This window comes from Cantharellus anzutake (assembly GCF_015039405.1).
Source record: "Cantharellus anzutake strain C23 chromosome Unknown EI90scaffold_13, whole genome shotgun sequence".
Taxonomy (NCBI): domain Eukaryota; kingdom Fungi; phylum Basidiomycota; class Agaricomycetes; order Cantharellales; family Hydnaceae; genus Cantharellus; species Cantharellus anzutake.
Genome location: NW_024066963.1, coordinates 1,187,126 through 1,455,866, shown reverse-complemented (window position 1 = coordinate 1,455,866; position 268,741 = coordinate 1,187,126). Strand labels below are relative to the sequence as shown.

Below are 268,741 nucleotides of genomic sequence, written 5' to 3'. Positions count from 1 at the left end.
TGTATTACACTAACCGCTGGGTAATCCGATGCTAACCGATGCGATTCTTGTAAGGGCGATTGAAATGGCGAAGGTATGTACATGCACTTCATTATCCATGTGAACGCCGTTTGTGTATGAGTTTGTTCAATGTCGAACACACTCGTTCTTCGAACTTCCGCAGAAATTCCCTCACGCAGAGGCTACTGTATTTCCCACAAATGTTAATACAAACTGATGAACCGTCATTTGCTGGGGCACGCCGCACATCAGGTCGTAGGCATCGATCTCGCCCCAGGATCCATCAAGTATGTATATAGATTTAAGATCCGGGAGAGCACGACATCCACAAGCTGATATAATCTCTGACAATCGTCGGTTCGTGTGAACGACTCTGTGATGTTGCAACAAGTTTCTTGACAGATTCGAGTTCGACGACCTGAATGAGGAATTAAGCTCTTTCCACGGTGCGCTGGCCGTGACGCTTTTGACCAGAATTATCGATAAATCAACGATGACCAATGCTTCGTGCGATTCCTCAAGCCAGGCGTGTTTACAGAAAACCCGCAATGCTGTTAATTAGTCTCTGATGCAAACATGCTGAGTGCCATTTCAGGTGGTTATACCGCTCTTGGCCGAGAGCCTGCTTTGGTTGGCGACGCTGGAGGATCTAGCAACCGATGGCGGAGATCTCAAAGGGCAGTTAGTGCAGATGTTTCGGTGTCCGCTTTCAAACGCCATTCAGGGGTGTCATCCGCAACCTACGAACGTTAATGGAGGAGCCCCACGGATGACAGGAAGAGGTGAGTATATCGGGCCACTTAATGCGGGAGAATGTCATGGCAAGTTTGCGTCGTTACTGTTCTGCGACATGCGTGTTGATGGCAGAAGCGGAAACAACGACAGAAGAGGACGAGGGGGGAAGGGGAAGAGATGGCCGGGAATGTGGAGTGAGGAAGAGGAAAATTCACGCCAAGACCGTTGTCTCGAGTGGATCCAACGTCAGGCAGAGCCGCGATAACCTGATTGCGGACCACCCCCCATACTGCTACGTCACCGTTCCCCCCCCTTCAGCCTGCACGACTTGTCAGATATAGGTCACTAGCCTTTGGTAGTATAGGTTCAGGCTCTAGAAATCAGCGTTTGAGGGAATTTCGAGCCGTGCGTTAGCGGGAACTTTTAAAGGCTGGCATTACTGACCGGTGGAGAAACGACGGCCCCCTACTATATCGACTCTCAATTGAATTGAAGCTTCCTGGGCAACTTACCGATAGTGAGATCGTGAGCTATCGATCGATCACTTGTACGTTCACCAATGCAATCCCAGAATCTACGGTAATATGTACCAACCAAGCTCCGTGTTCTTGGACAATTCTGTCAGCGCTTGGTTACATACAAACGTACGGTGTTTGGGCGTAGATAGATATTGAACATTACTGGGAAGTTTGAGGTTGAGGATTTGCATAGCCACCTCACCAACGTCGAACCTTTCAACCTGTCTATTCGTCTATTCCACACACATGGAGTGGACTCCAAGTCCGTTCAACCTGTTAGATGGTAATCCGTTCCAATATTCGGACCACACCATCTCTACTATATCAGGAACGGAAGCCTTCAAAAGCGGGATTCAGACACGGGGTGCGGACTTGTGTGTCATTTGTGGTTTTTCCCAACCACGAAGTTTGTATTATTGTCACATAATCCCGAGGGTAGAATGCGACACAGTGCGTTATGAATTACTGTTTCTTTTTTTTTTTTAAACCGTACCAGAAAACTGATCATTGGGTAACAACAACGACAAAGTGGCAGGCAATGAAGGACTCTGGTTTCGTGCCAGCAGCAGCAAAGAGTGTGATGCATGAGGCGCGAAACGGTATCCGGCTTTGCGCGACCCACCGTGCCTACTTTGATACGCATTGCTTTTATATACGCTGGATCCCTGAGGTTAGTTTTTTCTAGTTCTCTGAAGCCCACCGTCTATTCTTACCCCCTCCTCCTCCCCCCTACTTCTTACTGTAGCGAAGGCGCTTCGTTTTTATTAACCACTCTCAATCGGAGGAGTTGGAAGTCTATCATGGCCGAGCGATAAATCTCCCCGAATACGACGATCGATTGCCATTTCACGGTGCATTTCTTTTTCATGAAATGCGGGTGCGTGGTCACTGGCCACTGTACGAGGATCGAGCTATCCCTCTACCTATCTCTTGGGTGCATTGGATTGATGAGGGTGGCAATCGTGGTCATAGTCGTCGTCGTCGTCGTGGTCCCGATGGTCGCGGTCATCGCGGTCGTGCCCGTAGTCGTAGTCATCGTAGTCGCGCCCGTAGTCGTGGTCGTGGTCGCGGTCGTGGCGGCGATGGCTACAATCAAGGTCCGAGCAATACCAATGAAGCGGGCTCTGGAAAGGTGTTCATTCCAACCAACCCGTTCGCAGATCCTTCCGCACTCGAAGCACTGAAAAAGTCCTTTGCGGAACAACCCAATTGGAGAGCATCGGTGATGGAGGGTACGAGTTGGGAAGGTAGTGCGAATGAGAATGCTGCCAAGTGGCGCAAACTCAATCGTATTGATCCCTAACGATTGTTGTTTGTTGAAATTCGTGATCGTGATCAGTACTTCAACTTCCGCCCCAGTGTGCTCGCGTCCCCCCCCTCCTCGACTGGACCTAATGATCGGCTCAGTGGTGACCACATCGCAGAGTAGGCTGGGGGAAGGGATCTGGATGCATAATATAGGAGTGGCGCTTTTTGCTCAGGATCGATCGATCTTCTATCAGGGATACGTACTAGCTTGCATGTGTTCAGCGCGCGCGCGCGCGCAGGATTCTTTCTTCCTTTTGATCATAATGCAGCGGCGCTACATGATGATCATTCTTCCTGTTTTTACGTACGTATACGAATATTATCGATTCCAACTTCGTGCACTCTGAGGATTCTTACATCTCTAAAGCGATCTAGGTTTTTTTTTTCGTTTTTGTTTTTGTTTTTTTTTTTAAAATTTACCAACGTTTCTGTAATGAAAACTAAACCGGATTTGGAAGATCTCGAGGGTTGGATGCGTTGTGTCGAATCTCGCGATTAAGTAATACAGAAAGGTCAGTTATTGAAGTGCATGCATGCATGCTGCGAGCCGCTCTCCATCTTATCATCATTGCATAGTCGAAATGAGAGGCGATGACCTGGTATATGACGACGCAGGTAGTTGATCTCCTCAGGCCACGCAGCTGGCTGGTCAATGACGTACGGGTAAAATATAAAACTCTGGATCCGTTGATATAATCCAAGATCTGTTGTTCACCCTCCACACGAAGTTTGACGCCTGTATGATATTATACTCGCACGAAGAAAGACGCATGCATTAACGGCCACAGAAAGTAGTCCGTTATATACCCCAGTTTCCGAAAAGAACTCTCTCTAGCTTGGCGCCTAGCCACACATATTGGAATGTCAAGTGTCGGCGAAAGCCCAATTTTGACCGACCAAAAAAAAAACATCATGGGGGAGCGTAAGTCCAAATTCTACAAATAAGGCTAACCCCCGCATGCAATGCACCGTTTTGCTGGCCGTTTCGCGCTCTGCGCCTATACCTATGTATAACTCCCGGCCCGGCCCCCTAGCTTTAACCGACCGGTACTTCTGATGCTTCCTTGTCTTGTCTCTGTTTATCCTTGTGCATGATGAGAAGTCCAAAAACGATATCGTCCAAACGCTGAGAGGCGTCTGGGGATGAGATGATAAGTGAGGCTGGAGCACCGGTTGCAGATTTATTTGAACCAAAGAGACGTTTGTTCTTCTGGTAACGCGCCAAAGCGCTCCCATGTGGATCGTATACCTAAAACAAAAGGGGGGAAGTCGCATGATTTATATATTCACGGAAGGAGGTTGCGCCAATGCCATCGACGCACAATAGGTCCTTTGGATTTCCATTTCCACTGACCATTGGGGGTCGAAAATAGCCTTGAACTATTTGATATTATATCAAAGTATTAAAAACACAAAACTAGTCAGAAAAAACTAGTACTGACGATGAAAACATCCCCTTTTTCGGTAGATAATCCTTAACTTTGACCGTCGTCCCCCCATTCCCCGAGGTCTTCATCACATCTCTCTTGGTCGTATCATGCCATTCGAACTTGACGATCTCGATAGATTGACCATCGATCACACGCGAGACGGTGGTGTTGTCCGCACGGAAGAAATGACTCTCCGAAGTGATGGTGTAAGCTATCGAACCGTTTGGTGCGTAGATTCGAGTGTTTCGTAGGCTGGTGTTGGAGAAGGTGTACTCGATCATTGTGTGTGTTGGGGGGGGGGGGGGGTGTCTGTGATAGTGAGAAGTGAGAAAAATCAGTGCGTGCTTAGAAGTGGTTTTTAAAGATGTATATGTACTCGATCCGCTTACATAGCAGAGAGAGGGGGAAGCGCCGCATTGTCGAAGCCACAGTTACAAACAAACAAGAGACCAGAAACAAAGAAGAAATCGGCGCGGGTTTGGATGAGAGTGTGATCCCCCTAATTGATTAATTAGGAAAAAATTATAGTGGTCGCTCAGGACTTCCACAGCCTCTATGACGGGCTTCTAATTCGTTGCATGGGTGGGTATCGCTTCCATGCCATGCCATGCCATCACTACCCCAAATATCCATCGAGAATATATGTTGTACGCATGATTTCTGGGTGAGAAATTGGCGGAGTAAGTATGTCGACGTTGCAACTGGCCGATCGAGGACCCCCCCCCTCCCCCTTCATATTGGTTAAAAATCGGAGGGAAATCGGATAACAAGCCAGTTCGAACGCCGCAAATGTCCCCATTGGAAAAGAAGTCGGCCCCATGCATGCATATGGTAGCCAGGCATCCGCGAGCCTCTACCGTAGGACTACTATAATATCAGCGGGCTCATCCTACGCACCCTAATTCGTAAATAGCCGCATCTTGGTAAGACGTTTTTACTTACTTCCGCATGAAACGAATGTAGTCGCCACTTTTGGCGATATAATATTGGTAAGCTGAGCCAAACATCGGCAGCCACGTGCGCTGCTGACGCGCCGCCTAAAACGCGATGAAGACAATACAATTCGGCCAACACCATGATGTTTGGAGAAAACACATTTCACAAGCCTAGAACAGTCCAATCAGCCTTGCTATACCCATGTGGATGGGACGATTTACCCCCCCCTTCTAGCTCTAACGTTACCAATTCTGTGAAGTACAGAGGACTCGTAGGCAGGACTCCTCTCGATGCTGTGTGTTAACGTTACTCTAACCCACGTGTGAAAAACCGTTTTGCTTACGCCAACATGATATGACTCACCGTGGCAATTCAGCGTGTCATATGTACATGTTCGTTGTTTGTCTGTGGCCAACTCGCGCTTAACGACAATGGCGTGGCCCCGCTCAGACCCCCCATGGGGAGTTACGGAGGGATTTTTGGAGCAGATATATGTAGTAATGCAATCCTTTCAGGGGTGTCAGTGTCAGTTCGCTGGAGCGACGTCTGGCCCATTCAGGGACTGGGGATGCGGATCACCACCCTTATCGTTGTCGAGGCGCTGTAGCTGCGGCTGGTCACCTGCCCCGCGTTTGCGCGTGTGATATTAATTGTTGAATGCATTTGCTACCCCTATTAATCAAGCCGCGCGCGTCTCGACTAGTATAGAAGATAACCACTCAACCCAGCGCCCTACTCTTACTCCCTCATAACTGACGATCTGTCTGCAAGCACCATCGCTCTGTAGTCTTTTGACAAAGGATCAAGTATCGCCTCCACTCGTGGCCGGCTTTCATCGATGTCGTCACAAGCTAATCCGCGGTCGGGAGAGGACTTACTCCTTCGAATCAAGAATGCGTATCGCTTGTTAGCGCTTCGCACCGAACAGGGAAGCAACGGACATGTCGATAAAGTCGTCATCCCTCCGGATTCCCTTCGAAACCTGATGGATGTTCTCCGTCCTGGAGCCTTTGAATCGATGACAAAAGTAAGTAGTCAGTTCACTTTCACCACACAACATAACACTCCCCAAAGATCGATTTCGCTGCGCTCGATGAAGTGCTACTCAAGCCCGTCGGAATTTATGGCAGCAGGTCTCGTATAATTGAGTTCCTCGAAGAAGTAAATGCCATCGATGCAGCTACGTACGTTCAAGTTAACCACCTACCCATTCCCTCATTAACCATAATGGGTTTCCCCTGCTTTTCCGATTATTAGTGCCAGGGATCTTCTGACGCCATTGCCTGCCAGTGGCGTCCCTTCAGGCCCTCATTTAGGAACGGGAATATATCTAATCCTTGATGACCATACCCAACGGAAGGAGGGTTCTATGGGTCTCGATACAGGTTTCATGCAGCCCGCCTTCCTTCTCTATTGGCCGGAGGAGAATACCTGGAATGATAACGCAACAGGAGACATTTGTAGGAATCGCGCGACTTTCATGCAGTAAGTCCCAAGCTGCCCGTATCAGACTGAATTTCCGAGCTCACATGGTTGCCTCAGTTACTTAGGCCGGCTGAGCAACCAGATAGTCGCTCTTCTTTCCAAAGAGCACATGGAGAGCATTGTATGGGATGATGACGCCGCGATGGGATCGAATATCGCTGAAGGGGAAGGCTTTAGCTCAGATGAGAATGATGATGACCGGGTTTTCTCGTTTACCGTCGAGAAAACCGTGGAGCAAGAAGAAAATGTGACTGTGCATGCAGGATTCAAGGTCTGACGATACATAACCAGGCCCCTGCCTTGTCCACTCACTCGTTCGAACCAGTTTCCTATCCAATCCGCTTTTCCCTCTAGAGCGGATCCAGATCATCATAACGTTGAAGGATTAGGCGATGTATTGAAACCACGAGTGGTGCCAGGAGATACGCGCCAAGGCTTGCTAGTAACAGAGTATATCCCTCAACGAAGTACCCCAAAGAGCACTACCAGAGTCATCAATGGAATTGCCCTTCGGACAGAGCTTAAGTATGCCTTATCACCCCTACTTGCGACCACACGCTGACTTGAAATGCCTCCTCAGAAACCGTCGCCAGTCCATCCAGTTAGCGGACGATCTTCATCCTGCGGCACTTGTGATTCTCATTGAGAACGGGTTGAACGAGCGTTTCAAGGCCCTTTGTGAAGACTTCGAAAGAAGCGATAAGCGCGAAAGACACATGCTCGGTCAGGAGTTTGAGTCGCTTTGTGCCAGAGGCAAAGAGAACCTCGCTGAAGATATACCGAGACTGCAGCGTCATATATCGAATCAGCTTGTGCAGCATTTGGTGGATCTGTACCCGTAAGGAGTGGAATTTTGCAATAGTATGACTGCCCCTTGACCTCGTTGAGAACAGTACGTTTAAATCGGATCTAGCATCACACATAGAGGACACCGCGTATCAAGGTGACAATTGCTCGTCGTTCGGTTGCTCCATTGAACATTAACCAGTGCATCCGACCACTTCTCTTACTTTTATCACAGGCCCTGAAGGGGTTGTTATACACCAGCTAATACCCCTAGTGGGTGGTGCCTTTCGTCGACTCAAACTTCATTCCATTGTAGCCCCCGGCTTCCAAGATATTAAACGTCGCTTCATAATCTCCATCGAGGCTCTGAAATCTCGTGCGGCCAGGGGCTCCGTGCCAGAAGCCACTCCCGACGAACTCGATGCTGCTATCGTGACCGGGGGATCCAACTGGAACAAGGTGATCGCTACTATTCTTCATGGAACAAGGTCACCGCCCAGGGGCAGTGCACTTTCGCCAGCGAACATTTACTCCAACCTTACTTTGGGATTTGGATGGTTTGTTGGCTCATCAAAAGCGCAGGATGAACCCGACCCGTTTATTAGAGCCCTCCTTCGCGAGGCACCACCGATGAGTGATTCTGTATTCATCCAACACATCAGCGACAGTGATTATAGCCGTACGCTCCATGACGCCGTGACCAAGGTTCGCAATCAGGCACTAGAGTGGCTTTTGGGCGTGTTGGCCTCCTGGTCTCAGGACCTAGCTAAGTCGGAGTCGGAGATATATTACAGACGTTGGAGAACTGAATTGGAAGCAAAAAATCGAGTCAAGTCCCAAGAACAAAAAAATCAGCATCTATCGCAACTGAAAGCTCGAATAAACCATGCAAGTAAGATGGAGGGGATGAAGTGCGTGTTTGCGTCTCGTCCCTACCGTCACCCATGACTAATGGGTCTTCGCAGAGACTGCCAACTGTGCATCCACAACATCGTTCCTGATAGCAGTTACTACAGATACAGCGGTACGTAAAACGAAGAGTATGGTGACTCCGATTAGTTGACCGAACGCCTGCATGCCCTTTATTGGCTCCAAGGTTTCATATTCACTGTCTCGGAGCTGAAAGACGAGCCTGCCCATTTCATGTACACGTTACAACCACTTGGATTAATGTCTGAAGACGTCCAACGTCTTACTATGGATGCTTCGATTGTGCCGCGCCTCCATATAGGAGCGCACTCCATCCAGTTCGCCATACCGGCTACGTCAAGATTGTGGTGGGTGCAATTTTTTTTGTCTGTGACCGGGTATTGAGATCACTTTAGGCATATTCAGCTTCTGGAGCGCTCAAAATGTCTAGTAGTCGTGGAGGACTCCCTAGACCGCAAAATCTGTATCTATCTTGACGACGATGTTCAAATACCCGTCATGTTAGGTTCTCGAAGGCCCAAGAAAGAGTTTTCTTCTGAACGAATGGGAAAGGATTTCTTGTTTTCTGTTAATGAGCCAAGAAGATCAGTGGCACTATTGGATGTGGGTCGTCGTTACGGTGCATCTCGGTCACGCTGAATGCTGACTTGACACGACACGACACGACAGGCCAAGTATCGCCTCCACGTTTATGCGATCGACGAGTCATACACGAGTCTCAATTTGCGTGGCTCTCCGGTTGACCTTGGACGATTACGGATGGGCTCCGATGCTGAGACCAAATTTTCGAAAATGTGTTTCATAAGTAGTTTGGATGAAATACTCCTTATCGAGAGCTCAGGACACGCGAGGATATATTCTGTCGTGCAGGAACAGTTCAAGTAGTCTCTCCCCCTGATATGAGTCGATCAGTTCACTAACTGCATTGCAACAGACCGGCATTTCTGAAATTGGAATCACCTCCGACAGGCGTCTGTTCTAGTCCGGATGGCTCGTGTCTGTTTATTACAGCACCAAATAGTTCGAACGTGGTGCAAACCGTATCTTATCATACGGCATCATTTGGCTGTAAACCCCAAGGAATTCTACTTCAACTCCCTCAGGCCTTTGCATCGGTTCCGACGACAATCACATCATTTGTCGCACGAAGGAACGCTTACCTAATGGCGATCGAGGATGACTCACGACAGCTTAGTGGAGTCCGATTAGAGATCACCAACAAGGCTAGCGAGTTCACTTTCCGTGCCCATGGAGAAGCTAGGGCTGGTTCAAAAGGAGAATCAACTTGCAATTCACTCATTGACTGTCATTCCGAAGTATGGACCAAGTTCCCTGTTGCATCTACGATAAGGAGAAGCCTTTCATCGACGGCTCGTCACTCGCCTTCTCTCACCTTTACTGCAGGGGATCACCCGATTCCCATTGCTCGACTACGATCTTACTTTTTACGGATGATCCGGTCATTCGAGCATAAAACGCGAAAGCCAACGGACGGCAGATTAGGTTCCATTGACATTCAGCACAGCACAAGCTCATCCTTGCGCCAGTCCATTTCTTCGGAAATCACTACATATTTCACCGGAAGGTGGATTGTCGACCTCATATGCTTAATACCGATTCACATAGCCGTTGTCACGTCGAACCGTTTCACGCCACTCAAGGACGGCATCTCATCCCCTGAGTTTGAGCAGCAGCTGCTGGGTGCCGATATATTAACGATTGCTGATAGGTCTGTTTCTTTGCGATTATGCAGCTCTTGCCTAACAAGTTTGTTGCAGTATCTCCATCGGATGGTATGAGAGTATGTTTGGGTCCTACATGGCTTCGAAGGTGCGCCCGACTCTTTCTTGCGCATTGATCGTCCATGATCCGAACGTTGCGTGCGTCAGCCTGTAAAAGTCGTCTCTTCTATGGGTATGATCTATCAAATTCTCCGCTGATCGGACATCTCTGGTGATGCCTCTCCTTTAGGCGAGCAATCCGTGGGGAAGAGTTATGCCCTGAATCACTTTGTGGATACGTCATTCGCTGGATCTGCAATGAGGTGCACAGAGGGCGTGTGGTTGTCCGTGACGCCAACCGATGCAGATTTGATCGTAAGTCTTGATTTCGAAGGTGCGTCTGTGCAAGGACCTTAGGTTAAAATGATGTCATTATTAACGAATCGTCTGTAGGAATACATTCCATCGAAAGGACGTCGCAGGAGGACATGCTATTAGTCTTGTTTAATGTGGCGCTTTCCAACTTGGTGACCGATCTGCTTCTAATCCTGCCTCGAGACATTCTTACTGATTGGTGCTCTTAAGGTGTTGTTCCGGAATAATTTTGCTCTCTCGCGGGATGTTGCTGGTATGTTCGTTCATACATTTCGTTATCGCAAATGACAGAGCAGTGCCGTTGCACCCCTAGAACTATTCACGGTAAGATTGCTGGTTTGTCTTTCCCGCCCCACTTGCCCACTTGCTTCAGAGCTTTCAATCATCTGCGGCGCAGTTTGAACCGTCTGCAAACCCCGAACTCTTCCGGTCGACTTTGGCAATTATAATCAAAGTAAATATTTCGCCTCTCGTTTCGTCTGTCACTCATTTGAACGCCGCCAGGATGTTGTCGAATCCGATACGAAAGAAGTTGTCCAAGAGTGAGTCAATTTGGCGTATTACAGCCCAATCCCAAATAAGTGGCCTTCTAACCATTATTGGCGGGGGACTAAGGTTCCGGTTGAAGTTCCAGAAAATGGTTCAAGAAGAGAAAGAAGGGAATTTCATTTCTAGGTTGCACCGTGGCACAGTTGATATTCTTCCATGGCCTGTTATTCAGTCTTCGATGTTTTATACCTTGATGAACAAGCTGAAGAAACGTCTAGATGCCCAAGATCCATCTCATGGAACTGCGTCCGTATTCCTGGAACGGATGAAGTTCTTAATGGCAAAGTTAAAGGTTGGTAGTTGTAATTCTCCCCCTGTCGTCAGTCTCGTTAAAGATTTAACTTTGAGGCGAGCGATTGGGGAGCCCTTGATCGTATGTCCCTCCTGGACGAATTGCAATTCTCTGCTTGACCAATGTCTAGATGCCCTCGCTTCGCACCGCGCGCAGCTTCTTCAAAATCTTTTGCCATCCGCCCTCGCATATGGTGTCACGGAGTATGGGAATGAGGGAAGCTATCTCAAGGTCGGGGGAATTAGAATATAGTGGCTCATATTACTAAGCTGATCCGACAGAACTTGGATACCGATGAAGCAATCCAACCTGAAACGTCCTCCAGAAACCACCTTTTCCTCAAATCAGTCATGAAGGAACCCAAGATCAGAGATGAACTTTTGGTTAAAGTGCAGCAACGGTGTATCGCTACCATCTCTGGCACACGCCAGAACATGCTGGATTTGGAATGGTTTTCGTCGCTTGCGATGGCCTTGCACCAAGAAGCAAAGCAACGGATTGAGTATGTCGAGAAATGGATCTACTCAAACACAACCAGGTTCCCTCCTGAACAAACAGATATTCAACTGCTTCGTCGCTGTTTCAGTCAACTTTCCCTGGAACTTATTGAAGGCGTAGATATGTGCGGAGTCAAATGCCAAAATTGCAACCTCAAGTGCATCCTATCCAAGTACCACATGAATGACCACGATTGCACCACTGACCACTGCTGTGCCTTGAAGTGTGATGAATGCGGCTCCAAGCCCCAGGAGAAATTATGCGGCATGATGTGAGTCGGCACTACTCTCTGGCCCTGTTCCTTCTTGACCATTATTAATAGAGCTGGTCACGATGGGAACCATATGTGTGTACTTCAAACATCTTATTAAACGGTATAGCGGCTGATTGGCATAAAGATGTGACTTGACTCGGCATGTGTGCGGCAGGCCCTGCTACCTGAAAAATAAGAGAGGATGTCTACGGGCTTGTACAAAAGCAAGTATCACCGCATAAGCTGACGTGCAAGGGAATTGATTATATACCATTGCCACTGGCCAATTGGACACAAGGATGCGATCCACCTATGCTCTGCTCGCACCCACTCCTGCGGCAAGCCTTGTCGTCTCAGTTTGATTGAGCAAGATGGCGCGCCCTTATGCATGAAGCCGTGTGCAATTGATTGGTGTGGAATTTCATGAGCCATGGTGCCCCTGGCATTGCTGATAACCCTGTAGCCGCGATTCCCACGATACACACGAGTGTGAAAATAGGCTGACATGTCCAGCTAAATGCCGATTGTGCAGTCGACTGTGTTCCATTACATCACACTCTCACCCACTTCAGCACGGTGCAATCCACCTCTGCGGGTTCGTTAACCTCGCTTGAAATCACGATTGTGGACTAATTGGTGTATCAAGGCAAGAACATCATTGCAAAGAGCCTTGCGGATCACGGGGAATATGTAGAATAGACTCTGCTCCCCGCTCTATCGAGACTACATTCGTCGGCCGCAACGAGACTTTCCAATACACGAAGGTATGTGCTTGAATTGGCCGAGCCGTATTCCGATTCTCGACAATTTTCGTAGTACACCCAAGTCGCGAACAAGCTCCCATGTGTTGTAGGTATCCCCCCGAATAAATTGAAGCATGATGGGGCGCACGCGCATACGACCAATCCGGTTGCGTTCCATTTTTGTGAAACTCGTTGCCCCTTTTGCCTTTATTTCTGTAACCTCGCTATCAGTATGTCCCTAAGATTGACCCTAGCCAGAAGTTCGGGCTAACTTTCAGGATTCGAAGATCATCATGGGTTGCATAGCACTACGCATGGTAACATGGAACAGACCTCTTGGAGTTTTGAGGGAGATGATTCTACCACTCGAGAGATTGCAGGCCGAAAGTTCAGCACAGGTGACTCTGGTGCGCCGATGTACTGCAACATGTTCTGCAAGGAGCTGGGTCGGCACGTACACATTGACTTCTGTCGTGCCCCTGAAGGCGAACATTGTGCTGACGATACAGTGGAGCATATCACCACAAGAATGAATCCGAAACCTAGCAGGGCTAAGGACTGGGTTACACATGCTTCTTATTGGGCACGAACAGGTATCTGATAAATCAGCTTGCCGATATCTTTCATTCCTGAGCCTCAACCTAATAACATAGGTTTCCGAGGTGGCTATCCATGAATCAGTGCGCAAAAATTCCGGTCTCTGATATGACCCGTAGATCCTTATTCTCAGGATCTCCAAGATGATTTCTCCAGGTGGTATGTCATTAATCACCGCTTACTTCATGATCTCACATCTGCCTTAGTGATTCAGAATGCAATGGTTCGTCCCTAAATCGCAGTTGGTGGATGGAGGAAACGCAGCTTACCTCATCACACACGTAGGTGACGAACACAAGGCCACCGGGAATATAAAGGCACAACGTTCTTTTTGTACCCTTTCTATGTTCCATAAGCCCATTTCTCCAAATACTCAGAGTACTACGGGATATATCTCTCGGGACGGTCATTCCTTCGATTGCGAGAACCCGGGACTCCACCACACCCCTTACCATGTGTACGGGAAGCTCTTTCGCAACATTACTGTCTTTATGGGCTGACTTGGTCGCATCGTTAGGATATTCGTGTTGGACCGATCGAGTTCCATGAGCCATCAGGACCGACTTCCACTTGCGGGACAGGCAGCGACTCGCCAGATCACCCATTCCAACAATAATAGATATGGCGCCGTGCTATCTGCTGTTTACAGTTTCTGGACGGCTCGCGCGAGTGCCTCACCGGACGGTATTCGGCGCGATACATATTCAGTAGTCGTATTTGACTCAACCGCTGTTGTGAGTCCTCCCGGACTACATTGCTACTCGGATTATGTTGAAAATTCGCATACAGACAGTGATTGCCAACGATCTCACGCGAGATGCTGATGCGCTTCTGGTACCTCTCCTGAATGTTAGGCTGGGTAGAGGAACAGACTTCGGTGCTGCCATCAGAGAAGCCCAGAGTGTCATGGAAGACAATTGGAGTGTGGACAGGTTCGAGTTGTTGTCAAATGTTGATCTGCGGTACTCATTTCATGTCAGAATTCCATGCGTTATCTTCCTGTCTGACGGCGAAGCCCACTCACCGTTGCAAGACCTTCGCGAGATCTGTGATAGGGCTGTTTGGTTGGGGTCAGTACAAGGTGACTTTGGGTTTCCCGTCAATGATTTGATCTCCACCACAGGCAGCCCTTGTCATTCTTCACTGTTTCGTTTGCAGCTAGATCCTACTCTCCTGTTCTTGATTCCATGACGACCCTTGCAACAAATATTTACAGGAGAGCATCACCAGGAGCATCGCGCGATACCCCGTGTGATACCCCGTGTGGATCATATTATGCTAATGATTCGGTGCGTAGCGTATCCCTGTTCCCATGCTGCAAACTTGACCAGCTTGTATAGATTCAACTGGCACAAATGTTCCTTAGTATTGCTGATTCGATGCGTCAGACTCGGGGCGCGCTTGTGCGAAAGTAAATCTGGCCAATCTCCCCGAGATTGGGTTGTCTTAAGTTCAGGACACGTGAAATGAGGCATGTATATAGCTTCAACTACAGAGAATAGCACTTGCTTCGACTACTGTACCTTCTCACTCTGGGCATGCCCGGCACTTGCAGAAAAATCCTTCTCGGCATCAAGGCTAGTCATCTGCATTTAACTGGTGTCAGGAATTATAAGTGAGAAGCCAATGTAGATGCCAGCTTAAATGTCAGTCCCCAGGGTATCAAAACTGAGCTGTATAGAGCGATGGTATTACTTGGACGCTAATAAGCGGGAACGGACTCCCGTCCATACAAGTGACCCATATGTACCGTAGTTTGCGCCCGGTAAGGGCGACAAAGCGAGCGATTAATCATCGCCGGGAATCCGACCGATGTGAAGGAAAGGTGCGTAGTAGTGATTGGTGAGTCGCGTAGGTGAGAAAGGGAGGTGGGCGCCGGGTTCAGCATGAAAATGGGAAATGGAACAACAGAAGCCAAGATATACAACTGTGTGGACGTAGCACCTGCCACCGATGGCATACCACGCACGCACCATCATGAGCAAGTTCACACCAGGAGTATCGTCATCTCACCATGACTCTTCTCCCGATAACCCAATCCAAACTGTATTGAAAGTCTGGAGGAGGCACAATCCGGAGAGCGGATGCTGTTTGCTTGATCCTTCCGGTCCTCACACTGGCAGGACAGGGACAACTGAACGAAGGCCAGGGTTGCGTGTGAATTGGGGCAAAACACTAGCATGGTTCCCAAACGCACGCAGTAACAATAGAGAAAATAACAGGTGGACGCTGCCTGAGGCGGCATTACCCGCTACTCCCACCTCACAAATGGTTGCACGATGTCGCAGTGTGATCACAAACACTAGTCACCATACAAGAGATGTTGTAAAGAGCAGCGTAGAGAAGCTACGTTTGCATTCACAGTAAGTCAAAATGAGAGATTACACAACGTAGGACGTACATTAGTACTTAGTAGCAACTTTTCTGGGAATCAGAGAATGTTCCTTATGTTGGTCTCAGGTAGTGAAACCCTTAGTCGCACAAAGCGTCAGAGGCACTAGTTTCACGGTTGTTGTCTGCTTTGTTACATAGTTAGATAGACATAAAAGGGCAAGGATTACCTGAGTGTGATGCTCCAGCCTAAGTCTTTGTCTTGCGGGTTAATGCATGGAGGGGGCGGGCTATCTCCGAGAAATCCTTGATGAACCGGCGGTAGAAGTTGACGAACCCCAGGAAGGACTGCACCTCTTTGACCTTAGTTGGGGTCGGCCAGTCGAGGACTCCGCGGATCTTCACGGGATCCATCGCGACGCTGCCCTCGGCGATGATGAGGCCGAGGTATTCGATTCGGGTCCGCTCGAACTTGCACTTCTCCGGCTTCAAGAAGAGCTTTCTTCTTCACAGCATTTCCAAAACCTCGTGGACAACCTTCCGGTGTTCTTCCAGGGTAGCAGTGAAGATCAGGATGTCGTCCATGTAACAGATGACAACCTCCTGGTCGATGAAGTCTCGGAGTATGTCGTTCATCATGGTCTGGAATGTTGCTGGGGAGTTGCATAGGCCAAAGAACATGACGGTAGGCTCGAACAGCCCCCGGTTGGTCAAGAATGCCGCTTTCCATTCATCGCCATCTTTGATGCAGACGTTATTGAACCCCCAGTGGAGGTCTAGCACCAAGAAGTACTTGGCGTTTCGGAGGCGCGCAAGGACATCCGAGATGAGGGGGAGGGGGTATGAGTTCACTGTGATCTCGTTGAGCTTGCGGTAGTCTTGGACCAGGCATAACGACCCATCCTTCTTCTTGACGAAGAAGACTGGTGCCCCCATCGGGGACTTGGATGGCCGTATGCGTCCGTTCCGCAGGTTTTCGTGGAGGAACTTGTCTAGTTCCTTCTGTTCTGGCCTTGACAGGGGGAAGGTCCTCCCTCTCGGGAGTTTGGCCTCTGGTGCCAGGTCTATCGTGTGGTCCCAAGGCTTCTGCAGAGGTAGCTGGTTGAAGGCTTCCTTCGAGAATACATCTCGGAAGTCTTGGTACTGCTCTGGCACCAGTGCCTCGAACTGTGCGGGTTCTGCCTCTGGCTTGTGGGCCTCCTGGGCCATCCGCTGTGACGGGGTCGTGGTCGCTCTTAGCTCATGTCCCCACCCCAGGGGAATGATAGCGGCGTAGATTCCATCCCCGGGCTCTATCGCGGGGTTTGAGTCGACTCGCGCTCGTATCGACCAGCAGGATGTTGGGCAGCGGGACATGATGACTTTCTGTCATGTCCAGTCCACTTCCGGGTTGTGGTGTAGCAGCCACGAGTGTCCTATAATGAGGGACTGCCTCCCAAGGTTCGCAACGGCGAAGCAGGCCCGCTCCGTGTGTCACCCAAACGTCAAGAGGGCCTCTAGCTCCTCGGTTATGGCTCCGTTCTCATTCGGGGTTCCGTCGACGTTGCGGACAGGGATGGGCTGAGGGAGTGGGGTCGTCTCAAGCCTGTGTTTTCGGACGAACTCGGGGCTCACGAAGTTCCCTGTAGCTCCGGAATCTAGGAGCGCCGACATGGAGATGCTGGCGAGGGACGTTAAGGCGGTCAGCTTCACAGCAAGGTTGAGGGATCTGGGGGGGTGCTTGGACAACACATAGATGGCGGGTGGCAGGACCGCTACCTCCGACGCTGTTTCTGGGGTTTCTCTCCCCTTGCTGGTTGAGGATGCATTTTTCCTCTTCTTCTTGGCGATGACTCGGTGGAATTTAGATGTCGGCGCTGGGCTAGGCACCTCATGGTATCTACATGAGCTAGTACTATCGCCTACAGGTGGCCGGGGCGCGTCCCTCACCGGTTGCCATCCTGAAAATCCTCTTGGGCCTCCCCCTCCTGTCTTTCTCCCTCTGTCTCTGGTTCGTCCACCAGCTGTCTCCTCAGCCCCTCCATGAGTGCTCTGAGGTCTTCAGGGTGCATCCGTCGAGCTCGGCGGGTTTTCAGTTGCGGGCAATCCCACGCGATGTGCCCTGGTGCGTCGCAGTTGTAATACAGCCTGTTTCACCTCTGGTCGATCCTCGAGTGGTTGAGGTCCATGGGTTGTGGCCCTGTTCCTGCTGCGGGGCAGGGCACGGGGCGCTGGGGTGTGGTGGCGGCAGGTGGGGGGTGTGGCTGCAGGAGAGTGGTGGGGAGTGGGGGCCTGGCGGGGGCTAAGCGGGGTTGCGTCGCCTGGAAACACCGCCACTGGTTGTCGAGGAGGGTGGCCTCGCGTTTCCACTCAGCCCAGGTTGTTGGCATGGGGCAGAGGCGGTAAATGCTCTCGCGGAGGCGGGAGTTGATCGCCTGTTCGAAGCGATCTACTAGCCCCACGTCCCCTAGCCGTGAGGTGGGTCCAAGGATCTCAAACTTCTGGATGATCTTATCCACGGAGTCGCTGCCCTGCTGCAGAGTGGCCAGCTTCTGTCTGGCTGTGGCCTCGCGGTTCGGGTCCTGGAACATGGCATCGAGTTCTGTGTTGAACTCGTCCATGGTGAGCCGGGGGGAGCCCGTTGTCAGTAGCGCAATGGTGCGCTGTGTCGCCCATGCCCCCACAGTCCCTCCCTTCATGTAGGACAGGACGAAAAGGATCTGGGAGAGGGCGTTGGGGAATTCCGCTGCTCGGACATGGAAATATATGCTGCATTTGGCCTTGAAGCGGTCAAGGTCTTCGGCTGCTCCAGAGAAGGCAGTGGGGGGGGTGACTTTAGGTGGTTTAGGTCTGGGGGTGGGTGCGGGTGTCGGTGCGGGAGGCGGCGCCGGTGCAGGCGCAGCTGGGGGCTGGTTTTGAGCTTGGCTTTCTACGATGGCCTGGAGCTCTTGGAATCGGGACAGCAGTTCATTGTACTGCTCTTCGGTCACCATAGCGGGGGAGGCGGGGGAGATGAGGTTGAAGCCTTCTTCTGCTGTCAGGGACAGCTCCGAAAGCGGCGAGGTCCCTGCATGTGGGACTTGGTGGGACGAATAGCGGCTGTGCATAGCGGCGATCCCGTCGCAGGGTGAGCGTCCCCGACCACTTAGTCTGAAGTGGGAATATGAGTTATCATTAAAAGGGGAGACTACACTACTTGCCTGAAGTGGGAATATGAGAAGAAGGCTACTTCTTCGGTTCCCACTCCAGCCGTTATTATATACATGCAGGATCGGTCACGTGGGGGGCGCCACATCACCCCTGCACACAGCCACGGCTCTCCGGGTGTCTCTGCAGGAGATCCCGAGAGGGCTCGCTGTGGGTGCGGGGCGAGTGCAGCGGCGGTGGCAGCGATGTAGGGATGGTAAGATACAGGAGGGGAAATAGGTGTGCACGCCAGTGATGCGTTGAGCAGCGGGAAAGGTGGTCCATGTGAGAGAGAGAGAAAGAAAGAAAGGAAGAAAGGAGGAAAGGAGAAAGGAAGAGGGAGAAGCGGTGCGGAGTGGGGGTCGGGCAGGGCATGCCCTGACAATGTACCACTCTCTCCTCTGCCCCCTCTGACTACTTCCATAGATCGATCCACCTCTTTCCGTTTCTCTTCTTTCTCTTCTCCTGTCTCTTCTTCTCCTCTGTCCATTGATAGGACTGTCAGGGCATACACCCTGACCTAGCCCATACCCGCATCCACACCTGCACCCGCAACCGCACCCGGCTGTTGCACTCCCCGCGCGCGCCCTGTGCCGGACGCTCAGTGCGGCCGGAGGGCCCGGACCTCGGGTCTCGGGTCTCATGTGACTTCCGGATATCTCCGGAAGTTTTCGATGTATTGTGGCCACTGTGGGAAGATGAGAAGTTAACTTCCTTCTCATCTCTGACCCACAGTAGGCAAGTTGTATATACTTGCCTCTCTTCTATATATCATCTCTGACCCACAGTAGGTTGTGCCCTGGACAGGGCTGGTTACACCTGGGACTGTGGACCATAGGGGAGGGTCATGGGGACCCGGGAGTCGTCCCCTGACAAGGACACACAATAAACTCTTCTGTGTCATATCCATTCCCAGCCATCGACTTCCGGACTCTCCGACCCCTCCGTTCTAACTCCGCTCCCCCCTCACCAACCTCGGAGCCCCCGTATTCCGCAAACCTCCCGGTGCCCCTCGATGACCACCACCCCTTCATTTCAATTTATTACCTACGCCTCCCTAAGTACGGAGCCCCGAAGACTTCCGGACAGCTCCGACGTCCGCTAGCGCACTCCCGCCTCTGCTGGGCAATACACTCGCCTGCCCTGCAGAGTCCACCTTCGGGCTTATCCCTCCTTTCCGTTTCTGGGTTAACGCCTGCCTTTCCGCTAACCCCGCGAACCGACTCGTCGGTAATATTCAGTCGGCTAATGTCTTAACCCCATTAGCTCCGCTCCGTCCGGCTCCGCCAATTGCGGAACCGTCTCCACTGTAACCATATATATACACTACTTGTACATAGGTTACGCCCCAGCAGATAAATCAACTAGAGTTACCCCCACTAGGTTCTAAGTGCCAGTCAGTAAGTTAGGGCACGGACGTGTCACTAGGCACAGCGCTCCTGGCAGAAGTCGCTGAGGCCAAAGCCCTCCGTTACGGAGACATTCCTTCGTCTTAAAATCTGGTCTCTGACATTCTGCACCTATGAGAACATACCCGCACTCATAGACTCTGGGTCTTCAGACTGCTTCATCGACGACACATTCATAAAGAAGTTGGCCTTGAAGATGTATCAGATAAAACCCCTACAACTACACCTTTTCGACGGTAGCACCAACTCAATCATAATTCGTGCTGTTGATATTCCCCTCCGCTTCGCTTCCGGAAACATCACCCCCATGACTTTCTTTGTCACATCGCTGGATGGATCATGTTCCCTAGTTCTAGGACACAACTGGCTTACCCGCTACAATCTGTTGATTGACTGGGTCTCAAGCAGTATTACGTTCCGAACTTCCGAACCTACCAAGACAGTTACTCTGAGCTCTCCCCCATCGTCTCCGGTACCACTGCCGTTGTCCGACATCCAACCATCTGATGTTCTGCCAGCACCCCAGCCCCAGGCTCCCACTCCTCTGTTACCATCTATCGAGTTCGTCAGCTGTTCCGCATTCGCGAAGGTTTGTCGACTTGAAAGATTGGTATCCTTCAGCCTAACCATCCCCTCCGAGGACAGCCGCTTAAGGGCTGCCTCATCCCACACCGATTCCATTGACCTCTCAGCTGTTCTGAAGGAGTATCACGAGTTCGCGGATGTGTTCAGTAAGAGCAAAGCCTCAACGCTGGCACCGCACCGTGAGCATGACCTGAAGATCAACCTTGAGGAAGGCACTTCACCACCCTTGGGTACTATGTACTCTCTCTCTACCTCGGGACTCGAGGCTCTCTGGGTGTTCTTAGATGAACACCTAGCCTCCAGGTTCATTTGTCCCACTACTTCCGCTCACGCGGCACCGGTCCTCTTTGTCCGCAAGAAGGATGGATCCCTCCATCTTTGCGTTGGCTTCCGAGGGCTGAACAAGATCACCAAAAAGGATCGCTACCCACTTCCCCGCATTTCAGACCTCCTTGACGCCCCTAGCCATGCCACAGTCTATACCAGACTTGACCTCCAGCATGCTTACCACCTGGTTCGCATTGCAGCAGGCAACGAATGGAAGCCTTCCTTCTGCACACGCTATGGTTCCTACAAGTGGCTTGTCATGCCATTCGGTCTCATGAATGCACCCATGGCCTTCCAGCGATTTGTCAACACGATCTTTGCCGACCTCTTGGACGTTTCTGTGGTAGTCTACCTAGACAACATCCTTACCTACTCGGAAGACATGGCTTCACATCAGGAGCATGTCCGAGAAGGTCTTAGGAGACTCTGCAAACATGGCCTATATGCCAATCTGAAGAAATGCAAATTTCATACAGACACTACAGAATATCTTGGATACTGCCTTTCTCCCTCCGGACTCACCATGTCCATTGAGAAGCCGTCCAAGATTGGCCCAAGCCCCATAAAGTCAAGGATGTCCAGTCCTTCCTTGGCTTCGCTAACTTCTATCGGCATTTCATCCACCAATACTCCGACATTGTGGTCCCCTTGACGTGCCTTACGTGTAAGGGAGCCCCCTGGTTATTCTCTGACGATTGTTGCTCGGCTTTCAATACCTTGAAAGAAGCCTTCACTTCTGCCCCTATCCTGACACATTGGGTACCCAATGCCCCCCTCATTGTAGAAACCAACGCCTCCGATTACATGATCTCCGGAATCCTGTCCATCCGTTGTGATGATGGAGAGATTTGCTCCATTGCTTTCCGCTCTAGAACACTCTTGGCGCTGGAGCTCAATTACGACACCCATGATAAGGGACTGCTCGCCATTCATGATGCATTCCGATCATGGTGTCACTATCTTGAAGGTTCAGGAACTCCAATCGACGTCGTTACCGACCACAAGAACCTCAAGTATTTTTCCACCACCAAACTCTTGACCCAGCGGCAAGCCCACTGGTCAGAGTTCCTCTCCCAGTTCCACATGACTGTCCAATTCCATCCCGGAAGACTCGGAGTAAAACCAGATGCATTGACTAGACGCTGGGACGTCTATCCCAAAGAAGGGGATATGGACTATGCTCATGTCAATCCACAGAACTTCCGACTGGTCTTCACTTTGGAGCAGCTCACTGCATCCTTACGAGCCACGTTCCTAGCTGCCACAGTAATCTGAGCAGCTGTACTCGTTGACACAGAGGCTCTCCATCAAGACATTCTAGCCTCCCTCTCCTCTGATACCACAATCTCTTCTCATCTCGCTTCCCCCAACCTCCCCAATTTCCACTGGTCCATTGATGCTGAAGGCCTGTTAAGGCTGGACAACCGCATTTACGTTCCAGATTCCAATGATCTCCATCTCCGCATTTTGCGAGACAAACATGACCACCAACTTTCCAGACACTTCGGTCAAAACCGGACTCTGGATCTAGTACGTCGTGAGTATACCTGGCTGGGCATCCGTAACTTTGTCAAGAGCTACGTTTCCTCCTGCACTTCTTGTGCCCATGCCAAAGTCCCCCATCATAAGCCTTACGGCTTGCTCAAACAACTCCCCATCCCTGAATGTCCTTGGAACTCCATCTCCATGGATTTCATCGAACAGCTACCCTCCTCTTCTGGGTTCACTTCCATCTTGGTCGTCGTGGACCGCCTGTCCAAACAGTGCATTTTCATTCCTACCCATGATGCCATCACCTCTCCAGAACTGGCCAAGCTCTTCCTCCTCCATGTGTTCTCCAAGCACGGAGTTCCTTCCCATGTCACCTCTGACAGGGGTCCGGAGTTTGTCTCTCATTTTTTCTGTTCACTTGGTAAGGCCCTCAACATCTGCCTCCACTTCACCTCCGGTTATCATCCAGAAGGAGATGGTCAGACCAAATGGATGAACCAGATGCTCGAGCAGTACCTGTGCATCTACAGTAACTACCAGCAGGACAATTGGTCTGAACTCCTACCTCTCGCAGAGTTCGCTTACAACAATGCTCCAAATGCCACCACAGGCATCTCTCCATTCTTCGCCAACAAAGGCTACCATCCGAACATCACCGTTCACCTGGAGCGAGACCTAACATCAGTACATGCCCAAGAGTACTCTGTAGATCTTGACTCCCTCCACCACTTCCTTCATGAGGAAATGCACCTCGCTCAGATCCATTATCAGGGCCCGGCAGACTCCTGTCGGAGTCCTGCCCCAGCTTTCGAGGTAGGAACCTCGGTCTATGTAAAGGCCAAGTATTTCCGCTCCACCTGACCTTCCAAAAAGCTCTCCAAGAAAAACCTTGGCCCATTCAAGATCATTGCCCACGTTGGAACTCACTCCCTCACTCTCTGCCTGCCGGAAAACATGCAAGCCATTCACCCGGTATTCCATGTCTTGCAGATCGAACCCTCTGTCCCAAACGTCATTCCAAACTGCCACCAGCCACCTCCACCTCCCATAGAAATTGAAGGCAAGATGGAGTTTGAGATCGAAGAGATACTCGACTCCAAGATCGACTGACATAGACGCAACAAGTGTCAGGGACTCGTCCGGGGTCGAGGGGGTCCGGGTATAACGTCCGGGACCGAGAGCCTGGCGGGGGGCGGATCGGGCGTGCGTACTGACAGGCCCGATGTGGGACAGCGGTCCCTGGCCACTTAGACTGAAGTGGAAAGTTGTTATTATTATTAAAGGAGAAATATTGTACTACTTACCTGAAGTGGAAAGTTGAGAAGAAGGCTACTTCTTCGGTTCCCACTTCAGGTTCGTTTATATACATGCGGCTTGGATCACATGACGGGTGCCACGTCACCCTCGCACACAGCCGTAACCACCCGGGTGTCTCCGTGGGAGATCCCGAGGGTATCCGGTGCAGGCGCGCGTGCTGGGCACAGCGGGAAGTCGCCCGAGGTGCCCGGGCCGGGTACATGGTGGGCGCGCTGCAGATGGGTCAGTTGTACATTGATACAGAGAAAGTCGTCCGTGTAGAATAAAGAGAGAATAAAGGAGAAGTAAGATAAGGAGAAACTGGGGAGGGGAGGATGAGGGGGAAGAAGGGAAAGGGGGAGGAGGTAAGGAGGGGTGGACTGGCGGGGTACCAGGTCAGGTTGGGCCGGGTGGAGCCGGGTCAGGCGGGTGTGCCCTGACAACAAGTTGCTCTACCTGGTCAAGTGGCTAGGCTATGAAGGGACCGATGAGGAGACACAATGGCTCCTTGCTGGCAAACTCGATCACACCTCCGACCTCGTCAAAGTGTTCCACTCTCAGTACCCAGACAAGCCTGGACCTGAAGCTCCTTAGGAACCCCGACTCCTCTCCCATCTCTCCCATTCTCTCCACTCCTCACTTCCATCTTCATTTTTTTCTTTTCTGTAAGTACAGCTCCCCTCACCTTACTAATTCTGGGCCTTCAAGGGTTCAGGCCTAAGAAGGGGATACTGTCATATCCATCCATGGCCATCGACTTCCACTGCTTCCGATCCCTCTGGACTATCTCTGCTCCTGCTTCACCAACCTTGGAGCCCCCATATTCCACAATCACCTCCACATCCCTTGATGGTCACCACCCCCTCTTTTCAATATATTACCTATGCCTCCCTAAGTACGGAGCCCCAAAGGCTTCCGGACAGCTCCAACGTCTGCTAGCACACTCCCACCTCTGCTGGGCAATACACTCGCTTGCCATCCAAGCCCACCTTTGGGCCTATCCCTCCTTTCTGTTTCTGGGTTATCGCCTACCATTCCGCTAACCCCATAACCTGACTTGTTGGTAATATTCAATCGGCTAATGTTTAACCCCATTAGCTCTGCCCCGCTCAGCCCTGCCATTTGCAGGCCCACCCTCATTGTAACTATATATACTCAACTTGTACATAGGTTACACCCCAGTAATAAAATCGACTAGAGTTTACCCCCTTTAGTTCTGGTTGCCAGTTAGTAAGTTAGGGCACAGACGTGTTACTTGGCACAGCGCTCCTGGCATAAGTTGCTGAGGCCAAAGCCCTCCGCCATGGAGACATTCCTTTGTCTCGATCTGGTCTCTAACAGAGACCATGGGTCCCATTTTAGACAACGTTCAACATACTTTGATGCTGGGTGCTGAGGCCCCCAGCATCTCCAATATCCCTAATCCTACCCCAATACCAACAGTACCAGGTGTCCTTCCCCTGTGTTACAAAAATGGGGCCGGAAGCGCCCATTTTCGTCCATTCTGGTGCAGGAATAGGGAAGGGGGTTGGACATAATGGGTTACAGGTGGTTTCACAGATGGTTTGACATGTGGTGTAACAGATGTTAGCACAGCGGGTTTTTGGTTAATTATTGATTATTGATTGGTTAAACTTAATTACTATACAAATCATGTGATACAGAACCCATAAGAGTCTAAAATGGGAAATTCCCATTTCCATAACACCCTGTGATGGATGTGCAAGCTACTGCAGCTTACACTGTGTCTGACCATCAGACAATGGGCCCGCAATTTTTTGCGGACTTGATGGCACCAGGACAAGCGCTGCCATTGCCATACTTTAACCCCAATCTCTGGGGTTACCACCCTTCCCTCCCTCATGGAGCACCCACTCCTGAAGCAGCTCACTAGCTGCATGCTACAATGTCAGGGTCTTTCCTGACTGAACTCCTTATGGATGCAAACACCCATGTTTGATGTCTTGACAATGAACTATCACAGTCTCGAGAAGGGACTCAACATATCCAAGAAGAAAACATAGGGCTCCATGAGGAACTCTTTAACATCAAGCTCAAGAACCAGCGTCTCACCAGCAAGTTTCAGGAAGTCTCATTACACTGGGATTTCCTCCAATGAAAGTGCGACTTGCTGGAAAGGGACCTCAAGTCATATGAAAAAGGTTGTGAGGAAGATGAGGCATTGCACCCTCAAAAAATCCCTCACACAGAAATGCGTACCCAGAATGCCCCCATCAAGAGGGTGCATCGTGTAGATGACAACTCTCATCCACACCCTGGACCAGCCAAACTGGCCCATCCTCAAGTACCTGTTGCTGACCCAACAGTGAGCCATAGGGTCCAATCTAATACATCCAATCCCGAGTCGGGAAAAGAGCAGGCACTGCGTCACCCCCTCCTACCACTCGAATATTCATGGTTCCGGCTACCTAGCCAGAATCGTTCTCCTTCTCCTGGGACATGGAGAAACATACCCATCCCAGGTTCCTTCCACACCAACGACTTCGTACATGGAGTTACTGTTAGTGGCCAGAGGTGGCTCATCACCACTGAAATAGGCCATCGTCAATGGTGATGGGACAACTTTGTACTCCCATTCCTGATTACAGTGAACGGGTTTAAATTCATGGTTGACCTCAAGTGGATCAACCAGCAGGTTGGGGCAGCTGGGGTTATCGATGATGCCCCAGGCGATGTTTGTGACCTTCATGCTTGTTACTTCGAGCTGAAATTCAAGGGCAGAAGGAATCCTTCTGTGGATGACTTTGACAAGAGGTATGGGTACATCCAAAGGACTCCCGAAATTCTCAATGAGGCAGGGATGAAGTACATCCTGCTGTCGTTGTGGAGGCATCATCCCTCCAATGAGGCAAGGGCTTGTAGGGTGGCCAATATGACTGCCTTCAAATTCTCGAAACTGCATGTGGGCGACTACCCCATACCTCCTCCCCCTCCATCACAGTCAGGGCACTTCATGCCTGAACCAGCTCCACCTGCGCCTCCACAAAAGATGCAGGTTTCTCTCTCTCAATTAATGGATGGCAACTATGGCCATCTACCTGCCACCATGCGTCCTCCCACCCCACTGCTTATCCCCGATGAGGATGAGGATATGAAGAGTGATGGCAAGGCGACTAGAGGGTCAGTCGATGAGGCTGCTCCTCTTCCTGAACAACGTTTCCCTGCTGTGATCTGGTCTGAGACCGAGGCTGCTGTTGCTGGTCCTTCTGTCAGAGTCGGGCAGACTGTCAGAGTCGGAATACTGTCAGAAGACGGATTGGGTTTCTGTCTGAGTTGGGGTCGGAGGTGATGCAGAGGTCTGTTGGAGCATGCACGCATGGATATGTGGGTGTAAATATGCGGTGCGTCCGGAAGCGCTGTTCAAGGTTAGCAGAGTGGGATCGTGGCCTCAGTGACTCAAGTGGAGCACTGTGCCCTGAGCTTGATGTTTTGGGGAGATCCTGTATTTACAGACTGACACTTACAGCGGACTTCAAACAAGACTTGCAGGTGGAGCGGACCTGTAGGAGGAGCGTGGACTCTGCGAGCACGGACTCAGAGGGGGGGAAGCTGTTGGAGGAACCGTGTGCTATGGGAGGCCGGACGAGTTTCCATACAGCCACATTCCCACATCCGAGCGAGGAACTTGCCCGGACAGCCACATTCCCACGGTAGCGTGACTACTTGGTCACAACACCTTTTCTTCTTACTTATTTTGGTCACTTCGGACTTATCCGCGAAGTCCACAAACTATATTCATTCATTTGGATTAGTTTCCTTTTTCCCTCAGTTCTCGCGCATTAGCTTGAGACTGAGGTTAGTTACAACATTCTTTTACTCTGATTTCTTATACATTGTAACTCATTGTATATTACCTTATAGCTTTAGCATTAGGTAATATTACAGTTCTCACGCATATTGCTTGAGACTGAGCTATCTACTAGAGCAAGCGGTTATTCCGTTAGAAGCCCCCTTTGCAGAAGGAGGGACTCAGACCAGACAGGGGGGGGGGGGTACTCTAGTTGATTTCAGACTGGGGTCCCCGAAAGTATTTACAAGATATAAATAGGAAAGAGGAAATATAGAAGGGCCAGTTGGTCCAGTGTGGAAAAGAGCGGGGATTGTCAAACTAAGTAATGGACAAGAACCCGGGAACTGGAAGTGAAGAATGAACAAACAAACAATGAGTGGTGAGGGTTATTGATGGGAAGAACAATAGGACCAATAACCTAGTGTCAATAAAAGCGGATCAAACACTGATATTGTGAATGAGTGGATAAACATAATAGGCACTCAGCAAGGAATGAATGAATGCTGCTGAGTGGCAAAAGGCCAAAGGAAAAGCGGGGTTGGTGTGCGGCACCAACACAAGTCCGCAAAATGGGATGCGGGAATCAGCGCGGCACTGATAAGTCCGCAACAGAGGGTGGTCCATCAGTGCTGTCACAAATGAGGACAGCATGATGGCCAGCAAAGGTACAGAGGGGAGTGTTGACCTGACTACAGGGTGTGGAAGTCAACCAGGAGTGGCAGGGGTGCAGAGGGTGCAGAGGTGGGCAGAGGTCCGGATGTGGAAGATGCACAGAATACGGAAGATGCAAAATGTGCAGAGGATGCGGCGGCAGGGATGTGAGACTGAGTTGTGCTATAGGCCTAGGAGGAACCAGAGGGACTGGATGCTGGGAGCACCAAAGGCTCGGGAACTGGAAGTGAAGTCGGAATGCTGGCAGGGTCCAGGGTCTGATTGTTGGCAAAGTCTCACTTGATAGGGCAGGGGGCCAGACATCAGATTGAGGGCTGGTTGGATCAGGTTTCGGGTTGGCAGATTCACCTATCAGCATTGATTTGCCGCTGATGGAGCCCCAGGATTTGTCGGTCGTGACTACTTTGGACCTTTCTAGTGCTGCTGTTTCGGCTGCCACTGGCCCTTCCTCCAAGAAGGGTAAAGCAAAGAAGGTTTAATCACCTTCTCTTCATCGAGGTATATGTGCCTCATTTAACATGGAGGGGTTAATCACCCCCCCATTCTATCATCCACTCTGGTGCATCATTCGTACCGCTGAGGCCTAACTGCCTCATTCATCGTTTTTTTTTGTTTTCTGCTCTGGGACCATCGTAACAATGGTTCTGCAAAGGCCTAACAGCCTTTGCTTTACTATGTTCTCCACTCCATTCTCTGGACCATCATAACAACGGTTGTGTGAAGGCTTGACAGCCTTCACTTCCTTATTTCCTCTGATCTGCTGAAACAGTGGGTCAGTGGAGGCCTAACGGCCTCTACTTTATATATCTTTTCTTTGGTCCATCGAAACAACAGACCTGTGGAGGCCTAACAGCCTCTACCTTGTAGTAATTTTTGGATCCATTGAAACAATGGATCTGTGGAGGCCTAACAGCCTCTACTTTCACTTAATCCTGAAACCATCATAATAACAGTTTTGTCAAGGCCTAACAGCTATCGTTTTTATTCCTTCTTGAATAACTCTTGTAAAATTTTGAGGGGAATGGCTTAATCGCCATTCCCCACCTTATATTAATTTCTTGACAACTTCTTGTTATACCTGCCTGTGCGATATTAATATCACAAGGGAGGAGAGTGTAAGGGATATAGGCCGCATACTTGTGGCCTACCCTATTCATTCTTTATTTATTGCATCGGGTTTGTACCCAACATGACACTTCTATTCCCGAACCCTTCATTTCTACCATGTGGTCCCAAGCTGCAACTATCACATGTATATACAATAATGTATTTAACCTACATGTGAGGGGGTAAAGGCTTCCCCAGCCTTCTACCCCCCCCCCCCCCCCCCATTGATAAATACAGCTTCATACAGCATACTTCAACAGACTGGGAGTGTAAGGCAACCTCTGAATATTGCGAGACCACTCATGAACTCAACCTTACAGTGGGCATGAGATGGCAGTATGACTGTCAGGGACGCGTCCGGGGTGGAGGGGGCCCGGCTGTAGCGCCCGGCAGAGGGACCCTCTCAGGGGACGAAGCGGGCGCGCGTACTGACGGGCCCGATCTGGGACTGTAGTCCCTGGCCACTTAGACTGAAGTGGAAAACGTGAATTGTTATTAAAAGGAAGAACTACACTACTTACCTGAAGTGGAAAACGTGAGAAGAAGGTTACTTCTTCAGTTCCCACTTCAGGTACATTTATGTACATGCGGCTTGGGTCACGTGACGGGTGCCACGTCATCTGCGGAGAGGGCCGCAGCCATCCGGGTATCCCCACAGGGGATCCCGAGGGCGTCCGCGCATGCTGGGCGTAGCGGGAGGTCGCCCGGGGTGTCCGAGCCGGACGGGTCAACAGTACAATGATACAAGGGAAGGTGGTCCGTGTAAATAGAAAGAATAAACAGAAAGGGAGAGTGAAATAAAGGAGAAAGAGGAAAGAGGGAAGAGGGAGGAAAGGGGAAGAGGGAGGAAAGGGGAAGAGGGAGGAAAGGGGAAGAGGGAGGAAGGATGGGTAGCGGGGAGCGGGTGAGCGGGTGAGCGGGTGAGGTGGGCCCAGGTGGGCCCAGGTGGAACCGGGTCAGGCGGGTGTGCCCTGACAATGACCTGCAGACGATCGAAGGGACACCATTGTGTTGTCTGCATTCTGTCATTCGGGGATATGAGCGAAATGAGAATGAAGGTTGAGATGACTACTATTACTCAGTGTCTGAGTTTGAGCGTAGACACAGGCATTGCGACACTTGAAGTTGACGAGGAGTGTTTGTCAACATGAGCAATTGCGAGGTCGTGAATAGTGCGGATGAAGGATGAGGGTATGGATTGCTGTGAGGGTGCAGCTATCAATGGGGATTTGGCTTTTCTGAGCCTGAGCATAGACTCAGGCATTGTGGCACTCGAAGTCGACATTGACATGAATAGTACCGAGGTTGTGAGCATGAACAAAGAATGTTGCTGACTAAGGAAGGGTATGGATTGCCGTGAGGGTACCATTATCAAAAGGAATTTGAATTTCTGAGCCTGAGTGTAGACTCAGGCATTGTGACACTCGAAGTCAACATCGACGTGAATAGTACCGAGGTTGTGAGTGCAGACAAAGAATGTCACCAACTAAGGAAGGGTACAGATTGCTGCAAGGGTACCATTATCAAAAGGAATTTGACTTTCTGAGCCTGAGTGTAGACACAGGCATTGCGACACTCGAAGTCAATGAGGAGGGTTTGTCGACATAACTAGGAGATATTGTGAACGGTATGGATGCCAGAGAAGGATGTCGCCAACCAGAAGGGGCCAGTGAAGACTTGCGGAAGCTATGAGGTCTGTAGCTCATCATCACTGTCCCCGTTTGTGGCACCATTCTCCCCACCTGCATCACCCAATGTTGCTGTCGCATGATCCAGGTCTACAATGACCGTGAAATCCCCCTCTTGGGCAATATCTTCTGCTTCGCTGTTTGCCGTGTCATCATCTGAACTATCATATCCATCTTCAATGCCTAGGACTTCATGCTGCAGTTGAGGTGACATGTCCAGGTCCGAAGGTGGTAGGTGGGCAACAACCAGGGATGGTGTTGCTGGCAGAAACACTAGGGGACTGACCAGCATTTGATTCAGCATTGTCCACTCAAATGGTCCAGTGGTCAAATGCTTCCTCCAGTCCGAGAGTACCGCCACCAAACTCTTCTCTACAAGACCAAGGAAATACAAGGCATCAGGGTCTAATTGCCCAGATTAAAGTAAATATGGACACTCTCTGAATTGAGCATACCTCTGCTACACATCTGCATTGCATGCCGCACTGCTGCATCTTGTTCAGTGATCCAGGTTCACAAATTATAGCACTCTGCATTGCAATGTTCAAGTTCTTCTCGACAATTAATATACTCCTGCGCATCATGTATTTGTCTCTGGACACTCGGGTCAACGAGCCAACTGGGGATTTCACCACCTGGGAACTGTCCAAGGTCTTCCACACTAGCATCTAACCAAATGTCTGCATTGACATCAAGATCAAAAATGACTGTCATGTTGAGCTCCGGTGGCACAACTGCATTCGCAGGAGTGCTGCCTGCCAACTGCATGCACAGCATCTCATTCCACTTCTTGTTATAATGTTTGACAGTAGCCATGATACCAGGCTCATGATGTCTTATCGCTCTCCCAGCCTGATCCTGGGTCTTCTGATCTATGATGTTTCCAGTTATCAGGACAACATGACAACACAATCAATACCAACACACCAAGCATATGACTGTGATATGCATGATCCAGATTTGCCAACTCAAACTTCCATGCATGAAGCTTGGAAACAATCTGATCCTTCAGAATGTGTAGATTTAACTGAAAGTTGAGCCACTTATCATGGCGCAAGCTCTCAAGGTTGGTAACCATCGAAGGAGAGGTTTGTCGGAGTTTGGCCTCTTTCTGCCTTATGTGTTCCTCCATACGCTGAACACTTGCTTCTTCAGCTGTGATCCTATCTGTGAGTTCTAATTGACAACCCATGGACCTGAGGGGGTCTGTAGATAGGAGGAGCCCCAACTTGGCTCATGAGTTAGCAAGGAGGCCCTTGAGCGATTCAAGTGAATGACTGAGAGACAAAATGGTGTCTATAAGCTTCTTTGAGCGATTCCCAGATTGACCTGTAGGCATGACTCAATCCTCAGTGCAAGAGCATAATAATTAGACGTGATACATACATATGAGTAACAGGTTTAGTTTGAAATGCCCTCTGCTCATGAAACTACCTAAGGAGAGAACTAATCTTCTCCTCCGATGCCTGCATGAGGCGCTCATGAGCTTCTGACATTCGATTTTGAGCATGGGAAATTCCAGTCTGCAGCCATTTCCCCATATTTGCGAACTTCATCCGATCACCATGCTTGATCTGAAGGTCAAGAATAAAAAGGTGACGATGATACTAAAGGGTAATTGTCATATCCATACAATCCCGACCTCCACTCCGGGCTCCCGGAACTCCGAACTCCGACTTCCGGAGTCCTACTTCCCTTCCGTCACCTTCTCCTTGCCGACTCCCAAGAGGTTATCCCACCTCTGGCTCGGACACCACCTTCGGTCCGACTCCGGAACATTCCGGGTTTGACCCCAACCTCGACACCTTCCAGACGAGTACGCAAAACCTATGCTCCCAACTCCGGACCTCCGCTCCGGTATCCCGTTCACGTCTCATCTCCGGAACCTCCGGTCTTAGCTCCGACCTCGGACTTTGACCCCACCTCCACTTATACCCATTGTATTGGTTAGCTCATTCCATTTAATTATGTTTGCCAATATTCCGGAGTTTAACTTCCGAGTTCGGACTTTCCGGACTTACCTCGGACCTTGCAACTATTGCATTGTCCTATTCAACTCCGCTATTCTCCCTCATTCCTATTTGGGCTGCTGCTTCCTTCCTATTCAGTCAGCTAGCCATTCCCCACTCCCAACCTCCTTCCTTCCTCCTTGGGCCATGGCCCTTCATTCCTCCTTTGAGAAACACCATTGAGTCAAACCCTTGACCCTCGGTGTTGTTCCTCTTTCCATCTCCCTTTGTCTCCTTTTGTCCTACCCTCGCTCCTTTTGATTCCGGACCCCTCCTTATATACAATGTACTTAGTAACTTGTAACCTCAGTCCGAAATCGACATGAATTCCCCCAAGAGACTTTCCCTCTGCTAGATCCGAAATTAGGGACCCCTAGGACAACCAGCAATGGCACAGCGCTCTGCCTGAGTCGCTGAGGCCAAGGTCCTTCCATGCTAAGTCTCCGATTCCATTCCGGAGTCGTCCGAATCTGCCCATTCTAACAGTAATCATAAATATATGGATGATGACACTAAAAGATAGCCTGAACATATGCCAGTGACCCTAAGCCCAGGAATTAGTTTTCGGAGCTCACTCCAAAATCTTTCACAACCTTCACCATCAGACAACCCCCATATATACGACTTGTGAGGGTGATACCAAAGTTGACAGGCCCATTGATGGCCATACACATGGAAGACGGAAACACCAAATTCCAGACGTTTCAACCAATTGGTCCCATAATCCCACTTGTTGAGGTGATGGTGTAATTGACAGGCGATGTCATAAAGTAATCCAACCTGCCAGTCCTTTGGTAAATGTTCAAAAACTGCCACTATAAGAGTGAGGGTGTAGAAGCGCTTCTCTCTGGCAGTCCACATATTTGCCAAGAAAAGGGGCCAATCATGATGGCACAGAACAGCCATGAGGCCAGTATCGTCAAAATATTGTGTTGAAGCCTTGATACAATTGCCATCCGCAGCAATGAAGGAATCATTGCATGCATTGAGTGAAGACTTGGGCACATTCATACCAGGCTCCACTGCATCATCTTCAGCAGGGTCATCCAGCATCACGTAGTCCAACATTCCAGTATTAGTCTTGACTGCCCAAGAGCACCCACTCATGCCATGCACCCGATCCTGAAAATCTCGATCCTTCTTCTCCCATTCTTTTACAAAGTGGTGTGGCAAAACAATGGTGGACAGTGTAGGCAGGATAACCTACTATACCCTACACCACCAGTATTTTCGCGGTTTTATGTTCCTTAAGGATTTCCCATATGCGATGATCACCTACCAATGCCAATGGTGCATAAGAACATTTCTAAGCACTGGGACGTTGAGCTGCTGACCCAGCAATTTGTTTGGGGACAAAGTTTCCCATTCCTTGGGCATTGACAAATGTTCTTTGACTCATCAGTGTGGAGGAATCCAGGACACGTTGGGTAGAAGCTGCCTCTGCATTGATCGCATCAGAATTGACCATGCTAGGGATTCCTGGGATGCTGAAATGGGTATGTTGGTATGCTCGGTCCCCACAATGGCATGCTCATCGGTGAGAGGATTCCTTGTTGTAGAGCTGGCAAGGTAGCATCGAGAATGTTCCACAGTGTTGGAAATTTCTGCATCCACTAGGCGGACAAGCATCTGATAGTGGCAGAGCGCATTTGCAAAGCGTCACTGTAGAGATAACTACACCTTTGTCAGCTCCGGTGATACACAAATTCGATGCCACATCATGCACCCCTTTTCTAAATGGGAATCCTCAAACCTCAAGATATTTCGTGATTGTAGTTGCCCATCCTCTCTCATTGGGAGCCATGTTCATGAACAGTTCAGACACTAACTCGAGCATGTCAAAACTGACTGCCAACTGAGGATTCATGTTACAAAAATGGGGCCGGAGGTGCCCATTTTCGTCCGTCCTTAGCGCAGGAAGAGGGAAAGGTTGGGAAATGGGGTTCATATGGTTATACAGATGTTATCACAGGCAGTTTAACATTAGTTGTAACAGATGTTAGCACAGTGGGTTTTTGGTTGTTTATTGATTGGTTAAACTTAATTACTATACAAATCATGTGACACAGAACCCATAAGAGTCTAAAATGGGAAATTCTCATTTCCATAACAATTCATGGGGGAACAAGGGAAGAGACCATAAGATGCAAGCTGAATGGGAGCAGTATGACATTCACAGATGTTTAGCACAATCTCCTGCATCCGGTGAATCCAAATGCCTGTAACCTGGTGAGGTCGGACAGGATGTCCAGATGCACAATCCATCTCAGAACTGTCATCAGATGGCAATACATCACAGTCTAAATGGCAAGACTGCCAGCTTTGTCACACGTATTTCATGTAGGGATATATAGGATCAACTCTAGTCAATTTTATCACTGAAGTGTAACCTATGTACAAGTTAAGTATATATAGTTACAGCAAGGGTGGGCCCGTGAATGACGGGACTGAGTGGAGCAGAGCTAACAGAGTTAAACATTAGATTACTGACAAGTCAGGTTACAGGGTTAGCAGAATGGCAGGCAATAACCCAGAAACAGAAAGGAGGGATAGTGTTAGAATGGGGCGGAAACGGACGACTCCGGAGTGGAATCGGAGACTTAGCGTGGAGGGACCTTGGCCTCAGCGACTCAAGCGGAGCGCTGTGCCATTGCTGTTTGTCCATTTGGTCCTTAATTTCACAGTAGGTGAGCAGGAAGTCTCTAGGGGGCATTTCAGGTCGATTTCGGACTGAAACCAAGATGAGTATGTACAAGCGCCGATATATATAATGGAAGGGGCAAAAGCACAAGGAGAACAAAGGGTGACCGAATCAGAACGAAGACGTCCGAACGGGAACAAAGGGTAGAGGGAGCGGAGCGGTACCGAAGGTCATAGGGCAAGACCTGTGATACGTCCGAAAGGAGGTAGGGAGGGCGAGGCCCAGAGGGGCAGGAGGATGAGGGGAAGTGGGGATGATGACTAACTGGCTAGAATAGAAAGAAGCAGTAGTCCAAATAGGGATGAGGGGAAAACACGAGAAATACATTACAGGCGGCGAGAGTGCCGAAGGCGGTCCACGAAGCTCAGGGGTTGCGGAGCTTACGGAGGTTACGGAGGCGGGGTTGAAAGTCCGAGGAATATTGGCAATGGTGTTTACGTAGTATGAGGTCACCAATGCAATGGACTAAGACCGAGGTGGAGTCAAAGTCCGAGGTAGGGACTATGATGGAGGCTCGGAGTAAGGTACGAACGGTGTCCGAGTGCGAAGTATGGAACAGCGGTGGAAGGTCGTAACTTGACGGAAGGGTGGCGGAGGAGTAACAGAGGGAGAAAGGTAAGGAAGAGGGAGTGGCGGAAAGGAGGGTAGTCAGGTCCGAAGGTGAGTATCGGAGCGGACGGGGGAAGCGTAGGGGGATGATGGGAGGGTGGAGGTGTTGTGAAGGGGGAGCGGAGTAGTAGGAAGGGTGGCGAGTGGGGCGATGTTCGGTCCGAGATGAGTATCGGAGCGGACGGAGATAGGGTCGGAGAGGTAAGGGGAGGGGTGTGTTGCCAAGACCGAAGGTGAGTATCGGAACGGCAGTGGTAGGTTATGACTCCGGAGGTGAAGAGGGTGGAGGTCCGGAAGTCGGGTCGGGGTCGGGTATGCACGGATATGACAATGGGGGCGAATGGCTCAAATTTTCTTGGGCTCACATAGAGCTTCTTGTCTTTTAGATGAGTGTATATCCACAGGAACTTTTCGTTGTGTTGCTTCACTGTCATAGTTCTAGTGAAGATGTCGTCGAACCATACATGGATGGCTCAACCAATTTGATCCCTTAGGATCCAAGTCAAAACATGCTGGAACATGGAGGAACCATTACAGTCCCCTTGTTGCAGCATGTTGGATATGAAAGTACCATACAGGGTACTCATCCCAGTGTATTGTATGCAGTCCAGTTCGATATGAATATGTTCATCTGTCATATCAATCTTCGATCGATAAGTAACCTGAGCCATACTGTCCATGATGAAACACATGTCAGGCATGGGCATGACATTGAGAATAGAGTTCACATTGCGATTTCTTGCATCGATTACAGTTCATAAAGAACCGTCCTTCTTTGCAAGGCAAAGAAGTGGAGCAGCCATTGCGACTGCTTTGCGTTCCCACCATCTGGCTTGCTCATAATGAGCGATTTTCTCTCAAAGCTGCGGTTCGAGAGCTTGAGGGCACGTAGCCCTCCTTTTTTATTCAGATCAATCAAGTTGATCCGGTGGTTAACCTCCCTGAATGGAGGTAGGACCTCAGGGGCTGGTGCCTTGATGTCCTTGAAATGTTCATGCCACCAATTCCTGAGTGGCACGAATTCAGGGTCTGTCATTGGCAGCCCTTCTAAATGGGAACAGTTGGGAAGCCTGAGGTCTTTTGACCTCGGGCTTGGCCAGTGATTGGGCCACTGAGGGGTTTCCACGTCTTTTTGAGTGGACATGGTGTCAGGGATGGTACAGGAGAGGTTGGGGTGGCAGTGTAACGCCTGGCACTGGTGGCTTGGGTGGTAGCAGGGTAGTGGGGTGGTATGGCGGACAGCCCTCCCTCGGACTCACGTCCCTCCATGGCTTCTTAGGCTGAAGCAGAAAGTGTATTGTTATTAGGATGAAGGGCTAAACTAAGTTAGGGTACTTGCCTGAAGCAGAAAGTGAGAAGAAGGTTACTTCTTCGGTTCTGCTTCAGCTCAGTTTATATCCAAGTGGGAATCAGTCATGTGAGGGTGCCACATCACTCCCAGATGGAGCCGGGATATCGTGGGTGGCTCTGCAGGTGATCCTGAGTGTCAAAGAAGAGAAATACAAGTAGAGGTGCACAGTGCATCCAGCGGCATGGTACCCCTGCAGGGTACCTGGCATTGGGCATGTCCAGGCTACAGGTATGAAGGAGAAGGTCGTCTGTATGGAGAAAGAAGGAAGGAAAGGGAGACAGACAGGAGAGGGATAAGGAGGCGGCGTGCCCTGACACATGGCAAGTATGTGTGGTGAAGGGTTTACAGCCTTCATCATATTGCGTCATGCCATCTGTTTAGAAGGCAGCTCAGTTTTCAGTGCACGGGGAAGTTTGGGGTGACCACATGCAGCAGCCCCCACGGAAGTTTTACCCCATTCCATTAGGACATCAAACGTTTTGATGTTGCCCATTGTAACGGGTCTATCCAACTAGACTTGCAACAGGAAAGAGGGGGATAAGGATCTCACTACAAGTCAGGTCTGAAGTGGGGTATATTGGTCCAGTCGAGTCTGGTGCTGATACTCTCTACCAAACTGTACAGTGGGTCACGGAAGAGTCCGATAAACAAATAAGGAAAGAACATCACATGACAATAAGGAAATGGAAACATCGGGCTCTAGACACCGGAAATGGAATCAGAAAAATAAGGAAAAATAAGGAGTGTGTATGAGAAGTGCGTGAGAGTGCATTCTATGTGTCTAGGATGTGGGGAGTTTGCTGAGCATGGTGGAATCGTGGGATTTGGCTCGTTTATGGTACACTGGCAAATCCCCAATACACCGTCTTTATGTGGATGGTGTGGGTTTCGAAATTGAGGGACACTCCATTGGCATTCAGCCAAGGAGCTCCGAGAATGGCATTGTAGTGGTCAATGTTAATGATGTCAAAGTAGTGAGTAGTTGTAACCCCATGAATGGTTATGGGAGTATTCATGCCGTACATTATACATGATCGACTGTTTTTGGTCCCCATTTGGAGAACCAAGGGGTTTGGCAACTTGAGCAGTGGAATGTGCACTGCTTGGACAAAATCTGGAGATAGGGCATCTGTTTCAGCACCACTATCAAATAGGAAAAAAGTGTTTACCCCGGCGATGTTAACCTTGCCGGTGAGCATCTGCCTTAAATCAGCGCTGCAGTTTTCAGGGTATTTACCCGCCTCTCATGAGATTCTAAACTTTGCATTGAATATTGGCAGGATTTTCTTCAGGAGTTTGTTAGGCACTGAAGAACTCATCACACTTTGCGTTGACAGTTTGGTGGATGAAGATTTAGGGACCGGTATTACACCATCCCCTTTGTAAAATTTTACTGCGTCATCAACAAGCTCAGCCACTATCTGCTCATCAGATGGCAGTTTGTCCACTTGCCGAGCAGAGGCTAATTTAATGGAGAAAAATTTGTCTGTGGGGTCCATGAATGTCATTGCACCAACGAAAATGTCGGCATCCACTTCTATGTACTCTGTCAGAGACCAGATCGAGATGAAGGATTGTCTCTGAGGCGGAGGGCTTCGGCCTCAGCAACTCAAGCCAGGAGCGCTGTGCCAAGTTACATGTCCATGCCCTAATTTACTTACTGGCAACGAGAACTAAGGGGGATCAACTCTAGTCGATTTTATTACTGAGGTGTAACCTATGTACAAGTTGAGTATATATAGTTACAGCAAGGGCGGGCCCATAAATGGTGGGGCCGAGTGGAGTGGAACTAACGGAGTTAAACATTAGCCGATTGAATATTACCAACAAGTCGGGTTACGGGGTTAGCGGAATGGTAGGCAATAACTGTCAGGGATCGGCCCCTGACCCCGCTGTCAGGGCACCCAACCACACCCCAGAACCACCTCCCCAGACTTCCCCCACTTCCCAGACCTCCCCATCCCCACATATTTCTCACAACTTCAGCCCGCATGTGAGCCCGTGGGAAAAATCACGTGGGTCAAGGCGAGCAACTCGCCTTAACCCATGTGACACCTTTTCCGAGTCGTGGGAACATGCTCGGCTTCTACCCGGAGTCACGTTATGAACTGTACAGTACACTTCCTTTTTATAGTAGCCAAGCAGGGAATAGGGAAACTTACCCTTCTTCTCAACTCAATCCCCGCTTAGGCAAGTTGTAGTTACCCTCTGTAATACATGACAACTCAATCCCCACTTAGTCCCTCCAGCGAGTTTGAGGAGCTGAGGACAGGGTCTAGCGCCCAACCACCTGGAACACTGCACACACCTGGGCCTGAGGTCAGGCTGTCCCTGATCGAGGACCGAGCCCTGACAATAACCCAGAAACGGAAAGGAGGGATAGGCCTGAAGGTGGGCTTGCAGGGCAAGTGAGTGAATTGCCCAGCAGAGGCGGGGGTGCACTAGCAGACATTGGAGGCCTTCAGGGCTCCATACTTAGGGAGGCATAGGTAATATATTGAAAAGAGGGGGTGGTGACCATCGAGGGAAGCACAGGTGATTGCGGAATAGGGGAGCTCCGAGGTTAGTGAAGAAGGAGCAGAGGTAGTCCAGAGGGACTGGAGGTAGTGAAGGAAGATGGCTGTGGATGGATATGACATACTCCTCCTCCACCTCAGTGAGGAGGTTGGGATCGTACGGGTTGTCCACAAGTTTATTGTGGAACGTTTTGTCGTTGGGCATATAACACCTCTGCAGGATCTTCAACACCTTCTGGTTCTTCTACAGGCTCTGAGTCCTGTAGGTCTTGCTCATCAGATTCAATGGCTATATTGTACATGCATGGTTTGGGCTTGTCATGATTTGGGCAATCACATTGATACCCTACCTTCCCGCATTTATAACAGCGCAGTTTCCCATCCTTATCCAAGGATGGCATCGATTTCATCATTGTAGACGATGTCAACTTTTCTGTTTTTGGAGCCGGCAAATAGCTCACACGGAAGGTCGAGCATTGCCTGCTCTTTTGAGTTGACGTGTTCCTGACGAAGGTGTTTTTATACACTTTCTTGGTGGATGAGGAATCAGCAGCCTTTTTGGTTGCTGCTGCAGTATTGGTGTTGGGTCTTTGTGTTGTTTTCGACGCAGTTGGCACCTGAAAGTCGTTACAATATGCAGAGATTGCCTTAATTGAATCGTATGCATGGTCCAGGCGGAGCATGGCAGTCCACAACTCATCTTTCATTGTGTAATCCACGGAAATTTCATGGCACATAACCATCTCCTGATGCATTTCACCAGGGATGGCATTCAGGAAACATTCATTGAACGTTGCCTGGTCAGGAGGCGTGATCATCTCCTCAGCTGCATGATACAGCTGATTATAGAAGTGTTTGATTCCCTTCGTGGAATCGTATGAAAGCGTTTTGAACGCTTTTGTGGACGCTACTGCTGCAGACTTCTTGATGAAGGTGCAGATAAGGATCTCTAGCAGATCCCAGAATGGGGGAGTTTCCCCATTCTGCACTCTAATGCATATATAGTGCATTAGAAAGTTGTTAGAACTGGGCGAGGGTGGACAATTCCGGAGGGGAACCGGAGACTTAGCAAGGAGGGACCTTGGCCTCAGTGACTCAAGTGGAGCACTGTGCCATTGCTGTTTGTCCATTTGGTCCTTAATTTCATAGGTGGCGAGCAGGAAGTCTCTAGGGGGCATTTCAGGTCGATTTTAGACTAAGGGACTAAAACGAGTATGTACAAGTGCCGATATATAATGGAGCGGGCAAAAGCACAAGGGAAACAAAGGGAGTCCGAATCGGAACAAAAGCGTCCGAACAGGAACAAAGGGATGACAGAAGCGGAGCAGTACCGAAGGTCATAGGTGTCATATCCCGGAATCCCGACCCTGCGCACTCCCACCACATCACACCTTCCTAACAACTTTACCATCCCCTACACCACGCCTTCCCACTCCCCAAGTCACCTCCCCTCCTGACTGTCTCAGCTCCGGTCTGGTTGCGGCACACCAAACCTTGGCCACTCCCATCCCGGAAGCTCGGTCCTGAGTCGGAACATTCGGAGACTCTGGATTTGCTCCGATATCCCGACGGACCTCCGACATCCCATGACACACCCTTAAACCATTTCTCCACCCATTTCATTTATTTGAGTCACCCAACATCCTTCAGATATGCAACTCCGCTTTCGGAGTTACCTGCATCCTTCGGTGATCTCACTCACGTCATCACTTATTAGTCACCCTCCACTCTTAGCATGACTATCTTCTTCTTACCATTCAGTCGGCTAACCCCCCCCTTACCCATTTCTCGTTCCCATTCATTTTCCGGCCTCTTACTCCGCCCTCTATGGTCCGACACCTTGGTTCCCCGTTAAAGATATTGTTCGGCACCTTTCGGTGTTGTCCCATTGTCATTCAGACTTTGACTAAGTCCTTTCCACTCCCCTTTATAAATACCCGTAGATTAGAACCTGTAAGTCCTCAGTTCTAATCTCGACTAATATGCTACCCAAAGTCCCTCTGAGTGAATCCCATTCCATTCTACAAGATACCTCAGACATAAGAAATACAAGGACTAACTGAGATGTAACGGAGGCACAGCGCTCCCTCTGAGTCGCTGAGGCCGCGTCCCTCTTAGAGCCTCTTGTACCATCCAGCAGAACTGGGCTTCTGTCAGGGCCCGGCCTCGGACTCGGAGGCTCCCTGACCTCAACCCCCATCTGGCCTGTCCTCACACTATGCGGGGCATGAGATGTATAGTAAAAGGAAAGATAATATGTACACTTGCCTATGCGGGGCATGAGATGAGAAGAAGGGTAAAGGTCTCATCTCCCCGCATGGTTGCTATATAAAGGAATGGGTCACATGCCCACAACTATACAGCTCCTAGAGTTGTGTAGTGTGACCCGGAGGGAACATCCAGGTGGCAGTGCCCAGTAAGTGTGGGAACGTTCTGGGCAAGTTGCTTGCCCAGAACTGTGGCTGTGACCCGTGGGAACATTCTGGGCGAGCTGCTCGCTCAGAAAGTTCCCACGCTATCCCGTGCGCGTGTGTGTACACAACACACAAAGGCAACAACAAGGCAACAGTCAAAGAATAAAAGGGGGTAAAGTAGGTGGGGAGTCTGGGGCACCCTAAGGCAGGGTGCTGAACCCTGACAGCTTCCTGGAGAAGCTTCGGTCCACCACCAGAGCTCTTGGATTCCCCCTCTAGTTGAGCCCCGCCTGCATTCAGACTCACACATTTACCCCCTACGACCCGGGTTTTTGACAGTAGATTAGAACTCACTCCGTTACGTTCTCCTTTACAACATCCTCTCGCTCATGCCATGCAGCAGCGACCCTTACGAACTATACCCGACCTCTGCTACGTTAGCACGTCATCGCCAACCTGTCAGGGCACACCCGCCTGACCCTGCACCGCACCCTGCACCGTACTGCCGTACTCCGCTTTCCCCGCTATCACCCCCTGTCCCTCCTTCCTCACTTTCCCCTCTTCTCTCTATTTCTATTCTATGGTCGATTTCCCTTTTCTCCATGTACCACTATGTACCTAACCCCGCTCCCCTGATCACCACATGCGCTGCGCACACTCCTCCCTACTGAGCGGCCACCTCCGGGATCTCCCGCTGTGGAGATGACGTGGCTTCTCCCACGTGACCCTGACCGCATGTATATAATAGCGCCTGGGGTGGGAACAGAAGAAGCAGCCTTCTTCTCAACTTCCCACTTCAGCCTAAGTGGTCGGGGATGCTCACCCCGCAACGGGACCGCCGCTACGCATAGCCGATACCTGTCCCGTCAAGTCCCTCGTGCCGGGACCTCGCCGCTTTCGGAGCTGTCCCTGACACAACCCACCTCTTTTGAGCACCGCTTCCTAAGCCCTGGAAGATGGTTGGGTTAGGCACCTTCCTAACCTCACACTTCGTTCTCCCTTGTTGCCCCTCTCACCAAGCTCACCTTCAGCAGCTCCGTTGGGATCTCTGATCTTTCGGAACCCCCCAACTTCCGAGCAGCAGCCATAACCTTTGAAGTTACCCACCTGTTCTCTCAACTTCCGGTTATGACATAGGCTTCCGACAACGACCAACCCACCACTAGTTTACCGAAACTTCGGTTTCCACCTCCCTTACCCACACCCCATCAGCGGATTCTTACACCGTCTTACACCCTTAATTCCACGATAGTGGTGAACCCCGTTACAAACCTTCGGACCTGTAACTCAGCCCGACCTAACCTCTGAACCATTGCCAGTTACCCAGAGTCACACTTCCGACCGTTCCCACTACCAACTCCTCATGTTTTCTTCCTAACCGATACCGAACTTTCTTGCACTCTAGTCGAACCCTTTACGTTTCACCAGAAGTTAGAAGCTCTGAGAACAGGATGAGCTTATGCTCTCCCTTCTCGAGCAACTACGCTTTCCTACCAAGTTGCTGGACAAAGCACTAGTGTACCCATCATCGCTAGATGCATCCATGCATATTCTGTAGCATCCTCCTACTGATGGACTGCTTAGTCTTCTACCTCCTCACCATGATCCCTTGTTGACAATGCCTCCTCCGGACCCTTCCGTCGGAGCCGTTACCCTTCCATGCAGAACTGTTCTTGTCAAGTTATGATCAGGAAGTAAAACCCCCATGTCTCCACCTACCTTCCAAACCTCTCTACTTCTACTCCTTTCTTACTTTTTCTGAAAAAGGTCTAATTTCCTGTTCCAATGTTGTTTTCAAAACCCATTACACCCACTCTTACTTTCTGAAACAACTCCTATTAGTTACCCTCTACATTAGAAATCCTTCTTTCTCCTTCCTTCAGACTCTTAACACTCTCCTGTCCTTTAGCTCTCTTCTCTATCTCGGAGAACTGTGTTCTCCTGAGATCCTTCTTTCGGAGACTCTGGTCTCTTCTAATTGGGAATCCTAGAACCTCAGGGACCAACCTTGCATCGGCCCTACCAAAAACAACCCTGGGTCTCGCTATTCACACGTTCCGACACGGAAACCTCCACTCCCACCTAGCTATTGATGGATCACCCAGGATGACCACTCCCTTCATCAACCAGTAAATGGTTCTTATTCTTCTACTCTAGGATGCCATTGACTCTCCCAACTATCGATCCGTTGATCGACCCGGGTTTGAGCAATATTAAGTCTGTGCAAAGAACTTCCCAGTTTACCCTCCAAGATCTCACCCAGTCACCTACGGAACTGTGTTCCACGGTCACGCTTCATCCGATCCACCATTAACACCTCCAATGCTACATTAACTCACATAACGCTAAGCACTCTACCTCGTTAGATTATGTTTCCTTCTCTGTACCCTCCATATTTCCCGTTTTGCCTTCGGAACCCATACCGGATGGCCAACACCCCTACCCTATACCATGGTTATCGTTACTGAACTCCGATTAAAGCCTCTAGTCTCCGAAACACTAGTCCTTACCTCTTGCTCTGTTGAGTAATCGTTAAAATACGGGCCTAGTGCTTCTGGACTACGAAACACCTATTCCTTGCCCACGTCATCGATACCTTACCCATTCCCTCAAGATTTCTGGACTCTGCCCGTTGCTAGGACACTAGCTCAATCTCCTGCTCTGAAACACAAAAGCACTTCCCAGTTCTCCTAAAGGAATACACTATTCCGATTTAACCACCCCTTTCAGAATACCGACCGTCCTGTCACTGACTTCTCAGCTAGCTTCGTTCTCCTCCATTACTTCCCTCACTTTCCACGACCCCCGAGAGCCCTCCGGAGATATTACGGAGCTTGACGGTTACTTCCGGACCTCCTATATATATAAAAAAATAATAAACCAACTATCCTTCGATTTCCCCCAACCCTAGTCATTGGATACCCGTTGATCAGAGTTGTGATCCTTCCTTCCAAGACCCTCCTAGTCTTAGGAACCAGGTACCATGCCCACATGAAGGATGAACACTGGGACATCCACCCTAAGAAGGGGATACACCCGCCGTTCGCTCATTAAGGACTTCCGGTACCAGTCCCACCAAGACTCACTCTGCTCTCGTCGTCCCATAATAGTCACACCCCTTTTTCGGTGACCCCGGGATAGACTTCGGAACCGCACAAACATCACACCAATCTTAGTGAAAGGACCCTCCAAACTTAGGTTTTCTTCATTTCGGAGATTGCTGGGTTACAGAGGAACCCCTCACTCCCGTTCCTTCGGATACTTTGAAAGGTCTTCCGGACCCTTCCCAGTATCATCACTCCGGAATTCCCGGAATCACTGGTTACACACCAACCCCACTCAGTATCCCCGAATCCTCCATATTTCCCACTTTCCCTACTCTTACCCTCAAGGCTCATTTCCCAGCCTCCTAAGGATTCCCTGGACACCGGTTGTTCATATCGGCATTCATGATCACTTCCAAGGTCTTATGCTAGGGGTCCCGTTGACAACAGTCCCCGTTCTTCTCTAATTTTTTACCTCTCAGGACCAGTTAGGGACACCTCCCACCTTACTACCTGATTCTTAGGTCACACTAAAGTTGCACAGTACAAAGGGGGGGGGATGTCATTCGTTAAATCAAAAAAAAAGAAAGAGAGGGATGAATGATGTACAACGGAGTAGTTAAGATTTTACAGACGAAGCGTTGGCAGTACTGGGCGAGCCATTGGCCGCATTGAAACAATCTGTCATATCCATCCCCGGCCATCGACTTCCGGTCTCGCCGATCCCTCCGTTCTAACTCCGCTCCCCCCTCACCAACCTCGGAGCCCCCGTATTCTGCAAACCTCTCGGTACCCCTCGATGGTCACCACCCCCTCATTTCAATTTATTACCTACGCCTCCCTAAGTACGGAGCCCCGAAGACTTCCGGACAGCTCCGACGTCCGCTAGCGCACTCCCGCCTCCGCTGGGCAATACACTCGCCTGCCCTGCAGAGCCTACCTTCGGGGCTATCCCTCCTTTCCGTTTCTGGGTTAACGCCTGCCTTTCCGCTAACCCTGCAAACCGACTCGTCGGTAATATTCAGTCGGCTAATGTCTTAACCCCGTTAGCTCCGCTCCGTTCGGCTCCGCCAATTGCGGAACCGTCTCCGCTGTAACCATATATATACACCACTTGTACATAGGTTACGCCCCAGCAGATAAATCAACTAGAGTTACCCCCCTAGGTTCTAAGTGCCAGTCAGTAAGTTAGGGCACAGACGTGTCACTAGGCACAGCGCTCTTGGCAGAAGTCGCTGAGGCCAAAGCCCTCCGTTACGGAGACATTCCTTCGTCTCAAGTCTGGTCTCTGACACAATCGTAAGAAGTACAGTCCACCTCCTCCGGCTCCTCATCCCCAACCTCCTTCTCAGGCACCATAGCCTGCCTCCCACCCACTTCAGGCTCCTCATCCCCCATAACTGCCTTGTCGACAGCCGAGTTGCTGGACCCCCTCCTCGACCTGCTGGCCAAGGCGCTGCCCATCATGGTGTTATGGACCCGGAGCTGCTCGCTGATCACAGCAAGCCACCCCATGCCATCCCTCATCAGAGCCGTCTGCTGACGGATAGCCTCCATCTGCAGCGACTCCACCTCCACCTCCTCCTCCACCCTCACTCTCTTCTCAGGGCGATAGGTCAACGCGACCTCGGCACATTGAGGCACCCGTTGTAGGAGAAATAACAGTCACACTATGGAAACCCATTATGGAAATATGCCAGATAAATCACAAAACCTCATACGACAAGTAGATATGAGAAAATAGAAGGACCTGAATTTTAATGAATTTTAACGAATTTTTATGAATTATTATGACTATACGTGATAAATCGAAAGAAAGAAAAATAGCAAAAATACTTCAAGCTTACCATCAACGAGACGGAATTCTCGGGGGAATTTATAGCAAATATTAAACCAAGAATTAGGACAATCGACCAAGATTTGACTATAAAAACAATCAGAGAACCTCCACGGAAACTACTTTCCCATGTCCGCACACATAGCCAAGGATGGAAGTACCACGGAACAAGGATTCCTCAGGAATTAATGCAAAATTCAAAGTCGTGTCTATAATAGGAAATGTAGATGTCCCCCAAACGGACCCAATGAAAGTAATTACAGGGGAAACTACCCATAAACGACGGAGATATGACTAAAACTCCTGCAAAATGAGGACAACGTCTAAAAGGCAAGTGCGAAGATTAACCAGTAACGACCGGGACAAGCTTAATAGCCCATTAGAAAGGAAGGGATCTAATCTTAATCCTCCCAAATTTTCATAATAAAAGGATCATGCATTAATGTGATATCCAATAACGGGAATAGCGACATCAAAAGTCCGAGCTCAGGGAAAAGACGATGTTTGCGTAGGATCCATAATTAAAACATACAACGAAATTTACACGGAAATTATGAAAAATGGGGAACTATAGTTATGCAAATTTTCAGCCCAAACGGTCCAGCCGTTGTGAAGTTATACCCATGACGGGAATATAGAAATCTGCATCATGTGTAATGACACGTGAGGGTGGCGATGCGCAGGGAACCGGCCATCGGAACCGAGATCTGCACTTCAGCAGATCGCGAAGACCAATTTCCGTCCAAATAAGGAAGAGCCCGGTCAAAACAAAGCATGGAAAGTGCAAAACAACCTTAGATCATGAGGGAAAAATCTGAAATAAATCACAGAAGCCCATATGAAAGAAATAAACACCCGCGCATATCATAAATCCCGAACAATTAAATGGAAATGGCGCCCGCATACGAACGACTATGGGAACGATGCACATGATTACCAAATGTGCGTGCAAACTTTTGCTAACTCAATGAATACCAGGAAATAGGACACAACCTTAGTACCATTGGAAAGGTGGGAATAAATGAAAATTTATGATACCAAGAACGTGAGAAAACATCCAGAAATGAATGAGATACAAGGACATGAAGTTAGAAACCTGAAAATGCACGGGAAAACAGCTTCAAGAGGTCCAGAGTCCTAAATAAAATACATAAAAATATGATATCTTCAAGGACGACCTACAATAACAACGAACAATACATATGGAGGATTAGGATGTGATAATACAAAGGGGAATCGGGGAATATGAACGAAATTCACGAAAACCACTAAACTACGACGGACCATGGCGGGAATTTTAGGGAACGATATTCTAATGAGGTGGAGAGCTATAACACATTCGTTTGAGTAATTCTTGACTACTAGCAACTTTTTCTTTCAGTTTTAAACCTGAATAATTCACTCATTTACCATTTCAGTCTCATTTTAACTAAATGTCACTAAATAAAAATGGAATAAATCAGCTGAAGGTCTCAGCACAGCCGTATGCATAGTAATACGAAGTTTGAATTCAGAATCATCGAGTCATAGCAAATTTAATGGTATATATAGGGAATTTGAAATAGGTAACTGCAACAAATGCAGCACAGCCAAGTTCTAATTAACCATTAAAATAGCTTAGGCGAGGGAGGACAATAAGGATTCTAGGTGCAGTCTGACTGCAGTAGAACCGCAGTTCAGCGCAGTAGAACTATAGCGTGAAAATTTCATTTTTTATTCAGTTTGAGAAAAATACACTGTAAATAAATCCTGTAAATAGAAGGTAGAGCGTGAAAAAGGAAGGTGACCCAAGGAGTATAAAAGGGAGACCCTTTCTGTGACTTTTCGCCCCCTTAGAGAAGTAAGAAAATAGAGTATTATTTTCCTCAAGCATTTCTGGTTGTCACTCCAGCGCGAAAAAGTGATATACAGTTAAGATTGCCACTGTAGTAAAAGGCAGCAATTAAGGAGAGAAATATTAAGTAAATATTTCAACAGGAGAGCTGGTTAACACTCCAGATTTCAAAGTGTAAACACAAAACAGTTATCTTGCTACTGTTAAAACAAGCAATAAAATAAGACAAAAATAAAACAAACCCAAGGGACACTCCAGACACAATCCAAATCCATTAACTGAATAGGATCTTTGAAACTTCACTAAGTAGAAGATTAAATTCATGTTAAATTCCAAATTAAAACAACGCTACACAGAATTACACTGGACAAATTAAGAAATTTCAATAAAGAAACAGCTCCGCAGGGCTCGGTTTATCTGTAAGTCACTTCCCAGTAACTTTAAAACTAACCCATAAAAATAGAATTAGCCAAAACACTCGGATTGGTACTATATTTACAATAAATAACAATAAATAACACTAGTACACTTCCCCATCCTAACTAAAGAACCAGGGAACAGCTTGGTGGTGGTCTCGTTTGAACCTCCCAACTGACCTTCCTTCGTTCTCTCCTTCACCGTTCGCATCGTACCTTGGCGTCACAACAACCCACACATGATGACTTGCCCAGCCCCTCCTTGCCTGGCACGCACTCGATGTGGCGCTTGAGGCACCTGGCACATGCAGGGGGCCAATCACTGGTCAATGGCATCGACATCACAATAGATTTATGCTAATCAAAAAAAAAAAATCAGTCAGCATTTTTCCACCAAACAGATGACAGACTACCGTTACTACCCACCTTCCTTGCCGCTGCCTCCTCTCTCCTCCTCTTTTTCTTTGCTTCAGCAGCCCTTCTGGCCTCCTCAGCCTCCTCCTGTTCCCATTCCTCAGCAGCCTTCGCAGCTGCTCGACGACGATGACGCTCCATCAACTTGACGACCGCCAAACGATTGTTGTCCCCCGAATCGTCCGACCAGTCCAAGACTTGGCTGTAGTTTGACATGATGTTGTGGTTGCGAAAGAGGCCGTGACCTGTTCTTTCTGGCGCATTTTAATGTGGGAGCCAAGAAAAATAGACTCGGATTTCTCCGTATTTTAGCTGGATCTGGCCACATGTCCTTCAAGGGTTCAGTCCTAAGAAGGGGATACTGTCATATCCCGGAATCCCGACCCCGCGCACTCCCACCACATCACACCTTCCTAACAACTTCACCATCCCCTACACCACACCTTCCCACTCCCCAAGTCACCTCCCCTCCTGACTGTCTCAGCTCCGGTCTGGTTGCAGCACACCGAACCTTGGCCACTCCCATCCCGGAAGCTCGGTCCTGAGTCGGAACATTCGGAGACTCCGGATTTGCTCCGATATCCTGACAGACCTCCGACATCCCGTGACACACCCTTAAACCATTTCTCCACCCATTTCATTTATTTGAGTCACCCAACATCCTTTGGATACGCAACTCCGCTTTCGGAGTTACCCACATCCTTCGGTGATCTCACTCATGTCATCACTTATTAGTCACCCTCCACTCTTAGCACGACTATCTTCTTCTTACCATTCAGTCGGCTAACCCCCCCCCCCTTACCCATTTCTCGTTCCCATTCATTTTCCGGCCTCTTACTCCGCCCTCTATGGTCCGACACCTCGGTTCCCTGTTAAAGATATTGTTCAGCACCTTTCGGTACCTCTCGGTATCATTCGGCACCTTTCAGTGTCGTCCCATTGTCATTCGGACTTTGACTAAGTCCTTTCCACTCCCCTTTATAAATACCTGTAGATTAGAACCTGTAACTCCTCAGTTCTAATCTCGACTAATATGCTACCCAAAGTCCCTCTGAGTGAATCCCATTCTGTTCTACAAGATACCTCAGACATAAGAAATACAAGGACTAACTGAGACGTAATGGAGGCACAGCACTCCCTCCGAGTCGCTGAGGCCGCATCCCTCTTAGAGCCTCTTGTACCATCCAGCAGAACCAGGCTTCCTGGAGAAGCTTCGGTCCACCACCGGGGCTCTCGGATTCCCCCTCTAGTTGAGCCCCGCCTGCATTCGGACTCACGCATTTACTGTACCCCCTACGACCCGGGTTTTTGACAATAGGGCAGAACCTGTGGTACATTCAAAAGGAGGTAAGGAGGGCGAAGCCCAGAGGGGCAGGAGGGTGAGGTGAAGTGGGGATGATGACTAACTGGCTAGAATGGGAAGAAGCAGCAGTCCAAATAGGGATGAGGGGGAAACTGTCAGGGCACACCCGCCTGACCCAGGCCCACCCAGGCCCACCCGGCCACACCACACCCGCTCCCCGCTGTCTATCCCCCTCCTTCCTCCCTCTCCTCCCCTTTCTTTTCCCTCTTCTTTCCCCTTTCTTTATTCCATTCTTCTCATCTTCCTCTTCCTGTTTATTTCTTTCTATCTACACAGACCACCTTCCTTTGTATCGATGTACTATTGACCCGTCCGGCCCACACACCCCGGACGGCTTCCCGCTGTGCCCAGCACACGCGCATGTAGCGGACGCTCTCGGGATCCCCCACAGGGACACCCGGATGCCTGCGGCTGCCTCCGAGGATGACGTGGCACCTGTCATGTGACTCAAGCCGCATGTACATAAATGTACCTGAAGTGGGAACCGAAGAAGTAACCTTCTTCTCACATTCTCCACTTCAGGTAAGTAGTATAGTTTTCCCCTTTAATAATAATAACACATTCTCCACTTCAGTCTGAGTGGCCAGGGACCACTGTCCCGGATCGGGCCCGCCAGTACACACGCCCGCTCCACACCCCGTGACGGCCTCAGTGCTGGATATTACCCCCAGGCCCTCTCGACCCCGGACGCGTCCCTGACAGAAACATGAAAGATACATTACAAGCGGCGAAAGTGCTGAAGATGATCCATGGAGCTCAGAGGTTGCGGAGCTTACGGAGGTTATGGAGGCAGGGTTGAAAGTCCGAGGAATATTGGCAATGGTGTTTATGTAGTATGAGGTCACCAATGCAATGGACTAGAGCCGAGGTGGAGTCAAAGTCCGAGGTAGGAACTATGACGGAGTCTCAGAGCGAAGGTATGAGCGGTGTCCGAGTACAGGGTATGGGACAGCAGTGGAAGGTTGTAACTTGGTGGAGGGTCAGCAGAAGAGGGTCAGAGGGAAGAGAGAGGAGAGAAGAAAGGGGAGAGGAGTGGAGGAGAGGGAAGGTGTTAGGTCCGAAGATGAGTATCGGAGTGGATGGGAGAAGGGTAGGAGGGTGACAGAAGGGTGGAGGTGTCATGAGGAGGAGTAGGAGCAGTGAGAGGAGGAGCAGGAGGAGGGTGGCAAGAGGAGAGGTGTTCGGTCCAAGGTGAGTATCAGAGTGGACGGAGATAGGGTAGGAGAAGGATGGAAGGGTGGAGGTGGCATGAGGGGTGAGAGGAGGTGTGGTGTCAGGTCCGAAGGTGAATATCGGAACAGACAGCGGTAGGGTAGGACTCGGGAGGTGGTGACGATGGGGGTCCGGGAGTCAGATCAGGATCGGGTATGTACGGATATGACAGGTCGTCATGGTGGGGACCGTGTGGATACGCTTGGACAGTGTCAGGGGACACACGTGCTCATGCAAGATGCTCCGATAACCTAGTTGTGATTAAAGCCGGGGGAAAGGGATGTCCCCATCTTAGGGTCAGCTATATACATGTAGAGTCCGGCAATAAGGAAACCAAACGGATTGCCGATAGAATCACGTGATCATAGAATGTTCCAGAACAATGCCGGAGATGATCCGGGTCACCGGGGCTTAGGTAAGCGGAGTAGACAGGAATTACCGGCATACTTCCCACGCGCATATGCGCAGCCGGCATAGGGTCCAGGGTCGTTGCTGATCCCTGACAGACAGGCGGTCTACCACCACCAGGATGGCATTATAGCCCTTGGACTCTGGGAGTTCTCCCACCATATCTACTGAGATCACCTGCCAGCAATGGGTGGGGACCTTGTTTGGGGTGAGCTTCCCAACTTTTCGTGAGGGGAAAGATTTGATGCAGTTGCAGGTGTCGCACCTGCATATGTACTGCCTGACATACACTGCCATCCAGGGCCACCAGTAGTCGTGGGAGACAAGTTCCAGGGTTTTCCACTGCCCCGGGTGTCCCATTGCCCACACGTCATGGTGTAGCAGCACAAGATCATGGCGGAGTTGGGGGTCTTTTGGGATGTACACCCTTCCCCAGTACAGAACCAGTTCGCCTTGCCTCTGTCAGGAACGTGCCAGAAGCGTATCCGGGTGACCCGCGAGGCGCGCGAGGTCGTCCAGGCTCGTAAGGTCGGAGGGGTGGGACTTTAGCTTCAGCGACTCAGGTGGAGCGCTGCGCTTCGTTCTTACGTTGGTGTCCCAATTTCAGACAGAAGCCTTACGATGAGGATAAGAGTTCAGAGGGGGAATCCAAGTCGATATACAAACTGAGGTACATCCGGTGTAACCTACACGCGTTATAAACACAAGTAACTAAATGAGACCGGCCCGGAAGGAGTGGCGGATCAAGCGCGATATTAATGAATGAAGAAAGGAACAAATAGTTAATATCGGCAAACTTGATCAACAAAAGGCAAGCAAGGAACAAAAGGAAAGAACAATAGTCCGTAAGCAGACAAAAGAGAAAAGGCCATCCGGCCGTCTAGCAAGCCGTCTGGCTGGGGCGGACAACAATGAAGCGGGCAACCTAGGTTGGTAGGTACGCACGTGAGGGAGGAAGTGCGGATGAGGGTGACGGGTGGACGGATGGGTGGACGGATGATGATGATAGCGGGAGGGACGGGCCAAGTGGCACTAGGACGTGTAGAGGGAAGTGTCGGATATGTCGGGTCATGACAGTATCCCCTTCTTAGGGCCGACGCCCCTGGAGGCCCAATTGGTGCACGTGGGAATCGTTCGGCCAATTCCGAATTTTGAATCCGCATGTGAAAACAAACATCCTTTGATCAAGTCCAGTCATTACCCAGCACACTTACTCAATACCCTGTCCTCATGTCCAAGAATCTCGAACTACGTAACATCGTGTCCTGGGAGGAGGAAGACATCCAGGAGGCGACGGACGACGAGCCTGCCATGATGCAGGCGAAGCTGAATGAGTGGGTGAGGCGCAAGGCGGTCAAAAAAGCGGCCGAGGCAGCTAGGTGGGCGGCTGAAGAGAAGAAAAGACGTGAGGAAGAGGAGGCCAGGGAGCGGGAGGCAGAGGCGAAGCACCAACAGGCGCAGGCAGCTGGGTCGTCCAAAGGCAAGGTGAGTAGCCAGTATCTTTCAAACACTTACTGCCACGCGATCCCTGAGGCTAACACAAGTATTTTTTTTGTTTTTGTTTTTTAGTGCAAGGCCTCAGTCGACCCGCCACAGGCTGCAAGGGAAAAGCCCCCTTGTGGTCGTTGCATCAAGTCCCAGCTGGTCTGCGAGCGGGGCAGGTACCAGGCGTGCACGAACTGCACGTGCGCCAGGGCCAAATGCGACCTGGTCACGATTCGAGTGGGGACCGCGACGCCCTCACAGCACAAGAAACCGTGGGTGATCTCACCCAGGGTGCCAGTACACGCGTCTGAGGATGGGGGAGATGATACGGAGGACGAAGAGGATGATTGGGACGAGGATGGGGGTGATGTGGAGAAGTGGGGTGAGGTGATCGTTGACGCCCTCAAGGAGCTGACTGACGCTGTGAGGCAGTTGCCCAGCGAGGTCGCCAAGATTATGCGGGAGGAGAGGTCGAGGAAGAAGAAGGAGAAGTCGGAGGGTGGGGGAGCGGGTGACCCGCCCACGTATACTTCCCGTGGTGTGGGCGCGTCGCCCTGAAATCATCATTTTTTTTTGTTTTTTTTTTTTTGTATATACCTCCATTTGTGCCATACCCTAATCAACATGGCCAGTTGACGCCCGAGTACTCTAAGAAAAGTGAGGGCCCGGCTTGTCAGGATACAGCGCGTGGAAGTCAGAAACCAAGTCAGAGGCATGGCCAAGCTCTGTGGCCGGCAACCAAGAAGTCTCCTCGTCCGTCCCATCATACCCGAGCCAACGTACCAGGTACAGTAACTTACAGTTACGACGCCTATGATCCAACTTTGAATCTAGTATTTCAGCAATCTCATACTCAGGTTCACCGTCGATCTCAACAGGCGGAGGCAGAGGTTGTACGCGGTTGGGGATGGTGTTGGGGACGGCCGGTTCGAGTTGGGACACATGAAAGACCGGGTGCACGGCTCTCATAGTCTCAGGGAGGCGGATGGTGCGGGAATGGGTTCCTGGCGCAGCGATGATCTCAAAGGGCCCGAGGTTCTTTTCTGAGAGTTTCTTCGAGGGTCGGGTGGATCTAAAATACTTAGCCTTAACAAAGACCATAGTACCAACCTCAAAGTCCGGTGCGGGTGAACGCCTAGCGTCCGCAGGGCCCTGATAACGCCGTTGCGCTGAGGACATTTCCTCACATAGGAACTGATGTAAGGAATCGAGATCAACCGAGTACTCTTGGGCGCGTACTGAAGTCAAATCTCGTTCCGGATGGACAGAGAGGGTCAGATGGTATCCCTTGTTGGCAAAGAACGGAGAGACGCCAGTAGTAGCATTAGGGGCATTGTTGTACGCAAACTCAGCCAGGGGCAATAGCTCAGCCCAATTATCCTGCTGGTAGTTGCAATACACCCGAAGATACTGTTCTAACGTCTGGTTCATCCGCTCGGTCTGACCATCCCCTTCTGGGTGATAACCCGAAGTGAAGTGAAGGCGGATGTCAAGAGCCTTACCTAGAGAGCGGAAGAAATGGGATACGAACTCGGATCCTCGATCCGAAGTGATGTGGGAGGGTACGCCGTGTTTCGAGAATACATGGAGGAGGAACAGCTTAGCGAGGCCAGGCGCATCAATGGTATCGTGCGTAGGAATAAAGACACACTGCTTAGAAAGACGGTCAACGACTACCAGGATGGCCGTGAAGCCAGAGGACGGGGGAAGCTGTTCAATGAAGTCCATGGATATCGAGTTCCATGGGTGACCGGGGACAGGGAGTTGTTTCAGCAAGCCATAGGGCTTGTGACGAGGGACCTTGGTGCGGGCGCAGGCAGTACAGGACGAGACGTAGTCCTTAACAAATGAACGGATACCCGGCCAAGTGTACTCTCGACGGACCAGATCCAATGTGCGGTTCTGACCAAAGTGTCCGGAGAGTGGATGGTCGTGCTTGTATCTCAAGATCCTGAGACGAAGATCGTTTGCGTCCGGTACGTAGATACGCTTATCAAGCCTTAACAGGCCGTCCGTGTCTAGGGACCAACGAGAGTCTGCAGGGGTAGGATCAGAGAGATATTCAGCAATGGAAGGGTCGGATGGCAGGGCGGTGAGAATGTCCTTGTGGATAGCTTCGACGTCAACCATAGAGCTGGCCCGGAGGACCGGGGTGGCTAAACAGGTGGCTCGTAGGGAGGCCGAGAGCTGTTCTGTGGTAAAGACAGGGCGAAAATTCTGCGGATTGATGTGGGCGTAGTCCCTATCCCCTTCTTTGGGGTAGACGTCCCAGCGTCTAGTCAATGCATCAGGCTTCGCACCAAGTCTTCCCGGACGAAAACGGACAACCATGTTAAACTGCAAGAGAAACTCTGACCAGCGCGCCTGCCTGCGGGTCAAGAGTTTGGTAGTGGTGAAATATTCCAAGTTCTTGTGATCCGTGACAACATCAATAGGAGTGCCAGAGCCTTCAAGATAGTGTCGCCAAGAGCGGAAAGCTTCAAAGATAGCTAGGAGCTCCTTATCATGGGTATCGTAGTTGAGTTCGGGCGCTGTCAGCGTTCTTGAGCGAAAAGCAACCGGGCGAATCTCATCATCCTCACAACGGATGGAGAGAATACCTGAGATTGCATAGTCGGACGCGTCAGTTTCAACTATTAGCGGACGATCGGGTACCCAGTGAGTAAGGATGGGGGCGGATGTGAAAGCTTCTTTGAGACGAAGGAAGGCGGAACGACACTCATCAGAGAAGGACCAAGCCACGTTTTTACGGGTGAGTCTGGTCAGCGGAAGAACTATACTGGAATAATCATGGATGAAACGACGATAGAAGTTTGCAAATCCCAAGAAGGACTGGATGTCCTTGACCTTACAGGGCTCGGGCCAATCCTGAATGGATTGAATCTTCTCGGGCGACATGGACAAACCAGTCGGCGAAAGGATGTAGCCCAAATACTCCGTAGTGTCAGTTGAGAATTCACACTTCTGCGGATTGGCAAATAACCCATGCCTGCGTAGCCTACTCAGGACTTCCCGGACGTGATCCTCATGCTGAGTCTCATCTTCCGAATAAACCAGGATATCGTCCAAGTAGACCACCACGCGAGTGTCGAGAAGATCAGCAAAGATGGTATTGACGAAGCGCTGAAAGGCTGCGGGTGCGTTGGTCAGACCGAATGGCATGACGAGCCACTTGTAGGATCCGTAGCGCGTGCGGAAGGAAGTCTTCCACTCATCGCCCGCTGCTATCCGCACCAAATGGTATGCATGGCGGAGGTCGAGCTTGGTGTAGATCTTCGCACGGCTAGGAACGTCTAGGAGATCAGAGATACACGGCAGCGGATACCTATCTTTCTTTGTGATCTTGTTGAGGCCCCTGAAGTCCACACAAAGACGTAGAGAACCGTCTTTCTTGCGGACGAAGAGCACTGGCGTGGCGTGGGTTGAAGACGAAGGACGGATGAAACCGGACGCCAAATGCTCGTCAAGGAATGTACGGAGAGCCTCAAGTTCAGACTGGGAAAGGGAATATAGGGTGCCAAGGGGAGGATGGGAGCCTTCCTCCAACTCGATCTTCAGGTCATATTCACGGTGCGGCGCGAGAGTATTGGCTTTACTCTTACTGAAAACATCCGCAAACTCGTGATACGCCTTAGGAACAGTTGAGAGGTCGACGGGGTCAGAAGAGGTGGATGTCGAGCGCAACTCTGCTAAAGTGGACAGATTTTCCAGGCAGAAAGTGACGGACCCATTGAGCCAGGCAGTCTGGGCGAACACAGCCGGACTGACGATCTCGATGGTGATTGCCTGACGGATGGATGCACACTGTGGGTCGGAGGTCGGATTCCCTTGCGTTGGGACTGGGTCCACAACTACGGGAGGAGAGCTCAGGGTGGTTGGACTGGATTGCACAGACGTCCGGAAAGTTATACTGCTCGAGACCCAGTCAATCAACGGATTGTGTCGGGTGAGCCAGTCATGTCCTAGGACGATAGCGCAAGAGCCATCCAACGACGTGACATAGCATGTCGTCGGAGTAACCTCACCAGTGGCGAATCGGATGGGCAGATTGACGGCTTGGGTGATCATGGAGTTCATGGAGCCGTCAAATAGTCGGAGTTGCAGAGGCGCGACAGGGTACGTGGAGATGTGATGTTTATTGACGAAGGATGTATCTACAAATGTGTCAGAAGATCCTGAGTCAATAAGAGCGGAAAAGTTTCCAGATGGGAGAGAAGAAGGAAAAGACATATTTTTACGGGGTTCAGACCCCCCGGAAGAAGAAGACAGAGCGGAGCCGGGAGCATTCTCCCTTGAAGCGGAAAATAGATCAGAGCCGGGAGCACACTCCCTTGAAGTTGGAAATCGACCATCATCAGAACAGGGAGAAAAAGAGATCGGAACAGAAAGAGAATGGAGAGCGGATAGCCCAGACGCATTCAAGCGCAGGACTCTAGACGTACGAGGAGGGTCAGCGTGACCAACCGGTCATACGGGGCCCGGAGGGTCACTATCTAGTTTTTTTCCTTGTCCGAATCCACCACAGAATCTGCGACATCCTCAGCCTGGGCTGCCCTAGCTTTGGCCGCATGGGAGGAGGACTTAGGACACTCTTTGGCCACATGCCCAGAGCGCCCACAGAAGAGGCAGAGGTTGTTCTCGAAGCGACGCCGGCGTTCTTCTTTGGTGAGCTTGCCACTCTTGTCAAGCTTCGAGGACAGATCAGAGTCGGGTTGCTTTCCCTTGGACTTTTTAGGGTCCTTGGTAGAGCGATCAGCGGAGGTGGAGGGGTCGGACGTGGTGTCAGGAGGGTTGGGGGACTTAGAGTACTTCGAGTTCTTGCCCAATTTCGCGTTCTGCTTGGAGGAGTCGGGTGAGGTAGCTCGATCTCTCGGATGGTGCGACAACTCGCCCTTGCGCTCCCAATATCGTCCATCAATATCTTGGGCAAGAGAGCGCATGTCATGCAACGAGCGTGGCTTACCATAACGAGTGATCTCATCCTTGATCCTATCCGGCAACCCATTGTAGAAATGGTGCCTCAAGGCAACCTCACCGTATCTGGGTAACTGTGAAGCATTGCGATTAAACTCGACGACGTACTTGGCGATCCTGTGATTATCCGACATAGTCAGAGTACTCAGACGACGCTCAGCATCACCAAAGGGGTCGTGCGGGCCGAAGTTCTCTTCGAGTTCTCAGACGAAGAGTTCATAGTCGTCCATCCAACGTGGACGGCGACGCGGGTTACCATGAAGAAGTTCAGGTTCAAACCAACTCAGAGCGATCCCCTTGAGCAAGGACGTAGCGTAGATGACTTTCATTCACTCATTAACAAATGCTTGGGGGCGGTTCTGGAAGTTGAGTTCGCACTGAACAAGGAAAGTGCGGAGTTTCTGAGGGTCAGTACCGTCAAACTGGTCAGGCTCACGAAGCTTCGTCCTACGGCTGGGGTCTGGAGGTTGATGAGCGGCAGTGGTTGAGCGGGCCAGGGCGGCAATAGCGTCCGTCAACTGGGCCAACACACGGCTACCCGGGTCATCTGGCAGCTGATCCTCAGGCGGATCATCACCACCGTCATCACCACCACCACCATCACCGTCACCACCACCATCACCGTCACCACCACCATCACCGTCACCACCACCGTTACCACGGTTGGGTGGGGTGTCTGGCGGGTCTAGGGGATTAGCGGGATCAGGACGTGGAGTAGGGTTACAAGAAGCTTCGGGGTCATAGTCATCAGCTTGGCTGTCCGGATCGACATCTCTCTCAACAGCAGCCGCCTCGTCATGGTCTTGGAATATGGAACGACGGAATCGACGGGAGGGTGCAGGAGTGGAGGAGGAAGTAGGGTCGTCACGGTCAGCCGTAAAGCTTTGGAATGGCAGACGTTCAGAAGGGTCTAGATCGTGTCTGCGCAAAAGTTCTTCAAGCGTCCCGAGACCTGGAAGTCTAGAAGAACCAGGTTCAGTGCGCGTCTGTGAACGGGTTTGATAAGCTCTGGACATAGTTCAGTGAAACAATGATAGAGCAAGGAAAAAACGTAAGAGCGATTTGAGTTCGTATATACTGTCAGGAACGTGCCAGAAGCGTATCCGGGTGACCCGCGAGGCGCGCGAGGTCGTCCGGGCTCGTAAGGTCGGAGGGGCAGGACTTTAGCTTCAGCGACTCAGGTGGAGCGCTGCACTTCGTTCTTATGTTGGTGTCCCAATTTCAGACAGAAGCCTTACGATGAGGATAAGAGTTCAGAGGGGGAATCCAAGTCGATATACGAACTGAGGTACATCCGGTGTAACCTACACGCGTTATAAACACAAGTAACTAAATGAGACCGGCCCGGAAGGAGTGGCGGATCAAGCGCGATATTAATGAATGAAGAAAGGAACAAATAGTTAATATCGGCAAACTTGATCAACAAAAGGCAAGCAAGGAACAAAAGGAAAGAACAATAGTCCATAAGCGGACAAAAGAGAAAAGGCCATCTGGCCGTCTAGCAAGCCGTCCGGCTGGGGCGGACAACAATGAAGCGGGCAACCTAGGTTGGTAGGTACGCGCGCGAGGGAGGAAGTGCGGATGAGGGTGACGGGTGGACGGATGGGTGGACGGATGATGATGATAGCGGGAGGGACGGGCCAAGTGGCACTAGGATGCGTAGAGGGAAGTGTCGGATATGTCGGGTCGTGACAGCCTCTCCCATTTGTCCAACCTTAGTGTCCCTTCTCCCAGCTCTCTCATCGTGGTCCTTTGCTTTGCATATCTGATCTAGGATTCCTACCTCTTCTCCTTCCACTGAGATTGCCTCTGTCACACGAGCCTCAAACCAGGCTGGTTGGAGGAGGGTTAGCCCTTCATTGTCGTCCTTCCCTTTTGGGTGTCCGGAAGTACCCTAGGTTGCGGTGGTTGGTATAGACCTCGACCTTCTCCTCAGCACCTTCTAGGAAGTGTCGCCACTCTTCAAGAGCTTGGACGATCGCAAGCATCTCCTTGTCGTACACCTCGTAGTTACGCTCCACATCTGTGAAACTCTTGGACATGAATGCCACCAGGTGGAACTCCCCATCAGGTTGGAGCTAGGAGAGGACCACACCGGTTACAAAATTGGAAACATCACACTTGAGCCTGAAGCAGCCCAAGTCAGTGGGGAAGGAGAGAACTGGGGCGGTGGTGACAGCTTCTTTGAGGGTGCGGAAGGCATTGTCTTCATCCATGCCCCAGTTCCAAGCCTGGGTCTTCTGGGTCAGCTTGTGGAGCAGGCATGCTTTCTCAGAGAAGTCCTTGATGAACCGGCAGTAGAAATTTACGAACCCCAGGAAGGACTGCACCTCCTTCACCTTGGTTGGGGTGGGCCAGTCAAGGACTCCATGGATCTTTATGGGGTCCATTGCAACGCTACCTGTCAGGGCTCGGTCCTCGATCAGGGACAGCCCAGCCTCAGGCCTAGGTGTGTGCGATGTTCCAGGTGGCTGGGTGCTAGACCCTGTCCTCAGCTCCTCAAACTCACTGAAGGGACTAAGTGGGGATTGAGTTGTCATGTATTACAGAGGGTAACTACAACTTGCCTAAGCAGGGATTGAGTTGAGAAGAAGAGTAAGTTTCCCTATTCCCTGCTTGGCTGCTATAAAAGGGAAGTGTACTGTACAGTTCATAATGTGACTCTGGGTAGAAGCCGAGCATGTTCCCACAACTCGGAAAAGGTGTCACATGGGTTAAGGCGAGTTGCTTGCCTTGACCCACGTGATTTTTCCTGCAGGCTCACATGCGGGCTCTAGTTGTGAGAGATATGTAGGGATGGGGAGGTCAGGGAAGTGGGGGAAGTGGGGGAAGTCAGGGAGGGTGGTTCTGAGGTGTGGTTGGGTGCCCTGACAGCGGGGTCAGGGGCCGATCCCTGACACTACCCTCCGAGATGATGAGGCTGAGATACTCGATCCGGGTCCGCTCGAACTTGCACTTCTCTGGCTTCAGGAAGAGCCTCCTCTTTCGCAGCGTTTCCAGGACCTCCCGGACGACCCTCTGATGTTCCTCCAGGGTAGCCGTGAAGATGAGGATATCGTCCATGTAGCAAATAACAACTTCCCAGTCGATGAAGTCCCTGAGGATGTCGTTCATCATCATTTGGAAGGTTGCAGGGGAGTTACACAGCCCAAAGAACATTACCATGGGCTTGAACAGCCCCCAGTTGGTTGCGAACACTGCCTTCCACTTGTCCCCATCCTTGATCCAGACATTGTTAAACCCCCAGCGTAGATCCAGGGCAGAGAAGTACTTGGCACTCCGGAGGCGGGCGAGGACATCTGAGATAAGCGGGAGTGGGTACGAGTTCTTCACAGTAATCTCATTCAGCTTCTGGTAGTCCTGTACTAGGCATAGTGACCCATCTTTCTTTTTGACAAAGAAGACTGGTGCCCCCATTGGAGACTTAGACGGTCATATGCACCCATTCTGTAAGTTCTTGTGCAGGAACTCGTCCAGCTCTCTCTGCTCCGGCTGCGAGAGGGGGAAGGTCTTTCCCCTGGGTAGCTTGGCATCTGGTACCAGGTCTATAGTGTGGTCCCAGGGCTTCCGGGGGGGAAGCTGGTCGAAAGCTTCTTTTGAGAATACATCCCGGAAGTCCTGGTAGTGCTCCAGCACCAGCATCTCAAACAATGCAGGCTCTGCATCTGGGTCGCGGGCCTCCTGGGCCATCCGCTGAGAAGGGGTCGTGGTGGCTCTTAGGTCGTGTCCCCAGCCTGGGGGGATGATTGCAGCATAGATCCCATCCCCAGGCTCTAGGGCAGGGTCTCGGTCATCTCATGCTTGTGGCTGTCTACAGGAGGATGGGCAGCAGGACATGACGACCTTCTGTCGTGCCCAGTCTACCTCTGGGTTGTGGTGTAGCAGCCATGAGTGACCTATGATGAGGGATTGCCACCCAAGGTTTGTGACCGTGAAGTGGGCTTGCTCCATGTGCCACCCAAACGTCAGGAGGGCTTCCAGCTCCTCAGTTATGGCTCCATTCTCGTTCAGGGTCCTGTCAACATTATGGACAGGGATAGGCTGCGGGAGTGGGGTTGTCTCGAGCTTGTGCTTCCAGACAAATTCGGGGCTCACGAAGTTCCCGGTGGCCCCTGAATCTAAGAGGGCCAATACAGACACTGACGCGAGTGAGGTTAGAGTAGTCAGTTTGACCATGAGGTTAAGGGATCTGGGGGATTGCTTGGAAAGAACGTAGATAGCGGGCAGGGATACTGCCACTTCAGGCATTCCCTCTGTGGTCCTTCTACTCTCACGGGTTGAGGATGCAGTTTTCCTCTTTTTCTTTGTGATAACTCGGTGAAGTTTTGGCATTGGCACTGACTTACGCACGCTGCGGTATTTACATGAGCTATCCTCTACAGGTGGCTGGGATGCATCCCTCACCGGTCACCTTCCTGAAAATCCCCCTGAGTCTCTGTTTCCAGCTCTGCTTCCTCTGCTTCTGGTCCTTCAGTCAACTGCCTTTTCAGCCCTTCCATCAGTGCTCGAAGGTCCTCAGGGTGGAGGCATCACGCCCAGTGGACCCTGGGGTGTGGGCAGTCTCATGGGATGTGCCCCAGGGTGTTACAGTTGTAACACCACCTCTGGTCAGTTCTCGAGCAGTTGAGATCCATTGGCTGTGGGCCTGCTCCTGTTGTGGGGCAGGCTGCTGGGGTAGGAGGTGGAGGTGTGGGCACGGGTCAAGGGGGCGTGGGTGTGGGTCGTGCATGAGGTGGAGTCACGGTCGACAGGGGTCAGGTCGATGGGAGCAGGGGTTTGGGTGGAAAAGTATGTGGTTGGGTGGCTTGGAAGCATCACCACTGGTTGTCCAGGAGGGTGGCCTCATGTTTCCACTCTGCCCAAGTAGTGGGCATGGGGCGGAGCCGGTATATGCTCTCCTGGAGGCAGGAGTTGATGGCCTGCTCAAAACGGTCAACCAGTCCCACATCGTCCAGCCTCAAGGTGGGTCCCAGTATTTCAAACTCTTGGATAACTTTGTCCACAGAGTCGCTTCCCTGGCAGATGGCTGCCAGCTTCTGTCTGGCTGTGGCTTCCCGGTTCGGGTCCTGGAACATGGCATCAAGTTCAGTGTTGAACTCATCCATGGTGAGGGAGGGGGAACCAGCTGTCAGCAACGTGATCGTGCATTGTGTTGCCCATGCCCCTGCGGGTCCTCCTTTCATGTAAGACAACATGAAAAGGATTTGGGAGAGGGTGGTGGGGAATTCAGCCATGTGAACATGGAAGTAAATCCCACACTCGGCCTTGAAGTGGTCGAGGTCCTTGCTGGCTCCTGAGAAGGGAGTGGGGGGGGGGGCGACCTTGGGTGGTTTGGGTCTGGGTGCAGGTGCAGGTGCAGGGGCTGGTGCAGGAGCGGGTGCTGGTGCAGGTGGGGGTGGGGGATGGTTGTGGGCCTGGCTCTCCACAATGGCTTGGAGCTCCTGAAAGCAAGCTAGCAGCTCCTCATACTGCTCTTCTGACACCATGGCTGGGGAGGCAGGGGAGATGGGGGAGGTGGGGGAGACGAGGTTGAAACCTTCTTCTGCTGTCAGGGATGCATCCAGGGTGGAGGGGGCCCAGGTGTAACGCCTGGCAGAGGGACCCTCTCGGGGAGCGAAGCGGGCATGTGTGCTGACAGGCCCAACCTGGGACTGTAGTCCCTGGCCACTTAGACTGAAGTGGAAAATGTGAGAAGAAGGTTACTTCTTCAGTTCCCACTTCAGGTGCATTTATGTACATGCAGCTTGGGTCACATGGTGGGTGCCACATCACCATCAGAGAGAGCCGCAGCCATCTGGGTGTCCCCGTGGGGGATCCCAAGGGCATCCACTGCAGGTGCACTGTAGGAGAAATAATATTCAAAGAATAAAACAATGATCTATCAGAATAGTCAACGAACAGGTGACAAGTTCAGACATTTAACAGATCTCATGATCTTTATGAGACTGGACAGACATTAGAAGATCATTATAAATTATCTACACCCATGTAGCATGAGATTTAATCTACTACAATCATGCCTAGAACCTGGCATAGGTGTAATATTCAAAGAATATATCCCTACAACAAGAAAATAGCACATAGACGGCAGAATAAGAAGGAACATTGGGAAAGAAATGTGAATATCTCGGGAACCAGTAAACTTTTGACTGTAATCTTTTTACCATCTGAAAGGACTGTTTCTTAACTTTATCCACGGTTTTGTTTCATTTTAAAAGCTTCAAAACTGACGGAGATATTGCTCAAACGGCGAAACACCTTATAATTCTTACAAAAAGTAATGTGACTCAAGGGAAATATATTGGTGCCCGGAAGTCTGGCGGACCGAATACCATGTGATAGAGTATTCCCCGGCGCGGGCGGACAGTTTTTGATCGCATCAGAAGAGGAGAAAATGCTAAAAAACCAGATCTTGTATATTTTCCCATGATTCATCAAAACTTTTTGATTTTAAGCTCAAATAAATCGGAACAAAGGAATGATTGATGATCTGGATCTCGGATCATAAGCATAAAGTGATTTAGAAGTCCGCAGATCGGTTAATTAATTGGGAAGGCTCTAGAACATTAGTAATGATGCGGCTTCACAAAAAGGGGTCAATTAGAGAACAGTCTAGAAAGTTCCTTTATAGCCGAGTCATTTCTAAAGATAACCGTTCTTAATTAAGGCGGTGTAGAGCATAGCTTCAGCGCTACAAGATCCTGCTAAGATTGGCCCAATAGACAAAGAAATGAATTACTTATTGCTGAGTCATGTCCTAAGTCCATTATTAAGCTTACACAGCCCAAACCCCTATATCATTCTAGAACTATCTATAATACAAATGTAGCACATGTAACTAGTGCGAGGCGTGGGAGTAGAGAGGCCTCTGAAAAGCATAAAAGGCTGCCGCTTCTGCCCCCTCTCAAACCTCAGGTAGAAATAAAAGTTTAATTCTCCTCACCAGTGGTTGGTTCGTTTGCTCCAAAAGATAAAAGCAAATATTAGTTGTTAGCTAATATAAAACTAACACGTCACTCTAAACGTGAGTTAGGGTCAGTTAGACACAGCTGAACAAAAGTGTCATAGTGAGAATTAGTGAGAATTTGGTGGAGGGACTTCTTAATTGAATAATCTCTCAGCAATACTTGGTTATCACACCACAGGAGAAAAGTGAGCGATCCTGAACCTGCTAGATAACTAGCACGCACTCTAAGCGATAGAAAGAGCAGTTTGGTCACTCCTGTATTGAGTAACATTTATTGCGGAATTATTTTATTAGTAGTTTTCCTTCAGTAAATTATCAGGAAAATCACGTCCTACTGAAAAGTGGTATATCTAGGTGTAATATTGACTAGAAATCATAGTAAAGTCAATATAAAATTTTATCCGTAGACGATCTATACGTCAGGTGAGATCATTGGGGGGTGTTTATTGTTGTTTAGACAGTGAACAATCATATATTTGGCAACCAAAACATGGTCAGTACACAAATCAGCACAAACTCTAATATCGTTATTGGACGTAGGAAACTGGTTACATAAGGTGATCCAGCTCCGCTCCTTCAGTGCATGCTAGGCGTAGTGGGAAGTCATCTGGGGTGTCTGAGCCGGATGGGTTAACAGTACAATGATACAAAGGAAAGTGGTCCATGTAAATAGAAAGAATAAACAGAGAGGGAGAATGAAACAAAGTGTCAGGGCACACCCTGTGACTAGCCCGGACCCGGACCCACGTCTGGACCTGCACCTGGACCTGCATGTGCACCTCCGCCCTGCATGCTCCATGCGCCGCATGCTCCAGGCCCGGTTCCTACCCTTCATGTGACTTCCGGGTATCCCCGGAAGTTTTCGCCATATTGGGGCCACTGTGGGAAAGTGAGAAGTTAACCTTCTTCTCACTTTCTTACCCACAGTAGCTATGCCCTGAGATGGGCTGTGTTTACAGGCCAGACTGTGGACTGTAGAGAGGGGTCATGGGGACCCAGGGTCCGTCCCCTGACACAAAGGAGAAAGAGGAAAGAGAGAAGAGGGAGGAGGGAGGAGGGAGAAGGATGGGTAACAGGGGAGCAGGTGAGGTGGGCCCAGGTGGGCCCAGGTGGAGCTGGGTCAGGTGGGTGTGCCCTGACACCCAGATCACCACTATCACTTGAGGTGGTGTCATCTTCCACCCTACGGCCAGTGGAGGGGCCAGCCATGTTGGCGGGAGCATTAGATGTGCTCCTGGTGTTGTATCTCAATGACATCAAGAGGATGTGTCAAGTCATTCAACAAGTTCACATGAGAACTTGATCGAAGTCATGCATTGTCAGGGGCTGACGATGCATGCATTGCCAAATGGAGTTTCGGCACCGGTAATGTGGTGCTGAGAATGGAAAGGAAATATAGCATAAAAAAGTGAAGGGTTTCTTGCTTGTTTTGGGGACAGTACATTCCGTTCCCCTGTTTGCCTCAGGCCTCAGATGGTCCGTCTAAGTATGCGCTTTTAGTTGCTGTATATTGACAGGGTAGAAGTCAAGGCTGATCCGCCTTTTACAGCTACCCCGAGGGTTTATATACATTCTAATGCATTCTCAGCACAAATAAATAGAGAAGCTTCTGCAACGCTAAATTAGCGTCACGACATAATTATCAGACAACACAACATTAATTGATGTTGTGGGTGGAATATAGACATGGGCCGGGGCCTCACATTAGGCCATGTGACTTGTTCCCTTAAAAGCCACGCTTCTCTTTCTTATTTTGGCTTTTCCGGACTTATCCATGATGGCCACATACTATATTCAATCATCTGAGTTAATTTCTTTTTCCCTCAGTTCTTGTGTGAGACTGAGGTCAGTTACTTGCTCTTTATTCTACATCTTGTTACTCATTGTATATTTAGATTATCCAACAATTATTCTGTTAGTTCTGAGTGGAAGGTCTGCTGTAAATGCGATGTTCCAAATATGGCAACCCACTTCAGTGCAGTCCAGAATGTACTTTTCTCAATAATTTACAGGTTGATTCAGTCCCAAATTATATATTTTGGAAGCTATTCAAATGGGCTATTCATCAATGTAAAGTGTGTTGACACTGTGGGAAACAGTCCTGACACCCCTTTAGACAGTAGTCAGCATGAGCACAGACATTGAGTTATCCCAAAGACTCGTGTCTGAAAAAGTATTTTGCGTTTTTCTCGATAATTTACTGGTCAATTTAGTCCCAAATTATATGTTTTGGAAGCTATTCAGGTGGGCTATCCATTGGTGTAAAGTGTGTGGAAACCGTGGGAAACAGTCCTGACACCCCTCTGGACAGTGGCCAGCATTGTGCACAGACAGTGAGTTGGACAGCCAATTTCGCATTTTTCTCAATAATCTATTGGTCAATTCAGTCTCAAATTATATATATTCTGGAAGCTATTCAACAGGGCTTATCCAACTATGTAAAGTGTGGCTAAACCATGGGAAACAGTCTTGACACCCTGCTGGACAGCAGCCAGCAAAATGTGTACAGATTATGAGTTGGGAGCAATATTTGTTGGGTATTGATCATTGTAATGAATTATAGAAATTCATATAAAACCCGATGGTCTACCTTATATGCCTGGGCTCACTGGCCAAGTGGTAGGGTGTCAGGGACGCGTCCGGGGTCGAGAGGGCCCGGGGGTAATGCCCGGCACTGAGGCCGTCGCGGGGTGTGGAGCGGGCGTGCGTACTGGCGGGCCCGATCCGGGACAGTGGTCCCTGGCCACTCAGACTGAAGTGGAGAATGTGTTATTATTATTAAAGAGGAAAACTATACTACTTACCTGAAGTGGAGAATGTGAGAAGAAGGTTACTTCTTCGGTTCCCACTTCAGGTACATTTATGTACATGCGGCTTGAGTCACATGACAGGTGCCACGTCATCCTCGGAGGCAGCCGCAGGCATCCGGGTGTCCCCGTGGGGGATCCCGAGAGCGTCCGCTACATGCGCGCGTGCTGGGCACAGCGGGAAGCCGTCCGGGGTGTGTGGGCCGGACGGGTCAATAGTACATCGATACAAGGGAAGGTGGTCCGTGTAGATAGAAAGAAATAAACAGGAAGAGGAAGATGAGAAGAATGAAATAAAGAAAGGGGAAAGAAAAGGGAAAAGAGGGGGGAGGAGAGGGAGGAAGGAGGGGGGAGGGGGATAGACAGCGGGGAGCGGGTGTGGTGTGGCCGGGTGGGCCCGGGTCAGGCGGGTGTGCCCTGACATAGGGTTGCTATAGACTGTATTGGTGCTTCAATATAATAGGTATGTGTAGTATGTGTTCATATCCCCTAGGATGTAGGGTTGTCTGTTTGAACCCCTGAAGAATATCTGCATTTCTTTTTGGGCTATTGCCCTGTGGTCACGTTGCAATGCATTTAAACTCAATGGTCCCATTGCACCACAGGGTGGCTGTTGCAACATCAAGTAATCAACACAAGACTTGCATTGCCACCGATCTGTTTTGGCCATTGTATTGTGTTGCATTGAGTTATAATGTATTGATACAGATTTGTATTTTTTCGGACACTACACACACACACACATCTCTGACATGTCTCACCACATAAAGGGCACACAGAGAGCAAACAGAAAGACTGAGACAAGACCCTCAAAACTCATTCTGCCATCAGCAGTGAGTTATTGATCATGTCTCGGTGTTTGTCATGACCCCCCAAAAAGAAATATCAAATACACAGTACTCGGATGCTGGGACCAGTTGTTGAAACTCCAACATTCACTCGTGTTTTTATCTATGTCACTCCCTCTCTCATGCTCACTGCCCACACATGCACATGCACAAGTGTTAACACTGTTGAAATGCTTTATGACAAATATACCTAAAACCTCGGCCATGTATCACTATGTAGTATGATTGATTCAGGGACTAATTTTTCCAAGTAAGCTGATTGATGAGGAATATGCATGAGCTTTTGCATGCCATTTCATGCCGGATATTGGTTGAAGATCGGGGGCATCTGTAACTTTTCATGTAGGGCCGCTCCAAAAGAAAAGAAAAAAGTAGAGCCAGCGCAAGAATAGATGCCATTTGCTGCAACAAGCTTCGCAATTGATTGATATCCTTTTGAGGAGGCTCCGGCTAATCCCGTGTGCAACAGCAAACTTCCCACATCGACTCATCCACTTGGTGCACGGACGCTTTCGAAATCTGCTTATAAACTGAACCCCGAACCAGTTACAACCGATTCTTTACCACTCGGGCCTTTTGGCTTAGATCAAGTGTAGTATCAAGTTTAACCACTTAAACGGTCCCATTGGGATCTAATTGGTTATCATATTTTTGATGCCCTCTGCCTCTTTGAGCCTCTGCTTGCAAGCTCTTGGTTATCATGACCCTGCCATTGCACCATCGGCAGGCGTTGTGAGGGGTTCCTTTTTTTTGATCTGAAAAGTTTAACTCCTAATCCCAATCGCGAGTACAGGAATGGCATGATATGGTTGTTGATCAATCTAATTATTTCACTTTGGCGGTGCATGAACCCCCCGAAAAAACTTCCTAATCCACAGGTGACTATGTAAACCCCTGAACCCCTGAGATTGTTGTTTTGGTTCATGCATCGACGCCGAGGCTAACCCCCGCTCCCGCCCCTCCCGCTCCCGCTCCCCCCGCATGCCTGCTGTTTTCCGCTCTGCGCCTTTGCCTCTGCATATCCTTGTGCATGATGAGAAGTCCAAAAACGATATCGTCCAAACGCTGAGAGGCCTCTGGTGATGAGATGATAAGTGAGGCTGGAGCACCGGTTGCAGATTTATTCGAGCCAAAGAGACGTTCGTTCTTCTGGTAACGCGCCAAAGCGCTCCCATATGGATCGTATACCTAAAAAAAAGAAAGGGGGGCGGGGGAGTCGCACGACTTATATATCAGGGAACTCGCCACGAGAAGGAGGTTGCGCCAATGTCATCGACGCACAATAGGTCCTTTGGATTTCCATTTCCACTGACCATTGGGGGTTGAGAATAGCCTTGAACTATTTGATATTACATCAAGTATTAAAAAGAACAGTCAGAAAAGTACTAACGATGAAAACATCCCCTTTTCCGGTAAATAATCCTTAACTTTTACCATCGTCCCATTATTCCCCGAGGTCTTCATCACATCTCTCCTGGTCGTATCATGCCATTCGAACTTGACGATCTCGACAGATTGTCCATCGATCACACGCGAGACGGTGGTGTTGTCCGCACGGAAGAAGTGATTCTCCGAAGTGATGGTGTAAGCTATGGAACCGTTTGGTGCGTAGATTCGAGTGTTTTGTAGGCTGGTGTTGGAGAAGGTGTACTCGATCATTGTGTGTGTGTGTGGGGGGGGTGTCTGTGATAGTGAGAAGTGAGAAAAATCGGTGCGTACTTGGAAGTGGTTCTTGCTCTCGCTAAAGGACGATTTTTATATATATGTACCTGTACCGCTTACATAGCAGCGAGAGGGGGGAGGGCGCCGCATTGTCGAAGCCACAGTTACAAACAAAGAAGAAATTGGCGCGGGTTTGGATGAGAGTGTGATCCCCCTAATTGATTGATTAGGAAAAAAAAAAAACTTATGGTGGTCGCTCACGTACCATTCACACATGACCGTCTGGGGCAGGACTTCCACAGCCTCTATGAAGGACGGGCTTCTGATACGTGTGCATGGGTGCGCAGCGTATCGCTTCCATGCCATGCCATCATTCCCGAATATTCATCGAGAATATTAATGTGCGCATGATTTCTGCGTGAGAGCTTGGCGGAGTATGTGACGATGTTGCAAAGCCCCCATTGGGAAAGAAGTTGAAAAGAAGTCGGCCCCATGCATATGGTAGCCAGGCATATATCCGCGAACCTACCGTAGGACTACTATAATATCAGCGGGCTTATCCTACGCACCCTAATTCGTAAATAGCCGCATCTTGGTAAGACTTGGTAAGCTGAGCCAAACCCGAGGATGATACATCGGCGGCCACGTGCGCTGCTGACGCGCCGCCTAAACGCGAAAGTGGCAATGAATACAATACAATACGGCCAACTGTTTGGAGAGAACAACACTTACAAGCCTAGAACAGTCCAATCAACCTTGCTATACCCATGCGGACGGGACAATGCCACGCCGATTCCCCCCCCCCCTTCTTACTCTAACGTCACCAATTCTGTGAAGTACAGAGGACTCGTGTACCCCTATACTTACTCCCCCCTAGCTTTAATCTGGTATAGCATCTCGACTCTTTGACCTAATCGGTAACAAATCTTGTGATCAATTACGTGGACCATCTTTCATGGAAGCACCGAGGGCAATGTGGAGGCCCTGCTCTTTTTTCCTTCATGTGGTATGTATGTCATACGGAGAGACCCTTTGATCAGCTCGACTCGGAGCTTCTGAAATGAGCAGAGCTAGAACTCGGTGAGTCAAGCGCCCGTTGACAAAGCAAAGAGCCGCGCTCGTCTATCTTATATTTGCTGTGCATGGGCGGCCGACTTGCACGATGCGAATTAAAAAGCCGCTGTAGCGAGGCCACAAAATCGAACCGTCCCCTTTCGATCAATTGCGGCGCCGGCTTTGCCTACCACAGTCAATATGAATATCCCTCCTCTCGGCTTGGTTAATCACGCCCGGCGAGACCCCCCAGCTGACCTGAGCAACACCGCACTCTGCTTTTTCCCACTGACGTGGGACAGAGGAGCAGGCAGACAGACCACCAGTGAAGCGGCTTGTGCTCGGCCATATATATCTACAAGCCCACTCGCGGGCCTCGTTGTTTTCGGACCCAAAATGCAATGATTTTATATGGGATGTGGACTTTGCGGCGCACATATATTAGATGAGCTGATGTGATCCTGGATGACTGTGGAAGCACTCCACAGCAATATTATAGCGCCGTTGGAGTTGCTCCCCAGCGCTAGAAGAGCTCCAAAGTACAAAGACGCACCTCTGGAGAGCGCTTCCGCTCCACACCCAGACTATATAGATGCAGCGAGCAGGCGAATGATCTATTCACATATATATGCGTGTTCAAGTCCAAATATTGGGCATCCTTGTAATCAGTACGGGTGAGTCATGAAGACGACGGAGGGGGATAGCATAACTACAGTTTTTTTTTTCTACCAACTATCTCTGTGGGCGCCGCGTCATCAGGACTTCTCCCTATCTTTCGGCCTCTTTCTTTTTTATGACTACTCAAGTAGTACTATGTACTGATGGTTGATCTTGTCGGTACTAAGACAGCAACCCCATCATTCGTTCATAACCACGATATATGAATCATATTTCGGAAGGCAATGCATGGCCAACGCGAACACGAACACGCACAATGCATGATATATCCTTCATGCGTTCACAATACGTTTGGCGCGCTTTTCACTCGTGTTTTTATCCACGTCGCTCTCTCTCATGCTCATTGCCCATGCATGCGCAGGTGTTAACGCTGTACCTAAAACCTCGGCCATGTAGTATGATTGATTCAGGGATTAATTTTTTTAAGCTGATTGATGAGGAATATGCATGAGCTTTTGCATGCCATTTCATGCCGGATATTGGTTGAAGATCGGGGAGCATCTGCAACTTTTCATGTAGGGCCGCTCTAAAAGAAAAGAAAGTAGGGCCAGCGCGCGAGAGAGCGCGAGAATAGATGCCATTTACTGCAACCAAGCTTCGGATAAGTTAGAGGCTCCGGCTAATCCCGTGTGCAACAGCAAACTTCCCACACCGACTCATCCACTTGGTGCACGGACGCTTTCGAAATCTGCTTATAAACTGAGCCCCGAACCACCTCCAACCGATTCTTTACCACTCGGGCCTTTTGGCTTAGATCAAGTGTAGTATCTGTTCTTTTAAGTTTAACCACTTAAACGGTCCCATTGGGATCTAATTGGTTATCATATTTTTGACGCCCTCTGCCTTTTGAGCCTCTGCTTGCAAGCTCTTGGTTATCATGACCCTGCCATTGCACCATCGGTAGGCGTTGTGAGGGGTTTCTTTTTTTTGCTCTGAAAAGTTTAACTCCTAATCCCGATTATATGATATCAATCTAGTGCTTGTCGCAATTATTTCACTTTGACGGTGCATGAAAACTCCCTGATCCACAGATGACTATGTAAAGCCTTGAGATTGTTGTTTTTATGGGGTTGGTTCATGCATCGACGCCGAGAGTAAGTTCATCACTCATGTCACTGTACATATATATATATGTATCTCTCCTTTGCCTCCCATCCCTGTTTGTGAATCGATCCAGGAGTAGATCGATGGTGCCGCCCGTTGATTAGGATATCGGATGCTTGCCGCGATTAATTCTACACCCCAGTTCTAAGCGCGAAACGAGATTTAGTGTTTCATTCGTAACACGAGGACCTTCCGATGCATAAATACTGAGGCACTGAGATTATGGATGCTGTGCGGCTCGTATCACGGTATATAACGTATCCGTACGTATAAATGCTTGGTTCACGCGTCATCACTGACCCTCGTTACCAAAGTGGCTCTATATTCCCCCACTCGCTCTTCTCCCTTGCGTCCCAATATTCTCCCTTATATTCCCACTCATAACCCAGTTCCCCCTTGCCTTCAACCCGTCTGAACCACCTGGGCGTCCATTCTTCATCTCTATCTTCCCTTTCCTTCCTCCTTTGTCTTTGAAGAGCTTCGCTTTGAGCCTTCCCTTCTTCCGCGTCATCCACTCTGCCTTCTTCCAACGCTCTCTGCTCAGGTCTGAGTCGGGAGTCCGTCGGCGGCAGGGTTCCGTCAAGGTCACTCGTAATCTCGTTCAGCGTGATCGCGTACGACGTGAACCCGTAATACTCGGGAGCGTTCTCTGGAAATTCGGATGCGCGCCATAGGACGTGAAGATGAGAGCCAGATTCATCGAGAAGTTCGGAGAATGACTGGTGCCAGCGCCCCCGCAGCTGAACGGATGGATGAGAGGGCGAAATGATTTGCCCAACCACTTCATCGCGTGCTCCCCAAAACCCTCCGGCTTTAAACTCGAGGGTACAGGATAAATGTGGTGTGGTGGTGTGAATTGTTAGGTGGCCAACATGTTCCAGGTACTTCTCTCCTGCGATGAGATTTCGCATGAATGACGATGGCTTTTGCCTGAGGTGTAGTTGGAGTGAAAAACAAAGAGCACATCGAGGTGTTACACGAACCAAGAATACGTCTCATTGCCTATCTTCAAGTACGTTGTCCCGAGCGGCACAATTTCCAATGATTTTCCTGAAATGGGCGCAAGCGACATATTGAGAAAAGACGAGGAAGCAGCGCTAAAACCAGAACGGCACAAACCCCAGAATTTATTCTTTGCTCCGCTGGTTCCCCAGAACTCCCATCCATCCCCTTCCGCGTGACAGGCCATGATAGGTGGATGGTGTGAAACCTTTTCAGCGATAAAATTGGTCCGAATATCCTCAAACGTTTCACCTAACATCGGATTGCTGGTCCAATAAGAAGTATTAGCCCAGAGGAAATAGCGATCGATTACACGTACAATGGCTTTCGACTAGCACGCAGCTTTGTACACGCGTATCCAGAAACAACAAACGCTGCGACGTATGTCAAGCGCTTGATAGGATCGGATTCGGCCGCTGCTTCGGAAAGAAGTGAGTGGTATTCCAAGTCCTCAGCCATACTGAGGGCGAAATCGTGAGTAGTGACACTATGCGGTCGACCATACCATTGGACACGTACTGCTGCAAGAGCGAGAGTGGTTCGTTGAAGGTGACAGGGAATGAAACAGTTGACAAGTCCTGATGAAATACTTGGCATTAGAAGTTGGCTACAACGTAGGCCGGTTTCACGCACTTTGCCAACGTTTCGCTTCAGTACCGTGAACAAGCTTAATTGCTCCCCACTAGTTGGCGCAGGAAGCTGCTTTCTACGCACAATGTGTTTCCCAGAACTGCGAGCAGGTATCATCATTGATACAGAAGATGCCGCAGAATCCTGAGGATGAGGAAGCGGTCCCGATTCTAGTTCCTCATCGAAAGAAGCCCGCGCTGGCGTAACAAAACCAGATGTACTACCATTAAATGAGCCCTGAATAGTTTCCTCACCATCATTCTCATCTTCACCGTCGCTGCCCCCATTACGCTCGTCCTTGGACCCGCGAGGCTCATCGATTGAGACAAACTCAATGCCTTCCTCTTCGGCGTCATACCAGATACTATCTCCAGTTGAACGCTTTGAAGACAATGTTGTGATTGATCGACGATGGTTGACTCCGCTGTCGTTAAATTCGTGCTGCAATGAAGGTGATCGTGTCAAGATTGTTGTATGTGCTGGGCTGTATGTGTAGAACGGCTTCGGGGCCTCTACTGAAGAACTGCTTTGAGGTGGGAGTTCTTCGGCGTGCGCATCTAAGGTCGGTGGTTGTGAAAGAGGAGTGTACGAGTGAAGGAGTGGGTGCGATAAAACCGGACTTCCAGTGAGCGATGGAGAAAGGTGAATGGAATCAAGGAGATTTAGCAGTGCAGAATGCTGAGACTTGAGGAGACTAAGATTTTGAGCTAAACGGTCAAAAAGGCCCGTTGCTGATTGACCATGAGATTCGATGGATATAGGATTAACATCGGGGGTGGTAGGGTGAGATGAAAGGTGCATGTTGTCTGAAAGGGAGTCAGACTGGGCGATAGAGGATGTAGCTATGCTTGTATGGGGTGAAGATCCGTGTTTATTCTCATCAGGACTGTCATGATTGGAGCCTAAACAGTAGGAGGTCAGAGGCACGAAGCCATTATTCCAGGAAAGGGATTAGTGCTCAAACTTTTACGATGGAAGATGCCAAATATGCTCCGATGGCCACTTTCGTGATGATGAGGATCTCTTGTGTCGTCTTTTTCCTTTTCCTTCTTGTTCCTTAATTCAGCACGCGATAGCTTCTTTTTGAGAGAGGCCATAGGTTTCTCGTCTACGACTGTATATCTCTTCCCTTCATCTATAGACGCTTGCATCGAAGTGATAGTCGAATCCATCTGCCCTAAGACGAGTGCTAAACGAGATGATACTGATGTGACGCGTCCGAGCGACTGTCGAGGAGACCGGTAGCCATAGGGTGAAGACGAAGTGGCTCTTTGTACATTTGCGTCAAATATTTCGGATGATGTTCGAATAATCAAAAATTTCCTAACGATGTCTCCTTTAGATGGAGGAAAGAAGGAGAATTTCAGATTGGTTCGTACCTGAATGCCGAAAGCCACATGTCATAATCGAATTTCTTGAGACACCTTATATGAAAGGTTGATGTTCCAGAGTCGATATGCAGCTGTCGTCAATTTCACCGCCATTGCATGTTGCGGTTAGGGGTCGGAGCCAAATGTTCAGTCCATGTTAGGGAAAGAAGTAGCTAATAATTCACCTCTTTCGCGCGGTCACTGGAAGAGATCGTAGCTAAACGCAAAACAAGATGGTCGCGAACGTTCCCGTTTGGCTGTGTGGCGTACGAAAGGTCCCCGTCGGACTTCAGGGTAAAGTATCTGCGCGCATATCCTAGTGGCAGGAAGACCTCAGCACAGCGCGACGCCATCCATTACGCACATATACCTTGCATCCTTTTTCGCCTCTTCTTGAGCACCCATCCTTGGCAAATAATGGCAACTGGTTGCTAACGAGTACATCATTAGCTCCAGATTGGACTGAGACAATGAGATACTTTGGAATTCACTAACATCCGTCATTGGTGGGCTGGATAAAGTAGCGGAAGATTGAGCCAGTGAATGTGTCGTCGTGGACATTGATGCCAACTTCAGCTTCACCAAGGCGAGAGCATAGTAAATAAACTTCCGGTGGCTATGTATTCGTTCGTGGGAAGCTGATCCAATGCATGATGTGAGTCACAAATATCAAACAGCGCCACTGAGAACTCACCAACCTGGATATTTTATCAGCTATACACCCATGTACGCTACTACGTGACGCGACGGGATGGCCGCACTGCCGCTCCCACGGGCCGACAAGACAAGTTCTCACGAGTCAGTTCTGCCACTTACATCGTTCAGGCTCCTCAGACAGTTCTTTCCATGATCAATCGAGTAAAGCTTTTGGCCCTTTGTGCGGCATTAAGTTGTTCCTCAGTGCGTTACCTCATAGTCGTGTCAACCGCAGAGGGGACGGGAACAATCCCACACACACACTTTATCTCAAATTTGTTCGACACATGTTGAAGTTCGGTATATGGACACTAGCAATGCGCAGCTGACTCTGACAGCCTCTGCGTTAACCCCTTTCCTGGTTTATCTATCCGTCTTTTGCTCCTGAACTCACTGAAACGGATCAGTAAGAGACTAACTGTAAAACACTGCCTCGCACCAAAGCATGAATGAAGCTCGTGGACATGTCTCTGGACTTCATTGTATTCACCAAGTACTAACCCCCTCCAAAAACAAAGAGAGAGAGTTGAGGAGACTCCAGGAATGCACTCGAGCTTGCTGAACCCCTCGAGCGTGTTGACGATCTTTGTAGATGCGTGTCTGGTTGAGATGCTTCCACAACATTTGGCGTATTTACCTTAAGTACTCAAGTGACAAGAAACAAAGGAGAGGGAGGAGCGTACCTCTCTTCTTAGCTCTGGGAAATGCACTCGGGCCTTGCTGAACCCTTCGAGCGTGTTGACGACCTTGCAGATGGTGACTCTGGTTTCAGAGATGCTTCCACAACATTTGGCGTATCTGAAACGTTCGCATTATCATGCAATGACTGTCCACGCTTTATGCATGGGGGACGCCGAATGATGTGTACACCTGTCCCGGCATGACACCTATGACTTTTGGTCTGATATCCTGACTGGGTGAATGGTGCATCCAGGGGCTTGGAGCAGGATCCAGCATCAGTGAACCTTACTCCATCTTAACCAGAGGGAGCTGCCCATACAACAAACACCGACGCTGCTCTTGCCAAACGGAAAGGGGACGACCGGGGCGCATTGTGGCGTAACAGAAATTTGCGCAGTGGTCTGTTCTGACAAAATGCTAATTTCTGAATCGTTGAATTACATTTCACAAGCTCGTTGGAAGTACACGGGTGGAGCCCGATCAGGTATTCCTACAGGGCTTATTCGATCAGGCAGGAACAAACCTCCAGTATTGGACAGTCTCGGGATCCTCGCTGTACCAGAGTACGGCGGAGGTGCGATCAGTGGAACTCCCATGGTGCCCGATGTCCAAGCTCAAATTGGTCTTTGAAATGAATATTCTGTGAAGACGGAATTAGGGAATCACAAGAATTGGTGGCACGGATTTAACAAAGCGAACCTGCAACTGTCATTCGAGTTCGTTTTCTCCTCGATCGACCAATCATATTTAGGGCTTTCGGTTGCAGAAACATGCCTTCCGACTTCAATCGTCCCCTCTAGTCCGAGGTACCTGGCGCCTCTGTTGGACTTGATATGGTACAGGCCAGCGCCTCTGCTCTCGAAGATCCACTAGGGTCCGACGTTTGGAGGCAGGCGGTGCCACAAGACAGATGAACCCCCAAAATGGGCCGCAACAAATTGATTTAGACATCCACAACCTCAAAATCAGTTATATGGTCTCCATACCTGCTGGTTGGCGCGCTTGTGAGTTCGATAACCGAAAACGGTCCTGAAGGGGTAGTTCCAATTAGCGTCGTCTAGGTGTCCAAAGTGTCCCACTTACTGTCCGTAACGAATGCGAAGTTGGGAGGCTTATTAGACCAGAACTGAAGTATATCATTCAGAACTTACCTTGTGGTCGCCCTCGCTGAGATCCAGAGCCGTATTGCTTTTGCTGTTAATCAGCTATGCAAAGAAGACCTTAGTATGCCTTTATGTCGTGCACCCATTGGGACGTACAATGTAAGGCACTCCTGGTTTCAAATGCATGATTCTGGCGAGTCGTTGAGGTGAGCCCCCCAACGAAAGCGAGATGGGGCCTTTATAAGCATACGAGGGGGCAGTGTGTCCCTTTCCCTCTTCTGTGGCTACGTAGTGATTCCGATCCCTACCGGAGAGACTTACGTGATTGGGGCCACTGTTGTACAGCCCATTCCAGAGACAATGGGCCACCTGAGAATCCGGGGAGCTATTGACTGGTAGAATTCGATCCAATTTCTTCATGCAGAAGCCTTGGACGAGTGTGAGTAAGGCACAAGGACTTGAATTTGAAGATCGCCTGGCCCCCAATCGACAGCGTACCCAACCCACGCCTCGGATGATACGTTCGACAATCTGGCACCTGCCATCAGGACGGTCGCAGTCCAAACTCACTGGGCTATCCAACTCAAGGCAGAGGACTATAAAGAGGGTACCAGCAAGTGTGCGCAGAAATAAACGCGAGCATTCAGCCTATGTAGTAGCGGATGCTATAGCCGACGAGAAGAGAGGACGAGGCTAGCAGTCGCTCGACGCTCGACGGTCTTGGCAACTGATAAGGGGTAAAGACGAGATTCAAAATGCTGCGTGCGATTCTATTTCGGAAGATTTAGGAGCGGTAGGGCTGCCGAGATACTGTGAGGAAACGAGTACGAGGGACACCGGCGGTTGTCGTTGATAGCTCGCGGCCATAAATTGGGTAAGTGCAACCCATTGTACACTCCGTCATATGCCATTGATACGCACGCGAACGACGTGAATTGTGATTTGAAATAAAGCTTGGCTCACATGCTTCTTGTTCTCTCTTTCAGATGCCTTCGGCAAGTGTTCCCCTGTCGTGTCCTCAATTCAGAAGTCCCGGCGCTGTCTTGGCGCTATGAGCCGGCTCTGCATGATTACATGATGGGGATTAACTGTATAAGTGGGAACCAGAGAACCCGGAGGTTTTGTTCCGGGAATCCCCGCAGGTCACAGATTATCTCCTAGATAAGTAAGTGTAATGAGGACAGGTGCGCAAGGGAAGGAGCTGGAACGCTTGGGCCAACTAAAGGAACCATCAGACCGAGACACTGAATTCCGACCAGACGACTTGCTTGATCATCCACTCACTTCGCGAAGTCCTCAGCCGACCCGTCTTATAATGGTAGTACACTAAAGTGCCTGATCACTTTGTGCGTAATGTCGCGCGTCAGCAGGTATAGTGAGGGACCAATTAAGGAATCCAGGGACCATACCCCCCACACCAGTCCTCCTGGATAGCCGAGCTTGTGGTCATAGCCGATGTAGCTCACATCACTAGGTCCAGAATGACATCTGTAAGAATGCAAGATATGATCCAGCGCATCCGGTCTCCCCAGCATCCGGATATCTGTGTCGCTGAATCCATTCAACCATAGGGGCTCGCCACTCAACTAGTAGCCGTAACCCGAAGAACCACCCGATGGGCAAGCGCAATTCGTCTCTTACTTACACAAATCTCTGACGTCGATCTGGAGGGCACCATGTTGGCCATCGCTTCATCACAAGCGGCTATTCCCTCCGGAAATCTGGTGGACGCCGGGAGTTCATTGACGAAGTTATTAGCTTGGAAGCGACTATACAAATGCCGTTTTTTTTCGACATATCGATGATTGTCCACTACATCCTGGTAGCATTGGCCTTACGTTTGTGTGAACCGAGGAAGGCGAGTGGCACTCTCACGCATGAGGACCTGCCTCGCACTTGCTCATAAAGCGATCCTAGACAAGCTGCATCCGCACACAGTCGGGATACGTGGCTTGATGCAACTGTGCAAACACGCGCACGGCAGGCTTACGGAGTAGGTGGGCCGTGAATTACAATTGGCCCGGGAAACTCTTCCGCAGGCCCAATTCACAGGATACGTCACATAGGGAAGCCGCGCATTCTAGTGAAACAAAAAACTGACAATATGCCTTGCTGCGTATAGACACTGCGTTTCTGTGTGCGCAACTCGGAAGACGCATGATGATTAGATGTGTATGTTTCGTTTATCAAAAAACTTAGAATCAGTAACGGCTTTGCAATGGGGAAAAATGACCTCTGGGGCCACGTTCTGTCCCCTGCATGGCACTTATACTGGTCTTTTGAGTCGGACTGCAAATTCAAAGTTGCGTCATTGAATCAGCCACTGTTACGTTAAAGATGTAATAGACAATCCAATATTCCCAGGATGGCCCGGGATCGGGTAGCCCGGCCTCGCGCATGTATAGCATGCTGTGGCGTGCAAGTTGATTTCTTGTGTTATCTACGTGTCATGTCTGAACGTGCTCGCGGCAGCTGACGCTCCTTCGATCAGATGATGGGTTACGAGGGAGGATGCTAAGATTGGAAAATGATCATTCTGACATCTACCACTAGGCATGCCTCCCAGGCAGTGTAGTGGCTGATGAAATTTGAACATTTTAGTCTCGCTATCATCAACGTCACCATGGGATGTGGGAGAGAACCCGAGAAAGATGTTGGTTGCTGTGGTGTGGGGTTCGTCACAGTTATTGCAGATGACGGAAAGAATGGCGCAGGTGACAGTGACCTCGTTGTGACTAGAGCGAGCCTGATTTTATATGCTTGCTTGCCTTGGAAGTGTTCTATCGCGCTTCTGGGATCAAGCATCTCCATAATTGTAGCGGTGGAACTTTCCTGTTCTGTTGTACAATATTGTCTGTTGTGGTCATTCCAACCTCCATCACGCCTAGGCTACGGTCTAAGTCCAGCGTTCCCATAGAGCTTATCCGGGCCGAAACTGCGGCTGGGAACATCTGTATGGACGAAGTAGCTGATCGAGCTGGGTGCTTTCTATGTGGGAGAGTGTGGGAGGGGGTCGCATAGTTTCCTTGCTGAGTATCTTTGGTGGAGCCCGGCTAGGTTTAGTTCGGGCTGCTCGAGGACAGGGGTTCATGTTTTTCGGGGTCATGGATAAAGTCTTTGACTATAGGGTGGTCCTGCTGTTGGTAAGGAGTGGCCGAAATTGAAGCAGGTGTCAGTGTGAAGGTGGAGCTGTCAGATCTCGGGTTGTTTTACAAGTGAAGCATTAGCCTCGGCGAGCGTTTGGGGCATATAAATGGTGTCCTTGGGGCCTTCTGAAAGTCGGGCTAGGCCTAGATGTGAATGGAAACGGTGTTCTTCAGTTCCTAGGCAGTACAGTATCCCAGCTTCTGCAAAAGTGGATCAGTGTCCGACGTTAAGCTCCGGGCTATTCAAAATTTGATTGCTAATACGAAATAAAGATACTGTCGAGCAGCTAGAAGGTGATCAAGAGTGTTTTTGTGTGTTGGTTGGAAGGCATCGCTGGTGGACTCGGCAAACGCCGTTGTCTGAATCAAGTCCAAGTAACGGATTACTTACGTCGCATGCTCGGCAAGCGTCTATTGTGGCTAGCGGTGTTTTTCGCCATACACGTATGTGTATGGAGAATATTCCAGGCTCTCACTGCTTATGAAGCGTTAGTTATCAAGTGCAATTGCCACGGGGCTCTCGAGTCTCGGCGGCACATGGTTCTGCAAGTGTAGGGCTCATACCCCATCTTCGGGATATTTCTAATGCTATCATTAAATTAGGCATCTGTTTCTCAAACTACACGATACAGCCTATCTACAGGCCTACCGACCCTTCGAAACCATGCTTGACCTGCACAAAGCAATGGTGCTTGGATCAGAAACTCCCAATATGTTTGAATGCAGGGCTTGGTGATCAAAACCCAGACACGGGGACAGGGAAGGAGGGCGATGTTGACACACGCTGCTTTCGTGAGCAAAATAACCCACTTAATGATCAAGCAGGTTCGAGCATTCTGACGGGAACTAGAACGAGATTCGCCTCGGGATCAGATGATTGTCACCTTATTCCTTCTGACCATCATTGGATTATTGATTGGTGCAGCGGTGAAGACACGCCTGGAGCGAATAGGTTTCGACTCTAATCGAGCATGGTCATCCGGCCGCACCTGGTGGGAGGTATGTGCGGGTTTTTGTTTTGTTTGTTTATTTTTTTTCTCGAGGGATACTGTACTCACGCCTTCATCAGTTTTTTCTCCCATCTCGCCAAGCGGACGTGCCATACTCGCTTGGCGCGACCTCACCATCACGTTCGAGGACCCAGTATGATCGGTTACCAGTGGCAGAAGGTACTGTGGCTTGATTTCCCTGCTAAGTTATAATATATTTCTCTTTCGCTTTTGGTTCATTGTACAATATCGCTGTGGGATAAAAACCCTCCGATCAATCCGGGTTACACTTGAAGTACCAACTTGTTCTAAAGACGCGCGCACACTCTAGTAAATGGTTGTTGGTCTCGGCCTCGCATGCTCCCGGACCGGGACTGCGTGGCTATTCATTTTGGGTAAATTTGAATTGTATACAGTACGCTCTTCCCATGTATGGCTTTATTGTTATCTGTTTACCCTTAGTATCCATCGGCTTGGGGCCACGTTCACGAACACTTTCACGACATCCGTTTCGGCCTGCATATATTAACATATCGCCCGGAGCGTTTCAGCATCTTTTCCGCCATAAAAATTTCCTTTTGTGAAGTCAGAAATAGATTTGTGCGTCTGTTGCGTTAGATTTTGGCCGCCAGATCAAGCCATGGCTGGAATACACGTGTTGACGTTGCTTACTTATGTCGGTACCACAGCCCAGTTCTCACTTGGGGGGTTACAAAAAGCCTCCAACTTTACAGTGTGCTGCGCATCTCCTGCCTTTCCTGATACAACTCCCGACCAAATTTTATCATCCTGGCTGGGTGCTTCAGAGCGATCTGCTTCCTTCTGTGAACTTCTTCGGCGTGGGGCTTTCACCTTGCCGCACAGCAGCTGCTCATAATGCGGTTACGCTCATTCCTTATTACTCTCGCTCTCGATGTCACCGTAATGCAGGTTGTACAAGCATTACGGATAATGCCTCGCATACCGTTGCTGGATCGCTGGCACAAGTCATCGGATGAAGGCACCAGCGCTCTCTACAGAGGCTGGAAGCCAAGAGTTTGGCCAGATGGTCTGGTCCGTTTGGACCCACGACGGCCGCCGAGTGCAAAACGCGACGGTCTACCCTCATCATGGGTCATCCAACGAATATATGAGGGGTCAACGTTCTTCGAGTGAGTGTACTGATCCGTGGTATGAATGATGTGTACTACGTATTGATGCGATTTTTATGCGTGAAGTGATTGGTCCTTTGCAACTTACCCAGATCCAACACAGTGAGTAGCACCCATCGCCCGCCTTGCTTTACATACTTACAGACGTGTCTTTTTTTAGTGGACAAGTCCAGTGAGTTTCCGTAGCCGCATGACTGGCCGACTAGCCCTTCACTCTCCACATAGATATGTATCACGGCAATGGGCAACTCAGTCCGGGATGGTATATGTCAACAATGTGGGGCAGGCGATCATGCAAGTTGATCGATGGACAACGCTAGCCCCCGGTCAAGCCCGGAACAGTGTCCGTATTGAATCGTACGCCGTGTTCAACAAAGGACTATTTATTCTAGTATGTTTGCGGCAACTCAACTGGACTCATAACTAATTCCTCTGTCAGGATGTAGAGGCTGCACCATGGGGGTGAGCACCAAAGGGCATCTCTTAGCTCATGCAGTATCTCACTTTGTTGATTCCACAGTTGCGGTGTTTGGCCGGCTTGGTGGACTGTGTGCGTGACGTCTTTTGGGCTGTTATTAGGGAATGAATGGCTTATAATCCTTCCAGCGGGCCGAATTGGCCGTGGGGAGGCGAAATAGATATCCTGGAGGGGGTACATGACAACGTACACAATGCTATGACGTTTCACACCCAGCCTGGTCCGTGCGTTTATTGATCCCACTCACGTATGATTGCTTAACCAAGTTCTGTTAGGGTGTAGTTTGCCCACTCCAAATCCCAAGACTAGTTTGGGCCCAAATTCTACTGGATGGATCGAAGTCAGTGTGTTTCGTAGCGCTCGATTTTCGCATGTGAGCTTACACAGCACCTAAAGTCCACTGATTGCAATGCATTTGCGAATTCGAACTCCGGGTGTCAAACTGTTGATACCAGTCAAGCTTCTTATGGCACTCAATTCAATGTCCTAAAAGGAGGGGTTTTCGCTATGATGTGGGCAGATGACGGGATTCGAATCTGTAAGTCCGTTCACTATACTCCGCAGCGATATTATGATGTTGTTCCTACAGGGTTTTTCCATCGAGCTGCAATACCAGAAGACCTTCAAGAGAACGCGCCGCAACCAAACAATTGGGGAACGCCAGTAGCATTCCTTCATAATACCCTCTGTCCCACGAGTAAAATCTTCTACGATCACCAAATGATCTTTGGTGCGTCATTCGGCTGTGGTTATGAGCGGACAGTTAATAGGGTATTAGATATAACTTTCTGCGGAGACTGGGCTGGAACAAGTTACATATCCTCGGGGTGTCCTGGTACATGCTCGCAACGTGTCATGACGCCAAGTAACTTTGCGGTATGTTGGGTTTTTCCCTCTTCTAATGATATGCATATGCTGATGGGGTGGTGACCAGAATGCAAGCTGGACAATTAACTCCCTCCAAGTTTATCGCAGTCCACAGATCAGTGGAGCTTCACTTGCTTTGCCGAGACCTAGGTCTCTAATGTACTTAAGTGCCGGCCTCATACTTCTTCTCTTGTATATTTAGCTAGACAAATCATTAATTCCTCATTGATTCGCCGTTTCAACGGGCGCTGTGTGGTTTGTGCGTTTTCCGGTGTGTATCCAGTCGATTTGCATCCGATGAATTAACCCCTCTGAAGTTGACCTCGCCATAGCATCGTTACTGCTCGCGCTGTTGACCGCTTTCGCGTAAACATATCCCCATTGAAATCGGCATAAATATCCATGTCAGACCTGTACCCAATCGCGTGAGTATTATCCCTTTCGCGATCGTATAGGCGCGCTGGTCGGATTTCACAACTTTGACTGACATTTTCTCCAAATGTTGGGTGATGCACTCAGTATCCTTATAGATGAACTCAAATCGGAGGATGTGTCGCTTCGTTTGAATGCTATTCGTAGACTATCAACGATCGCGCTCGCCCTGGGTACACAGCGAGCACGCGATGATCTCATCCCATTTCTTCAAGACTCCCTCGATGATGAAGATGAAGTTCTGCTGGCGCTGGCCGATGAACTTGGGAAAGGATTCGATGAATACCTTGGCGGGCCGCAGTACGCTCATCTTTTATTGGGTCCGTTAGAGAATCTGGCCGCTGTCGAAGAGACACTCGTTCGTGACAAGGTGCGCCCTTGTTTCTAGCTATCCGGCCATGAACTGAAGAGACTCTACGCCTTTTAAGGCTGCTGAATCAATTACCAAAATAGTGGGCGTGCTCTCGCCAGACCAAACGGAACGTTTTGCTGTGCCGCTTGTTCGCAAACTCGCCACTGGGGAATGGTTCACCTCACGGATCTCATCAGCATCATTGCTCCCCCCAGTGTATCCTAAGGCATCTCCAACCAGTCAAGATGAGATAAGAAGGTTGTTTGTATCCATCGCCCAAGATGATACCCCGATGGTGAGAAGGGCGGCTGCAAAGCACCTAGCGGTTTGTCGACATTCCCTTCCAAGAACATCGATCTGTTTCTTATGGTTTCGGGGTTAAACAGGCATTTTCGAAGGTCATAACAAAAGACCATGTGCTCAGTGATGCGCTTCAAATATACAACCGGCTCTCTGCAGATGAACAAGATTCTGTTCGTTTGTTGACTGTGGAAGACCTGATAGCGATCGCCCAGCAAATGACACACATCCAAGTCAAGGAGTATTTGCTTCCATCCATACGGCAAACGTATCAAGATAAAAGTTGGCGAGTGAGATACATGGTAGCTAATACATTCGTGCAAGTGAGTTTGAGTGGTGTCTGGCTCTCGTTTGTGTTCGAATTCTCACCACAACAAAGCTCGCTGAATGTGTTGGGCAAGACATTGTTCGCGATGAATTAGTGTCCGCCTATGCTCAGCTGCTAAAAGATAATGAGGCTGAAGTGCGAACTGCGGCCGCCGGACAAATACCGGGATTCGCAAAACTCCTGACCCCTGATATCATCCTCTCTCGACTCCTTGCCTACATTCGGGATCTCTCCACCGATCAATCCCAGCATGTGCGAGCTGCACTAGGTGGGCAGATTACTGGACTCGCCCCTCTCCTGGGAAAAGACTCCACTATAGAACATCTCCTTCCCCTCTTCTTACACCTCCTAAAGGACGAATTCCCCGATGTCAGATTGAACATAATCAGCAAGTTGGATCAAGTCAACAGTGTCATCGGAATCGAACTTCTCTCCCAATCCCTTCTCCCTGCAATCGTGGACCTTGCCGAGGACAAACAGTGGCGCGTCCGCCAAGCCATAATCGAATATATCCCTCTTCTTGCCACCCAGCTAGGTGTGCAATTCTTCGACGAGCAGTTGGGAACGTTATGTATGTCGTGGCTCGGCGACAACGTCTTCAGTATTAGAGAAGCCGCCACCGTTAACCTTAAACGACTGACTGAAGCGTTCGGAGCAGACTGGGCGAAGAACACTATTGTGCCGAAGGTTCTTCAGATGGCGAATCATCCAAATTACCTCTACCGCATGACCACCGTCTTCGCGATCACCACTATCGCCCCAACCCTCAAACCCGATGTTGTTCAAGGGCCGGTTTTGCAGACGATGTTGACGTTGGTTGACGATCCTATTCCGAACATTAGATTTAACGTTGCGAAGTCCCTGCAGGTACTTGCCCACGTAATGTTAGAAGCCGGGGCTCTGGGACAGGACGTCATTCATCGAATTATTATACCTGCGGTTGAGGCCTTAAAACAAGATTCCGATGCGGATGTTCGGTACTTCGCGTCCCGCGCTCTAGAGAACACCCTCGGACTCGAAACTATCGGTAAGCAACCTCGCTCATCCAAGGTTCGAGAGCCAGTGGCGCTGATTGCATTTGCTTCTTTAGCGACGTAATTTCTTGCGATACACATCCTCACTTTGCATTCCGCATCGTCGATACTTCTCATCCTACCCTCTCTGTCTCGACGAGAACAATACCAGCTCCGGTCCATTATTTATTTAGCAAATAAAAGATATGCGCTTCTTAGCCATTTTTTGAAGTTTTTGGAGGACAATTCATTGGATTTATCCTAAACAGACTGATGCTCTAATGTCCTTCGTATCGAACTTAGAATTGGGGTTCCAAGATCTGCGACTATCGGGAATCTTGACCTAGTACACCCTTGACGCGGAACCAAGCCCTACGGTTGATTCACACGGGATGCGAATCCCGTGAAACGTACCCGTGAATCTTTCAGCTCCTTGTATGGGTGATGCCCAGGAATTGTGACATGCTCAACGAGCTTAAGTTGTCATCATTCGCGCGAGAGTATTTCCTGGGCGCACACGAAGACCCTGTCCCAGGACCGTTCGATGAGCTGTCTTCATGCGCGCCTTTAGAAAAGCAATCCTCGTCCATCAATACCGGTAAGTTAGGCAATGCCCATTGTGCGCCCTTCCTCGCGAAGTCCCGGCAAAAGAATGGTTGCTCGCGCGGACGCGGTGACTTGTAATTTGGACTTGGCTTGATACTGTAGTTGAAATCATAGTCCTAATGCTGAGCTGGACTGCTACTGTATGATCGCAGCCACCGCGTTGCAAGGGCGTGCGCCCCTCGTATTTCTAGGTTCATTTATACATATCAACTAAGAGCACGCAAGCTACATGCCTTAATACTAACTAGCGAGATCACGGCAGCGTGGGCCGCTTATCGTCTTCATCTGCACATAACGGGATACTTGTAGCTATCGGCGAGCCTCTCTCTTTAGTCTAGTACTTGGGAGTGTCACAAAGGCATGTGTGACTCTCAACTGATCTATTGAGTGGTGGGCTCGCAAGTCTCATCGATCTCCTAAATGAGGCGGGACAGTACAGTTTTGGCAAAGTGAAGGGTGCGTTGACGATGGGAACGAATTGGGAATTCGTCTCGCGCAGAGAGTGGATGTTCACGATGAAGAGGTGATGTCGTGAGACTGGCGCAATTCAGCACAGCTGCCACCAATTGATGAAGACAGCCATAGGGGCTCTGTTCATATTGAAAGATTTACCTCACCATTATTGTTGTGGGTTTCATCGACCATGGGAGTTGGTGGGTGATCAATGTCTGTGGAAATGGTTTAAACAGGCTCAAAGTTCACTAACCCGGGGGATCGGGAGTGGCCACCGCGGGATCCGCAAAATGACTATCAAGAGAAATGCCAGGGAGTTGTGGGCGTTAGAACGCGACATATCGCTCAGACATCCAACTTACGCATTGAAATTCTGCAATTAGTATCGCCTGCCGAGATTCAGCGGTCCCTGGTTGCGGTGCTGTAGAAAACTGGGGGGCAGCGGAAGGGAGATAAGATTGAGCACATCGCATCAACTAGTGACCCAGGCGTCGCGAGACGGATTCGTATGAGCTGAGGGGTCAAAAGGTCCCCCGTCTTGACCCAAAAGGGTCACAAGAACGAAGAGGACTAAAGACCGTATGAGGGAAGGACTGATGTAATGAGGTTAGTATCTTACCGGCCTGAGCGATGCAAGGTGGTATGGTACAATGTGAAAGGACCTCCTGGCGGTGTCTGAAATCTAGTCGTATGCACCTGTCGAATGACATTAAGTCCCAAACAACCTCAAAGTTCACCGATATAAAGTAATGCTAGCGGGTGGGGTTGTACGACTCGGAAACGAGGTGCAACTTAAGCTATCGACGTACCATACACTGACCCGGAGGCGGGGAGTGGCAACGACCATGAATACGCACGGATGACTTATATTGTCCTTGCTGTAACCTTGCATGCTGGGGCAGCCATCAGTGAAGGCGCTAATATATCGCACAGATGTGCGTGCTCACACGGAACTCCTTAAGAATTTGAATAGGATGAGTAGATCGCATGCTGCCACATCCAGAACTGTTTTTTTTTTTTTTTTACCAAATTGCCAGATATGTACTGGGAAAACCAAACAAGAGCGTACCAAATTAATACATACCAAGCGACGCAACTCACGAAAACCTGTTCTGTCGAGTCCTATGAATCGGGGCGAAAGCCGACACCAGTTTCGCTCACAGGGTCTGCCATATCTCCGATGGGAGAACGCCGAAGTGGGGAGAGCGATTGCTGTCCTGGCGCGAAGGGCAGGAGGCAAACTAAAAACAGAGAGAGGAGCAAGGATATTCACGTTATGGCAGTGATTAGAACCAGTAAACAGGAACCAGTTCAGATGTGGTAAAGAACAAACACACTAAGGATGGAAGGCAGAGACTCGATGCGAAGGATCCTCGGATGCAAATGGGTGTTCAACCGAAAACAAAACTGTCAATGCGACAGTCCCAGTGAGCATCTTCAAACCCTGAAGCGCCGGTCTTTGAAACCGATCCTCAAAGAGCGTGGGGTTTGGCACCCATGGCATGCCCCCAGACAGGAAACAGACCCAGACGCCGAAAATCCGTTTGACTCATCTTTTGACGGTCCGTTTATGTCTTCTGACACACCTTGCTCCTGCCACTGCCTCCACCACCGGTATGTTCTCAAGGATGCCTGTCACACACACATTCCGCCCTACCTCAGTATCCGCCCACTCCAACTAGCAAATGACGGGAAAGGGAGCGTTTATAACCTCCGTGTCAGCGGGGAAGCAGGGCGCAGCGTCATGGTCAAGCTCTCGGGCACGATCACTGAGTCGAGTTGCCAGATGGGAAGGGAATCGCCAATCATCTCACAGAGCAGCCGTTCATTGGCAGAATTTTTGTATTCGGTCTTCGCCACGGCTACTTTGACGACGCGAGTGTCGGCCATCACGATGATCAGATGTGGTATTCTGGACACCACCAACACACCACTGTTTCGGCTGATAAGAGGCTCAGCTCGGAGGACACCCGTATCGGGGTGCGAAGAGTGGGATGATTCCCAACGTTGCCTTTGGCCGCTTCCAGCGCCCCCTCAGACGTCTGATTTTTCGCAAAGTTTTCCATCAACTACTCAAACCGCCGAGCCACTGCATTCCTAACGTAAGTTGGTTATGTTAGCTGTTGGAAGGTTTGTCTGCGCATCGGGGGAATGTTGACAACATCTATCGCACAATTGAATGACCAGCCTTGGTTCTGGAAGGGGATATAATACGAAACCAGATATGCTGGGGCCGGTAGATGACGATCAAGGGAGGCTTGGAGGGCACTGACTAGCTGTGAAAGCAATAAGTCACCAAGCAGCGCTATTGGCATTGCGCGAGGTGTGGAAGCTGCTGTGAACTCTTCCCTCGTCCGACAAAATGTCACCAGTCAAGACCAATGAACATTGACGGCCAGCTTGCGGCTGGTAGGCAGAGGACGTCCTAATCGGCGGGCTCCCCGGCACTTTCCGATACGATGAGGCCCTTTCCGCCACTCCTCGCTTCTATTCACCCGCAGGACCTCATTGCAAATTTTCCACTATCTCTCCTATGTAAGCGGTCGTGAGGCTTCTTTTCCACATCCCCATAGTTGTCCAACATCATCAATATCTCAACGAGATACAGCCCGCTGCAATATCTTTCCTCCAACCCACATCTCATCTCGGATAGTACCCCTGTCAGTGGCTGCACTGGATAGGCTTTGTTGCAATTATTTTTTTTTATCAAACGTCCCTGTACGCCACACCCCATAGTCGGGCTTATGCTCTCCTCAGCTATCCTACTAATCATGATCTCTGATCAGGATATCTGCCGAGTAACAGTTAAGCTATTTCGTGTGTCTGCCAAACTCTTGATCGGCTTGCCACGTTTTGATTGCAGGTGCAGTTGATTGCTACAAACCCGTACCTCTTGTTATGTTAGCGTTTAGTGAGTATTTTACACAAGGCAGTGTATGCTTATTTGCATGTCACCATGCAGCCACCGGGTCTTCAGATCCCTGCTTGGGATCGATAGCTGCGGGTGCGCGATCCCTAGCCAACCTGTCTTGTGACAAGCTTATATTCCTCACCAATCTTCCAAATGAGGGAGCACCAACGAAATTTTGCAACGTATACGTCACTGATAGGAACCGTATGGAAATAAATTATCCCGGAAATACACTCAGGCGGAAGCAAAGGAAGAGCAATCGTTGGAGTTCGCAAAGACATTGACCATTTGATGGGGGACACGGCATAAATAGCTAGTGGAAGATGCATGCCACTCCCTCCGTTGTCTTTACCGTGTTGCTGCGAGATTTTACGATACTCTTATCCGCACTGATGGGGGATTTGGAAGTTGGAATGAAAGCCCATCTTTAAGACGGGCGTGGATCATTCCTGTCTGAAGCCTCGGTTTGAGCGGAGGTTGACTGGGGTCAACGTGAGACATCGCGGCGCAGAAGGTCCAGAAACATCACTCACAACCCCGATTGACGAGATGATAATGACCTCGTCCTAATCATAACTGATGAGTATGACGAACTGTTCCATCCAAATGAAGCATTCACCTCGGTGGTACTGCTGTTGGTACCTACAAACTCGTTAGCGCCAGTGGTCCCCCCAACGTGATCATACTCACTGGTTGTGTTCCCTGGTGGTACTGCAGTCCTCTGCAGTGGCGATAACTGAGCCACCAGCTGCAAGTACACCAGGAAATACACCTGGTGGTAGCTTACGTTAGCTCCCTGGAGTATGAGAGGTGGGAATAAGTTAGTCACCGGTCCAGTGACCGCCGATATTACATCCACAAGTGGTTCATTAGGCTGTATAAACGGTGTTGGTACGAGTCAAGCCGCGGCAGTTCAACACTGACCCAGAATATCAGGAGAAGCCCACGCGGTAACTGGAGAATAACAATCGACAAGAATGCCGCGAGCTATGGCGCGTTAGGACACAATGCACCACTTTCCAGAGTTCAAGTTGTTAACTTACACTTCGGAGTTCCGCAAGAAGTATTGCTTGGCGAGATTCTGCAGTTCCTGAACTTTGGCCTGGTTGACGGTGCCCACAATAGAATAGCCATAAGGCTGGAGAGCAGCAGAACGAAGACAGGGTTGAGCAAACTACATCAACCAATGAGCCGGCTGCCATCAAGTGTCGTGGTAAGGTTTCAGATGAACTGGGATGGGAAAAATGGTCTGGAGTCAAGGTCATCCACAACGCTAGAGAACATACCCTGGTCTTGATCCTAAGAAGGTCGCAAGAAGGAAGATCACTGGATATTGTATAAGCCGTAGACAGGTGCGATTGGGAGTTGCATCTTACTGGCCTGAGCAGTGCAAAGTGGCATGATATAGTAGGAGAAGATCTTGATGGCCAGTTGGACTACCCAATGACTACGCACGAGATTAAGATGAACGCTCCTGTCGAACTGCATTAGATAACATTTGACTTTAATTCCCTAGTTTACCGATAATAAAGTAATGCTGAGGGATGCGATGATTAAGACTTGGGAGTGCAGTGCAGTTCGGATCATCGACCTACCATAGACTGAGCAGGACGTGGGGATGGGCAATGGCCATGAGTACGCACGGATGACTTGTACTCTCATTGCCGTAACCACGTACGCTGGAGGTAGTCAATCAGGAAATGCGCTCGCACGTCGCATTAGCATAGACACTCACATGGGAGGTGTATGATTAAGATAAACATCCCAACTCCTTAAAATGAAGGGGTTGAAATGAAGGGTTGCATGGTACCTTTTAGGAAGGCAGTTCTTACCAAATTGTATGATAAGTATTGGGAAAAGGAAGCAAGCGACCCTAAAGTAGACGGGTCGAGAAGGGCGATGTCTCTCAAAACAGACCGTCCCTATGAATAAACAGACTGCAAGGGCCGAAATGGCGGAGAGGATGGATATCCCAATAAAAATGACTGTCCTACTGTGTGCCCACCGAATCAGTACACTCATCGGGGAAGGGACCAATCAACGGAACTCACGAAAATCTGCCCTGTCGTGTACAACGTGTATAATGGGATAAATACCAGTGGCGAGACTTACGGAGTGACGTGGAAACTTACACCGATCTCGCTAAGCGGGTTAGCGCCTGTTATATCCCTGGTGATTGGTGGGGGGAGTGACCCATGTCCTAACGCGAAGGGCAGGAGGGAAACCAAAAGCAGGAAGAACGACAACGATATTCGCATAATGACGGCGACCAGAGCGAATGAACTGGAAGAGACTCAAAAGTGGTAATGGGTGAACAAGTTGGAGCCCAGGAGTTTCGGATGCAAACGACTCAACGCAAAACATGTCAATGCGACGATCCCCAGTAAACCACTTCACCTCCGTGGCACTCTTTGGAATTGATCTTCCGAATATTGGTGGCTAGATCCACCCTTGCTTCCGCCTGACCAGGAGGTTCCGCCCAAGAAGCGCAGGCAGGAACGGCCCAGTGGCCACGTATGACTCTGGTATCCCTCACCTATGCAAGACTTATGACTTGCCTCCTCGCCGCCGCCTCCCTCTGAAATCTTCGGAAATACATTCCAAAGAAGTCAGCCACACACACACATACGTTGTAAACTGCTCTCCAGCTGGCGGGCGACGGGGAAAGGGACATATTTGACTCTTCGCGTCAGTGGCAAAGCAGGACGCGATACGGTGTATTCGGAATCGGGGTCTCGGGGACAACCACCGTGCCGACTTGCCAGATCAAGAACCAATCATGTGGCAGTCTTCGTCAGGCCCAAGACGGTCATCAGGGCGAGCGCAGGTGATATTTTTGGTCGTCAATGTCATGGTCACATGAAGCTCAGAGCTCAAGGACTTTGTATGATGACCCCATGGCGCCTTTGGTCATTTCCAATACTTCTTCAGACGAGCCCAGACGCGCATATTTTCCTATCAATCAGCTTAAAACGTTGAGACACTCTCGCGTAGGCCTTGCTGTACCAGGGTATAATTAATTTTGCGCCACATCTAGTAACCATTGGGAGGCTCGTCCGTGCATTGGAAAAAGCTTTGATGATATTTGTAACATCACTCAATGATTGTCTAAAGGCGTTTTGGCTCAGAGGAGAGGACGTGAAACGAAGCCGAATATGCTGAGGACCGAGGTTGGTAGAAGATGCAAGCCGACGATTGACGGAGGTCCCGAAGGCATCAAATAGCTGTGGGGACAATACATCTGGCATAGGGACACGCTACTGGGCCTCTCGAGGTGGAGTCCGTTGGGAATACATGTAGCCATTCACTGACATGATATCGCCAAGACCGATGAAGATCGATGACAGGCTCGCGACCAGCAGGCTCGCAGTGTACTTTGAGAAGGAACTCAGTCCGATTGGATTCCCCTCTCTGGTAGCGTATATCCTACCAGCTTTGCGCTTGTCGCTTCACTGTGATTCGAGCGCTTTGACGTCGAATTGTTGTTAGTATGTGGGGATGTGGTTGTATCGGCGATTTCCGGTACCGAACTCAGATGTGTCCGACGGCCCATCGTCGCAGAACTTTGCCACATAAACTATCGCCCGCATTTGTTCCACACCCCCTTCTCCAAGCCGTTGCAGAACCTCTTTTCCACATCACATTTTTATAACCAACTATGATTCGCACTGAAGACCGGCACCAGTGCCAATATTTTTCTTGCCGTCTGAGTTTTCTTCCCTTCAAGCTTGTTATGTGGCACTCCTGAGGATACTCAAGCGGGGAAAGATCTCCTCTCTTAACATTGTAACCACAAGTAGCTAAGGTTCACGTATCGCGAAAGCCGATGAGGTTCCACCGAAAAAAAAATAAGTAGCTAAGGTAATAACAAGATATCAAACAAAGGTGATAAAGAGATATGACGAGAATAAGCGCTACACGTGGAACGCAGCAGTTGTACAGTGAAACGTGTAGCTTATGGATAAATGGTATCAATAACTGATATGAACGTTCATGATATCCGTACCAGCGCATCGCCATGCCTTGTTCTTCCAATTGGTCTTTCTAACGAGGTATTGATGCGAGATATAAGTATACTAGTAATGCATCTCATAGGTTCAGACGATAACGATTTTCCGCCAAATATTAGCTCAAAGTCCTAGCGGGCTGTCGATCTATCTGGTAACATGAGCGGCCAAACGATGGTTTAGTTCTGGAAAAAGGGTACAATGCGAAGTCGGACGAGGATTGGTAGAGAATGGAGATGATCCACAGAGGAGTATTATTCGATGGGCCAAGGTTTATTCGAATACACGAGTGAGGTCAAGATACAGAATCAATGTGGAAGCAGAGCATGCGTCTGAATCGAGATAACAGGTCTTGAAAGGCGGTAAGAAATGGGGAGAACAAATCAGGCAAGGAAGGCCAACCAACGATTAAAGGGATATTCAAATATGTATAGTAAAGAACCGAGAGTGTCGTTGATTCCGACCCTCTTCCGTGGGATTGAAATGATATTGCCTGCTACCCATGACCAAGTCGTACAAATCAGGCATATCCATCGCGATCCGGCGTGAAGAACAATAATCCTTCACGGCTCGTAACTGTGTCAGAGGTGCATCCGGGTAGGCACGTCGAGTATTGAACTCCAACGAAAGACTACGTAAATTCGAAAGAGCCTGGAGATTATCGAGGTCTTCCATTAAATCGTCCATTTCGCGGGCAGAGGGTGATTTGCCCAATCGGACCTTGTTGATGGCGGACGGAGCAGCATGGTTCGTTGGAGTGAATTCTCCAATGAAGACTAGATTGAGGGAGATGAGATATGGGCTTGAGATTGCTAGGAGGCACTGACGAAGATCGAACAACGGAGGAGTGTCGAGGGGTATAGGGTGAGAGGCGGTACCGTCAATTCTTAGTCCTTTTAGTTGCGAACAACTTTGGATGATAGAGGCGATATCGATATGTTGACATCGTGTTAAGGATAGGAAGTTGATGCTATTTGAGGGCTGAAGAAGACCAGCTAACAATTCCGGTTCCATTGGACCTTCCATTGATCCTAAATCCAGTCTTCGCAATGTCCTCCACGAAGAAGCAAGGATCCAGGAGATACCATCAAGAAAACCACCATCGTACCCAGCAACGGAAAGTCGTTGCAATTTGAATGGAGGTGGAGGTAAGGATGAGAGTGATACATAGTCGAGTTCTGTAGTTTTCCCTTCGAATGATAACGATTCCAGACCAGGGACTAGAAGTAATAGTTCCACTAGGGTTCGGCAGGATCCAACAAATTGATGCAGACGCAAAGAAGTGAGGCGTTCGAAGGGATCATGTTGTGATAATACATCGAGTGATATGGGCGGCAGGAATTGGGAGCGAGAATTCAAGGATATGGATACGTCGTCTGGTCTCCATTGCAGCAAGGACAGGGAACGAATACGATGGCATCGTCGCAAGAGTTCAAATATATGCCAACGAGAGAGGGAAGTGTGGTCTCTCTTTTCCCCAGGCTCTCTACCCAACTCAAGGTGTTGAATTGCATTCCCTGCTCCGCCTGTACATTGCAAATAGGAAATGAGAGATTGGGCTTGGGAGGCGCGATACAGTTTGGTGGAATGTAACATCCGGAGTTGGGCAGGCAACGTCCAACTTTTGCAAACGAGTGAACAGGCTGAAAGTTGTTTGTGCGCGTACGTAGGATCGACCTCGTGCAAGTCATACAGATACCCTCGTGTAGGGTCTTGCGATTTGTCAGTGAACTGGCAGAAGTGTCATCGTTAGCTTAAAGAAAAGATTGTAAGCGATATGCTGGTACCCCAAAAGAAGCTGACTCTTCGCAAATAAGACGTTCACAGGCAGTAAAAATAAGGTACAGGCAATCGAATGTTAGGCGGGCATGACTTGATGATATGGACTGGGGTGACTGACATTGACATGGGAGAGTTTAGCATCTTGCAATGTGAGGGGAGTAATGGGCGCACATACTTTGTTGTGACGAAATATTCGTGAAAGGATGGATTTAGAACGAGGCGACCTGGAAGACAAGGTTTCAGTCGCAATTTCGAGGGACAGCAGTTCGACCAACCTCTCTGTATGGACATTGGTGTCATCCTTCAACGCTTTCCTCTGTTGCGGTGCTATGGCCATTGTAAGGGGAGGGGGATTGGATTGGTGGAGGAAATTGAGACATGTTGAGGACGGACGGATGACTTATGATCAAATAAAGGAACGCTCGAGATCTTTGCTTCCGATTACTCTACCGAATTTTTGCAATCAATGAATTCATGCGGCGATCCAAGTTACAAACTCATTATGTACAATGATGGGGAGTAGCCGGCGCATGGCTGAGAATATAGATGTTACGCGTAGCCATCGTTGTGACTCAAGAGGCAATTCCGATGCCAATAAATATTGATAAGAAGCCATCGATACCTCCCATGCACGTGTTTAGCCAAGCGACCTCAGCCTCACCCGGAACAACTACGCCTTGAATGATCGCGTATGCTAGGGGAACCGATGGTTGGGGTGGGAACAGTAATGGAACGTGATTACGAAGTAAATCACGGAGCATTGTTGGGCGACCTGTTTTGGTATTATGTAGTTGTTAGCGAGAAGAGGGGGTCATTTTTATGAGGTAGCTAACTTACCGTCCTCGTTCAAAGGAGAGACGACATCTTGCAACACGGGGCCATCTGGTAGATGAATGCGCACAGGCACACTTCGAACGTTGTTGGCGTCATCCTTCTCTCCTGCTTGAGCGACCGGTTCAATCGAAGGTGACCGAAGATGGCTGTCTTTGGCATGGGTTTGGATGGAGCCAGGTGCTGGGAATATTTTGGAGGCATGGCGCCAAAATTCATCAAAGTTGTCTATTTTTAGGGTGAGTGCTCGATCGAAAAAATTGATGGATAGAAATGATCAACCCACGTTCTCGGAGTCCGTCCCACATCCCGTCTTGCTCTTGCTTCCGTAAGCCCGTAACGCGTCGCGTGTTTCCCCATCGCAAGAAATCTGCTTCCTTCACCTGTCCCATGAATGCCTGCTTGCATGCCTCGATTGACGGTGACAGCAATAGCTTATCCGTTGGCGGTGATGTTAGGTGCAACGTCAACCGCAGAGGATGCGCCGGTGTGGGATCAAACCCAGGGCCATTGAGGAAACCTGACGCCGTCACTTGGGCAAGTTGCGCCGCCACGGTGTGACCATCATACAGCGCCCCTATGGGCCAGTGCCTTGACACGGGTGGGAACCCGTCAATATCGCGCGCGATGCATCATTGCTCGTTAACGGGCAATCGTACCATTTCATCAAGGCTCCCGAACTTGTTTCTTCGAACCACCAATCCTCTTCCTTGATTTGAGTAGAATCATCGAGGACGAGCTCGGCTAAGTATTTCCTGACATCAGGAATGAGAAGCGGGAGGTATGATATTCTGGGCGCTTGAACCTGTCCGTGAAAGGGGCAAGACATCGGGCTGCTGATCTTGTTCAGGCTAGCGTCACACCCACGTAATAATATTCAAGACTCCGATCACTATTTGCTGGCAAATCCTTGAGATCAATCTTTATTTCAAGCGGGACAGTCCCATCGAATATCTGTTCACGATAGAACTCAACATGAACACGCGGTGCGAGGAAGAATGAGGGAAGCTGACTAGCCGTCTGAACAATGTTGTGGACGCCGAGTGTGAGTTCTGTTTGACGCTCATAAGCGAGGGCTGGTTTTGCAGAGTCGGATGCGACATGATGAGACTAGAGTAGAGATTCAGCTCGCTTCAGCCTGTGCCAACACCTCGAGTGAGGTCACGTGTGCGTTGCCAGTTTAAATTGCCGGCGGATCTGGGTTAGTGTTCAAAGAAAAAATGATATGCTCAACCAAGAGCGTCCCAGCCATGATCATGAACACCATACCAATGCACCTCTCACCGATAGCCTGTGGAAGACACAATATGCTTCGGCAATGTGCAGGATCCCAGCCTCAACTATCCAGGTTACATAAGCAGCCTCCTTGGCGGCTTTTCAAATGAATCACAAATGAATCGTTTCCTCTGGCGATGTCGATCGCCCTATTTGCTTTCCGTGATTTCTCTAGTCGTTTTTGCTGTCTCCTCGTCCTGACCCTAGCGGGACAAGCTTTTCGGGGTTTGTCTCCCGTGCGCACGGTCCCCATTCAATTGAAGCTAATTGAGTCCGCCCACGTTCAGAAATCCGGCGAACCTGTGCAACTCCTCCATGTGATCCGCAGGGCGCCGTTTGTAAAGATGCCTGCACCCTTGTGCTGGTCATCCGTCAGGATATACGTGATACGTTTGATCGCCCTATTGTGCGCCTGTTCGCTCAGTTTTGGCAGCCATTTGTAAGTTGGTACGAAAATGGCCTCCCCACCCAAATCGTTAACAGCAGCCATCGATACCTAGCGGTCGGGAGTTTTTAGGACCTCTAAAGAGTAGCTTGATCCGCGACATTGGAACCACAAATTTGCAGTTCTCCGCAATTCTCGCCTCCTATTCGGTGAACAACACATGGACACCCCTTGTTGCTGGATTCCTAGCCTCAAGACTTGGTACAGCTCGCTCAAGCTTATTGGCTACGTCTTTGATTCTTATAGGCCAGTTGGTGCTACTTTGGGGCCGCAACGCTGCCTCTATTAAGTTAATGGCCGCTGGGTTGTTTGTATTCGGCCTTGGGGTCTCTCCAATTTCTGTCGTCCAGGTTTGCAGATTCATTGAGGGTACCCATACACGTCTCATCTCAATTCGGCGCGAATGCACAGGAAACTATTATTGTGCGGTTCTTCTCCGACCATGGATTGGGTGTATCTCTTGCATTCGGTCTCTTAGCCGGGAAAGGGTCATCCTTCATTGCTGCCTTCACAAGCTATCCTTTAGCTCAAAGCCTAGGACCACTCGCCCCTTTCGTAGTTTCGACTCTATTCGCTAGTTTTTCATTCATCATCAATCTGATTTATCTGTTCGGATCAAGATGGCTGGCCAATGGAGCAGGTGTGGAACTCGAGGAGGCAGAACAGAAAGCCGATTATGTACTGATGGGCGGAGATGATGCACTGCGAGTTGCTACGGAAAAGAAGAAGGTCATCCTCAGAGATATGACGAAGTTGGGTGACGTCTTTTGGACATACATTGCGTTCAATTGTGAGTGATCAAGTTCAAGTCCATTAGTCAGTAGGAGTGCTACGGGTGCTAACAATCCCGTCAGTTCTTTGCGGGTGGATTTGGAGCCCATATTTCAATATCGCAGCGAATCTCTTCCAAGTAAGATATGAGTATTCGGAGTACGACGCAGGCAAGATTGCATCATTCTTGCATGCTGGTAGTATCATCCTTTATCCTATTGTCAGTCTTTGCTCCCCTCTTACTTTTGTGGCTTCTGAAGTCTCGCGCTTGCCCCGTTCGTAGGTTGGATTCATAACGGACAGGTTTCAGGGAAGATCAACGATGTATAGATTGTGTCTTCTTTCGTCGGCTTTCACTCTGCTCGGATATTGCTGGCTATTACTTCCGCCACATCTCACGCTTTCGGCGCTTCCTGCTGTTTGCCTTTTTACTTTTGGACAAGGATTCGCCACTCGTGAGCTTAACAATCCGCGGTTGAGTAATTTGATACATTAACGTTTGGCCCATCAGTACTTTTGGTTCTTATTGTACCCAAGATTGTGCCTCGTAGACACGTCCCAACTGCTTTGGGAGCTCATAAAAGCGTATGTCCCTGCGGATTCACCGCAATGCACAGTACTGACGTTTCTCTTGTCATATTTTACAGATGGAGCAGGCCGGCGCTACGATATCTGTCACTGTAGCTGGTTACCTACTTGACAGAAGAAAGACGTCCCTTTCCCCACCTAAAACACCAGCACCACGCCTTAATCATTTGCCTTCCCATCACTCTGGGGTTAAAGCACCGGGAAAGCTACCGACACCTGACGCAGTCTTCCGAGTTCTCTTTTGGTTTGCGATGTTTAACATAGCCCAGTTCATCGGCATCCATTTTTTATATAGACTCGACTCAAGACGACATGGCGAGGAACCCTTTGTCTCAAATAACGAGGGTGCCACTTCTGCTTATGAACCATTATCATCTCAGGATGGGGAAGATCGCTTCGTCGACGGAGATCCTGTAGGGTCTCTGGGAGCGGATAGACTTTCGGATTCGGAAGCTGAAGCCGTTGGCATTGGCAATGATGGATTGTCACTTAACAGCCATCGCATGGGCCGATTGTCCACCCTGTCAAGCGAGTCCTTACTCGATCTGGATCGATCAGGCAGTCGCCGCCTATTGAATTCTCGGTCTTCTAGAGATTCAAGCAGATTTAGGGGTGTTTTAGACGATATAAGCCTACCACCTCAGGAGCATTCGAGGGGAAAGGCATTCTTTATTCTCTCCGGGCTAATCATCTTTGGTGCTTGGGTATTTTATGTTGTTTCTCTCGTGCTAGATTTTCGCGGATATTAGGGCTGGACATGATGCCGCCTGATATTAACGTATACTAATAGCTGGGAGCGAGTTACGGTCGAAGCAATCCAATTGGTCCGCTCCCCACAGTGCTTATAATACTTTTCACTTCATGTAGCATACGTCCGACATCCGTGAGTCAATTCCATCCACCGTTCATCTCATGCACACGCCTTTGTTGCGCGGGGGGTCGCGGGACAGTGATCAAGACACGATTCTACTCGTAGTCTAAATGCTACTCTATTGGTACAAACTGATCTGCAGTAGCTTAGCAATGCTTCAAGACGTCAAGAAACTCCACAACCATCACAAATTCGCTTTCCCTTTGAAGCTAAATCCCAGCCCATCCAGCTGGCAGTGGGCGAATTTATGGATGAGCACTCCAGCAATTGCTGTCTGACGAGGAACACGGATTCGAACGTTACCACGCTCTCGTGAACGTGAACGGGATCGAGATCGGGATCGTGTGGGCGGTTTATCTTGTGGTTCGACGTTGCCTTGAGCTGTCTGAAGCACTGTCGATGGCTTGACAGATGGTGCGAGGACATTATCAATGCCTTCTCCCATTTTCCCGAGCTCGCTCGGTCTCAAGCTGGCGCCTTTGCCGAGGATCTCTAGAACTATGTGGTGGAGTTTAGGGGGAGGGAAGGTAACGATATACTTGAAAGTCCTGCCTTACCTTCTTCACGGGTAAACCATCTGGCATCTGATCCTAGGAGTCAGAATGAAAGATGATGGTAGTTTAGCGAAACAAACCTTCCAATTCATTGTCCAAGTCAGTGCGAATTGTCTGTGATGAGTCGGCAAGTGCGAAACATCCTACCATCAAATTAGCAGGGAAGGGCTGCAAGGAATGGTTCAGAGCGGTGGCGCAGTACGAAGTATAAAAGGTTACCCATGGCTACAGGAGGATCGATAAAGGCGGTTAGGTCAGTGGATCTGGGTTCAGGGTGCGTGGACAAACCTGACACGAGTGGTATCGTACACTGTGAACATGAAGGCCGCTTTCTTCCCATATCTCCCGAACTACAGCATCTTCAAACGATTCACTGGGCTCCAGGAAGCCCGCTAGAGTGGAATAAAACCCTAAAAGATTCAGGGGCGGTCGGTACGGGTCGAGATGCTAGATAATCCAGGTCTACGGACCAGGGGGGAATCGTTTCTGTGGGGTTATGAACGATGTGAGATTCCACGAGTAATTTCGTGGGCTGAAGGGCCAGATGCACATACATTTCGGCCCAATAAGATTTTCTCTCCAGATTCATCCAGAACTGCGGTAATGACGACCGCATCAGTTCGGGGATGCATGGTATTGTGCAGCCCTTTCCCAGTGGGACACGGGGAACGGCCTTCATTATTTTCCCAGGGAAGGAGTGAAGAACAAGATAGTTTCCATCCGGCCCAGAGCGAATATACAGGAGAACCACAGGAAGTACAATACTGCACCCAGCAATGAGATAACATCATTGACAAGGCTTCCTTAGAATTAGGTCGCCACATGCCTTGTTACGCGCGTTCCAGTCTAGCATCGTTCGTGCTGCGGAGAAAATGGCCGCATCAAACTTTTTCAAGCTGAGACCAGTGTCTCGGGGCTCGCCAAATATAGTTCTAACGGCTTCATCTGCTGAGTAGACAAGGTTGAATGCCTCCTGGAGCACGTCCTGACTTATTCTAGTGACGTCCAAGGCAAAGTAAGGCTCGCCTTGCAATTTCTCTGCCTTTCCTGGGTCTGTTGGAGGCGCAGTAGAGTCTTTGGGCTCTAGCGTTCCGAGGAAAAGGATTAGTGGACCATGTATACGCGCCGCTTCGAGGAATTTCCCAGCCCCATTATGTTCTGTAGTAATAAGTTCGGGTGGCAGCGTGTCACCCGCATTCTTCCCCTGGGCGAAGTACGGTGGGGGCCCCAAAAGTGGTTGTACACGTTCCGTAGAGTGGTAGACTAGGCTGTTAACATCCCTCCCAGTTCCAGGATTCTTCGTCACATTGACGAGTGGCTGACCATCATTGAAGACAACCCATTTAGTCTTCGGGCTTCCCAGAGCCGAGTGAAGGAATTCTGGGTTATTCCTGAGCCACGAGAGGCGGTTGAGAGGGGATCCCCCCAAAAAGTGATCTTGACCACTGGCCAAAGGAATGCGTCAAGCCGGAAGATGGATCAGTCAGAACTGGGCGCACATGTCGGTCATCGTGAAACTGGATCAGATACAGGAGTACTTCGAGCAAGCGACAAATAAGCGCTGACAAATATGCCCACCCGTAATCGGGCTGTTTGTGGGGGGATGTTGTGACCGAAGCATCACATAAATAATGATCTCGATCCAGTTTTAAGCTGCATCCTCACTACTCCCAGCGCACTTGGTGATGTCTCTGAGCCCCCTATGGAGCACTCATACTTGATTGACTAAAATTGAGTTGTATCTGTCGCTGGTGGACATTTCCGCGGCTTCGTGGATGGTGGAGCTAGAGAATGACCGGTCATTGGAAGTTAGGAACGGATATTCATGTAGGTTCCGAGGGGTATGCATGCTGCGCTAGGAATTTATATGAGGATTCGTCGTCCGTTTCTCTGACCTTCCTCTCATTGTCATTCGTGGGGCGGCGCGCTCCTTTGATCGTAGCTAAGAAGCGTGGGGAGTGATGCGTTTCGAGCATCTGTTGGCAAGGTCCAGCCATGGGCCCATCTCTGATTGGGTGTCTATACTTCGCTTGGCTCGTGGCTCGAGAATCAATGTCAACCTTTCATCCATTGCCTCACTGATATTGGCTCATGCTACGACACTGTATACTATGCGACGAGGGGAACGAGATTCTTACGATAACGTGTGATAGCCTCCAGGAGGATTTTGAGGCTGATGGGCTGGCGATGGTGATGGCGATGGTTTAGCCACCGGGGAAACATTCCGAGCCTCTTCCAAGTCGTCTTCAACAGTTTGGTATCCATCCCTCGATCCTCCCGCACCAAACCCTCCAGGCATAGTCCAGACTGGGGAATTGAGGTTATTGATCGAACAACAAAGATTTACCCGCCACGTACCAGTCTGGCTAGCAAAATTTCCTGGTGCAAAGGACGAAAGGGAGCCTCCACGCGAGCGCAATGTATTCATAGTGGCTAGAGCAGTAGGGATCTAGGCCGAGTGAGGATTGGATCAACATCGACACAGTTCAAATTTAGGGCCCGGCGCACCTTCAACAACATATTAATGATCGTCAGGAATTTGATGAAGCCGTTCTAAGAAACCATGAGAGGCCGTAATCTTAAACTTCCTGCAGTAGTTACATACCTGATCATGAGTTTTGACAAGCCAAACCACATCGAAAAGTATCGATGTCCCAAGAAGTCCAGAGAACTATTGAATGGATAGTTGTCAGTATGGAAGGGCAAGAGTCTGATATACCCACAAGTCGAAGGGGATCATGGGAGTCTGTTTTTTCTGACGCATAGGTCCCGAATAGGAAGAGAGGAAAGTTGTAGCTGAGTAGATATGTGGGCTGTTGAGAACAATGACTATGAGAGGAATAGCAGCGAGCACCTAGGAGAAAGAAATGGCGCGGTAATGAAAGAAATTGTCTGGCTCGGATGAAACCACCATCAGTGTTTGGTGTGCTGGCAGGCATGACGGAGCACTCACCGTCTGCGCTAGGATGAGGGATTGTGCATCCAATGAATCGAATGGCTGAGAAGACATCTAGAGCAGCGTAGTGCGGGGCGGCGGTGCCGGGGGTCCAAGGCTCCAGGAAGTTCTTTCGCAAGGTGTGAGGCCCGAGAACGTTGCTTATGGGCGACAACTGCGTAACAGGCGATGGAGCCTCGGACACAACATGTGTCAACAATATACCTTTGCTCCGCTTGCCCAATACGTCACTCTTCAGAAAGCAGCATCCAGAACGCGACGATTTGAGAAAATTGGTTTCTATTACGCACATTGATTCTCCAATTTCTCGTCCTGTGCGATGTGGTTCCTAAATCCAGGGCGGGATGCTCTCTATGCTGTACTGAGCCGTGTTCTTGCTCCCTATGTGTCGAACCTCGATATGACGAAGTTCGAGGCTGGATTATGGGCCGGACATTTCTCCGTGAACAATTTGCGACTGAAGAAATCGGCCCTGGATAAGTTCAGACTCCCCATTGATGTCATCGAGGGTGAGTCCGCCATTAGCGCCGCCACGAGATGTCAGCGTGGAATGCCTAAATACCGTAGGGCATCTTGGCCATCTTACGCTGAACATACCATGGGCAAACCTCTCGTCAAAGCCTGCGGAGGTCATAATTGAAGATCTTTACGTCCTTGCAATACCTGCCTCTGAGGCAAAGGTAGATCTGGCGGAGGACGATGCTCGTGACCAGGCCGCCAAGCAAGAGAGACTAGTGAACTCAGAAGTACTTCATTCTTCTGGCACGGAGTTCTCTCCTGAGGAAGACGAGAGGAGTCACGGCGTTTTTGAATCCTTGATCAACCGCATTGTCAATAATCTACAAATCACCGTAAGAAACATACATATCCGTTATGAAGATTCCCTCAGTGTCCCTGGAGTAAGTACCATCACTTATCACAAACAGGAAAAAGCCTCGTGCTTACGTCTGTGTGACAGCGTCCATTTGCTGTAGGTGTCACCCTCGCAGAATTCTCAGCCATTTCGACAGACGACACATGGGAGCCAGCTTTTGTGCAAAATATTTCGGAGCCTATCCGAAAACTTTCCATCCTAAATTCCCTTTCTATTTACTTTAACACTGACTCTCAAAGCATCACAACGAAAAAGGGGGACGAAGTGTTGAGATCATTAAGGGAACAAGTTGGTTTCTTTTGTTTTGGACTCGCTGAGGATTAATGAAGGGCCCCTCACGATCAGATCTCAAATGATATCAAGCCTCCCCCTGGTCATCAATTTATACTCAAACCTGTTACGGGACAAGGTAGAGTAGGTCGATAATTGCAATCCCAATGCAACTGTTCCTCATAATTCATTACAATGATAGGTTATCATGAACAAGGGAGGGGCCCCAAAAAAGGCCAAGGTGGAAGCAGAGGTATTCTTTGACGAAATCGGCTTTGTCCTCGATGATTCACAATACCGGGATGCGATCTCGATGATCGACATGTATCATTTCTATCTTAGGAGGTACAGATACAAGCGTTTCCGGCCCAGCGATGAAGAAATTAGATACAATCCGAAGTTAGCACTCTTCAGATTTGCTGCCAGGGCGATACTCGATGAGGTTCACCAAAAGCGAAGATCTTGGACGTGGGAGCATTTCAAGGAACGGCGCGATGACAGAGGACAATACATACCCCTCTTTATGAAACGGGAATTTAGTGGCAGCCTTTCACCCGAAGTGAGAGTTTTATGGATCTTCAGAGAGCTCATGTTCAGGTTTTTGTTTAGGAAACGTCCGCTTTTGAGGCGTTGGAACGAAAGCTCAGATATGAAGACATCCGATTCTATCGCTCCATAGCTCGTTCCCGGCTCCGCAAAGAGAGAGCGAGCCGGAAGGCGAATGCTGAGAAGCAGAAGACTCAAAGTCAGCAGCAGCAGGGGTGGATCGCATGGGCCTGGAATGGGACTCGATACGCTGCCGGTTTGTCCGCGAACTCTTCAGAGGAACCCGGCCCAGACGGTATGACGGACTCGCAACGCAAAGAGTTATACGAAGCTATCAATTATGACGAGAAGGAAGTCATCGCGTCCGGGTTTGAACCGAGCCGTGATATCATGAAGTTGAGCCTTTCTGCTCAGCTTCGTACTGGGTCCCTTGCCTTGAGGTCAGGATTCCCCAATGCAAAACACGATATCATCTCTTTAGTCTTCGACGGATTCTGTGCCGACATCGTACAAAGGCCTGACAACCTTGAGGCTGCCCTCACTCTTGATGGAATGCATATCAATGACGGAACTACACCAGGAACTCTGTATCCTGACGTCATTCGAATGAAGGACAGTCTGGGCTCGAAGTCGGGCTCATTCAATGGTCTCAACCGACTAGAGAGTGCGAGAGCCGGAGAGGGCTCAGATGCTAAACAGGATTCCAGTCCCTTTTTCTCCCTCAAATTTGAGAATAACCCTCTCGATGAGCGAGCTGAAAATGCAATCACGATCAAGATGAAGGCAATGGAGGTTATTTATCACAGAGGGGTTCTTGAGGCCGTGTTCTCATTCTTCAGACCCCCGGAGAGTCAGCTTGAATCTGTAAATGCCCTTTTGGTTAGTGTTTTCCCAAGTAATAGGCGCTTGTATGACATATCTTCATGTTGAAACAGGATGCTGCAAACGAGACCATAGAAGGGCTAAGGAATCAGACGCGTGCAGGTCTCGAATACGCGCTTCAGACCCATAAGACTATCGATATGAAGGTTGACATGAGCGCGCCCATCATTATCATCCCAGAAGAGTAGGTCCATATCCCCTGGTCTGCCTGCGTGCTGAATCACATTCATCGCAGCGTTTGTGCCCGGAAGTGTCGGCATTTAGTTGTTGATGTGGGCCATATAGCAGTAGAAAGTGATCTCGCAGACAAAGCAGCACTAAGGGAAATTCAAGCGAAGCGAAATCAGCAATACACAGACGAAGATTTCCGTCGTCTGGAGTCAATGATGTACGATAAATTCCTCCTTTCCCTCACGTCGACTCAGGTGAGCTTGGCACATTCCGTCACATAGACCAATAATGTAATACCCCATCAGGTCGTTATAGGTCCCGACCTTGAATTGTGTTTGGCAGCACTCGCCGAGCATAAGAACGGAGAGTTACACCTCCTTGAGCGGATTGATATCAGATTCAATGTCCAAATGTCGATCGTAGCGGAAGCAGCGAATCTGACACGCTTCAAAGCGTCTGGAAAGCTTCCATCTCTCGCAGTTAACATTTCGAACTCGAAGTATCAAGCTCTGATGCGTATAATTGATGTTGCTATCCCTCATTTTGGTGAAAACCAACAACCGTCAACGCGGGACAGTCAGAGAGAGCAACTGGTTGTCGATCGCGGAGTATCAACGAAATTTTTCGATACTGGTGCCGGGCCAGAATATGTCGTCGAAGACCCTACCACTAGCACGGGCGCCTTCGAACAGCGATCTGCTTCGCCTCATGTAAGCTTATTTTGTCTTCCAGCACAAACGCCCAACTTAGCCATTGTAGGACCCTTCAAATCAGCGGATTTTTGAACTTCAGTTTGAGGTTGAAAGGCTTCAAGCATCCCTTTACAAGACCAGCCCTGACGAAACCGAAAATCTTTTAGCGGAGGCTTCTCTGAACTTCTTTACTTTGCGTTTCGTTCTTTCGACGTATGACATGAAAGCGGATATATCATTACGGTGAGGACTGGCCCACCGAACGCGCTCCATGATGGGCTAATCAGGCGATTCAGAGCTCTTGGTCTGAGTATGATTCCTCAAGAACCGTTGGCAGGAGAGAATGCCATCCCTCTCTTGTCTTCTGTGGATAATGCTTTACACCAGGCCACTCCACGTTCGACAGATGTCATGCGGGTCCACTATACACGAGTCCAGAAGAATTCGCCCGATTTTTTAGGGTTATTTGAGGGCATCGATCAGCACGTCAACATCGAGTTGTCAACTCTTGTGTTCTCTGCGGTACCCAAGCCAGTAATTGATCTCTACGAATTCATCATGTTGACCTTCGTCCCTACTGGGACTGACGCCAGCGATTCATCACCTGGGCAGCCTCCAGTCGGCTCGGGAGAATCAGTTCAAAAAGCCAAAGGACTGAGTGTAGACCGAATTCGTTTGAGGCTCCAACTAAGCAGCGTCCAACGTGCGCCCACTCCCTGCTTTCTACTGGGATGCTCTAACTTATACTTCATTCATAGTTATTCTAATCGATAATCGCAGAATAGCTACACTCTCCCTTTCCACCGCAAAAGTTACTCTCTTGCTCCAGTCCAATACATTGCAACTAACACTTCAATTGGGCAATCTAAGTCTAATCGATGACTCCAAGGGCACTATCGGTTTTAAAGCCAATAACTCCGTCCTTTCAATTGAAGGTGACAACCTTGCGGATCTTACGTACGAGACATTCGATTTGCAAGCCCATCCAGACAAAAAAGTTAACTCCTCAGTCGATTTGCGTTCCGGCTCGCTCAAATTTTATGTGCTGGAGAAACCCCTTCATGATCTCTATCAATTTCTGGTGAAATTCGCACGGCTAAAAAGCCTGTACGACGCAGCCAGGGAAGCTGCTGTCCAAAGAGCATCTGAAATCCAAAAAATGCAGTTCAATGTCGCCATTCAATCCCCAATCCTTGTTTTCCCTAGCGAGATCACCAGTAGCCAGCATCGGCTGGTGATGCGCTTGGGAAAGATTGCAGCGAAGAACGATTACCTTGAGCATTCGAGCCACATTGGCGCCAGTCTCACAGGCATCAGCCTGACATCTGAAAATGATCACAACCAACTTCCGAACTTGCTGAAAATGCTGGATTTCGTAGACATTTATGCGGACATCAATCAGTTTGATAATAGCGATCCTAGCAAACCGGGTAGTTGGGTTCGTTATGCTGTGGGCTTGCCTGGGCTGACTTTACTGATGTTTCCTTCAGGTTACGGTCCAAATGTCGGACGTTGACATGTCTCTGACACAGAACCAGTATTGCGCAATAATGCGGATTTTAGAAGCAATCCCTCGTATCATTGACGTCGGTCAGGTCCCCTCACCTGACCAACCTAAGGCAGAGCCGGCTCAATATGCTGAGAAAGCTACAGATATCATAACACCGACCCCTCCAGATCTTGCACCAGAGTTGCAATATACTCTCTCGGCCCCTTCTTCTGAGGAGACTCCGAGGGCTTTACTTGAGCTTCTGTTTACGCTCAAGGCTGTCCGCTTGCATCTTTATAGTGCTGAGGCTATACAAGAGTCAGATCTCAGGAACGCAGGGATTGCCCGTTTCGCCTTGTCTGAAACCACACTCCGTATGAAGACCCTGCCAAGGGGTGGAACACAAGCTGAGGTTGTTCTTCAGTCATTTACAATGACCAACACATGCCCAGGATCCTCGCGCTTCAGAGAAATTATACCCGCCCAGAGGAACCGCAGCCAGCCGCAAGCCATGGCCACGTATACTTCCTCTGGTACTGGAAGTGACCAATCGACTCTTATCGTGCTTACCGTGGATTCTCCGAAAGTATTATTTGCCCTTGATCCCGTCTTCGCATTGCTTGCATTCTTTACTAGTGCTTTCCCCTCCAGACCATCTCCTGACCCGACACATGGAGTCGAAACCACTCCAGGGAACGCCACTGGGGATCCTAGTGCCTTACAGCCGAAGCTACGATTCAGGGTTGATCTTCATGACGTATCACTCACACTCTTGGATAACGACGGGGATCCAGATAGCCGTGCCATCGCTTTATCCATCAAACAGATCCTAACGAGCCAAGAGGTTGACAAACCATCGTTGTGTTCTGCTAATATGCTGACATCATTCCACAGGGTATCCTTGCTCTATCAATCAATCAGCTTGGGATGGCTTTGACTACCATGCAATCACACGAGCACCTCAAATTTCTGGATGAGCTTGATTTCACACTGTCTCTTGACAATCGCCAAACAGCGAAACATCAAATGACAAGTATTGAGGTCTCTTTGCAACCTGTCATTTTCAGAGCTTCACCCTCCGACATTAGTTTGATACTGGGCATTATCAGCCGCGCAACAAGCATGTATTCTTCCCAGTCATCTAAAGCCCAGCCTCAGCAGCCATCTGCCACCAAATCCAATCCGAGAGGCCCCTCAGCAGCGGACCGCTCGAGTAGGAAGGTGCCGACCAGAAGTGATCGAGGAAGATCATCAATCGGCCAACCTCAAGTCTATATATTAAAGGAGAAAGTAAGCATAGGTCCGCCCTGACTCATTCATGAAGAATGAATTCATGGATATTTTAGCTCAGTGCAAGGTTTGAAGGGTTGCGGCTCGTATTGATTGGGCAGATGTATCAGCTTCCCATTGTTGACTTCAACATTGGCGCATTTGAAGTCACTCTGAGTGATTGGTCCAGGGAGGTTAGTTTAATTCGCTGGAAATATAACATGCATGTCAATCACTTGCATTTCAGCTTTCAGGTGCTACCACAATTGCCGTAAATATGCAGTACTGGAACTTTTTAAACTCGCACTGGGAGCCACTCATTGATCCATGGAAGATGTCTTTGCAGGTAGGGAACTAGACAATCAGCCGGATATAATGGATCTGATGTATATTCCAGATTGCAGACCAATCGCAAGCAAATCTGGGAAAAGTGGTGACACTTTCGTCCATGGATAGGCTTGATGTGAACTTCACGTCAGCCTTCGTTGAATTGGCATTGTCAATAGCATCGACCTGGCCGTCCCAGAGCGAGAGGTCGCTGCAATACGACCGAACCGAACGTGCGCCTTATAGGGTTTGGAATTGCACCGGGAGTCCAATTGCTGTATGGCATGACCGAGATGGCAACAATAGAGAGACGATTGAAAATGCGGTTAGGCTTGAGAATGATAAGATGGTTGACTGGAGGTTTGAAGACAGCAAGAGTCTGCGAGAGGTGAGGCCACTTGAAATCCTCGAATGCTGGTCAGGACTGACTAGACTGTAAGCGCATTGCCACGAGTCGCAATAATATGATCGGCATCCAATTTCAAGAACGCTCCTGGGATCCTCTACGATCAATTTCTGTGGATACCGAGGGTGAATCTGTCTACGTCCTTCGTCCTAGGACAGGGCATGTCTCCGATAGACTTTTGTGTGAAATCCGTGTCGAGGAAACCGTTAAAGTTGTCACCCTTCGTTCCACCTATCTGATCGAGAATCTCACTCTTTACCCACTGGAATTGGTTGTCATGGACATCAAAAACAAGCCGGGTTATCCTGTTCAGAAACTAGGTGAGTTCATATCGAATGGCTTAAGCTTCAATTCTTATTCTCGATAGCACCGGGAAAAAGCTTTGCGGTTCCTATTGAGGCAGTCACCCAATACAGAATCAAGATTCGCCCTGACAGTAAGTGTCATGATGAAGTTGGTGATCGAGCTTATTATCAGGGGCAGGTGGATTTGGCTATAACTGGTGCTCAGATGCGATCCGATGGGAGGACATGATTCGGATGCCTGTATCGAATATTGTCTGCCGTTCGAAGGATGACATCGAGCCTCCCTTTCGCTTCCAAGCATCAGCCCATTTCGACCCCCATGATCCTTCGGCCCGGAAGTATCCCAAAATTACTTTGCAATTACGGGCCCCTATTGAAATTGAGAATCTTCTTCCATACGACTTAAACTACCGCATATTCGACAAGAACACGAATCAGAACTGGTCTAGCTTCCTGCGAAAAGGTGGAACTATGCCCGTCCATTCTGTGCAACTCGACCATCTGGTCCTTTTAAATGTGGATGTTCAAGACTCGGGTAGGTAACACATTGTGCAGCCAGGATGAGTGCTAAGCCAATGTCAGGACTGAAACCTAGCGAATTTGCCATCATCAACACCGATAATCCGGCGGACTTTGACATCGAAAAGAAACTCACGTTGTCTGACAAGAGCGGGCGAGGGATTGATCTACGACTTAACTATGTGTACGTCCTTGTTATAAAAATCCCCTCCTTTACCCATAGGTCCCCTTAGAAAATATCCTAATGCCGGAGGGGCGTTTAAGGCTCAGATCTACAGCCCTTTTGTGCTTGTCAACCGTACCGGTCTGCCGTTCTCCCTGCGGTCAGGATCTTCAAAGGCTGTTGCAGGACTCATGGGTACCGAGACTAGTCAGCCCGGGCCGTTTAGTGAGTGGACTCCGAGCGCAATGTGACCGGTTTTTGATGATATCATCAAGTGTTTTCGCATGCTCAATCGCGGGGCCATGAGTTCTCTCTGCGGTTAGGGGAATCTAGCTGGTCAAATGTGGAGTATGAACTATCTTTATTGGCCGAATCCTCACAATCTTGTTAGGTACTCTCGTTCGAGGCACCAAGTGCCGAAACCCAGGTCATTCTTGACAGACCCGGTACCAAGGATTGCTATCATGTCGGGGTCTCGTGGGAACTCGGACTTGGGAAGTACAAGTTGATCAAAGTCGTTACGTTGGCTCCTAGGTGCATTGTGAAGAATAACCTAGACAGAGCTATCACATGCCGAGAGGTCGGAGTACCTCCGACAGAGAATTCTACAGTCCAACCTGGAAGCAGGCTTTCGATGTTGCAACTCCGGTCAAGGACCGAAGAGCTGCTGAAGGTTGCTTACCCCGGATTGAATGCCAGATGGTGTGTTCGTTCATCGTGAACCCCCTGTGTCCTAAAACTCATGTCCATCACTCAGGACGGCTCCAATCAACATGCAGGTCGTAGGCGCAATCCATCTGCGAATGTATGCTCCGGGGGAAGAGGAACAAAAGCCTGACCTTGTTAAAGTCGATATTGCAGTTGAGAGTGCGACCATTTTTGTCACTTTTTCACTCGAAACTGGTCGCTGGCCATTTAGGATTGAAAATGACAGCGATATCCCGTTCTCATTCTGTCAATCCGTAGGTCCAATATACTTTAGGACTTCTATATATCGTTCTGATGCTGTATAGGATGACTCATTGTCTGCTGCGTCCTCATCCCGTGTTCCTCGTAACACCGTTCAGGCACACTCATCCATTGATTACGCATGGGACTCCCCTTCGGCACCGAACAAGAGAATTCGACTGTTTGCACCTAATGGCGATTCTCGAGAGATTGACATTGTGGAGATCGGAGACTTAATCCCCTTCAAGTTCCGTACAAATCGTGGTTCGTTTACTGTGTCTCTCGATGTACGGGCGGACATGGGCGCCCAAGTGCTTTCCATCTCGAACTACGTCCAGGAATATAGTTTATACAGACCAGCCCTGCGGAGGTCAAGTTCCGCATCCCGCTCTGATACGTTGGTGGGGACGGAGGCCTTTGAAACTGTTATCCCGAAGGATGTCAGGATCAACTTAACTATCAACCTTGACTTTGAAGGACTTGGACTCTCTCTCGTTAACAAGAAATTGGTGGAGTTGATGTACATCTCGTGCACCAAAATGAAGGTCGAATACACAGACACGGACGCCGCACAAAGCGTCAATCTCTCCATTGGTTCAGTGCAAGTGGATAATCAACTCCATGATGCTCTCTATCCAGTCATTCTCCAGCCCACGCCGATCTCGAGATCTGATCGGACAGCAGATATTCCCGCGATACAGGCTTCGCTTATGATGCTGAAAGACGACTGTGGGTTATACATATATCATTTTTTGTGGCGCAATGCTCATTTGAAGTCAAAAGCGCACGGTGTTTTGTTCATCAAGTACGCCTCTGTCTTGCTGCAGGCCATGAGTATCAGTGCGGACGAAGATTTCTTGTTCGCTCTTCTCGATTTCTCCAAGTTCTCCTCCGTTTCATGGGGAGACAGTAAACAGGAGTAAGCCCTGTGCGCCACTTCTCAGTTGCTCTGCTGATTTCAGAGGATAGCGCGCTGCTCCGCCATCCTGATGGCATACCGGACCCAACGCCAGTTGCCGAGGGTCAAGAGCTTTACTTCGAAGTCCTGGAGTTGCAGCCGGTACGGCTGTTGCTCTCGTTTATGCGTACGGAGAGGATTAATGCAGAAGACAAGTAAGTTCATGGGGACTATTTGGGCATAAATTTTACACCATTGCTCATCCACTTCGGCCTCTAGACTGGTTATTCGGAGTCCTATAGCGGTGGTCATAAATACACTCACCATGACGCTGGGAAATGTCAATGAAGCACCCCTGGAGTTGAACGCCTTGGGTATTAAGGACGCGCGTATGACTTCCACGATTCTCCTAGACCGAATCATATTCCACTACCGTCAGGAGGTCCTTCGCCAAATCTATCGCATCCTGGGGTCGGCGGATTTCCTTGGGAATCCAGTGTGTCTTGCGTCAATTCTATCATACAGAGTGCAAGACCTGACCTAATGATCTAGGTTGGTCTCTTCACCAATGTTAGCTCTGGGATTGTAGATGTTTTCTACGAACCCTACAAAGGCGTGGTCATGCATGGTAACTCAGAACTTGGAGTTGGGATTGCCAAAGTGAGTTGGTGTTATCCATGACGTGAACGACTGTGTTAATGATGGTTGGACTAGGGTGCAGCCAGCCTAGTAAAGGTAAACGTCCTAGTGCCTTGAATTCTGCCAGATATATTTGACAGGCGAATCGCAGAAAACTATTTTTGGCCTCTCGGATAGTGTCACCAAGGTTACAAGTAGTATCGGAAAGGGATTATCATCTGCCACTTTCGACTCTGAGTTCCAACGTCAAAGAAGATTGGCGCAACGACAGAACAAACCAAAACATGCTATGTAATGTCCCCTTCCATTCTTTGAGTTTTATTTGCTGATGCGTGGTAGTTATGGGGTTGCCGCTGGCGCCGAGGCTGTATGTATTTCCGATTCTAAGTCTACCCATTTAGAACTTATATCACATGGTACAGCTTGCCACTAGTTTTCAGAGTGGCATCGAGGGTGTCGTGGTGTGTTGCATTGCCCTGAATGATTGCGTTTGCTGACCGTAAGATAGATGAAGCCCATTGAAGGCGCCGAGTCTGGTGGCGCTGTCGGTTTTTTCAAAGGAATCGGGAAAGGACTTGTAGGGCAAGTACCAGAAACTTTTTTCCCAACCACCAAGCTTACGTGGTCACAGTGCCGTCGCAAAGCCAATGGTCGGAGTTTTCGATTTGGCATCAAATGTGTCAGAAGGTAGGGTTACGCGCGTGTCTTGAATGACCCCCGCCACTCACTTGGCTGCCATCAGGTATCCGCAACACAACTACTGTTTTTGATGCACCAAAGCGCGACCGTGTGCGAATACCCAGGCATGTACCATATGATGGAATATTGCAGGTATTCCAAAATCTTTGAACGATTATGAAAATCAATGGCCTGACCAACGTTCTCGCTAGCCGTACTCCCAACTCGAGGCCGTCGGTCAGTCATGGCTGAAAGACCTCGAAGGCGGAAAATTCCGGAACGAAGCATATGTCGCTCACCTTGGTCGGTACACTACTCACGTAGGCACCGTAATACCCTGACTGCTTCTCAACAGAAACGCCCGGACACGACGTTGTAGTCATCCTCACAACATCAATCATAATAGCCTTCGGGTTCGTTGATCATCACTCTTTCCGAGAACATACAACTCACTATGAGCAGGCAAAGGAAATTGAGGCTCGAATGGGAGATTCCGTTTAATCGACTTCAGGCGATCACTCTTGACGATTCTGGCATACGGTTCAGCGATAAAGCAGGAAAGGAGTATGACCAGTTTGTTCCCGCACCGAAGAAGACTAAAGCTTGGTTCTACAAAGAGATCGAGAAGTAAGTCGCTTTTGCACCAGGACCTCTTGTTCTGCATCTTGACGGATCTTACCTCAGAGTCATTCTACGTTATACTACACGACGGAGGATGGAGCGTTAGAGTGTATGTTGAAATTTCTATCAAGTACTCGTTGGATTCTAATTTAATAGAGGCGGGTGACCTGCCTATCGTTGGATGAATTGCTATCCTACCTCTTTTTCTCAACAACACGTGTGTAAACATCCTCCCGAATTAAAATTCTACTATGAAAAAACATATGTCTGGGGGGTCTCAGAAAAATGGGGTTGGCCAACGTTCTTGGGAAAAAAATTATGAAAGAGCGATGATGGCAGAGATCAGGCAGAACATATTTTTGTAACTGAGAATCATATATACTCATTTTAATGGGCCCGCTTAACCCGTTCCTTGTTAGGGTTTAGTAAGCAAGATAAATTTTCCAGAATGTCGCTGACGTGCATTTTTGGCGGGCATTTTGGCTGCTAGGCTGGCTTTACACCACATGATTTCACTGCTGTCCGTCATGCTCGATGTCTGATATCACTTCATTATCCTCACCACCAAAACTGCTTGACTGGCATCTTTTAATCACTCCTTCACCTCAAGATCATATCATGGTATTCTAGGATTTTCCTAATTGGGCAATCGACGTGGCCATAGTTATGTCACAGTTGGCACTTTCATCGATCGGAATGAGGAACTTATCGCTTTAGCGCACATACCTCTCACGTTACCAATACGTCTCTCTCTCCGAAGGAGACACCACATCGCCCACTGCTATGTCCTTCGGCTTGCCATCCACACCCCCAATTCACACGTCAGGGCTTGCAGCCTGCTACACCTGCCGGATTTGGAAGAAACAATGTTAAGGTTGGACATTTCGTGGGGCCCGTATCCCTTGTGACACTTGCTTCGAGTGTTTTAAATACAACATCTTTTGCGATGGTCGGGGAGAACAGCTCCCACCGGTGAGCATCACTCTTAGCCAAATCCATCGAGATGTCTCAGCCACTCGCTCTTTTCACGCACGTACACACAGGATGAATCTCAACGAGGCTCGGCACACGATAAAATCGTGGGCCAGCGATGCGGGGTCTCGAGACTTCCATTCAGCCGTCGCGTTGGACTTGACTTGTGTGATCAGGAGGCGGTCGGTGCCCGCTCCGTCGACTGTTGTCCAAATGAAAATCCTCATCCTCTCTTCTCCGTACTGACAATTCCAGTTTAGGAATAGCCTTAGTGGGAAAAGACAAAGGCACAGTCTAACGAGTTTTGGACATCCACGGCTTCAACTACTCCCGCTGATGTGAGGGAGAACTTCGATCCCCAGCACTTAAGCTGTCCCCTCAAAAGTTTTCCATCTGCATCGAATGACATTGGCCTAAGCAATCGCAGTCATACAGACTCGCCTGGCCAAATGATACACCAGTCTTTCCCGTGCCTGAATTTTCGAACTCACCGGTGCATCAGGTGTCGGGAAACAAGCAGGCACTGCGTTTGTTCTTATCGAGGAACTTCGGCAGGAACATGATGTTCAAGATCTTAGCGGACAATTCCCACCAAGGAACTACAACCTAGTTGCTAGAAGAGGGTACTCAGAAGTGTTCCGCAGCTACTGAAGGCCTCGCAAAGGGGTCGATCTGGTTCCCGTACGTCGTTGTGTGATTGTTCCTGGCTGACCAAAATCCATGACATCTTGTAGGTATGCTATGAAGTGCTTCGTCTACCTCGGTGATCTCACGGCAGCAGTCAAGCACACTAGGAAGGTGAAGCTTATTCATTCTTTCAATGCGCTTCACATTATTGGGGTCACTGTTTTTCCAGCACTTAAGAGAAATGAAGGTCTGGAGGACTCTCAGACACCCTAATATCGTTGGGTCTATTGGTTATGCGATAGAGAACCGAGTCTATGGAGTTACTGCTGCTCTAGTATCGCAATGGTGCGCGAACGGCAGCGTTGCCAAGTACCTGCAGCGGAACACTACTGCCAATCGTGAGATGCTAGTGAGTATTGAGTTCCTGTGTTGGTCGCCCCATGTGCATGAATACAAGTATTCGACGTAGCTCGGGGGCTGCTGCACCTCCACAGTCATAATCCCCCTATCATCCATGAAAATCTGAAACCAGTATGTCCTAGGCTGAGAAGGTGCTGAAGGCGGCGCTCCTGATGAATTGGCTAGCGCAACATCCTAATCAACGACGAGGGACGTGCACAGCTGTGCGACTTCGGACTATCCTATGTCTTTGACGGTTTTCTGATGGGGCAAACATATTTGATCCAAGGAGAAACACTTCGATTCCTGGCACCAGAATCATTAGGCTACCCTGAGGAATGTTCGCGTCCTACCACAGAGAGCGACGTTTATGCCTTTGGGTGTACGTGTATGCAAGTGAGTGGGAGTGGTCAAAGATTAGGTCGATTGGAACTTAGCGTCGCGAAGATTCTCTCTGATCACCTACCATACTACTGGTTACGAAGGGACATTGAAGTTTTGAGGGCAATCGAAGGCAAGGCGGCTCCTTGGATCTGGCCCTATTAAACCCCTGGAGCAACTATTGGCCTCTTGTTGTTCAGCAAGTGCGGCCCGTCCTTCAATGTTTCAGATAGTTGGCTTCTGGTCTGCTTGACTCATAGCCCAGATAATTAGCTTACCTGTCAGATAAGCACTGCCTTATCCGCGACTCTCGCCCGTTAACGCCACTCAAACTTCGTCTCTGTCCTCATATATTGTCATACTATGCTGGTCTTTTTGGCATGGGACAATCAGTGAACTTCTCGTTCTCCCACCTACATACTGTCTGATGGACTATTTTGCTTTTCTGCCCATCCATGCGCGTGACAAAGCCTGTATCATTGGGGGTTCATTGATGTTGACAAGCTCGCCAAGTACTACCTAGTAGTACTTTACTGTGATTCGCTTCCCACTGTGTCTGATAGTTACTCTGCAGTGCAAAATCACCCTCATCCTCTTTCCCCTTTCGCAATTTATTATTCATTTCTGCTTATGCTTTTCCTTGAGCTACTTGCGTTAGCGGTTATTCCGTTGGCAGCTTCTACAGATAGACTGGTAAGCTATGTGGCTTTACATCCTTCATTTCATCCATTGTAAAGCTTTAAATACATTGAACACATTCTGTTGGTGAAATGCGTGCATGCTGTGCAGGTTTGGTGAAGCAAGGCAATTGGTTGTGATTGCCACAATGTTGATGGCTGTTTTCGCCGACACGGCTATCCATTGTCCTGCGAATACTGTTGCTAGCTAAATTCCTATCTTATAGCCAGTTTTCACTCGCCCGACATGGCGACTAGTATGCGTGGCCTGACTCAGGTATAATGGCGTGCTATTCACTGGCTTAGGAAATGACACTCACTGTGCTCCTAGTTTATCGCGGACATACGGGCGTCTCGTGTCCGCGAGCTGGAGGAAAAGCGCATTAACAAGGAGATGGCGCACATAAGAAAGAAGTTCAAAGGTCGGAAACCATATTTCCCGCTGGCTTCAGACATTGAAGTTGGCTAATAGATGGACAGCTCGATGGGTATCAGCAAAAGAAGTAGTGAGTGTCACTATTTATGGCATGCGAAGGTACGCTGCTCACATCATCCATAGCCTCTCCAAGGTTTGGCCCCAAAGCGGACCTTGAGCCTGTTTCCTCACAGTGACCCCAAAGTAGATTATCTTCACATACATCCTCGGCTACAAGGTTGACATCGGTCACATGGAAGCCGTCAACCTCATCTCGAGTTCAAAATACAGCGAGAAGCAAATTGTGAGGAATGTAGTATTCGCCCCTTTTCCGTTCTTACGAAATGCCGATACAGGGGTACCTCGCTGTGACTCTTTTGATGCATGAGAACTCAGACTTCCTCCGATTAGTCACTAACTCCATCAAAAAGGATTTAGACTCCAATAATGAGATCAATAACTGCTTAGCACTTCATGCTATAGCAAATGTTGGAGGCCAAGAAATGGCAGAAGCACTGGCTCCCGATGTTCACCGGCTACTTATATCACCGTATGTCCACTTCGTTCGAATTTTCATTGCGTAGGTCATACTTTTTTCTTGGTCTAGGACGTCGCAAAGCTTCGTGAAGAAGAAGGCAGCACTGACACTCCTACGTTTATATCGCAAACATTCGGAGGTCATACCAGCTGAAGAATGGGCTCTCCGTATCGTCTCTATCATGGATGATGAAGACCTTGTCCGTACTCGGAATCTACTTGGTACCCATGTACCTGACATTTACCTTAGGGGGTTGTTATTTGCGTAACTAGCTTAGTCATGGCCCTTGTCCAGGACTACTCGGATGCATATGCAGTGTGCTACACAAAGGCAGTGGATCGACTAAGCAAAGTAAGTACTTGTTTGGCTTCATGGATTGAATACACACACCTCCTATCAGTTGGTAATTGAGAAACAATTTCCCCATGAATATCTCTACTACAAAGTACCCACCCCCTGGCTACAAGTGAAGTTGCTACGGCTGCTGCAATACTATCCACCACCCGGTAAGTACCATACTATATCCCCCTCCTTGACTAATCCCTCCAAAGAGGACGTTACTGTGAGAGGCGTCATCCATCGCGTTCTCCAAACAATTATGCAGAGCTCCTCAACGGAATCGAAAAATGTCCAACACAATAATGCACAAAATGCCGTGCTTTTTGAAGCTATAGGACTGGCCATCCATATTGACGCGAAGTCATCACTCGTGGCTTCAGCGGCTCTTCTCCTCGCACGGTTCATCATGTCCAAGGAGACGAACGTGAGGTATCTTGGTCTGGATACGATGGCGCATCTAGCTGCTCGCGCAGACTCCCTCGAGCCCATCAAGAAACATCAGCACACGATTATTCTCTCGCTCCGTGACAAAGATATCAGCGTGCGGCGTCGGGCCCTTGATCTGCTCTACAGTATGTGTGATGTTGATAACGCAGAGCTCATTGTCGGGGAACTGCTAAGGTACCTGAAGGTGGCCGATTATGGGCTTCGGGAGGAGATGGTTTTGAAAATCGCAATATCCACGGAGAAGTTTGCCACATCGTACAAATGGTATGTCGATACCATTCTGGAGCTTATCAGCTCCGCTGGTGACCATGTTGGCGACGAAGTTTGGTATCGAGTCGTTCAAATTACGACGAATACCGAAGATTTGCAAGAATATGCTGCTAAGGCTGTATTTGAGCACCTAAAATCGCCAACTTGTCACGAGAGCTTAGTTAAAGTTGCAGGTATGTGTATCGAAAGCACCAAATGTGTCCACACCTGACGAAATGAGAAGGATACATTCTTGGCGAGTATGGTCACATTGTAGCCAATGAACCCGGCTACAGCCCGATGGATCAATTTCAAGCGTTGCAGCTCAAATCACAGTTTTCTTCCGCTTCAACACGCGCCTTACTTCTATCGACTTATCTCAAGTGGGCAAACGTGTTCCCCGAGATCAAAGAGCATGTTGTCAATGTTTTCGAGCGGTATCAGCATGTATTAGACTCGGAGCTCCAGCAACGTGCATGCGAATATCTGATCATTGCTAAGCGGCCTGATGAAGACGAACTCCTTCCCCGAATATGCGAGGAAATGCCTCCGTTCCCTGAGCGGGAGTCTACTCTTCTAAGCCGATTGAATGCCAAGCACCTTGACACGGGGGACAAGCGTACATGGGTCATTGGCGGGAAGGAGGCTAATCAGGATCGCGAGGTCTCAGCGAAGAAGTTTGGTACCATCCGCCGGCCACGGGGCACGGCAGGGTCAACCAAGGACACTACATCAGCACCGGGGTCGACCCCTGATGTCCCCACCCAATCATCAACTGGAGAAACGGATTTATTGGGTGATTTGGCAGGGCTTGCCATTGGTCCTACACCCGCGTCAAATAATGTCATTTCGAATCCCTCAGTTCCATCTGGTGCTGGCAACTTCGACTTCAACGTTGCAATTGACCGTTGGTTCGAGAGACTCACGTATTCTAGTGATGGAGTCCTCTTTGAGGATGTGCAGATTCAGATCGGAGTTAAGTCAGAGTTTCATGGTCATCTTGGTCGTATTGCACTATATTTCGGGAACAAGATGAGCCAGCCGCTTACCTCCTTTACTGCCACCGTCGATGGAGTCAATCCGGAAACTTTGTCGGTTTCCTTCACCAAGATCCCCCAAACCGTGATACAACCTACTTCGCAATCGCAGCAACTTCTACAAGTTGAATGCAAAAATGTCTTCACGGCGCCTCCTGTGCTCCAGGTGTCTTTTATGGCAGGCTCTCTACAGACTCATCGCATCCGCTTGCCTATCGTCCTCTCGAAATTCTTCGAACCAGTAAAACTCTCTCCGGAAGATTTCTTCGAACGATGGAAGATTATCGGTGGTCCTCCGAGGGAGGCCCAGAAGATTTACCCGATCCACTTGGATGCCTCCGGAAATGTTGATTACCCGAGAAATCAAAGAGTGGTGGCAGGTTCGAGATTCCAACTTCTGCAAGACGTTGACCCGAATCCGATTAACATCGTGGCATCTGGGGTTTTACACACCTCTGGCGGAGGTAAGGTGGGGTGTCTTATCCGTGTTGAGCCAAACAAGGAAGCTGAGGTAGGCTCCCGAACATGCCTGGCAGTAGCATTGCATTGACCATTTTTGGCTTACAGCTTTGTCGTCTCACCGTGCGCAGCACCTCCGAAGTAGTTTCAGGGGAAATCCTGGCATTACTGGCGAAGCCGATGAACACAGATACCGCAATGTCATGAATGTTTATTATATAGTACATATCTATTTGTTGTACTTAAGCGCAAATTTTAACGCATCAATTATTCGCTTGGCGAGATGGTGGCCTCCCGAAGCCCCCTTGATCCTTCCTCGTCATAAACTACTGGCTCTCATGAGGAATGTTGGGTAGATTGTAAAATGATGGCAAGGCCAAACAAAACGGGAATTGAGCGACACAACCAGGGCCGCGGTGACACGTTTGCCCCGAATCCTGCAATTATCTCCGGCTATATCGAGGGCGATGATCTGGGGACTCTCGGAGAGAAGGGGGAATGGCTGTGAAGAAACGGGTGACCTTGTAAATGGGTCATCGTCATCGCGGATCCTCGGGGCGAACACCATACCAGTGGCGCTTGTATGTGATGTACCAGCACCAGTGAATGCCGACGCGATAGACAAATCAGCAAGCCGAGAAACCGATGAATCAGCATCGTCGCTTTCCTGAGGATTGAGCATCATGACAGCTGTCAATGTATCGGTTTGAATAGCGAAGCAAATCGATGCACATTTGAGGAAGCCGTCCGAGGGTGCTACTGCCGCTGCTGTTCTAGCACGTGCGAGCACACCTGTTGGCGCTTTTGAGGTCAAGTCTCGGACACCTCTAGGCCATCGAGCCAACGAGACGATGGTGCTTGAGAGAGAAGCAAGGTGACGTGGGTAGTCGATCATGGACGGGTGTGACGGAATGGACTCTCGATGAAGAACAGGGAGTTTCTTGAGTTTAGAATCGAGTGCCTGCTGATTCATACCTGGGAGATTTCCCCAGGGGACTGTTGAAGTAGGGAGCCCGCCAGACGGCATCGAAGACACGACCTCGAGATACTCCCGCATCGCGCCTGTATTTTCGATCATAAATTTTCGTGTCGCTTCGTCCGAATTAACCATCTTCTGTATAAGCTAAGTAAAACGAACGACACCAATGTTGAGGAACAACGCTTACGGATGGGTCCTTGAAGTTAGCCGTGGCCTGAATTACGCGACTCACATCTTTAAGCTTCTTCTCAATACGGGGAGTCAACGAGCCTGAACAATCTCAGTCAATAGGTGCGAAGCGTTTTTATTTGAATCCAGTAATTAAAACCTTACCTGGGATCAAGCCAAACATTCCTGGACTCAGGATCACAGGGCTAAAAAAACGCAGAAAACAGAGGGATGTGATACTTTGCAGCGGAATGTTTTCATGCCCGGATTGTGCGCTATATGGAAACCGAGCATTTACTTGCGCCCGAATGCGAGAAAAAAGAATGCGAAGATCGCTGCGAAGGGAAAAAAGTGTTAGGTGGTAGGTAACCCTCTTGTCACTTCACTGGAAAGCTCACTCCGGACATTCGTGTCGATTCTGATAAATAGAACCCCAGATATCCTGCAGTAGCTGAGGAAAATCGTCTACCGATTCGTCAGAGGGCCGTGGCTCTGATAGAAACCGGCGAAGCGGGGCACGAAGAGATAGTTTTAGGAACGAGTCTCCGAGTCTGAACATGGCCTGTTGCAAGGCAGCAGCGCAAGGACTACCGCTCCTAAAAAGGATCTCTTTCGCCATCATTTGACAAATCACAATTAGCAGGGCACAAATTGTGAGAGAAGTCGACGGCACACACTCACGAGGTCCTGCCTCTACGAGCTCCTCCTGTACTGCTTGACACAGGTCCTCAATCAACGAGCCTCCCGCAAGCGAGAGGTCCACAAACTTGGAGGCTGCATCCATTCTAACTTGTGTTTCAGGTCGAATAAGAGTTTCCGTTCGTTCTACTATATCTGGAATAAGAGAGAAGGAATTGTTAGTGCGGAGGAATTGAATCAGGTTCTGGTAGCGATCGAGCGGGACAATAACGTCTCTGAAAAAAATAAAAACACTTATGAGGACGGCGGAGGATAGGATAAATTAAGAACCGCTTACTCCTGGCATTTGATATTAAGCATCAGATCACCTACGTGGTTAGAACCGGGGGGTCCCGACTGTGTAGTTGACATAACGGGGTAGTAGCCATCACACCATTCATTACGGCGAATAGTTTGTAGGGAGATGGTAACACTTCCAATGGGTGTCGGCTGGGCACCCGAAGACCCTTGGCTGCTTGGAGAGTCTGGCGAAAAGGACGCAGAGGAAGATGCCGGAGAAAGGAGATGTTGACTGAACGATGGGGATGTCATGAGATTAGGACTTGAAAAGGGCATCTTCTTATTCCCACTTCCGAACGACATGGGATTGCTCTGCCTTTGTTTAGCGGCGCGGTAAACGTTAATTCTCAGGGTTCCATGATCGATAGAATCCCCATCGTTAGAGCTCAACTCCGAAAACGGAGGAAGGTCTGAGAGATGGAATTTTTCATTCCAGACGTGCCATGCCCAAGGCGTTTCCCCGTGAATAGATTTTTCCATTGTCCTTGAGCTACGCCTGGTTGATGACCTCGCACAAACATCGCCACCGAGTTCAACCTCGCAAAAGACGTCCGCTCCTGAAGAAGTGTCTATTTCACTCTGCTCCCGTAGGCTTGGGGGTTGGAATGGATCGTGACTCCGCTTCTGGTTACCAACGTTGAGGTGGGGTAAAGGGCTGGGATGTGCCCCACCGCCAAATCCGACTGTTCCATAAACTGTAAGATCGGATGGGTTCGCCTTGCGTGCAGCGGATAACGTCTGAACCAGACCAGTCCCTATATTTCTTCCATGCTGGATTTCAATCTCGACGCTACGAGTCACTCTATATGTCCCTCCCTGAGGAGACGGAGCAGCGCCAGCACCGTACACTTCAGGGATCGCGAATGCACGCAAAAGTGCGAACCAATAACGAAAAGATTCGGGCGAAGGGAAGCGAATGAATACATGCTCCGCGTTGTTCTTTAAAGAGCTGAGAAGATAATGATACAGAAAGGTCTTGAATAACCGATTATTCTAATGGGAAATGAGGAGATTGCTCACTTGTTGTAAATCCCGATGCAATTAGGATGATCGAACAAGGATGGGTCCACGACCCTTATATCAGTGCTATTACAATGATTGATGTACAGTACTATTTCATCTGAAGCCTTTTGGGACGCGGTTTTTTTATGTCAATTCGCAATAGATTAGTAGAGAATGTAACATACATCTTCATAACGTAGGGCTAGCATAGCAGTCGAATGAGAATAAGGATGAAGAGTTTCAGTGAGTTTGAGCTTCGAACGTCGCCATTGCGCAGTGGCAACAGGTTGAGATGCCAACGCAGTTCCTAACGCTTTGATATTCCTCCAACTCGCCCTCTCTGTTAAAATAGGGTTGATGAGTCATTCCCCAAGTCCGTTAGGAGCTGCGCCACAGTGAGCCTGCGCGGGGACTTTACCTCGAAGAGCAGGTCTTTTCTCCTCCTGGCCGTCATGGGGGTGTCTTGCACTGCTCCTGTCCTTCTTCCTCGAGGCGCGATAACGCGAGTTCTTAGACGACCGTAAAACCAAAACGCCTTCCAGCACCCAGGGAGTCTGAGAGGCAGCAGACCCAGCGATCGATGCTCTGGACGAGGATAGATGAGAGCTCATGATGAGAGACTGTTAGAATGACGAAGATTATCTGGTTTTCCTTCCGGGCCCGGGTTCGAAGAGAGAGAGAGAGTGGGTGCTAGCTGTACTTAGGACATAAAGAGAGGTCGTGATAAGAGTGTGGCGGCAACTTGACCATGAGTACTCAATGGCAGATCGTCGGAAGCAAGAGTTTGAATTGAAATAATAATTCAAATTGTATTAAAATCACGTGAGTCTCATTCATCCTCATTGATTTGAGGGTGGACGCTTTGCCTTCGGCACACGTACACCATCGCATTAAAGCCACCCGCCCTGCGAGTACAAGGGAGAATGAAAATTTCTTCGATCCTTACCCATTATGGCAAAACCGATCGATTTGCAGTGAGAACGCACGCCGGGTCAAAAGAGGGATTGGAGAGCTTACCTTGAGTTCATCACCATTGCGGATCCGTACGATTGACTAGCGGAAGGCATAAGTTCTTTCCTCATTACTATAAGTATTCCGATGCCCCATGTTCATCACCCCAGCCATCAATTCAGAAAGTCTACCCTTCGTATAACCCGAGCCAGAAAAGGAAAAGAGAAAGGAATGGATATGGATACACTTCGCCTTGTATATGCAGTCCTTGTCATTCAACACGCATGCAATGTTCCTCCCTTCATCCAATTTGCCTAGGATTCTGGACTCCCTTGGAGAAACAGTGCCTCCGATGACCCCCTCCCCCCCAAGTCCCCCTTCAGCAGTCGTAGCATGTTCTCTTCACACAGAAGCTCTTCGTGACCAAGACATCATCTTATTGGAACCTCTTTGCCGCGGCTTGCCGTTGTGTATCCTGGGCTCATCCTGTGTGGCGGGACTATGATATTACCTGCATGGCTTTCGGATCAACGTTGACCGCTCAGGCGCCGCGCCATCAAATTTCAAATGAACTTGGAAGGGAAGCGCGCAATTGACAACACTGCCAACAACGCACCCTATGAACATCAAGAAGTCGTTGTGTATATATATATAGGGGAACTGCAGATCGTGTCTTGAGGAAGACCCTGCAGCCAAACGCGGACAATAGACGACTCGCAAAGTATGACAGGGATCAAAACAAGTGAACAAATGAAAACAACACAAATACAAAGGACACGAACGGGGAGGAATTTCCTTGACCGCAATGGGGTGAATCGTTGGCTGTACGGGCTGGGTTCGGACGGGTTTTTAAATCATCATGAAAATCCAATAGGGACTTGCGTGACTAGAGGAAGGCGCGATGAATCCCATATCAACAATAACGCATCGTATCCGCACTAGACACCTAGCCAAAAAAGAAAAAAGAAAAAGAAAAGAAACTCACTTTGCTGTTGTCCACTCCCATCGGTCGCAACCACTACTTGGTGTCCAGGCAGCGGATACACCCCTTGGCTATTGGGTCCTGTCTGAACGACGTTACCCGCTGGATAGGCACCGCCACCCAAACGCCCTGGGCCTCGAATACCGGCCGGATACACGGCTCTTTCTTCGTCGGGAAAGTAAACGTCGTCGATGTTCCCTTCCCATATGTACGGAATTCGAGTCTCGACGAAGCCAACGATGAAGTACACAAGTACCCAGTAAGCAGACACTAGACAGTATATGAAGTGTTTGTTAGCTCAGAGGTGGAAACATAGGTCTATCGTCGAGCTTTTGGGTAAGAAGGCGGAATAACTCACTGACGGCGAACAGCGCCCAGGAAAACGCGTTAATGACTTTGATCTGCTGACAGAATCCCTTGTTTGAGTCTGATCGATCCATAATTAACTTCTATACGGGGGTAGTACATATCGACAGGCTTACAGTCTTTCCCAGATGCGGATATAGTTCCCGTCAGAAGATAGCATTGGGTATCTCCGATGTAATCTCTGGCAGGCAAGGTACATAACGTAAGAGCTTGGGGTCCAACAAGACGAAGGGGAATTACCCAGTGTATGCGCCAAGACCTAGGAGAAAATTAAAGGGGGGGTGAATAACCGTCGCGTCACTCATTCCTCCAGGGAGAGCCTACCAAGCCACAGCCAACTCAAAAGAAGGATCGCAGACAATTCGAACTGGGGCTGAGGACCGCCATTACTGAAATGACAAAATTGAGATATGAATATCTCAACACATGAGCATTCGGAACTGGTATGTATCCCCAAGTCGCATAATAGACTGACAGCAAGAATAGGATGAATATGGTGAGTGCCGACGCAACAATGGAGAGTATCAGAAGGCCCTCTAGTGTGTTTTTCAGACGAGCTTGGGTTAGGATCGCCCGGCACTTGGTCGTCGATCAAACTTACGATGTTGCGGCAAGAAGTGCGATGCAAGTGTAGACGATATCACTAGTATGACGACCGAACAGCAGAAAAAGAATCCTGTATAGAGCAACATGGTAATATCCTCCGTAAGCCATCATCGCAAGGCCCCTTCTACATCTCCGATAGCTCGAGCACATACCATGAATCCAGTAACGGAATGATACAAACAAGTTTGACATGACCGCGCGGTTCAAATGGTCTGAAATCTCGACGGTGTTCGGTCAAACCACCAGGAGGAGAAGGACGTGGTCAAGTCGCCAGCAGGCAAGGTGATGATGGAAATCACAAGGGGCAGGACATGCAAGGCAGTTCATAGCAGGAAGACTAATTGGGCATGTACTACGAGGCGTTAAAATTACTCAGTTGTGATATCATCTCCATAAGTATAGAGCTTTCTATGAAGAAAGCGTTGGAGAGTTTGGCGTTTCTTGCAATTCCAATCGCTTCCTCATTTCGGAGTCAATCACAACGTGGAGCAAATCCACATGCCATCGAAGCCACTACATAGTTCTTGCTAAATACATTGCAGCCGCTTGCTCGGCCCGGATATTGCCGCACTCGTCTTCAGGGTTTTCGATTCGCGACACGACCTCAACACGCTCCCAACGCTATTGCGGTTGTGAAATCAGATCCAGGCACAGTTGAAGCTAAGTGGAACGAAAATCTACCGACTTTGCCGATGGGGTTTTTGGGGAATCACGTCTGTGCGTCGTCCCGGATGAGGTGATAACCATCGAAGGCAAGAGTCGTTCCAGGTATTGGATATTGCAGGGCCAAGGCTCTTGGCATTCCACCTCAATCAAAAGAACGAACTTTTGGAAATACTCATCCAAAAAGAATCCAAGCTGAAGCAGCCTCTATACAACGAATCCATGATGGTCAGTTTCTTTTCTCCGTCCTAAAGCATACTGGATTTTTTTTGGGGTTCCGGATTCCATATGTATACATCGGTACACCCACCTTTCTCGTACGTTCCAGAGTCGATCTCTGTTCAAACCTCTCCCCAATCGGCATGTTGAGTGCAATGGACAGCATTGTGTCATTCCGTCCACGTCTCCAGCTGCAACTGTACTTTTTGTTCCTGAAAAAGCTCCCTTCTCCCTTCGGACTCGACTCCCGTTGATCCTGGAACGTGTACAGGCATCGCTACTATATCAAGTCAACCCACTTGACGAATACTCGCGGATTCCCTCTGCGTCTCTGCAATCGCAGTGGTGCGCACACACCCTGCGTCCTGCCTGACACCAGCCAGGAAACTGGTTGGGATAAGCGCTGATTAGATGACATACGGTATCAGGCGGAGGGGGTCGTCGGTGTTAGCAGGGACCCGGAACATAACACGGGGTGGGGCAAGAGTAGGGCCTTGGGTAGTACGTGCACCTGCGGCGTGGGAGGGAACCACTACATAATGTAGTTGTTAGTAGTTATTTAGGAGTCGCTCTCGGGTAACACACGTTTCTGGTGCGCCTCCATTTTTACGAGAGTGGGACGAGAGGCACTTGGTAGTGCTTCATGGCTCTTTTAGGCCTAATCCTTTTCGGGATTACCCGGGGTACTGGGGAACTACATCCGAGGTACATCCATAGGTACCCGACTCCTAGCCCCTTCTCGGACCAGTGCCCATTGGCATAATAGCCTTGTAGGGGGCTACTGGGTCGCTTTCAGGGGACTTTTTGGCCTCAGATTTTGAGGCCGGTGTTCTTCCGTAATAGGAAGGTAGTGGTTCTCGCAAAGAGAATTTGTATGTTCTCAAGGGTTTCCCAAGCGCTGCCGAAATGGCAGTCAGAGTCGGCAAGACAGCGCAACGCTTCTGCAAGAGAAATCGCTAAGACTAGAGCAACTGAGCTCGTTCTCCGATAGTCTATAACCAATTCGATTTGAATATGGGCTTGACGCCAGCCGGTGGAGTGTCAGACTTCTCAGCTCTGGATACGTTCTCCGTTCACTCATTTCTCCACCTATTATAAGGAGGGCCTCCCTACGAGTTCAGCTTTCCAAGGCGCTTCAAGCCTCCGATCCAAACATTATGGCGTCGGATGGTAATTTAACTTCGGACACCACATCTGACTTGGTGTAATGCGCTTCGAAACGTAATATCCCAAGTAAGCTACATCCATCCAAAACAGCGACTTGCAATAGTCTGGTTTGGACCCACTTTGATAAGTCTACTTGGATCCTTCCAGCACTTGCGAACTGGAACACTTCTTCCGATGTATTCGGGACCCCCCCAGAGCAAGCCTCCGATGCTAGTCTTTCGTCGTTGGTTTGAAACCACTGATCACTTCCAACTGAGGCCTAACTTCAGCAAAGAGATTGTGCGATTGGCTAGAAGTCGGCCTAGTTCGGAGTTCTTGGCCCAGAAAGGAGTGAAACAAATGACAATCCAGTTGCTGCCTTTCTTCCAACATATTATCGCCAAATGTGGATTTGAAGGTAAGTGTTGGCGTCCTCAATACAAGAAAGATTGTCTGATTATACAAATCTGTCCACCAGGCGTCTTTGTTGCTATGCATTCATGTCCACAAGAAGCAATTCGAGGTGCCTGGCTCTCCACTAGCACCGATCTGAACAAACATCTAGTCGTAAACAGAAAAAGCAAAGGGGATGATCTAGTTTTCCAACATTTCCTGGCTCATAGCTTACAGAATACGTCGGCGGCAAACGTCACAGGAGCTGGTGATTCTCCCGTCAGATCCCTTCTTGCCTCCTTGACCGGTCAGGAAGATAAGAATGTGTTTCATGATCCGGAAGCCATGTGTGAAGCTATGCAGTATTTCTCTCCGCTAGCATAGATTCAAGCTTTCAAGAACTGCTGAATGTGCATGGAATTTATTTCCGGCCTCTTTCACTGTGCTCGTGGCACCCCACCTTTCATTATGAATTAGAGCCTTGGATGTCCCTCTAGAAGGGGCCAGCGCCCTCCATCCAACCTAGATCTGTGCAGTAATATATCTTCGCTTCGCAGTTTATCAAAGAGTGCTTGTTATGTTATGCCGACCGCCATCCTTGACTGTAAAACATTATGTCCCGCGCGAGTCTCGAGAAATTGCGGTCAGCAGGTCCACACTCATCCTCCCCCGTGCGTTATCACAGAACCTGTGTCATCACTGTTGTTGTTGTTGTTTATTCCGGATATTTAACCTGCAGACTGTAGGCTGCTCGTGAGAGCGCCAAGGGCAGGGGTCGAGATAAATACACAAAAATAAGGTGAGAGCACGAAATCATGTATTTACAATTATTTACTCCGAAAATATACCTACTGTCATCTTGTCCGACCCCGGCCCTGGAACTGCCATAACCCTATGTTTTTCTATGTGTTGGGTTGACCGTTTTTGGGTGTCGATTTCGAAAATGGGATGGGTTCCGCCTTTCAGCGGTGTCATATCTCGGGGTGTGTCTTATGTCATCACTGTCCAGTCTTCACGACACTTCGGGGCGTGCCGTCATCGCACTCGAGCCCCGACACCAATGGCGTGCATTCACTCAATGTTCCTGTCGCACCTGTATTTCCCAATTGCGACAATGTATTCCTCATCCGGGTGTCATTCAGTTCTGTGTCTCTAAGCGCCGCCGCGCCTAGTACGTGACTGCGGATCGACGAACTCTAATTCGATGGGTGGCAGAGGAACTATATAATGCCATAATAAGGTGCCTCAATCCAAGAGCCACGCATTTCACTGTGGTGCACTGCCGTAGCTAAATTAGCTCAAATCACGCGCCTATTAGTAGCTTGGAATAAATCTCTAACTATATACGAAGTAGTGGGTGGAGAGATAAATAATCTATTTACCCTCTGACCCCTGCTTTAGCTCACATCGACACTCGCACTATGGACCGCCGAAAACGACGACACTCTACCTATGAGCCGGAACCTCATCCACCAAAGCGACATTCCCCTATGGCACCCGACGATAATCAGCAACAACCATCCGCCCCATCTTCATCACTTGACCCCTCCCAGTACCATCCTGCCAACTCGCAGACCCGACAAACCGGCGACAACAGTCTTCATGATTGGCATAATGGAGCGTATGTTGTGGCTCACGGAACCACAACTACTTCTAGTGATTCTTACCCCCTAAGCAGTGTGATGACGCTGCCTGGGCCATCTTACAGTCATCCGCCATCACATCAAGTCCTTCATACTGACCCCCAGGCTCTCCAAGGCCGCGACGTTCCTCGTGATTGGTGTAGCGGGTCAGTTGGACCTTATCCTGGGGTTCCTGGACCGGCGCCCGCTTTTGGACCTTCCGGTGACCCTCGGAAGTTCTGGATGCCTTGGCCGAAACGTGTGACTGAGCTACCTGTCAGTGATTCGCAATCGCACACCTTGGTCTCATCGCTACAAAACCATGCCACCAGCTCACAGACTCTCAGCGAAATTCACCGTGATTGGCATGACGGATTGTCGGGATCTTATCTCCAACATCCACAGATTGCACCACCACGGTCACCCTCTGACGATTTTCCGTCCTTTCGGCTGCCACGTATAGAAGTCACGTCCTGGCATTCAAACCCCAACAGTGGTAGCCGATCGGGCACGCCTGTCCCTGTCCCCAGTCCGTCCACACCGTCATCTCCTGCTCATTCGGACCGATTCCTATCTCCCCCCTCGGCACTATCGCCCTCCGAAACTGCTTGCGCAAGTCCCAACCCTTGGGCCCCATACGACAATAGTGCAGGTGTCCGCACAGAACTGGAAAATGCAGGGATGAACCTACCTGTACCTGCGTCAGAGCCGACTCCATCATCGTCAGCTGGCCCGTCGGATGGCAAAAAGGAAAGCATCATTAGCACCACCAGACTCATTCTCCAAACCGCATCCTCCGCTCTCAAATTCTCGCCTGTCCCGTTCCTCCCCAACATTCCGGACTCACTTCTCATGCTACTTCAGGTTTACGAGGTTCGGATATGGTTTTCACAGTTCATCCCTCACATTTACTTCACTCACGTAGAATGTCAGCGGCAATAACAAAGCCCTCAAAGGGCTGAATGATGATGTGCAAAGTGCATACAGCACCATGTTGCAGCCACTCCAACTGTGGACGGGACCGATACCTTCCGAAGTTATTTTTCTAGTGAAGGAATTATATTTGTATGTGAATGCCATTCCGATCTTTCATTCATTGAGATCTCAAACACTGTTGACAGGGCGCTGGAAGAACAGTTCAAGAGGATCAAGTCACTCCAGAGTCAGAATCGAAATCTCTTCAAGAAAATATTCAATGCGGGCCCTTTAGCGCAGAGCATAGATGACGTGAGGATGTGCATCAGTGTAGCCCTCTCCCGGTTTGCTGTTCGTAAGATCTGTATTCATGCCGATAAACTTCAACTAATGGAGTGTCTCCTGTAGACGGCGGCAACAACTTTAAACCTTCTCAATACGATTCAAGCGTCGGTGGATTGTTCGTCTTCTTTGCTTGGTTTTTAGACTCTTCGTCTCAGTGCCATTTTCAGATGAGCTTTCAAAACTGCCCAAAGCAAATGCCGAATATTACCGTGTGAAGAGCAAGTCAGAATGCCTCAAAACCACTCGGGACAAAATTCGCGGCTCAATTCTCGAGTACTTGGGGGGCCCTAAAAACCGATTTGTCTGGCTGCGTGGTTCGCCCGGAACTGGGAAAACTGCGATATCTATGAGTGTGGCTTCCACGCTCGACAAGCAACGCACTCTTGCAGCATCCTTCTTCTGGGATAAGAACCAAGAGGGAACAGGGCTCGATTCGATTGAGCGCTTCCCCTCCACTCTTGCCCGACAGCTTGCGGCATTCAATGCGGAGTACAAGAGCTTGCTTATCAGGCAACTTCGGGATCCGGTTTCATTCAGCAGTATTGATGGTTCTGCTGCAGAGAAAGAGGTGAAAGCTTGGATCATCAATCCTATGCGTGAACTCGGGGGTATATTGTCTTCAGGAAAGGGTCGGCCTGTCATCGTATTAGATGGACTCGATGAGTGCGGGAATCCAGAGGTGCTTGCGTCTTTGATGAGGCTAGTTCTTCTGCTTGATGAGCTGCCTTCGACGTTTGCCATACTCGTCAGTTGCCGTCCGGAGCCGCAAGTGATTTCCGCTTGGGCTCAAGCTGATTATCATCTTTCGATCGCTCATGCTGATATGGACCAGATTGCGGAAGACGAGAATTTCCACACGATCCGTCGTATGGTCGTGAACGGGCTTCAGGACTGTATCGTGGAGTCACCCTGGAAACCGACCAAGGAGGATATCGATGCCTTCTCTTCAGCTTGCCGTGGCTTGCCCGTTATCGCCTCAACCCGGATACGTGACGTCCGCTATCAGATTCAATGCGGTTCCGTGCTAGAATCCGAATTCGATTACTATCTCAATCTCACAGATGCACCTGAGGATCTGAACTCAGAGTACTTGCGAATAATGCGACGGGCCTATTTAGGCCAGCGCACAAAAGTTAATCCACGCATCGCAGAGAAGTACCGTGAGGTCGTTAGGATGATGATTGTCCCACGGCGGGAATTCAGTGTGTATGAAATATCAGAGCTCCTTGGAACATTTTCTGAGCATGAGGTGCGCTCAATACTCAAGCCCATCAGCTCAATAGTCGATCTACCTCCAACGAACAAAATGCCTGTCAAATTCTACCACGCAACGGTGAAGGAATTCATCACAGGGATTCCCATTGGTAAGGAGGAGGACAAAGTATTCTTTGTTAGTGACGAGAAAGGTTATTCAATTGGGTTGCGGCTCCTTCAATTTGTGAATGGTGTCATCAAAAGGAATGAGTTGGGTCTCCCCACTGAACTTCCTTTGGGAGATGGAAAGAAGTGGAAGTCTATGAGCAAGACTCCGAAATCCGACCATGTCGACTATGCACTTACGGAGCTGTTCCGACACTTGGACCCTTCACTCCTCTTTTCACGAGAGTCAAATGAATTGCAGAGAGAATTTGAACAGTTCTGGACGCAAAACTTGCTCTCCTTCTTTGCAGTGAAGAGTAAAGGAACACAAAACTTGCATATTCCTCGTGATTGGGGTCAATTTGAGGTGAGCCCTGAATGAATTGTATTTCGAGTGTTTCAATGATGTGATGTCACTTTGTTTTACAAGTCAACCTCTGTCATCCATGATGCTCAGAAACTCTTTAGCAGTTCCCCATGGCATGCTTATCGATCCGGCCTTCCACTCACTCCAACATCATCATCCATCTACAAATATTATGGTCATCTCTCAGACCCTGTTCGAATCTTCAGCGTCTCCGGCGAGTTCGCCGGTGGCCTAATTCCTTTGAGTGATGATGCACACAGAGCTCGAAGGGTGATGGAGGTGGAGGTGGCTAAATTGCCAAGGAAGAACAGTGGACAGGAGACCAATTATGAAGCCGAGTTTTGTAACGACAATGTTCGCAATGGTACTGTGACCTGTGCAGCGCTCTCAAGTGATGGCCATCGCGTAGCGCTTGGGTTTGGGAGTGGTATTATTGAAGTAGCTGACATCGACAATCCACGCACAATCTGTCGATTCCAGAGTGATTCTTCCTATCCTCTTGCTTGGATTGAATTTATCCACGGTGGTAATGCCCATATTGCCACTGAAGATACTCAAGGAAACGCTGCCATTTTCAGCCATGGAATGCCTTCGGTGAAGCTTGGCATGCTTCCCAGTAGTCATTACCCTCCTCTAACCACAGTGTCGGACAATGGATGTTTTGTTGTACGGGTCCCACGAAATCTTAAAGATGTTTGGTACGAGAACACAGCACTCTTGTGTGTCTTGGGCAATCCATCCATTCAGCTTCTTGCACCGCTTTCCACTGCTCAGTCTTCCAAACACTTTTCCCTTCCTTTGCGACAATCGCTTGGATTCTCTCCTGGAGGCCGATATGTCTGCGCTTACGATGCTCATGATGCTTTTGTCTGGTCAACATATTCAGGCGAATTGATCGCACGATTTCGCACACAAGGTTTCGACAAGTGGATCATCAACACTGGGGTTGCCCCCCCTTACTCATATTCCATCCCGGACCCCATATTTCTTCACTCTGCAATTCCTTTGATCCCGGAAGTGGATGTGAATTGTGGACAAACTTCCAACTCGTCATTGTCCAGGTACAACTCAGATGAATCCTGGCTGAAGTGCCCCTTTTACGACCTTCACCCACGGGCTGATTGGACAAAAACCTATTCATACGCAGCAGGAAGAGTCCCATTAATGTTTTGCTTCAATCCCCGGGCCAAAGGGCGGCAGTACGACCACGAAATCTTTTTCAATGGGATAATTAAATTCACTTTACGATTGCTTCGGGATCACGAAGTAATCAACCAAAAAGTGGTTCATAATGTGGATCTCGAGTACATTGCAAGGGCCTGGTATGGTGATCGATATATATATGTGGAGGACAATAGGTGTCGCAGTGTCGTTGCGCTATTCAGTGACTTTTACCTTCCCCAGGCTAGTAAAGATGGAACTCGATTTCTTATCCAGGGCAAGATGAAGGCCCCGATTATCGTCGATATCAGCCAGGTGGTTTAACATCCAAATCAATCCCTCTTCCCTCGGCTACTGTCTTCATTTTGCGATGGAGCGGATCAAGAGTCATACTGGGCTTATTTCGTTGTGCGTAGGACTGCAATGTTAAGTAATATCAATTGAACTGGCACCTGATGCCCAGAAAAGATGACCCGCGAAGCTTTGTGATCAGAAAGTCAAAGCCTGAAACACATGCCAGCTTTAGGTTTGGTGAAATTGCAGCAGAGACGAATCTCGAGAGTCTTCAGTAGGTTAGCCTGTTCCGAAATCTCGATATACAAGCATCAGAGGAATTGACAGAGCATGGTAGTGCGAAATGGGCTGTTTGCGTGACCGCGACGCTCGGTAACCAAAATTCGAACTCTGTGTCAGATTCCAAGGAACCGTCAGATTGGGCAGAGGCTGGTGCAGTTGAAGCGAAGCTCGGGAGTCGAATGCTCGAGCAATTGAAGCTATGTGATGGGAGGTTGGAAGTTGAATGCTTTTCGGGAACTTAAAGAAGTTGTCAGGGTCCCATCGGGCCTTGACGGTTTGCAGTCGAGGATAATTTGTGTCGTAGTACGCCTCTGTCCAGTTGTCGAGTCTCCCATCGACAAAATTAAGAAAAGCTGCTTTTTCTTTTAGAGCGAACGGCGAGAGTTGTTTCTTGTAGTCGTTAATGAAGTCGTTCACCTTTTTCTCCATACTCTGACTGTTCCATCGGACCGTGAGCCTGGTGATGTATAAACCGTCACGCCATGGGAATGGTGTGTCTGAGGAGCCTACTCCAGCAGTAGCCCCACCGACGTGGGCCCACATGAAGCGAGCGTATCCCCCATCGTTTGCAAGGAGCTTTTTGGATTCCTCCATGGTCTTGATGATCGTCTTTGCAAGACCGCGGGGGATAGATTTGAGAATGAAGGACACGTAACGACGATACTGCATATTGCCCGAAGGATTGGAATTATTTTGCCTTTCCACCCAGTTGCGCCACGTCATTTCCTGCAACCCAGACAGACTTTTGTCCAGTTTATGCTTAAGCAAGGGAGCGACCACTTGCAGACACTGTCTCATGTTACCATTGTAGTAGACAGCCATCCGCCCGAGTAGCCCTTTGTTCGTGTCGTAATACCAGGCTGCCCAGACAGTGAGCTCGTCTGGCCACTCGTGGGCGTTGAATGTATCCACCATATCAAGGAACACCTTCTGAGCTTCCTCGTCCTTCAATATCCATGTGAGACCGCCGAGGACACAGAGACCATTCAGTTCTGAGAACTGGTGAACAACGCGACTTGAACTCGAGGAGGATGCCGAAGTTACCGCCGCCTCCACCACGTAAAGCCCAAAACAAATCCTTCTTCTGTGGACTGATGTCCTCGCGTCGGACCGTCACTACCTTTCCCGCAGCTGTGACGATCGTCATCTCAAGAACGTTATCGATTCCTAGGCCATAGCTGCGCGAGAAGGGGCTACATCCTCCTGCGAGTGTGAAACCGGATACGCCAACAGCTGGGCATAACCCGCCCACAACTATATCCCCCGGATCAAGTACGGCATAAACGTCTTTCCAGGTGCACCCAGCCTGAATCGTCACTTCGGTACCCTCTTTGTTGATGCGAGCGTTGTTCATCGCACTCAGGTCGATAACGATGCCGCCATTATTGAGGCAGTAGCCAGCGAATGAATGTCCCCCATTTTTGACAGTTAAATCAACTTTTTTTTCGCGCGCGAAATCCACGATCTGTACAACGTCCTTTGTGCTGCGAGGTAGTACGACGGCACTTGGCACGAGGCTTGGGAAATGGTCGATGGAGATTGCTCTTTGATAGTCCCTCGAAGGTGGAAGGAAGACTTCACCATATGGTAACTTCTCGCTCAACTCGTGAATGTGTGCGGCGGAAGCCATGTTCGGTTCTCAGAATTTTTGCGCTGGGACGGGAGGGACTGTCTGCGTCTTTTTATACAGTGCCCCGATCGATTATCGGATTGCAATCTTCATTCGCTTCAACGGGATCATGAATGGCAGGGGTTCAACTCTTCAATACGCCCGTTTTGGAGCTGCTCCTTGTGACCGATTCGAACCTCTCCTTAGGTCGTCCATAATCCCTCAACAGTATACATTAGCACGTTCTGAGAGGATGGTTTATCCATCACTTCACAGTTACCTGACAATGTGATTGATACCCACGTTGTCGGTCATCTCATAACTTAGTTTGTTATTTGCGGCGTTTCTGTTATCTTGACGTGGGCTCGCCTGCCTGGGTTTCTGCTTGAACAAGGGCGAGACGTATGTCTTCCATCTGAAGACATCACCCCTGATGGTCGTATGAACACGTAGGGGTTCAATATTTCCAAAGTTGTTGGACAGACCGCTTCGCAATGCTCTCAGTTCTGTAAGTAAAAACCGACTGGGTCTCTCACAGGGCTTGTGATACCATGTGTTGCGTAAAGCCGGGGTTCATATTCGATATTTGCGCATGGATCACTAATCCTAGCTGCACTAGGATCCATGCTTTACCAGCCCGCTGTCACCAGGTGCTCCCGTATCTCGTATCACTCCAATCCCTGAAGGGTCAGCGCAACTGATACGATGAGGCTCGATCCACAGGGCCGCCCGTTGCGTCCTGCTCCTTGTGATCGATTCAATCCTCTTCCATTTCCAAGACGTTCAATACCTGCACAAAGATAAGTTATCACGTCTTCTGAGAAAGGATCTGGGCCTATCACTTCACATTCAAGTTTGAACAGCCAATAGTCATGGAGGCAATATTTGCACAGTTACACAATGCGCTTTTGAGCCCAGCACATTATCGTCAAATGTGGATCCCAAGGTTGTCTGATTATACAACTCTGGCCTTCAGGAGTCTTTGTCGCTATGCATTAATGGGTGGTTTATGTCATGGGGGCTGGTGATTCTCTTGTTGGATCCCTTCTCATGTCCTGGATCGATCAGGAAGATAAGAATGTGTTCCATGATCTAGAAGCCATGTGTGAAGCTAGGCAGTGGGGTCAAAGGGCTGCTGCGTTCACTCTTTGTCCTGCATTTGCCATCTCACCCAAACCGTCCACACTTACTTTGGACACTAGTACTAATACAAAGAATGACTAACCTTCATTTCACTCTTGTTTTCAATTTTGGGCGTTGAAGGAGAGAATGAAGGAAGGTCAGTTGGGAGGTTCAAACGAGACCACCACCAAGCTGTTCCCTGGTTCTTTAGTTAGGATGGGGAAGTGTACTAGTAATATTTGTTGTAATTATAGTACCAATCCAAGTGTTTTGGCTAATTCTATTTTTATGGGTTAGTCTAAAAGTTTCTGGGAATTGACTTACAGATAAACTGAGCCCTGCAGAGCTGTTCCTTTATTGAAATTTCTTAATTTGTCTAGGTGTAATTCTGTGTAGCATTGTTTAATTTGGAATTTAACTTGAATTAAATCTTCTACTTGGTGAAGTTTCAAAGATTCTACTCAGTTAATGGATTTGGATTGTGTCTGGAGTGTCCCTTGAGTTTGTTTTATTTTTGTCTTATTTTATTGCTTGTTTTAACAGTAGCAAAGTAACTGTTTTGTGTTTACACTTTGAAATCTGGAGTGTTAACCAGCTCTCCTGTTGAAATATCTACTTAATATTTCTCTCCTTAATTGCTGCCTTTTACTACAGTGGCAATCTTAACTGTATATCACTTTTTCGCGCTGGAGTGACAACCAGAAATGCTTGAGAAAAATAATACTCTATTTTCTTACTTCTCTGAGGGGGGTGAAAAGTCGCAGAAAGGGTCTCCCTTTTATACTCCTTGGGTCGCCTTCCTTTTTCACACTCTACCTCGTATTTACAGGATTTATTTACAGTGTATTTTTCTCAAACTGAATAAAAAATGAAATTTTCATGCTATAGTTCTGCTGCGCTTTGCTGCGCTTTTGCTGCGGCTCTACTGCGGCTCTACTGCAGTCAGACTGCACCTAGAATCCTTATTGTCCTTCCTCGCCTAAGCTATTTTAATGGTTAATTAGAACTTGACTGCGCTGCATTTGTCGCAGTTTCCTATTTCAAATTCCTCATATTTACCATTAAATTTGCTATGACTCAGTGATTCTGAATTCAAACTTTGCATTACTATGCGTACGGCTGTGCTGAGACCTTCAGCTGATTTATTCCATTTTTATCCAGCGACATTTAGTTAAAATGAGACTTGAAATGGTAAATGAGTGAATTATTCAGGTTTAGAACCGAAAGAAAAAGTTGCTAGTAGTCAATAATTACTCAAACAAATGTATTATAGCTCTCCTCTTCATTAGAATATCGTTCCCTAAATTCCTGCCATGGTCCTTTGTAGTTTAGTGGATTTCGTGGATTTTGTTCATCTCCCCTGATTCCCCTTTGTATTATCACATCCTAGTCCTCCATATGTATTGTTCATTGTTATAGTAGGTCGTCCTCGGAGATATCATATTTTTATGTATTTTATTTAGGGCTCTGGACCTCTTGAAGCTGTCTTCCCGCACGTTTTCAGGTTTCTAACTTCATGTCCTTGTATCTCATCCATTTCTGAATGGTTTTTCACGTTCTTGGTATCATAAATTTTCATTTATTCCCACCTTTCCAATGGTACTAAAGTTGTGTTCTATTTCCTGGTATTCGTCGAGTTAGCAAAAGTTTGCATGCACATTCGGTAATCATGTGCGTCGTTCCTGTAGTCGTTCATATGCGGGTGCCGTTTCTGTTTAATTGTTCAGGATTTATGGTATGCGCGGGTGTTTGTATCCTTTATATGGGCTTCTGTGATTTATTTCAGATTTTTCCTTCATGATCTAAGGTTGTTTTGCACTTTCTGTGCTTTGTTTTGGCTGGGCTCTGTCAGGGGACGGACCCCGGGTCCCCATGACCCCTCTCTCTATAGCCCACAGCCCTGTGTGTAAACAGCCTATCCTAAGGCATAACCTACTGTGGGTAAGAAAGTGTATAGATAAATAGAAAGTAGGCTACACTTGCCTACTGTGGGTAAGAAAGTGAGAAGAAGGTTAACTTCTCACTTTCCCACAGTGGCCCCAATATGGCGAAAACTTCTGGGGATACCCGGAAGTCACATGAAGGGTAGGAACCGGGCCCGGAGCATGCGGCATGCAGAGCGTGCAGGGCGGAGGCACACATGCAGGTCCAGGTGCGGGTCCGGGCTAGTCAGGGTGTGTGCCCTGACAGGCTCTTCCTTATTTGGATGGAAATTGGTCTTCACGATCTGCCGAAGTGCGGATCTCGGTTCCGACGGCCAGTTCCCTTTGCATTGCCACCCTCATGTGTCATTAAACATGATGCGGATTTCTATATTCCCGTCATTGGTATAACTTCACAACAGCTGGACCGTTTGGGCTGAAAATTTGCATAACTATAGTTCCCTATTGTTCATAATTTCCGTGTAAATTTGCTTGTATGTTTTAATTATGGATCCTTCGTAAACATTGTCTTTTCCCTGAGTCTGGACTTTTGATGTCACTATTCCCATTATTGGATATCTCATTAATGTGTGATCCTTTTATTATGAAAATTTGGGTGGATTAAGATTAGATCCCTTCCTTTCTAATGGGCTATCAAGCTCGTCTCTGTCGTTACTGGTTGTTCTTCGCACTTGCTTTTTAAACGTTGTCCTTGTTTTCCGGGAGTTTTAGTCATATCTCTGTCGTTTATGGGTAGTTTTCCCTGTAATTACTTTCATTGGGTCCGTTTGGGGGACATCTACATTTCCTATTATAAACACGACTTTGAATTTTGCATTAGTTTCTGAGGAATCCTTGTTCCATGGTACTTCCATCCTTGGCTATGTGTGCGGACGTGGGAAAGTAGTTTCCGTGGAGGTTCTCTGGCTGTTTTTATAGTCAAATCTTGGTTGATTGTCCTAATTCTTGGTTTAATATTTGCTATAAATTCCCCCGAGAATTCCGTCTCGTTGATGCTAAGCTTGAAGTATTTTTGCTAATTTTCTTTCTTCCATTTTATCGTATGTAGTCGTAATAATTCGTAAAATCTCATTAAAATTCATTAAAATTCAGGTCCCTCTATTTTCTCATATCTACTTGTCATATGGGGTTTTGTGATTTATCTGGCATATTTCCATAATGGGTTTCCATAGTGTGACCATTATTTCTCCTACAGCGTTCCGTGGGTTGGCTAGCTTGTCACTTCACTGAAGATGTATGCTGTTGAAATAACCACCTCAGCCTAACAGGGCGTATGGTGTAATGGCTGTGCACGCTGTAGGAGAAATAATGGTCACACTATGGAAACCCATTATGGAAATATGCCAGATAAATCACAAAACCCCATGCGACAAGTAGATATGAGAAAATAGAAGAACCTGAATTTTAATGAAATTTTACGAAATTTTATGAATTATTACGACTACATACGATAAAATGGAAGAAGGGAGGTTGGCAGGGATACTTCAAGCTTAGCATCAACAAGACGGAATTCTCAGGGGAATTTATAGCAAATATTAAACCAAGAATTAGGACAATCGACCAAGATTTGACTATAAAAACAACCAGAGAACCTCCATGGAAACTACTTTCCCACGTCTGCACATGTAGCTGAGGATGGAAGTACCACGGAACAAGGATTCCTTAGGAACTAATGCACAATTCAAAGTCGTGTTTATAATAGGAAATGTAGATGTCCCCCAAACGGACCCAATGAAAGTAATTACAGGGAAAACTACCCATAAACGACAGAGATATGACTAAAACTCCCGGAAAACAAGGACAACGTTTAAAAGGCAAGCATGAAGAACAACCAGTAATGACCGAGATGAGCTTGATAGCCCATTAGAAAGGAAGGGATCTAATCTTAATCCACCCAAATGTTCATAATAAAAGGATCATGCATTAATGAGATATCCAATAATGGGAATAGCAACATTGTCAGAGACTGGGAATATTGTCAGAGACGGAATACTGTCAGAGTCTGGGATATTGTCGGAGTCGGGCAGACTGTCAGAGTCAGAACACTGTCAGAAGGCAGATAGAAGATGGATTGGGTTCTGTCTGAGTTGAGGTTGGAGGTGATGCAGAGGTCTGTTGGAGCGCACGCGTGGATATGTGGGCGGAAATATGCGGTGCATCTGGAAGCGCTGTTCAAGGTTAGCAGAGTGGGATCGTGGCCTCAGCGACTCAGGTGGAGCGCTGTGCCCTGAGCTTGACGTTTGGGGGAGATCCTGTATTTACAAACTGACACTTACAGCGGACTTCAAACAAGACTTGCGGGTGGAGCAGACCTGTAGGAGGAGCGCGGACTCTGCAAGCACGGACTCAGAGGGGGGAAGCCCCCTTTGCAGAAGGAGAGACTCAGACCAGACAGGGGGGGTACTCTAGTTGATTTCAGACTGAGGTCCCTGAAAGTATTTACAAGGTATAAGTAGGTAAGAGAAATCAAAAGAGGGACCAGTCGGTCCAGTGCGGAAATAAGCGGAAATGAGTGGGGACTTGTCAAACTAAACCAAGGACAAGAACCTGGGAAATGGGAGGCAAGGAATGAATAAGGTCAAAGCAGATCAAGTACCAATATTGACAGATTAAATGAATGAATAGGAAAGTGCAATAGCACATGGATCAAATGCCAATATTGGGGTGAACATAATAGGCACTCAGCAGGGAATGAATGTTATGTTGCTGAGTGACAAAAATGGCCAGAGGATAAAAGTGGAGGTCAGCGTGCAGCGCCGATACAAGTCTGCAAATAAGCGGGGTCGGTGCGGTGAAGGAGGAGAACAGAAATCCTATAAAAGGCTGTTCTTTCTTCTGATACTTATATGTTAGTATTGGTACTTTAACTCAACCACTGTAGCGTTTTGGTTGCTTTGTGTATTGATATTTGTATGTATTACTGATTATTTGTGTGTGTATGAAATTCTCAGGGTTCAATTCACTTGTCTACCTGATTGTTCCACACGAAAATCACGCTATAGACCTACTATTTTTAGTCGTTTCACCTCTGTCTTGTCACTTTTAACTCGGAGTGACTCCAACCGACTTGACTATTTCTTAACTTCTTCTTAACTTTTTACTGAGGGTTGATCACTTTTACTCAGATGTGATCTGAACTGCACACTTATACTAATAAAACTTAATTTTTATTAGGACGCCTTATGACCTATGAGCCAGAGCATGTAGGGGAGAGGAGTAAAGAAGGAAGAGGGGTCAGACCAGAAAATGTGGTCTTTTATACCTTTCCTAAGGGCTCTGTTTTCACATGTCACTTTACTATTTACATTGCTGAGTAATCTTATATTGAGCTTAGCAATCCTCTTATGTAAGCGATCAGCATCCCATTCTGCTTCTAGAACTTTCTGGAAGTTTTGGTGTGGGAATTAGCCAATTGCATTGCCTAACACCCATCATGACCTTGTTTACCCTTGTTTACTCACTTTATTCTAGGTCACATGTCATGGGGTTATTTGTTAGCTTAAGAGTGTAGCTTTCCGTCGGTATAAACAACAGTAAACTATGAGGATTATTTATGAAGATATGAATTTTTCAAGATTTAATTTTGAGGTTCTCCAGATTGCTTTGGCATTAGCTCATCCATTTTCCTACGATTAATTCTGGATAAATTATGCCTTGTTCCTGGACTCAAACTATTTAGTTTCGCATTTCTAGCTCTTCCGTTTTTACCACAAACTCAGGATGTTTGAGCCAGTCTTCTCTGCAAGTGTGTTTTAATCTTGTTAAATCCATTTCTCCCTCAATTCTTCAGATTTTAACATGAAATCTTTTCGTACACAGACCTATACTTCAACTCTTTAAGACCGACAAAGATTCATATTTTTCCCTATTTTCCTCATATAAATATTTCCAATTCTTTCATCTTTTCCTCGTACCCGACCATTTTTCATTATATGAATGCCTTGATTTCCTTCCGATTTCTCTTTGTCATTCGTTTCGTACGTTCGTAAAACTATTTTCCCACGTTACCACGAATTTCTAATATTTTATTTGATACAGGAAACCTTGTTTTTGTTTTCATGTGAGTTTATTTGCTGTTTTTCTTCATTTTCTGAACCATCTTTTAATCCCTAGACTTGAAAGTTCGCGTAGATACTCAATCCATCGACTCTGTTCTTCATTATTTTTCCGATATTTTATTTCAATTCATTTTGTTGAGTTATGATTTTATTCCTATTTTTATTTCTGGTCCATGGAGGTTGTATGATTTTTATCCAATTTTTTGTGATGGTTTCTGGTTGTTTTAGTGTTGTAACTTTTATATTCCTACAGCGGTGCCGACACAAGTCCACAAACAGAGGTTGATCTGCCAGCACTGTCACACAAGGACAGCATGAAGGCCAACAGAGGTACAGAGGGGAGTGGGAGTGTTGACCTGACCAGAGGTGTCAAGGGCAACTGGAAGTGGCCAGAGGGTGCAGAGATGGGCAGAGGGTGCGGAGTGGGCAGAGGGTGCGGAATGCACGGAAGCGGGGCATGGCTGTGACCACATAGCAGGAAGCGATGAGTGTGGTTCAGATGGAGACAAGGCAGGCATGACTGAATGCTGGGAGCGCCAAGGGCTCAGGAACTGGAGGTAAGGTCGGAATACTGGCAGGGTCTAGGTTCTGATTATTGGCCAAGTCTCATGCAGTAAGGCAGGGGGCCAGACATCGGGTTGGGGGCTGGTTAGGATGGGTTTCAGGTCGGCGGATTTGCCTATCAGCATTGGTTCGCTGCTGACGGAGCCCCAGGATTTGTCGGTCGTGACAGACATCAAAAGTCTGGGCTCAGGGAAAAGACGATGTTTATGTAGGATCCATAATTAAAACATACAACGAAATTTACATGGAAATTATGAAAAATAGGGAACTATAGTTATGCAAATTTTCAGCCCAAACGGTCCAGCCGTTGTGAAGTTATACCAATGATGGGAATATAGAAATCCACATCATGTTTAATGACACGTGAGGGTGGCAATGCGAAGGGAACCAGCCGTCAGAACTGAGATCCGCATTTCGGCAGATTGCGAAGACCAATTTCCGTCCAAATAAGGAAGAGCCTGGTCAAAACAAAGCATGGAAAGTGCAAAACAACCTTAGATCATGAGGGGAAAATCTGAAATAAATCATGGAAGCCCATATGAAGGATACAAACACCCGTGCATACCATAAATCAAACAGAAATGGCGCCCGCATATGAACGACTATGGGAATGACACACATGATTACCGAATGTGCACACGAACTTTTGCTAACTCGACGAATACCAGGAAATAGAACACAACTTTAGTACCATTGGAAAGGTGGGAATAAATGAAAATTTATGATACCAAGAACGTGAAAAACCATCCAGAAATGAATGAGATACAAGGACATGAAGTTAGAAACCTGAAAACGCACGGTGTCAGAGACCAGATTGAGACGAAGGAAGGTCTCCATGGCGGAGGGCTTCGGCCTCAGCGACTTATGCCAGGAGCGCTGTGCCAAGTAACACATCTGTGCCCTAACTTACTAACTGGCTGTTACAAAAATGGGGCCGGAAGCACCCATTTTCATCCGTTCTGGCACAGGAATAGGGAAGGGGGTTGGACATAATGGTTTACAGGTGGTTTCACAGATGGTTTGACATGTGGTGTAACAGATGTTAGCACAGCGGGTTTTTGGTTAATTATTGATTGGATAAACTATATTAGTATATGAATCACATGATACAGAACCCATAAGAGTCTAAAATGGAAATTCCCATTTCCATAACACTGGCAACCAGAACTGAAAGGGGGTAAACTCTAGTCGATTTTATTACTAAGGCCTAAAATGAGTATGTACAAGCACTGATATATATAATGGAGAGGGCGAAAGCACAAGGAAACAAAGGGGGTCCAAATCGGAATGAAGGCATCTGAATGGGAACAAAGGGATGACAGAAGCGGAGCGGTACCAAAGGTCATAGGGCTGAACCTGTGGTACATCCGAAAGGAGGGTGAAGCCCAGAGGGGCAGGAGGATGAGGGGAAGTGGGGATGATGACTAACTGGCTAGAATGGGAAGAAGCAGCAGTCCAAATAGGGATGAGGGGGAAACGCGAAAGATACATTACAAGCAGTGAAAGTGCCAAAGATGATCTGTGGAGCTTGGAGGTTGCAGAGCTTACAGAGGTTACGGAGGCAGGGTTGAAAGTCTGAGGAATATTGGCAATGGTGTTTACGTAGTATGAGGTCACCAATGCAATGGACTAAAGCTGAGGTGGAGTCAAAGTCCAAGGTAGGAACTATGACGGAGTCTTGGAGCGAAGGTACAAGCGGTGTCCGAGTACGAGGTATGGGACAGTGGCGGAAGGTTGGCGGAAGAGGGCCAGAGGGAAGAGAGAGGAAAGAGGAAAGGGGAGAGGAGTGGAGGAGAGGAGAGGAGTCAGGTCCGAAGGTGAGTATCGGAGCGGACAGGTGAAGGGTAGGAGAATGACGGAAGGGTGGAGGTGTTGTGAGGAGGAAGAGGAGTGGGAGGAAGTGGTGTTCGGTCTGAGGAGAGTATCGGAACGGACAGCGGTAGGGTAGGACTCCGGAGGTGGTGAAGAAGGAGGTCCGGGAGTCGGGTCGGGATTGGGTATGCATGGATATGACACTCAGTCACTGTCGCCAGAGTGATGATCATCGGATTCTGGGACAGCCAGTTGCCACCAAGAAGAGGAAACGGCTGCGAGTGCATCAATCAACACTGCTTACAGGACAAACGTCCATCCGCACGAGGTGTGATTCAGCAATGGATGGCAGAGGATCATGGTACTGGCAGGCACTTCGGAAGGGGCAATTCCACCTGCAAATGTACCTAGCCAACCCAAATCAAATTGTCTCACTGACTCTGAATGTTGTTTCGGAAACTTGTGAGCACATGCAAGACCCAACCTCGAACTGCTAGTTGTCTTTTTCCCTCTTGTCAAACACCTTTCCACACCTCCTGCATCTTGATGTAAGGGTAATGTCAGGCTAAATTTCACCACCGATTAGCCTCTTTCCTGGATACATCCCCAAGTGTTGGAATTTGTACACGTGGTCTTGGGAACCTAAATGCTAAAATATGGACATTCTGGGAGTTGAACCACAGAACCCTGCATAGGTACCAAGAGTGTGTTACCATTACACTAAATGCCTGCATTAGGCAGAGGCGGTTTCTAACACACCCCCTTCACATTGGATTGAGCCTGTGATCCACATGTGACCCTAACCACCGGGCTTCCAACAGCCCGTGAGCCATCACCCCTGAATTCATATTCAGGCCGGACTTACTGCTAATCTCCTACATGTCCACGTCATGTGGTCTGAAGCAGCCAGATTTGGGTCCTTAGTGCTCTGAGCTACACCCCCTGAAACTTTGTCAGGCCGGCTAATTTAATGCTTGACTTCACGTGCCCATCTCACGTGGCAGCAACCGGATTTGGGTGTGCTCGGTGACTTCCGTAGAATGTCCACCATGTTGGAATTTGTACACGTGGTCTTGGGAACCTAAATGCTAAAATATGGACATTCTGGGAGTCGAACCGCAGAACCCTGCATAGGTACCAAGAGTGTGTTACCATTACACTAAATGCCTGCATTAGGCAGAGGTGGTTTCTAACACCAAGTTGTTCCGAGGTAATGGTAGAATGTGATTAAGTACGCGGCAATACCAGGTTAGGGTCGGAGATTCTATGAGGGTGTAGGGAGTACATGAATCCAACTCTCATTCATCCAGCTTTCGTATAATCTCCGCTCCTTCCATCCTTCTGTTGAAGTGGCATTCCGATGCCCTTGTTGTTACAGTTATTGTTCCCAGTTTTGTTGTCCTAACGCTTTAGCCTTTGTTCATTTGCGCCACACAGAAATGTGTAGAGCTGAGTGCAATATCTAATGACATTGTGATATCGCACTCAGTGTGTCCAGCTGCAATGCCGCGATTATAACACCTTCTGCAGCTGAAAAAGCGAACATGTCAGGGGGAAAGGAAAGGAAACACCAATCCAATGGAGGAATCATGCCGCAATGTGATGGCACAACTCACTGCCAGTCTGAAGAAATGCATAACCCAGCGAGGATATGTTATAACTCGTCGCTGAACCAACCCATCATCGATGAGAAGCGAAAAACCATTCCACCCCTCTGTCGAGTTGAGATTTGAGGATATCTCGTTCCACGTTAGGAACAATGGAGATGATGCATTCAGCAGAAAGATGGTGGTGGTGGTCGGGAAAACGTCGTCAATGTTTCCTTCCCATATGAATTTGAGTCTCAACGAAGCCAACAATGAAGTACAGAAGTACCCAGTAAGCAGATACTGGATAGTGAGAAACCGCGTTAATAACTTTGATCTGCTGACACCTTTGTTGTTTGATCGACCCATCATTAGCCTCTGTACAGGGGCTGGGGTGGCACATATTGGCAGGCTCACAGTCTTTCCCGGATGCGGGTATTGTTCCCGTCAGAAGATAGCATTGAGTATATCCGATGTAATCTCTAGCAGGCAAGGTACACAACATAAGAGCTTGGGGTTCAACAAGACGATATACCCGGTGTATGTGCCAAGACCCAGGGGAAAATTCAAGGGGTGAATAACCGTCGCGTCACTCATCCTACCAAGGAGAGCCTACCGAGCCATAACCAGCTCAAAAGAAGGATCACAGACAATTCGGACTGGGGCTGGGGACCGCCATTACTAAATGACAAAATTGACATGAATATCTCAGCGCGTGAGCATTCGAACTGGTATGTATTCCCAAATCGCATAATAGACCGACAGCAAGAAAAGGATGAATAAGGTGAGTGCCAACGCAACAATGGGGAGTACCAGAAGGCCCTCTAGTGTGTTTCCAGATGAGCTTGGATCAGGATCGCCCGGTACTTAGTCACCGATCAAATTTACAATGTTGCAGCAAGAAGTGTGACGCCAGTGTAGACGATATCACTGGCACGACAACCGAACAGCAGAAAAAGAATTGGGTATGGAGAAAAAGATAATATCCCCCGTAAACCACCATCGCAAGGCCCCTTCCATATCTTTGGTAGCTTGAGTATGTGGAACAACATACCATGAATCCAGTAACAGATTGATATACTTAAACAAGTCTGACCTGACCGTGCAGTTTTGTTCGTCTGCACAAATGTTCAGGGTCACTAAGTGGTCTAAAATGAGCCGAAATCTCGATGGTGTTCCGTCAAACCACCAAGACGAGGAAGACATCATCAAGTCGCCAGCAGGCAAGGTGATGGTTCAGATCATAAGGAGCAGAGCATGCAATGCAGCTCAGAGCAGACAGACTAATTGAAGAAATTTCACATTGCCCCGCGGGACTTACTGCGTGAGATCCAACTGAATGATACAGTTAAGGTCACAAGACAAGGACATAAAATCATGGACAAGCCTGGCATCGAAACCAGGACCTCTCAGTGTGCTACCATTACACAACTCGCCCATTTGACCATGCCGGTATAGGCTGTTAAACTCTATACCGATGGGAACAGATATCCATTCTCCAACACTAATTGGGCATGTACTACCAGGCGGTAAAATTACCATGGAGAAAGCGTTGGAGAGTTTGGCGTTTCTTGCATTTGGAATCGCTCCCTCATTTCGAAGTCAGTCCAATCATGCGTGGAACAAATCCACATACCATCGAAGCCGCTCTTGGGCAAATGCATTGGAGCCGGTTGCTCGGTCCGGATATTACTGCAATTGATCACTTGAACCGTTCACGTCCACTAGCGCTGTATCACTCCTTCCACGTCTCGGAACGTACTTCCATCACTTTTTGTCGCTGAGAAAGCCCCCTCCTCCCTTCGGACTCAGAACGTGTACAGGCATCACTACTGTATGATGTCAACCCACTTTCATGAATAAGTACTCGCGGATTTCCTCTGCGTCTTACTATACAGCTGCCAGGTACGATCTAAATTACTTAAAGAACAACCCACACATGGTGTGCAATTTCTTTCGGGAAAATCTAAACTGGCATGGGCGTGTGTTCGTATTTAATTTTGAGGTGCATGCTAGCCACATTGAAGGGCCCGGGAAATAATTTGTAACGTCATTACATCAGGTGTGTTATTCGGTGTGAGTCCCAGCACATCGTGCAGGGCAGTAACACTTCAACTGGAACGAATAATGGAAGACAGTCAGTCAGTAAGGCTGAGACATCAGCTGTGTCTGATGTCTCTACGTGCGCCAGGCTCGGCACATAGAACGTCTACTTATCTTTAAGCAATGTGACCGCGAGATCGAGAGTACGGTTACTGCGCGCTCCCCAATATCATTCTCCATATCAACCAAAAATACCCCTGAAGTGTCTTCAACATATATTGCAACGTGCTCACTGCATGCTGGGAATGGATTATAGGATCATGTATTGGAGTCTCTGACTCTGGCGCATGAGCCATGCAAGCAGTCTAACTCGCACTTGCCATGCTCTTTCCTCTGATGTTTGTGCAGTGGAGATTTCGGAACGGCTCTGAAGACTCTCGAGATTCGTCTCTGCCGCAATTTTGCCGCAGACTTCAGCTTTCCGACCACAAAGCTTTGTAGGTGCCAATGGCTAGGGGCTGTCATTTATTTCAACGGGCATTACTTAACACTGCAGCCCTACGCGCAATGTAATAAGCCAGTATGACTCTTGATCCGCTCCGTCGCAAAATGAAGACAGTAACCGAGAAAAAGGGATTTGGATGTTAAACAACCTGGCTGATATCAACGATGATTGGGGCCTTCATCTTGCCCTGGATAAGAAATCGAGTTCCATCTTTACTAGCCTGGGGAAGGTAAAAGTCGCTGAATTGCGCAACGACATCGCGACACCTATTGTCCTCCATATATATATACCGGTCACCATACCAGGCCCTTGCCATGAATTTGAGATCCGCATTATGAACCACCTTTTGGTTGATTACTTCGTGATCCCGAAGCGATCGCAAAGTGAATTCGATTATCCCATCGAGAAAGATTTCGTGATCGTACTGCCCTTCAGCCTGGGGATAGAAGCAAATTATTAATGGGACCCTTCCTGCTGCATATGAGTAGGTTTTTATCCTATCCTTCCTTTCAGATGGCAGGTGAAGGTCGTAAAAAGGGCACTTCAGCCAAGATTCATCTGAGTCGTACCTGGACAATAACGAGTCGGAAGTCTGTCCACAGTTCATATCCACTTCCGGGATCAAAGGAATGGCAGACTGAAGGATTATGGAGGTGGGGATAGAATATGAGCAAGGGGGGCAACACCAGTATTGATGATCCACTTGTCGAAGCCTTGCGCGCAAAACCGTGCGACTAATTCGCCTGAATATGTTGACCAGACAAAAGCATCATGCGCATCGTAAGCGCAGACATATCGGCCTCCAGGAGAGAATCCAAGTGATTGTCGCAAAGGAAGGGAAGAGTGTTTGGAAGACTGAGCAGTGGAAGGAGGCGCGAGAAGCTGAATGGATGGGTTGCCCAAGATACACAAGAGTGTTGTGTTCTCGTACCAAACATCTTCAAGATTTCGTGGGACTCGTACAACAAAACATCCATTGTCCGACACTGTAGTTAGAGGAGGGTAATGACTACTGGGAGGAATGCGAAGCTTTACCGGGGGCGTTTCATGGCTGAAAATGGTAGTGTTTCCTTGAGTATCTTCAGTGGCAATATGGACATCACCACCGTGGATAAATTCAATCCAAACGGGAGGATAGGACGGATCGCTCTGGAATCGACAGATTGTGTGCTGATTGTCAATGTCAGCTACTTCGATAATACCACTTCCGAATCCAAGGGCTACGTGATGGCCATCTCTTGAGAGCGCCGCACAGGTCACAGTACCATTGCGAACATTGTCGTTACGAAACTCAGCTTCATAACCGGCCTCCCATTCACAGCTCCATGACGGCTTCTTTGGCAATGTAGCCAGCTCCGCTTCCATCGCTCTTCGAGCTCTGTGTGCATCATCACTTAAAGGAATGAACCCCCCCGCGAACTCGCCAGAGACACTGAAGATTCGAACAGGGTCCGAGAGATGACCATAATATTTGTAAATGGATGATGATGCTGGAGTGAGTGAAAGGCCGGACCGATAAGCATCCCATGGGGAACCGCTGAAGAGTTTCCGAGCATCACGGATGACAGAGATTGACTTGTAAAACAAGTGATGTCACATCATTGAAATACAACCCACTCGGGCCCCGGGCTCACCTCAAACTGAACCCAATCATGAGAAAATTTCCCTTCACCCTCCGCGGTGAAGGAGTGCAAGTTTCGTGTTCCTTCGCTCTTTGCTGCAAAGAATGAAACCAAGTTTTGTGTCCAGAATTGTTCAAATTCTCTCTGCAATTCATTAGACTCTTGTGAAAAGAGGAGCGAAGGGTCCAAGTGTTGGAACAAGTGTGTAAGTGCATAGTCGACATGGTTGGATTTCGGAGTTTTGCTCATAGACTCCCACTTCTTTTCATCTCCCAAAGGAAGTTCGGTGGGGAGACCCAACTCATTCCTTGTAATGACACCATTCACACATCGAAGGAGCTGCAACCCAATTGAATATCCTTTCTCGTCGCTAATAAAGAATACTCTATCCTCTTTCTTGCCAATCGGAATCCCTGTGATAAATTCCTTCACTGTCGCATGGTAGAATTTGACAGGCCTTGTGTTTGTTGAGGGTAAATCGATTATTGAGCTGATGGGCTTGAGCATTGAGCGCACTTCATGCTCAGAAAACGTTCCAAGGAGCTGTGATATCCCATACACGCCGAATACCCACCGTGGGACGATCATCATCCCAACCACCTCACGGTATTTCTCTGCGATGTGTGGATCAATTTTTGGACGCTGTCGTAGATAGGCCCGTCGCATTATTCGCAAGTACTCCGAGTTCAGATCCTGCGGTGCATCTATGAGATTGCGATAGTAATCAAACTCGGATTCCAGCACTGAGCCGCATTCAATTTGAAGGAGGACGTCACGTATTCGGGTTGAAGCGATAATCGGTAAGCCACGGCAAGCTGAGGAGAACGCATCAAGGTCCTCCTTGGTCGGCTTCCAGGGAGACTCCGTGGTACAATCCTGAGGTCCATTCACGACCATACAACGGATCGTGTGGAAATTCGCATCTTCTGCAATCTGATCCATATCTTCATGAGGGATCGAAAGATGAGGATTAGCTCGAGCCCAAGCAGAAAACACTTGCGGCTCTGGACGGCAACTGACAAGTATGGCAAACATCGAAGGCAGCTCATCAAGCAGAAGAACGAGCTTCATCAGAGACGCAAGCACCTCTGGATTCCCGCACTCATCGAGTCCATCCAATACAATCACAGGGCAACCCTTTCCGGAGGGCAATACACCCCCGAGTTCACGCATAGGGTTGATGATCCAAGCTTTCACCTTTTTCTCTACAGCAGAACCACCAATACTGCCGAATGGAGCGGGCTCTCGAAGTTGCCTGATAAGCAGGCCCATATACTCGGCGTTGAATGTCGCAAGCTGTCGGGCAAGGGTGGAGGGGAAGCGCTCAATCGAATCGAGTCCCGTCCCCTCTTGGCTTTTATCCCAGAAGAAGGATGCTGCAAGCGTGCGCTGCTTGTCAAGTGTGGAAGCTACGCTTATAGATATCGCGGTTTTCCCAGTCCCAGGCGAACCACGCAGCCAGACAAATCGGTTCTTAGGGTCCCTTAGGCGATTGAGAATTGAGCGGCGTATTTTGTCCCGAGTGGTTTTGAGGCATTCTGATTTGCTCTTCACATTGTAATATTCGGCATCTGCTCCGGGCAGTTTTGAAAGTTCGCCTGAAAATGGTACTGAGACAAAGAATCTAGAATCAAGGAAAGAAGACGAACAGTCCACCGACACTTGAATTGTATTGAGAAGGCTTAAAGTTGTTGCCGCCGTCTACAGGGCACACTTTATCAGTCAAAGTATAGCCACATGAATTCAAATCTTATGTACCGCAAACCGGGAGAGTGCCACACTGATACTCGCCCTCACGTCAGTTATGCTTTGCACTAACGGGCCCGTCGTGAATACTTTCCTGAAGAGATTTCGATTCTGACTCTGAAGTGACTTGATCCTCTTGACCTGGCCTTCCAGAGCCCTGTCAATAGTGTTTTAGGTATCAATGAACCAAATATCGGAACAGCATCCACATACAAATGTAATTCCTTCACTAGAAAAACAACTTCGGGAGGTATCGGTCCCGTCCACAGTTGGAGTGGCCGTAACATGGTGCTGTATGCACTTTGCACATCATCATTCAACCCTTTGAGAGCTTTGTTATTATTGCTAACGTTCTATATGAGTGAAGTAAAAGTGAGGGATATATCATCATTAACTGTGAAAACTGTATCCGAACCTCGTAAACCTGAAGCAGCATGAGAAGTAAGTCCGGAATGTGAAGGAGGAGCGGGACAGGCGAAAATTTGAGAGCGGAGGATGCGGTTTGGAGAATGAGTCTAGTGGTGCTAATGATACTTTCCTTTTTGCCATCCGACGGGCCAGCTGGCGACGATAGAGTCGGTTCTGACACAGGGGGTACAGGTAAATCCAACCCTGCATTTTCCAGTTGTGTGCGGACACATGCATCATTGTCATAGGGACCCCAAGGGTTGGGAATATCACAATGGGCTTCGGACCCCGATGGCGCCGGGGAGGGGGATGGCAATCGGTCCGAATGCGCAGGAGATGAATGTGCAGGCGTGGTGGTAGCAGATACTCCTGGGACAGGTGTGCTCGATCGGCTGATAGTATTGACATTTGACCGCCAGGTCTTCATATCTGGCGCGAGGGACTGGAGATCGCAGGAAGGAGACCGTGGTGGCACAATCCGGGAAATTTCGGGATGAGATTCCGTCGATCCATCCCACCGATCATGATGAATACCTTCGCAGGGGGTTTGTGAGCTGGTGGGATGGATGTCAAGCGATGAGACCAAAGCATGTGATCGTGAACCACTGTCAGATATCTCAGGCAGCTCAAGCTCTGGAATTGGGAAAGGCCAAGGGTCACCGGAAGGACCAAAAGCGGGCGCCGGTCCAGGAACCCCGGGATACGGTCCGACTGGCCTGCTGCGCCAATCGTGAGGAATGTCGCGGCTTTGGTGAGCCTGGGGGTCAGTAGGAAGGACTGGATGTGATGGGGGGGAGGTATACAGGTGCAGATGACTGTAAGATGGCTCAGGCAGCGTCGTCACACCGCCTAGGGGGGTTGTGGTTCTGTGAGCCACAATATACGCTCCACCGTGCCAATCATGAAGACTATTGTCGCCGGTTTGGAGGGTCCGCGGGTTGGCAGGATGGAAATGGGAGGGGTCAAGTGATGAAGATGGGGGGGATGGTTGTCGTTGATTGCCATCGGGTGCGATAGGGGAATGCCGCTTTGGTGGGTGAGGTTCCGGCTCATAGGTAGAGGGTCGTCGTTTTCGGCGGTCCATGGTGCGAGTGTCGATGTGAGGGTCAGAGGGTAAATAGATCGACTCTCCACCCGCCACTTCGTACATCTATTAAAATAGTCGTGTGAAGGAGACGGGCAAGAATGCGTTGTCCACGATGTAAATTCAATGAAAAGAAAGATAGTTAGGAACTCATTCCAAGCCACTGATAGGCGCGTGGTTTGAGCTAATTTAGCTACGGCAGTGCACCACAGTGAAACGCGTGGCTCTTGGACTGGGGTGCCTTGTTGTGGCGGTAGTTCCTCTGCCACCCATCGAATTACAGAAGCGATATTGAATTCATCGATTGCGCAGTCACTGGGCGCGGCGGTAGGCAGGTGACCAGCCTCTGTAGTATAGAGGGCGGCGACACTTGGAGTCACAGAACTGTCTAATATTAGGAAGTCATAGAGGCTGGAGTCCTGCCTAACAGAACTGAATGACATCCGGATAAGGATTAGAAAATTGTGCATTGTCCCAATTGGGAAATACAGGTGTGACAGGAAGATCAGTGAAGGCATGCTTTTGGCGTCTGCGATGACGACACGCCCCGAAGTGTCGTGAAGGCAGATAGAACTGGACAGTGATGGCACAGGTGCTATGATAACGCACGTTGAGATGGGAGAGGGTGTGGGCCTGCTGACCACAATTTTTCGAGACTCGCGCGGGGTATAATGTTTTACAGTCATGAATGGCGGTAGGCATAGCGTAGCAAGCACTCTTTGATAAACCGCAAAGCGAAGAAATATTGGGAAGATAGGCACTTCCCCTTCTGTACAGATCCAGGCTGGGTGTAACACCTTCTGCTGGGATATACTAGCCAGACTCCAATTAACAACGAAAGGCGGAATGCCAGGGGTCATCGAGTCGGGACAAGCGTACCGTTCCATGAAGATTTGAGAAGGCTCCGTCCCCACTCGGTCCTCTTAGAGCTCGCTCAAAGGTCAATATGGCATCCCCATCAATTTGCGCACCATGTGTAGAGGACTAAGGTGATCAGGTGGCCAATGGGAAGACATTGGCGAACGGCTTTGACTTCGAGGGAAAACCCCCAGTTGGCCGTCCATTTAGAGAGGAACACGCGGGAGTGGTTTAACGCATGTAAGAAACATTCCCTGCAATACCGTTCTAGGAAAGGTTTTCGCCACAAGTATTTCAAGTTGATGTATCTAGGGGTGTAGAAAACCCCAACGTCCTTGACCAGAATGAAGAGTATCCAATAGCACGCTCATGTTGACGGAAAGAGACGATGCTCCGGACGATGGGGGCGAGCGGTTTTACTGTCATGCCTGCAAAGCACTGCCGCAGCAAAATATGACGGCTGGGTAAATGAAGGACGATAGAACGAAGAAAACAGCCCAACAGTCGTTGAAGAGGCGAATTACGTATATCGAGTGAAGTCGTTTGCTCAGTGCGACGGCTAACAAGAGCGCACCGCTAACCAGCGTGTATGAAGACTGATTCTTGTCAGGTGACCAGCCCGTACGTGTTGCGAAGAGATGGCGAAACATTCTTGGACAAAAGGTTATACGCACACCAGCGATAGTTGCATTCGCCAGAACCGCAACTTTTAGGCGCATCAGGACACCTCCGGGCCCCGGTTCAGATCACTGAATGGCAATCGGTTTCAAACCACGCCAACCTCGATCTGAATCGACGGGATTTTTCAGAAATCTTCGTACGATCCAATGCATTTATATTCTGTTCAAACATCTATGCATTCTTAAGTTGTGCGGCGGAGAATCTGAGGTCATTAGATACAATAAATGGTACAAACAAAGATCTCGGTGCCGGGTGCAAGCAGCCACGCCAAGTTTCGAGCTGCAATTAAACCATTCGGAATCGGTAACCAGAAACAAATTTGATAACTCTTGCCATCGTTGAGATTCGGTCCCAATCTTGAATCCGGCACCGCATTCGCTGAATGTCTAGCTTGCGGTCAGAATCTCTGAGGCGGATCTGCCCTTGGTAACAAACTTACGAGGCACAGTCACGGCCCGGGGCCAGACTGTCCCACCTGCAATTGTTAACGCAAATGCAACGGTCCCCATCAGGCAGGACTTATGACTTCGTAACACGCAGATCTTTATGCCCAAATGTGAATTCCGATACAGCAGCAATAGCAAGGTGTCCCAGTGCCCTAGAACGTGTCTGACATGAGATTGAGAGAAGGGGGAATTTGTCACATTGGCAAGGGCATTCATTTTGAGCTTGTACAGGTGTTCCATAATTGCTGTTGTGCACATTTCATTCATTCATAGAACGACGATTGCATGTCACGGGGTCGGGTAAAGGGTTTCACCCTCAACCCCAGTTTCAACTTACGGACTGAGGAATGGGAGTCATCAGGGTCCCCTTACCGACCTCACAGTTTTTTTAGGTTTAATTCCCGCGCGCGCATCACGCGGGCGCGCTTGCGCGCTCGGCTTACTTCCTCACTTCTTTCACTTCTCTCGCTTAATCCATTCGTCATGGCACCTCAGACTCATTCTGGCAACTTCTGGGTTCTTCCTCAAACGCCCTCGCCCCCGCCCACACGCTTCCTGGGTAAAACACGCGGAATTCGCGCTCGCGCCCTGAGACGCGCGCTCCTGCACTCTAGTTCTGTACCCACATGTTATTCACATGTTGATGGCATTCCAAACGCATACCCACGTTCTCTGGGCCTTCCTTCGCTCTTCCCCCGCGTCTGTACATGCGCGAACGCTCAGAAATGCGCCCTCTATGATATTCGCGCGCTTGCGGTATCCCAGACGCGTACTCACGCCCCCTAGGCCTTTCTCATGTGCGACTCACACATGCGATGTGCTGGACAACCTCCGAGACCCCTCTGATTAGACCATCCCGCAAGTATGCTGACTGCTGGGACATTGTTTGGAGACGTCTTCAGCATATCAACCTTTGCAACTTCCAAACCCTATCTGAATCCCATTGCTGCGTGCTGATGCCTATGCTTCACCGGCTATGACTCAGTCTTCACTCCTACCACCCAAGTCGAGCCTGCCGGTTCCGGAACCGAATCCGCCAACTCCGACATCGGCTTCGGTGACTCCGAAACGTTGTCGTCACCGTTGAGGCTGGAAAAAGCGCCGATTTGAGCGGCATTCCTCTTCTTTTCTTTCATTCCTTCTCTCCTGGTCCCCCGCTTTTTCTTCCGAAGTTGGTTTCGAACACCCGAAGTCTGTTCTAACTGGGGAGGATGTAAGGGATGGGTGGTGGATGCAGGGATTGGGTTCTTGAGTACGAAAGTATGTCATTCCATCTCCCACCACTTCATGCTGAATTCATTCCTTATCGATAGGCCATATTGCATGAAGGGTCCTGCACGCTCGAGTGCGTGGCGTGCCCTGTGACTGTACACTCCTTACTTCATATTGCAGACATGATTGAGACAGTGGAGTCTGTTTGGTGTTATTGGTCATTCCCGATAGAGCGATTTGGTGCATCAAGAGTCGTGTCCACCCCAAGGGAAACATGGCCAACCACACCAAACCAAACATCATGCACAGCTATCACAGGTAAAGATTATATACGACCTCACTGACACGCTCGGCCTTTCAAGTCACACATTATCCAGCTTTCCCGCTGAATGTACGTGACAATCTCTTGTTCATTTCCAACTCACTATGCCCAACCCCTACACTCAGACCCATCAACCATTCTCGATGTCCTCTCCAATCCCGACAACCAGATATCGGAAGTTTCTTCGCTCAATCTAGCTTGCTCCACGCTGTCTTCATCAAGGGGAACCCCGGTGACACAACGCACATGTTGCATTCATCCTCACGGTTGGGCGTGATGCTACATATATACGAGCCAGTGTACTCTCATTTTTTGTTGAGCCTCTACATGATTTCCCTTTTATCAGTATTCGCTCTTGGTTGACAAGAACTCGACATTCCCTCATCGCCAAGAGGAGTTTGAGTGGGTCACCCACTACGGACAGCTCCTGGATCTTATTGTTGTTCGTCTCTGCCCGGAAAAAACTTTATACCCACGGGCACCTTTGCTCGCCCCCCCTCTCCCATCTACATTCTTGCACGCATCATGCCCCTGCTACTACCGGAACAGATCTCAAGCAACAGAGGTGATTGACATCTCTGGTTTCAGCCGTTGTTGGGCAAATTGAGGCAGGCGGTAAGATATATATGTACGGACCCCTCGCACCGAGGTGTAATCAATATTAGCTCTATCTGAGCTTCGTTCATGCCGTGGTGGTGGCTTTTTTATTCCTGCATGAGGTCCTCTTCTGTTGGTGTTGCAGATGCAAGCCCTTGAGGTGTTTTCAAATTTACACACGAATCAGAGTATCGAAACATTGTCACACTACTTTTTCTTCTGTGCTTTCCTACTCTGTAGCCATCTTTGTTAGAGGCTGCATACATCCTCAGTGTATCTTATACATGCACATTTCTCGCTTGAAGGTGGATGCCATGTCGTATTATGAGATAAGAAGTGACAAGCTGCCCAAATTGAAAATAAAAGTGAAATCATTCTTTCTGTTAGTACTACATAGTCACAGTGGGAAGTAACCCCGGCAGATGGTGTAGGGTTGCCCCGGTACCAGCCCTGCTAGGTAGCCCCATTACCATTTGACGGGGCCAACCATCAGATTTCGAGTGCCGGGACCTCCTATCAGATATGCGCAGTCTGACGGGGCCATCCTGACGGGGTACCCCGGAAATACTGACAGGGTGCCCTGGAAGTTATTGATAGGTAACCCCGCCTGTTTTAATAGTAAATCATAATATATTCATTTGGTATATAGTAATACACGCATACACTGGCGCTTGTCATTGCGAGTGTCGGAGAAAATAATACCCCAAGGCTATACTGAGGGTGCAGAGAAAACCTCGCGCTAAACCTCGCGCTTGAACACACCTTTGCAGGGATAACCCCTCGGGGTCTGTGGGGCCGGCGTAGGTCCCAAGAGCAAGTCGGTTTCGAAGATAGGATGACAATAATCAGTGGGGTAAATATGGCAGGTAGATCGCAAAGCAAATGATGAGGTGAATGGTGGGGTGAACGGTGGGGAACACATAGTTTGCTCATCCGTGAAACCCGACCCGCGGGGTTCCAGCACTCTTTGTACCTCACCAACGGGAGTTCGCCTTTTAGCCGCGGAGGAAGCTATTGTCTTCCAATTCCGGTCACTTTTGGGAAGTTTGATTGTTTCCTGGAGTAGAAAGTTAGCAAGGAAATGGGAAGGGGAGGAAAGTTAAGAGCGTAGTAGTAGGCACACTTTGTGGTTAGGCACCAGTGCAGGCTCTGCAACAGCGCGTTGGGCAATGCCATGATAACACATCTGGTCTGCGTCCTTCCATGTCGGTTGGCCCAAAATCTTGGCATCAATGAGTGAAGAACACGTCGAAACGTGTGGGAACGCGTCCAATTGTACAAGCCTGACTATTGGAATGGAAGCGTGCACGGTGCAACAGAGCATGGGCCCACAGTGTCGGACTCAAGAATTGAAGAGACGAAATAGCAGACACAGATATGGCTCCCACCAAAGGGTGCAATGCAGGCTTGATCGCCAAGATCGGATGAGCTGATTGCGCAAGATCACTCAACCTGTATTGGCAATAGTAAGCATTGAAGCACGTATTAGGATGCAGAAAACAGAGGGCCAGCCAAGAAAAACATGGCTGCGCATATTACGGATATCCAGCATTGATTGGATGAGTGTGGGGGGAACACAGAGATAAGAGAGATGACAGGTGAGACGAAGTTCCAAAGTAAATGGCAACTCCCGAACCGACAAGGATGAGGAAAGGAACCCAAAACCGACATTAGCGCCCCGCACTTCCACTCTTCCCAATGGTCTCCTTGCTCCCAACAATCACATGCCTACGGTAGCCCTGGTACTCCACTCGACTGAGCAGCATTTCGAAGAAAATGATAAGTATTTTAATGTGATGGTAAAACCCAGTACAATCTGATGGGGAACTTCCCACATGCACACCTGGACGGACTTGTCATGGAACTCAGCGATGATGAGAATGAGGGATTGGAATCCTCTAAGTTAATGTGCGAAATTGTCTTTTGGTATCAATATGTAAGTCAGAATCCAGATGCTAGGTAGCCCCGGTACTACACACGACTGAGCATTTCCAAAAAGCTGATAGGGACTCCTGGCATTTTCGATTAGGTGATGGTACAACCCAGTACAATCTGATGGGGGGACTTCCCACAGTGTAGTGTCCAAAGTCAGTTCGGGCGAGATGACAAACGGGGAGCCAAGAGTGAACGCAGCAGCCTTTTAAGCCCGCTGCATGGCTTCACACGTGGCTTCTGGCAAACTCGCCGGAGACACTAAAGACCCGAACAGGGTCCAAGAGATGACCATAATATTTGTAAATGGGTGATGACGTTGTAGGCGGGATAATCGCCCACGCACAGAGCCGGCTCAGATACCCGCTTCCAACATTCAGAAACCACTTCCATTCACGCGACAACTCGATATGAATTTGGTACCCAAAAATAGTCCTAATTCGTACGGTTCTGACGATATCAAGAACGTCCCAATCGGTGGAGATTTGACGGAGTTCCGTGTTGGAGAAGTTAGGCACAGCAGGTCACGGGCATGTGCGGGCGTGGGAATCTCAAGCAGCAACCCAGAATTCCAGCCTCACTCGTTCCCACGGCATCTAATAAATTGGTAAAAATGCCTATTGGCTGCGTGAGAGTTATCTCCGGCTTCATTTCCAATTTCGGCTCTTAATTCCCTAAATCCGTTGAGATATCGCTTATTTTCTTTTATTTTCATATTTTGCCATCATTTCAGTTATTGATTGATATTCTTTTATTGATACTGTTACCCTTTTCTATTATTTCGCCTAATAAGGTATCCAGGTGCCATATGGTACCAATATTTCCCATCAATTATTCTAAAAATAATTGTTCCTTATATCCTGTACATACCGGATTTTGGAAAAGAAGTTCTCCCCTCCCCCATTTTTCTCTAAGGTGCTAGGACGCGCTAGAGAGGGTGTGAGTGTGTGGAATTCCAACAGTAGGAATAAGGGCAGCTGTCTAGCTCACAACGAGTGAGTAGTGGACGCTGAGCCCGGACCTTGCAGAAATCCCGGAGAACCCACACGGAGTTTAAGGATCGAGAGTCAAGCGAAGTTTAGAGAGAAAGTAGAGAGTTTAGGAGAGTTTGGCCCCACGAGCTTAGTCGGCATAGAGAGCCGCTAGCCCTCTTGCAACGTTGGAGTGAATGGAAGAACGGATCGATAAACAACTGGTGGGTAATCGTTAAAGAGTTCCTGGGTGCCACGGATGACAGAGATTGACTCATGATTCTGTAAACAAAGTAAATCGAAATACAATTCATTTTGGTGCTCACCTCGAATTGATTCCAATCAGGAGAAAATTGCCCATCCGCTGCGAAGAACAAGACCAAGCTTTGAGTCCAGAATTGTTTAAATTCCCCCTGCAATTCATTAGACTCTTGTGAAAAGAGGAGCGAAGGGTCCAAGTGTTCAAACAAATACATAAGTGCATAGTCGACATGCTTGGGTTTCTGAGTCTTGCTCTTAGGCTCCCACTTCTTTTCATCTCCCAAAAGAAGTTCAGTGCGGAGACCCAACTCATTCCTTTTAATGACACCATTCACAAATCGAAGGAGCCGCAACCCAATTGAATACCCTTTCTCATGTATATAATACTAAAGATAAAGGGAACAATAAAATAAATTCAGAACCTGCACTTACGACAAAGTCTAGACATTCTTTGGAGCTGAAGAGCAGCCGCTCTTTCGGTGGTGTCGACCGAGTGTTCCGTCTGTAGCGTTGCCATTGAGAGGTCATTCATATGGCCGATAGTGCTCAAAAGTGAAGGGGATGCCGGTGTTACAAAGCTTGGGGGGGCAACCGATGGCACATATTCTGCATTCACAAAGAGATTGTTGGGGTCGATTGGTGCATTGTCTGTGTTTGTGAATGGGTAGGGAGTCGGGGTTGGAGTTGGGGTTCCACCACTAGGTCCCGCATTGTTGGTGTGTCGTTCAGTAGGCCTCGTCCCAACATTACGGTATTTGTTTCGTCCGCGAACACCGCATCTGGTGTAAGGACCTCTGTGGTGGGGTGGCACCCACTCTCGGCCATGGTAGGGAGATGTAGGAGGGGGCGGTGGACGTGTGAACCTGCTAGGGGAACCGATCATCAGCAAAAAATTGTTATGCTCCTGAGTGCTCCGGAGTATCAAGAGCACTGGGAGAATCAGGAGGAGATTGGCTGGTCCAGGAACAGCCCATTTCCTCCGGAGTTGGCTAGGTACTCCAGGGCACTCCCAGGAGGGCCTGGAGCATTGCTTTGTGCACAAACATATCCAGTAAATACAATTTAAATGCTTCAAAGTGTATAGGGGTGAGAAGCTTCTGGGAGCTCCTGGAGCATTTGAAAATGAAAAGGAAAAAAAGAGGGAAGATCCCCCATGAATACCTCCTACCACAAGACTAACACAACAAGACACTGCTTAACATTTAGATCAAACACTATACTATATATCAAGGACACTGAGACTCACCAATACACAATCAAAATTTATGGCCTGATATATGATTAATCTGGCAACTTAATCACTTTCGGGCTGGCAGAATATGGGGGAGGGGGAAATGAGGGAGAATGAGGGGGGGAAATGAGGGGGAAATGAGGGGGAAATGAGGGGGAGAATGAGGGGAGAATGAGGGGGAGAATGAGGGGGGAGAATGAGGGGGGAATGAGGGGGGAATGAGGGGGGATATAGAGGGAAATGAGGAAAATTTGAAAAATAGGGACTTCTAAAAAGTTGAAAAAAATAATTAGGGAAAAAATCAAAAAAATTCAGGAACTGTAGTGCCTTTGAAGTGCTTTCAGGATATATAATTATTTGCAAAATCAAGGAAGAAATGATGGAGAAAAATGGAAAATACTTTCGGAGACCCGAGAAATAATGAGAACTGAATTGATGGGAAAGTCTGAAAATTGAATAGGGAAGTGAGGGGAAGCCTTGTAGCATTGTTATTTTCTGCTGTTCTAATTTTTCCTGATTGTTCTTGGTCTCACTCCCAGCTGCTACTGGATACTCCTGGATACTCCTGGAAGCTCCTGGGAGGGTCCAGGAGCAGCTAATGGAAAATACTTTTGGAGACCCAAGAACTGAATTGATGGGAAAGTCTGAAAATTGAATAGGAAAGTGAGGGGAAGCCTTGTAGCATTGTTATTTTCTGCTGTTCTGATTTTTCCCGATTCTTCTTGGTCTCATTCCCAGCTGCTCCTCAATACTCCTGGAAGCTCCTGGGAGGGTCTAGGAGCAGCTGGGAGTGAGACCAAGAACAATCAGGAAAAATCAGAACAGCAGAAAATAACAATGCTTACAAGGCTTCCCCTCGCTTTCCTATTCAATTTTCAGACTTTCCCATCAATTCAGTTCTCATTATTTCTCGGGTCTCCGAAAGTATTTTCCATTTTTCTCCATCATTTCTTCCTCAATTTTGCAAATAATTATATGTCCTGAAAGCACTTTAAAGGCACTATAGTTCCTGAATTTTTTTTTGATTTTTCCCTAAATTTTCCTCCCACTGTTCCTGGCACATTACATACTCCTCACCACTCCCAGCTGCTCCTGAACCCCCTCCCAGGAGAACACTATTGGCTCCAGGAGTGCCCAATCTGCTGTTTTGTCTCCCACATGCTCCAGCCACTCTTGATGCTCCGGAGCATAACGGACTTTTGCTGATGCATGACCGTGCCAGAATTCAAGATGGCTTGCGCTTCTAGATAGGGAGCATGGAGTGCGTGAGACTCAATCGCGTTCAGGATCACGTCTGTGAGGTTGTTAGCCTCCACCCATTGCATCCAAAAGTTTGGTTCAGTGTCAGGGACGCGTCTGGGGTCGAGAGGGCCCGGGGGTAATATCCGGCACTGAGGCCATTGCGGGGTGTGGAGCAGGCGTGCGTACTGGCGGGCCCGATCCGGGACAGTGGTCCCTGGCCACTCAGACTGAAGTGGAGAATGTGTTATTATTATTAAAGGGGAAAACTATACTACTTACCTGAAGTGGAGAATGTGAGAAGAAGGTTACTTCTTCGGTTCCCACTTCAGGTACATTTATGTACATGCGGCTTGAGTCACATGACAGGTGCCACGTCATCCTCAGAGGCAGCCGCAGGCATCCGGGTGTCCCCGTGGGGGATCCCGAGAGTGTCCGCTACATGCGCGCGTGCTGGGCACAGCGGGAAGCCGTCCGGGGTGTGTGGGCCGGACGGGTCAATAGTACATCGATACAAAGGAAGGTGGTCCGTGTAGATAGAAAGAAATAAACAGGAAGAGGAAGATGAGAAGAATGAAATAAAGAAAGGGGAAAGAAGAGGGAAAAGAAAGGGGAGGAGAGGGAGGAAGGAGGGGGGAGGGGGATAGACAGCGGGGAGCGGGTGTGGTGTGGCCGGGTGGGCCCGGGTGGGCCCGGGTCAGGCAGGTGTGCCCTGACATTCAGGGCCAGTAATTGTGCCACCAGACTCTATCATAGCAAGATGGCGGCATACCGCTGCATAGTCCTTTGATTCCATGCCGGGCACTATCGTGAATCTGGGTTTTACTTTCACGGTGAATCCTCTCCTGGGCAGGATGATGGTGTGCGAGTGTGGATTGAACATTGTGGTGTGTCTGTGGTCAGGGAGGGTCGATATGGGGGGTTTGGTCGAGCTACAAGCGAGACCTATCGATATTGCCGCAATGGATAGTCCTTTTATATGTTCAGTTACATCTGATATTGGAGTATTTTCTTGTCGTAATTTCGTAATTACCCCTAAGACATCCAAATAATCGCTAAGTGCTGCCTTTCCGTGCAACATACTCCATGGTTCCCAGCTTGTAGAGCTATCCAACCACTGCACGAAGAACTTCGCATTCTTGCCTTGGCCATCGTGCTTCATGATGTGCTGTATCAGCATGTCATCTGGAATTCCAAGTCCAATGTAGTCATTGACTTTTCAGCTAGGGAATAGGATATCGTCGTTAGGGATATGTGGGCATAGTAATTTCGAGTGGAACACTGAGTGAATACCTCGTTTCTTGAGTTCCTCCGGCAACTCCAACTCAAAACTCGTGTTCGGTGAAGCCTCTCTTGCTATCTGCAAAGGTCCGATAAACTTTGGGGACAACTTTCTCGACTTGTTTTTACCTAGATTCAGATTTTCCATCGAGAGATACACTAAGTCTCCAACTTTAAACGGAACTTGTCTTCGATGTTTATTAGCTAACCATGTCTGATTTGTTCTTGAATTGATTAGTGCATTGTGCACATCAAGTGTAATTGATGTCATTTTCCGGGCCAGTGCCTGTATCCTGCAGTAAGGCGATTCTTGCGAAACGAATATTGGGTTCGGTTGTCGTGATCCGTTTAATTCAAATGGCGAGTAGCTGGTACTTGTCAGGGATTGGCCCCTGACCCCGCTGTCAGGGCACCCAACCACACCCCAGAACCACCCTCTGAGACTTCCCCCACTTCCCTGACCTCCCCATCCCTACATATCTCTCACAACTTCAGCCTGCATGTGAGCCTGTGGGAAAAATCACGTGGGTCAAGGCGAGCAACTCGCCCTAACCCATGTGACACTTTTTCCGAGTCACGGGAACATGCTCAGCTTCTACCCAGAGTCACGTTACGAACTGTACAGTACAATAGCCAAGCAGGGAATAGGGAGACTTACCCTTCTTCTCAACTCAATCCCCGCTTAGTCCCTTCAGTGAGTTTGAGGAGCTGAGGACAGGGTCTAGCGCCCAGCCACCCGGAACACCGCACACACCTAGGCCTGTGGTCAGGCTGTCCCCGATCGAGGACCGAGCCCTGACAGTACCATCAGAAGTCAACATGTTGATCGCCAATTCGATTATCGGCAGTTTAGGTGCCCAGTCTCTTTGGCTCTGAGATACTGCTTGGCGAAGCATCTGGCTGATGGTACAGTGTGCATGCTTGGTAGCACCATCTGTTTTGGGGTGGTAAGCACTGGAAAGCCGGAGTTCTATGCCAATTAGCTTGTGTAGTTCATTCCAAAACGTTGAAGTGAATAAGCTATCACAGTCACTTACTATCCGTAGTGGTAGTCCATGTAATCTATAAACGGACTTGAAGAAAACCTCTGCCATATTGCATGCTGTGTATGTCTGTAGTGTCGGTACCAGGTGGACCATGCCACTAAAATGGTCGATTATCTTACAAATCATGTCGAACGTGCCATGTCGTGTTTTTGAAAGGGGCATCAGTCCCATGAAGTCTATGCCAATCGATTCCCATGGATGAGAAGGTATTGGTAGCATCTTGAGTAGTCTGAACGGTGCTGTTGTCCATGACTTTGACCTTGTGCATGTTGGACATGAGGTGCAAAACTTATGAGTATCACGAAGCAGGTTCTTCCACCATACATGGTGTCGAAGGTACATTTGAGTCTTCTCTGCCCCTAAGTGTGCTAGGACGGAGTGTGCATGAGATATGATTATCTTGCGCAAAGATTGTGGTCCGATTGATGCATCTGGTATGCAAAGTACAGTGAACTGTATGTTTCTCATGAACACAAAAGACTTGTCATTGTCGTTCTTCCCGATGGAAAAGTTTGGGAAATGAGAGGGATTCTCCAAGACCTTCATGAAGAATGCGTCATGACTGTACTCATCTGTGATCAATTCCAGCAGCTTGAGGTCCGGTTCATTCTGGGAGACTAAAGATATGAGGCTGGGTGGCATCTCAGTGTTCTCAGTCTCTAACTCTGAGTGGATCTGATTAGACACTTGGTCTGTCAACTGCGGTAACTCGCTGTCGTTGGTTTTTCGCATGTGAGCCGGTACCTTGATCTTAATCTTTATTCTTTCCGGTGATTCTTCCTCTGGAGTCTCTCTTGTGGCAGGAGATGGTTCATTCACATCTGAGGTTACTGGTTTCTTGGGGGGATAGATGCGTAGTCTGCATGGTTGCACAACAGCGATCCCAGTGACCACTGGGGCTGTGTAGGATGTATCCCTTGGGGCTCCATTCTCGCTATCATTTTCCGATAAAGTTTCTGATATGAACTCTGAAGCGGCGTGGACTGTGCCTGCAGTTTCATTGCTGTACATACGAGACAATGAATCAGGGAATCCATTCTCTTTCCCTGGCAAGTAATTAATCATAAAATCGAAATCACTTAGTGCATCCAGCCAACGTGCCTGGCATTGAGATAAATTCCGTTGGGACTTAGGGAATTCCAGCAGTTTATGATCAGTAAACAATCTAAATCTACAACCAAGCAATTGGTCTCGGAATCGATTCAATGATTCGATTATCGCCAGCAATTCTCGCTCATGGACAGGGTGAAAGGGATCTTACTTGTTTTGGGGACAGTACATTCTGTTCCCCCATTCGCCTCAGGCCTCAGTTGGTCCATCTAAGTATACGCTTTGATGGGCTGTATATTTATGGGGTAGAAGTAAAGGCTGATCCACCTTTTACAGCTACCCCAAGGGTTTATATACATTCTAATACATTCTCGGCACAAATAAATAGAGAAGCTTCTGCGATGCTAAATTAGCATCGCAACATAATTATCAGACAACACAACATCAATTGATGTTGTGGGTGGAATATAGACATGGGCTGGGGCCTCACATGGGGTAATTCTGTTGTGTAGGAGTAAATTTCCCAGACCAGAAACAAGCGATTTGGGCTGTCTCCAGGTCATCTCCTTGACTCAAAACACCGCCTGCTCCTGTCAGCAAAGCGTCTGTAATCAAATTAATTGCAGGAGCCTCTTTTGAATAATCAAGTGGCTTTCTATGATGGTTGCAGTGATCTTGAACAATTTCCTTAATTTGTTCGAATGCATGTTGGTGTGTTTCATTCCATTTCCAGACCTTCTTGGCATTGGTCAGTGGTGTTAATACACCCATAGGGATGCAGATCCCTTTACAATTGGGGGCTAGGTAGCCTACAGCTCCCAAGAATCCATGCAACAAAGATGCGTTCGTGGGAACTTTCCAATTCCTGATACTCTCAACTTTGTTGGGGTCCATTCTGATTCCTTTCTGGTCGATCACATGGCCCAATATCTTCAGTTCGTCAGTGAAGAATTGCAGTTTATCCGGTGTGGACAAATAGAATTTCTGCTTTTCCAACAATCGGAATACCATGTGGCAGTGCCCAATGTGTTCGTCTATTGAATTTGAATAGATTATTATGTCATCTAAGTATGGGTCTACCCATTTTCCAATATATGGGCCAAACATATGACACATAGTCATTTGCCACGTTGCGGCAGCGTTCTTGTCGCCTTGGCACATGACTCGGCTTTTCATCATGCTGTCCGGAGTGATAATTAAGTTCTTCTCCTCGTCTGCCAGATCTACTCTCATTTGTTCATATGCATCTTGTCCATCTACTATGGACACAAACTTGTGATGGGCTACTCTATCAAGAATAGCTCTTATGTCAGGGAGTGGAGAGGACATTGGGACAGTGTTCTCATTGATTTCGCACTTATCTACTACTGTCCAGATGCGAACTTCTCCATTCGGCCCTGGTTTCTTCTTGAGGACCAGCAAAGGCATGCCATTAGTACCATTGTAGTATACCCATCATCCAGATCTTAGCATTATATCTCGTTTCTTTTCCCACAAAGGACGTAAGAGTTCGGGACACATAGCTCATCTGAACCTGTATATCTTCCTTTCATCCTTCAGCGGGATCTGATGGTTGATATTACGCAGAGTGTCAGGGGACGACTCCCAGGTCCCCATGACCCTCCCCTATGGTCCACAGTCTCTGGTCTGGCCAGCCCTATCCAGGGCACAATCCTACTGTGGGTAAGAAGATGAGAAGGAAGCTAACTTCTCATCTTCCCACAGTGGCCACAATATCAGCAAAACTTCCAGGGATACCCGGAAGTCACATGAAGGGGTAGGAATCGGGCCCGGAGCATGCGGTGTGTGGAGCATGTGGGAAGCACGGCAGGTGGAAGCAGGTCCGGACGTGGGTCCGGGTCCAGGCTAGTCAGGGTGTGTGCCCTGACACAGAGGTGATAACAGAGTCTCATCAAATGGTTTACAAAGCTCAGCTGCCTCGTTCCTCAGCATCTCCCTTAATTTTTCCAAATCCCTTTCAATCATTACCGATCTCAGTGATGGGATCACTACGGAGTCTTCTCCTTTTAATGCTTCTGGCGTTGCTGAGCCTATATGCAAACATGGTGGATAATAGGAGGGCTAATGTGGAAGCTCAGTCTCCGTAAATGAAGAACTGAGGGGAAAAAGAAAATAGACCCAAACAATTACCTATATACAATGCAGTCATGGTATCAATACAACAGAAACAAAAAGTAAGATCATGTGAGTTTGGTTAGTGAGTCACGTGTTGTTGTAACTCCAACAGTGGATTCAGTCCAAGGAGTACCGAAGGTTGATACAGGAACGGTGTACCCAAAATCACATTGTAGTCATGAAGGTTCATAATGTCAAAGCGTTTTCTGCAATCGATATTTTTGTATCTGAACGTTGCAAGAGGGCTTGCGGCTCTCTATGCTGACTAAGCTCGTGGGGCCAAACTCTCCAAAACCTCTACTCTCTCTCTAGACTTTACTCGACTCTCGATCCTTAACTCCATGGTGAGTTCTCCGGGATATCCGCAAGGTCCGGGCTCAGCGTCCACTACTCACTCGTTGTGAGCTAGACAGCTGCCCTTATTCCTACTGTTGGAATTCCACTCACTCACACCCACTCTAGCGCATCCTAGCACCTTAGAGAATTTTTGGGGGAGGGGAGAACTTTCTTTTTACAAATCCGGTATGTGCAGGATTATATCTAATAATTATTTTTAGAAAGAATAGATGGGGAATATTGGTACCATATGGCACCTGGGTACCTTATCAGGCGAAATAATAAAAAGGGTAACAGCAGCAATAAAAGAATATCAATCAATAACTGAAATGATGGTGAAATATGAAAATAAAAGAAAATAAGCGATATCTCAATGGATTTACGGAATTATGAGCCGAAATTGGAAATGTAGCCGGAAATAACTCTCACACAGCCGATAAACATTTTTACCAATTTATTAGACGCCGTGGGAATGAGTGAGGCTGGAATTCTTGCCGCTTGAGATTCCCACGCCCGCACATGCCTGTGCCTAACTTGCCCAACATAGAACTCCATCAAATCTCCTCCGATTAAGACGTTCTTGATATCGTCGGAATCGTACGAATTAGCACTATTTTTAGATACCAATTCCGTACCGAGTTCGTCGCATGAATAAAAGGGGTTTTCTAATCGTGGAAACGGGTATCCGAGCCGGTGCTGTGCATGGGCGATTATCCTGCCTACAACGTCACTGTTGTCTCAAGTTGCACGTTAACTCTGGAACTGGTGATGGCCAGCTGTACTGTAAGCACTGTCGAAAGCTTCGTTGTCGGCAGCTTCAGCTGGTCCACACAAGAGGTGGAGATGAAGTCAGCTAATGAGCCAGAATCCACGAGAGTGTGGCAAACGTTGCCATTAATGTAAGTCTTAATTACCATTCCCTTGGGTAGTATGCGTGTTACATCCTTTGGGGTTGCGGTGGTACGTTCAAGACCGTCTGACAATCAGGCACCCTCCATTCGGAGCTTAGGTCCTTTGGGCTTGGCTGTGTTAACTGGGACATATTTCACACTCTCAGTGGATGCACTCATCGAGTGTAGCAGTCTGGTAAGTGATTCTATTTCTATCATACTTTCTAGGCTCTGCACATTTACAGTGTTTATGCTCACACTTGGGTTTCCTTTAGTCACAGGACAGTCCTTCACTAGGTGACCTGCCTGTTTGCAGTTGAAGCACAGGCCTTTGGCTCTCAGCTCCTCGCTTTCTTCTTTGGATAGCCTGGTCCACGACGACTTGGGTCTGCGCCCTCTGTCAAAAACCCGGATCATAGGGGAAAATGCGTGAGTCCGAATGCAGGTGGGGCTCAACTAGAGGGGGTCCGAGAGCTCCGGTAGTGGACCGAAGCTTCTCCAGTGAGCCTGGTTCTGCTGGATGGTACAAGAGGCTCTAAGAAGGACATGGCCTCAGTGACTCGGAGGGAGCACTGTGCCTCCATTACGTCTCAGTTAGTCCTTTATTTCTCATGTCTGAGGTATCTTGTAGAAATGGGCCGGGATTCACTCAGAGGGACTTGGGGTAGCATTTTAGTCGAGATTAGAACTGAGGAAAACTACAGGTTCTAATCTACAGGTATTTATAAGGGGGAATGGAAAGGACTTAGTCAAAGTCCGATTGATAATAGAAGAACACCGAAAGGTGCCAAATGATACCGAGAGGTACCGAAAGGTCCCGAACGATATTCTTAACGGGGAACCGAGGTGTCGGGTCGAGGAGGGCAGAGTAAAAGGCCGGAAAATGAATGGGAACGAGAAATGGGTAAGAGGGGGTTAGCCAACTGAATGGTAAGAAGAAGGTAGTCGTGCTATGAATGGAAGGTGACTAATAAGTGATGACATGAGTGGGGTCACCGAAGGATGCGGGTAGCTCCGAAGGTGGAGTTGCGTATCCAAAGGATGTTGGGTGACTCCAATAAATGAAATGGGTGGAGAAATGGTTTAGGGGTATGTCACGGGATGTCAGAGGTCCATCAGGATATCGGAGCAAATCCGGAGTCTCTGAATGTTCCGACTTGGGACCGAGCTTCCGGGATGGGAGTGGCCAGGGTTCGGTGTGCTGCAACCAGGCCGGAGCTGAGACAGTTAGGAAGGAAGGTGACTTGGGGAGTGGGGAGGCATGGTGTAGGGGATGGTGGAGTTGTTAGGAAGGTGTGGTGTGGTGGGAGTGCGCGGGGTCGGGATTCCAGGATATGACACCCTCCAGACTTCTTCTCGCTTTCTCTTTCTTTCTTGTTGTCATTCTGTCTCACAGCTCTGTCATCCTTTTCAGACCATTTACCTTCCTTGGTCTGGTTCTTCTGATTCTTGGACAAATACTTATCTCTTTCGCGTTCACTTGGGCGATTTTGGTTTCTCTTACGACTTTCCTCATACTTCATCATCTTCTTTGCCTGTTCAGCATTCATGGCTATAACCTTAAGTTCTTCTATTGTGCCAATGTCTGGGCTAAAGCCATAATCCAATAACTTTACATGGTAATACTGATCTAATCCATTGAATACACGTTGTATGAATTGTCAATCCATAATGTCATTTATCCTTTTCCGAATACGACCCATTTCCTGAATGTACTCTTGGACTGTTGAGTTATGTTGGGACCATCGCTCAAAGCGATCACGTTGGATCTGGTGGAATTCTGGTGGAAAGCACTTGTCAAAGAGGGCTTTCACAGCTGTGGTGAGTGTCCAGCCCCATGGTTCCAATGCAATTGTGGACACGTACCAGGTAGCGGCCTTGCTGCTTAACATATGTTGGAGGTGTTTGACCTTGTCCCATCTGTGGACCTTGTTTAATTCAAAGTAGGTCTTTATGCTGGCGAACCAGACTTCAAACTTGTCGTAATTGGCCTCACTGCTATATGGTTCAGGTCCCTTGACCTTGATGTGTGGGCTAGATTGCTTTCCTTTCTTGAGCAATTTCATAAGTAGGCTTGTGTCATTCTTCAGACTCAACCTGTTCAGTTTCCCTAGTTTTAACAACTCGGAGTCATCTGTGTGTATGGTACTAGTCCTTATTGATGAACTTGATGAAGAAGAACTACTGTCACCATCATCATCAGAGGGGTCCGACAGGGTTAGGTGTTTGGCTAAAAATGAGGAAGGAGGGACGAACATTGAAGCTTTGGGCACTCTCAACGTCATGTGGTTCTGTACCACTGGCACATATTCCGCATTCACAAAGAGATTGTTGGGGTCGATTGGCACGTTGTCTGTGTTCGCAAATGGGTAGGGAGTTGGGGTTGGAGTTGGGGTTCCACCACTAGGTCCCGCATTGTCAGTGTGTCGTTCAGTAGGCCTCGTCCCAACATTACAGTATTTGTTTCATCCGCGCACACCGCGTCTGGTGTAAGGACCTCTGCGGTGGGGTGGCACCCACTCTTGGCTGTGGTAGGGAGATGTAGGAGGTAGTGGTGGGCACGTGAACCTGTTATTAGTAGATAGGAAAAGCAGAGATCTTGTATTTACACCCCTAGTGTAATATCGAGTTCGACTTTGGTTCAGCAACTTTCGATCACCCTAAGATTTTGTGAGTCCCTTAACCACCTGAACTCAATCGCCGGCCTCTGCCGATGTTAAGGTCCCTCACATTTTTTCGCTACCTGCACACTCTCGATCTACACCGATCTAAACCAATCTAACCCTCACTTCCAAATTCCCAGCTTAAGGCTGGCCACCTTAAGCTTCACCTCCTCTAACGACTTAGTTGCAACTAGATGATGAGACTTAGGAGTGGTCGTGGCTACGTGCCTTTGGTAAGCCGACATGGCCGATCTCTCTCAGTCGATACATTGGCACCCGAAACAATTACTAATGAAATTTCCATGCACAATGGGAGCCTGTTGGCAGAAGCTGCCGAGCTCTCTCCTGAGATACAGAATGAACAGGACATGCTAGTGGTGACACTAGAAGTCAAGCTAAGTGTCAGGGAAGCTGATGAGAACTACGGATACGAGATAGATCTGGTAAGTGGCTTCCCAAGCTTGAAGAGCGCAGAACTTGCAGCTCCAGGGATTAGCCCCGTTAATACCTGCAGCACGAATAACCGCAGCACAGATGCCTACAGCACAATAAGTACCAGCAGCGCAGATGGAACATCTAGTGACAGATTGTCTGAAGACTGCCTCTCAGACAAAGAGGAAGACATGTCTATAGTCAATGAAGACAATCTTTATCTAACGGGACAAGAGAACCCAGAACGTTCCTTCACCCCCATATCCCTCCAGAACCCCCCTGACCCATATGCACAATTCAGTGAGAAATCTTTCTCATTGTCAGATATCTTAGCGATGCTGGACGACACTCTCAATAAGATCCTTTGCTTCAGAGACCTAGTGGTGAAGCACGAATCCAAATTGTATGCTCCAGACTTATGGACAGATACCCAATCTGACGCTGAAACTGCTCGAATATACTCAGCTACTGGCACTCAGATGGCTCGAGCATCCACATCTACTGAAAAAGGCAAAGGACGCGAGGTACTTTCGCCCACACCACCAACACCATGCCAATCGAAGGTCATTGATAAAGACAGTGAGAACGACAATTCAGATGAGTTAACAACTCAAGCTTGCAAGTTATTTGACAGACACATGGACTCCAAGACGGTCCTTAATGGATTGGCATCGAACAGACTAACAAGGCACAAGGCATCGAAACGCGAGTCAATGACGCCCAAGAGAGACAAACCTGTTAAGGAAAAGCATTGTAACGCCAGCATCCCCTTCACTTTCAAGCACTATCGGCCATATGAATGACCTCTCAATGGCAACACTACAGACAGAACACTCAGTCGACACCACCGAAGGAGTGGCTGAGGCAAGCTCTTCAGCTCCAAAGAATGTCTAGACTTTGTCATACTGTACTGGCACGACCAACAACCAGTTCCCACGGCCTCCGGGAGTTGCCGGAGGCTGCTAATCAATTCAATCGTGTTGATTTTCAATTCAATCCAAGGTCCTCATGTGACGCGTGACCGGTTGTTGGTCATGCCAGTACAGTAAGTGCAGGTTCTGAATTTATTTTATTGTTCCCTTTATCTTTAGTATTATATATGGCTTCTAACAACTAATCCTGTAAGGGGTTGGTGTAGGTTCCAACCCCAGTTCTCCTCAATCCTCAGGTTGTCAATAAAGTTGAGCTGTATGGAGCTTTAATTATCAACGATGGGGAGGAAAAGGAGTTCTGTTCCTTTTCCCAAATCCCCATGTTATTGTATATACATTGTTTATACATGTTTAAGTCGAGACAAATATACAATAAGATAATGAATGAAGGGTGGGGTTACCACTCCTTACAAATCTCTAATTCGTAGATGCAAGTTGCCAACATCGCAGGAGGGCAACTGTAAGCATAGAGAACCGTATATAAGCTAGAACCTTAGTAGATAGGAAAAGCAGAGATCTTGTATTTACACCCCTAGTGTAATATCGAGTTCGACTTTGGTTCAGCGACTTTCGATCACCCTAAGATTTCGTGAGTCCCTTAACCACCTGAACTCAATCGCCGGCCTCTGCCGACGTTAAGGTCCCTCACAAGTGCCGCTTTGGTGGGTGTTCAGACATCAGCAAAAGTCCATTATGCTCCGGAGCATCAAGAGTGGCTGGAGCATGTGGGAGACAAAACAACAGATTGGGCACTCCTGGAGCCAATAGTGTTCTCCTGGGAGGGGGTTCAGGAGCAGCTGGGAGTGGTGAGGAGTATGTAATGTGCCAGGAGCAGTGGGAGGAAAATTTTGGTCTCTAAAAAGTTGAAAAAAAAAATTTAGGGAAAAATCAAAAAAAAAATTCAGGAACTATAGTGCCTTTAAAGTGCTTTCAGGACATATAATTATTTGCAAAATTGAGGAAGAAATGATGGAGAAAAATGGAAAATACTTTCGGAGACCCGAGAAATAATGAGAACTGAATTGATGGGAAAGTCTGAAAATTGAATAGGAAAGTGAGGGGAAGCCTTGTAAGCATTGTTATTTTCTGCTGTTCTGATTTTTCCTGATTGTTCTTGGTCTCACTCCCAGCTGCTCCTGGACCCTCCCAGGAGCTTTCAGGAGCTTCCTGGAGTATTGAGGAGCAGCTGGGAATGAGACCAAGAAGAATCGGGAAAAATCAGAACAGCAGAAAATAACAATGCTACAAGGCTTCCCCTCACTTTCCTATTCAATTTTCAGACTTTCCCATCAATTCAGTTCTCATTATTTCTCAGGTCTCCGAAAGTATTTTCCATTAGCTCCTCCTGGACCCTCCCAGGAGCTTCCAGGAGTATCCAGGAGTATCCAGTAGCAGCTGGGAGTGAGACCAAGAACAATCAGGAAAAATTAGAACAGCAGAAAATAACAATGCTACAAGGCTTCCCCTCACTTCCCTATTCAATTTTCAGACTTTCCCATCAATTCAGTTCTCATTATTTCTCGGGTCTCCGAAAGTATTTTCCATTTTTCTCCATCATTTCTTCCTCGATTTTGCAAATAATTATATATCCTGAAAGCACTTCAAAGGCACTACAGTTCCTGAATTTTTTTTGATTTTTTCCCTAATTATTTTTTTCAACTTTTTAGAAGTCCCTATTTTTCAAATTTTCCTCATTTCCCTCTATATCCCCCCCTCATTCTCCCCCTCATTCTCCCCCCTCATTCCCCCCCTCATTCTCCCCCCTCATTCCCCCCCTCATTCCCCCCCTCATTCTCCCCCTCATTCTCCCCCTCATTCTCCCCTCATTCTCCCCCTCATTTCCCCCTCATTTCCCCCTCATTTCCCCCCCTCATTCTCCCCCATTTCCCCCTCCCCCATATTCTGCCAGCCCGAAAGTGATTAAGTTGCCAGATTAATCATATATCAGGCCATAAATTTTGATTGTGTATTGGTGAGTCTCAGTGTCCTTGATATATAGTATAGTGTTTGATCTAAATGTTAAGCAGTGTCTTGTTGTGTTAGTCTTGTGGTAGGAGGTATTCATGGGGGATCTTCCCTCTTTTTTTTTCCTTTTCATTTTCAAATGCTCCAGGAGCTCCCAGAAGCTTCTCACCCCTATACACTTTGAAGCATTTAAATTGTATTTACTGGATATGTTTGTGCACAAAGCAATGCTCCAGGCCCTCCTGGGAGTGCCCTGGAGTACCTAGCCAACTCCGGAGGAAATGGGCTGTTCCTGGACCGGCCAATCTCCTCCTGATTCTCCCAGTGCTCTCGATACTCCGGAGCACTCAGGAGCATAACAATTTTTTGCTGATGGACTCAGAGGCGAATGGCCGCTTTCTTTTGTCTTGGTGCCGGTGATCCATAGCACAAGTGTCAGCATCAGCTAAGTAGTAGAAGGGTGAATTCCAAATCGCATTTTAAAGCGCCGTGTGAGAGAAAAAAAAATGCAAAAATGCGATGCAGGTTCAATAACAGCCACTGTTTTGGGAAATGGAACGACGCCACGAGGTCAGTTACTAGCGGCGTCGAAAAAGCTAGCCAGATAGGTAGTCCAAGGCGGCACAAGTGCTCCACCATTCATCAGATTACAAATGCGAATTGAGTTGGTCAATTGTGTACAGTGGGGGACGCTCAAAGTCATCCTCTCAGCTCAAACCGATTTTTAGCTCTTCATCACCTCAGATTCACAACCTACGGCCCAAATTACGTCGATTTGACCCCTTTCCAGCGTCTGGTACTTAAATTTTGTGCAGTGCCAATTTTCGAGGTTGATTCATCAAAATCTACCTAATCTGAGGGAGTTGCGGAGTCACAACACAGAATTAGCACCGATGAAAACACGCGTGCAGTTGAGATCTAAGTGAGCAGTGACTCAATTCCCACACGAGCAGACTCGGGAACTGTGCGATGAGAGCGTACATCGGTCACACCCACCTTTCTCGTATGTTCCAGTGTCGATCTCAGTTCAAACCTCTCCCCAATCGGCATGTTGAGTGCAATGGACAGCATTGTGTCATTCCGTCCACGTCTCCAGCTGCAACTGTACTTTTTGTTCCTGAAAAAGCTCCCTTCTCCCTTCGGACTCGACTCCCGTTGATCCTGGAACGTGTACAGGCATCGCTACTATATCAAGTCAACCCACTTGATGAATACTCGCGGATTCCCTCTGCGTGCAATCGCAGTGGTGTGCACACACGCGAGGGAGCACTGCATTGACACCAGCTAGGAAAACGGTTGGGACAAGGTCCAAGGCATGCACGAGCGCTGATTAGATGTTATAAAATTGGCATCGGCATGAGCATGTTACCGATCCAATAATCCGGCTTTACTCCAACACCGCACGAGCCGCGACCCCTCCTCTTTCAAATCACCCCCTGAATTTCCTTCCAAGTGCCAATAATTGCGCGAGAATCCAAAGTCGAATTGGCGGAATCCCTGGGTTACGGAACGCTGTTCGAAGCAGAGGTAGGATTCGGTTTATTCAAGGTAGGATCTTCAGGGCTACGCACATGCTCTTAGCGAGCCGGTAGGAAAGTAGGTTCCCTTGGGTTCGGGGGTATGTTATATGGAGGATGAAATGCCGCACCATTTGCATTCAGCGTGTGCATAATCATACTTTATCGACCATGACATTACTAGCTGCCACCAGGTACGATCCAAATTAAAGAATAGCCTGCACAGTGGTCTTAATGATGTATAGTTTTTTTTTTTTTGGGAAAATCCAAACCGGCATGGGCGTGTGCTCACATTTAATTTCGACGTGCATGCTGGCCACATATATTGGGGAGCCCGGGAAAGAATTTGTAACCTCATGAGGTGCGTTGTTCGGTTTGAGTCCTAGCACATCATGCAGGGCAGTAACACTTCAACTGGAACTTGGAACACAGACAGTCAGTAGGGCTGAGGAATCAGCTGTGTCTGACGTCTCTACGTGCACAAGGCTTGGTACATATAATGTCTATCTTTGAGTAATATGACCGCGAGAGTACGGTTGCCGGCCGCTCCATATCAGAAATACCCCTGGAGTGTCTTCAACGTTGCAACGTGTTCACACTCGCCATGCTCTGTCACTTCCTCTGAAGCTTGTGTGGTCAAGATTTCAGAACAGGGTAACTCGCTAGATTTGTCTCCGCCGCAATTTTGCCGAACCTCAAAGCTGGCATGTTTTTCAGACTTAGCTTTCTGACCACAAAGCTTCGTAGGTCATCCTTTACGGGCATTAGGTGGATGGCCAGATTTATTTCAACCGACATGAACATTGCAGTATGAATCCGCTCTGCCGCAAAGTGAAGACATTAACCAAGGAAAGAGGAATTATTGGGGTGTTAAACAATCTGGCTGATATCGACGATGATTGGGGCTTTCATCCTGCCCTGGACAAGAAACCGAGTTCCATCTTTACTAGCCTGGGGAAGGTAAAAGTAGCTGGTTTGGTTAACGCTATTACGAAATCTAGGGTCTACTGCATCCATATTTCGATCACCGTACCAGGCCCTCGCGTTGTATTGGGGATCCACAACATTGGGAACCACCACATGTTCGATTGGTTCGTAATCCCATAGCCGTTCAAAAGTGAATTTGATTTTCCCATTGAGAAAGATTTGGTGGGTGTACTGAGACATTAGTGGGACTCTTCCTACTGCGCATGAGTAGATTTCCGTCCCAACCTCTGGAAGGTGAAGGTCGTAAAAGGGGCACTTCAGCCATGATCTATCTGAGTCGTGCCTGGACAATGACGAGTCGGAAGTTTGCCCATAGTTCATGTCCACTTCCGGGATCAAAGGAATGGCAGATTGAAGGATTATGGGGTTGGGGATGGAATATGAGCAAGGGGGGGAACACCAGTATTGATGATCCACTTGTCGAAACCTTGCGCACAAAATCGTGCGATCCATTCACCTGAATATGTTGACCAGACAAAAGCGTCATGCGCATCGTAAGCGCAGACATATCGGCCTCCAGGAGAGAATCCAAGTGATTGTCGCAAAGGAAGGGAAAGGCATTCGGAAGACCGAGCGGTGGAAGGAGGTGCAAGAAACTGAATGGATGGGTTGCCGGAGACACACAAGAGTGTTATATTCTCGTACCAAGCATCTTTAGAATTTCGTGGGACTCGTACAACAAACCACCCATTGTCCGACACTGCAGTTAGAGGAAGGTAATGGCTGTTGGGAAGAGTGCCAAGCTTCACCGAAGGCATTTCATGGCGGAAAATGGTAGTGTTTCCTTGAGTATCTTCGGTGGCAATGTGGGTATTACCACCATGGATAAATTCAATCCAAATGGGAGGATAGGAAGAATCACTCTGGAATTGACAGATTGTGCACTGATCGTCAATGTCAGCTACTTCGATAATACCACTTCCAAATCCAAGCGCTACACGATGGCCATCTCTTGAGAGCGCTGCACAGGTCACAATACCATTGCGAACATTCTTGTTACGAAACTCGGCTTCGTAATTGGTCTCCCATCCATTCTTCCTCGACAATTTAGTCAGCTCCGCCTCCATCACCCCTCGAGCTCTGTGTGCGTCATCGGATAAAGGAATTAAGCCACCGGCGAATTCGCCGGAGACACTGAAGACTCGAACAGGGTCCGAGAGATGACCATAATATTTGTACATGGGTGATGACGTTGGAGTGAATGGGAGAACGGATCGATAAGCATGCCATGGGGATTCGCTAAAGAGTTCCTGGGCACCACGGATGACAGAGATCGACTCGTGATTCTGTAAAACAAAGTGACATCACATCATCGAAACACTCGAAATTCAATTCATTTTGGGGCTTACCTCGAATTGATCCCAATCAGGAGGAAATTTTCCTTTACCCTTTGCTGAGAAGAACGAGGCCAAGTTTTGTATCCAGAATTGTTCAAATTCTCTCTGCAATTCATTAGACTCTTGTGAAAAGAGGAGCGAAGGGTCCAAGTGTTGGAACAACTCCGTAAGTGCATAGTCGACATGCTTGGGTTTCGTAGTCTTGCCCCTAGACTCCCACTTCTTTTCATCTCCCCAAGGAAGTTCAGGGAGACCCAACTCATTCCTTTTAATGGCACCATTCACAAATCGAAGGAGCTGCAACCCAATTGAATACCCTTTCTTGTCGCTAATAAAAAATACTTCGTCCTCTTCATTGCCAATTGGAATCCCTGTGATGAATTCCTTCACTGTCGCATGATAGAATTTGACAGGAATGCTGTCTGTTGAAGGTAGATCGACTATTGAGCTAATGGGCTTGAGTATCGAGCGCACTTCATGCTCAGAATACTTTCCAAGGAGCTGTGATATCTCATACACGCCGAATTCTCGCCGTGGGACAATCATCATCCCAACAACCTCACGGTACTTCTCTGCGAGGCGTGGATTAACTTTTGTGCGCTGGCCTAAATAGGCCCGTCGCATTATTCGCAAGTACTCCGAGTTCAGATCCTCAGGTGCGTCTGTGAGATTGAGATAGTAATCGAATTCGGATTCCAGCACGGAACCGCATTGAATCTGATAGCGGACGTCACGTATCCGGGTTGAGGCGATAATAGGTAAGCCACGGCAAGCTGAAGAGAACGCATTGAGGTCCTGCTTGGTCGGTTTCCAGGGAGACTCCGTGATACAATCCTGGAACCCATTTTCGAGCATACAACGGATCGTGTGGAAATTCTCGTCTTTTGCAATCTGATCCATATCTTCATGAGCGATCGAAAGATGCGGATTAGCTCGAGTCCAAGCGGAAATCACTTGCGGCTCCGGACGGCAACTGATGAGTATGGAAAACGTCGAAGGTAGCTCATCAAGCAGAAGAACGAGCCTCATCAAAGACGCAAGCACCTCTGGATTCCCGCACTCATCAAGTCCATCCAATACGATCACAGGGCGACCCTTTCCTGAAGACAATACACCCCCGAGTTCACGCATAGGGTTGATGATCCAAGCTTTCATCTCTTTCTCTGTTGCAGAACCATCAATACTGCTGAATGAAGCCGGATCCCGAAGTTGCCTGATAAGCGAGTTCTGATACTCGGTGCTGAATGCCGCAAGCTGTCGGGCAAGAGTGGAGGGGAAGCGCTCAATCGAATCGAGTCCTGTTCCCTCTTGGTTCTTATCCCAGAAGAAGGATGCTGCAAGGGTGTGCTGCTTGTCAAGCGTGGAAGCTACACTCATAGATATCGCAGTTTTCCCCGTCCCGGGCGAACCACGCAGCCAGACAAATCGATTCTTAGGATCCCTCAGGTAGTCGAGAATTGAGCCGCGGATTTTGTCCCGAGTGGTCTTAAGGCATTCTGACTTGCTCTTCACACGGTAATATTCGGCATCTACTTTGGGCAGTTTTGAAAGCTCGTCTGAAAATGGCACTGAGATAAAGTCTAGAATCAAGCAAAAAAGACGAACAATCCACCGACACCTGAATCGTATTGAGAAGGTTTATAGTTGTTGCCACCGTCTACACAGAGCGCTCTATTAGTTGAAGTCTAGCGGCATAAATGCGGATCTTGCGAACCGCAAACCGGGAGAGGGCTACACTAATGCACATCCTCACGTCGTTTATGCTTTGCGTTAAAGGGCCCGCCGTGAATACTTTCCTGAAGAGATTTCGATTCTGACTCTGCAGTAACCTGATCCTCTTGACCTGGTCTTCCAGAGTCCTGTCAACAGTGTTCGAGATCTCAATGAATGAACGATCGGAACGGCATCCACGTACGAGTGTAATTCCTTCACTAGAAAAACGACTTCGGGAGGTATCGGTCCCGTCCACAGTTGGAGCGGCCGTAACATGGTGCTGTATGCACTTTGCACATCATCATTCAGCCCTTTGAGAGCTTTGTTATTATTGCTAACGTTCTACGTGAGTGAAGCAAAAGTGAGGGATATATCATTATTAACCGTGAAAACCATATCCAAACCTCGTAAACCTGAAGCAGCATGAGAAGTGAGTCCGGAATGTTAGGGAGGAATGGGATAGGCGAGAATTTGAGGGCGGAAGATGCGGTTTGGAGGATGAGTCTAGTGGCGCTAATGATGCTTTCCTTTTTGCCATCCGACGGGCCAGCTGACGATGACGGAGTGGGCTCTGGCACAGGGGGTACAGGTAAATCTATCCCTGCATTTTCCAGTTCTGTGCGGATGCGTGCATTATTGTCGTAGGGTCCCCAAGGGTTGGGAGTATCACCATGGGTGTCAGAGCTCGATGGCATCGGGGAGGGAGATGGCAATCGGTCCGAATGCACAGGAGATGCGGGCGTGGTGGTAGCAGATGATCCGGGGACAGGTGTGCTCGATCGGCTGATACTATTGACATTTGACCGCCAGGTCCTCATCTCAGGCGCGAGGGACTGGAGACCGCCAGAAGGTGACCATGGTGCCACAATCCGGGAAATTTCGGGATAAGACTCCGTCGATCCATCCCACGGATCACGGTGACTACCTTCGCAAGGGGTTTGTGAGCTGGTGGAATAGGTTTCAAGCGATGAGACCAAAGCGTGTGATTGTGAATCACTGTCAGATATCTCTGGTAGCTCAAGCACGGGAATTGGGAAAGGCCAGGAAGGACCAAAAGCGGGCGCAGCCCCATCAACCCCCAGAGAAGACTCCACTGATCCGTAATCATGAGGAATATTCTCGAGGCCCGAGATTTGGGGAGGCTGTGGACCAGCAGGATGGACCTGGGGCGACGAAGTCGAGGTATCGCTAGAAGATCCAAAAGTAGGCGCGACTCCGGGACTGACGAGATAGGGTCCATTGCACCGATCGGGGCGGCTATTATCGTACGCTTGAAGGCTCTGCGGGCGAGTAAGGACTTGAGGTGATGATGCCAAGGCATAGGGGTGCGGGTGGTTAGGGGACGGCCCGTGCGGCGCAATCATACTCTTATGGGAGGCTGCTTGGTGTGAAGGACCAGAGGACGCCAAAATCGGCGCGACTCTGGGGACGAGGTGAGGCCCACTGCGCCAACCATTATCGCTGGTGAGGGAGGTCTGCGGGTTAGCGGGACGGGGCTGAGAATGGTAAAATGATGATGATGGAACGGATGATTTCTGGTGATCACTGTCGGGCAGTATAGAGGATTGCCGCTTGGGAGGGCGTTCAGACTCAGAGGCAAATGATCGTTTTCTTTTGTGTCGGTACCAGTGATCCATAGCGCAAGTGTCAGCGTTAGTTAAGTAGGAGAAGGGTGAATGCCAGATAGCATTTTCAAGCACTCGTGCAGGAGAAAAACACTCGTTGTCCACGATGCAGATTCAATAACAGCTAGATATCCATTCCCAGCCACTAATACAGTGGAGGCTTGAATCAAGCCACAGCAATGCAGTGCAAGTGCAGTACCATTCATTGAATTACAAATACGAAATTGTGCAGTCGCTCGGCATACTTAAGCGGCATTTCGACTCGCTATATATGGTTTGCGGAACTAGGCGACTCAAGCCGATATCGGGGACATTCGATCTTCGATCAGTGTGGGCTCTTGAGGCTTCCACGGAAGACGGAGTTGCGGGAAGATAACGAGCCCAAGAATGACCTTGTGTTCAATGAGCGCCTCGTTCGAGACGCTCTCATCGAAACAAGTGCAAACGGTTGAGGCTTCGTTAACTTTGTATAAGAGTGACTGGCCACACGGCGCACTGTGAGCTCATTAGGCGACCTACCAGCGGGCTTTCAGTCGGTGCAGTGATCATGATCGTCCTGGCAAGATAAGACGCAATTGGGATTGCAAGACGGCGGCAGGCGGCAATTCCCGGTACACCTGTGGCCGTGTCACAGCTTGTGGAACCAATCCCACCGTCATGGTCAGTAGCTCCAGCTGTCACCCTATTACATCCTGAGACTCAACCCCTAGGCCAACGGTTATGTTAAAGGCTATGCGATCGATTGGGACAAGATCAAATCATTCCTAGACGTCACAGACGACGCGGACAGGCGAATCGACGCAGCCATGATTAAAATCATGGAATACGTCGACAGATCTACCCATTGGATTTGCACGGCGCGCCCGGTCAGCACGACCCCTGCTCGCGGCTTTGCAGTGATTTCGTTTGGTCCTGACTCGTTTGGCGGGGACTTGGAAGCATTGAGAAAGAAAGACATACCTACACCCAAATATCTGGAGAAGATCGCAGAATATTTCTTGTCCGGTCCAGATGTGTTCGAGTTTATGAATTGGTGATAAGTGCCAGCTTTACTCTCAATCCCATACGAGAGAATGGCCCACTTTTTGTTAGCAGTAAGTAGTTCCAGTCAATTTGAAGTGATCAGGGCACCTGAAACGTGCTCGCAGTCGCCTATGCCAAGTTCATTCAAATCCTTTTCAGTGAAAGTGAAGGAGCACCTTTCGGGACTCAGATTACTCATTTTGGTCACAATTCGCATTAGTTCTATATAGCAACGTTGCCACAAGGCAGCCTCTGCCAACGGAGTCCGCTAACACAGACAAGTGCCAAAGTCACCGAGACATTGACATAAGCCGTAGCCCCATTCACACCTGCCAACACGATTTAGAGGAAAGCTTAAGGTTCAATACGTTCCCGTTGCCGCCGGCACCAAGAGTCACAGGCAGGACACTTTATGGTTGTGTATTCTGAAAGCGCGCGTATGTCAATATCATGACAACCATGTACTGCGGAAACCATAATCAGCTTGCAATTTTCTCTTCGCACTCAATTGATGGACCTTGGCATTCTCCATTTCTTGGGCCCCAACTTGGATTCCCACTTGCTTTCTTCATTTCTCCTTTCATTTATCTTCTCACCTCCTAATCGTCGTAAACAAGCTGCGAGGGATATCGTGGAAACGGTTATGTTTGACGACACTTGTTGACAGCGTATATATTAGCACTGTGAAGAGATAATGTTTGGGGGTCTTCCGATAGTCACTTACCCCCGGAACCCAGTTTATTGTTTGATAAGAAGTGCTACATGGATGTAACGATTAGAATGTTGACAACCACTTCGATGAACAGCCAGCTAAGAATCAGTGGGCGACCGCCTGCGCAATAGGCTTGTATAATAACGATGTCCGAGTGGCTGTTTTGTACTGCTTGTCGTGGTACATACGAATTGAGACGGGCCGCTGTAGAAAATTGTTCTGTTAATGAGTGCTTTTTCATCCGCACCCTCCACACACTGCCAATCGGAGCGAAACTTCGGGACCTCAAAGCTGTCGGAAATTCTAGTGTGGATCGCATATAAAGAGCAGCCTCTGACCAAGGATCAACGTTCAAGGAATGGAAAGACAGCGTTGAGGTGTGCTCGTGTCTAGAATGCTTCCAGAAGACTGCGCACCACCGAGAGAAAGTGTGCATCGAGCCATTGAGCGCGGTCAATTACATAATCTTCCTGCACCCGGCCGAACCTCGCATTAGAAATGTCACCGTTCCCTCGACCGGTAGATGTCTGGTATGTATCGCTTGAAGCAGATGTAGGTTTGAATTGTGATGAGCCGAAAAGTCCATCGGACGAGACGAGAGAACTTGATCAAAATGAAGAATGATTCAGTTACCTGGAAAACCAGCCGGGAACAGACATTGCATTGAGTATCGCGCCAGTCACCGTGAATGTGCTCATAGTGGGTGACTAAAAAGCTGAGGAGGGGGGGGGGGGGCTGGCTCTTTGAGTTAAATAGATCAAGGTAACGTCGAGTTGCTTCCACATCGACGCCCGCGCGCATTGCTCAGACCGGAGCTACACAGAATCGTTGAAATGACTTTGGTTCACTCTTCTGATCTAGATATCAATTTTGTGATACGGTTGGAGAATGTCATTGCCATTTCGAACTCGTAACCCATTTCAGGTCTTTGAAATGAGCGTGCGGAAGTAATGGTGCGCAGAAGAGGGCAGATGCACCGGCTCGCCGATGAGTGAAGTCGTTGTTTTGGGCGGGGCGAAGGATGAGCGGTATACGGAATGGCTCGGTAAATATGAGGAATGGAAGAAATTCAAACAGGGAACCAGGGGACCAGTGAACGAACAGGATTTAGCCAAATAGTGCAATTAGACCTTCGCACCTCATCTACTTGCCGTCACTGCTTATGTATCCCGACAGGTCCCCGACCCCCCCGCACATTTTTATCGGGGCTTGACCACTGCCTTGCTTTGTGAGACAACCCAATTTGACGTTATGGCAGGTACCTGTCCGTGAGGGTGAGCCTGAGACTTTGTTGTCGCCCGGTTGTTATGATGTGCACTGTCGCTTACATAAATGATTTCGAACCGCATGGCTCCCTGGACGCACTTGACACATAATGATACGGGGACAATTCGATTCTGTGTGGGGTTCATAAGGACCAAAGGTATGGCGGTGGAGCGGCGGCATGATGGGAAACCGAAATCGGATGCCTATTTGTGCTGACATGGTAGGGTTATTCACGAGGGGGAGGCCCACTAGAGCAGCCAACCCTCATCGCACCACTTCTCCGAGCGGAATGAATCTTTAGGTAATACGATTTTATGCAATAGCATACACAGGGGTGACAGGTGATTATGTGTGTATCAATGCTGGGTAGGCATATCGACAGAAGCCTTATTCTGTATTGGAAATGCTTCGTCATGGGAGTTGCAACAAGGAGGGTGGATTGCTCACTCCAATCGCATCTCGGCACGCCACAAGGCCGTAATGGTCTAATCACAAAGTGGTTGGTAGGAGTTAAGCTTGAGACCAATGATTCAATCACCTTCCGTTGTGTAAAAAACTCGAAACCGCTACGGAATGTTGGTCAGTTCGCCGGTTTCAAAGGTGAAGTCACTTTTCTCACGTCTTGCCATAGAAGGGGATGTCGCCTAAGAAACTTCCCTATTTTTTGGGGTAAATTATTCCATCCCTGTATCAGCATCTCTCACGCTACCTTATTGCCACTCCACGAAAACATCGGTAGAGGCACTGGAATAGGAACGTTGATGCCAACTTGACCCACATTGACCTCATTCTCGAATTTCCTCGCCGTAGCCCCCGATTGTGTGAAGATGGCCGCACCATTGCCATAGGGATTTTCATTGATGATAGAGATAGCTTCATCCAACGTGTCAGCCGTCAGACAGAATAGCGCAGGCCCAAATATCTCCGTTCTATATCAGTGGGGTCAGCGAAACCTCTCTGATCTAAAAGGTCAATAAAATTCTTACTTATAAGCCTCCATTGTGGTAAGACCTTCGAGAACTGTGGGGCCGACAAAGTTGCCTTTCTCGTAGCCGGGAACGACGATGTTGCGTCCATCAAGGTGTATTGTTCCACCCTCTTTCTCAACACTACCAATCAAGCGCGACACGCGTTCTTTTGCGAATGGAGAAATGAGTGGTCCGCTGAATGTTGATTTGGAGGTTATCCCAATGATCCCCAAAGGCAGTTGACGTGCTTACATATCTGTCCCTGGCTCAAAGCCCCCATTAACTTTGAGAGCTTGGCTCGTTCAACGAGTTCGGGAAGCCATGATTTCGCCGGACCCACAAAGACAGCTAGGAGGAGATTCGAGCCAGTGTCACTCACGCAAGTTGGCATCACTCACCAACGGAGAGTGCCATGCACCTTTGGCCAGCAGCTGAATTGAGGTGAATGGGCGGGGAAAATGAATAGGAAAAGGGACAAATTCTCACCTCCAAAAGCAGCGCCAACCAAGGAATTAAGGGCAAGATTCTTGTTCGCTGAGAAAGGAACAATTAGGCATTTTCAATAATACAAGAAAGTGGCTTGCACCATCTGGCAAGATAACACCATGATTCTTGGCCCCTAAGTTCGCTTGCACTCGCTTGCCATTTTTCGTTCCTCTGAGTCAAACATTAATGGATATTAGGTATTAAGTGGAAGAAACCAATGCCGACCTATCATATATATGCTTCCCGGCCTTGTCGCCTCCTACAAAGCTGATGGCGCGGATAGCGGGGTGGTCGCAGATCGCATTGACAGTGGGCACAGTTCCGTGCACAATGTTTAGCACACCTGGTGGCAGGCCTTGGAAAATCTCAGGATGGCGATGATGGCCGGTTAACACACATGGAGCTAACCTGCACGGGTGGCAAGCCTGGGAGGGGGCGTTTGAATGGGAGTGAGTAATTTCGATGATTAACTCACTCGGCTAGGATCATGGTGGCACCTGTAGCACGTTCAGATGGCTTTATGACGACGGTGTTTCCAGTGGCAGTTGCATAGGGTATACTCCATAATGGAATCATACTGCACGAGGTTAATTAGGTCTTATGTCTTCTAAGTCCGTCACGCACGCGGGGAAATTGAATGGAGCAATTCTGTCACTCAATTAGGGACCAGAAGGAGGAATAAAGCAAGTAGAAACGCACACTCCGCATACGCCTAGTGGTAATCTTCGCATTTCAGTGTCCATGTCCTTGCTCACTAGGAAGACAGCAGGCCGGGAATTAGTATCATCCCCTCTATCTAAGATCCAATGAGAAGGTGCCTACCCTCAAGTTTCTCCCCCATTAGTGTAGTAGTGACAGCTGCGGCCGCCTGGACTACTTGAAGCCCACGGTGGAGGTCGCCGTGCGCATCAGTAAGAGTTTTCCCTTGCTCAAGTGTCATGCTCTCCGCAATAGCGTCCGAATTTTTACGAATCTCAGCCTGGAAACTGAAGGTATAGTCGGACTTAAGATCCCAAAATCCATGAAGAATCATCACAACCTACTCCAGCAAGAATTTCTGTTTGGTCAGTAAGCTCGCCTTACTCCAGGATTTAAAGGCTTCCGATGCAGCATCTGTGGCCGCATTGAATTCCTCAGCTGTGGTCTCTGGGACCCTTGTCAGAAGTGTTTGAGTCGACTTCGTAAATAGCATGTCAAAATCTTCCATAAGATTCCATATCGGGTGTTGGCAATACCGGATCATGAATCTCGAGCCACTTGGATGTTGAGCTCTCTGCGAGAATAGCCGATCACAAAGCTACTCACTCCAAAATCCCCAAAACATCACATACCGACAAACTGCCCATTAATGTAGTTCTTAGTACTACCACCGTCTGCAGTTGTGCCCTGCCAATTCGTCGACAAGGCCTGAGCCGCGGCTTTAGCTCTTCCCAAAAGCCCAGACAATGGGGCTGTTGCGAATGTCCGCCTCGGTCCCAGTGAAATTCTCCGAAGCATAACGGACAGAGGAAAGGGCGAAGGTCAATGTGGGGAAACCGAAGGATCGGAGGAGGGCTCGTGACCTATTACAGAATCACCGAAACCGAATTCGAAGAGTTGATTCAAAGAGCGATGCAAGTCGTCAGCCGCCACACCAGTAGATTGCGAGCGAGAACTCCATCATTTGCGCGGGGGTATTTTCATGGGAAGGTTTGCACATGCGTTTGAAAGTAGTTCTCTCTAACCTCTAATCGCAGCAACATGCATGGCCTTTAACCATTCACCCCGAGGTTAAAGAAGCAATCAATGCGGGGAGGCCTGTTGTTGCTTTAGAAAGCGCGATAATTACCCATGGTGCAGTTGCTCCCCAGTGATTTTGGTATGCGTGCTTACGGTCTGCACAGGAATGCCGCATCCGATCAATCTGGACACCGCGCTTTCTTGCGAAAGAATTATCAGATCTACCGGCGCCATTCCAGCCACCATTGGGCTACTTTCCGGCGCCTTCACGTTGGGATGGAGCCTTCTCAGATGGAGCGTCTTGCTGATCCTTCAAACGGCGGAAGAGTGAAGGTGTCGAGACGCGACTTAGCGCCCGCTGTTGCCACTCGGCGGGACGGTGGAACTACTATCGCCGGGACGATGGTCATAGCTCATTTAGCTGGCATAAGCGTTTTCTCTACGGGGGGCCTTGGAGGGGTTCATAGGGGCGGCGAGCTCTGTGAGTTCCTCAAACATATCCTGGATAACCCCTTAATCTTCCTTTCAGCGCTGGATATATCTGCTGATCTTACTGAGCTTGGGAGAACGCCCATCGCTGTGGTGTCTGCGGGGGTGAAATCCATCCTCGACATCGGCCGAACCCTTGAATATCTTGAAACAGAAGGCGTGACTGTCGGCACATTCGGTCCAACCAAAGAGTTCCCGGCCTTCTTCTCTCGAAGGAGCGGGTTTCAGGTATTCAGGTTGTGTTTCTCATTACTTTCAATCTCTGATCTTCCTCTTTGCCCCAGAATCCCTGGAATTTTGATTCTGCGACCCAGGTTGCCAGAATGCTTTGTAGGGTTCCTCTTCGCCTTAGCCCAACGATCATTATCTGACAAGAGCCCAGATGCGCAGCACCAGCTCAATCTTAATTCAGGAGCGCTTATAGCGTGTCCAATACCTGAAGAATACGAGACCGCCGGGCTCAAAATCCAACAAGCCGTAGAACAAGCCATTCAGGAATCAGAGGAAAACGGTGTTAGTAAGACAGGCAAGGATGCCACTCCGTGGTTGCTTCGCCGGGTAGCTGAGCTCACTGGTGGATCGTCCATCCCGAACAGTGAGTCACCTCACGAAATTTCTTGCTCATGCTGGCTGAAAGTGGCTTGGCAGATATCGCTTTGATCGAGAATACATCTCGAATAGGTGAGTTTCTTTTCAAGCCCCACAATATGCCTGTGTAACATCGAGCGGCTCTTCCTTCAAGGTGGCGAGATTGCCGTGGAATACGCAAAACTTGTTGCTGAACGAGCAGAACATGCATCAGCAAGAGTGCCTGTAAGCTAAGTCTCGATCTGTATGCCATTTTTGCGCTGTGTATTGGTTGAATATGGAATGAATCCTTCAATTGTAAGATTCTATCTGACGGCTACACTATCGGTGTCGGTTCTCCGTCAAATATAGCGCCCAAGTCATCTCTATCCGCTTCAATCGCCAACCAAGCACCAAAGGCACGACTTGTTGTATTAGGTGCTGCAGCCGTTGATGTTGTTGCTCGAGCGGACACTTCCACAGACTCCACTCTCATTGCCCAGTCAACCGTCCCAGGACAAGTGTCAATTACCCTTGGCGGTGTAGCGCGAAACATGGCCGAGGCAGCCCACCGAAGTCTCTCATCGCTAGACCCTCGAGGGTCTTCTAAATCCTCTTCCTCGTATGTACAGCTGGTTTCCCCAATTGGAACGGACGAACTCGGCGCTGTCGTGTCTACCGAGATCACTCAAATCGGGATGCGAAGCGACGGTCTTCTTTCTGGGTTGTCTGGCGGCAATCGACGTACACCGGTGTGCAATATGGTCTTGACGCCAGCCGGGGAGCTTCTCGGTGGTGTGTCAGACTTCTCAGCTCTAGATACGTTCGGATTCAGTGAGGTACATTCTTCGTTCGTTCATTTCTATATGGAGGGTCTTCCTACGAGTTCAGCTTTCCAAGGTGCTTCAAGCCTCCGATCCAAACATTGTGGCGTTGGACGGTAATTTAAGTTCGGACATCATATCTGACCTGGTGCAATTTGCTTCGGAACGTAATATCCCAAGTGAGAGAACGCCGGCTGCGTCCATCCAAAATGCGACTTACGCCTTATCGCAATAGTCTGGTTTGAACCCACTTCGATCGTCAAGTCAACTCGGATCCTTCCAGCACTTTGTACGCAATACTTAGCAAATCCTGCCGTATCATCCCTCCAACCAGTCACGTTTATCTCTCCCAACATTTTGGAACTTGAACATCTCTTCCGATGTATTCGGGACCCTCCCCTAGAGCAAGCCTCCGATGCTAGTCCTTCGTCGTTTTCTCGTTGGTTCGAAACCATTGATCATTTCCAACTGGGGCCTAACTTCAGCGAAGAGATTGTACGATTGGCTAGAAGTGGGCCTAGTTTGGAATTCTTGGCCCAGAAAGGAGTGGTACAAATGACGATCCAGTTGCTACCTTTCTTCCAACATATTATCGTCAAATGTGGATCCCAAGGTAAGTGTTGACGCCCTCAATTCAAGAAAGGGTGTCTGATTATACAAATCTGGCCATCAGGCGTCTTTGTTGCTATGCATTTACACCCACAAGAAGCAATTCAAAGTGCCTGGCTCTCCACCAGCACTGATCTGAACAAACATCTAGTCGTAAATAGAACGGGCAAAGGAGACGTTCTAATTTTCCAACATTTCCCTGCTCATAGCTTGCCGAATACGTCGGTGGTAAACGTCACCGGGGCTGGTGATTCTCTCGTCGGATCGCTTCTTGCATCCTTGATCGAACGGGAAGATAGGAATGTGTTCCATAATCCGGAAGCCATGCGTGAGGCTATGCAGCGGGCTCAAAGGGCTGCTGTGTTCACGCTTTGTTCCCCGTTCGCCGTCTCGCCCGAACTGTCGACACTTACTTACACTAGCACTAATAGGGAGAATCACTAACCTCCATCTCACTTTAGTTTCCTATCTTGGGCGTTCCCTAGCTTGTCACTTATCTCAGCCTTAAAAATACAGCGTCCACCTTCAAGCGAGAAGTCATTCTGTATAAGATACACTGGGGATTATGCAACCTCAACCTCTAACAAATATTCAGTACAAAGTGGGAAAGCACAGAAGGAATTCAAAGTATCTCGGTGCTCTGGTCCGTATGTAAATTTGAAAATGCCTGAAGAAAAGCTTGCATTAGCAACGCCAACACAACAAGACGTCATGCAAGAATTAACAAAACCACCACACGCAGCATGAACGAAGCTCAGATAGAGCTAATATTAATGCCTATTCATTACACCTCGGTCGGTGAGGAGTTCGTAGAAGTGCAAATATGAATAAAACTTCATCATTGTTCGTTCGCAGGACACGCTGCGGTGGGGAAAGGCTCCAAAGGAAAGAAACGTACCCATAGGCAAGAAAGCGAATATGAGGTGTCAGAAGAAAAGATAATGTCCGACACAAATAAGCATCAACATCACGGAACTTTCCGGCGATTGCAAATATCGACGTCTACTCGTACAAACTGATCGTTAACGATCGCGAGATCAGTAGGGTAGGGGAAAGTGGTGAGTTGTTGAAGCTACCGATCAAGAAAACCAAGCGCTTCAAAGCTCCCCCTGGGGATCTACGTCAAAATATGTAAAGAAATGGTCGTCGGGAGGCAATGGCGCGGGGGCGTGTCCACTGCTGCCGGGGGCTGACGGGAAGGATGTCAAGATGTTTTGCAGGATATCCCCTCCAGGGATGGAGGTCGGGGCCCATAACTGCGACTCTTGGTGCGCCTCGACGGTAAGTGGATAGGGTGCTGATACCACCCCCAGAGACGCAGCACCGTAACCCTGCTGGGGGGCGGACGAGTCTGCAGTGGGCTGCTGCCCGAATACTCCTGGAGTGGTGGCCGCTCCAAAGTTTAGAAACGCCTCTCCGGGAAAGGCGTTAGACGATTGTTGGAGTGGGTACCAATAATAGGGGTGGTTATTATCGGTTGCGGGGACGTTTGGTGGAGTGACGGGTAGCTGTCGACGTGTAGTGGACTTTATACCCCTTGACCTCCTCTCACTCGCCCTCCCGTAAGGGGCAGACGTTTGCCGTCTGCGGCTGGTGGAAGGTGTGGGCCGGCTTGGCCCTGCTACAGCTTGTTCCACCTGCCGTTCCCTCGACGTTTCTGGCCTCCGTGGCCTCCCTCCACCAACAGAGGGGCCACTGGAAGGCCCAGGGCTGCGGAAGGGGTATGTGCAAGCGGATGGAGTCAAGGGGGAAGCGGCGTCTGCCGGTGTGCCGTTGTACACCATCCCGTACAGGGATTGGGGAGGAATCGCTTGTGAAACTACGAACAGATCTTCTAAGATAGGTGGGGTAGTTCCTAAGGGATGTCAGAGATGTGCAGCCCGGGTTCGAAAACAACAAGAAACCAACTCACTAGTACAATCAGGAATCCCTGAAATCGGCCGTATCATGACCCGGATCTCCTGGAGACCGTAGGGGCCAGGAACCCGGGGGAGATCTGATTCCCTCGTATCCAACCGCCCTCTTCTCCAGATCGGACCATCTCTACCCAGCTCCAGCCAACCTAGAGTTGTTGTTGGAGCCAGGGGACCTGTTCGGACGATTTCAAAATATTTCCCTTGAAGTGTTCTGTAGGGATGTTGGGCGAAAATTGTAGGACATTAAATGATACAACTCACGTTACCAAAGACGATGTTTTCTTCATTACCTGATAGAATGTGTCAATTCTTGGCAAAAAGATGTGCCCCGGCGTGGTGGAAGCGATGTTGAGTGGGGGGATTATGTGTTCCGAGCTCCATGATCCAGAAGAAATAATAAGCTTTGTTACGGGGGCTAATGAAACTGTTAGAAGAGGATTGACAGCGCACGGACATAACTTACCCGGGATGAGGTGAGGCATTTGGCTCACAGACATGGTTGACTAGGGAGGGTTAAGGTAGGGGTCCAAATAAAGGATTTGGGGTTTTATAGCCATGTAGACTCGCGGAGCAATGTCGTTGGGCATGCGTGAATCCAAAGCGCAAACCCCTGGATCCTCACGACTCGGTTTTGCCCGGGTAGGGACAAGCTTTGCTCGGTTTGAATGAAGCATCGATGTTGATCAATTGTGCATCTGGAATCTCAAGAAACCGCACAGGATGAAGGGGAGCGACGGACATCTGGTCGTAATTTTGCTTTTCAACCCTTTTTGTGCAGACCAAAGCGCAATTGAAATGGTCTCCGTCAGGGCGAGTTCCAGACTAGCTAACTTAAAGCCTAGGCAGACCAGAAGGATTGTTTTCCTATCCTTTGTACCAGTTCCATTTCAAGAGTTCAGACGCGGGTCCAGCCGTCAATGGCGATGAGTGGCGGAGGATTGCTAATCGGCAGAAAAGGGGGATTAGGGTCGCACCCGCATGAACTGCCCTACGTAGGCGACCCTGTGCGCATCTCAGAGAGTTTGAAACGGGGGTCAGACGATGAGGTTTCCGATTGTTGGTTCTTCTGAGATCTGGATCGTCGTTTACGTTGGTCTGATGCTCATTCAATATTGTTAGGGCGGATAGTCCATAAGAGGGTCTCAACTTCGCCGCCTATTGTGATCAGCGTTTACCAGGGGGAAAATCGGAATATTGTAGACCGGAAATCAATTGTAAATCGCATGCAGGCTGCCGAAAGGCCATGTTAATTGCAAGAAGGTTACATGAGAAGGGAATCCGAGGGCGACCGACAGTAACGAAAGGATAGTACGGCGAGGCGAATTCTAGCAAATATTCCGTGCACATGGTGAAAGAGATATTAGGTGTCGGCGTGGTTGTACAACTATATTCATGGTTCGCCGTGTTATTGTTTCCTTGTTCACGGATAAAATACGTGATTTTTGTATATCGATGGCGCTTTGGGATTAATGCACACGTCACAGTGCATGTGAATCAAGGCAGGGGATTAGCGTGCGGCCGAATGACAGAACAATATTGCAAGCGAGCATGAGCCAAGGTTAGTTCTGCTTGGTATGTACTCATAGCAATATGCAGATGGAACGCGTCACTCGATCCGATGTCGTACACCCTCCATACATCGTGCATGCCTGTGATCTCTAAAATTTCTTATACTAGTTCATCCCACGGAAAACGTTGTAGATGAATGTGCATTCCCAATGCAGCCAATAGTGAAACTAGCCATTAACGACTGATGTACGCACAGCTCGTAAATGCAAGTATGCGGCTAGTGCGTGCGCTCTTGATACATATTACCTTATATCGATTTCGCGGCCCGAGAGGATGAGCACTGGGCCCAAGAGCATAGAAACGAGGCGGCGTAGACCCTAGGACAATCGAAATTAGACAATACCAAACATGAACCGCAGGCTTGGAGCGGCGTCAGCCAACACCCGATCTAGCCAGATATCATATATCAAACTGGTGCCCAGCATCGCAAAGCATCCGGGCAACTCTGTCGAACGAATTTCGAAAAGCGTTCATACAACCATCAGGAGTGATATCCGGATTCAAAGGGTAAATCTCGCTTGCTAGCAAACGCTCTTTGTCAAGCTTCCATCATCCTGTTCAAACGAGTGGTGAAGAAGGCATGACACCTCCAAAAGGATTAAATTACAATGATTGGGTGCAGGCGACCGTCCTCGGAACTTGCTGCATTGGGTAGCGCCCAGTTGTTGGGGAATGGATACAAAACCGCCCAATAGGACTGCACCACCTCCGGACGAGTTTGAGACTAATTGCGATGGGCGCTTGACGCCAGCCAACTCTCGGAGGGAGTGCTCACGAATGAAATGTGGTGCGTTCTGTGCCGCTCTCCGAAGGGTATAGGTATGGGAGTGTCGTGTCGGATCGGTCCTTGTCTTGTGGGATAGGGACTTGATGAATAATGATATTCGAATGCTCGGATTCTCGGTATCCACCTTAACACGAAAAATGAGAGTAAAACGGATGAGATGAGTACGGAGAATATTTGTCGAGGTTTCGCGCTCGTCCTCGAGTGAGAGTGGTCAGGGGTTTCCATCATTCTGATCCTTTCCAATCCCTATGAGCCGCAGCAAGCATAACGACGAACGCCTGACCCTCGGCACTATGTTCCCCAGCAACCCTCCAATTCATGGGATTCACAACTCCTTCCAACCAGCCGTCCGAACCAATCTTTGCAATAATGTGCTGACGTGCCTTTTCGGCGCTGGCCAAAAGGTTACCGGGAATCTTGCCACGGAGGATGGTAGCAAGACGATAAGTGCAAGCAGCGAACAATGCCGTACCACTAGATTCGTGGAAGACGTGATGAAGACCCGAGTTAGGGTTTTCATCGATGTAGTTGAGGATCGATCCATCATCCTGTTGGAACGACCAAACCTTCTGCAGAAGGGTCGTGATCCAACCGATGAGATCCGATTGTTCGCTCTTGAATTCGAGAGCAAAGTCAGAGAGTTGGATGATGCGAAGAACACGGAGCATTCCGTTGACAGCCCATGCATTTCCTGTTGACCAGTGGAGGTGATCCTGCCCCGAAGCACCGAGGATGATGTGTTGAAGAAGACCCGAGCCGTCAAGCAAGGCTTCACGGTAAAGTTTACATTGCCTATAACCTTCATAGACAAGGGTCCTGTTATTTTGAAGTGCACCTAACGGATCCATCGAAGAGTGTGTTGACAGAGTCTGGGGAACATGCGAATGAACATACCGTAGTGTGAGATGAATGGAGGAGCCATAGAAAGAAAGTCTGACCAGAGCTGGACGGGCTGCGGCGGACGACGGTGAGACATCGCACCCTTGGGTGTGCGCCAGTTAGTATATAGAAGGAATTCGAGCTGAGAAGTTGCATCAACACCAGCGGTCCGGGAAATCTTCCCGGTACCCGTCCAGTTACGAATCAGCGCGGGTATACCGATACCTAAGAGAAATGTTGTGTTTCAACCAACGCATGATGCTGGATATCCCCCAGCAAAAAAGGCTCACTAGGCGGATCACCCGCGGCAGCGACATCCCAAAATGTTGGAATGTGAGAAGGCTTTTTCTGAACTACCCAATCCACGATAGCGAAAACCTCTGATCCGGCTCCACCTCCCCTTAACTTTGGCGGAATAGAATTCTCGCGATAGAGGAAGAGATTCGGATAGTCTAGTTCCAGCAGGGCAGTAGCACGAGTCCCCACCTCCCAACTGGAGAACAAGCAGACCAGTTAGATACACAGCAACCTGGACTTGTAGACTTGAAGCGACAAGAACAAACCTCTGTGTCGCACCCGCAGCCAGTCGAGCCTTGACAGCAGCAATCTGGGCCGGGGTGAAGTCAACACCATGGCGTTTGGAAAGCCCGAAGTGACGCCGGTGTCCTGCAGAGTAAGGGATTCCAGCGAGAAGCAACAGTGAGAAATAGGCAGACCGCATTTTAACATAGATTAAAAGGGGGGGGGGCAGAGATAAGTTCCGTACTTTGCGCTCGTCATATAACGAGGAGCTTCGGAGTGAATGTTTTGCCAGATTGGTTATGATGCCAACAACTATTCATGCTGCGGGTCGAGAAGAAGGTATGCAACTCGGGAACAGCCAAGTTACCAGGAGGACAACATGATCCTAAGGTTATTTATAGGTAGGTTAGGCATGTAGCCAGAGTGATGATCATCGGATCCTGGGACAGCCAGTTGCCACCAAAAAGAGGAAGCGGCTGCGAGCGCGTCTAATCAACACTGCTCATTCCCACCTCCCAGCAAATGTACCAATACAAATCCAACCAGCTATCAAAAAAAAACCACTGGAGAACGAGTCCAGTTACTCTGCTTTTCTCTTACAGCTAGAAGCGTTGCGTTGAGTCTGAATGCCATTCCGATGGTGCTCGGGAGAATATGCAATTCCCACGGCCCAACCCCCTCTGACTTGATGTGAGGACGGCGTCGGGTCAAATTTTAAAGCGTGATCCAACCTCTTTGCCCCAAGTTGTTCCGAGGTAATAAGTCGAATGCGATTTACGTGGCAATAATGCCCAAGTTAATATATAGGGTTTGGTTGGGGCAACTAGATGTATATTTGATTGCGCAGTCCATTCCAGGAATCCAACTTACATCGATCGTGGCTAATTCGTATCTTGGTCGGATGCAGAACTCCTACCCACTCGGTCTTTTCCAAATTTCCGCAGTCTGCGTGGGTTGCGCTCGCGTGCAATCTGTCATCGATTGATCAAAACCGCGCAAACGTCAAGCCTGATTCCAGAATTTAACTTAGAAAACCTCTCCCCCGCCTCAATTCGTTGGAATTTTCGCTGCTCCTAGCTGGTTTTGAAACAGATTTCTCATTCTCCAAATTTTTTTTCTGGCACATGTGCTTGATGTGGTTAGGTTTACTCACGTCAACCATGTCGCAATGTCGTCGCGCCCAACCAACTTCGTCAACCACCCTGGACCCTCCGAAGCGTCTATCATACTTCGTCATCTGTCCCAACCTCACCTTAGGTCCTTTTGTTCTAGATCTCGAAGGTGCCAAAATTGTCGAGCAACTCCGGTATAAAATTTATCAGAAGCACAAGCTGCTGCGCGAATATTACGATTACAGCGAGCTTGTCGTGTACAAGGTAAGTAGGCTCTTCTGTCTGGAGAATGCTGTGCTCATCCAAAGAAGCCTGATAATTTGACGTGGAGGGGCGATGGAGAGCTTATTGATAGAGCAACAGTCAGCATAGCCACAAAGGATCCTCTTGATCGTGGTGATAGTGAACTAAACGACGTTTTTGGACAAGACTCGGGTAACGGCCTGGTCCATGTGATAGTCAAATTACAGCGTCGTGAGTTGTATCGCTTCGTCAGTTCAGCTCAGCTGGCACGCCAGGCTAACCATTCTTTAGCCCTCTCCAAACGAACCGTCAATACAGGTACGCAGTGCATATACTCCTGGCCCCTTACTGAGTTTACACATTATTGACTTCCCCGTGTACTCCGCCGATACCCAACAAACAGCCCCCCGTATCACTCCACATGATCCAGAGTATGGCGATTTGGCTATCGTCCACAACTATCTCTGGAAAAACGCGCCTCATTTGGGTCAAATCATTACTAAATCCTCAATCCAGGTGCCCGGCCTTGCTGTCAGTTACAAACTTCAAGAATTTGAGACAGAGGACGTTACAATGGATGATACTCCGACGAAGGATGAGACATCCCAATCTCAAGAATCTGAGACAGAGGACGTCGCAATGGATGATGCTACGGCGAACATTCAAGCATCGTTTTACGACCTAATGAAGATCCCGAATGTGTCATACCTGGTAAAAAACGTGCTCGACGCGACATTTTATGTGCGGGATGAATACCGTGAACTCGATGCATTCGTGGAGGAGCAGAGACAATCAGACATCGCTAGGCGCAGTCGCCGCACGCCAATTTTACTTACTGGACAACCTGGAATAGGTGCGTGAGTTCGTGCTGGATTGTCGTTGCACAATGTAACCAGTCACGCCCCTAAAGGTAAGACTGTCTACTTGACGTACTGTCTCGTCAATCGGCTCGCAGAAGGAAAGCCCACCGTGCTTTCCAAGTCGCGTTCAATGCGTTTCGCCTTTCTCAGCTCTGGCGTTTACAGTATTCCATTCGATTCCTTCGATGATTGGGTTAATCCCGAGGTCTTCGCGGTTATAAGGGGCGATTTGGATGGCCTTAGTCTCTTCGATCTCAGTTCGGGTGAGAGTGTCAACAGTCTGGCGCCGCGATGGAGAACCTTGGTAGTATCGTCGCCCAAGCCACGAGAGGTGCGTAAATGGGTAAAGGAAAATCATGTGAACAAGTTTTACATGAAAACATGGAATTGGCAAGAAGTGTATGTTTCTCGGTGAGTTGTCAGTTACATAAATAAGGAGGCCTGGGAGTACTGATCTCTCCCAGCGGTTATGCCATGGAGCAGAGGACTGAAGACAATGGTTGGCGTATTGCGTTCATGAGGTATGGGGGTTCGGCAAGGTATCTACTGGATCGTACGCAACGGGAGGTGGATCGCGACCTTGACTCGACCATTCAAGGCTGCACCCCAACCCACTTCTTCCAACAAGTGGTGACAACTGAACCCGAGGAATACAGCCACCGTCTGGTAGAAATCAATCCCCTCCAAGATGCAGAAGGTTTGGACCGATCGAGCTCATGCACGCAGATCATTTCCCACTATATCTTCACTAAGCTCATGGAGATGAAGGGATCGGAATTGGTCAACGCTTCAGCCCAATACTTCTACAATTTTATGAAGGACCCCTCTACAGCCTCCACGGCTGGTCTGATGTTCGAAGTTGTTGGACATGTCTATGTTGTCAAACGCGCTAGAGATGCCCTTTGCATACGAGTACTCGAAGATGGCAGTGAACAGCAACTGCATTTGGAACACATCGACCCCAAGGTGGAGGAATTCTCCCGTTTTCCATTTGATGAGGTCCATCATCCGGATGCAACCAAGTACTACCGACCGGTTTCTGGCAACCTCACTGGCATCGACTCGTTTGCTTTCGAAAGGGATGAGAATCACACCATCACCGGTGTTGTCATGTTTCAGTATACGATCTCTACTACCCGGCATTCAGTCAAGATGGGATTCATTAAACAACTTTGGGACGCGCTGAAGAATGAACACCGAGAGATGTGGCAATGGAAGCTTGTATTTGTCATCCCAAAGGATGAGGACCGGAAAGCGTTTAGGAAAAAAATGCCCACTAAGGCTTTGATGACAGCGGTGTCTCAATTTGCGCTGGAAATTGATCTGAAGGATATGTGGAAGACAATGTGCAGTTCACACTGAATGAACAGTACTTGCGAGGCCACTTTCATCTATTCCATTCATGGGACTTTTATCTTTTCTACCCTGTTGATATCGACCATTGTAACACTTGAAACATGTAATGCTAATGCAGTTGGAACCGTGATAACCCATATGCACCCTTGCATTCCTGGATTCTGCAAAGTAGATTGTGGCTGTGATGATTCTTAAGACTGGAGTCATCTTGTCCCCAAATTGGCCGCGAGCACTAGTACTTGCTGGGATCTGAGTTCTCAATGCACAAATTCGGGCACTTCAGAAACCATACGCCTGTCTCTCTAGTTTCAGGCTTCTTGGCCGCTGAGTTTGAGCGGCACTGGCTGGTTGGTTTTCGCCAAGAAATATAGTTGCATAATTATATCTTTATTCTAGCGATCTGTCTTCCCTCCACCCAGCGCCATCAGGATACCAATAAATCGCTCACCGACTTGTGCCAGCATCCTGGCACACTGGCTTCTGCCTCAAATAACATAAGAGATACTCGGGGAAGAGGAGTTCACGACCTGTGCGTCAGGAAGATACACCTCGTGCAAAACCCACACACGTACTCCCCCGTCCGAAGTGAATCTGATGTCGAACACTCGACTATTTGATGCGTTTCCAATGTTTGCGTCGCGCATTTTAATTCCAGAGAAAAAAACCATCCATGTGATAACACAACAGGCTAACGGAAAAAAAGAACCCGAAACGAAGAATGGAAATTAAAAGGGGGAAAAGAGACCCAGTCCAAGCGGATATTGGTGGCAGAATTGAGCAGCAAAGAGTGCAATTAGAAATGCGAATGAAAGCATTGAAAGCAAGTGTTTGCGGTGAGCGGGAGGGGATGCAGCAAGCACAAAGAGAAGAGGCGATGAGGTGAAATGATCGCAAAGATTGCAAGAGAGCGCGCAAAGGATGAAGGATGAGCAGCGTTGTAAAGCGAGCAATTTAAAAAACCGTTTTTTGTTGATTTTTTTTACCGTGGGGAGGGGGGGAGAAAAGGAACTAACGCCGACGGCTTTGAATCGAAAAGTAAGCGGCCGCGGCATCAAGAAGTCGAAATGATAAAACATATGTCCGATCCATATTCAACGCAACCTAATTTGTATTTGTCCGTCCAAAGAGAGAGAGGGTCGGGGGGAGACCTGTCATAATCTCACGACATGGATTCCATAAACAACAATCTTTTCATTCACCTAAAAAGGACGAGCAGTAGCAAGGGGAGAGAGCGGCGCCGAAGCACCATTAGCATTGCTGGATTGCTTAGCTCCACTCATAACCCATCCTCTGGCTTCCACGTGAGCAGTGGCAGTAGTGGGCGTACTCGGTCCCGCTCCACTCCACTCTCCTCTCTTCCCCGTGCCATTCTGAAAAGACCGTAGCGCAGAAAAAGAAGGTGCAAAACCGGATAACATCGCACTCAGTCGTTTACGCCGTCCACCAATAACACCACCTGCACCGCCTGATGCAGTAGTGTGCGTAGCGGAAGATGCTTCTGATGAAAGCGATGACGGACGCGAGCCTGCGCCAAGATCTGATGAGGTCAGTGAGCCCACAGGGGCCTGTGGGTTCATATTCGTCGTGAGTAACACTGTGGAAGGAGTCGAGGGGACAGGGATGGGTCTTGAGCCCCCTGAGCAGGAAATGACGCGTGAACGTGGAGGCGAGGCAGGGAAAATAAATAAGGTTTGCTGGGGTGTAGTGATTGCCTCGATGAGACTCATCGAGGTGGTTCGTGCTGGGTAAGTAGGAGGCACTTGTTTCCTTGGCCCCCTGTTCCGCGCGCTTGAACCCGACTGCCCCGAACCAGTACTCGAGAACGACGACGTTCGAGAAGCTTTGGTCCTGGAGGTTGCAATCGTAGCAGTCGTTGCCGCCGTCGTGATGGAGTCTTTCGTGCTGGCAACGGATTCTGGGGTAGTGCTGCTATTGTCACTATCCTGATAGACCGATACCCCCGCAATAGGCTTCTCCGCCATCAACGGGAGTTTCAGGCTAGGACGCGACTTCCGTTTCTCTCTAGGAAAGAATTCGCTCTCCTTCGCTTCACTGGTACTTGGAGAAGGCGGAACTGGGTCCAACACAGCAGGGGACGAACCCCCATTCCTTCTCCGCACGGGCGGAGGGCCACGCGATGGGGAATCCGATCGACGACGGGGAAAGGGCATCGTTATGCTGGGGTAAAACGGGAATCTGCCGGCTGATACGGAGGATAGGGAATGGAAGGAAAGTTTTTCGGAACCAGAAGAAGGTATCGATGCATCGCTGGTTCGCCTTGACGACGAGGCAGAAGCAGATATGGAAACAGCAGTGGACGAAGTGGTCGACGTCGATGTTGCGATCGAAGTGGAAGCAACACTTAAAGAATCTAATGATGGTCGGTGTTTCGCGAAGCTGCCTCGTCCGACACTTGCTGAACCCAATGAAGCCACACTTTTCCTCTTTCCGGGCACAACAGTTGGCAAAACAAAGGCGTCTCGTTGTTGTAACCTTCCCGATGGAAACGTCAACACGTTGCTGCCGAATTCATCCGGATCCATCTCTTCACTAGCCTTGCGAGATGGCGAGCCAGACTCGGACGGGTCATTCATTATGACGTCTTCGTTCTCTTCATCCACTTCAATGAGCGAGTCCGCACTGAAGACACTGCTTCGACTACTCGTCACACTGAGTGCTCGACTTCTCGAAGCACTAGGACCGAACGAAGAACCATAACGACTTCTCCATCCGCCTGCATCGGAGGACATTGTCGTTGAAGCAAGTGACGTGCGTGATTGATTCCGACGAATGATCATCCGCTGGTCGAGTTCCTGCGCCTCGGCTCTCTCGATCCCCATTTGCAGACTGGGGGAATTGCTTTGGGACTCGACGTCCTCCTCTTCGTCCATTGCTTGTCGTTTTTTTAGCCATTCCTCTTCACCTGACTGTTGAGGGCTCTCAGTTGAAGGGGATTCTAAACTCCGCTGGTATTCCAAAAGCTCGTACATAAGCCTAACGGAAAGTTGGGGGACCAGCATGGATACACCTCGAGGGAAAACTTACGACATATTTGGCCCTACAAGACTGCTCTTCGCCTTTACGAACTGGTATGAGCCTTGCACCCCGTCCCTCTTCAGCGCCACGAGATGTGGAGGGGCATCAGGCGCATAGGCTGCTCGCATGACGTATGCAATCGCTACAGTGGCAGAGCGCGATATCCCGCACTGACAACTGGGGTGAAAGACCCAAATCAGTCAAAAAGAAAACGGCTATAAAAAGGAGTCGCCCACTGTATCAGAACACCTGTTCCCCTGGACAGCGACTGGTCAACAAATCCGAGACCCTCAGGAAACCCATCCTTTACTAGATCTGACTGCCCGTGTGACCACATCAGGTGCAAATAAGCAATCTCCGGTCTCCCACACGATGGGTCCGCGTTGAAATACTTTACATTCCCATCCGTCCTCGAAGGAGTTTCCGTGTCGAGCGGCAACATGACCTCTTTGGCGACGTTCAGGATAGCACCAATCTTGTTCCCGGAAAGAACATCCCACGCGACAGCATTCTCTTCGGCACCGAGCCAGATACCGGGCAAGATCTCAATCGGACCGTCCTCGTACGGATTTCCCTCGCCATCGTCCTCAATCTCTCGCCGACGGAGGTTGGAGGAAGATCCCGCTGGAAGCGACATGACAGATGGTCTTCGACGGGTGGGGATGGCAGATGTTATATGAGAAGATTGCGCTGCGGTAGTGGCACCCACTAAGCTGAATGATGGAGCAGAGTAGTGTGGCGATGACGGGAGGGACACAGGGACATTGTTTGGTGCAATGGAGTGCAGGGAGAATGTCGAAAGTGCGGGGCTCAATTGCGGTCTTCCAGCATCAGCGGCTGATGAGAGACTGAGCTTCTTCACATTTTTCTTTCCAAAGGGCAGAGGGGGTCTCTCAGGCACAACAGCAAACGGGGCACTCGTGGGTGGCGAGCCAGTCGGCGATGGTCTAAATGGCTCGGGATTTTGAAAGATAGGATTGGAGATTGGTAAGGGTACGGAGGCGGACCGGACGGGGACACATGCAGTCGATCTTGGATGCGAGGATTGGGTCTGGCTCTCGAGCGTCTGGAGTGGTGAGAGAGCCGTCATATACCCGGAGTCAGTATTATTAAAGCCATCTCTGTTCGGTGTGTCGATCACAATGCGCAAGCTGGGAACTGAAGGCTTCCGGTTAGGAGTCGGAGAGACGCCAAGGGATGCGCCCTCCGTTGGGGTTACAATGGGCCCAGGGTTGGAAGAGGAATAGTTCATCTGAGAGTAAAGAGGTCTTATAAAAGGCTGCGAATGTCGTCGACCAGCGAGAGCTATTCGTGGCAAGGGGAAGTTGCTTATGGGAAGGGCGAAGAGGAAATTGACCGGAGCAAGATTGAACTGCTCAAAGAAGCGAAAGACGGAGAGGAGGAGAAGAGTTAGCCAATATAGAATAAAAGATACGAGATGGATGATAACGCCGAGCGGTCTTGTGAGTGTGGTGACCGCGGTCCCGAGATGTGAAGAGGCGAAGAAGGAAGAAGAGGAATGGAGAGGGGAGAGGGGAGAAAACACAGCCGGAGAGTAGTGGGTATTTGTTTGTACCGAGGGTTGGACAAAAAAATTCCTATGGCAACGCTTGAACAAGAGGCTCTTGCGCTTGAACATCAACTTTGCCCCCAGGGATGATTGTTGTTCTTCGACCGCTCCCAGGTCCATTTCTACCACATTAGTGGACCCTATTGTTGCTGGGAATTTTCTTTCCTTTACTTTTTGGTTGTGTTGTCTCTGTCCGTTACTTGCGCGCGCGTGCATTTTGTTGGTCTATCTTTTCAATCTTATTCGTCCTTGCCTCGCATCCAGGGCGTGCAAAGTAGCAACGGATCGCCCCTGTCATTCCCCTCACAGTGTATGGCAACCATCAAACCGAGTGGGGCATTTCTGAAGCTCGCTTCTAAAACCTCGTATCATCCGCAGGATCATCTTACCTAATCTACTCGTCGGCTCTGGCGGAACTCCCCATGATTGACGAGGCCATGGCTTGACTAGCCATTCCGGTCAACCTTCGAGTTGCTTACGCCTGCCTACTGCTCACTCGCACTGCTCGCATTTCCCCTGTGTCCATCCACACCTTAGCATGGTATCCACGGATGATGACCGATCAGAAAAGCGCGGAAAGCAAATCTCATTTCCCCATGTCATAGCTCTTTGTTACCAAATCGACGTTTCGGGTAGTAAAAAGTACAAGTCCTATCACACCGGTTGTGCTGGTTGCGCCAGATACGCACACTTGACACGCTTCCCACCCCTCAACCGTTGGTTGTGTCTCGTTCTCTGTGAAACAGAGGCTTCCATCAAGAGTGCAAGGGCAGTGATCGCGAAGTTGAAGGTTCTACACACCTTGCACACCTAGACCTCTCACCTTCCCCACTTAGCCTCGTTTCCAATTCATTCATTAAGATCAATCGTCCTCGTGCATCGTGAACTCTTCCTGCGTGATCCCCTCGGATATCACATATCCCAGTCTGTGACTTATCCGCGCGGACGCCCCGATATCCACCGATCGGAGATTTTACGGACAGATGTTGTTGCCACCAACCAGCACTGGGCAGCGCGTTAGCTTTTTTCAGATGAACAAATCCTTCACTACGGACACGTTCCCAAGTGGTGTGAGCTCATTACGTACACCGGACGAACGCGGGTGATTAATCTAACTCGTGTCTCCATCTCCCGAGTAGGGATCAAATCCCGACGCGAGTATATACATATGATCAATCACCGAAGGCACCGCCTTCCCGGTCATTTGGTATCTGACAAACGTACGATTGCAAGTGTATGGGAGGTTCACATCTAGATATTAACATCCTTCCTCCAGCCGCATCAAACGCTGGCGAGTACGTACTATCTCGAACCCCCCACCTCTGAAATCGGCCAGCCTCGAGGCATAACCCCCAAAATGTGGGGCTAAAACACCGCAACTACGGCTGTAACTGGCAGAAAGGACGCTTCGAGGTAACCAGTCTTCCATCCTCCTGACCTTCTGACTCAATGCTCGATAAAATGGATGGTACAAAAGCGTTCAGGTGGAAAACGTCCACAGGGAGCTGTGCATGGTAAGCCTCGCATCTTCACCTTCATTTCCAGCTGTACAGCAGTCCTATGCGATCTCTGACGGCTCCCCAGCTGAGCAAAGCTTACAAGGAAGTTGACGGATTTGCACTAAATTTGCTTGTAATTAGAAGTTGCTGATTACGGTACACGGAATATACAAGCTTCTGAATATACAATCCGCTCTGCAACGTGTTGGAATCCCACTTAAGGGAACCTATCATTGGTAAACAAAAATGAATCAATGAAATGAACCGCATTCAAGGTGAAAAAAGAATGGATATGGTCATTTACGAAGATAGGCGTTCCGATCCTGGCTTGGTCGTCCCCCAGTTTGGGGGGAGGAGAGCTATCAGATTAAGAGAATGCCGACTTAAGAGGCCTGAACGGGGTTAGACGATACCTCCTTCATATCTTCTTGCTGTACAGCAGTTAGAGGTGCCCAAAGCGGGAAACACAAGATTTGGTACTGATCAAATTTACTGTAAGCAGGAGACAAAATTCGTTAGCCACCCACCCATTCAAGGATTAGGGGTCCCCCAAGGCCCAAAAGGGGGGGGAGGGAAGAAAAGCAACGCGACATACAGGAGGTCCTTTCGACTGACGCGGAAGTCCTTTAAAACCTTCGCAGGTTCTAGCCCGTCAGACAACGTCATCGGATCAACACTGCCTTCTTCAGCACTAGCGCCTTTTGAGTTGAAATATGATATCTTATCCTTCACGCCTGACATCATGGATCGTGTTTGAGGGCCGGGATGGGTTGGGGGAGGAGACGCAGGTCCTTCCCAAGTAGTGGGGCGCGTATCCTTGGAGATGGTGGCCTCATCACTAACGGACAGAACCATCTCATGGCCCTCGTCTAGCTGGTCTATTTCCTGAATCTCGTCGTCATCGTCATCGTCATCGTGGCCCTTTCCGCCTCGTACGCGTTTATTGCCCACAGTGACTCTTGAGGGCACTGCCTCTGCCTCCGAAGAATCAGAGGACGACGGGGGGGTACGGACACTCCGCTTCTTTGCGTTTCTCCTATCCAATAATGGAGGTAACCTTGTGGGCGAGCTAAGAAGTTTCTTGCTCTTTGTGGCGTACTTGTACGTGTTGACGAATTTCTGCACCACTGACGGGGAACGACGCTTCACAATTTTAGTAGGCGTGTTCACCTCGTCTTCCAACACTTGAACAACGTCATCATCACTTGCAGCATCGGGGGGTTCATTGTCAGAATTGGGAACTATAACGATAGGCGCATGAGATGGTTTCGTTGGCACGGTTGCTGTCGGTTTTGGTGAGACGTGGTTTGGATTCCCCTTGTAACTTTTCCATAGGGCGAGGGCGGCAGCACGAAGCTTAGCACCGACAGACTCGGAAGGGTCGAATATCAACAGATTCGTTTCGCCCGATATAGTTTTTTCATAACCAACGACGGTTCGCGAATGTCCTTTATGCTGACATTAATATCAGAACTGACGAACATCTTTCCTGGAACGAAAAACTCGCCTGTAAAAAGATAGGCATTTTCTTTGTGATAAGAACACCTCCGCTCATCAATTTCCCAAAAGCATTCACTGGTGATGTCCTGTCGCCTGCTCCACTGGTTGAAGTGTCGTCAAAATACTGCGTTATCCACTTTATGAGCGAGTTGGTTGCGGACAGGGGAGAGCCTTCATTGTTTGACTTCTGTCTTGATTTTAATGAGTTAGGTCTGATGAAGTCTACGAGGTATGTCCTACGCGGCCACAAGTCGGATGGGAGCAAGATAAAGATATGAATTCACATACGGTATCCCGCACGCTGTGAAAGCAGCGTGAATATCTGTGGAAATCATTCAACAACAAATCTTTCGTCGTCTCGTCCACAAGCGCCCACCTGTAGCTCCGATCCATTTCTTAGTCCCAAGAAGCTCTCGCTTCATGTGCTTATCATCCGCGCCTTCCTGATCATATCCTTACCAAAGGCATCATGGGACTCGTAGATTGCATTCTCGCAGTGCTAAACATACCTTCCTCCCAAGAATACTCGATCCAAGCTTGAAGTCCACGGATACCCATACCCTTAAGACCCTCCTGAGGTCTTGACACAGATTCCCCCGCAGAAACATGCCGATCTTCCATCCTACAATTCGCGTCATGAAGTAGTGACATGTATGTTGGCTGTTCTTCCTGCACTGCCAAAGCACTACAAGCCATCATGAAATTCCGATATCCACATCCCCAGAATCGATCAACTATGTGAATGTTCGAGTCAGAACATGAAACCGATACAGGAAGATGTGTGGTACGCACTATTCTCAGATACGTAGTGACATACTTCCTCTCGACATAGTACAGCCCTGGTTATTTTCTTCTGCTCGACGAGCCGCGTTAAGGATCGTTTGAGGAGGGGAATCAAACAGGGCGTGACAAAGTTCGGAGGCGCGTCATCCAGTCCCGAGTGCCAGAAGACATTTTCTCTTAGAGAAAAGGTCTTTCGAGCTTTACTCACTGGTCCGGGATGTCGATTGTGAGTAGACGTGCTCGCTTCGCCCGCAGCTCGTTAGAACGACGTACGGAGAACATATAGTTAAATGCACACATACGTCCACTCTCCTCATGCAACCGATAATGAGTTTCAGTGACTCCTTTCTGGTATGGACCTAAATTCACCCCACAATGGTGGCAGGTAAGATCATCCCTTTACCAAAGCACGCCCGGCGCACACTCAACCTTCAGTTCGTTTTGTCAAGAGCAATGCAGAAAACCTCACTTCGGCTGTTCGGTAGCGCCCATCCAAGAAGCAAGTAATGGTTTTAAGTAACACTAGCCCTTCCCTCGTGAGCTCGTTGGCGAGGTGGGTTCCGTTGACTCGCAACGCAATGGAATAGAAATATTTAAATCGCTGACAAGAGCAGGTCGGTCACATGTTCTAAACTGCAAATCGGGAAACGGTGACCAACCCTCGCAAAACGACGCCGGCGAATGATCCACTGGAACACACGGCACATCCAGATACTTCGGCCATCTTCTGTGAGATTAGCCCGGAGGCTGGTTTTTCGCGATGCCCGTCATGGACCGTCTTCGTCACATCCACCATGCGGGACGATGACCCCTACATTACTTGCTATCACACCTCGCTCAGAGGTCCCCCCTATTCGAGGGTTTTCTTCCTCTCGCCTTTATGCTACTGCACTATATAGTGAAAATGAGCCCTCTACTGAGACTCCGCCTCCAGGGATGCGGGCTTCTGCGAACGATACCATACTGGTTAGGTGTCCATCGGCTGCTGCTCTTGAAGAAGTAGACGAGCCAATAGAACCATCCGAAATACGATTCAGAATATCCCCTAGAGCTGCAGAGGTATGACTTGGATTTTTATTTTAATCATATGTGACCCTCTCGAACCGGTGTGACTGCAGCAATTAAGATCCATTTCACGACGCGATAATGATCCGAGCGTCGCGCTTCGTGTGGCAGTCGATTCAGGGGGTTGCCACGGTTATCAATATAAGATGAACCTCACTTACCTTTCAGAAGGTGAAGGGGATTAGTGAGTTGTTCGGCTCTTAGAACTTGTCGGTTTGGTACTCATGCGCTTGACACTCATCTATGCGCAGCCATTTTCTATCACCAATGATCGCACCTTCGAATGTGCTCATTGACCCCGTATCGCTAGGGTTACTCAATGGTGCTACTTTGGACTTTGCAACAGAGCTCATTGGGTCTAGTTTCCGCGTGATCGACAACCCACTAGCCGATAGTGGCTGCGGATGTGGCGTAAGTTGGGAAGCTAAAGTATAGGGGATAGTCCGTTTAGCGTGGGTCCTTCGCTAACCATCTTGCGTTCCCCTTGCTAAGAGTCGTAGCATGCGGTCTGGTGGCAGTAAAAATCTGCATTTTGACTGTTTTTCACATCTGTTTATCCGTAATGCCCTAAATGTCATGTACCATCGGCCAATGAGTAAATAGCTCCAGAGCTTGGGTGACGCCAAGCGACGAAAGAAGCAAAAATGATTTCGCCGAGTGACTCCGTTTACACCTGTTTTCACCGGGGAATACTTTGTATTCATTTTCCTCATCGGGCGCCTTGCCCCACATTCGGCCACATTGCATTGCATCAGCGGCTCCCTTTAACCTTTCACAAGAAGGGTTTCCCCACCTTCCTCAGCAACGAGTGCTCTCGCTGCGCCCTCTCCCGTCTCACACCTTTTCCTGAGAGCTCCCTATCTTAACACCAAAAACAGTCAACGTGGAGATTGACGCGAATGTCGGACCAACCTCCACACAGCTCAGCAGCTTCCACTGCTAGCAGCTACAGCGCAAGCGTCGGGAGTGCCTCCAAGTTCCCTTACACGCTCCTCCTCTCCCCTGAATTTCTCGTTTGCGCTGGTTCTATCCTCTTCAAACTGCCGGCGGGGCCTTCGTCGACGAGACCATCCACCACAGTGAATGGCCTCACACGGTTATGGTCTTTAAGAACATCCCCGAATAATCTCAACACTTCCACCGTCTTGGACGTGAGCAGTGATGACGAAGAACCTGGTGATCCGTTGCAGATTTGCCTTATTCATCACTTGCGCAAAAAAGAATATTTATTGTCCAAGGGTCGGAAGGATCTGTTTGAGGACTCATTGCTTACCACCGCCATGCGGGAAACATACGAAGAGACTGGTTATCCGTGTAAACCAGTTCCCGTCACTCTCACCACGAGAGCGCCGGTCCCAGGCAAAGACATCAAAGTAAGCTAGTCATAATTACCAATGATTCCCACAACCCCATATTCATCATCCCCTTTTTCTTTCTTCCCTCCGGCGCCTATTTGCCTTCATTTTTGCTCACACGACCCTACCCGCAACTACAGGACAACCCTGCCGGACGACCTGTACATGATTGCATTGAGCCTTTCGCCATCACGATCCGTAACGTGGCCCCAGGAAACGTCAAGCTCATTCATTGGTTCATTTCCGAAGTCACGGGTGAATTCCAACCAGGTACCCTCATGCCGTCCGAATCCTCGTTTCGCAGTTGTTGGTTTGAGGCAGACGAGGCAGTCCAATTGCTTACATATGAGCATGATAGGGAGGTGGCACGGCAAGCATTGAGGCTGGTTCGGGAAGAATTAAAACGGCGGCGTAAATTGACTGGGAACGTGGTGACCGCAAAACGTTAGAAGGGGAACTGCGTGAGGATCACACCCTCACACACGGAGAGATCCCGCCATAACATTAGCTTCTGGCATACTCCGTAAGTTTGTCTCATTCTCATGCTTTACATTTTCAGTTGTCTCATAGCCATCGATTCCTTCGCAGTCGCTTTTTGGACCAGCTTTTTTTTTGTTTGCTTTTTTCATCGTACAACGAAGGACTATCTATTGCAAACCAAGCATCAGATCTTCCTCCCAATATCTGACGGGAGGCAACCGAATCGAAGAACCTCGCACCAGGATGAACGCATCTCTAGGAAACATCATCACGGGGGTGATATAATGGGGAAAACGGGTTTCAATACATACAATGATACATAATCAGACGGGATCTGCTGCTCTTACCTCACTGGTTTGATCGTAACCATTTCAATTTTTTTCTCGTTCGTTCAATATCTTCACTTCTGTACATCAAGTCTTCGTATCGCAATCATCAGGTTCTTCGAGCGGCGGACTATGTTCCCAACCTCATCCACATGCCACAACTCACTCATGTGCTCACACCATCCTCTTGACACCGAATGACGTCTAACCAGCACTTGTACACGCCTCCAGCCTCTTCACAACCAATTTCCTGACCAGTATCGCGTAGAATGTAGTATTCCCTTGCAGGTGTCTGCACTACTGCGATTGCAGGATGGAGAGGTATTCCGCGAGAATTCATCAAGTGGACCGACTCAACATAATGATGCCTGTGCACGTTGTCAGGGTTCAATCACGAGTCGAGTGCAAAGAAACAACTCACTCAGGGACAAAAAGCGATGGGATCGTAATTGCTGATAACGCGGAAGGAATGTTGCAATGCTGTCCATTGGATTCACATGCCATTTCGATAGAGGTTTGAAATGAACCACTGAGGCTATAGAAACAAGAATGGACGTGAAGGATGTAAACCATCAGCGGGAATAGACATGCCTGTTTCCGGCAACGTTTGCGAGTATGTAGCGCCTGGCAACCTTCAAAAGTGCCTCATTCAACGTGTATGTTCCAGGCAATTCCCTTTTCGCCATTCGACGTAGCCAATGCCTACTAATCCCATGTTCGTAATCTTCAATATTCGTCCAACGAATCATATCCATAAGTGATCGCCGCCCGATTGACGCTTCCAAAGACAGATAGTTACGCCAATCAAAACGAAGCATTGTACCAAGACCCGCACCAGCCGCCTCCGGTTCTGGCCGCGAAGCGAATCTATCATCAGGAGGGTGACCGATGGCTTCCCCAGTTTCAGCAAAAACGTAGAACACCTCCTGGGTTGTGTGTCCAGTCGTTGAGTGTTCCACATAAATCTTCCAAATTTCGGGGTTCGAGGTCTCAGTCTCTGCCACGTGAGGTTGAGCATCAATAATGCTGGAGGACGCCCAGCGCACGACGCGTTGATCATTAATTTTTGAGGACAGCCAGACACGAGCTTCGAGAAACCTATCACGCGAGACAAACTATTGGTTCACCGACGTTGGCGAAACTGGATGATACCTTATTGCAACAACTATCTGCCTCTCGTTGTTCGGACTGCACCACAGGCGACAGTCAATAGGTAAGTGGCCAGCAAGGAACTGATTTCCCAAGAAGGATTCGTTGAAAGTCTTTCGGCGGCTGGCTTGTTCAGCTTGTCGGTAGCGAAGATACGGCCAGAGATTTAGTTGGGAAAGCGATGTCCTGAAAGACTTAACGTATTCCTCCAGTCGGTCACCCGCATAGTGAAGTTGGAGTATCGATAAAGCCGACAGGTACACTTTGCGGAGCAAGTAGGATATTATCAGCGGGTGGAAATAGATTTTCAATACCTGCATATCTCCAGGCCTTCGACACCAAAATGCAAATACCCCGCTCAGAGTCCGAAAGCCCCATTAGGATGACAGCGAGCTGGGCAGTCATATGGCGTTGGGAGATACGTGGAGGCACAGAGATGCTCTTCGGCAAGGGAGGCTCAGATGCCGGCGGGAAATCAAGATGGTAAAGAGGGTACGGCGCATCAGGAAAAGCTATGGGAATTTTTCGCTGGGGAGCAAAGCTGGTAGGTTTTGCAGGGGGAAGTTTTAGCGGGCTTGGATAGTGACGGACGAATGGTTTTGAAACTAGCAGAAGCGGGCCTTTTTTGGCCCCAATAGAAGAATCAGTTCCGCTGAAGCTCGAGTTCATATTAGGAGTTGAAACAGTGTTCGAGATGACACTGGAATCTAGAACGATTTTCGGTGTAGCATATCCGGGTATGGTTCCATTGACGTCAGTAGGTGAGTGTTCCACGCCAGTAGTCGTTACTGGCGAACTTGGGCGGCGTGTAACGGGATCCAGTTCCAATTGGTTCGCACACAGATCCTCTGTTGCTTCCCTTGGCTTTTTGGATGATATCGACGCGACCATCGCGTCCTCTGGCCCTCGTTTTCGCCGTTGGCAGGAATCTTCCGCGTTGGAGATGGTTGGTTGAGACTGTATACTATAAATAGAGTCATGTGTAGACACCAAAGAGACCTTGGGCTGGGCAAAATTAGAAACGTCTCGTCTCCTGTCGCATGGATGCTCCGAGTTATCGTCAGGGAGGACAAGCGGAACGGATGGAAATGTGCCAACAGCTCCGCGAGACTCGGGATACATCACAGGAACAATGGATCCCTGGTCTTGGACATGCCCGCATCCACTCTGAGCTACTGAAACTGAGCTACAAGTTGTCACGTCCGAAACATGTTCTGTCACGTCGTCCTGAAGTTTCATGCCCCCTATCAGGGTAAAAGAGCCATGGACTGAAAAGCCTCACTTACAAAACCAGTAACGATTCTCGCACTGGGTGGCGTGGGTTGGTGCGCCTCTGGTGCACAAGCAGAAGCGCTGATAGCATGTCATTCAGTCATGAGACGAATAAGCTTCAAAGAGCAAAATGCAAACCCAACCTCTTGTGGGAGGATTGACTTGCTGTTGGGAAAGCGGACTTGGGTTGAGAGACGCCAAGCTTCTCCAGGAGAGCCTGGCGAGTCAGTTTCGAATAACCTGTGATTCCTCGCAATTTGCAGAGCGCCTTCAGGGACGCGACATTCATAGAGGTGATGTCCGTAGACATGGCTTCTGATGTGTTCCCTCTCTTCGACAGCGGCGCGAGTTAGTACAGGCTCGTACCCAGCCGTTCTGTTTATGCTTGTTTATCTTGTCAGAACGGCTGGTGGAAAACATTTTCCCACGACAGCTGTATACTGTTATTTGTGCATATTGAATTGAACAAACAATACTCAACAAGAATATTATTGTGCAACTGATCTCACTGTCCGATACAATGAACGTCCACCAGTCCCCACTTCCTTCACCCTTTCAAGTGCCGAAGAGAGCGCGTATAGAGGCTGTGCTTAACTCCTTCGAAGCAAATGGTCTGACATTGTATGAATTTCTCGATGCTTGCCTTAGCGATGATCTGCGTCACAACCCCACAAATCTCCATAAAATCAAGGGATCTCTCCCTATGCTTGTTGGTCTCATTATTCAAAGGGAAAGCCTCCAAAAGTGTCTCTCAATGCTCTACTCACGGGATCCTACCCTGTTTCTCACTTCAGTGCTCCTTTACACTCGCCAACAACTCACGAATGAGCTCGATTGCCTAACAGACATAGCCTCTGGCTTCCATTTCTCAGCTTCATCTATGACACACAAGGAAGTTAAATTTTTGTCTGTTCAGCAGACAGCAAAGAAATTCTCCCATAAAGCTCCTACTTTGTGGCATTTTATTGGCTGTCTCCTTTCGGCGACATTTACCCCCGAGGAAATTGTTGAACTGGATGAATGGGAGGACATTGACGATTTGGAAAACGAAAATAATGACGACGATGATTGCTGGTTAGATTCTAGTGGCTTCCCACCTTCATCTCAAAGGAGCCGATCCCGCAGTGAGAAGCGGCAGGTTGCACTCCTACTCATTGTAAGAATTACAGTCTTATCATATTCACCTAAATTTATATATATATATATATAAGAAACGTGTCACCATAATTTCAATCCTTATTCAGAATCGAAACCAGAAATGCTCTGGAACGCAAGCACTTCTCAGTATTTGTCTTTATGCAAAAAGGACACCATCAAAAGTCATCGATGCTCTTGCACATGCCGGTATCTGTTTCTCTTATTCAAGCATACTGAATATGATTGGCTCGCTATCTCAAGATCATACATGCCAACTAAAGAGGCTCAAGGGCGATGGAAAACTTTCCCGTGTCATGCTTGCATATGATAATTTCGATGTCAACATCTCTACTTCTCAGCCAACTATACAACGACAAGGCTACATGCTCAATGCCACCTCTGGTATCTTCATCCCTCTTGCTCATGTTGACCCTGAATCTCTTCGTGTATCGGACCACCTTTGGCACTGTGATCTTCGTAATCCACATCGAGACCGATCAGTTCCTGTTTGAGAGAGGACCTATTTGGACTACCTTCCACCTCTGGGAACTGCAAAGCATATGCGGGAAGCATATGCATACTACTTTCGTCGAATCCTTGTTGAACTTGCTCCTGATTTTGCCAAATTCAAAAGGAATCTTGGCCACTTAGCCCCTGTCATGCAAGTCCCAGTGATCAAGAGTGAAATTCTCCCTGCCCGGGCAATGCATCTACAGCAATCGACAATAGATGACAATATTAGGGCTATAGAGGACTTACACCGTCAGGCTGGCTATCAAGCGGCAGACCTGTACAATTACGTCCAGCTAGTGCATGGAGACCTTGGAGCCTTTGAAAAACTCGAGTCGGCTCGTGAGCATTGTGCTGCCGAAGAGATACCTGGACTCCGAATGCAGTATCTTATTCACATTCCAGGTCTCTTCCATGTTTGGATGGCAGGGCTCGAAGGGCTATATAGAGCATGGTTTTCCCCTTTGGCCCATCTACATCCTGAGAAAGAGAAGGAAAATCGAAAGAAGACCAATCATACTGGTGTCAAACATACAGATGCTCTCCGCTGGCTCACACTACTATGCCCAAAAGAAAAGGGAAAATTCTCCTCGAGTTCTATGCCAGACCTTCACCGCCTCGAGTCTTCACTGACTCATACTAGCTGGGGGCTTGTACTGGACTGCTGGCATCTTGCTGTTAAGGCTAAAGACCCAAGATGGGAAACCCTTGCTGACTGGGTGAAGTCTAAACCAAAATGGGAAGATATTGTCGCGATTTCCCATGAAATGGTGGAACAGTTCTTGCCTGGGCCTGCATTTGACCGGGAAAGGTTAACTGCGAATGCTGATCAGGTCAACGCAAACTCGAAATTGTATCTTCGTGACCTCATGGATTGTACAATCTTCAAGGCAGCAGTCTCATCTGGGGATATCGGGCGAGTGGAGCAGGTGCTATATTCTTGGGTGCCAATGTGGAAATCGACTGGGAAGCATAAATATGCAAGGATGATATCCAATTTCCTATATCGCCTCCGTTTTGAGTACCCCAAACCACTGAGGTATGTATTGTTGTGCATTTCTGGCTATAATTTCTAGCTTCATGAACATCCCATAGTCACGCAATACGTATGAATTGGGTGTTTTGTCCTACAGGGAAAAATGGCCAGTATCGAGCCGTTGATTGGGGCGTTGAAGAGATAAATCTTCACACAAAAGTATTTTAATTATTTCTATCATCACTTTTTGACGTTCTTATCCTTAGCTCCAGGTGCTCTGGGGTGGTGCAGGTGGTCCATCGAGAACGTGGAATCTAATCTATAAACACTCTATTCTGGTGGGAACATTCCGAAAAGCGATGAAAAGTTTGGAGAGAAACTTCTATATAAAAAGCACAGCTGTTCTTCACCCACCACCCAAAATAGAGACACACGTGACACCACCTCGAAAAGAGAGGGCTAACGTTGGCCATAACAGAAGCACACACACACACACCCTAGCACCTTACCACTCACCTACCAACAGATCCAACCCCCACCATGGCCGAACGTCAAAATTCGGACCCAGGAGGGACATCCGACAGTCACCCGACGCCGACACATCAAACGCTCAACAATTGGTCGAACCTCAACGCCACACAGCTCTCTCTCCACAGCCAAGCAGACGTAGTAATGGAGACCGACACCCTCTGGCCTAGAACAGACCCCACAGAAGACGACCAGCAAACCATCGGCAACGTCACTGAAATGATGTGGGACACACTAGATGGACTTGCCCTCATTAGAGATACAGGCATATGGAACCACCTGCACTACTTCAAGAGCTGGCTCCAGGAGATACTGGCGCTGGACACCGAGAACATGAAACCGGGCGCAGCTGAGTCCAACCCTAATAACCTCACCGCGCTAAACGACATTCTCTTAGAACTAACACAAAGAGTCCATACACTAGAACTTGGACAAAGCGCACACCACACCGCACCGCCCACCGCCCTGCCCAGAGACCCGGAGACTGCAGCCACTCCCATGTCGGCACCCAAAACAACATGGGCGAGCGTGGCAGCCAGACCCCCCCGAATGCCCATCCCAGCCGTCACGGTCAACAACCAAGACCAAGATGACACAACACCACGCCCAACTGAACCCACCTCAACAGCTGACCCGAGATGTCTTATCATCCAGCTGAACCCCCCGATCAAACTAGAAGACCGCCCGAGCGGCATCGTAACACGAGAGAAGATCAACGATCTCCTAGAGAAGAAAAACGTCCCGCACTACCTGAGAGTGATGGCCATTGGATACTCGGTAGCGGGTAATATCAAAATCACGTCAGCCCCGACATGTAAAGCCTCCGACCTCATCGCCTTCGGACACGAGATAGCGGCCACAATCACCCAAAACGAGGTAACATCCGTATTGCCGGATGTGGAGCACTACCGCGTCAAGATCAACAAAATCCCGACACACAACAACGATGTCCCGATCTCCTCAGGAATGGTACACGAGGAACTTTCCACCTATGTGCCACAGTACAACGGCCTGAAGCATTGGAGACTCCCAAAATGGCTCGGCTCAGACGAGACTATCCACGCTAAGAATCACGCCTCAATCGTTATTGACTTCTCTAACAAAAAAGACAGAGACCTTTTTCTTAACCTTAGATCAGTCTACCTATTCAACTCCAGATGCACCATCACTCCATATGAAGATCGCGTACAAGTACATGCATGTAGCAAATGCGGCATGCTGTCCCATCACACTGCCGTATGCAAACAAGCCAGATGCCTGAAGTGCGGTGCAAAAGATCACAAAACCACAGACCACCTGGAGGACAATGACCTCTGCTGCATCAACTGCAAGGGCAACCACGATAGCGCACATAAAGAATGCAAGGCCAGAAGAAGCCGCATGGGACTCCCCCCATCCCCGAAACGCGTACCCACACCTCAGCCCCAAGTGCCCACAGCCCGAGTGGAAAAACAGGTAAAAAGAAAAGGCAAAAGTAAGCAAAAACAACCTACCCCTCAGTCCGCACCAGATGAAACCCCAGACCTCGGTCTATCGGACCGAGACCTAAGCAACATCCTGAGCCAACAACAATCCCCAGAGGCCCAAAGAGCCTCAGTAGTGAAGATGGTAAGCGCGAGGGCGAGGGGAGGTGTAGCATCAATCCCCCCCATCAGAATCCCCAGACCAAAACCCAAACCTACCAACCACCAGATGGAAATCGAACCGTTGAGCCAACCTGAAGGGCCACCTCAATGATTCGACAACCTAAACTACCAGCAACATTGACGGTGTGCAGCCTAAATGTTAACCGCTCCAACGCGGCCACCCAGGCCGCCATGCACAACATCTCCAAACGGAGAAAACCCGCAATTGACGTCCTCCTGCTACAAGAGCCCTGGTGGCACAAAGTAAACGACATACACATCCCAGTTGCCTTCACAGGGTGGCAGACCGTGTTACCGAAACAGCCCATCGCTGAAGGCGAAAGGCCAAGAACAATGGCCTATGTCCGGCAAGATGCCAACATAGAGCTCACACTGAGGAACGACCTAGCGTCGGACCTAGACTTCATGATACTAGACATTAAAAGAAACGGTTCAACGCTGTAGGAGAAATAACGGCCACACTATGGAAACCCATTATGGAAATATGCCAGATAAATCACAAAAACCTCATACGACAAGTAGATATGAGAACATAGAAGGACCTGAATTTTAACGAATTTTACGAATTTTTACGAATTATTACGACTATGTCATATCCATACAATCCCGACCTCCACTCCGGGCTCCTGGAACTCCGAACTCCGACTTCCGGAGTCCTACTTCCCTTCCATCACTTTCTCCTTGCCGACTCCCAAGAGGTTATCCCACCTCCGGCTCGGACACCACCTTCGGTCCGACTCCGGAACATTCCGGGTCCGACCCCAACCTCGACACTTTCCAGATGAGTACACAAAACCTATGCTCCCGACTCCGGACCTCCGCTCCGGTATCCCGTTCACGTCTCGTCTCCGGAACCTCCAGTCTTAGCTCCGACCTCGGACTTTGACCCCACCTCCGCTTACACCCATTGTATTGGTTAGCTCATTCCATTTAATTACCTTTGCCAATATTCCGGAGTTTAACCTCCGAGTTCGGACTTTCCGGACTTACTCCGGACCTTGCAACTATTGCATTGTCCATTTCAATTCCGCTATTCTCCCTCATTCCTATTTGGGCTGCTGCTTCCTTTCTATTCAGTCAGCTAGCCATTCCCGACTCCCATCCTCCTTCCTTCCTTCTTGGGCCTTGGCCCTTCATTCCTCCTTTGGGAAACACCATTGAGTCAAACACTTGACCCTCGGTGTTGCTCCTCTTTCCATCTCCCTTTGTCTCCTTTCGTCTTACCCTTGTTCCTTTTGATTCCGGACCCCTCCTTATATACAATGTACCTAGTAACTTGTAACCTCAGTCTGAAATCGACTGGAATTCCCCCCCAAGAGACTTTCCCTCTGCTAGATCCGAAATTAGGGACCCCTAGGACAACCAGCAATGGCACAGCGCTCCGCCTGAGTCGCTGAGGCCAAGGTCCTTCCATGCTAAGTCTCCGATTCCATTCCGGAGTCGTCCGAATCCGCACGTTCTAACAGACTATACACGATAAATCGAAAGAAAGAAAAATAACAAAAATACTTCAAGCTTACCATCAACGAGACGGAATTCTCGGGGGAATTTATAGCAAATATTAAACCAAGAATTAGGACAATCGACCAAGATTTGACTATAAAAATAATCAGAGAACCTCCACGGAAACTACTTTCCCATGTCCGCACATGTAGCAAGGATGGAAGTACCACGGAACAAAGATTCCTCAGGAACTAATGCAAAAGTCAAAGTCGTGTTTATAATAGGAAATGTAGATGTCACCCAAACGGAACCAATGAGAGTAATTACAGGGGAAACTACCCATAAACGACGGAGATATGACTAAAACTCCTGCAAAACGAGGACAATGTCTAAAAAGCAAGCGCGAAGATTAACTAGTAACGACCGAGACAAGCTTGATAGCCCATTAGAAAGGAAAGGATCTACTCTTAATCCTCCCAAATTTCCATAATAAAAGGATCATGCGTTAATGAGAAATCCAATAACGGGAATAGCGACATCAAAAGTCCGAGCTCAGGGACAAGACGATGATTGCGTAGGATCCATAATTAAAACATACAACGAAATTTACACGGAAATTATGAAAAATAGGAAACTATAGTTATGCAAATTCTCAGCCCAAACGGTCCAGCCGTTGTGAAGTTATACCCATGACGGGAATATAGGAATCCGCATCATGTGTAATGACACGTGAGGGTGGCGATGCGCAGGGAACCGGCCGTCGGAACCGAGATCCGCACTTCGGCAGATCGCGAAGACCAATTTCCGTCCAAATAAGGAAGAGCCCGGTCAAAACAAAGCACGAAAAGTGCAAAACAACCTTAGATCATGAGGGAAAAATCTGAAATAAATCACAGAAGCCCATATGAAAGAAATAAACACCCGCGCATATCATAAATCCCGAACAACTAAACGAAAACGGCTCCCGCATACGAACAACTATGGGAACGACGCACGTGATTACCGAATGTGCGCGCGAAACTTTGCTAACTCAACGAATACAGGGAAATAGGACACAACCTTAGTACCATTGGAAAGGTGGGAATAAATGAAAATTTATGATACCAAGAACGTGAGAAAACATCCAGAAATGAATGAGATACAAGGACATGAAGTTAGAAACCTGAAAACACGCGGGAAGACAGCTTCAAGAGGTCTAGAGCCCTAAATAAAATACATAAAAATATGATATCTTCGAGGACGACCTACTATAACAACGAACAATACATATGGAGGATTAGGATGTGATAATACAAAGGAGAATCAGGGAATATGAACGAAATTCACGAAAACTACTAAACTACGACGGACCATGGTGGGAATTTTAGGGAACGATGTTCTAATGAAGTAGAGAGCTATAACACATTCGTTTGAGTAATTCTTGATTACTAGCAACTTTTTCTTTCAGTTTTAAACCTGAATAATTCACTCATTTATCATTTCAGTCTCATTTTAACTAAATGTCACTAAATAAAATTGGAATAAATCAGCTGAAGGTCTCAGCACAGTCGCACGCATAGTAATGCGAGGTTTGAATTCAGTATGACCGAGTCATAGCGAACTTAATGGGAAATATGGGGAATTTGAAATAGGGAACTGCGGCAAATGCGGTGCAGACAAATTCTAATTAACCATTAAAATAGCTTAGGCGAGGAAGGACAATAAGGATTCCAGGCGCAGTCTGACCGCAGTAGAGCCGCAGTTCAGCGCAGCAAAGCGCAGTGGAACTATAGCGTGAAAATTTCACTTTTTATTCAGTTTGAGAAAAATACACTGTAAATAAATCCTGTAAATAGAAGGTAGAGCGTGAAAAAGGAAGGCGACCCAAGGAGTATAAAAGGGAGACCCTTTCTGCGACTTTTCGCCCCCCTTAGAGAAGTAAGAAAATAGAGTATTATTTTTCTCAAGCATTTCTGGTTGTCACTCCAGTGCGAAAAAGTGATATACAGTTAAGATTGCCACTGTAGTAAAAGGCAGCAATTAAGGAGAGAAATATTAAGTAGATATTTCAACAGGAGAGCTGGTTAACACTCCAGATTTCAAAGTGTAAACACAAAACAGTTATTTTGCTACTGTTAAAACAAGCGATAAAATAAAGACAAAAATAAAACGAACTCAAGGGACACTCCAGACACCATCCAAATTCATTAACTGAATAGAATCTTTGAAACTTCACCAAGTAGAAGATTAAATTCAAGTTTAAATCCAAATTAAACAACGCTACACAGAATTACACCTAGACAAATTAATAAATTTCAATAAAGAAACAGCTCCGCAGGGCTCGGTTTATCTGTAAGTCAATTCCCAGGAACTTTAAAACTAACCCATAAAAATAGAATTAGCCAAAACACTCGGATTGGTACTTTATTTACAATAAATAACACTAGTACACTTCCCCATCCTAACTAAAGAACCAGGGAACAGCTTGGTGGTGGTCTCGTTTGAACCTCCCAACTGACCTTCCTTCGTTCTCTCCTTCAACGCAACAATCAGTGAGGTTAATTAATATCTACAACCAAAAATCGCTCGACCCAAATGCAAGGAATGAGTACATGGCAGAAAGACTGGCAGAAACCACAATGGATGCAGACATTCCCATTGTCCTCACAGGCGACTGGAATATCCGGCACCCAGACTGGGATGACCACGTTGAAACGCCATGTCCCAGAACCGCGGAAACACTAGAATGGCTAGAAGGAGGCACATTCTCACTCTGCAACGAACCATACGTCCCAACCTGGGAAGACAACAACGGCCACTCCTCTGTGATAGATCTCACCTTCGCCAATGCCGCAGCCAATGGGGCCGGGGCCATCTCAGGCCACTTTATCGACACAGAAATTGGTTGTCTATCAGACCACCACGCCACAATATTCCAGATAGGACCCCCAGAGAACTTGTCATTAACCCCTGTGAAACCAAACTGAACTGGAAACATGCGAAGGAAGAGGATTTCACAAAAGCCCTAAAAGAAGCAATAACACGCGAGCGACAGAAAGTAGACAACCTAAAGGGTAACCTACTCAATGCCAGCCGGAACACAGCGTCACCAGAAGAGCTAGAGGAAGCCACGGCACTAATCCACGGCCTTGTGGAAAAAGCCGCAGCAAAGTCCATCCCCATAAGACGGCCCAGCAAAGCGTCAAAACCATGGTGGAATGAAAACCTAACCAGATCATACCATGAATTAAGACAGACCAAAGACTCACTGAGAGGCTGGATGAGAGACTTCAACCAACCTTCTATCTACCTCGTGGACAAAGCCAAGTCCCTACACAAAGACATTCACTCAGAAATCAGAAAGGCAAAGAAGGATTACTACCGTAAGCTAACAGAGGAAGCAAACTCAAGGAACATGTGGAACTTCCGCAAATGGACGAAATGCCAAAGAACCTACATCTCCCCCCCGATCCTAAGCGGGACAGGTCGCCCAGCGGTGAAACACAAAGAGAAATGTAACATTCTGCGCGAGAACCTCTTCCCCCAACCACCCACTCTACCCGACGCACCACCGATCAACCTCACCCCCCGCAATGAGGACATGGAATATGTAAGCGTGACTAAGAGTGAAGTCCGCGACGCCATCTTCACAGCTGCGCAACTAAACGCACCAGGTATATCCGGCCTGACGGGCCGAGCATGGAGATGGGCATGGATCACACTAGACAACAAATTATACCACCTCCTGAGACTGTGTGCTGACTCAGGATACCACCCTAAGATCTGGAGAACCGCCATCGCGGTGGCCCTCCAGAAACCGAACAGAGACTATGCGCTACCCCGCTCATATAGACTCATCCAACTACTGGAAGTCTCAGGAAAGGCACTAGAGAGAGTCCAGGCCCGCAGGCTGGCGTTCCTAGCCGCAAAACACCAACTATTCCCTAACACCCAATACGGAGGGCTTCCAGGCAGATCAGCACAGGACGCCCTACTATCCATCACACACGACATAGAGGCCGCATGGAACCATGACAAAGTGGTAACAATGCTGACCTTCGATATAACAGGATTCTTTGACTGCATACCACATGCACATCTCATCGACACGATGAGAAAACTCCACATCCCAAATCCCCTAGTGAAGTGGACGCACAGCTTCCTATCGGAAAGGAGAGCAGCCATTTGCCTCGACGGCAAACGCGATGAACTGAAACCCATCTCAACGGGCGTCCCACAAGGATCATGTGTATCCCCTATCCTTGCCGCATACTTTACCTCCCCGATGTCTAAAGCCATAGCAGAGGCGGTCGCGAAGGAACTGTCCAACGACCCTGAGCTAAGCGCACTACACAGTAAAAATTTGATAAAATCACATCCACTCACGCTATATGTAGACGACGGCTCCCTAGCAGCCTCAGCACCGTCCAGGGCCGAGGCAACTAAGGTGGTCCAACTTGCATTCACAGCAGCACATGGATGGCTGAAGAAAAGAGGCCTCAAAACAGACCAGGTGAAGAATGACTTGATTCACTTCACCAAATCCAGGACTGGCAGGAACGCAGGCCCAGGCCCATCGATCACCATACCCACGAACGAAGTGAACACAACCAGATCGGTAAACCCCTCCAACCTCATAAGATACCTAGGCATCTGGTTCGACCCCCAACTCAAGTTCACAGAACATGTTAAAAGGGCAGCCGCTGAAAGAGGGCTCGCGGCTCTCTATGCCGACTAAGCTCGTGGGGGCCAAACTCCCTAAACTCCTACTTTCTTGACTTAACTCGCTATGCTCTCGATCCTTAAACTCCGTGTGGGTCCTCCGGGATTCCGCAAGGTCCGGGCTCAGCGTCCACTACTCACTCGTTGTGAGCTAGATCACTGCCCTTATTCCTACTGTTGGAATTCCACACACTCACACCCTCTCTAGCGCGTCCTAGCACCTTAGAGAAAATTGGGGGAGGGGAGAACTTCTATTCCAAAATCCGGTATGTACAGGATATAAGGAACAATTATTTTTAGAAATAATAGATGGGGAATATTGATGCCATATGGCACCTGCATACCTTATTAGGCGAAATAATAAAAAGGGTAACAGTATCAATAAAGGAATATCAATCAATAACTGAAATGATGGCAAAATATGAAAATATAAGAAAATAAGCGATATCTCAATGGATTTACGGAATTAAGAGCCAAAATTGGAAATGAAGCCGGAGATAACTCTCACGCAGCCGATGAGCATTTTTACCAATTTATTAGACGCCGTGGGAACGAGTGAGGCTGGAATTCTGGGTTGCCGCTTGAGATTCCCACGCCCGCACATGCCCGTGACCTGCTGTGCCTAACTTCTCCAACACGGAACTCCGTCAAATCTCCACCGATTGGGACGTTCTTGGTATCGACGGGATCGTAGGAATTAGGACTATTTTTAGATGTCGAATTTGTATCGGGTTGTTGTGTGAATGGAAGTGGTTTTATAGTCGTGAAATCGGGTATCCGAGCCGGCTCTGCGCGTGGGCGATTATCCCGCCTACACCGCGAAAGCGACAAGTGCAGCGCACGCACTCAGGATGCTCAGGAACTCGGAAAGGGGAATCCACCAAACACACCTACGCCAGATGTACCTAGGTGCCATTCTCCCCATCGCATTATACAGCCTCCCAGTCTTCTGGCGCTCAAAATCCGGTGCCATTCTTAAAAAACTGACCACCCTTCAGAACAAATGTCTGAGAATGATAACAGGTGCATTCCGCACGACAAGCATCAACGCCATGGAGATAGAGTCATCTATCCCACCCATGGACATCTACCTCGACTACAAACTGGAGACGGAGGCAATCAGGCTCGCCCGCCTCCCAGATGACCACCCCCTGATTAACAGACTCTACCCAAACCAAAGAAGAAACACCACACCCACATCTCCCCCACCCCTCCCAGTATTCGACCCGCGAAAGAGATTCAAGTTGGACCCACGCAAGCGATTCTCCACCTGCATCACCCGGTTCGCCAAACACATTCTCCCAGGCACGGAAAGGATCAGACCCCTCCTCGAAAGCCCATGGGACAACTCTGGACTGGACACCATGGACCGCACCCACCTGTTCACCCCGCCCAACAACGCCGGCGACTCATTCAAGCAAGAATGGGCCGACGACCACATGTCATTCATCACCGAAGGTGAGGAAGACCCCAACCTCCTCCTCGTATACTCAGACAGCTCCCGCTATGAGGAAGACGGCCGAACCAAAACAGGCTATGGCATAGTGGGATACTCGTGTGGAAAAGTCGCATTTGAAGAAAACGGAGCCCTAGGCGAACACGTGGAAGCCTATGATGCCGAAATGATGGGCCTGAAAACAGCCGCAGACCACATTAGACGCACCCTGGATGACGGTAACGTCACCACCAAACCATCCCACATTGTTTTATACGCAGACAACACAGGAGCACTAAACCAGGTTTTCCAGGGAAAACCGAGCAAAGGGCAGGAACTCACGAGAGAGTTCAGGAAAACCATGCGCGGGATACTGTCCGAATTCACAGACGTGAAGATAGCACTTCACTGGTGCCCAGGACACTTCAGCATACCAGGAAATGAACGTGCAGACCAGTTAGCGAAACAAGGAGCACGCCTCAGACCTGCACGACCCAACTTCAAATCCCTCTCATACGTAGCAAGTCTGCATAAGAAAGAGATGGCCGAAGCATGGAACCTCCGCTGGATGAACACCCCGAACCCACCCAAATCGGGATTCCATGCAGCGAACCAACTCGCACCGAAAATTAAGCCCACAAGACGATTCAGCACACTAGACAGGAAGACTTTCAGCCGAATCACCCAGTTCCGCACAGGGCACACCCACATTGGTGAATATTACCACCGATTCGGCATTGTATCAGAGAGCAAGAATTGCAACTGCGGGAGACTGACACAGACCAGGTCACACATACTATCTGAGTGCCCCCGCATCAGCAGATACCGACATAACCTCGGACGCGGCAACCAGACCAAATTCAATACTCTCATGGGCAAGGTGAAGGGCATAGAGAGACTTGCAACCTTCATCAAGAAGTCCAAGACGGGCGACAAACACAAACGAGACACAACTGGTCAACCCACGAGACCCCCCCCGCACCACGGGCGCCCCAAACAACCACAGCACAGCAGCAGTAGAGCGGAAGCGAGGAGCAGTAGGACAGAGCGCTACTTATTTTATTTTTCTTTTCTTTTCTTTATCATACCAAATCCCACGACAATACCCCAGACATTACAGAACCCGAGGATCGCTGACACCCAAAGATACCAATCAGACACCATACCACAATGCTTAGATTATCCCCTCATGTACGCTACGGTGTCAAGACGGGATAGCCGCACTGCCACGTCATCACGAGGCCGCGGGGTAATAAGAGAGATTTATCATCATCATCATCACCCAAAATAGAGAAGACACTGAAGCGCCTGGTGGACGGAATTAAGGTAGTTAATCCTAACAAGTACATTGAAGGTCGGAGAGCCGATGCATGGATTCCAAACCACATTACACGCGGCCGTCGAATGATGCAGGATGAGATCAATGTGGCAAGCAGAGAAGTGGTGGATATGGATGGAAATCAGCCTGTCGTGGAAAATTTAGATGATGTAGGCACTGGAAGGGAAGCACAAGAAGAATGGATGGAAATCGACGATGCACTAGTTGATGAGCAGCCGCAGTAGTAGCGACAAATTAAGCAGTTCCTTACCATCTGTGCTTAACTTGCCACGCATTTCACTGTGGTGCACTGCCATCGCTAAATTAGCCCAAACCGCGCGCCTATCAGCAGCTTGGAATGAATCTCTAACTATATAAGAAGCCGTGGGTGGAGAGTGAATCTATTTACCCTCTGACCCCTGCTTTGGCACTCGCACTATGGACCTCAGAAAACGACGACCCTCTACCTATGGGCCGGAACCTCACCCACCAAAGCGGCGTTCCCCTATGGCACCCGACGATAATCAACAATCATCCGCCCCATCTTCATTACTTGACCCTTCCCAGACCCATCCTGCTAACCCGCCAACTCTCCAAACCGGCGACAATAATCTTCATGATTGGCACAGTGGAGCGTATGTCGTGGCTCACGGAACCGCAACTGGTTCTGGTGATTCTTACCCCCTAAGCAGTGTGACGATGCTGCCTGGGCTATCTTACAGTCATCCGCACCTGCATTCCTTCCCTCCATCACATCAGGTCCTTCCTGCTGACCCCCAGGCTCTCCAAAGCTGCGACATTCCTCATGATTGGCGCAGCAGGTCAGTTGAACCCTATCTCGGGGTTCCTGCGCCCGCACCCGCTTTTGGTCCTTCCGGTGATCCTTGGCCTTTCCTAATCCCCGAGCTTGAGCTACCTGAGATATATGAGAGTGATTCGCAATCACACGCTTTGGTCTCATCGCTTGACATCTATCCCATCAGCTCACAAACCCCCTATGAAGGTAGTCACCCTGATCGGTGGGATGGATCGACGGAATCTCATCCCGAAATTTCCCAGATTGCGGCACCATGGTCACCTTCTGGCGGTCTTCGATCGCTCGCGCCAGACATGAGGACCTGGCGGTCAAATGTCAATAGTATCAGCCAATCGAGCACACCTGTCCTTGGATCCTCTGTCCCCACTACGCCTGCATCGTCGATTCCTGCGCATTCGGACCAATTCCTATATCCCCCTTCGGCGCCATCACTCTCCGAAACTGCTTGCGCAAATCCTGACCCTTGGGCCCCATACGGCAATAGTGAAAGCACCCGCACACAACTGGAACATGCTATGAACTTATTTGTACCCCCTGTGTCAGAACCGACTACGTCATCGTCGGCTGGCCCGTCGGAGGGCAAAAAGGAAAGCATCATTAGCGCCACTAGACTCATTCTCCAAACCGCATCCTCCGCTCTCAAATTCTCGCCTGTCCCGTTCCTCCCTAACATTCCGGACTCACTTCTCACGCTGCTTCAGGTTTACGAGGTTCGAATATGGTTTTCACAGTTAATGATGATGTATCCCTCACTTTTGCTTCACTCACGCAGAACGTCAGCAGTAATAACAAAGCTCTCAAATGGCTGAATGATGATGTGCAAAGTGCGTGTAGCACCATGTTACGGCCACTCCAGCTGTGGACGGGACCGATACCTCCCGAAGTTATTTTTCTAGTGAAGGAATTACACTTGTATGTGGATGCTGTTCCGGCCTTTCATTGAGATCTCAAACACTTTTGACAGGGCTCTGGAAGGCCAGGTCCAGAGGATCAACTCACTCCAGAGTCAGAACCGAAACCTCTTCAAGAAAATATTCAATGCGGGCCCGTTAGCGCAAAGCATAACCGACGTGAGGACGTGTATCAGTGTAGCACTCTCCCGGTTTGCGGTGCATAAGATTTGCATTCATGCTGCTGTACTTTGACTAATAAAGTGTGTCCTGTAGACGGCGGCAACAACTTTAAACCTTCTCAATACGATTCAAGTGTCGGTGGACTGTTTGTCCTTTTTTGTTTCGATTTAGGCTTTCTAGCTCAACGCCCATTTTCAGATGAGCTTTCAAAACTGCCCAAAGCGGATGCTGAGTGGCATCGCGTGAAGAGCAAGTCAGAATGCCTCGAAACCACACGGGACAAAATTCGCGACTCAATTTTCGATCACCTGAGGGAACCTAAGAACCGATTTGTCTGGCTGCGTGGTTCACCTGGGACCGGGAAAACCGCGATATCTATGAGCGTGGCTTCCACTCTCGATAACCAGGGCACCCTCGCAGCGTCCTTCTTCTGGGATAAGAACCAACAGGGAACAGGACTCGATTCGATTGAGCGCTTCCCCTCCACCCTTGCCCGACAGCTTGCGGAATTCAACGCCGAGTATAAGAGCTTGCTTATCAGGCAACTTCGGGAGCCCGCTTCATTCAGCAGCTTCCGTGGTTCTGCTGCAGAGAAGGACATGAAAGCTTGGATTATCAACCCAATGGCTGGACTCAGGGATGCGTTGTCTTCAGGGAATGATCGCCCTGTGATCGTATTGGATGGACTTGACGAGTGCGGTGATCCAGAAACACTCGAGTCCTTGATGAGGCTTGTTCTTCTGCTCGATGAGCTGCCTTCAACATTTACCATACTCGTCAGTTGTCGTCCAGAACCACAAGTGATTTCTGCTTGGAACCAAGCTGAATTGCAACTCTCGATTGCTCATGAAGATATGGATCTGATTGAGGAAGACGAGAATTTCCACACGATCCATTGTATGGTTGTGGATGGGCTTCAGCGTTGTATCAAGGATTCCCCATGGAAACCGACTGAGAAGGATCTCAATGGTTTCGCTTCAGCTTGCCGTGGCTTACCCGTTATCGCCTCGACCAGAATACGCGATGTGCACTTTCAGACTCAGAGCGGCTCCACGTTAGAATCTGAGTTTGATTACTATCTCAATCTCACGGATGCACCTCGGGATCTGAACTCAGAGTACTTGCGAATAATGCGCCGAGCTTATTTACGCCAGCATCCCGAAATGGATTCACGTATCGCCCAGAAATACCGTGATGTTGTTGGGATGATGATTGCTGCACGGAGGGGACTCAGCGTGTATGATATATCACGGCTCCTGGGAACGTTTACTGAGCATGAGGTTCACTCGACACTCAAGCCCATCAGCTCAATAGTCAATCTACCTTCGAAGAACAAAAGACTTATCAAATTCTACCACGCAACGGTGAAGGAATTCATCACAGGAAATCCAATCGGCAAGGAAGAGGACAAAGTATTCTTTATTAGCGACAAGAATGGATATTCATTTGGGTTGCGGCTCCTTCGACTTGTGAATGGTGCCATTCAAAGGAATGACTGGGGTCTCCGAGCCATGAAGCGAGAGAATCTACCCAATTACGTCGACTATGCATTTAAGCACTTGTTCCAACACTTGGACCCTTTGCTCATCTCTGCGGAAGAGCCTAATGAATTGCAGAGAGAATTTGAACAATTCTGGAAACAAAACTTGCTCTCGTTCTTCGGAGCATATGGTGGTGAAATTATTCCTCGCAATTGGTCCAAGGTGAGACCCAAATAAATTGTATTCCGATTATTTCAATGACATGATATCATTCTGTTTCACAGAATCACAAGTCAACCTCCGTCATTCGTGCTGCCAGCAGGCTCTTTAAACATCAGGGTCTTTGGAGTATTTATCGATCCAAACTTCCATTCACTCCGATGTCATCACCCGTTTACGAGTTTTATGCTCATCTCTCTCTTGTTCAAGTCTTCAGTGTCTCCGGCAAGTTCGCCGGTGGCTTTATCCCTTTAAGCGAGGATGCACATAGGGCTCGAAAGGCGATGGAAGTGGAGCTGCCTAAATTGCCAAAAGTAGTCCATAAATATGGCAAAGAGGCAATCAATTATGAAGCCGAGTTTCTCAATGACAACGTTCGCAATGGCATTGTGACCTGTGCAGCACTCTCTAGAGACGGCCATCACGTTGCCCTTGGATTTGGAAGTGGTATCATCGAAATAGCCAACATTGATAATCAGTGCACCATCTCTCGATTTGACAACGATCTTCCCTATCCTCCTGTTTGGATTGAGTTTATCCATGGTAGCAACGTCCACATTGCTACTGAGGATACTCATGGAAATGTTACCATTCTCGGCAATGGAACGCCTTCAGTGAAACTTGGCCCTCTCCCCAGTAGCCGTTACCCTCCTGTTACTGTGGTGTCGGACAATGGATCTTTCATCGTACGAGTCCCAAAAAATGCCGAAGGCTATTGGTACGAGAACACTGCAGTCTTACGAGTTTCGGGCAACCCATCCATTCAGCTTCTCACACCTCCCACTCTCCCTGCTCTGTCTTCCCGTTCCGAGCCTAATCAATTATCTCTTCCTCAACGTAACGCGGTTGGCTTCTCTCCTAGAGGCCGATATGTTTGTGCTTCAGATGGGCATGTCGTTTTTGTCTGGTCAACAAATTCAGGCAAGTTCATTGCTCAATTTCGTAGTCCAGGTTTCAGCAACATGGTCATCAATACCGGCATTGTCCCGTCTTGCCCCTATCTCACCCCGAATGTTACATTCCATCAACCTACCTTTCCTTCGATCCCGGAAGATACCCAGCCAGTTTCTGGGAATGACTTGGATGAATCCTGGCTGGAGTGCCCCATTTACGACCTCTCACCAGGCATGAAGGGCGACGATTTTGAATGCTGTTATTCCTCTGCAGCGGGAAAGGTCCCTTTGATTGGCCTTTCTTTTGGAGCGCACATCTGGTTCAACGGGAAACATGAACTCTGCATCCCATATGATTACTGCTCAATCACGCGACAGCTAGGAGCTACTGATGATTGGAAAGTCTGGTATGGCGATCGAATGATATACGGAGATGAACGGCCTTTTAGAGACCGTTTTTACCTTCCTCAGGCCAGTAAAGATGGGACTCGATTTCTTATCCAGGGCAAGATGAAAGCCCCAATCGTTGTTGATATCAGCAAGGTCGTCCAATGCCCCAACTGACGTCCATAACTTTCTTTTCCTCAGCCACCGTCTTCAATTTGTGGTCGAGTAGGTCAAGGAATCATGTTGCCTTACCATGGCTGTCGTGGGTCGTATGTGGCGATGTCAGGAATGCTGTATCATTATAATTTTGGCGTTTAATATCTGACGGCCTTCTGGCTATCCCGCAAGCAGAAGGGATAAACTGGGCTGTGAGAGTTAAATATGAAGATTCTTTCAGCTTGTCGGGGCCAACCATGTTGCGATGGAAGCATACAATCTGGACACTTGCTTGAATGTTTTCGGTTAACTCAACGATACAATCACGCACGCATGCAAGGGACTTCTCCGTGAAAATGCAAAATAGAAAGTTGCAGAAGCGCCTAGATAGAGCCAGAAACTGCTAAGTACCTTCTTCCACTTCGGAACGCGTTGATCGTGTTGCAGAAGCACCAGTAGAATTCCGACATATATGTCGACGCGCGAAGGGTCTTGATAGAACTACTAGTAACACTTCTGACGTATCTAGGATTTGGCTAATTCGGATTCGGATTTGATGCGTTCACAAGAAACCAGGGGATCTCAAAGGGAGCACTGTTGGTACTGTGCAAAGAGCAGAGTTAATAATTGCGAATCTACGCTGGCATCTGGTCTGTGCCAACATTATGGCGCGTTGTCAGCCCATGCCCGGTTATCCAGGGATGTCCTCAATGAGTTTTTCAAGCAGCTCAAAGGGATATGAAGCTTAAAGGCGGTATAGCTGGCGAAGAGTGATGTTGGCGACTGCAAATCTGTGGGGGTTGGCAAATGACCCATGCCGATGCTTCAATCTACTTCTTACAGACTCGGTGTCTTCGATCCCTGTTCGCGCATGGACATCCTCTTTATGGAAACGTTGGGCCAATCACTGTACATGTGGTCTTCTCCCGAATTTGGATATTATCTCCGTGGCACGAACTGAATTGCGCTTAATTTTGTGATAGGTAAACCAAAACGTCGGAAAACATAGGTAAAGCTTAGAGTGTTTCACGATGGATGGCCTATACTACTTGGGTTCACAAGCCGAATACTCGGACTGTACGTATATAGTCTCGGGAATTTGGGATCGATTGTGTAAGATTCCTGTAAAGCTTCTCATGCATGACCCTTGTGTTTTTCATTGGCGCCACTCCTGTCCGCCCCCGTTCAATATCTTTGCTTCTGCACATCAAGTCTTCGTACCGTAATCATCAGGTTCTTCGAGCGGCGGACTATCATCCACATGCCACAACTAACTCATGTGCTCACACCATCCTCTTGACACCTAACGACGTCTAACCAGCACCAGTACACGCCTCCGGCCTCTTCGCAACCAATCTCCTGACCAGTGTCGCGTAGAATGTAGTATTGCCTTGCAGGTGTCTGCACTACTGCGATTGCAGGATGGAGAGGTATTCCGTGAGTATTCATCAAGTGGATCGACTCAAATGTCTGTGCACGTTGTCAGGGTTCAATCACGAGTCGAGTGCAAAGAAACAACTCACTCAGGGACAAAAAGCGATGGGATCGTAATTGCTGATAACGCGGAAGGAATGTTGCAATGCTGTCCGTTGGATTCACATGCCATTTCGATAGAGGTTTGAAATGAACCACTGAGGCTATAGAAACAAGAATGGACGTGAAGGATGTAAACCATCAGCGGGAATAGACATGCCTGTTTCCGGCAACGTTTGCGAGTATGTAGCGCCTGGCAACCTTCAAAAGTGCCTCATTCAACGTGTTTGTTCCAGGCAATTCCCTTTTCGCCATTCGACGTAGCCAATGCCTACTAATCCCATGCTCGTAATCTTCAACATTCGTCCAACGAATCATATCCATAAGTGATCGCCGCCCCATTGACGCTTCCAAAGACAGATAGTTACGCCAATCAAAACGAAGCATGTACCAAGACCCGCACCAGCTGCCTCCGGTTGTGGCCGTGAAGCGAATCTATCATCAGGAGGGTGACCGATGGCTTCCCCAGTTTCAGCAAAAATGTAGAACACCTCCTGGGTTGTGTGTCCAGTCGTTGAGTGTTCCACATAAATCTTCCAAACATCGGGGTTCGAGGTCTCAGTCTCTGCCACGTGAGGTTGAGCATCAATAATGCTGGAGGACGCCCAGCGGACGACGCGTTGATCATTAATTTTTGAGGACAGCCAGACACGAGCTTCGAGAAACCTATCACGCGAGACAGACTATTGGTTCACCGACGTTGGCGAAACTGGATGATACCTTATTGCAACAACTATCTGCCTCTCGTTGTTCGGACTGCACCACAGGCGACAGTCAATAGGTAAGTGGCCAGCAAGGAACTGATTTCCCAAGAAGGATTCATTGAAAGCCTTTCGGCGGCTGGCTTGTTCGGCTTGTCGGTAGCGAAGATACGGCCAAAGATTCAGTTGGGAAAGCGATGTCCTGAAAGGCTTGAGGTATTCCTCTAGTCGGTCACCCGCATAGCGATGTTGAAGTATCGATAAAGCTGACAGGTACACTTTTGCGAAGCGAGTAGGATATTATCAGCGGATGAAAATGGATTTTCAATACCTGCATATCTCCAGGCTTTGGACACCAAAATGCAAATACCCCGCTCAGAGTCCGAAAGCCCCATTAGGATTACAGCGAGCTGGGCAGTTATATACCGTTGGGATATACGTGGAGACACAGAGAGGCTCTTCGGCAGGGGGGGCTCAGATGCCGGAGGGAAATCAAGATGGTAAAGAGGATACGGTGCATCAGGGAAAGCTATGGGAATTTTTCGCTGGGGAGCAAAGCTGGTAGGTTTGGCAGGAGGAAGTTTTGGCGGGCTTGGATAGTGGCGGACGAATGGTTTCGAAACCAGCAGAAGCGGGCCTTTTTTGGTCCCAATAGAAGAATCAGTTCCGCTGAAGCTCGAGTTCATATTAGAAGTTAAAACAGTGTTCGAAATGACACTAGAATCTAGAACGATTTCCGGTGTAGCATATCCGGGTACGGTTCCATTGACGCCAGTAGGTGAGAGTTCCATGCCAGTAGTCGTTACTAGAGGATTTGGGCAGCGGGTAACGGGGTCCAGATCCAATTGACTCGCATACAGATCCTCTGGTGCTTCCCTGGGCTTTTTGGATGATGTCGACGCGACCATCGCGTCCTCTGGCCCTCTTTTTCGTCGTTGGCAGGAATCTCCGGCATTGGAGATGGTTGGTTGAGACTGTATACTATAAATAGAGTCGTGTATAGACACCAAAGAGGCCTTAGGCTGGGCAAAATTAGAAACGTCTCGTCTCCTGTCGCATAGATGCTCCGAGCTATCGCCAGGGAGGACAAGCGGAACGGATGGAAACGTGCCAACAGCTCCGCGAGACTCGGGATGCATCACAGGAACAATGAATCCCTTGTCTTGGACATGCCCGCATCCACTTTGAGCTACTGCAGGCAATGCAACTGAAACTGAGCTACAAGTTGTAACGTCCGAAACATGTTCTGTCACGTCGTCCTGAGGTTTCGTGTCCCCTATCAGGATAAAAGAGCCATGGACTGAAAAGCCTCACTTACAAAACCAGTAACGATTCTCGCACTGGGTGGCGTGGGTTGGTGCGCCTCTGGTGCACAAGCAGAAGCGCTGATAGCATGTCATTCAGTCATGAGACGAATAAGCTTCAAAGAGCAAAATGCAAACCCAACCTCTTGTGGGAGGATTGACTTGCTGTTGGGAAAGCGGACTTGGGCTGAGAGACGCCAAGCTTCTCCAGGAGAGCCTGGCGAGTCAGTTTCGAATAACCTGTGATTCCTCGCGATTTGCAGAGCGCCTTCAGGGACGCGACATTCATAGAGGTGATGTCCGTAGACATGGCTTCTGATGTGTTCCCTCTTCTTCGACAGCGGCGCGAGTTCATGACCAAACAAGAGTAAACAGCGCATCCCTTCTTTTGGAGCTGCGAGCAGCGCCATACGTGATCTTCGCCAACCACTTGCGTATGTCTGTCCCTCGCCAGTCTGGCTACGTGCAAAATGCTACGTCTGCCAAACAAACCGGGAAATCCCTTTTTGATCCGAAGAATCTGCTTTCCATACTTCGTGAACTCTTGTGCAACCAAGCTTACTATTGGTATACTGCGGTTCTCGTCCCTATTGGGGGTGCATGTCTTACGCAGCTAATTAGATATGTCTCCTGTAAGTTCTTGTCTCTTGAGCTACGCGTTACGACATCTTCATCGCGCAGATACACACATGTCTGTACTTTAGTAGAGGCTGGGATCCTGCCTAATACATGTCTCAGATCGAAGTGTACAATTCTGGCGAACGAAAGTACTCTCTCATTCGAGGCCCGAGTGGTCCACTGGTGTGCGTATTTCCTCCTCTTCAAAAAGAATCCTTATCATGAGTCTGACATTTCATTTGGAGATATCCCGCGGGCCACGTTCTAATACATCGGCTGCTGTATTACCTGACGGATGGCGGGAAGAACCAGAGACTTTTTCAGCAGATATACGCGAGTATTTATACCGCAACATCGGTTCCTTTGTATGGCACTGTTCAATCTGGTTGGTGTGCCAAACTGGCTCTTGCCAGTCGTCGCACTAAGCAAACGGCTTCACTTGATATACGTGCTTTGCATCTTCAATGACTATACAGGTATGACAGCACAACTGCTTGTTCCCATTATTTTCACGGGTCCGGAGCAGTGTCTCATATTGCTTCATCTTCCCGGGATATTCCTTATTCTGGTGAAAGATGCTAGGATTTTACACACCCTTGGATACATTGCGACGGCCCTTGCTGTACAAATAGTTGTGGCCAAACCCTTCTAGAAGTTGAACGGCATGATATCCAGGGAATAGGTATCACATGCCTTTGGTCTCTCCTGCGTGTTCCTCTCTTAATATATACATGGTACGCAAACGATGCAGACGCCATATTGGCCTTTAAGCGCGCTCTAAGAGGACTGAGTGGGGACGAGCCTTCGCAAATCTTCATGGAACGGTACGCTTGTCCTGACTCAATGAGCAGATTCTCGTTGGTCCATGGGACAGAAATTGTTATGATTCTCTTTGACAGCGAGTCCAACTGACGTAATATTTTCTCCGTCCCTGCGCTACAAGTCCTATTCCTGGTATGCGCAATAAATTTCTGACCTCTTTCGTTGTGCTCCTGCCATCTCACCTCCCGTTATTAATTGGAGTCTGGCTAGGATGTCTCTCTGAAGGGGCAAACATCCTCCATCCAACTTGGATCTGTACAAGCAGGGGAAGTCCCTATATCTTCGCTTCGCGGTTTATCAAAGAGTGCTTGCTATGTTATGCCGACACCATCCTTGACTGTAAACATTATGTCCCGTACGAGTCTCGACAAATTGTGGTCGGCAGGCCCACACACTCCCCCTCCTATCAACGTGCCTCATCATACAATCTGTGTCATTTATTTGCCTTCACAACACTCCGGGGTGTGTTGTCATCGCACTCTCCGACACCAGTGGCATGCCTTCACTCAACTTCCTATCATATCTGTATTTCCCCATTACGACAATGTCCTATTTCTAGTCCTTATCCGGTGTCCTTCAGTTCTGTGACTCTAAGTGCCGCCGCGCCCAGTGACTGCGCAATTGACGAACTCAATATCGCTTTTGTAATTTGACGGGTGCCAGAGCAATTAATGCCATAATAAGGTGCCTCAGTCTCAGAGCCACGCATTTCACTGTGGTGCACTGCCATCGCTAAATTAGCCCAAACCGCGCGCCTATCAGCAGCTTGGGATGAATCTCTAACTATATAAGAAGCCGTGGGTGGAGAGTCAATCTATTTACCCTCTGACCCCTGCTTTGGCACTCGCACTATGGACCGCAGAAAACGACGACCCTCTACCGATGGGCCGGAACCTCACCCACCAAAGCGGCGTTCCCCTATGGCACCCGACGATAATCAACAATCATCCGCCCCATCTTCATTACTTGACCCTTCCCAGACCCATCCTGCTAACCCGCTGACCCTCCAAACCGGCGACAATAGTCTTCATGATTGGCACAGTGGAGCGTATGTCGTGGCTCACGGAACCGCAACTAGTTCTGGTGATTCTTACCCCCTAAGCAGTGTGACGATGCTGCCTGGGCTATCTTACAGTCATCCGCACCTGCACTCCTTCCCTCCATCGCATCAGGTCCTTCCCGCTGACCCCCAGGCTCTCCAAAGCTGCGACATTCCTCATGATTGGCGCAGCAGGTCAGTTGAACCTTATCTCGGGGTTCCTGCGCCCGCGCCCGCTTTTGGTCCTTCCGGTGATCATTGGCCTTTCCCAATCCCCGAGCTTGAGCTACCTGACATATATGAGAGTGATTCGCAATCACACGCTTTGGTCTCATCGCTTGACATCTATCCCATCAGCTCACAAACCCCCTACGAAGGTAGTCGCCCTGATCGGTGGGATGGATCGATGGAATCTCATCCCGAAATTTCCCAGATTGTGGCACCCTGGTCACCTTCTGGCGGTCTCCGATCGCTCGCGCCCGATATGAGGACCTGGCGGTCAAATGTCAATAGTATCAGCCAATCGAGCACGCCTGTCCTTGGATCCTCTGTCCCCACTACGCCTGCATCGTCGATTCCTGCGCATTCGGACCAATTCCTATATCCCCCTTCGGCGCCATCACTCTCCGAAACTGCTTGCGCAAATCCTGACCCTTGGGCCCCATACGGCAATAGTGAAAGCGCCCGCACACAACTGGAACATGCTATGAACTTATTTGTACCCCCTGTGTCAGAACCGACTACATCATCGTCGGCTGGCCCGTCGGAGGGCAAAAAGGAAAGCATCATTAGCGCCACTAGACTCATTCTCCAAACCGCATCCTCCGCTCTCAAATTCTCGCCTGTCCCGTTCCTCCCTAACATTCCGGACTCACTTCTCATGCTACTTCAGGTTTACGAGGTTCGAATATGGTTTTCACAGTTAATGATGATGTGTCCCTCACTTTTGCTTCACTCACGCAGAACGTCAGCAGTAACAACAAAGCTCTCAAATGGCTGAATGATGATGTGCAAAGTGCGTGTAGCACCATGTTACGGCCACTCCAACTGTGGATGGGACCGATACCTCCCGAAGTCATTTTTCTAGTGAAGGAATTACACTTGTATGTGAACGCCGTTCCGACCTTCCATTGAGATCTCAAACACTTTTGACAGGGCTCTGGAAGGCCAGGTCCAGAGGATCAAGTCACTCCAGAGTCAGAATCGAAACCTCTTCAAGAAAATATTCAATGCGGGCCTGTTAGCGCAAAGCATAACCGACGTGAGGACAAGTATCAGTGTAGCACTCTCCCGGTTTGCGGTGCATAAGATTTGAATTCATGCTGCTATACTTTGACTAATAAAGTGGGCCCTGTAGATGGTAGCAACAACTTTGAACCTTCTCAATACGATTCAAGTGTCGGTGGACTGTTTGTCCTTTTTTGTTTCGATTTAGGCTTTCTAGCTCAACGCCCATTTTCAGATGGGCTTTCAAAACTGCCCAAAGCGGATGCTGAGTGGCACCGCGTGAAGAGCAAGTCAGAATGCCTCGAAACCACACGGGACAAAATTCGCGACTCAATTTTCGATCACCTAAGAACCGATTTGTCTGGCTGCGTGGTTCACCTGGGACCGGGAAAACCGCGATATCTATGAGCGTGGCTTCCACTCTCGATAACCAGGGCACCCTCGCAGCGTCCTTCTTCTGGGATAAGAACCAACAGGGAACAGGACTCGATTCGATTGAGCGCTTCCCCTCCACCCTTGCCCGACAGCTTGCGGAATTCAATGCCGAATATAAGTGCTTGCTTATCAGGCAACTTCGGGAGCCCGCTTCATTCAGCAGGTTCCGTGGTTCTGCTGCAGAGAAGGACATGAAAGCTTGGATTATCAACCCAATGGCTGGACTCAGGGATGCACTGTCTTCAGGGAATGATCGCCCTGTGATCGTATTGGATGGACTTGACGAGTGTGGTGATCCAGAAGTACTTGAATCCTTGATGAGGCTCGTTCTTCTGCTGGATGAGCTGCCTTCAACATTTGCCATACTCGTCAGTTGTCGCCCGGAACCACAAGTGATTTCTGCTTGGGACCAAGCCAAATCGCATCTCTTGATTGCTCATGAAGATATGGATCTGATTGCGGAAGACGAGAATTTCCACACGATCCATTGTATGGTTGTGGATGGGCTTCAACGTTGTATCATGGACTCCCCATGGAAACCGACCGAGAAGGACCTCGATGGTTTTGCTTCAGCTTGCCGTGGCTTACCCATCATCGCCTCAACCAGAATACGTGATGTGCACTTTCAGACTCAGAGCGGCTCCACGCTAGAATCTGAGTTTGATTACTATCTCAATCTCACGGATGCACCTCGGGATCTGAACTCAGAGTACTTGCGAATAATGCGCCGAGCTTATTTACGCCAGCATCGCGAAATGAATTCACGTATTGCGGAGAAATACCGTGAAGTTGTTGGGATGATGATTGCTGCACGGAGGGGACTCAGCGTGTGTGATATATCACAGCTCCTGGGAACATTTACAGAGCATGAGGTCCACTCAACACTCAAGCCCATCAGCTCCATAGTTAGTCTGCCTTCGAAGAACAACAAAGCTATCAAATTCTACCACGCAACGGTGAAGGAATTCATCACAGGGATTCCGCTCGGCAAGGAAGAGGACAAAGTGTTCTTTATTAGCGACAAAAAAGGATATTCATTTGGGTTGCGACTCCTTCAACTTGTGAATGGTGCCATTCAGAGGAATGAATGGGGTCTCCGAGACATCAAACGAGAGAAACAAGAGAAACGAAAGAAGCTACCCAATTACGTCGACTATGCATTTATGTACTTGTTCCGGCACTTGGACCCTTCACTCCTCTTTTCACAAGAGTCTAATGAATTGCAGAGAGAATTTGAACAATTCTGGACACAAAGCTTGGTTTCGTTCCTCACACTAGCATGTGTAGTGCTAGTGAAGAAGAGTGGTGAAATTATTCCTCGCAATTGGTCCAAGGTGAGGACCAAATGAATTGTATTCCGATTATTTCAATGACGTGATATCATTCTGCTTCACAGAATCACAAGTCAACATCTGTCATTTGTGCTGCCAACAGCCTCTTTAGACATAAGACTCTTTGGGATGTTTATCGAAATATCCTTCCATTCACTCCGATGTCATCGCCTGTTTGCGAGTTTTATGCTCATCTCTCTCCTGTTCGAGTCTTCAGTGTCTCCGGCGAGTTCGCCCGGGGTGGCTTTATCCCTTTAAGTGAGGATGCATGCAGGGCTCGAAAGGTGATGGAGGCGGAGCTGATTAAGTTGCCAAAGGTAGATGGCAATTATGAAGCCGAGTTTCTCAACGATAATGTTCGTAATGGTATTGTGACCTGTGCAGCGCTCTCAAGAGATGGCCATCACATTGCGCTTGGATTTGGAAGTGGTATCATCGAAATAGCCAACTTTGATAATCAGTGCACCATCTCTCGATTCCAAAGCAATCTTTCCTGTCCTCCTGTTTGGATCGAATTTATCCATGGTGGCAACATCCACATTGCTACTGAGGATACTCGTGGAAATGTTACCATTCTTGGCAATGGAACGCCTTCAGTGCAACTCGGCCCTCTCCCCTGCAGCCGTTACACTCCTGTTACTGCAGTGTTGGACAATGGCCCTTTCATCATACGAGTACCATGAAATGCTGAAGGCTGTTGGTACGAGAACACAGCAGTCTTACGAATTTCAGGCAACCCATCCATTCAGCTTCTCACACCTCCAACTCTGTCTCTGTGGTCCAATTCTGATGATTTGTCTCTTCCTCAACGTAACCTGCTTGGCTTCTCTCCTAGAGGCCAATATGTCTGTGCTGCAGATGAGCATGTCATCTTTGTCTGGTCAACACATTCAGGCAAGTTCATTGCTCAGTTTCAGAGTGCAAATTTCAGTGATGTGGTCATCAATACCGGCATTGTTCCATCTTGCTCCTTTTTTGCCCTGAATGCTACATTCCATCAGCCTGCCTTTCCTTTGATCTGGGAAGAGGGTACCCAGCCCGTTTCCAGGAATGACCTGGATGAATCCTGGCTGGAATACCCCTTTTATGACCTCTCACCAACCATGAAGGACATCTATTCTGAATGCGGTCGCATTTATTCCTCTGCAGCTGGAATGGCCCCTTTAATTTGCAATGCTGGCATCTGGTTCAATGGGAAACATGAACTTGACATCCCATATAATTACTGTGCAATCGAGCGACAGCTAGAACCCACTGATGATTGGAAAGTTTGGTATGGTGATCGAATGATATACAGCAATAGCTGGGGTCTTAAGGACCATTTTTACCTTCCTCAAGCCAGTAAAGATGGAACCCGATTTCTTATCCAGGGCAAGATGAAAGCCCCGATCATTGTTGATATCAGCAAGGTCATTCAATGCCCCAACTGATGCCCATAACTTCCTTTCCCTCAGCCACTGTCTTCAATTTGTGGTTGAGTAGGTCAAGGAATCATGTTGCTTTACCATGGCTGTTGTAGGTTGTATGTGGTGATGTCCACAGTGGGAAGTAACTGTAAGGTTGGTTGAGGTTCCGACCTTGGTGTTGACTCTTGCTATCCTCAAGCTGTCAGAAGTTAGGCAGTATAGAGCTTTATTTCGACAGGGGAGGAGAAGAGTGAAAACCTGTTTCACCCTTCCCCGCAATTTATATACATTGTTTACATTGAGAAATAAAGAGTAATAAACAATGAATAAAGAAAGTGTGCACAGCATGCATTACCACACATCCATTCCCTACAGTAACCCTGGTAGATGGTGTAGGGTTGTGTCATGACCCTGTGTTCCCCAGAGTCAGATGACCTCCCTGACCTTTTCCCATGCCCAAACACTCCCTGCATATCTGCTTGCTGCCCAACTACTCCCCACTATGTCTTAATGTTCCCTCCCCTAGTTGTTGTTGAATGACCTAGCAGTGCAGAGCACCATGACCTCTTGTTCCATGTTTTGCTGCACTCTTTTATCATGTGGCGAAGGTCATGGTGGACCTTCACTGTCTTAACCACATGCCTCTTTGTTTGTTTACCTCTTTCTTTTCTCCACCTGCAATCTCCACGAGATCTGGGGACTTACATACTTTCTATTCAGTTCCTTAGCACTTATATACAGCTTGTACCTATTGCTTGTACAGTAGTTCAAAATCAACTAGAATGTCCCCCTGTCAGGGGACATGCATGCTTGCACAGGTTGCTCTGATAACCTAGTTGTGATTAAAGCCAGGGGAAAGGAATGTCCCCATCTTAGAGTCAGCTACATATATACATGCAGAGTCTGTGTAAGGTGGGTGTCCTAGAACCCAGCTGTGAGTATCAAATATGTATGATTCACAGTGGGTAGGACGATAGTGACCTCCCTGGGTCACGTGACCCCCTACATACATGGACTGTGACCTGACACTCTCCCCCCTTGCGTTGCTTGTCAGCGCACACAAAGAGAAAGAGGGAAAGGGTACATGAAAAAGAGAGAAAAGAAAAAAAAGAAAAAACAATCTTTTCCATGACAATTTTATGTGGTAATTTACGAAATGGAGAAAGTAGAAAGTAAGAAAAAAGGAGTGTATTGGTAAGTGAGTGAAATGTTATGTGTATTGTTAAGAAAGTTTAAATAATAGAGTGGAGGCTAGAATAAATGAATGTTAGTTACCTCCGCAAATTTTGCGGGGTTCTCCCCCCTAGACTGGTGTCTAGGTGATAAAATAAAATAATGAGTAAAAATCCTTTGCCCTCAGGTAAAGGGTTCTCCCCCCTAGACAGATGTCTAGGTTTAAAAATGTGGTCTAGCCATATAAGGGTATGGCCAGAGGAACGATTGGCCTTGTGAGACCTGGCATCACTCCACCTGCTTCCTGATCTAGGAAGCGGTTCTACCCAGTATTGGGTAAGGTCACATCATCTGGAAGTCAGATGATGAATTTAACCTCCCTTGGGGGTGGTTTATCTGTTGGCTGGACAGGTGGATCACTATGGGTTTCCCCATAGTGAGTAGATGGTATAGTGGTATCCCTTTCAGATGATGAAAGGGAAAAAGTTGAAAAATTTCGGGGATTTTTCCCCAAGAGTAGGTTACAGAGAGTGTGATCTCTGTATCTCATGGATAGACCATGAGGTTTTTCCAGAGGAAAAACCGGTGTTGGCATTGCTTCGGCAATGGGTGACTTCCCAAAGGGTAATTGGCTAGACCACCTCCCACCACCTGATGAACCTGGCCCCAATTCTGGGTGGTTATCTTGTGGCCTGATGTGGTGCCGTTCCACCATATTTTGGGAAGGTCCCCTTGGTGACTTCCCAGAGGGTAATTGGCAAGACCACCTCCCACCACCAGATGAACCTGGCCCTAAATGCGGGTGGTCATCCTGTGGCCCGATGTGGTGCCGTTCCACCATATTCTGGGAGAGTCTCCTTGGCGATTTCCCAGAGGGTAATTGGCTAGACCACCTCCCACCACCTGATGAACCTGGCCCTGAGTGCGGGTGGTCATCCTGTGGCCCGATGAAAGGTTTGCTTACTATTTTGGGGATGGTATGTTCCATTCCCCCGTTCGCCTCAGGCCTCAGGTAGTCCGTCTAAATATAAGCTTTAATGTGCTGTATATTCAACGGGGTAGAGGTAAAAGGCTACCGGGCCTTTACAACTACTCCGAGGTATATATATGTAAATTACATATCTCGGCACAAATAAATAAAGAAATAACCACATCACTATAATGGGAATTATAGTGATGCAACATAATATAAATATCACTATAATCGGAATTATAGTGAAGTAAGGTTAATCCCTTACATCCTCCTCCCTTGCGATATTGAATCGCAGACAGGGTACAAGCATATGAAAGGGAAAGCAAGCATATTAAGCAAATATAACACTCTACATACGAAGAACGTATGCAAGCGGGGGTACACTCATTGCAGGAGGCTATAGTAGTAGTTTGTAGGCAAAGCCCACTTAGAGTTTCTCCTGGAACATATGTACCCAGCTCTCGACAACAGCATTGTCGACGATGAAGTAGCAAGTGTCAATATGACAAGCTAGAGTAACGGTTGAGTCACCGTCAAAAATCAAAAAAGGAAAGGAAAAGAACCAACAACGGCATTGTTGTTGATGAGAAAAGGCAGTGACACCTGAATTGGTCCGCTGCGGGATTGGGCACAAGTTTATAATGCCCACAAGTTTGCGGCATCATGGCTTCCACCCAGCAAGAGATGAAGCAGTCAACCTGAAGGTTGATACTCCAGTGACGGAAGTAACTCACCGAAGGTCAATGCCCCGGTGATGGCCAGTGATTCCAAAGGTCACTGAGGCCGCTCCTCCCTAGAGTGTTCTCTGGGAGTAAAATAATAGTTTGATATGAGTCAGCGCGATGCTGACCCACAAAGATAACCACTAAAGAGTGGCACGGGTTTGTTTCTCCTCCCTAGACAGTTGTCTGGGGGAGTAGTTGAAAATTCAACCTAGGAATCTAGGTCAAAAAAATAAGACAAAATTTCCGCCACACTTGAATGTGGGCCGGAGTTCTGAGCAGTGATCTGCTCCTCCCTAGATAGTCATCTAGGGGAGTAGAGAGGTCATTCTGTCCATATGAGTGACAGAATGGAAGCGCGGCCCATGAACTGGGCAGGACTGAGCATGTCTGATCATTCAGACACGGGTTTTTTGTTGGGGGTGGCTTGTCCATCGGTGGGACAGCTTGTTCACTATGAAGTGAACAATAGAGAGAAGCCCTTTCCTTAGAAAGGGCCAGCCTTCCAGATGGGAAGGCATGGGAAGGCAATAAGGAAATGAGCGCGGTGCAAAGAGGCACCGCGCATTTTGACGGCCTGGCACTCAACAGTGCCAGGAAAACACAGACCTTCCCTTGGAGGTGGGGTGTCTGTTGGCAAGACAAATCGTTCACTATGCAGTGAACGACAGAAGAGAACCCTTTTCCAGATGGAAAAGCAACAGAGAAATGAGCGCGGTACAAAGAAGCACCGCGCATTTTGGGGGCCCGGCACCCAATAATGCCGGGAACACACAGACTTTCCCAGAGGTGGAGTGTCTGTGGGCAGAACAGATCGTTCACTATGCAGTGAACGATAGATGAGAACCCTTTCCTTAGAAAGGGTTGGTCTCCCTTCCGCGGAAGGGGTGGAGAATAATGAATCACCAAAATCGCGATGTGGAACAGCATCGCGCATCTTGGTGACCTGGCACTTAACAGCGTCAGGAAAGCATCCCTCTTGGCCTGCAGAGGGCCAAGGAGGCGGTTCGGATTCGACTTCCTGCAGAGTGGAGGGAGTAGGTGCTGCTGGGTTGTCAAACCCAGGAATTTCCGAAGCGCTGGGCAGCTCTATGAGCTGGCACTTGGCAGCAGCTGAAGCGCTGCCGATCCCATCTATAACCATAATAGATGAGAACCCTTTCCTTAGAAAGGGTTGGTCTCCTTTCCATGGAAGGGGTAGGGAGTCATGAACCACCAGGTCCGTGGTCCGGAGCATCCTGGTGACCTGGCACTCAAAAGCGCCAGGAAAAACGCTCCTCTTGGCGTGAAGAGGGCCTCTGAGGCCCCTCGAATCCATCCTCCCTCAGATCAGGATGAGTAGGGGGTTGGGAGTGTGTAAGGAGTATCTGGGTTGTCAAACCCAGGAATTGCCGAAGCGCCCAGGTAGCTCTATGAGCTGGCACTTGGCAGCAGCTGAAGCGCTGCCGATCCCATCTAAAACCGATGGTAAACAAGTCGCTTGGGCCCTCACAATGTCGCTAGATCGACACTTGGCTCCCACTGGGGCAGGAGAGTCAATGAGACTTTTACACAGCGAAGCGCTGGGTGGCTCGGTGCGGTCACACTCTACAATATTAGAGGAATGGTTATTCCGCCCCAAACTGGGCGGAAGGGAAGTCTCAGCACGCTTTTCTAGTGTGCAAGTGAGTGGGGAGGGAAGTCAGGCCTGAGTGGCCACGGGTGGGTCAACTCGCGTTTTTGTCCGCGGTTCTAACTTTGTTGACGCGTTCACATAATACTCATGCGCTCTTGAAATAGGGAGAGCGGGCCCATGATGGTGAACGCGAGGGTGGCAGTAGGACAGACACCAAGATGCTGCAACAGGTTCAGCATCTCCTGAGATGGTACAACGCATATGAGACACGTTGCTGGGCCCTCACGGGCCCAGATCACCACTTCCAGATGGAGTGGTGTTGACTCCCACCATAGGACTGGAGGGAGGGCCAGCTGTGCAGGTGCGAGTCCGGAACTTCCTGGTTGTGAGCATCAGGAAGTGAGATCAAAGGTTCCGGTGTGAACCTTGATTGAATGTGCACGTCGTCAGGGACAACGATGCGTCGGTTGCCAAATGGGGTTCTGGCACCGGTGTCATGGTGGCTTCCCAGATCCTGAGATTGGGAGGGGTTGCCTCTACTCTGAGGCACAGCCTAGGTGAGCGTGCGTCTAGGAACGGCGCACGCGCGATTTGCGCGTGAGAACTAGGCGCAAATGCACGTTGTCGGGCTAGACAACGCGTGCATGATCAATGATGCGCGTTGTCAGGGTAGACAACGCGTGGGCTTCCACCCAGCAAGAGATGAAGCAGTCAACCTGAAGGTTGATACTCCAGTGACGGAAGTAACTCACCGAAGGTCAATGCCCCGGTGATGGCCAGTGATTCCACACCTGAAGGTTGATACTCCGGTGACACAAATAACTCACCGAAGGTCAATACCCCGGTGATGGCCAGTGATTCCAAAGGTCACTAAGGCCGCTCCTCCCTAGAGTGTTCTCTGGGAGTAAAATAATAGTTTGATATGAGTCAGCGCGATGATGTAAGGGATTAACCTTACTTCACTATAATTCCGATTATAGTGATATTTATATTATGTTGCATCGCTATAATTCCCATTATAGTGATGTGGTTATTTCTTTATTTATTTGTGCCGAGATATGTAATTTACATATATATACCTCGGAGTAGTTGTAAAGGCCCGGTAGCCTTTTACCTCTACCCCGTTGAATATACAGCACATTAAAGCTTATATTTAGACGGACTACCTGAGGCCTGAGGCGAACGGGGGAACGGAACGTACCGTCCCCAAAATAGTAAGCAAACCTTTCACTTTTTTAAGCTAGTTTCCTTTTACAATCTCGGCACCGTGACTGGTGACGGAACCCTGCTGTGTCCCACACGCGTTGTCTGCCCTGACAACGCGCATCATTGATCACGCACGCGTTGTCTAGCCCGACAACGCGCATTTGCGCCTAGTTCTCACGCGCAAATCACGCGTGCGCCGTTCCTAGACGCACGCTCACCTAGGCTGTGCCTCAGAGTAGAGGCAAACCTTCCCAATCTTAGGATCTGGGAAGCCACCATGATACCGGTGCCAGAACCCCATTTGGCAACCGACACATTGTTGTCCCTGACAACGCGCACATTCAATCAAGGTTCACACTGGAACCTTTGATCCCACTTCCTGATGCTCGCAACCAGGAAGTTCCAGACTCGCACCCACACAGCTGGCCTTTCCTCCAGTCCCATGGTGGGAGTTGACACCACTCCATCTGGAAGTGGTGACTTGGGCCCGCAAGGGCCCAACAACGCGTCATAATGCGTTGTACCATCTCAGGAGATGCTGAACCTGTCACAGCATCTCAATCCCACTTGGTGTCTGTCCTACTGCCACCCTCGCGTTCACCATCACGGGCCCGCTCTCCCTACTTTAAGAGCACACGAGTATTATATGGACGCGTTAACAAAGTTAGAACCGTGGACAAAAACGCGAGTTGACCCACCCGTGGCCACTCAGGCCCGACTTCCCTCCCCACTCACTTGCACACTGGAGAGGCATTCTAATACTTCCCTTCCGCTCAGTTTGGGACGGAATAACCATCTCCCTAGCGCTGTAAAGCATGAACACATGGAGCCACCCAGCGCTTTGCTGGGTAAAGTTCTCAATGACTCTCCTGCCCCAGTGGGAGCCGAGTGTTGATCTAGCGCTGTGCTGATGGCCCAAGCGACTGGTTTACCATCGGTTATAGATGGAATCAGCTGCGCTTCAGCTGCTGCCAAGTGCCAGCTCATAGAGCTGCCCAGCGCTTCGGTAATTCCTGGGTTTGACAACCCAGATACTCCTTACACACTCCCAACCCCCTACTCATCCTGATCTGAGGGAGGATGGATTCGAGGGGCCTCAGAGGCCCTCTTCACGCCAACAGGAGCGTTTTTCCTGGCACTTTTGAGTGCCAGGTCACCAGGATGCTCCGGACCACGGACCTGGTGGTTCATAATTCCCTACCCCTTCCGCGGAAAGGAGACCAACCCTTCCTAAGGAAAGGGTTCTCATCTATCGTGGTTATAGATGGAATCGGCAGCACTTCAGCTGCTGCCAAGTGCCAGCTCATAGAGCTGCCCAGCGCTTCGGAAATTCCTGGGTTTGACAACCCAGCAGCACCTACTCCCTCCACTCTGCAGGAAGTCGAATCCGAACCGCCTCCTTGGCCCTCTGCAGGCCAAGAGGGATGCTTTCCTGGCGCTGTTAAGTGCCAGGTCACCAAGATGCACGATGCTGTTCCACATCGCGATTTTGGTGATTCATTATTCTCCACCCCTTCCGCGGAAGGGAGACCAACCCTTTCTAAGGAAAGGGTTCTCATCTATCATTCACTGCATAGTGAACGATATGTTCTGCCCACAGACACTCCACTTCTGGGAATGTCTGTGTGTTCCCGGCATCAGTGGGTGCCGGGTCCCCAAAATGCGCGGTGCTTCTTTGTACCGCGCTCATTTCTCTGTTGCTTTTCCATCTGGAAAAGGGTTCTCTTCTGTCGTTCACTGCATAGTGAACGATCTGTCTTGCCAACAGACACTCCACCTCCAAGGGAAGGTCTGTGTTTTCCTGGCGCTGTTGAGTGCCAGGTCATCAAAATGCGCGGTGCCTCTCTGCACCGCGCTCATTTCCTTATTGCCTTCCCATCTGGAAGGCTGGCCCTTTCTAAAAAAAGGGATTCTCTCTATTGTTTACTTCATAGTGAACAAGCTGTCCCACCAACGGACAAGCCGCCCCCAACAAAAAACCCATGTCTGAATGATCAGACATGCTCAGTCCTGCCCATTTCATGGGCTGCGCTTCCATTCTGTCACTCATATGGACAGAATGACCTCTCTACTCCCCTAGATGACTATCTAGGGAGGAGCAGATCACTGCTCAGAACTCCAGCCCACATTCAAGTGTGGCGGAAATTTTGTCTTATTTTTTTAACCTAGATTCCTAGGTTGAATTTTCAACTACTCCCCCAGACAACTGTCTAGGGAGGAGAAACAAACCCGTGCCGCTCTTTAGTGGATATTTTTGTGGGTCAGCATCGCGCTGACTCATTATTATCTTACTCCCCAGACAACACTCTAGGGAGGAGCGGCCTCAGTGACCTTTGGAATCACTGGCCATCACCAAGGTATTGACCTTCGGTGAGTTACCTGTGTCACCGGAGTATCAACCTTTGGGTTTGGACTCACTGACTATCACCAGGGTATAACCTTCGGTGAGTTACTTCTGTCACTGGAGTATCAACCTTCGGGTTGACTGCTTCATCTCTTGCTGGTGGAAGCCATGATGCCGCAAACTTGTGGGCATTATAAACTCAACTGCACAGTATGTGCCCAATCCCGCAGCGGACCAATTCAGGTGTCACTGCCTTTTCTCATCAACAACAATGCCGTTGTTGGTTCTTTTCCTTTCCCTTTTTGATTTTCGACGGTGACTCAACCGTTAGTCTAGCTTGTCATATTGACACTTGCTACTTCATCATCGACAATGCTGTTGTCGAGAGCTGGGTACATATGTTCCAGGAGAAACTCTAAGTGGGCTTTGCCTACAAACTACTACTATAGCCTCCTGCAATGAGTGTACCCCCGCTTGCATACATTCTTCGTATGTAGAGTGTTATATTTCCTTAATATGCTTGCTTTCCCTTTCATATGCTTGTACCCTGTCTGCGATTCAATATCGCAAGGGAGGAGGATGTAAGGGATTAACCTTACTTCACTATAATTCCGATTATAGTGATATTTATATTATGTTGCATCGCTATAATTCCCATTATAGTGATGTGGTTATTTCTTTATTTATTTGTGCCGAGATATGTAATTTACATATATATACCTCGGAGTAGTTGTAAAGGCCCGGTAGCCTTTTACCTCTACCCCGTTGAATATACAGCTCATTAAAGCTTATGTTTAGACGGACCTACTGAGGCCTGAGGTGAACGGGGGAACGGAACGTACCGTCCCCAAAATAGTAAGCAAACCTTTCACTTTTTTAAGCTAGTTTCCTTTTACAATCTCGGCACCGTGACTGGTGACGGAACTGAAAGGTTATCTTACTAGTTTGGGGACGGTAATGTTCCGTTCCCCCGTTCGCCTCAGGCCTCAGTAATCCGTCTAAGTATACGCTTGATTTGGCTGTATATTGACGGGGTAGAAGTAAAGGCTAATCTGCCTTTTACAGCTACCCCGAGGGTTTATATACAATCTTATACATTCTCGGCACAAATAAATAGAGAAGCTTCCGCGACGCTAAATTAGCGTCGCAACATAATTATTACACAACACAACATCAACTGATGTTGTGGGCGGAATATAGACATGGGCCGGGGCCTCACATCCTCCTCCCTTGCGATACTAGATCGCAGACAGGGTACTAGCATATATACACAAGGGGAAAGCAAGCATTTTTAAAGAAATAAAAAACGTTCTACATACGAAGAATGTATGCAAACGGGGGCACACTCATTGCAGGAGGCTATAATAGTATTTTGTAGGCGAAGCCCACTTAGAGTTTCTCCTGGAACATATGCACCCAGATCTCGACGACAGTGTTGTCGACGATGGAACGACTTTCTCGTCGTTGTGAGTTTATTAAATACCATCGTCCACCGTGACGATGTTGACAGTGTAGGTCGTCGACGGCAGAGTTGTCGCCGACGAGAAAATGAATAATCAACGACGATTGCGTTGACGAAGGACGAAGGGTACAGAATAGACAATCAACGACAGCATTGTCGTTGACGAAGGTAAGAGATTATTGATCAACGACGGCCTTGTCGTTGACGAAAGTGGGTAATCAACGACGGCATTGTCGTTGACGAAGGTATGGATGAGGGGGGGTCAGTTCCTCATTCGTTTACGCGGCGCTGACCCGGACGGGCCAGAGCCGGATGGGCGATTCGACGTAGTCCTACGAGTCGTCGTGGACCTAGCCGCGTCGACAGCGACATCGTCACTCAGATAGTTGTCGTCGTAGTGACGAGTCTCGACATCAGCGTCGTTCATGGACGAATCCTCGTCTTGACGACGGTGCGAATAATGGACATGGTGCGCGGGATGGCCACGTCCATGAGAAGAGGGAGCACGCCCTCGCACTGGTGGTGCGTGGGCGGATTCGTACACCGACGAGTGTGCATACGTCGGAGGGGGGTATTGCGGCGGAGGTGGGGCGTTTGAATACGCCACAGGGTGTGGGCTCGCGTACATCATAGGCGGGTTTGAGTACGATGTTGGGGGAGGGTTCGAGTACATAAGTGCTCGTTCCTGGCGTTGAATTTTACGACGCTCACGAGCGTCGTCAGTCATTGGTTTTATCCATCGACACGCGAGGATGTACATCCGTGCAATACGAGCCGGGGGGTACTGGTCGGGAAGTCTTTTCGCCTCCGTCTCAATGTCGTCGCGCGACATACGCATTCGTGAGGCGCGGTTGTTCGTAGCCACCCTGTACCAATCGGTACAGGTGTCGACGTCCTCTTGCGAGGGCTTGCCCGTCTTGAACGACCAGGCAAGATGGTACATTGTAGCATAGAACCTCACACCCTCTTCGGTGTGTATGTAGTTACGAACCAACTCGAACCACTTAGGTTCTTTGTCGCGGACGAGCGCAGCCGCGTCTGGGAATTCGATTCTATCGACATGGTCGATGTCGTAGAAGCGGGTAGGAAGGGCCACCGATCGACAATATGTCGGTGGGGGTAGGGGTTCGCCATGCACTTCAGTGAGTTTGGCGTCGTAGTACTCGTAGTAATGGTAGCCGGGTGGACGGTTCGCGACGAATTCTTCGAACGGGGCATCAGGGTCGACGACCCATTCGCCTTCCATCTCGTCATCGTCGGACGTGGGGGCCCATCTCTTGGAAGAGGTGGTTTTCTTTGACGGCGCAGACTTGGCCGACGCAGGATCCACCGGGCCAACCCCGGGGATAACGATGGTTTGGGGAACAGTGGGCCGTGACGACGAGGGAGCAGAAGATGTGATCGGGGCGGGTTTGGGAGATGCAGGGCGTCCCCTCGCCGTGCGCGCGACTCTAAAGACGTCCTCGTTGAGTTCGTCGTTGGCCTTTCGGAGGGATTCGACCCGTCGATGAAGACGGTCGTTTTCAGAACGCAGGTCGTCGGCCTCGTTCTGCAGCATCTCATACTTGTTCCTGAGCTCATCGAGCTCATCACTCCTACGTTCTTCTTCGAACGTAGTCTCTTTGCATTTCTCGAGTTTCTTCTCGATACGGGCCCACACGACTTCTGTAATCATTTCGAGTTGATCGAGCCCTGTCTGCGTGGAACGCGGCAGGTGGGGGTATTTCTCACTCGCGCTTACGCGAGTGGGCAGGACCAAATGGTCCTGTTTTGGGGTTAAAACGCCCGTGCTGGGCGTTCCAGGGGTGACAGTCTGAGCGACTGTGGAGTTGTCGTCCATTGACGACATGGCAGCATCCGTGATGGGACTTACAGGTGGGGAGTTTGGACTGGAGTCTACGAGGGCCTCCTTGATGGGGGAAAGGTCGAGGGAGGAATCAGCGAGGGGGGATTCAGTCGCGTTCATTTGAGCGATTTCAAATTTGATGGTAGGAAGCAGGAATTGATCCCGCTTTCGTCGCATTTATCCGATATTATTCGGATATTCCCGGACTTGCCAGTTTAGGCAACTCATGGCTTCAACGCCATAGTTGGCCGTGATAAGGCATTGATATCCGCTGGTATCGGACCGGTAGGCGACGTTCACGCCGTGGTCGTGATGGTCCGCTGGATCTATTGTCCGGCGTCTGATCCCGTCGTTGACGGTTCAGTTCCTCGACGTTCTCTACCCCTTGTACTGTTAGGTAGTCATCCAACGCAATTAGATCGTTTACGTTGGCCAAGGGTTCCCAAGTAAGGTCACCAAGTCCCCATCGGACACGGAACCATAAAGACTTATCGTCGTCCCATCAATGGTCGACGATTTCCTTAACCTGGTATTCCCGTTCTGGGTCGTCGCCAAAGTCGTAAAACACTTCTACGGCGCGCCCAGGGAACAGCACAGAATCATTCGGCTCATGAGGTGCGAGCCGTGAGACGTGGAACTTCGCAAAGATATTTCTTTGCGTCAACACTGGGGGAAGCCTGAGGACGTAGTTTGATGAGTCCTCAAATACCTCCAGTATTTCGTAGGGGCCAATATAAGTTGGCAACAACTTATGCGCCCTCCCCTTGGGGAGGTTCAGATCTTTCGTTGAAAGATATGCGTAGTCCCCTTTCTTCAGTTTTGGGGAATCAGGGCGCCGATGTCGGTTCGCCTGGATAGCCTGTTCTACACGACTCTTAATAATAGCGTCGTGAGCGGCCTGGATGTTGTCCAGGGCCCGCTGGGCAAAGGATTTCACCCCCGGCAATTCGGATGACGGCAGAGACACGGTCATTTGTGGGAGGTATCCGTATACCAACTCAAACGGGGCGAATCCCGTTGATTTGTTCGCACTTGAGTTCAATGCGAATTCTACCATGGGTATATGCACGGCCCAATCTCGCTGATCGGGTCGGACGAATGACCGAAGGATCTGGACCACCGTCTGGATCGCTCGTTCTGCTTGGCCATCCCCTTGAGGATGGAATGCGGTAGTTAACTTGAGTTTAACACCCATGAGTCGGTGTAACTCAGTCCAAAATTGAGACGTAAACTTCGTGTCACGGTCTGACACGATGGATGTTGGCATGCTGTGCAAGCGCACGACATGTTGCAGGAACAGATGCGCCAGTTCAATAGTCTTGACCTGGGTCGTCACAGGTACTAGGTGAACCTGGCACGTTAGTCGGCACAGAACTACCCAGAGGTAGTTATAACTCAGGCTCGTCGGGAATGGTCCGACGAAATCCATGGCGATTGACTCCCAAGGTTTCTCAGGGACCGGGAGCTGGTGAAGCAGTCCCGGATATCTGAGTTTGCTTTTCTTGGTCGTCTGGCACGTCCCGCAGGACGTGCAGAATTTCTCGATGTCTTTTGACATCGAAGACCACCAGTAGTGTTTGCGTATGTACTCGAGCGTCTTCTTGGCGCCGAGGTGACCAAGGATGCGGTGTGCGTGCTCGATCGCGATGCCCGTTATCCTCTCCCCTTTATGAATAGATTCAGGGAGGACAAGTCGTGGCTCGCCTGAATCATTCAGACGGAAAATTAGACCATCGACGATCGAGAACCTAGGGAAATCCCCAGGTTTTGCCAGGATCCCTCTCCAAGCATTGTGTTTGGAGTAGCCGTCTTTCACACTTGCGATGAAAGCTTTGTCCTCTACATGAGGACGTAGCTCTGCCAATGGCGGCAGTACATCTTCGAGGGAAAGCTCCCTCCTCCCTTGACGATCGTCAGGGGGATCGAGCACGGATGCCTCGAGATCTCGTGGCTCCTGAGCGTCTCCGATAGAGTGGGACGCACCCAGCCGTATGCACTGCAGTCTCAACCTGTGCAGGTGTAATAATTCCCGTGCTTCCTCAGCACGCGCCAAGGGCAGATCGTCGCCCTCTTTATCAATTCGTATATCTGCGGATACGTAATCGTCGTAGTGGACATCCTCGTCTGACGAGGACTCATAGTATCGCGACAGGGCGTCAGCCACTTTGTTTGTGTGGCCTTGTACATACACGATGTCACAATTGAAACCGTGAAAGAAATTCTGCCAACGAATGTGACGCGGCGCAGTGTGATTCTTCTCTTTGAAGTAAGTAAGCGCCTTGTGGTCAGTGACCACAGTGAATTTCCGCCCACCAGTCAGCTCGTCGAGCCATTTGGTGAGCACTTCCAGAACGCCTAGAGCTTCTAGCTCATAGGCGAAATACGCCCGTTGAGTCGGGGTGAACTTCTTAGACATAAACGCAGCAGGGTTAGAGGTTTGCCATTCTGCACCCTGTGCGAGCACGGCCCCGACGCCAGCGGGGCAGGCGTCGGTGATCACCCAGACACGGTACTTGTTTTGGTCTTCTGAATCCGGTATATCCCAGATTATGGGCTTTAGAATCGGCGTCTTGCACGCGATTATTTTGATCTGCGCGAAACATTTTTCGTGTAGGGCGCTCCAGCGGAACGGCATATGGCTGGTGCATATGGATTGCAACGGTCCAGTGTATGCACTGACGTTGGGTAGGAATTTCGCTAGGTACTCAATGAGCCCTAGGAATCGCAGTGTGGTTCTCTGGCGTTCGCCAGTTCCTTATTTTCTCTAGTTTGTCGGAATCTGCGTGGATTCCGTTTGAGTCCACTTTACACCCCAGTATGTCGAGTACAGGGGCGAATGGCTCAAATTTTCTTGGGCTTACATAGAGCTTCTCGTCCCTTAGACGAGTATATATCCACAAGAATTTCTCGTTGTGTTGCTTCACTGACGTAGTTCCAGTGAAGATGTCGTCGAACCATACGTGGATGGCTCGACCGATTTGGTCCCTTAGGATCCAAGTCAAAACGCGCTGGAACGTGGAAGGGCCGTTACAGTCCCCTTGTTGCAGCACGTTCGATATGAAAGTACCGTACGGGGTACTCATCCCCGTGTATTGTACGCAGTCCAGTTCGATACGAATCTGTTCGTACGCGTCTGTCATATCGATCTTTGATCGATAAGTTACCCGAGCCATACTATCCATGATGAAACGCATGTCAGGCATGGGCGTGACATCGAGAATGGAGTTCGCGTTGCGATTTCTCGCATCGATTACAGTCCGTAAAGAACCGTCCTTCTTTGCAAGACAAAGAAGTGGAGCCGCCGTTGCGACCGCCTTGCGTTCCCACCATTGGGCTCGCTCATAACGAGCGATCTTTTCTCGAAGCTGCGGTTCGAGAGCCTGAGGGCACGTAGCCCTTCTTTCTATATATTTTTTATTCGGATCAATCAAGTTGATCCGGTGGTTAACCTCCCTGAACGGAGGTAGGACCTCAGGGGCTGGCGCCATGACGTCTTTGAAACGTTCACGCCACCAATTCCTGAGTGGCACGAATTCAGGGTCTGTCATTGGCAGACCTTCTAAATGGGAACAGTCGGGAAGCCTGAGATCTTTCGATCTCGGGCTTGGCCAGTGATTGGGCCACTGGGAGGTATCCGCGTCTTTTTGAGCGGAGATGGCAAGGATGCGTGGCGAAGGGTTTCCAGCCTTTGCCGTATTGCGTCATGCCGTCTGTTTAGATGGCAGTTCGGATCTCTGTCTCATATGCGTTGTACCATCTCAGGAGATGCTGAACCTGTTGCAGCATCTTGGTGTCTGTCCTACTGCCACCCTCGCGTTCACCATCATGGGCCCGCTCTCCCTATTTCAAGAGCGCATGAGTATTATGTGAACGCGTCAACAAAGTTAGAACTGCGGACAAAAACGCGAGTTGACCCACCCGTGGCCACTCAGGCCTGACTTCCCTCCCCACTCACTTGCACACTAGAAAAGCGTGCTGAGACTTCCCTTCCGCCCAGTTTGGGGCGGAATAACCATTCCTCTAATATTGTAGAGTGTGACCGCACCGAGCCACCCAGCGCTTCGCTGTGTAAAAGTCTCATTGACTCTCCTGCCCCAGTGGGAGCCAAGTGTCGATCTAGCGACATTGTGAGGGCCCAAGCGACTTGTTTACCATCGGTTTTAGATGGGATCGGCAGCGCTTCAGCTGCTGCCAAGTGCCAGCTCATAGAGCTACCTGGGCGCTTCGGCAATTCCTGGGTTTGACAACCCAGATACTCCTTACACACTCCCAACCCCCTACTCATCCTGATCTGAGGGAGGATGGATTCGAGGGGCCTCAGAGGCCCTCTTCACGCCAAGAGGAGCGTTTTTCCTGGCGCTTTTGAGTGCCAGGTCACCAGGATGCTCCGGACCACGGACCTGGTGGTTCATGACTCCCTACCCCTTCCATGGAAAGGAGACCAACCCTTTCTAAGGAAAGGGTTCTCATCTATTATGGTTATAGATGGGATCGGCAGCGCTTCAGCTGCTGCCAAGTGCCAGCTCATAGAGCTGCCCAGCGCTTCGGAAATTCCTGGGTTTGACAACCCAGCAGCACCTACTCCCTCCACTCTGCAGGAAGTCGAATCCGAACCGCCTCCTTGGCCCTCTGCAGGCCAAGAGGGATGCTTTCCTGACGCTGTTAAGTGCCAGGTCACCAAGATGCGCGATGCTGTTCCACATCGCGATTTTGGTGATTCATTATTCTCCACCCCTTCCGCGGAAGGGAGACCAACCCTTTCTAAGGAAAGGGTTCTCATCTATCGTTCACTGCATAGTGAACGATCTGTTCTGCCCACAGACACTCCACCTCTGGGAAAGTCTGTGTGTTCCCGGCATTATTGGGTGCCGGGCCCCCAAAATGCGCGGTGCTTCTTTGTACCGCGCTCATTTCTCTGTTGCTTTTCCATCTGGAAAAGGGTTCTCTTCTGTCGTTCACTGCATAGTGAACGATTTGTCTTGCCAACAGACACCCCACCTCCAAGGGAAGGTCTGTGTTTTCCTGGCACTGTTGAGTGCCAGGCCGTCAAAATGCGCGGTGCCTCTTTGCACCGCGCTCATTTCCTTATTGCCTTCCCATGCCTTCCCATCTGGAAGGCTGGCCCTTTCTAAGGAAAGGGCTTCTCTCTATTGTTCACTTCATAGTGAACAAGCTGTCCCACCGATGGACAAGCCACCCCCAACAAAAAACCCGTGTCTGAATGATCAGACATGCTCAGTCCTGCCCAGTTCATGGGCCGCGCTTCCATTCTGTCACTCATATGGACAGAATGACCTCTCTACTCCCCTAGATGACTATCTAGGGAGGAGCAGATCACTGCTCAGAACTCCGGCCCACATTCAAGTGTGGCGGAAATTTTGTCTTATTTTTTTGACCTAGATTCCTAGGTTGAATTTTCAACTACTCCCCCAGACAACTGTCTAGGGAGGAGAAACAAACCCATGCCACTCTTTAGTGGTTATCTTTGTGGGTCAGCATCGCGCTGACTCATATCAAAATAGTATTTTACTCCCAGAGAACACTCTAGGGAGGAGCGGCCTCAGTGACCTTTGGAATCACTGGCCATCACCGGGGTATTGACCTTCAGTGAGTGATTTGTGTCACCGGAGTATCAACCTTCAGGTGTGGAATCACTGGCCATCACCGGGGCATTGACCTTCGGTGAGTTACTTCCGTCACTGGAGTATCAACCTTCAGGTTGACTGCTTCATCTCTTGCTGGGTGGAAGCCATGATGCCGCAAACTTGTGGGCATTATAAACTTGTGCCCAATCCCGCAGCGGACCAATTCAGGTGTGCTTCATCTCTTGCTGGGTGGAAGCCATGATGCCGCAAACTTGTGGGCATTATAAACTTGTGCCCAATCCCGCAGCGGACCAATTCAGGTGTGCTTCATCTCTTGCTGGGTGGAAGCCATGATGCCGCAAACTTGTGGGCATTATAAACTTGTGCCCAATCCCGCAGCGGACCAATTCAGGTGTCACTGCCTTTTCTCATCAACAACAATGCCGTTGTTGGTTCTTTTCCTTTCCTTTTTTGATTTTTGACGGTGACTCAACCGTTACTCTAGCTTGTCATATTGACACTTGCTACTTCATCGTCGACAATGCTGTTGTCGAGAGCTGGGTACATATGTTCCAGGAGAAACTCTAAGTGGGCTTTGCCTACAAACT

General features: G+C 48.9%; 60 protein-coding genes and 1 non-coding gene across 61 annotated transcripts; 31 read left to right on the top strand and 30 right to left on the bottom strand.

Annotated features, from left to right (window-relative positions):
• Window positions 1–1,250: 1,250 nt before the first annotated feature.
• Window positions 1,251–2,709, top strand: EI90DRAFT_337948 (uncharacterized protein). Its single transcript, XM_039067500.1, has 4 exons — window positions 1,251–1,703; window positions 1,783–1,923; window positions 1,999–2,350; window positions 2,414–2,709. The coding sequence occupies exons 1-4, from the start codon at window positions 1,500–1,502 to the stop codon at window positions 2,554–2,556; spliced, it is 840 nt and encodes a 279-aa protein (XP_038918717.1). The 5' UTR covers window positions 1,251–1,499; the 3' UTR covers window positions 2,557–2,709.
• Window positions 2,710–3,597: 888 nt separating this feature from the next.
• On the bottom strand, window positions 3,598–4,272 carry EI90DRAFT_3120608 (uncharacterized protein; the record flags this gene model as incomplete). The annotated part of the gene is made up of 3 exons (XM_039063323.1): window positions 3,598–3,810; window positions 3,884–3,941; window positions 4,004–4,272. 3 exons carry the CDS (start codon window positions 4,270–4,272, stop codon window positions 3,598–3,600), a joined length of 540 nt encoding a protein of 179 aa, XP_038918716.1.
• A 1,493-nt stretch (window positions 4,273–5,765) lies between these two features.
• Window positions 5,766–14,571, top strand: EI90DRAFT_2913057 (uncharacterized protein; the record flags this gene model as incomplete). The annotated part of the gene is given in 40 exon segments (XM_039054486.1): window positions 5,766–5,954; window positions 6,002–6,111; window positions 6,185–6,412; window positions 6,470–6,683; window positions 6,738–6,937; window positions 6,993–7,244; window positions 7,340–7,371; window positions 7,401–8,090; window positions 8,164–8,238; window positions 8,295–8,475; window positions 8,524–8,731; window positions 8,798–9,009; window positions 9,063–9,857; window positions 9,907–9,958; window positions 10,018–10,042; window positions 10,100–10,243; window positions 10,303–10,376; window positions 10,435–10,485; window positions 10,598–10,678; window positions 10,729–10,766; window positions 10,840–11,065; window positions 11,122–11,146; window positions 11,196–11,296; window positions 11,347–11,834; window positions 11,886–11,909; window positions 11,962–12,044; window positions 12,060–12,064; window positions 12,115–12,227; window positions 12,280–12,411; window positions 12,463–12,580; window positions 12,633–12,789; window positions 12,847–13,152; window positions 13,276–13,315; window positions 13,363–13,379; window positions 13,442–13,613; window positions 13,674–13,890; window positions 13,946–14,088; window positions 14,137–14,230; window positions 14,284–14,445; window positions 14,497–14,571. The coding sequence occupies 40 exon segments, from the start codon at window positions 5,766–5,768 to the stop codon at window positions 14,569–14,571; spliced, it is 6,549 nt and encodes a 2,182-aa protein (XP_038918715.1).
• An 11,401-nt stretch (window positions 14,572–25,972) lies between these two features.
• Window positions 25,973–27,070, top strand: EI90DRAFT_3120601 (uncharacterized protein; the record flags this gene model as incomplete). Its single annotated transcript, XM_039063322.1, has 3 exons — window positions 25,973–26,266; window positions 26,319–26,331; window positions 26,370–27,070. The coding sequence occupies 3 exons, from the start codon at window positions 25,973–25,975 to the stop codon at window positions 27,068–27,070; spliced, it is 1,008 nt and encodes a 335-aa protein (XP_038918714.1).
• Window positions 27,071–31,036: 3,966 nt separating this feature from the next.
• Window positions 31,037–32,230, bottom strand: EI90DRAFT_3014711 (uncharacterized protein; the record flags this gene model as incomplete). The annotated part of the gene is made up of 4 exons (XM_039056812.1): window positions 31,037–31,443; window positions 31,494–31,532; window positions 31,674–31,910; window positions 31,966–32,230. The coding sequence occupies 4 exons, from the start codon at window positions 32,228–32,230 to the stop codon at window positions 31,037–31,039; spliced, it is 948 nt and encodes a 315-aa protein (XP_038918713.1).
• A 1,252-nt stretch (window positions 32,231–33,482) lies between these two features.
• Window positions 33,483–34,058, bottom strand: EI90DRAFT_3144893 (uncharacterized protein; the record flags this gene model as incomplete). Its single annotated transcript, XM_039065202.1, has 2 exons — window positions 33,483–33,526; window positions 33,641–34,058. The coding sequence occupies 2 exons, from the start codon at window positions 34,056–34,058 to the stop codon at window positions 33,483–33,485; spliced, it is 462 nt and encodes a 153-aa protein (XP_038918712.1).
• Window positions 34,059–68,369: 34,311 nt separating this feature from the next.
• Window positions 68,370–69,045, top strand: EI90DRAFT_3014710 (uncharacterized protein; the record flags this gene model as incomplete). Its single annotated transcript, XM_039056811.1, has 5 exons — window positions 68,370–68,437; window positions 68,488–68,524; window positions 68,605–68,667; window positions 68,806–68,925; window positions 68,980–69,045. The coding sequence occupies 5 exons, from the start codon at window positions 68,370–68,372 to the stop codon at window positions 69,043–69,045; spliced, it is 354 nt and encodes a 117-aa protein (XP_038918711.1).
• Window positions 69,046–71,005: 1,960 nt separating this feature from the next.
• On the bottom strand, window positions 71,006–72,239 carry EI90DRAFT_336981 (uncharacterized protein). The gene is made up of 5 exons (XM_039067499.1): window positions 72,175–72,239; window positions 72,017–72,123; window positions 71,638–71,930; window positions 71,529–71,586; window positions 71,006–71,435 (listed from the first exon to the last, which is right to left on the bottom strand). Exons 3-5 carry the CDS (start codon window positions 71,904–71,906, stop codon window positions 71,169–71,171), a joined length of 594 nt encoding a protein of 197 aa, XP_038918710.1. The 5' UTR covers window positions 71,907–71,930; window positions 72,017–72,123; window positions 72,175–72,239; the 3' UTR covers window positions 71,006–71,168.
• Window positions 72,240–74,941: 2,702 nt separating this feature from the next.
• EI90DRAFT_3048544 (Oxysterol-binding protein) lies at window positions 74,942–76,744 on the bottom strand. The gene is given in 7 exon segments (XM_039059630.1): window positions 74,942–74,992; window positions 75,003–75,674; window positions 75,728–75,794; window positions 75,864–76,012; window positions 76,066–76,206; window positions 76,266–76,324; window positions 76,380–76,744. 6 exon segments carry the CDS (start codon window positions 76,494–76,496, stop codon window positions 75,050–75,052), a joined length of 1,158 nt encoding a protein of 385 aa, XP_038918709.1. The 5' UTR covers window positions 76,497–76,744; the 3' UTR covers window positions 74,942–74,992; window positions 75,003–75,049.
• Window positions 76,745–77,703: 959 nt separating this feature from the next.
• EI90DRAFT_336843 (uncharacterized protein) lies at window positions 77,704–78,384 on the bottom strand. The gene is made up of 4 exons (XM_039067498.1): window positions 78,242–78,384; window positions 78,117–78,177; window positions 77,932–78,062; window positions 77,704–77,881 (listed from the first exon to the last, which is right to left on the bottom strand). Exons 1-4 carry the CDS (start codon window positions 78,305–78,307, stop codon window positions 77,873–77,875), a joined length of 267 nt encoding a protein of 88 aa, XP_038918708.1. The 5' UTR covers window positions 78,308–78,384; the 3' UTR covers window positions 77,704–77,872.
• An 881-nt stretch (window positions 78,385–79,265) lies between these two features.
• EI90DRAFT_336732 (uncharacterized protein) lies at window positions 79,266–80,917 on the bottom strand. The gene is made up of 5 exons (XM_039067497.1): window positions 80,379–80,917; window positions 80,275–80,311; window positions 80,110–80,152; window positions 79,823–79,992; window positions 79,266–79,763 (listed from the first exon to the last, which is right to left on the bottom strand). The coding sequence occupies exons 1-5, from the start codon at window positions 80,644–80,646 to the stop codon at window positions 79,631–79,633; spliced, it is 651 nt and encodes a 216-aa protein (XP_038918707.1). The 5' UTR covers window positions 80,647–80,917; the 3' UTR covers window positions 79,266–79,630.
• A 3,060-nt stretch (window positions 80,918–83,977) lies between these two features.
• On the top strand, window positions 83,978–84,555 carry EI90DRAFT_2913297 (uncharacterized protein; the record flags this gene model as incomplete). The annotated part of the gene is made up of 3 exons (XM_039054493.1): window positions 83,978–84,164; window positions 84,223–84,371; window positions 84,442–84,555. Coding segments are annotated over 3 exons (450 nt in total), but the record flags the coding sequence as incomplete, so codon positions are not given.
• Window positions 84,556–84,923: 368 nt separating this feature from the next.
• EI90DRAFT_3048533 (uncharacterized protein) lies at window positions 84,924–85,821 on the top strand. The gene is made up of 4 exons (XM_039059629.1): window positions 84,924–84,961; window positions 85,051–85,512; window positions 85,579–85,614; window positions 85,673–85,821. The coding sequence occupies exons 2-4, from the start codon at window positions 85,238–85,240 to the stop codon at window positions 85,686–85,688; spliced, it is 327 nt and encodes a 108-aa protein (XP_038918705.1). The 5' UTR covers window positions 84,924–84,961; window positions 85,051–85,237; the 3' UTR covers window positions 85,689–85,821.
• On the top strand, window positions 85,421–87,099 carry EI90DRAFT_3048531 (glycoside hydrolase family 16 protein). Its single transcript, XM_039059628.1, has 12 exons — window positions 85,421–85,512; window positions 85,579–85,614; window positions 85,673–85,684; window positions 85,738–85,903; window positions 85,952–85,974; window positions 86,033–86,062; window positions 86,119–86,210; window positions 86,266–86,330; window positions 86,387–86,528; window positions 86,580–86,720; window positions 86,769–86,866; window positions 86,925–87,099. The coding sequence occupies exons 4-12, from the start codon at window positions 85,772–85,774 to the stop codon at window positions 87,057–87,059; spliced, it is 858 nt and encodes a 285-aa protein (XP_038918704.1). The 5' UTR covers window positions 85,421–85,512; window positions 85,579–85,614; window positions 85,673–85,684; window positions 85,738–85,771; the 3' UTR covers window positions 87,060–87,099.
• A 95-nt stretch (window positions 87,100–87,194) lies between these two features.
• Window positions 87,195–89,486, top strand: EI90DRAFT_3048530 (putative ser/thr protein phosphatase 2A regulatory subunit A). The gene is made up of 6 exons (XM_039059627.1): window positions 87,195–87,282; window positions 87,377–87,659; window positions 87,718–87,966; window positions 88,028–88,264; window positions 88,321–89,296; window positions 89,360–89,486. The coding sequence occupies exons 1-6, from the start codon at window positions 87,260–87,262 to the stop codon at window positions 89,365–89,367; spliced, it is 1,776 nt and encodes a 591-aa protein (XP_038918703.1). The 5' UTR covers window positions 87,195–87,259; the 3' UTR covers window positions 89,368–89,486.
• Window positions 89,487–93,459: 3,973 nt separating this feature from the next.
• Window positions 93,460–94,750, bottom strand: EI90DRAFT_3048519 (uncharacterized protein). Its single transcript, XM_039059626.1, has 9 exons — window positions 94,629–94,750; window positions 94,539–94,578; window positions 94,296–94,482; window positions 94,177–94,239; window positions 94,082–94,126; window positions 93,943–94,024; window positions 93,872–93,894; window positions 93,786–93,818; window positions 93,460–93,733 (listed from the first exon to the last, which is right to left on the bottom strand). The coding sequence occupies exons 1-9, from the start codon at window positions 94,738–94,740 to the stop codon at window positions 93,680–93,682; spliced, it is 639 nt and encodes a 212-aa protein (XP_038918702.1). The 5' UTR covers window positions 94,741–94,750; the 3' UTR covers window positions 93,460–93,679.
• On the bottom strand, window positions 94,680–95,373 carry EI90DRAFT_3048516 (uncharacterized protein). The gene has a single exon (XM_039059625.1). It carries the CDS (start codon window positions 95,272–95,274, stop codon window positions 94,984–94,986), a length of 291 nt encoding a protein of 96 aa, XP_038918701.1. The 5' UTR covers window positions 95,275–95,373; the 3' UTR covers window positions 94,680–94,983.
• A 1,918-nt stretch (window positions 95,374–97,291) lies between these two features.
• Window positions 97,292–99,470, bottom strand: EI90DRAFT_333188 (uncharacterized protein). Its single transcript, XM_039067496.1, has 5 exons — window positions 99,317–99,470; window positions 99,217–99,265; window positions 99,047–99,154; window positions 98,087–98,990; window positions 97,292–98,035 (listed from the first exon to the last, which is right to left on the bottom strand). Exons 1-5 carry the CDS (start codon window positions 99,376–99,378, stop codon window positions 97,680–97,682), a joined length of 1,479 nt encoding a protein of 492 aa, XP_038918700.1. The 5' UTR covers window positions 99,379–99,470; the 3' UTR covers window positions 97,292–97,679.
• A 20-nt stretch (window positions 99,471–99,490) lies between these two features.
• EI90DRAFT_2969802 (autophagy protein 5) lies at window positions 99,491–100,939 on the bottom strand (the record flags this gene model as incomplete). The annotated part of the gene is made up of 6 exons (XM_039055668.1): window positions 99,491–99,813; window positions 99,879–100,100; window positions 100,159–100,463; window positions 100,532–100,677; window positions 100,740–100,826; window positions 100,886–100,939. The coding sequence occupies 6 exons, from the start codon at window positions 100,937–100,939 to the stop codon at window positions 99,614–99,616; spliced, it is 1,014 nt and encodes a 337-aa protein (XP_038918699.1). The 3' UTR covers window positions 99,491–99,613.
• Window positions 100,940–101,491: 552 nt separating this feature from the next.
• Window positions 101,492–103,700, top strand: EI90DRAFT_2913193 (major facilitator superfamily domain-containing protein; the record flags this gene model as incomplete). The annotated part of the gene is made up of 7 exons (XM_039054490.1): window positions 101,492–101,586; window positions 101,648–101,942; window positions 102,004–102,382; window positions 102,447–102,583; window positions 102,647–102,818; window positions 102,875–102,948; window positions 103,011–103,700. The coding sequence occupies 7 exons, from the start codon at window positions 101,492–101,494 to the stop codon at window positions 103,698–103,700; spliced, it is 1,842 nt and encodes a 613-aa protein (XP_038918698.1).
• Window positions 103,701–103,739: 39 nt separating this feature from the next.
• On the bottom strand, window positions 103,740–107,531 carry EI90DRAFT_3153049 (uncharacterized protein). The gene is made up of 13 exons (XM_039065842.1): window positions 107,330–107,531; window positions 107,096–107,230; window positions 106,982–107,047; window positions 106,885–106,929; window positions 106,735–106,825; window positions 106,515–106,683; window positions 105,203–105,821; window positions 104,931–105,140; window positions 104,847–104,862; window positions 104,665–104,786; window positions 104,457–104,601; window positions 104,380–104,406; window positions 103,740–104,320 (listed from the first exon to the last, which is right to left on the bottom strand). The coding sequence occupies exons 1-13, from the start codon at window positions 107,384–107,386 to the stop codon at window positions 104,007–104,009; spliced, it is 2,016 nt and encodes a 671-aa protein (XP_038918697.1). The 5' UTR covers window positions 107,387–107,531; the 3' UTR covers window positions 103,740–104,006.
• EI90DRAFT_3287963 (vacuolar protein sorting-associated protein 13) lies at window positions 107,532–119,360 on the top strand. The gene is made up of 41 exons (XM_039067085.1): window positions 107,532–107,841; window positions 107,900–108,231; window positions 108,291–108,494; window positions 108,552–108,620; window positions 108,679–109,035; window positions 109,086–109,901; window positions 109,958–110,088; window positions 110,140–110,329; window positions 110,381–110,785; window positions 110,835–111,010; window positions 111,064–111,470; window positions 111,526–112,205; window positions 112,258–113,100; window positions 113,151–113,546; window positions 113,603–113,719; window positions 113,773–113,871; window positions 113,923–114,240; window positions 114,293–114,578; window positions 114,626–114,694; window positions 114,742–115,098; window positions 115,146–115,266; window positions 115,316–115,470; window positions 115,521–115,588; window positions 115,637–115,947; window positions 116,003–116,207; window positions 116,259–116,922; window positions 116,977–117,112; window positions 117,163–117,306; window positions 117,371–117,587; window positions 117,644–117,751; window positions 117,806–117,826; window positions 117,882–118,021; window positions 118,070–118,097; window positions 118,153–118,191; window positions 118,239–118,312; window positions 118,362–118,417; window positions 118,473–118,561; window positions 118,621–118,711; window positions 118,764–118,821; window positions 118,871–119,035; window positions 119,093–119,360. The coding sequence occupies exons 1-41, from the start codon at window positions 107,652–107,654 to the stop codon at window positions 119,133–119,135; spliced, it is 9,375 nt and encodes a 3,124-aa protein (XP_038918696.1). The 5' UTR covers window positions 107,532–107,651; the 3' UTR covers window positions 119,136–119,360.
• A 1,461-nt stretch (window positions 119,361–120,821) lies between these two features.
• On the top strand, window positions 120,822–121,573 carry EI90DRAFT_2969789 (kinase-like domain-containing protein; the record flags this gene model as incomplete). The annotated part of the gene is made up of 3 exons (XM_039055667.1): window positions 120,822–121,041; window positions 121,086–121,159; window positions 121,214–121,573. The coding sequence occupies 3 exons, from the start codon at window positions 120,822–120,824 to the stop codon at window positions 121,571–121,573; spliced, it is 654 nt and encodes a 217-aa protein (XP_038918695.1).
• A 759-nt stretch (window positions 121,574–122,332) lies between these two features.
• EI90DRAFT_3287961 (Adaptor protein complex AP-2 alpha subunit) lies at window positions 122,333–125,820 on the top strand (the record flags this gene model as incomplete). The annotated part of the gene is made up of 12 exons (XM_039067084.1): window positions 122,333–122,362; window positions 122,417–122,507; window positions 122,558–122,591; window positions 122,645–122,654; window positions 122,709–122,804; window positions 122,857–123,050; window positions 123,108–123,237; window positions 123,288–123,389; window positions 123,439–123,544; window positions 123,590–124,267; window positions 124,318–125,621; window positions 125,678–125,820. The coding sequence occupies 12 exons, from the start codon at window positions 122,333–122,335 to the stop codon at window positions 125,774–125,776; spliced, it is 2,874 nt and encodes a 957-aa protein (XP_038918694.1). The 3' UTR covers window positions 125,777–125,820.
• On the bottom strand, window positions 125,766–129,307 carry EI90DRAFT_3153046 (Rho GTPase activation protein; the record flags this gene model as incomplete). Its single annotated transcript, XM_039065841.1, has 9 exons — window positions 125,766–126,683; window positions 126,736–126,818; window positions 126,882–127,051; window positions 127,115–127,325; window positions 127,398–127,630; window positions 127,693–128,643; window positions 128,715–128,821; window positions 128,882–129,036; window positions 129,115–129,307. The coding sequence occupies 9 exons, from the start codon at window positions 129,305–129,307 to the stop codon at window positions 125,889–125,891; spliced, it is 2,898 nt and encodes a 965-aa protein (XP_038918693.1). The 3' UTR covers window positions 125,766–125,888.
• A 957-nt stretch (window positions 129,308–130,264) lies between these two features.
• On the bottom strand, window positions 130,265–132,113 carry EI90DRAFT_3048476 (uncharacterized protein). Its single transcript, XM_039059624.1, has 9 exons — window positions 131,754–132,113; window positions 131,597–131,671; window positions 131,471–131,531; window positions 131,320–131,384; window positions 131,236–131,254; window positions 131,112–131,176; window positions 130,988–131,056; window positions 130,633–130,899; window positions 130,265–130,533 (listed from the first exon to the last, which is right to left on the bottom strand). Exons 1-9 carry the CDS (start codon window positions 131,791–131,793, stop codon window positions 130,505–130,507), a joined length of 690 nt encoding a protein of 229 aa, XP_038918692.1. The 5' UTR covers window positions 131,794–132,113; the 3' UTR covers window positions 130,265–130,504.
• A 478-nt stretch (window positions 132,114–132,591) lies between these two features.
• EI90DRAFT_3048471 (uncharacterized protein) lies at window positions 132,592–133,155 on the top strand. Its single transcript, XM_039059623.1, has 2 exons — window positions 132,592–133,015; window positions 133,069–133,155. Exons 1-2 carry the CDS (start codon window positions 132,895–132,897, stop codon window positions 133,137–133,139), a joined length of 192 nt encoding a protein of 63 aa, XP_038918691.1. The 5' UTR covers window positions 132,592–132,894; the 3' UTR covers window positions 133,140–133,155.
• A 669-nt stretch (window positions 133,156–133,824) lies between these two features.
• EI90DRAFT_3014697 (uncharacterized protein) lies at window positions 133,825–134,406 on the top strand (the record flags this gene model as incomplete). Its single annotated transcript, XM_039056810.1, has 2 exons — window positions 133,825–134,047; window positions 134,108–134,406. 2 exons carry the CDS (start codon window positions 133,825–133,827, stop codon window positions 134,404–134,406), a joined length of 522 nt encoding a protein of 173 aa, XP_038918690.1.
• Window positions 134,407–135,355: 949 nt separating this feature from the next.
• On the top strand, window positions 135,356–136,819 carry EI90DRAFT_332284 (uncharacterized protein). The gene is made up of 2 exons (XM_039067494.1): window positions 135,356–136,713; window positions 136,766–136,819. The coding sequence occupies exon 1, from the start codon at window positions 135,444–135,446 to the stop codon at window positions 136,584–136,586; it is 1,143 nt and encodes a 380-aa protein (XP_038918689.1). The 5' UTR covers window positions 135,356–135,443; the 3' UTR covers window positions 136,587–136,713; window positions 136,766–136,819.
• Window positions 136,529–140,240, top strand: EI90DRAFT_332295 (uncharacterized protein). The gene is made up of 5 exons (XM_039067495.1): window positions 136,529–136,709; window positions 136,766–136,910; window positions 136,968–137,019; window positions 137,072–138,630; window positions 138,694–140,240. Exons 1-5 carry the CDS (start codon window positions 136,636–136,638, stop codon window positions 140,113–140,115), a joined length of 3,252 nt encoding a protein of 1,083 aa, XP_038918688.1. The 5' UTR covers window positions 136,529–136,635; the 3' UTR covers window positions 140,116–140,240.
• Window positions 140,241–140,364: 124 nt separating this feature from the next.
• EI90DRAFT_3287957 (uncharacterized protein) lies at window positions 140,365–142,025 on the bottom strand (the record flags this gene model as incomplete). The annotated part of the gene is made up of 2 exons (XM_039067083.1): window positions 141,368–142,025; window positions 140,365–141,312 (listed from the first exon to the last, which is right to left on the bottom strand). The coding sequence occupies exons 1-2, from the start codon at window positions 141,995–141,997 to the stop codon at window positions 140,365–140,367; spliced, it is 1,578 nt and encodes a 525-aa protein (XP_038918687.1). The 5' UTR covers window positions 141,998–142,025.
• A 10,546-nt stretch (window positions 142,026–152,571) lies between these two features.
• EI90DRAFT_t87 lies at window positions 152,572–152,644 on the bottom strand. The gene has a single exon. It is a non-coding gene; the product is annotated as a tRNA-Thr (tRNA).
• Window positions 152,645–156,161: 3,517 nt separating this feature from the next.
• On the bottom strand, window positions 156,162–157,226 carry EI90DRAFT_332261 (uncharacterized protein). Its single transcript, XM_039067493.1, has one exon. It carries the CDS (start codon window positions 156,972–156,974, stop codon window positions 156,255–156,257), a length of 720 nt encoding a protein of 239 aa, XP_038918686.1. The 5' UTR covers window positions 156,975–157,226; the 3' UTR covers window positions 156,162–156,254.
• Window positions 157,227–158,593: 1,367 nt separating this feature from the next.
• Window positions 158,594–158,809, bottom strand: EI90DRAFT_2855742 (uncharacterized protein; the record flags this gene model as incomplete). Its single annotated transcript, XM_039053769.1, has 1 exon — window positions 158,594–158,809. A coding segment is annotated over one exon (216 nt), but the record flags the coding sequence as incomplete, so codon positions are not given.
• Window positions 158,810–162,910: 4,101 nt separating this feature from the next.
• On the bottom strand, window positions 162,911–163,966 carry EI90DRAFT_3014693 (uncharacterized protein; the record flags this gene model as incomplete). The annotated part of the gene is made up of 5 exons (XM_039056809.1): window positions 162,911–163,070; window positions 163,122–163,236; window positions 163,263–163,383; window positions 163,453–163,656; window positions 163,835–163,966. 5 exons carry the CDS (start codon window positions 163,964–163,966, stop codon window positions 162,911–162,913), a joined length of 732 nt encoding a protein of 243 aa, XP_038918684.1.
• A 1,332-nt stretch (window positions 163,967–165,298) lies between these two features.
• EI90DRAFT_3048454 (uncharacterized protein) lies at window positions 165,299–166,107 on the bottom strand. The gene has a single exon (XM_039059622.1). The coding sequence runs from the start codon at window positions 165,907–165,909 to the stop codon at window positions 165,685–165,687; it is 225 nt and encodes a 74-aa protein (XP_038918683.1). The 5' UTR covers window positions 165,910–166,107; the 3' UTR covers window positions 165,299–165,684.
• A 13,816-nt stretch (window positions 166,108–179,923) lies between these two features.
• EI90DRAFT_3120569 (uncharacterized protein) lies at window positions 179,924–180,856 on the top strand (the record flags this gene model as incomplete). Its single annotated transcript, XM_039063321.1, has 1 exon — window positions 179,924–180,856. The coding sequence occupies one exon, from the start codon at window positions 179,924–179,926 to the stop codon at window positions 180,854–180,856; it is 933 nt and encodes a 310-aa protein (XP_038918682.1).
• Window positions 180,857–185,693: 4,837 nt separating this feature from the next.
• On the bottom strand, window positions 185,694–188,292 carry EI90DRAFT_332191 (uncharacterized protein). The gene is made up of 2 exons (XM_039067492.1): window positions 186,804–188,292; window positions 185,694–186,740 (listed from the first exon to the last, which is right to left on the bottom strand). The coding sequence occupies exons 1-2, from the start codon at window positions 188,166–188,168 to the stop codon at window positions 185,814–185,816; spliced, it is 2,292 nt and encodes a 763-aa protein (XP_038918681.1). The 5' UTR covers window positions 188,169–188,292; the 3' UTR covers window positions 185,694–185,813.
• Window positions 188,284–190,463, bottom strand: EI90DRAFT_332156 (uncharacterized protein). The gene is made up of 4 exons (XM_039067491.1): window positions 188,909–190,463; window positions 188,707–188,846; window positions 188,397–188,650; window positions 188,284–188,347 (listed from the first exon to the last, which is right to left on the bottom strand). Exons 1-3 carry the CDS (start codon window positions 190,139–190,141, stop codon window positions 188,449–188,451), a joined length of 1,575 nt encoding a protein of 524 aa, XP_038918680.1. The 5' UTR covers window positions 190,142–190,463; the 3' UTR covers window positions 188,284–188,347; window positions 188,397–188,448.
• Window positions 190,464–193,486: 3,023 nt separating this feature from the next.
• Window positions 193,487–196,081, bottom strand: EI90DRAFT_3144886 (methylmalonate-semialdehyde dehydrogenase; the record flags this gene model as incomplete). Its single annotated transcript, XM_039065201.1, has 17 exons — window positions 193,487–193,522; window positions 193,669–193,696; window positions 193,750–193,787; window positions 193,840–194,059; window positions 194,117–194,293; window positions 194,383–194,446; window positions 194,497–194,529; window positions 194,585–194,632; window positions 194,685–194,755; window positions 194,810–194,939; window positions 194,980–194,987; window positions 195,060–195,161; window positions 195,284–195,338; window positions 195,407–195,570; window positions 195,628–195,761; window positions 195,820–195,857; window positions 195,916–196,081. 17 exons carry the CDS (start codon window positions 196,079–196,081, stop codon window positions 193,487–193,489), a joined length of 1,512 nt encoding a protein of 503 aa, XP_038918679.1.
• A 27-nt stretch (window positions 196,082–196,108) lies between these two features.
• Window positions 196,109–199,236, top strand: EI90DRAFT_3144885 (Indigoidine synthase A like protein-domain-containing protein; the record flags this gene model as incomplete). The annotated part of the gene is made up of 13 exons (XM_039065200.1): window positions 196,109–196,273; window positions 196,321–196,417; window positions 196,468–196,573; window positions 196,630–196,784; window positions 196,833–197,020; window positions 197,077–197,122; window positions 197,175–197,387; window positions 197,441–197,473; window positions 197,535–197,605; window positions 197,683–198,198; window positions 198,260–198,362; window positions 198,419–198,796; window positions 198,857–199,236. The coding sequence occupies 13 exons, from the start codon at window positions 196,109–196,111 to the stop codon at window positions 199,234–199,236; spliced, it is 2,451 nt and encodes an 816-aa protein (XP_038918678.1).
• Window positions 199,237–199,889: 653 nt separating this feature from the next.
• On the bottom strand, window positions 199,890–201,205 carry EI90DRAFT_3014686 (uncharacterized protein; the record flags this gene model as incomplete). The annotated part of the gene is made up of 4 exons (XM_039056808.1): window positions 199,890–200,647; window positions 200,705–200,919; window positions 200,970–201,123; window positions 201,172–201,205. 4 exons carry the CDS (start codon window positions 201,203–201,205, stop codon window positions 199,890–199,892), a joined length of 1,161 nt encoding a protein of 386 aa, XP_038918677.1.
• A 2,083-nt stretch (window positions 201,206–203,288) lies between these two features.
• EI90DRAFT_3120563 (Six-hairpin glycosidase-like protein) lies at window positions 203,289–204,664 on the bottom strand (the record flags this gene model as incomplete). The annotated part of the gene is made up of 4 exons (XM_039063320.1): window positions 203,289–203,899; window positions 203,959–204,168; window positions 204,234–204,436; window positions 204,507–204,664. 4 exons carry the CDS (start codon window positions 204,662–204,664, stop codon window positions 203,289–203,291), a joined length of 1,182 nt encoding a protein of 393 aa, XP_038918676.1.
• Window positions 204,665–205,099: 435 nt separating this feature from the next.
• Window positions 205,100–205,907, top strand: EI90DRAFT_3048415 (uncharacterized protein; the record flags this gene model as incomplete). Its single annotated transcript, XM_039059621.1, has 2 exons — window positions 205,100–205,294; window positions 205,373–205,907. A coding segment is annotated over exon 2 (273 nt), but the record flags the coding sequence as incomplete, so codon positions are not given.
• Window positions 205,908–206,504: 597 nt separating this feature from the next.
• On the top strand, window positions 206,505–207,095 carry EI90DRAFT_2913680 (uncharacterized protein; the record flags this gene model as incomplete). The annotated part of the gene is made up of 2 exons (XM_039054507.1): window positions 206,505–206,673; window positions 206,731–207,095. 2 exons carry the CDS (start codon window positions 206,505–206,507, stop codon window positions 207,093–207,095), a joined length of 534 nt encoding a protein of 177 aa, XP_038918674.1.
• Window positions 207,096–207,493: 398 nt separating this feature from the next.
• EI90DRAFT_2913577 (uncharacterized protein) lies at window positions 207,494–208,042 on the top strand (the record flags this gene model as incomplete). The annotated part of the gene is made up of 1 exon (XM_039054500.1): window positions 207,494–208,042. The coding sequence occupies one exon, from the start codon at window positions 207,494–207,496 to the stop codon at window positions 208,040–208,042; it is 549 nt and encodes a 182-aa protein (XP_038918673.1).
• A 2,744-nt stretch (window positions 208,043–210,786) lies between these two features.
• On the bottom strand, window positions 210,787–211,748 carry EI90DRAFT_2890557 (protein-tyrosine phosphatase-like protein; the record flags this gene model as incomplete). The annotated part of the gene is made up of 3 exons (XM_039053987.1): window positions 210,787–211,030; window positions 211,082–211,249; window positions 211,309–211,748. Coding segments are annotated over 3 exons (852 nt in total), but the record flags the coding sequence as incomplete, so codon positions are not given.
• A 1,950-nt stretch (window positions 211,749–213,698) lies between these two features.
• On the bottom strand, window positions 213,699–217,037 carry EI90DRAFT_3287946 (peptidase family C78-domain-containing protein). The gene is made up of 13 exons (XM_039067082.1): window positions 216,894–217,037; window positions 216,730–216,821; window positions 216,434–216,670; window positions 216,151–216,375; window positions 216,018–216,095; window positions 215,930–215,963; window positions 215,649–215,877; window positions 214,737–215,596; window positions 214,555–214,633; window positions 214,446–214,500; window positions 214,242–214,368; window positions 213,946–214,087; window positions 213,699–213,853 (listed from the first exon to the last, which is right to left on the bottom strand). Exons 1-13 carry the CDS (start codon window positions 216,914–216,916, stop codon window positions 213,815–213,817), a joined length of 2,220 nt encoding a protein of 739 aa, XP_038918671.1. The 5' UTR covers window positions 216,917–217,037; the 3' UTR covers window positions 213,699–213,814.
• Window positions 217,038–217,127: 90 nt separating this feature from the next.
• Window positions 217,128–218,147, top strand: EI90DRAFT_3048396 (uncharacterized protein). The gene is made up of 3 exons (XM_039059620.1): window positions 217,128–217,483; window positions 217,543–217,673; window positions 217,741–218,147. The coding sequence occupies exons 1-3, from the start codon at window positions 217,229–217,231 to the stop codon at window positions 217,922–217,924; spliced, it is 570 nt and encodes a 189-aa protein (XP_038918670.1). The 5' UTR covers window positions 217,128–217,228; the 3' UTR covers window positions 217,925–218,147.
• A 13-nt stretch (window positions 218,148–218,160) lies between these two features.
• EI90DRAFT_330568 (uncharacterized protein) lies at window positions 218,161–219,661 on the top strand. Its single transcript, XM_039067490.1, has 3 exons — window positions 218,161–218,862; window positions 218,985–219,367; window positions 219,433–219,661. The coding sequence occupies exons 1-2, from the start codon at window positions 218,389–218,391 to the stop codon at window positions 219,291–219,293; spliced, it is 783 nt and encodes a 260-aa protein (XP_038918669.1). The 5' UTR covers window positions 218,161–218,388; the 3' UTR covers window positions 219,294–219,367; window positions 219,433–219,661.
• Window positions 219,662–219,786: 125 nt separating this feature from the next.
• Window positions 219,787–220,859, bottom strand: EI90DRAFT_3048392 (uncharacterized protein). Its single transcript, XM_039059619.1, has 3 exons — window positions 220,242–220,859; window positions 220,072–220,185; window positions 219,787–220,018 (listed from the first exon to the last, which is right to left on the bottom strand). The coding sequence occupies exons 1-3, from the start codon at window positions 220,466–220,468 to the stop codon at window positions 219,817–219,819; spliced, it is 543 nt and encodes a 180-aa protein (XP_038918668.1). The 5' UTR covers window positions 220,469–220,859; the 3' UTR covers window positions 219,787–219,816.
• Window positions 220,860–220,993: 134 nt separating this feature from the next.
• EI90DRAFT_3048384 (uncharacterized protein) lies at window positions 220,994–222,422 on the bottom strand. The gene is made up of 3 exons (XM_039059618.1): window positions 222,215–222,422; window positions 222,085–222,152; window positions 220,994–221,977 (listed from the first exon to the last, which is right to left on the bottom strand). The coding sequence occupies exons 1-3, from the start codon at window positions 222,379–222,381 to the stop codon at window positions 221,016–221,018; spliced, it is 1,197 nt and encodes a 398-aa protein (XP_038918667.1). The 5' UTR covers window positions 222,382–222,422; the 3' UTR covers window positions 220,994–221,015.
• Window positions 222,423–222,570: 148 nt separating this feature from the next.
• On the top strand, window positions 222,571–223,247 carry EI90DRAFT_3048380 (uncharacterized protein). The gene is given in 2 exon segments (XM_039059617.1): window positions 222,571–223,208; window positions 223,228–223,247. The coding sequence occupies 2 exon segments, from the start codon at window positions 222,592–222,594 to the stop codon at window positions 223,229–223,231; spliced, it is 621 nt and encodes a 206-aa protein (XP_038918666.1). The 5' UTR covers window positions 222,571–222,591; the 3' UTR covers window positions 223,232–223,247.
• Window positions 223,248–223,282: 35 nt separating this feature from the next.
• On the top strand, window positions 223,283–223,720 carry EI90DRAFT_2913373 (uncharacterized protein; the record flags this gene model as incomplete). The annotated part of the gene is made up of 1 exon (XM_039054495.1): window positions 223,283–223,720. A coding segment is annotated over one exon (438 nt), but the record flags the coding sequence as incomplete, so codon positions are not given.
• A 192-nt stretch (window positions 223,721–223,912) lies between these two features.
• On the top strand, window positions 223,913–225,392 carry EI90DRAFT_3174513 (uncharacterized protein; the record flags this gene model as incomplete). Its single annotated transcript, XM_039066337.1, has 3 exons — window positions 223,913–224,757; window positions 224,814–224,913; window positions 224,967–225,392. The coding sequence occupies 3 exons, from the start codon at window positions 223,913–223,915 to the stop codon at window positions 225,390–225,392; spliced, it is 1,371 nt and encodes a 456-aa protein (XP_038918664.1).
• A 10,665-nt stretch (window positions 225,393–236,057) lies between these two features.
• On the top strand, window positions 236,058–237,929 carry EI90DRAFT_330068 (uncharacterized protein). Its single transcript, XM_039067488.1, has 4 exons — window positions 236,058–237,292; window positions 237,355–237,494; window positions 237,547–237,691; window positions 237,749–237,929. Exons 1-4 carry the CDS (start codon window positions 236,204–236,206, stop codon window positions 237,824–237,826), a joined length of 1,452 nt encoding a protein of 483 aa, XP_038918663.1. The 5' UTR covers window positions 236,058–236,203; the 3' UTR covers window positions 237,827–237,929.
• A 49-nt stretch (window positions 237,930–237,978) lies between these two features.
• Window positions 237,979–238,359, top strand: EI90DRAFT_2843035 (uncharacterized protein; the record flags this gene model as incomplete). The annotated part of the gene is made up of 1 exon (XM_039053699.1): window positions 237,979–238,359. A coding segment is annotated over one exon (381 nt), but the record flags the coding sequence as incomplete, so codon positions are not given.
• Window positions 238,360–241,788: 3,429 nt separating this feature from the next.
• Window positions 241,789–245,097, bottom strand: EI90DRAFT_3287941 (uncharacterized protein). Its single transcript, XM_039067081.1, has 7 exons — window positions 244,473–245,097; window positions 244,344–244,410; window positions 243,357–244,284; window positions 243,045–243,303; window positions 242,728–242,990; window positions 242,481–242,671; window positions 241,789–242,261 (listed from the first exon to the last, which is right to left on the bottom strand). Exons 1-7 carry the CDS (start codon window positions 244,682–244,684, stop codon window positions 242,067–242,069), a joined length of 2,115 nt encoding a protein of 704 aa, XP_038918661.1. The 5' UTR covers window positions 244,685–245,097; the 3' UTR covers window positions 241,789–242,066.
• Window positions 245,056–245,599, top strand: EI90DRAFT_2913705 (ALG3 protein-domain-containing protein; the record flags this gene model as incomplete). The annotated part of the gene is made up of 3 exons (XM_039054509.1): window positions 245,056–245,132; window positions 245,193–245,284; window positions 245,361–245,599. Coding segments are annotated over 3 exons (408 nt in total), but the record flags the coding sequence as incomplete, so codon positions are not given.
• A 1,021-nt stretch (window positions 245,600–246,620) lies between these two features.
• EI90DRAFT_3014676 (uncharacterized protein) lies at window positions 246,621–248,123 on the top strand (the record flags this gene model as incomplete). The annotated part of the gene is made up of 4 exons (XM_039056807.1): window positions 246,621–247,709; window positions 247,772–247,823; window positions 247,896–247,911; window positions 247,964–248,123. 4 exons carry the CDS (start codon window positions 246,621–246,623, stop codon window positions 248,121–248,123), a joined length of 1,317 nt encoding a protein of 438 aa, XP_038918659.1.
• On the top strand, window positions 248,109–250,594 carry EI90DRAFT_330223 (uncharacterized protein). The gene is made up of 2 exons (XM_039067489.1): window positions 248,109–249,804; window positions 249,867–250,594. Exons 1-2 carry the CDS (start codon window positions 248,332–248,334, stop codon window positions 250,482–250,484), a joined length of 2,091 nt encoding a protein of 696 aa, XP_038918658.1. The 5' UTR covers window positions 248,109–248,331; the 3' UTR covers window positions 250,485–250,594.
• Window positions 250,595–268,741: the final 18,147 nt, after the last annotated feature.

Bases quoted from the DNA above. Each gene is read 5' to 3' on its own strand.
- EI90DRAFT_337948 (XM_039067500.1), top strand. From the start codon at position 1,500: ATGGAGTGGACTCCAAGTCCGTTCAACCTGTTAGATGGTAATCCGTTC. The intron at 1,704-1,782 runs GTGCGTTATGAA...ACAACGACAAAG, and splicing joins CGAGGGTAGAATGCGACACA to TGGCAGGCAATGAAGGACTC. The intron at 1,924-1,998 runs GTTAGTTTTTTC...TTCTTACTGTAG, and splicing joins ATATACGCTGGATCCCTGAG to CGAAGGCGCTTCGTTTTTAT.
- EI90DRAFT_336981 (XM_039067499.1), bottom strand. From the start codon at position 71,906: ATGATCGAGTACACCTTCTCCAACACCAGCCTACAAAACACTCGAATC. The intron at 71,587-71,637 runs GTTAGTACTTTT...AATATCAAATAG, and splicing joins GAAAAGGGGATGTTTTCATC to TTCAAGGCTATTCTCAACCC. The intron at 71,436-71,528 runs GTGCGTCGATGA...TCTTTTTTTTAG, and splicing joins GGAAATCCAAAGGACCTATT to GTATACGATCCATATGGGAG.
- EI90DRAFT_3048544 (XM_039059630.1), bottom strand. From the start codon at position 76,496: ATGATGATACCTGCTCGCAGTTCTGGGAAACACATTGTGCGTAGAAAG. The intron at 76,325-76,379 runs GTGCGTGAAACC...GTATTTCATCAG, and splicing joins TGAAGCGAAACGTTGGCAAA to GACTTGTCAACTGTTTCATT. The intron at 75,675-75,727 runs GTTCGTGTAACA...ACTACACCTCAG, and splicing joins GGCAATGAGACGTATTCTTG to GCAAAAGCCATCGTCATTCA.
- EI90DRAFT_336843 (XM_039067498.1), bottom strand. From the start codon at position 78,307: ATGTCCACGACGACACATTCACTGGCTCAATCTTCCGCTACTTTATCC. The intron at 78,178-78,241 runs GTTAGTGAATTC...TGTACTCGTTAG, and splicing joins CCAGCCCACCAATGACGGAT to CAACCAGTTGCCATTATTTG. The intron at 78,063-78,116 runs GTATATGTGCGT...TCCTGCCACTAG, and splicing joins GAGGCGAAAAAGGATGCAAG to GATATGCGCGCAGATACTTT.
- EI90DRAFT_336732 (XM_039067497.1), bottom strand. From the start codon at position 80,646: ATGAAGAAATTGGATCGAATTCTACCAGTCAATAGCTCCCCGGATTCT. The intron at 80,312-80,378 runs GTCCCAATGGGT...TAACAGCAAAAG, and splicing joins AGGAGTGCCTTACATTGTAC to CAATACGGCTCTGGATCTCA. The intron at 80,153-80,274 runs GTAAGTTCTGAA...CTACCCCTTCAG, and splicing joins TCAGCGAGGGCGACCACAAG to GACCGTTTTCGGTTATCGAA.
- EI90DRAFT_3048533 (XM_039059629.1), top strand. From the start codon at position 85,238: ATGCGGTTACGCTCATTCCTTATTACTCTCGCTCTCGATGTCACCGTA. The intron at 85,513-85,578 runs GTGAGTGTACTG...TTATGCGTGAAG, and splicing joins GAGGGGTCAACGTTCTTCGA to TGATTGGTCCTTTGCAACTT.
- EI90DRAFT_3048531 (XM_039059628.1), top strand. From the start codon at position 85,772: ATGGTATATGTCAACAATGTGGGGCAGGCGATCATGCAAGTTGATCGA. The intron at 86,063-86,118 runs GTGCGTGACGTC...TAATCCTTCCAG, and splicing joins TGGCCGGCTTGGTGGACTGT to CGGGCCGAATTGGCCGTGGG. The intron at 86,529-86,579 runs GTAAGTCCGTTC...TTGTTCCTACAG, and splicing joins AGATGACGGGATTCGAATCT to GGTTTTTCCATCGAGCTGCA.
- EI90DRAFT_3048530 (XM_039059627.1), top strand. From the start codon at position 87,260: ATGTCAGACCTGTACCCAATCGC. The intron at 87,283-87,376 runs GTGAGTATTATC...TGATGCACTCAG, and splicing joins TCAGACCTGTACCCAATCGC to TATCCTTATAGATGAACTCA. The intron at 87,967-88,027 runs GTTTGTCGACAT...GGGGTTAAACAG, and splicing joins CGGCTGCAAAGCACCTAGCG to GCATTTTCGAAGGTCATAAC.
- EI90DRAFT_3048519 (XM_039059626.1), bottom strand. From the start codon at position 94,740: ATGCAGTTCGACAGGAGCGTTCATCTTAATCTCGTGCGTAGTCATTGG. The intron at 94,579-94,628 runs GTAAGATGCAAC...TACAATATCCAG, and splicing joins ACTTTGCACTGCTCAGGCCA to TGATCTTCCTTCTTGCGACC. The intron at 93,819-93,871 runs GTGAATGCTTCA...AGTTATGATTAG, and splicing joins CCAACAGCAGTACCACCGAG to GACGAGGTCATTATCATCTC.
- EI90DRAFT_3048516 (XM_039059625.1), bottom strand. From the start codon at position 95,274: ATGAGTGTACTGATTCGGTGGGCACACAGTAGGACAGTCATTTTTATT.
- EI90DRAFT_333188 (XM_039067496.1), bottom strand. From the start codon at position 99,378: ATGGCCATAGCACCGCAACAGAGGAAAGCGTTGAAGGATGACACCAAT. The intron at 99,266-99,316 runs GTTGGTCGAACT...CTTGTCTTCCAG, and splicing joins ACCAATGTCCATACAGAGAG to GTCGCCTCGTTCTAAATCCA. The intron at 98,991-99,046 runs GTACCAGCATAT...CACTTCTGCCAG, and splicing joins AAGAGTCAGCTTCTTTTGGG to TTCACTGACAAATCGCAAGA.
- EI90DRAFT_3153049 (XM_039065842.1), bottom strand. From the start codon at position 107,386: ATGTCTTCTCAGCCATTCGATTCATTGGATGCACAATCCCTCATCCTA. The intron at 106,930-106,981 runs GTATGTAACTAC...ATGGTTTCTTAG, and splicing joins TTGTCAAAACTCATGATCAG to AACGGCTTCATCAAATTCCT. The intron at 104,321-104,379 runs GTAAGGCAGGAC...TCCACCACATAG, and splicing joins ATGGTTTACCCGTGAAGAAG to TTCTAGAGATCCTCGGCAAA.
- EI90DRAFT_3287963 (XM_039067085.1), top strand. From the start codon at position 107,652: ATGTGGTTCCTAAATCCAGGGCGGGATGCTCTCTATGCTGTACTGAGC. The intron at 116,208-116,258 runs GTAGGTCCAATA...GATGCTGTATAG, and splicing joins CGTTCTCATTCTGTCAATCC to GATGACTCATTGTCTGCTGC. The intron at 119,036-119,092 runs GTAAGTCGCTTT...ATCTTACCTCAG, and splicing joins TTCTACAAAGAGATCGAGAA to AGTCATTCTACGTTATACTA.
- EI90DRAFT_3048476 (XM_039059624.1), bottom strand. From the start codon at position 131,793: ATGTCAAACTTGTTTGTATCATTCCGTTACTGGATTCATG. The intron at 131,672-131,753 runs GTATGTGCTCGA...TGCTCTATACAG, and splicing joins ATTCCGTTACTGGATTCATG to GATTCTTTTTCTGCTGTTCG. The intron at 131,057-131,111 runs GTAAGCCTGTCG...TGGATCGATCAG, and splicing joins ATCCGCATCTGGGAAAGACT to ACTCAAACAAGGGATTCTGT.
- EI90DRAFT_3048471 (XM_039059623.1), top strand. From the start codon at position 132,895: ATGACATACGGTATCAGGCGGAGGGGGTCGTCGGTGTTAGCAGGGACC. The intron at 133,016-133,068 runs CTACATAATGTA...CGGGTAACACAC, and splicing joins TGCGGCGTGGGAGGGAACCA to GTTTCTGGTGCGCCTCCATT.
- EI90DRAFT_332284 (XM_039067494.1), top strand. From the start codon at position 135,444: ATGGACCGCCGAAAACGACGACACTCTACCTATGAGCCGGAACCTCAT.
- EI90DRAFT_332295 (XM_039067495.1), top strand. From the start codon at position 136,636: ATGTTGCAGCCACTCCAACTGTGGACGGGACCGATACCTTCCGAAGTT. The intron at 136,710-136,765 runs GTATGTGAATGC...CACTGTTGACAG, and splicing joins CTAGTGAAGGAATTATATTT to GGCGCTGGAAGAACAGTTCA. The intron at 137,020-137,071 runs GTTCGTCTTCTT...TGCCATTTTCAG, and splicing joins GATTCAAGCGTCGGTGGATT to ATGAGCTTTCAAAACTGCCC.
- EI90DRAFT_332261 (XM_039067493.1), bottom strand. From the start codon at position 156,974: ATGGAAGCGGAGCTGGCTACATTGCCAAAGAAGCCGTCATGGAGCTGT.
- EI90DRAFT_3048454 (XM_039059622.1), bottom strand. From the start codon at position 165,909: ATGCTCTGTTGCACCGTGCACGCTTCCATTCCAATAGTCAGGCTTGTA.
- EI90DRAFT_332191 (XM_039067492.1), bottom strand. From the start codon at position 188,168: ATGAGTGTAGCTTCCACGCTTGACAAGCAGCACACCCTTGCAGCATCC. The intron at 186,741-186,803 runs GTAAGCCCCAAA...TTTGTTTTACAG, and splicing joins CTGATTGGGATCAATTCGAG to AATCACGAGTCGATCTCTGT.
- EI90DRAFT_332156 (XM_039067491.1), bottom strand. From the start codon at position 190,141: ATGGATCACTGGTACCGACACAAAAGAAAACGATCATTTGCCTCTGAG. The intron at 188,847-188,908 runs GTTTGGATATGG...TCACTCACGTAG, and splicing joins TGCTGCTTCAGGTTTACGAG to AACGTTAGCAATAATAACAA. The intron at 188,651-188,706 runs GTACGTGGATGC...CACTGTTGACAG, and splicing joins CTAGTGAAGGAATTACACTC to GACTCTGGAAGACCAGGTCA.
- EI90DRAFT_3287946 (XM_039067082.1), bottom strand. From the start codon at position 216,916: ATGGGCGCTACCGAACAGCCGAA. The intron at 216,096-216,150 runs GTATGTTTAGCA...GCCTTTGGTAAG, and splicing joins CGAGTATTCTTGGGAGGAAG to GATATGATCAGGAAGGCGCG. The intron at 215,597-215,648 runs GCGAGTTTTTCG...TATTAATGTCAG, and splicing joins AAATGCCTATCTTTTTACAG to CATAAAGGACATTCGCGAAC.
- EI90DRAFT_3048396 (XM_039059620.1), top strand. From the start codon at position 217,229: ATGACCCCTACATTACTTGCTATCACACCTCGCTCAGAGGTCCCCCCT. The intron at 217,484-217,542 runs GTATGACTTGGA...GTGTGACTGCAG, and splicing joins TATCCCCTAGAGCTGCAGAG to CAATTAAGATCCATTTCACG. The intron at 217,674-217,740 runs GTGAGTTGTTCG...ATCTATGCGCAG, and splicing joins TCAGAAGGTGAAGGGGATTA to CCATTTTCTATCACCAATGA.
- EI90DRAFT_330568 (XM_039067490.1), top strand. From the start codon at position 218,389: ATGTCGGACCAACCTCCACACAGCTCAGCAGCTTCCACTGCTAGCAGC. The intron at 218,863-218,984 runs GTAAGCTAGTCA...CCGCAACTACAG, and splicing joins TCCCAGGCAAAGACATCAAA to GACAACCCTGCCGGACGACC.
- EI90DRAFT_3048392 (XM_039059619.1), bottom strand. From the start codon at position 220,468: ATGCTTCGTTTTGATTGGCGTAACTATCTGTCTTTGGAAGCGTCAATC. The intron at 220,186-220,241 runs GCATGTCTATTC...TTGTTTCTATAG, and splicing joins GCAAACGTTGCCGGAAACAG to CCTCAGTGGTTCATTTCAAA. The intron at 220,019-220,071 runs GTGAGTTGTTTC...CAACGTGCACAG, and splicing joins CCATCGCTTTTTGTCCCTGA to GCATCATTATGTTGAGTCGG.
- EI90DRAFT_3048384 (XM_039059618.1), bottom strand. From the start codon at position 222,381: ATGTCTACGGACATCACCTCTATGAATGTCGCGTCCCTGAAGGCGCTC. The intron at 222,153-222,214 runs GTTGGGTTTGCA...ACATGCTATCAG, and splicing joins AGTCAATCCTCCCACAAGAG to CGCTTCTGCTTGTGCACCAG. The intron at 221,978-222,084 runs TAAGTGAGGCTT...GTAGCTCAGTTT, and splicing joins GAGAATCGTTACTGGTTTTG to CAGTAGCTCAGAGTGGATGC.
- EI90DRAFT_3048380 (XM_039059617.1), top strand. From the start codon at position 222,592: ATGAACGTCCACCAGTCCCCACTTCCTTCACCCTTTCAAGTGCCGAAG.
- EI90DRAFT_330068 (XM_039067488.1), top strand. From the start codon at position 236,204: ATGGACCTCAGAAAACGACGACCCTCTACCTATGGGCCGGAACCTCAC. The intron at 237,293-237,354 runs GTTCGAATATGG...TCACTCACGCAG, and splicing joins CGCTGCTTCAGGTTTACGAG to AACGTCAGCAGTAATAACAA. The intron at 237,692-237,748 runs GTGCATAAGATT...TGTGTCCTGTAG, and splicing joins TAGCACTCTCCCGGTTTGCG to ACGGCGGCAACAACTTTAAA.
- EI90DRAFT_3287941 (XM_039067081.1), bottom strand. From the start codon at position 244,684: ATGAACTCGCGCCGCTGTCGAAGAAGAGGGAACACATCAGAAGCCATG. The intron at 242,991-243,044 runs GTATCATCCAGT...CTCGCGTGATAG, and splicing joins CAGATAGTTGTTGCAATAAG to GTTTCTCGAAGCTCGTGTCT. The intron at 242,672-242,727 runs GTGCGGGTCTTG...TGTCTTTGGAAG, and splicing joins GCCACAACCGGAGGCAGCTG to CGTCAATGGGGCGGCGATCA.
- EI90DRAFT_330223 (XM_039067489.1), top strand. From the start codon at position 248,332: ATGCCTCGAAACCACACGGGACAAAATTCGCGACTCAATTTTCGATCA. The intron at 249,805-249,866 runs GTGAGGACCAAA...TCTGCTTCACAG, and splicing joins TTCCTCGCAATTGGTCCAAG to AATCACAAGTCAACATCTGT.